We start from the raw sequence: 237455 nt of genomic DNA, 5'->3' as shown, positions 1-237455 counted from the left end.
TCCACCAGGGTGTTTCCTACTCCTAGTAGTACTAGTACAAGCTGTAGTGCCAATTCAGTCACATTACTACCAAGCACCTGTAACAGCATCTACTCCTCTGACAGCACCACACTGCATCTCCAGCATGGTATTTCACTGCATCAATTCTTCCCAGATAGTTTTTTGATGGCTTGTTTTGGACATCTCTAACATAGGGAGGAAAGGATCAAGACACAGTGCTCAGCCAACTCAGTTCCCACAGCAACCATAACTTGTCCATATGAATATGTAACATTCCTGGCTTTATGAAAAGGCACGAGCGCTGTGCACAGATCCCTGGCAGCAGGAGACTCCCTTCCCTTTGGGGACCAGGGATCTTGTTAGGTCTCAAAAGAATAATTCCCACCAAGCTTCATCTTCTGGAAAGCATGGACACAGTACTGACACACAGCAAAACCTGAATCCCAACAGCTTGGATGAAACGCACAACTGAAGAAATAAGGAAAATAGGGAACAAATTTATCTGTGACAGGAAGCACTCACTCTGCAGTAACCAGCCAAGCTTTCCCTGTCTGCATTTTTCAGGAAATAAACTGTTTCATTTAATCAAACCAAATCAGATTCAAGTAAAAGATCTATGATTCCCTCTGATGACTTCAATCCACATTAAAAACAAACTCCCTGCAATCCAGTTACAGCTCTAACTGTGGAAGCACAGAGCAGAATCCACTCAGATAACCAGCAGTTTTAAATTAGACCTTTTCCCATTGGAAGCCAACAACCAGCCCAAGCTGCTTCCCCTTTAATACTCCCAGCCAGGCTGAAAGACAGATACAGGTCATCCACGCAAAACATCAACTAAAAAAACAGAGAACTTACACACATTCCTGGACTAGTTATTTTTAAAAGCCAAGAGTCTGGAGATTTGTTACAAAGCAATCAATTGTTGTAGGCAGAAAAAACTAATCAGATACTAGAGCAGGAAGAATTAAATTTCCAACAAAAATTCAGTTTAAGAGTCATAACCTCAAGTTATGAATAACTAAATGCCGACCAAACACTAAATAACTTCACTTTGCCATCTGAAACAGCCCAGCCCAAATGCTTTACTGCAGATTTTTCCAAGCACCAACCACCAGCACAAGCCCTTCCAACCTGGATTTTTCCCTGGAGTTGCCACTGGAAGCCAACCATCCTGGCAGAGGGAGCGGCGCTGTGCTGGGCTCGTGCCCGAGCGTCTGGGAGAGACTGAGCTCCTGCCTCCCAAGCCTGTTGGGTTTGATTTCAACAGCATTATGAGAACAAAGTCCTTAACAAAACACTCCCTCACTGGCCTTGGAGCAAGTGTCTCTCCTGGGTGACTCCCTCCTGGCCTGTCCAGGAGCTCGCTGTAGCCAGGACACACCACCGCACAGGCCAGACAGCTTTCCACACCACTGCCCACATGGAAAGCTGCATTTTCCAGACTTTAACTGTGAGCCCTGGATTTAATACATTCCAAAGGCTCTTGAAGATGAGGATCTCCAGAGCTCAGCTCTCACCTGCAGGCAAGGGCAGCTCCCACAGGCCCAGCTCCTGTCCCCACCCCAGCCCACCCTCCCCACTCACACCACTTGAGGCAGGTGAGTTTGCACACAGGAAGCTGGGTTGGGGAGCTCATCTGGTTAAAACCAAGCCACAGGGAGTTAGTTTTAAGCCTGGTTTTCTCCCCGGTCTGGTATGCAGCATGGCTGCACCAACCAGGCACTTCAAACAAGAAAATATTTCGGAAATTACAGCCTAAGACTGCGTGGGAAGGATCCACAGGGCCTGGCAGCAGAGGCTGTGATCCACAGGCAGGTTGTAGGTTAAGGGAGCAGGAGGAGCAGCAAGCATGGTTCAGTTCCCAGGCCATAGCAGCAGCAGCATCTCTGTGCCATCAGTCTGGAATGGTGGTGCTTCAATCCAGAACAAAGGTCCTCAGGTATTTGAGCCTTCCAGATCTAGGAAAGCCAGCTAACAATCCAGCTAACAGGGTTTTTCTTCCTCTGGGTTTTCTCAGAATGGTTAAGCAAACATGAACCAAGTCAGATCCCATTCCTACCACCTCCACAGCCAGGACAGCTCTCCCTTTGCTCCTACATACTGGTTTCCACCAGGGCCTGAATACAGATGGAAACCCTCCTCAGATGGGCCCCAAGCATTGAGGACAGCAGAATAATAAGCCCAGCTCAGCTGCAAGTTCTCTCCTCTGACAAAACCAGATTCACCCCATGCACCAGAGCTCTGACCAAGGCTGAACTTCCAAACCAAATCTGGAGAAGCCAGAGGCAGAGGGAGAAGCCTTCAGAAAACAAACAGGAAGGCAACACCCAGCAGCAGCATTGCTTTGCCTTTCACACTTCTCTGCACCTCCAACTGTAAAGGCTGGGAATTACATCCCTGAAAACTAAGCCTCTAAAGTGCCTTCTGCACACAAGACAAATATCCAAGTGAAAGCTGTCAGATGAGTCAGTCGTATTCCCAAAGTGCAGTGGAAATCATTAGGGGCTTAGAAAAGCACTTGTTCACCATAAACCTACTAGTTACAAGTGGCTTTTCTGAAACACAACTAAGCATCTCCCCTGTAATCTGAAAAGTTCCTGAAGTGGAGACACTTGCTGCTGCATGACCTGTTTCACAGCCAGATGAAGGAGTCTGCTTTATTCCATAACCACAAACACTTGAGCAGCTGGCAAACAGCTACTTCAGAAACCAAGGAAGACACACTGCAACAGTCTTGCTGCTCTGCCTCCCTCTTCCAAGAGTAACAGAGACTGTCACAGAATTACAGCACCAAAAACCTGAGTGACAGAGCTCAGAACAAATCATATAACTGCTGGATCTTCAGCAACACCACCAGTCTGCGACCATGGCAGAATACAACAGCTCTAGGCCAAGTCCCTGCTCTGCAGAACACTGACCTGCTTCTATTTGCATATGTGATACAAAACCCAATTACTAGAGGCGCTTTCCAGTAGAGAGAAGCATCATGATTGTGCAGGCAAAAACCTGGCCATGTGACACTTCAAATCCAAAGGCCAACAAGACCAAGGGAAGTAAGTGTGCTCTTTTTCTGGGGCACAGCTGTGGAATCTCCCTATTCTGGATGTGTACATGGCATCCAGTACTCCTCTGGAGCAGGCAGAATGGTCCTGCCAGCTTCAGGTGAGCTCTTGTTCAGAGTCTTACTCTGCCTCAGTACCTCCAGGTAAGCAGAGCTACCTGCTGGGTCTCTGCATCCTAGAGCATTTTATTCCCTGATTCAAGACCATGTACATCAGGTCAGCTGCATCCAGCGCTGTCTGGAATGTTTCCTTGGGGCTGCAGAGGAAGAGCAGAGGAATTCACATTACAGTATCAGAGACACTTTTTGGACGGCTAAACAAGCGATAGGTCATTAATTGACTGCAGTTAAGAGCAAACAGGAAGCCGATTTAGTCATCAGCTAGTCTGGGTTTGCATTTGTCCTTCAGTTTTCCTTAAATAAAGCAGCCACAGAGTCATTAAAGCCTGATGGGCCACAACTAACAGCCTTTAAACACCGAACTTGGCACCTGAAGCCTCTCCTATCCGAAGGAAGTCATTTAAGCATCTCCCATTTCTTCACACAATGGACTGTCAAGTTAGAGCAAAATAATGGCTGCTTTGTTGCTGGTAAATGAGCAGAGCTTAATGAATGAGAGAGATCAGTGTTGCTGGGACAATCGGGGTACCTGCATGTCTTCAAAGCTCCTTTTAAACAAAGCACTGCCTTCAGCTGAAACCAGCTACAGGTATACAAAAGCTACTGTGGGAGCTTTACTCCCAGCTCTACTAAAGCTAGAAGTTGTGCCTACAGTTTCAAAAGCTGGTGTATGTAACAGCACCCTCCACCCAGCAAGGCCCAGCTTTAAAGCCTAGAAAACAAACCAGCAGCCAAGTTAAGAAACTGGCCTTGCCCACGTTCTTATTCAGAGAGGTGATAAACATACGCAACAGCTTTAAAATCACATTCCTTGCGCAGCAGCTGCTCAAGGACAGGCAGCTGCTCCAGCAGCACCGTCAGGAGATGCTGACTCCTGCCTCTGTCAAGGCCACACTGCCTCTCCCATCTCCAGCACCACACAAAAAGCCACTAGAGGTTAAGGCCTGCACTAAGGAGGTGCTGCCTTTCTCCAGAGAGGACTGAAGCAGCCAGACAGGCAGCAGTAGGGAAGCACCACAACCCTGCCCCAGAAGCCACCAGACAGGTTCTACAATGACAGCTCTCCCCACAGTTTGGGAGAGCACCCTGAGCCTGGTGCTTGGAGAGCTCCTGAAATAGCTACCCACAAACCTCAGGGGGGTGGTCAGCCCAGGCATCCCAACACAGCTGGCTCCTACGAGGCTACCAAGTCCACCAAGGAGAATCATGAGCTGCAAACTGATCTTTACAGCCAGCCAACTTTAGGTGTGACAAGCTGAACCTGCAGCAGCAGTCCCAGCTCTGCCCAGAAGGGGATAACACTGACTGTGTGGATCCAGGAGTGCTGAATCAGCCTGTCCTCTCACATTGCTCAGGCTGCTGCTGGACTGATCCCAGCACGGCCTCACTGTCAGCCCAGTAAAGTGTCTCCACACGTGCTTCCCCAATAGCATTAGTGAAAGGTCATGAACTTGTGCCATCTCTTCTCCACCACGTGTAATCCTCTTAGTGCTCAAAGGGGCTTCTTCAACACAAGTCCAAGCTGGGATAAATTTAGTTTGACCTGAAGATGACAACTGAAAAGCTTGAGGGACCATGAATAGATGAAAGCCCAAGCATTTACTGCTGGAATAAAGTCTCTTCCCCAAGCTCTGCCATTAAAAGAATTTAAGTTGTAAAAAGACAGTCCTTTCACCTGTTATAGCTACTACATTCACGGTGGATCTCCAGATTCATAAGCCTGCCCAAGCAAGGAATTTCATGATAATCTAATCTAACTAACAGTTGCTCCTGCACAAGTAAAAGCCCCACAGACTCAGGAATTCTTCAGAAGGGACTTGACTTGGAGCAAAGACAAAACACCCCATGAGATGAAGGGTCTCTGCTCCATTGATCCCCTACCCAGAAGTTGACTCAAGGGCAAGGCAAACAGCTCCAACAGCCTGTTCCAGGCTTAACCACCTGTACTATGTTCTGCATTTTAGCAATCAGCTGCTCAGCCTTACAGCCATCAGGTGTGAATTTCTGCACAACCCAAGCCAGGGTCCAGGTGCCAAAGTAACTCCCCCATTGATAGATCACGGATGCCCCAGGATTCACATCTTTGCTGACACTGGCAGCTTTTTCATGGAGAAGACTCTCATTAGCAGCCTATTAAACATTAGGAGCAGCTCCTGCACTTTCCAGCTCCAAAGACAGGACAAAGTTTGCAGAGCTGCTGCATTCAGGCCCTCCTTACCTGCCAGAGGACCCAGCTCCAACATTAAGGAAACAAGGCTGGGACTGCAAGGAGACCATTAACTCTGAGCTGCTGATGCTTTGGCAGATGCTGACTCATCCACGAATTTACAGCTGATAACTGCTGGCCCAGGTTGCTCTTATCAGTACACCTTCACACTTCTATTGGCCCAAGGCAGCCCTCCTCCAGCCCAGCTCAGCAGGGCCCAGTATCCTTTAAGAAGTGAGAAATTCTTTCCTCACAACCTCATCAGCGTTTGTGTCACTTTACAAGGGATTTGACACAAGCTAAAGCCCTCCTGGTTTAGATAACTACTGCAGAGCAAGGCCCCCACCCTGGTCCCCAGCACTCACTGGTCAGACTGGTCTTCAGATACCAGAGGAGGTAAAAAAGCTGCTTAGGGTGTCCCCAACGCACAACTTTGGTTTCCCTGCAGCAAAATTACATTGGCTAGAGGAAGCCCCTCTTTTCTACACCCAAGTGCCAGTGTACTTGCCCTATGAGAGGTCTTCCACAGGACTTATCACCTGAAAAAAGCAGTTTAACACCACTGGGAAACTCAAGAGTTTCCAGACAAGGCATCACCAGCAAGACCCTCTGCTCCAGACATCCCTAGGAAAAACCAGAGTAAATGACAGAACACACAGACTTGCAAGCAGCAGGTCAGTAAAAACTCCTACTTCAGTGCCAGGCAAACACCCCCATCCCTCAGAGAAGAGTTGTCAAAGTCAAATACAGCGCTGTAAGTTAAAATTGCTGTGCCAGCTCTTAAGCCCAGACACAAAACCAGAACGAACACACACCTTCACATGATCAATCCACTCTAGCAGGCAGAGACATCTCCTTTATAAATCAGGTTAACTTTGGCAAGCTGAAACTTAATCAGGAAATACCATGAACATGTTCTAAGAGTCTATAAAATATTCCCATTCCAAATGGAGTAGGAAGGGCTATAGCAAAGATTTCAACAAGGAAGCTAGAAACAACTCTTTCACTCACCCACTGCAAGGAGATAAAAAAAAATAGTACATTTATTTCTCCTTTATACTTCCAGTGCATCCAGATCAGATACAGCATCGGCTACTACTGTGCCAGGGGACCAAAAAAAAAAAACCAAAAACCCAAGCCAAACCAGCTCAGCACAGCAGCAAATATCTAAAAGTGCACCACTAACCTGAATGTGTTAATATTCACTACACCATTGCTCAGGAGTAGCCAGCATAGCCTCCAATGCCTCTTTACCAGACAGGTTTCAAGCAATGCTGGCCATGGATCCAGGCCTCGAAGCAGGCAATTCACTTCCTCTGGTACTTCTGCAGCACCAGCATGGGATCACATGGCCAGATCAGCCTCAGGTCCATACTGCTAAGTCCTCAAATACCCAGGAGATTAAGCTGCACTGGAAGTCATCTGGTAGCAGTCATTTTGTTAGCCCAGAACAAAGTTGCACTGTACAGGCATCAAACAGACCCACACGGTGCACAGCCACTCATTTAGAGCTTTTTTCCACACCCATTTGATTAAACTCAGATTACCCACGAGGCCAAGGCAACCCTGTCTCCACGTGACTGCAGAGAAACCTGCAAGGTCATCAGCTGGGGAGGTTCGGCCCTTTATTTCCCACTTTGTTTTGGGACCTATCCTGAGGGGTCAGTTTGTTTCCAATAACAGCTGAAGTGTTTATTGACCCAAAATTCAGAGGCTGGAAAGGCAAGGGCAATCCCTTTCAAGTGCCCAAATCCTGGCACAAGCACTGCTGCTCAGAGGTGTGCTGGCAAAAGGAATATCAGGCACAGGTACATTTACTGGCAGACCTGGGCTGCTGCAAAGGGACAAAAGCATGTCCTTCACTTGGATAAAAATACAACCAGACCAAACACTCTCTGCTTTGGCACAGAGCTTCTGTCTTGAGGCAGCAGAACATGCCCACTCCCCTGAGCCTGGAGGAAACAGAAGCTTGCAGCACTTATTTCATCACACCAAGCTTGCTTTGCAGGGAAGTCTGCACCCACCTGTGCTCTTACATGCATGTTAACTGACCTGTGGCAAACATGGTTTTTCAAAATTCTTTTGCAATTTCAATGTATGCAGCAACTCAGCCTTGCTAACCTTGAGAGCAGATGAATCCTGCCTCCAGGAGAGGCAGACCAAAGGAGTCTGCTGGAGGTATTCCCACCAGCAGTTGGCAGGTCAGGCAGGGAGCACTCACATCCTGTCCACAATGACCCACAGCACCACAGAGAGGCAAGCAAGCCTTCCCAGGCACTTCCACACTGCCAGAGAATACAGAGATGACCCATTTCAGGCACACAAACTAAACCCCCCCCCAGTACCAAGCACGCCAACACCCACAACACCGAGGATCACCACCACCACCATCGGTTCACCAGGTCCCACCAAGTGCCTCCCCACCCCAGCAGCCCCCCTCCATCACCTGGCAGGGTGTCACATTTGCCTTTTGCGACAGGCGTGGTGCAGACTCCACTGAAATCCAGAGAGTTGTCCAACATGGCATTTATTCGGCGGAATATGTCTGCATTGCTGCAAGTGGAAAGTGCAGGGGCATTCGGGCTATCCCAGCAGTCCTTTATGCTCCTCACAGGATCTTCTTTCTGGTAAAAAAGAACCAGTACGTGTGTCAATAGGCAAGTACTCAGCTTTCAACACATTGTGGAAAGCCTGGACTGCCTCCAATATTCACATTAGCTTAGGTCTTAGCAACACTCAAACCCAATTCGTGGCATTAAAGGAGCAGTTAAGCAAACGGGTCAGCAATTTGTCAGCACAGCACACTGGAGCAGACTGCCCATTGCACACAGGGACCAGGAATGGACTCCAGGCTGACAGCCACAGCAAACCAGCTGGGTGGTGAACACAGCTCCCTGCTGGTTTTCTCCAGCCCATCACAACACCAGCAGAGATCTGATTAATGAGGGTATACACCTTCTACCCTAAAATCAGTCTCCTGACACCAAGGGACAGTGGCATGCTCATGGTCCAGGCAGACACCACAAGGAAGCACAGCAGTTCCTCTTATGCACGGCAGAGGAGCACAAGGCTCACCTCACTACCCATCATCTTGGAGTTCTGAACAGTATCTTGGAATGACCCGAGACAGCAGCAATCACTTCAGGTTTGCAGAAAAAACCCAAACAACAATGCTTCCCAGCTAATCAAACAGCCCCAAATCCTGAGGAAAGGCCGAAGATAAAATCCTCATCTTCCCTTGAGGTAGCAGTTCCTGACCACAAAGGTAGTCACCCCAAACCATCTCTGCTTCAGCACAATTCAGGATGGACACGGATCCACCACCATCAAGGCTTTGAGACCAGCCTAAAAAAGGATCACCTCTTGTAAAGCTTCTGCCTTAGAAACATCAAACCCCTCCTGCACCCTGGTGCCACTCCAGAGAACCAGGAAGAGCATCTGCTTTCCCAGCTCTGCTCACAAGCCACTAACACGCAGGCTCCTTCGGGAGCAGCTGCACCAAATTCAAGCCTCTGACAATTTAGAAGCTGCTAAGCTTCATCGTTACCAGTGTTCTGAGGCCGAGGAGAGGTCTACCCACCACTCAAAAGCCACTGCAGAACTCTGCTCCCGAACATGCTGAGCCATCGGTATCGCCGGCAGCTAAGACCTGCTTTAAAGAGAGGGGCAGGGAGGCACAACCCCGCCAGTCCTGCACTCCAAAACAGAATACTAGCCATTAAATCAAATCCAAAAAACTGAAGAGCATCAAGTCTGGCAAACGAGCCCCTGCTCCTCCAACACACACCGGAGCCCTAAATTGGGCCGTTTGTACTTGTCAAGAAGACAATACCGGCTTGGATGTGCTTCTGCAAGTCTCAGGCCTCACTTACCTCCCGTTCTGCTTCACTCGCAAACAAGCCTGAAGCACCGAGCTGGTTTTACTTTCAAATGACCCCTTGCGGATCGTTCAAGGAGGCTGGTCTAAACTGAACTTCACGTGGAGACGGGAATATTAGCCCAGCCCACGCCTAGCACTTACATTCCACCCCCCACCTCGTCATTAGACGAGCACGATGTGATCCTTTTCTCCAACTACCCACCACGTCGGTAAAAAGCACAGGAAACCCAGTCGTGGAAGCAGCAGGAATTAGCTCCTGAACGGACAGCTCGCACCGTGCCTTCAGGCGGGACCTGAACAATTCCTGGAGAACTCCAGCCCCTTTAGGACTATTAGCATTTCTTCAGCGCTGAGGACTGGGATCTTTGGCTATTGAAATGCTCAGAGCTGGGCAGGAAATCACGCTATGAAAAGTCAGTGTCCATAAAGAAGACAGAGGAATCCTGCAACTTTATTCAAATAAAGGGAGAGACTGTCCACGGGGGCATACGCCCGTGGGGTTTTCTCTCTCTTGAAGTCTTGGCGGCCACAGCCTCCTTTTAGCCTAAACTCCCGGCCGCATGTTGACCTCTTCCTTTCCCCATCAGTTGAGGTACTCGGAAGGTGCAGCCTTCCCGAACCGCCTACCACATATTCCCCCCCTTTAAACACGTCATTTTCCCCCCAAAGATCAGAAACTCAGGCTGAGTTTGTATGTTTCAGGAGTCAAACTGTCTGGTTTCTCTAACAAACCTGCGGCTTGAATTTGGTAGAGACATTAAGAACCATTTCAAAGACATTAACACCCATCCCCTCACCCATGGAATTGTTTGTAAATACACAAACACAGAGCACACATCAGAACCCACCGCCAAACAACGGAACATTTACAAGAGTGAAACAGGTTAAGGCTAAAAGCGAGCTGAAGGGTGAGAGAAGAGGCAGAGCGCGCTTTAAGTCATCTTTATAAAGAGCAGCTGGAGTACAGAAGCTCAAATTACGAAAGTATTGCCAGTCATCTTTAATAAAAAGGACTGCCGCATCAGGCTGCCTTGGCACGAGGATGAAACTCCGCATTCTACTCCCGTTCCTGTAAAAGAATCACTTCCAGCGGGAGGCAAAGCTTTTCCCTAGGAGTCTGCAGTAGGGAGACAAAATAACCCCGAGCAGCCAGCTGAACGCCCCACCCGTTCCTTCTCATTTAGCCTCCACGACTGGCAGCACCAGTCCTGCTCCAAACAGGCACAGGAACCAGCGAGAACACAGACAAGCCTTTCCACAAAAATCTCTTCTGCTAGAGAGCTTTTAACCCTAGACTGTCAAGGATATCCTTGGGATACTGCAGTTATCCTGGACACAGGGAAGGGGGGGACCTTGCAGCACTACAACCCCTTGTAGGAAGGGGCTCGTAGCACAACCTCCCCTCCCTCAGCCCGAAAATAAGATACTCCTTTGAGGAGGGCTCTGCGGGTCTCCAGAGCACTCAGAGCCCAAACCACCCCCAAGAGCCTGGAGAGGATGGTGGAAGAGTTTGCAAACTGGAGAATCCAGCCAAGTACTTCTGTCTCGGAGTCAACACCACAGCCCAGGGAAACATCTCGCCTGAGGCTGCATCCCCAGAGCCGGTGCTGCTTTATCGTCCCTAGCCAAGACGAGCAACTCCAGAGCCCAGGTAGGATTCACTGTCCCTGCCGCACCTGGAAGGATTTGGCAAATTCAACACACCGCCTCTCCCGGCTTCCCTAGAAGCCTCCACACTGCAGCTACAAACTACAGATCTCCTCTGCTTCCAGAGGCACCAGTCCAGCAGCACTGGTGGGTTCTCCTGGCACCATATGAGACACTCAGGGGTGTAACCAGTGACCCAACAGCCATTCTCAGCCATTCCATCCTGCTATACCTCACAATCCCAATCCAGAGGCACAAACACAGTTTTATCAGGGGATAAACAAGTCAATGGAGAAGCTGATCCAGCTGATGGGTGCTTTAAAGCCACCAGGAGTCAAACGCCACTTCTTAACACCTGGTAAGACACCCGGTCTCTTACAGAGCTGGAAGTTTCTACAGAAGCCCCTGGATAAGAACCAAAGGAGAAGGACAATTCAGTTTTCTGCAGCAGGCCCATAGTGCCACAGAGCAAACGATTCTGACATTGTAGGTTAAGTCACTGGAGGTCAGAAACACAGAGCATCATACACAGACACACAGCAAGAGGAAGCTCAGGCAGGAAGGCAGTCCTCCACATCCTTACTCAACTAAGAACTTCCAAGCAGGAAAATTTATCCCCAGAACACTGAGGCTTCAAGGAGGGTACTGAAAGGCTCCAGAACCCTCTTGCAACCCAAACACACGGAATTGAAAAAAGGAGTGCCAAGAATCAGGGAGGAGCTCCCTCCCCTCAGAGTAACAGAGCACCAGCAAGCCTTACCACCATCGCAGAGAGCTCTTGTTTTCCCGCTGTGCATCAGGAAGCTGGCAGGTCCCTGGAGCTCCCATCCCACCAGCCCCAAGCAGAGCCCACGGCCTGCAGAGTTTACCTGCAGGTGGGCCCACTCCAGGCACAACCAGCAGCACTCAGCCGGTGTTACAACACACCTGTGCAGCAAAAACACCCCAAAGTTGTCCAAGGCAAGGGGAAATGAGGAACCTCCAAGGCACACACACCTGAAGGAAACCTAGAGATAATGAAATCCCAGGGCTAGGCAGAACCTGCAGCATCACAACAGCACTAGCACAGGATTAGGATAGCCTAATCCTTAGGGAAGTCATTAAACACAGATTGGCTGCCAGTATGGCCAAGATGTGCACTAGCTCCCGGGGATGCTGAGGAGCAGGCAAGGCTCATCCACCTCAGCTACAATCCACCCTTTGCTTTTTACATCATCCATAGAAATCTCAGCCAGGCAGCACCATGCTGACGCCCAGAGGGGTTCTTGGAGCTGTAGCTACAGCCGAGAGGGCCTTCAATCCCAAGGCAAAATTTAAGATGCTCTTAAAATGGTGCCCACGTCAACATAACCAAGCTGAGATAGCTCCATACTTCAATGAAAGGGAGCTCAGAAAATCCTTTTTTGTTGGTATGTTTTGCTTCCCAAATTGAAGTCAGCTATACCCGTGCAAAACACGACATTGGTGTAACTGTTTCCACCAGGCAACACACTCCCACCCCCAGCTCATCCCAAAAAATGTTAGGCAAGGCTGCACCAGCTCTCCCACCATCAGCAAGGCTAATGTCAAGCAGCTGTCCTCGGGTTTAGTGAGTAGAGACATCTTGAACACACCTGGCTTGAATTAAGACTGGTCTTAATTCCCAGGGGAGCAGTGACTTCAGTTTTGCCAAAATCCCCTTTTTTAAAAGGCATTTCACCATCAAGGCAGCTATTTTTTTTGTATTTTTGAAGCCATCACTCACAAGCAGCTTTGTACATGAGCAATACCCACAGCTGCCTGTTGCAGCCGACTGTCAAAGCTGAATAAGGTTTTAATTGGTTTAGGGAGACTGTTCCAGTTGAGACAAGCTGCAGCAAACTAACGGGATCCCAGAGCTCTTCCCTAAGCCCAGCTCCCACCCTGTACCCGAAGTCCCTCACCAGCACTCCAGGTGCCAGCACACCTTGTTAGCCTGTAACACAGGCACCAGTAATGAGCGTTAATTGGCTTCACCTGGGAAATAGAAAAGGGTAAAAAAAAAAAAAGGAACTTGTTTTTCAGCAGACTTGTCTCACTCAGAAGAATCAACTTTGTCCATACTCAGTTAGGAGCTGAGTCTCCTGTGTCACCCCTCACCCCAGCCAGACACTACATGGAGCTGGCAGCACACAGTTTACAAATGAAACAGCACCTGTGGTCACCTTATACACTAAAAAAAAAAAAAAAAAAAAAAAAAGCAGTTTAGAAGTGGGCAAAAATACCCCTTGCATGAGCACAAATGCCCACTTCTAGCCAAAATATGCCCCACCTTGCACACCTGAGCTCAGCTTCATCCCCCTACAACCCAGGGAAGAGTGGAATAACAGGTTGCTAGGCTAGGATGCGGTTTGCTCCGGCGTTTCCCTGAAGGCAGGGTCAGTTGTTATGTTCCCTGAGCCTGAGCTCCATCAGACCCCCCCGTCCCCCGCGGGTACCTCAGCAGCCGGACCCCCTCGAGGCCAGTCCAAAGGGAAAGGGGATCCCATAGCTCCCACAGGAAGCGGGGGAATTCCATCCGCAGCCGTCCTGAGGGCTCGGTGTCCCGGTCCCCTCTTCACGCAGGTGGAACGGGCGGGAACGCCACCCCCGGCGGCTCCACCGCGTGGAACCACGTGGCGGGGCGGCCTCGAGAGGCGGCACGTGCTCGCACTTACCGGCGGGAAGGCCATGGGCAGCACTACGGGCGGGCGGTCCCGGAACGCAGCACAGACGAGCCAAGAGGATAGCGAGGACACCGAGAACGGCGCAGCCCCTCGCCCGGCCCGCGGCTTTTATGGGCCGGGCCGGGCCGGGCCGGCCCGGAGGCGGGGGCGGGGGGTGAGGGCGTGGAGGGAGGGGCGGCGAGGGGGTGCCGCTGAGGGGGCGGGGCTGCGGCGCATGCGCGCAGCACGCGCCGGCCGCGTGGCGTCTGCCCGCCGCCATCGGGCCGTTCCCGCCACAGGCCCGCGCAGCCGCCTCGCCCCGGGCGCCGTGAGGGGACCGGGCACCCGCGGGTTAACGTGGCGTCACGCGAGGCATTCAGTCAGCCCCTACGAGGGATGGGGCGGCGGCGGCGGCACTGTGCTGTCCGGCTTCAGCCACCCTCCCGGGGACGCCTCAGCGCCGGCAACTGCCGCGTGCAGGATGTGACACTCGCTGTACCCCCGCCGTGAGGGGGATGCGATCCCCCTAGGTGTTAAACTGAGGGCCCCAAGGGCAGGCTTAGCGTCATGATTTCTTCACACATGGGCTGTGGTACTCACTCGGCCCCCTCAGAGGGGATGGAAGCCCTGAGCGGTTAAATCAGCCCTTCCGAGAGCACTGGGGTGGCTTTGGCATTGTGGTGCCCAGCTGTAGCCCCTCGGGGCCACCTCAGTGCCAGAAGCTCTCCACTCGTGGGCTGTGGTGCTCACTGAACACCCCATGAGGGAATGGCCCTCCTGTGGGGTTAAGTCAGCTCCTCTGAAGGGAGTGGGATGGTGGTGGCACTGCCCAGCCGAAGCCCCCTGGGGACATCTCATCAGCGCTGGCAACACTCCATGTTCCTCTGAGGGGACCCCGAGGTCAGTGACAGGAGTTAAGGACTTAAATCAGCCCTTCTGAAGGGTCTGGGATGGTAGCGGTTCTGGCTTCTGCTTCAGCACCTCTGGGGCCGCTCACCACACAAGAGGCCGGGTGCTCACTGAGTGCCCTTGTGAGGGTGTGCAGAAAATCCCAGTCTGAAAAGCCAGTGTCCATAAAGGAGCATAAAGGAGACAGAGGAGTCCTGCAACTTTATTCGAATAAAGGTCGAGATTGTCCACTGGGGCATATGCCCATGGGGTTTTCTCTCTCTCTTTCTCTCTCTCTCTCTCTTGAAGTTTTGGAGGGCACAGCCTCCTTTTAGCCTAAACTGGCTGCATGTTGCCCTCTTCCTTTCCCCATCAGTTGAGGTACTCAGAAGGTGCAGCCTTCCCGAACCGCCTACCACATATTCCCCATTTAAACATGTCATTTTTCCCCCAATGATCAGAAACTCAGGCAAAGGGTACAGACCCTTTGTCTGTTTCAGGAGTCAAACTGCCTGGTTTCTCTAACAAACCTGTGGCTTGAAGTTGGTAGAGACATTTAGAACCATTTCAAAGGCTTTCACACCAATCCCCTCACCTATGGAATTGTTTGTAAATACATGAGCACACATCTTTCCTGTCAAGGGGAATGGGGTTCCCCAAGAGCAGCCTCAGTGCTGGCAACTCCGACACATGGGCTGTGATGCTCATTGAGTCCCTTGTGAGGGGATGGGACCTCCAAGGGCTTAAATCAGTCCCTCTAAAGGGAATGCAATGGTGGAACTGCTTGGCTGGAGTCCTTGTGTGGACCCTTAGTGCCAGCAGCATTCCATTCTCAGGATGTGGCACTCGCTGTGCTCCTTCTGATGGATGAGACCCCCAAAGGGCTCTCAATGAGCCCCCGCATGAGGGCAATATGTTGGTGGCAGTGCCCATCTGAAGCTCCCCAGGGACACCTCAGCACCAGCGTCTCTCCACACACAGGTTGTAGCACTTCCTGAGCCCCCTCTGAGGGGGTGGGACCCCCCATGACAAAAAAAGGGGTTCCCCAAGGGTAGCCTCAGTGCTGGCAGCTCCTACAGATGAGCTGTGGCATTCACTGTGACCCCTGTGAAGGGATGGGACCCCCAAGGGGTTAAATGAGCCCCTCTAAGGGGAATGGGATGATGGCACTGTGGTGCCTGGATGGAGCTCTCCAGGAGATGCCTCGGTGCCAGTAGCTCTCCACTCACTGGCTGTGGTGCTCACTGAGCATGCCATGAGGGAATGGGACCCCAGAGGGGTTAAATGAGTCCCTGTGAGGGGAATGGCGTGGTGGTGGCACTGCGGTGTCCATCTGGAGCCTTCACAGGGGCAGCTCAGCACTGCCAGCTCCCACACATGGGCTGTGGTGCTCGCTAAGCCCACTCTGAGGGGAATGGGATCCCCAAGGGCTAAAATCATGCCCCTCAGGACTTAAATCAGCTCCTCTGAGGTACTGGAATGATGGCAGTGCTGTAGCTCTCAGCTTCAGAACCCCTGGCACCACCACGGTGCCAGTAACTTGCCACACACAGGCTGGGTGTTCACTGAGCCCACTCTGAGTGGAATGGGACCCAAAGGGATTAAAATGGGTTCCCCAAGGAAAATGCGGTGGTGGCAGTGCTGTGGTGCCTGGCTTTAGCCCTTCCAGACCCCCTTTGGCTCCAGGAGCTCTGCACACACAGGTTCAGCACTCTTTGGGCTCCCCATGGGAGAATGAGACTCCCAAGGGCTTAAATCAGTCCCCTTAAGGAGAATGGAGGGGTGGCACTGTGATGCCTGGCTGAGCCTCCCTCCCAGGGATTCCTCAGTGCTGGCAGCTCTCACACACAGGCTGTGGTGCTCACCAAGCCCCCCATGAGGGAATGGGACCCCCAGGGGGTTAAAGTGAGGTCCCCAAGGGCAGCCTCAGTGTGCTGGCATCTCTCCACACACAGGCTGTGGCACATGCTGAGCCCGTGAGGGGATAGGAGCCCAAGAGTTAAATCAGCCTCCCTAAGGGAAAGAGGGTGGTGGCATCATTGTGGCTCCCTGTGAGGCAGCTGCAGCTCCAGGCCCTCTCCTTATGGGAATGGGCTTTTTCCCTGTGGAACAAGCACTTGACACGCAGTGATTGCTGCTGCTGCTCCAGTCAGGGATACCTCACCCATCAGAAAACACAAAGGGGTTTTTTTCATCTCTTACCCGGAAAAAGCAGAAAGCCCCTCACCCTTTTTGTGGCAGCGGAGGCGGTTCGGGATTCAGACCTTCCCGCACGTCCTTTGCTCATCCTCTGCCTCTGGTGCCGGGCCTGGCTCTGCGCTGAGCTGCTGCTTTGGATGGAGAGAGCCAGTGCTCACTGAAATCCCACCCAGCCCGTGCTGGGAGGAGAAATCCTAATAAAGAGTCAGATTTCCTTCTTTTTTTGTAATCCCAGTTTGGAGATGAAACGCCTCCCCGAGCTGGCCCCAGGAATCCCTTCAGTGACACTGCAGAACAGACCCAGCCCTGACGTAGCAGGTATTTCTGCGGTTGAAGCATGAGCAATTCTGCCTTGAATAAATAGCTGGAACCCTCCCAAGACTCCTCAGATCCCTGGTCCAACTGAGCACCTCCTGCCCTGGGGGGATCACTCCGACACCATGTGCCAGGTTTTCTCCAGGACCCAGCAGCTACCAGCCCCTGGGACACTCTGCATGTTTTTGGTCACCTAAGGGGATGGCTGGTCCCCTGATGTCCTCTCTGGCTGCCCTGGGGAGGCTGGCAGAGCCTGGCACGGCGGGAATCTGGGGTGTATGTGCCCACAGAACAGAGGAGGGAAAGGGAGCAGGTTGGAGAAGAGCTTTATTGGGAGATCCAGGAGATAATAAATAAGGGTTACATTGGGAGATGACAGTGAGGGACTGGGGCCACACTGTGCTCCATAGGGGCTGGAACCGCTTCTGCCCTTCCGAGCAGGACAGCTCCCTGCATCCCATCTGCCCCATCCTGCTCCTTCCGCCCAGCAGCAAAGCTGGCCCGAGGGTCACTGCCTGCCGCCCCTTTTGGGATCAGGGCAGGGAATAACCTGTCAGAAACGGGGGCAAGGGAGTGTTTTGGGGAGCAGCATGGGGCAGAAGGGGTGGGAGGGCAGGGTCATGGGCGTGGCAGCGCCCGGCTGTCACTGTGTCAGGGCCTGGATGATGTCCTTCACCAGCATGGTGCCGATGACCATCTTCTCGCTGTTGATGGTCAGCTGGGCCATGGAGCCCTCCCGCCGCTCCAGGGTGATGAGCACCAGGCTCCCACTTGTCACCGTCTTGGCTGCAAACCTGTTGGGTGGTGAACACAGGGCTTCAAGGCAAGCTGTCCCATGTCACCCTCTGGTCTCTTGGGATGCTCTGGTTGGGACAGGCAGGTCCCTGCCACCTATGGCTGCTGTCCCATTTGGGTTCATGCAGGCCCCTCTTCCTAAAGGAAGCCGTGAGTGTCCCCACTGTGATTTGGGTGGGAATGGAGGGGTGACAGTGCCTGCCTGATCCAGGTGTGGGGGTCCAGCTACCTGTACTCGTTGCTGGCACCGCAGGGCACGCGGCCCACGTTGGCAGCCGAGGTCACTTGCTGCACGATGGTGTGGTCACTTCGGCATTTCTCAGGCAGCGTCAGCTTCTCTGTGATCTCGCTCATGCCCATCAGCTTCCCTAAAGCAGGCAACAGAGGCACCTGCCCGTCTCTGGTCACACACCCTGCTGGGCCCTGCTTTGACATGCCCAAAGCAACCCCCTCCAGCTCCCTGTGCTCCCCATGACATCCTGAGCTGGCTGCTCTGCTTGCTCTTGGTTCAGGATTCAGTAGATTTGGGAAAATCCTTCATAACCCTTTCTGGGCTCATTCCCATGTCCCTGCCTTGTGGCAGCAGCCATGTCCTGGGGATGGGCTCCTCTGGACAGTGATAGCAATGGGGCCAGGTGCTACAGGGCACCAAGAACCCCCTACTCAACACTGCCCCCATCCTTGGGGTCAGGGTGGGGATGTGCTGATCCAGAAGCACGAGGACACAGGGTCTCACTCACCAGACACAGTTCTGGGAGTACCAGGGTGACATGGGCCCTTCACAATTTGTGGAGACCCAACAAGGCCACCCTAGCACCAGGGTGGTCACCCCAGCCCACAGGCTGGGGGTGCAGGGGAGGGTGAGGAGAGCAGAGCTAGTCTAGGGGCCAGCTGAGCAGCCACTTACCCTCACCCGGCCGTGCCAGGTGCTCTAGGGCCACAGCGAGGGCGGCAGAGGGGACAAAATTGGGGGTGAGTGTCAATGGTGGGTGTCTGTGCTGCATTCTGTCCCCCTCCGTGGCCCCACTCACCCTGCTCCTTCTTGAACTCATTCTCACTCATGAAGACAGGGGCCATGAGCTCCCCCACGGGTGGCTGGATGGAGACGTAGAACTGGCGCGTGTGGGTGCTGGGGAGACAGGCGGGTGAGAGGGGCATGTGCCCAGAATATGTCCCCTCTCCATGTCCTGCTACCTATCCCTGCCCTGGGCAGGGGTGACCATGGAAACTGTGGCCAAAAGGGCTCAGGAATGGGGGGAACCTGGAGCTGCTTCTGCCTCCTTGTCCCCTTGCAGAGAGGCCTGTGCATTTCCTGCTGTACCCCAACCACCCCATGCCCATCTGACCGTCTCCTCTTCCCTGGAAGGATTCTGGTGCCTGTCCTCCATCCCCTCATGCCCTGCTTCTGCTGTCTCCTGTCCCCTGCTATGTGGAGGGATGTTGATACCTATCCCACTTTCCCCATCTCTGGAGCACCTGACACCCTGAATCCCTGGGGACACCCATCCTGCCCTGCCTGGTGCCAGATGCTCACCACAGCTGGAAGTTTGCCGCCTGGGTGGAGTCACAGAAGTCGATGCCCATCACCACGGTGGCCGTGTCCCCTGGCGCCAGGTGCTCTGCAACCACAGGGCTGCCACTACATCCCACATTCTCACCTGACCCCTGTCCCCACTCTCCCACAGCGTCACAGCCACGCCGTGCCAGCCATACCGATCTCAGGGAACTCCTGTATCCGCATGCCGGATAGTGGCTTGGGTTCATTGACCCGCAGGTTCTTCACCTCGGTGTCTGTGTTGTTGGAGATCTGGATCTGGACGGCCACCATGTGGGGGTCGCTCGGGAAGGGCCGGCGGCTGAAGCAGTACTCAACCGCCAGCCCCTCGCCTGCCATGCGGTGCAGCAGCTCGTAGGTCTTCACCGCACTGAACGCTGGGCTCAGCAGCTGCACCAGGGGACAGCAGGGGCTGCTGAGGGCTCCCTGCAACCCCTGCAGGTGGCAGAGGGCCCAGGAGCCCCCACAGGTGTTAGGAGGCCTGGGATCTCCCCAGGGAGGGCATGGGGGACACTTACGGTGGGTGTCAGGGAGGTGTCGGTGAGAGTGAGGCCCTCCAGGTCGGTCACCAGGCTGGTGGAGATGATGCTGCTGGAGGGGATGGGCTGGGGAGGAGGTGGAGTGACTGCAAGGTAGGGAGGGGGAGAGGAAAGGGTTAACAGAGCCCCATGGCTGTGAGCACAGCCCCACGGGGACACCCACACAGGGACAGTTCTAGTGGCTCAGCTCCATGAGGACAATGGCATGGGGACAGGCCCAATGGCAACAGCTCCATGGGGACAACCACATGGGGACAGCCATATGAGGACAGAATGGTGGCACAGTGCCATGGGGACAACTCCATGGGGACAGCCTCATGGAGATAGCCCCATGGGGACAGCCATGCGGGGTCAGCCCTGCTGGCATAGTCCCGTGGGGAGAGCCACACAAGGACAGCCCAGTGGCACAGCTCCATTGGTGTAGACACAACCCTGTAGGCTGTCCCTGTGCACAGCCACATGGGGACAATCCAATAGGCACAGCTGCCTGTCCCACAGCCATCATCTGGGGACAAGGACCCCTCACCACACCTGTTCTTGTCCCAGCTTTGCAGCTCCCAAAGGACCCATGGAGTCCTGATGGCACTTGGGTGAGTGCTCATGCCTCAGTTTCCCCAACACCACCACAGCAGTCATTCACATATTCCAGGCAGCCACTCACAGTCATCCAGGTCAAGCAGAGAGATCTCCTTGGAGCTGGCCTTGCTGCTGGGGGGCTGCAGCAGGGAAAGATGAGAAGTTCAATAGGGGGTCCAGGTATCCCTGTGCAGCCCTCCATCCCAGCCCATCCCACCCCTCACCGCCTTCCTCTGCTTGGCCTCTGCCTCGGAGCCTGAGTCGGAGCCAGAGGAGCTGCTCTCAGAGGTGCTGGCCTCTGATGACGTTTCAGCATGGCCCTTCCTCCCCTGCGGGGCCTTCTTCTTGGACTTCTTTGCCCCTTCCTCCTCCTCCTCTTCCTCGCTGGGGCTGCAGGGAGAGCCCAGCTCAGGGGGTTGGGGTGTGGGTTTCGGTGGGAGCATCCCCCTGCCTTCCCAGGGCATACCTGCCTGCGGTCCCCAATACTGCCTTAAGGGAACCTCCCTTGTCCTTCCTCTTTGGCGTCTTCTCCTCCTCCTCCTCCTTGTCCTCTGACTGCTCCCCACTGTCTTCCTCCTCCTCTTCCTCATCCTCCTCCTCGGTGCCAGAGCTGGAGCTGCCAGAGCTGCTGCTGCTGCTGTTCTCTTCGCTGCCGGACTCGGGCTCTGTGGGGGCAAGCTCAGCCCTGCTGCTGTGTCCCCCCACATTCCCCCATCTCCCACTTCATCCTACTACATCCTCCATCCTCCCACTGCATCCCCACACCTGCTGCTGCCTCTCCACTGCATCCTCCCACTGCATTCCTGCATAGTCCCACTGCCCATCACTGCATCCCTCCACATCTCCTGCCATGTCCCTCCCATGATGGGGTGTCCCCACTGTCATGTCCCCTGTCCAATGCCTCACCACTGTGGGACCTGCCTGATGGCCACAGTGACCACTGCCCAATATCTTAATGCCCTCAGGTCCTCACCACTGTCTGCCGACTCCGTGGGCCCTGACTCGCCCTCTGAGTCAGAGTAGAAGGGCTTCTCCACTTTCTCCTTCCTCTTCTCCCGGCTGGTGCACTTGGTCCACTCAGGAACCTGCTGGCACAGGGTCGATGGAGCAGGGCCATCCCCATGACTGGGGGATCCAACCAGCCACCCTTGTCCCCCCATCCCCAAGCAGATGTGTGAGCACTAGAGAGGGAAGGGGGGCAGGTGAGCAGTACCTAGGCACCTCCTGGGGCTCCTCCAAGATCTTGAGTCAGTGTCCCCACCTTGGCCCCTCCTACCCCATGCACCCAAGGTGCTCCACGCACCTCCACATTCCTCACAGAGGGGTCAGGGGCCTCGTCCGGCCAGTCGGGCAGTTCCTGGTAGCCCACAGCCTTAGCGTTGAGCAGATGGGACAGGGAGCCCAGTTGGAAATGGTCCCGATCTACAACGAGGTGAAAGGAGGCAGCAGCTCAAGGGAGAGCCATGCAGCACTGTGGGGACAGCTTGTGCCCCATGTCCCAATGCCCTGTGACCAGGGATGGGTACCTTTGAAGGAAGACTCCAAGATGGGAGCCGGTTTTTGGGCCAGGAAGAGCTTCTTGGCATATTTATTGAGGGCCCCGCTCTTCTCAGTGGGCACGATGAGCTGGCGGATGAAGCGAGCCCGGTCGCGGATGTCATAATTCTGGTCGTACTTGGCCAAGTTGAGGACGTACTGGGTCAGCAGCTTGCTCTGCGGGAGAGAACATGCTCAGGGCTGGCCTCTCTCTCCCTTACAGGGAAACTGAGGCCCACCCTAGGACAACATCCCCGGTACCTGCTTGGAGTTGGTCAGGTAGAGCTTAGCTGCCAGATTGATGACCTGCAGCTTGACAATGTCCTCCTCGTTGGTGAAGGACTTGGCCATCTTGCGCAGCACATCGGGTGCGATCTTGGGCACGTGCTCGCAGTACTCGCCGATGAGCCACAAGATGCTGGCCCGTGCCATTGGCACCTGTGAAACGCCCTCAGACATGTGGCACTGCTGCCATCCCCTGCTCCTGTGGGTCAGCAACACCCCAACCAACCTGGATGTTGTCAGTGAGCTTGGCCATGTGCTTGATGATCTCGCTGTGCTGGGCCGGCTGCATCTGCAGCAGCTTTTTGATGACCACCACAGATTCGGCCACCACCAGCTCTGCAGGCAGAGACCCAGCCTCAGTTGGGTCCTGCCCTGAGAGCGATGGAGCTCCCATTTCACCCCTGCCGTGTGTACTCACCATCCCGGTTGGAGAGCAGCTGGACCAGGCCATTGAGGCAGGTGTCCCGCACCTTCCCGATGTTGGTGGCACAGCGCCCGATGGCTTGGATGGTGGCCGCCACAAAGTCCTTGTCCATGCTGCGGATGTAGGTCTGCACAGGCATGGAGGGCACACATGACATGTCATCCATGTGTCAGTGCTGCACATCCCCCCTGACAGTGGTCACACATTTGGGCCCTTTGGAACCGCTGTTGGGGTGGGTATGGCCTCAGCCCACTCCTCCTGGAGGGGCTCCCCTCTGCCCACTCCATGGTGGTGGTTTGGCACCAAAAGCCATGCCAGGGTGGCAGCCTCAGTATGGCCATGGCATACCTGGAACTCTCGCAGGATGGTGGAGATGTTGGTCTCGTTGGCCAGGTTGGTGAGGACCTCCAGCTGCAGGAAAGAGGAGGAGATGAGCGGCATAGGGGCGTGGTGACAGGGCAGAGGGGTCTTGATGTCCTCCTGTCCCCAGGGCATGAGGACAGCTGACCCAAGGAAAGGGCTCCATGAAGCCCCAAACCCACTCCTGACAGGTGTTTCCAGCTCACCTTGAGGATCTTGATCTGTGTGGGGTCTGTGGAGCGGATGTAGAAACTTTTCAGATAGGGCTCAAACATCCCCTGCATGCACAGCCAGAGACATTAGTGTCATCTCTGTCCCCCTACCTTGCCAAGGCCACCTCCAGGCTCTGGTGACCTTTCTGGCTAATCCTCATCTCGCTCCAGAGTCAACAGGGCCAACTCCCCCCACACCAAGTCTGAGACTCACCCGCCGCTTGATGGACATGGTGGCCACATTCTGTAGCACAACATACTGCACCTCACTGTGGGGACAAAGAGGGGACATGGTCACTGGGGCAAGGGCCAAACACCCTCAGCAAGTCCCTGTGAATATGGGCCAGGACCCACAAACAGCCTGGTGCCACCAAGATGCTGTCACCCCATGTCTGGACTGGACCAGCCCAAAAAGGCCTCCAACCTGATGTCCCTCAAGGGATGGGCTTTTTGGGGGTCTCTCAAAAAGGGTCTTGGAGCTCCCCACGGGTTCCAACCAATGGGGTGGAGGGGTAGGACACCACCACAACTGAGGTGCCACAGACCTGTGACTCCGCAGGAGCCGTACCAGCGCCTTGGCAATGACTCCAACCTCTGCCTTGGGTGCCAGGTGGAAGTAGAGCTGTGCCACGGCCATCACCACCTATGGACACACACCCAAGTGTCACATGGTGGGAATGGGGGACACCCTGAGGGATGGCCGTGTCCCCCAGTCCCACTCTCAGCACTTGGAGGTAGCCTGACTCTCAGGACATCCATTTTTGGGGGTCCCTCAAGCACTCCAGTGAGTCCTAGACTGTGGGGACATCATAAGCCCAGACAGATGGACACCATATGTGGGGAAGGAACAGGGTGGGAGTGAGGGTCTCACTGCGGCGTTGCGGCTCTGCAGCAGGGGCTTGGTGTTGCGCAGGAGGAGGCGGTGGTCGGGGTCCATGACGTAGGGCTTGCGCTTGGCCAACGAGGCTGCCTCTGCCTTGGCATCCTTGGCGTCCTCCTCCTCAGAGCCATAGAAAGCCTTCTCAGTGTTCTCCTCCAGCAAGGACTCCTGCTGGCAGGTGGGACCCTTTTCATTCCCAAGAACACTCCCCCTTCACCCCACCCTAAGGCTCCCATTCTGTCCTCCTGAACTCACGTTCTGGTTGGGGCTGAGGAACTGGGTGCGAGCGTAGCGGGTCAGCATGTTGATGATGACCACCTGCCCCCACTCCTCCACATCGATGAGCAGGTTGCAGAGCTTGCGGTAGTTCTTGTGGATGAGGTCTATGCGCTCTGGACAAACCTCCTCGAATGCCATCACCACGCTGCCAGCCACCAGCTGCAGAGGGAAAGCCCGGGGTGACTTACTGGAGTAGTAGCATCATAAACAAGATATTGCTTTGGTGGGATGGTGGCACCTCCATAAGGGTGCTGCTTTGGTAGGCAGCCCTTCCTTGTAGGGATGCCAGCTCAGTGGAGTTGGTGAATTCCCCGTGAGGTTGTTGGCCCAGTAGGGACACAGCACTCCCACAAGGATGCATCCCTCTCATCCCCACAAGGACACTAATTTGGTGGGAACATCTGCATTCCTGTGAGGATGCTGGATCAGTGGAGACAATGTAATCCTTATGAGGATTCTGTCTTGCTAGGGACAGTGACATCCCCACAAAGATGTTGGCTTGGGAGATGGCTGCATCCCTTCATGGATGCTGATCGGTGGGGAACAATGGCATCCCATGAGGACGCCACCCCTGTGGGGATGGCTGCATCCCCAAGATGACACCAATTTGGTGGGAACACCTCCATCCCCATGAGGGCACAAGGCCAGTGATGTTCCCAGATTTAGAGGTGGGGGAGACACAGAATCCTGCTCACTGTGGTTTTGTCAGCCAGCAGCTTCTCGATCACTTCAATGAGCTGGTCCTTCTGGTCTGAGTCGAGGCTGTGAGGGAGAAGCAGGGCAGATGATGCTGGACCAAACTCCTCCCCATCCCTGCCTGTACCAAGCAGCCAAGACGCTTATTGATGTTGCATACAGTAAAGATATTATAAAAGAAAGGCCTTATAAAATATGATTTAGGCCCTATTACTCTAGCTAAGCTACCAGTCAGCTTGTAACTTCCCATGTGAAAAATCAAAACAATGAAAGCACTTAGCACAACAAGCTATTCTAGTAAGAAAACCGTTTGCACCTGTAATAAACAAGAAATCTGTCCCATTGGAACCAGTGAACAAAATATGTAAACTAACCAAAAATAGAGAGATTTGACAGGTGTACACCCTAGCCATTTACTGACTAATAAACTGAGTGTCAGTGTACTGTCAGCCAATTAGGTATAACAAAATGCCTTCTGATATTTCCTATAAACATCAGCTTTGTGACTAAAGAATTGGCTCCTCTGCATGAAGAAACTGAGGCCTGGCTGCTTTATTACAACAATTGGTGTACCTTACATTCAGCAGCTGATCCCCCTCCTCATTACCTGTACAGCTTGGGGATGGCATGGGCGGCTGTCTTGCGCACGTACGGGGACATGTCCGAGGCGGCCTCCTTGATGGCCAGCATCATGATGGGCACGATGATGGGCACGCGGATGCTGGACAGGACCCGCAGGGCGCTGGCACGGATCAGCTGGTTGGGGTCCTGTGGGGAGGTGCAGGGAGCTGCAGTGCAGCTGTGGGAGGCTCAGTGCTCCTCCAGACCTCCCCTGGGTCCTCAGACCAGCCTACCTTGAGGCCTCGCTGGAAGGTGGAGATGGAGAGCAGGGCCAGATCCTGTTGCTCCTCTGCGTAGCGCACCAGGTACACGTAGACCAGCTTCTTCACCTGCAGGGTGAAGGTGCCATCTCAGAGCTCCCCGAAATCCAGCCAATCCCCAAAAACAGGGAAAGTGCCAGACCCTGGGAGGCCACCAGGGCCACCCAAGATCTTCCTCACCTCAATGTTCTTGCAGGCAACGTTTTTCACCACAGCTGGGAAGAGATCAGAGGCGTTTTTACCACGGGCAATCATCTAGCAGGAAAATAAGTGGTGTGACACTGGGCAGCTGGCACAGCAGGGGCTGGTCCAGCATGAGACAGCTCGGCACCAGCAGTGGTCCTCACCAGTGACAACAACACCCACCGCCACAATCCTCTTCATGGCCTCCAGCTTGAGTGAATCCTTGTTGCTGTCGAGCATCTCCTTGAGGTCATCATGCCTGAGCCACACCAAGGGGAAAAAAAATCCCATTTTCACATTTTTACCTTTTTTTAGTTTTTTTTCTGCTCACAGACTTCCATCAGGTTGGCAATCCAACCCTTCACCATGAAATATTTATGAGGACAGGAGTTGGGTTACAGCAAGGTGAAAGAGGAACCGGAGGGACGACATGGTGCTAGCACCCAGTGCCATCCTCATCCCAAGCACTGGGACAAGAACCCCATCCCATCCTGGCTGTGGCTGTCACCCTAAACCACAGGTGCCCATCACCAGCTCCATTCTGTCTTGGCTGGCTATCCCTTGTCCCCTCATGGACATAGTGGCATGGATGTGCCAGCACACCCTGATGCAAAACCCTCCCCTGGTCCTCTCCCTGGACTGGGAAAATGCTACCAGCCTTTTCTAAGTTGTCACCACTGTCCTCTTTTCTAAGGGACACTGGTCCCCCCCTAAACTGGGTGCACCTGCAAGGCTGCATCTGAGGGTGACACCCATGGGATGATGCTCGTCCAGAGCCACCATCACCAGGGGTCCTGGGGGCGCTCCTTGGGGGAGTCTTACCGCGGCGGTGGCCCGGTGCCAGTGTCCACTGCGGGCTTGGTGCCGGCGAGTGGCCGCAGCTCATCGGCTCGCAGGGCGCTGTAGCAGGTGGGTTGTCCAGCCTCGGTGGCCAGCACCGGGCTTGTCACCTCCTCGGCCACACCAGCACCCTCTGGTGTTTTCGGCCAGCCAGCCGGCCCCACCGGCAGCTGCCGCAACAGCTTCTGCACCGGCGGCAAGGACATCATAGCTTTGACAGGCGGTAGTGGCCCTGGGGATGGTGACAGGGCTGTGGCCCCGCTCCTCTGCCCAGCACAGTGGGCTGAAACCTGATGCTGTGGTTGGGGTTGGGTTGCAGCCTAGATCAGGACGCAGCTCCCAGTGGATGAGGCCAGCTTGGGATGTCACGTCCAAAGTGACATCTGACCTGCAGTAGGGACCTGGGGACACTGCAGGGAGCTCCTTCCCCAGTGCTGAGTGGCTCAGTCCTGGGCAGGGAATGCACATCATGGTGGGACACTCTGCCTGGGTGGTAGGGTGGCATGATGGGGCACCTGTGGCTGTCCAAACTGGGTGGTGGGGTCACACATCGTGCAAATTTCTTGCCTCATGTGCCATGGATGGCTCACAGGAGTGGTGACAGACCTGGTGTGGCTCTGGCAAAGAGCAGCATGCAGATTATAGTGACACTACGGGTGTGGGGGACACTGTGGGTGTGAGGGAGACTGCCAGGAGGTCAGAGGTAAGGGGACACTGCCGTGAGGGCAGTGGCACTGCCAGAGCAGGAGGCACTGGCAGCAGATCACTGAGGTGGCCTGGACAGATGGGGAGACACAGCCAGGGTGTCTGGGCCCAGGGATGCTTCCAGAGTGGGGGACACTGACAGTGGGGGTAAGGGGACACTGGCAGATATGGGAGCAGGGGAGTATTTCCAAGCTGGGAGACATTGCCAAGGATGGGGGAGACTTGGACAAACTGAGGGACACTGCCAGGGGCTCATGGGAGGGACAAACACTCTGAGATGGGGACACTGCCAATGGGTCATGGATAAAGGGCACTGCCAGACTGGAGTACCCTGCCAGTGGATCAGGGCTGGGGGAAATTGTCGTACTGGGGGACACAGCCAGGGGTAGGGAGTGTTACACTGAAAGGGACACTACTAAGGGGTCAGGAAAGGTGGGGGACACTATGAGATGGGGATACTGCTGGAAGGTCATGGATGCAGGGCACATCCAGAGTGGGGGACAGTGCCAGGAGCTCAGGACTGGGTGGACACTGTCATACAGGGGGACATTGCCAGAGTATCAGAGAGAAGGGGACACTGCCAGGGGTTCAGGGAAGGGGGGACCCAGTGAGATGGGGACACTGCCAGCAGGTCACAGGGACACATCCAGAATGGGGGACACTGCAGCATTAGGGAGGAGTACAGGGAGAGAGGGGACACTCCCAAACTGGGGACATTGCCAAGAGGTCAGGGTGGGGTACACATTCAAAGTGGGGGACACTGCCAGGGGGGATACTGTCATATGGGGGATAGCACCAGAGGGGCAGGGAGGGGGAGACCCTGCTGGACTGGGGGACACAGCCAGGGGTAGAGAGTGTGATGCTGTCAGACAGCGATTCAGTAATTTCCTGCTGGGGCAGCAGGGAGGGGGGGACAGTGCCAGAGTGGGGGACACTGACACAGTAGGGAGGGCCAAGAGACATTCCTGCAGCTCCAGGAGCACAACCCCATTCCTCTTCACCCCTGCCCCCCCCGCAGGAGCCTGTCCCACGGCAGGGTGACATTCCTAAACATCGCCCCCCATGCCGGGAACCTCGATGCGGTGGGGGGGTGTGAGCTCAGGAGAGCCACAGGAGCCAGCAGATCCCGTGGTGGGAACACCGTGCCCGGGATGCCCCAGCCCGAGGGTGGGAGGTTCAAGGGGGATCCCCGCACACAAGGGGGATGCCAGCCACACAATCTCCAAAATCCCGCGGCGCTCCCACCCTCTCCGGCCTTTGCAACCTGCAATGACGGTGGCGGCGACGTGACCGCATTCCCTGCCCCATCCCTGTCCCCATCCTCGTCCTTATCCCTATCCACATCCCCATCCCCATCCTCATCCACATGCCCGTCCCTGTCCCCGTCCCCACGGCGGGGGCCGCTCCGGCCCCGGCTCGGGTACCACATCCCCGCCGAGGACGGCGGCGAAGGCCTGCAGCGGCGGCCGCGCGGGCAGGCTCGTCCTTGTCCCCCGTGCCCGCATTGTCCCCACCTCTTGTAGTCGGAGGAGAAGATGCCGCCGCTGGCGGGGTCGTGGCCGTACTCGGGCTCGCCCAGGCTGGAGGAGCCGCCCTTCTCCTCGCCGTAGGCCGGGCTGGCGGCCATGGCGGCGGGAGGGATGCGGGATGCGGGATGCGGGGGGGACGCGGGAACTGATGTCAGCGCGGGCGGGGACGGGCCCGGCCCCGGCCCCCGCCCGGGGGCAGCGCCCGCTGCACCGACCCCCGCCGACATCGGGAACGGCGGCGCAAGGGGAGCCCGGCTGCCCCAGAGGGGTCCCTGCAGCCCCGCACCTGCACAGGTCTGGGAGCGGGACACGGGAGACTTTAGGAGAGCAGTGCTGGGGACACGGCTGTGATGGAGTGACAGTCACTGAGCTCACAGCCGCACACATACCCGTCCTGAATCACCAAAATCTATAATTACTGTAATAGGCATGATTTATGATTATAATTGGAGGTATTTAAAATAGATCACATTATAGTAAAGAATGATATATAGTCGGATGTTATAATATGTATTATTATGTCCTACCGTATTACATTTTAATATTATTTTATACATTATTATTTTATATGTAATACTGTGTGCAGTATACACAATATACATTTACTTATATATTACATATAATTTATGTATTCAATTACATGCTGCATACTGTATACCATATATTGCATGTTTTTTATTACATTACATTACATTACATTACATTATAATGTATTACAGATTTCATTAATTATGCAATACTATGTATTTGCCATATTCAATCATACTATGTTATAGATAATCCATAAGCCATTCTACATTCTGCAGTTAATATATGACATAATATAATATATGCAATAGGCTATATATGCTATATGTTATATTATATTGCAGATTATATGAATTCTATTATATAGTATATAGTATTTAATGTAGTACATATTACATATTGTATTATGTATTATCTATTGTATGATAAAATTCAATATTTTATGATCTATATTCCCCATGGTAGTATATGTGATGTATGATATTGTATTATGATATATATTAGGTATGGTATTAATTTATATTATTCTTATGGATATTGTTATAGATATTGTAGTTTATATTTAATATTATTATCAATAACATGATAGAAATTATATACTAGATATATGATCATATATTAACTATACTACAGATGTTAAATAGAAATTTTATTGTAGATATGACTATTGTAGATATGACTATTACGATGTTTCATATATATATATATTTTATACATTACTATAAATTATATCAGTCATAAGATATCATTATTTATGTTATTATAGTTGGGATTTTGTTTGCATTTCTTTGATTTTTCCCAGGTACTTTATACTATTGGCAGATATTCCCACTATTCTTCTCCTGGCAACTGACCAGCCCTGGAGCTGTGTGGATGGGGCAGCACTCACCCCAGCCCACAGGAATGGGGGATCACTCACCCCAGCCCACAGGAATGGGGGATCACTCACCCCATCCCACAGGAATGGGGCAGCACTCACCCCATCCCACAGGAATGGGGCAGCGAGGGAAAATGGCCATGGTTCAAGTAGCAGAATTGAATAAAGCATCTAATTAATGGACACCAATTAATCTTCAGCACAGAGACCCTCTCACTCCAGCCCTCCCTAGGACCCCACAGCCCTCCCAGGGCCCCCAGCCCTGCTTGGATCTCAGCCCTTCCTGCAGACCCTGCTGCTCTCGTGGAGACCCCAACCCTCAGGAGACACAGAGAAGATCCCCCTTCTTTTCCCCCATAAACACTGATAAAATCCCACTGGACATTCCCTTCTCCCTGCTGGACTGCCCCAGCTCTTTCAGCTTCCCTTCCTAGGGAAATGCTCCAGAGCCTTGGTGGCCCTTTGTGGTGTCTCTCCAGTGTGTCCCTGTCTCTCATGCTGGAGAGCCCAGCGCAGGGCCCGGCACTCTGGGGGTACCGGGATCACCATGGGTTGGTGACTCGCTCCCCCCCACTGCAGATACACTCTACCTCATCAACTGGACCAGTGATGAAGAGGTTGACCAGGACTGGACACAGAGCTGACCCCTGGGGCACACCACCAGCCTCCAGCCAGACCTGATCCAGCCTTTTGGCCCATTTTCAACCCAGCAGCCCACGGAATATTCATTTTTATGCTCAAAATTAAATGCCAGCAGTGAAAGAGGCAGATGTTTGTCTCAGGTGGCCATGGGGAGCAAAGAGCAGCCTCTCCCTTCAAGGTGTGTCAAGGTGGGACATCCCTTGACAGCAGCTTCTGGGAAAAGTGGGAAAACAACAAATCAAACAGGGTTGGCCCAGGGTTTCCATGCAACTGTTTATTGCCACACAGGGGGATTGGCAAATCACTGGTGCAGTTCCAGTGCCCGGGGGAGGATGCTCCAGCCCCGCATGTTCCCCAGGAGCACCATCACCTCCATCACTGCAGCGCTGGGGACACCTGGGCAGACAGAAGAGGTTTGGTGACACTTGGCCGGAGCAGATACCAAAGTATCCCAGGCTGGTGACGCCTGATCTGGAGGTATCACCCACCATGGCACCAGCAAGGTGGCCCAGCCCCAGGAGGGCGAGGGCGAAGTGGATGCAGTTGCAGGTGAGGGTGTGGTACTCCACGGGCTGCTCCATGGCCGCCCGGACCCGGCGCTGCAGGGCGGCCACGTCCAGCGCCCCCTTCCTGCGCAGCACCCGGGCCCGGCCCCGCGTCCGCAGCAGGTGGCTCTTGCCGTGCTTGGCCACGATGCCCGATGGTGACATCCCTGAGCTGCCTGCAGAGCAAAGCAGACTCTATACCCCGTGTGCCTTCCGTGGAGATGTCCCCGTGCCATGACGGCTCCCGGGGCTCACCTTCCAGGTGGATGATCTCCCCGTCACCGCAGTAGATGCCAGCGTGGGCGCCCCACCAGCCAGGGCCCCCCGAGGCCAGCGGGAAGAGGAAGAGGTCCCCAGGCTGGGGCTCAGCCACCCCGTTGGGGACAATGTTGAAGTGTTGTCTCAGCAGCCCCTCGCAGAGGAAGAACCCTGCCGTGGTCACTGCCCCAGTGACTGCCTGGGGACCCAGCTGTGTTTCAGGGCCACCGGTGCCCTGGGGACACCAGCAGCATCACTGATCTGCTGGCTTATCCCACATCATTGGTGGCTTAAGCACAGCTTGGGTCTCAGGTCTCCATGGATGGAAACCCTTTGGGAAGGGACTGCCTCCTCTAGGTGCTGAAGCACCCATAGGTGCCAAGGAAAAGGCAGGGTGAGCAGGATTTGGCCCAGCTGTGCCAGGGGTGAGATGGGCAGTGCAGGGCACAGGGGCAATGCCAGCACTTACCTGCCTGGAGCTGCTCACCTGGAGGGACAAACACCTTGCATCAGCCCCAGTGGTACCCGTGTCATGGCTCAGCCCTGGCCTGGGCTGCTGCCACCCCCTGCCCGAGCACCCGGCTGGGATTCTCATGCCAGCACCCCCAAACCTGCCGTACCCAGGAGCCCAGCCAGTGCCAGGGCTGGAGGAACAGCCAGTCCGGGGCTTGCAGGGTCTGAAGGAGGGAGCTCACCTGTGGGGAGAGGAGGCAGGGCAAGACGGGGACCTGTCCCTTCTGACCCCCGTCCCCTGCCACCACCCATCTCTGCCAGCACGCAGTCCAGCCCAGCCCAGCCTCCCAGGCCACGCAGCCCTCCCCGCCCTGCCCAGACCCAGCGCCAGGCAGGTCCCAGCTGTGGGGTCCAGGGGCCCTGGGTACCATGGCAGAGGGGTGGGATCACCTGGATGCAGGTGATCCTGCTGGCTCCCCCTTTACCTGGGCGAGGAGATTCATCTGCAAGGAGAAAACACAATGTCCTGAGAGCTGGGGACAGGTACCCCATACCTGGGGAACTTCTCTGTCCCCACAGTTGTCACCCTGCTGAAGCTGCAGCCTCAGGGCTCGTTCTGTGCCCTGCTGCCTCACCTTGGGGCCGCCTCCAGGTCCCCTCAGTGCCGCTGTGCTTCCCGAGCTGCCGCTGCTCCAAAGGCGCCTGCGGGGCAGGAGCTCAGCCCGCCCCCCGAGCTCCGCGGTGGCGCTTGGCAGCGGCACATGGCTCCGCCGGTGCCTGGGAATGTGCCCGGACCGGCTGCACCGTGGCACTGTGCCCATCCTGTAGGGCCAGTCCCAGGGGGACAAACCCAACCTGGTGTGACATTTCATCCACAAACCTCTTGGGTGACCCCAAAGGAGTCAGGAAAGAGCCCTGTGGCCACAATGCCTTGGTAACCACTGACCACCAGGCTTAGGACAATCACCTCTTGGTGCCAAAACCCTCTGGCCCTGCCAGGCCATCAGCCTGTCCCCAGCCCCATGTCCCAGTGATGGCCACCAGCCTGTCCCCAGCCCTGTCGCCCCAGAATGGTGCATGCCTGGGGTCAGCTCCAGAGTCACATTAAACTTTAATCCTGGTGCCAGGGGTCAGTGAAGGCTTTAGCAGGGCTCAGGTGGGTGACTGTCACCCTCTGTCATCGGGCAACCTCCAAAGAATCATTTATCAAGGAGCCTCCAATAAACAAGAGCTAATTACACATGAAACCCGAGCCTGGCCTGGACCCAGCTCAGTGCAGGCGGCCACATTAACCCTTCCCAGCCACCTCCAGTCCCACAGCCACCCTCCTGGAACTTCATGTCACCTTTTGTTGGTCTTGTCACCTTCTAAACTCCGCCATCCTCTCCTGGTCTCTGTTGTCTTGCCCACATGTACCCATCACACCCTTCTCATTCCCATCCTCCCCTCCCAGTCCCCATCATCCCATCTCAGTCCTTACTATCCCCTCATGATCTCCATTCACCCTGTTGCATCCCACTGCCCTCTCAGATCTCCATCACACCTTCCTGGTCCCCATCATCCTCACATGGTCCCTATTGCCATGTCCTGGTCTCCATCATCCCTTCCTGGTCACTGCTATCACCTCCTGCTCTTCACATTCGTCATTGTCTCGGGGTCACCATCTAAACATCCATGTTCCCATTGTCACCTCATGATCCTCATTATTGCCTCCCAGTCCTCATCACCTCCTTCTTGTTTCCATCACCCCCTCCTGATCCTTGTCACCTCTTGGTCCCCATCATCTCCCCTTCCTCCCTCCCCCACTGGCTCCTCTTGGTCTCCATCATCCCCTCCTGGTCCCCGCTGTCACCCCTTGATCCCCAATATCTCCTCCTGGTTCCCATCATGTTCTCTTTGTCCCAATTGTCTCCTCCTTGTCCCCACGGTCCTGTCCTATTCCCCACCACTCCATGCCATCACCAACAGGAGCAGGACTTCCAGGACAGTGGTGCTTCCCTGGGTCACTCAATGTCCCCAGCCAAGCTGTCCTGGCCAGGGTGCATCCACCAGCCAGTGGGATTAGGGTGGCTGGAGCCCTGGGGCTGCTCCTGACCGCAGGTCTCAAGCCCATCGCCAGCATCTTTAGGTAATTAGTAAATTAGTAATTAAACGCTCTCTGCCTGCTGGGGGGAAGGGGGGCAGATCCTAAGGTTTTAGGCTGGGTAATCCCGTGGCATCTGCCCCAGCATCTGTGACCGAGCCGAGTCACGACCCTGCCTCGGGCTTTAACGTTTGCTCCTTCACCCCCACCCACACCCACAGTCCCTCGGCCGTGCTGTCAGGCCTGCTCGTGTCGCACCCAAAACAGGCTGGGCTGGGCTCCCAGGAGTGCCTGGTTGGGTGCTCATGGAGCCGTCGTCCCCGGGAAGAGGACAGGGTGCTGCTCCACTGGGATTCCACCAAAGGGACAGCACCCAGCGGGTGCGATGGAGAAACGGGGTGGGAAACCATATTTTTGTAATTATTGGCTTTCCTGGGGGTGCTGATGATTGGCTGGCAGCAGATGGTTGGCCCAGCTAATCCCCCTCCCAAATCCCTGCTCCAGAGCTGGCTTTTACCCAACGGCAAGGAGGGGACCGGCAAATTAGCCTAACTCAGCTGTACCGCCATGCTGGCCGCTCCCCGCTGTCCCTGGTGCTGGCCGCCTGTGTCCCCACCCGTGGGCTGGCACGCCGGGATGCCGGGGTTCCTGGCACCCCTGGGAGTGTTCCACCCTTGGGTGAGAGGTGTGGAGGCACCCAGGGGCCGGGCAGGGAGGTGACAGCTTGCTCCTTCTGCATTAGCCCAGCGTCATAATTCTGCCGCGGGAGGAGGAGGTGGCCCCTGCCGCAGATGGTGGCGGTCAGAGATCTGGGTCAGGACGGGGCTGTGGGTGGGACAGGGCACCGTGGGGAAATGGGGGGGTCCCAGGGTGGGAGGGGGCTGGAAGGTCATGGAGCCGTGGGACAGGCAGGGATGGAGCCGTGGTGCAGACAGGAAGGATGGTGGAGCCATGTAGTCAGGAAGAGCGATGGAATGTGGCTACACATGGGAACATGGAGCCATGGTGCAGGCGAGGCTGGTGGAGTGAGTCACAGTGCAGACTGCTAAGATGGAGAAACGCTTCAGGCGAAAGGGATGGAAGTAGGTTGTAGGCAGGAGGATGGAGCCGTGCCGCAGACAGGGGGATGCAGGAGCGCTGCAGGCAGCGGGGACGTCGCAGGGGTGATCCTCAGCCCCTGGATCCACTGGAGTCACTGCTGCCAGCCCTCATCAGGGACCTGCCGCCAGAGCTTGTCCCCTGGGAGACCTTCAGGGCACCAACACCCCTGAGCCCCTCTGGAAGGGGCACAGCAGGCCGGGAACCCCTGTCCTCAGCCTGGCCCATCGCTGGGGACAAGCCGGGCCCGTGACGGTGGCCACCCGCCACCCCCCTGAGCGGGGCGGGGGGGGTTTAGCGGCTAAAGCCCACAAATCCCAAATTGTGCTGCCCTGTCACCGCGAGGGTTTAGCCGTGGTTGCGTAACCCCGGGGCCACCTGGCCCCCACCCTCTGCGGTGTCAGCAGCCCCAACATCCGTGGAGGGCCCCGTCCCCGGGAGGGGATGCTGAGACACAACGGGGCCCCTACCGAGCATCCCCCCTCCCCTCGCCATCAGGGCCGGTAATTAATTACTTGGGGGCAGGGAAATTACCCCCCTTAATTACCACTTTTCGTTATTCCCCTCTAACCGCCTTAGTGAAGGGCTTATGCGCTTACAGGACCTGGTGGGTCCCAAGGGGAGGACGACACACACGGGGGGTCCCCTGCCCCAGCCCCATCTCCCTCCTCTGCCGCAATCTCGGCCTCGCAGTGCTGGGGGGGTTTGTAATGACAGGGTGACACCTCCACGGTGCCCGCGGCGGCGCGGGGGGGGGTGGCTTGGGTGTCGCGGGGTTTAGGGTTACAGGGCTGGGGCTCAGCACCTTTTTAATTCTTCATCGCGTGGCTGATTGATCCCCCCCGCCCCGCGCAGACACTAAAGATTAAGAGGGTGACAAAGAGGCGGCTGCTTACACAGCGCCCGCTGCTAAGCCGCCTTGAAGAGAGCAAGGCAAGAGCCCCTTTGGCCGCAGAGCTGCCGGAGCACCCAGCGCCTGGCCAGAGCCTCCGCGGGGATCCAGGGACGGGACAGACAGGGATAGGTCGGGAGCGCCCGGTGCGGGATGGCTGCGTCCCCGGCGGGGTCGGTGGTGAGCGCCGGGCTGGATGAGAGTCCCACGGGTAAGAAGTGGCTCCGCTGGAGCGGGGGCGACTCGGAGGGACACGGGTTTTTCTCTGGGATAGCTGGGCCCCCACTGTGGTCACTCCCCAAGATGCCTGGGGGTCCTCTTCAAGTATCCTCTGGGACACTTGGAATCCCCGTAGTGGTCAATCACCAAGATACTCGGGGTCCTCCATGGCAGCTTTGAGATCGTCATGGCCTTCTTCTGGATGCCTTTGGTCCCCATCCTTCTCTGAGACATCTGGGGGTCTCTATTATGGTTAATCTCCAAGACACCCAGTGTCCCCATCATAGTTGTTTGGGATGTTTGGGTTCTCCATTGCCAACCTTTTCCAGAATGGCTGGGCTTCTCCTCATGGCCCTTATCCTGGGTGCCCAGGGTCCCCATCATAGTCTGTGGGATGCCTGGGGTCTTCAGCTGCCATCCTTCTCCAAGATGCTGAGTCCCCATCATGGTCCTTCCCTAGGCCAGGATGCCTGCAGTGCCCAACCCTCTCCGTGGTCCTCATTTGTGTTTGCTCTCCAGGATCCCTGAGGCCCCCAGCTATGCCCCTTCTCCAGGACTCCCGGGGTCCCCTGTAAAAATCCTGTCCTGGATACTCTTGGTCCCTGGCCCTTCACGAGGATCCCCACAGTTCCCTGCTGTGACTCTTGTCAGGGGTGTCCCATGTCCCCAGAGCTGTCCCTTCTCCAGGACTCCTCCCATCCCTGATGCTTAGTCCCCTTCCTGGGATGCCTGATGTCCCCATCCCTAAGAACACCGTTTCATGCCTTTTTTAATTTTAACGTGAGAGCCCACCCTGCATCACTCTGTGTGCTGGGCTGTGGGAAGATGGTGACCCCTGCATGGAGCCCCTGAGGTGTCCCCATTCATGTCCCTGGGCTGAACCAGCAGAGACAGGAGCCACCTCATCTGCAGGATGCTGGGAGGCAGCAGGGACTGGTGGGTGGGATGAGGGACATTGGGATGCCCAGAGTGAACCCAGATGTGACGAATCCATTCCCACAGGGCTGAGCCCAGCCCCTGGGAAGGAGCTGAGCCCGGTGCTGCTGTGCAAGGTGTGTGGGGACACCAGCAGTGGGAAGCACTACGGCATCTATGCCTGCAATGGCTGCAGCGGCTTCTTCAAGCGCAGTGTCCGCAGGAAGCTCATCTACAGGTGGGAACAGGGGGTCCCCAGGGGGCAGGGAATGGGGGGACAGAGGGGCAGGGACCCTGCAGATGGGCATCCACGGGGCAAGAACCGGGGTCTCATGGACAGACACCATGGAGGAAAGGACACCCCACAGGGCAGGGACCCCAGGAATGGCCACCCAGGGTGTCAGGGATCCAGGGGATGCACACAGTGGGGCAGGAATGGGGAGAATGGGCACCTAGCAGGGTAGGGACACCCAGCAGAACAGGGACCCCATGGGATGGGGCACCCTGCAGGGAAGGGATGGACACCCTGTGGGACAGGGACCCTGCAGACGGACACCCAGCAGGACAGGGAGCTTGGGGCAGGCCCCCAGTGGGGTAGGGTACCCTGGGATGGGCACTCAGCAGGCCAGGGACCCCAGGGCATGGGCAATGGGTGGGGCAGAGACCCAGGGGGACTTAAAACCACTCAGGGGACAGGCACGCAGGGGGAGAGGCACCTGTGGAGAGGGTGTCCAGAGCCCCCTGATGGGGCCAAAACTCCCATCAAGGCAGAGCATTCACTGGGACAGGGCACCCACTGGGAACAGGACACCTCTTGGGGACAGGGTGCCCACAGCGGTGGGGCACTTGTTGGGTGGAGGGAACCCATGGGGGGAGACAGGGTACGTATGGAGGAGGACCCTCCTTGGGGACAGGGGCCACCTCAGGGGCTGCAGCCATGTGCCACCTCTCCCCATAGGTGCCAGGCAGGGACAGGGCTGTGCCCAGTGGACAAGGCACACCGCAACCAGTGCCAGGCCTGCCGGCTCAAGAAGTGCCTGCAGGCTGGCATGAACAAGGACGGTAAGGTGGGAGGGGACACACAGTGACAAACAGCAGGGGGTGACAGCGGGGTGGCCGGTGCTGATGCCACCTTGTCTGCACAGCTGTGCAGAACGAGCGCCAGCCCCGCAGCACAGCCCAGGTCCAGCTGGACAGCATCCAGCTGGATGCTGAGCTGCCCCCTGAGCACGTGGCCACCACATGTGAGGTCCCCCCATCACCCTGTCCGGCTCCTCGTGGTCCTGGTGCCACTGTCACCCCGGGTCCCCGAGCACCTACACCACCCACCAACCATCGCTTCATGGCCAGCCTGATGACGGCCGAGACCTGCGCCAAGCTGGAGCCCGAGGACGGTGGGTGGCTGCCAGTGGAGAGGGGGATGGGTGGGTGGTGGATGTCCCCATGGTGTGGTGACAACCAGTGTCCTCTTTGAACCCTGCAGCTGATGAGACAGTGGATGTGACGGGCAGTGAGCCAGAGCGGGCAACCGGCGAGTACCAGGTGGCGCCGTACCCGGCAGCCAGCCCCGAAAACATCTATGAGACCTCAGCACGTCTCCTCTTCATGGCGGTGAAATGGGCCAAGAACCTGCCCGTCTTCTCCAACCTGCCCTTCCGTGACCAGGTGGGGTTGGCAATCTCCATGAGGAATTGGGGATCTGCCTGTGGGACAAATGGAACCCCAAAAAAAGTAGCAGCCAGTTGGAGCATATCCACAACATGCTTAGGGCTCCCCTGCAGATGCTCATCAGCCTGACCAGCTGGGGTGGCTACAGCTCCTGGAGACTTTGGGGGTGACAGGAGTTTTGGGGTTCCCCCCGCTCTCCCCAGGTGATCCTGCTGGAGGAAGCGTGGAGTGAGCTGTTCCTGCTCTGTGCCATCCAGTGGTCCATGCCCCTGGAGAGCTGCCCGCTCCTGGCTGTCCCTGAGCCAGGCCCTGGGAAGCTGCTGCCGGCCACCCTGGACGTGCGGGCGCTGCAGGAGACCCTCGGCCGCTTCAAGGCGTTGGCTGTTGACCCCACGGAATTTGCCTGCATGAAGGCCGTGGTGCTCTTCAAACCAGGTGAGGCCACCCCCAGCAGCCACCCCTGGCCATCCCCATGCCCCTCCCCAGCCTGTCACCCCCTTGTCCCTGCAGAGACCCGTGGCCTGAAGGACCCTGAGCAGGTGGAGAACCTGCAGGACCAGTCACAGGTGATGCTGGGCCAGCACAACCGTTCCCACTACCCCGGGCAACCTGTCAGGTACCGCTGTCCCTACGTCCTCACGGGTGACACCAGGGTGGGACACCCACCCATGGCCACTGCTCCATCCCCCAGGTTTGGGAAGCTGCTGCTGCTCCTCCCAGCGCTGCGCTTCATCTCCTCGGAGCGCGTGGAGCTGCTCTTCTTCCGCCGCACCATCGGCAACACCCCCATGGAGAAGCTGCTGTGTGACATGTTCAAGAACTGAACCCCCTTCCCACTGTCACCTGGCTTGTTTGTCACCCTGCGCTGGCACCCTGTCACCCCCAGCCTGGGGCTCCTCAGCCTGGGCTCCTCAGGTGCCCATGGTCCCATCTCTGGGGCAATGTCCAGGACCATGGAATGCTGCTGGCAGCTGGGAGGTGGGAGCAGCTTCCCTGGGGGATGTCCCCAAGTGCGTGCCCAGGGCACTGGCAGCACCTCACTGGGTCGGTCTCCATGGTGTCCCAAATGCTGGAGGAACCCAGGCAGAGGCACCTTGGCACCATGAGGAGCTAAGGCCACCCAGGGGGCAGCCTCGGGGACATTAACCCGGGGATGATGCCAACCTGGTGTGACATCAGCCAGGGTGCAACAGCCAAGGGTGGTGCCAGCCCGGGGGTGACACCAGACTGGGACAGCCTCAGGTTGATCCCAGGCAGGGCTGAGCGAGGACAGGGGTGACCCCAGCCCAGGGTGACAGACCCTTGTCCCTGTGTTCCGGGGTCTCCCACTTGTGTCCCCCATTTTATACTTGGAATAAAGAGAGTTTTGCAGCCAGAGTCCCTGTGCCAATGACTTGGGTCCCCTTGGATGGGGGACCAGCTGAATGTTGATAACCCCAATAGGAATAAATAAAAATCAATAATCTGCATATAAGTACCTTGAAAGTAAATTATCTGAACAGAAATAAACTAAATATAAGTAAAATTACTATAAATAATCTGAATTAAATAATCAATATAAGGAAGACAAATAGAAAAATAGGAATAAAAATAAAATAAAAATAAATAACCTGAAATTATCTGAATATAAAAAAGATAAATATAAATAATATGTTTGGAAATATTAGATTAGAAAGAAGCAGAACAAAATAATTTAAATAGAAATGTAACCAAACGAAATAAACTGAAATACTCTGAATAGAAATTAACTGAAAAGAAATCCTATCTTAATTTAAGTGGATGAATATGAATAATCTGACTGGACAAAATGGGAATTAAATAGTAAAAAACTCAAATAAAATGAAATTAAATAATCTTAATAAAAATAAAATACATGTAAATTATTGGAATATAAATATCTGCTTTGAAGTCTCCTTAAATAATCTGAAATAATATCAATAGAAATAAATTTAAAATAAACCATCTGAATATGAACAGTCTACCTAAAACTAATCTATAGAAATAGAAATAGAAATAAGCTGAATAATCTAATAGACATCTAATAGAAATAATTGCAAATTATTTGAATACAGAAAAATTGGAAAATTGTCTAAATAAAAAAAATTATCTGATTAAAATAATTTGTATATAAAGAATCTGTATAAACATAAATAAAACCAATGTGAATAACAAGTAAAACAGAAATTCTGTGCACATAAATAATGAGAAGGTGAACAACCAGCATTAAACCATCCAAAGGGAAGTGATCTGGAGCCCCGGCTCCCCATCCCAGCTCCTCCATCCACATGACTGGGACTGGGAAAATCCACAACTTCACAACCCCATGGAACAAATGGAACAAGCCCCAGAGCCCCGGGAGGTGGGCAGGGGCTGGAGGAACGATGTCCCACCGGGAATTCTCGGCCTTTGCAGAATGACACTTTTATTTGTCCGTTGTTGTCAGTTTGTACAAGACTCGGAGCGCGGGCGACGCGGGAGAATAAATCCTCTTACATACACACTCTGTTTAGTTTACAAGCAGCCACTTTATAAATTACTTAGAAAACTTTCCGTGAAAAATAACAATAATTCCCCTCGCAGCCCTCCAGTAGTCAGTACATTCAGCCCTCTGGAAAACCCTCTGGGACCCCAAATCCTGCCAGGGAAGGGCTGGGAAGGAGCGGGGGGAGATGCCGGGGGAAGGGGAGCCTGGAACACGCCATCGTCCCTCCAGTGCTGCTCACTCCTGCCACAGCTGGATTTTATATATATATATATGTATATCTTTCTTTTACATGTGTTTTTCTTTATACATATAACCACAAATATATTATATATATATAAAGAAACATATTTTCTATATATTCTATATATATTCCATACATTTGTCTATGTCAAGAAGTCTGTTTTCTTTATATATTTTCCCTACATTCCATACATTTTTATATATATGTAGAAATAGAGAGAAAATATATTTCTTTATATATACTCTATATTTCCTTTATACATTTCTTTACAGAGAAATACACTCTTTATATAAAGAAATATATAAATATATGTGAAGAAACATATATAAACATACATATTAAACATATATTAAATATATGTTTAAATCATATAACATTAAATATGTTTCTACATAGAGAAGAAATACATTAAAATATATATAAAGTAATAAGTATTCTTTCTATATAGTACATATCTCCTTTATATATATACTTCCTTATATATAGAAATATGTAAAATACATACATAAGGAAATATATAACTAATTTCCTTTATATACTTCTTTATATATAAATATATAAGCATATATAAAGAAATATGTATTCTTTACATATAGAATATCTTATATATTTATATATAAATATGTACTATATATAAGAAATAGAAAATACATAAATGTATTTAGTCAATATTCTTTTATGCATTTTTTAAGTATACAGAGAATATTTATCCTTTTGTGTGCATCTTTTCTTTATATATAGAATATATATATTATTATATATGTTCTTTATATATATAAATATCACTTAAATATATTTTCCTTATATAGTGATTACATATATATAAGGAAAATAAATAGATCCCAAAAGAAATTAGATACATATACATATATATATACACATATATACACATACATAAATACACACGTTTGTGTTTGTGTGTGTATGTATATGTATATATGTGCATTTATGTGTATATATATGTATATATATATATTTGCCCCAGTCAGATCTGACATCCCTGCTCTCATCCCACAGGGATGAGAAACCTGAGGACGAGGCTGGACCCTTCACTCACGCCCAGGATCTCCTCCCCTGGGGCCATTTTGAGGGCAGTTCTGGGGTTTTTAGTTCAAGAGGCTCAGAAGGCTGGTTTGGCACCACGCACCCGGATGCTCCCAGCAATCCCAGAGAATCTGGGATGGCTCCCCAGGAGTTTCCACTCTTGTGGTCACCATCTGCCTTGCCAGTGCATCCGTGTCCGCCCCCAGAGCCCTGTTTTCCCCTCTGGGCCAGGGAAAATCCCATTTCCCCCATGGATGGGGGAGACTGACTTGGGCTGGCTCCACTCCCAGGATGCAGCGCCGAGGCCGAGGCTGTTCCCACTCTCCCTGCAGCATCTGTCACTTCCCCCGTTGGAAAAAAAATTAAAGATAACATAAAAAAAGGTCAAATTTCAAATATCAAATAAAAAATTACCCCAATAAATAAACCATCCCTGGAAAGGGCAGGGGGAGAGGGGACTGAGGAGCAGCTCAGCCAAATCCAGTCATGCCAGGAAAAGACAAAATACTCAGGGAAACTCAAGGTTTTGCTATTTTCCCCATTCTTGGTGGCATTTCAGGAAAGGATGAGCCCCAGACCACCTAGGAGGACAGATCCAGCCTTTGTAAATCTAATTATTGCCCTAGGGCTCCTGATTTTGCCTTTCCAGAGGTTTTCTGGTACCCGGAGCTTCTCCTGGTGCCACTGAGGATGATGATGAGACTGGGGAGGGATTACAAGCTGAGTCAGTAACTAGCATGATTAATTAGTCCTATGATGGGTTATGATGGTATAATTACACCTCCAGGGATTTCCTGCTGAGAATAAAACTCCATGTTTTATTGAGTGATGGCCAGTGACACCAGTAGTGACACCAAGGATGGCTCAGCCAATTGCTCCCCTCCTCTCCCGCCCAAAAATAATAATAACAATAATAATAATAATAATAATAGTAAAAAAAAAAAAAAAAAAGTTCTGTCTGGGGAAAAATATTAAAAAAAAAAAATTAAAAAAATATACATTTACACAAAACTCCAGGAACCAGCATATAAACAAATATCGCTTCAAGTAGTCCTCGATTATTATTAATTATTATTATTTTTTAATACTGATGATCTCAAAAAGACTTAAAAAAAAAAAAAAAAAGGAAAGACAGTTAGGTCTCGTTAAAAAATAAACAACCAAAGGGAAAAGGTGATTTTTGGCAGGTTTTAACACTTTTCCATGCACTTGGCGTTGGCGTGGATGAGGTGGTTAAAGCGCGGAGGGCTTGGCTGCAGTGGAGCCAGCTCGGGATGCTCCCGTGGGATTTTTAGGCTTGGTTTGCTCCTACCAACAGCGACGGCGATTCGGCACAGGGATTTGGCGGCGGATGCTCCGAGACGTGGGACGCTCCGAGGGGAAGGGCCAGGAGCCACTGCCTCCCATCCCCGGCCACCCCCCGGCCACCCGAAGGTCTCAACTCCCCCAAATCATTAAGGCCACCATTAAAACCGTCCCCTCCCGGCCTTTTTAATTAAGAATTCATCTCCTGGCGTTAACGAGGAAGCCATCAGAGCACTGCCAATGGGGAGGATGCCCCGGCATGGATGTGGCTCTGGGGTGGAGCACCTCAGACCATGAACTCGTTGCTCCCCAGGAGGACAAGGGGTTGGGCGGCGGCGCAATCGGCCTCAGGGTTCCTCTTGCGTCCCCCTCCAGGCCCCCCATCCGGGGGCTCTTTGGTTTTTGGGGGGGAAGATTTCACACTCTTCAGTTTCTGTTTGCCTTTCTCTGGGTTGAAGGTCCCGCGCGTGGTGAACTGCGGCCGGTCCTCGGGGTGATGGAGAGGCCCCGTCAGGCCCTCGGGGCTCGCCCGGGTGTCGGGGGCCTCGCCGTGGTGCCCCCCTGCTCGGTAGAAAGGAGATTTGGAGTACATCTGGAAGCGCTTCCGGGGCAGGTGGGGCAAGCAGGAGGTGGATGATTGGGAGGAGGAGGAGGAGGAGGAGATGGGGGTGTCGGTTGGCTCCGCCGGGTCCAGCCGCATCCTGGGGTGCCGTCGCAGCCGGCTCGGCCCCTCGGCCTTGGCAGGGCGCAGGGAGGTAAGTGCTACGCATCTCTCTGCAGGGGCAGAAGGACCACAGATGGTCAGCACCCACACACCACCCAGTATCCAACCACCCACCCCCTGGGGACACATGCCATTGAAGCCAGGACACCATTCCCAGCATCTCGGTGGGGGCAGCATCACCACAGCTGCTGTGGCAGTGCTGGAAGAACGCTCACCTGCCCACCAATGCTGGCTGCTCCCACCCATCCCCCAGGGCCACGTGCTTGAACACTTAAACTCTGTCACTGCATACATTTAAACTGTTAACTTTAAATAAACTTGTAAATCCCGAATAACCCTTCCCAAAGCAATAGAAAAAGATGGTGGAAGGTGTCCCTGCCCATGGCAGGGAGATGGACTTCATGACGTTTGAAGGTCCCTTCCACCCCAAACCACCCCATGATAAGCCCAAGAACACCTGGATTTACCCGAGCGATCGGAGATGGCTCCTTCGGAGTCAAAGTTCAAATTTTCGGAGCTGTCAGCTGTGCCAATGGAGGCTTCGGACTCGAGGGTCTCGTCGTCGGAGGCGCGGGGCTCCAGTGTCAGCATCTCAAATGTCAGCTCCTCCCTGCAAAGCCAACCCAGCCCCACTGAAGCAACAGGACCAAAAAGGTGGAGAGGAGAAAGGGATGCACATGCACTGAGGGATCATGGAGGGATGGAGGCCTCCAGGTATCAACCATGTGACATCCAGAGGCCGAGGACCCGGCTTGAACCCTCAGCCAGACTCACTTTTCCTTCTGCAGGCTCTCGATCTGCTCAGTCAGCACCTTCTCCTCCTGCTGCATGGCCACCTGCTGCTGCTCTGTCACCTCCATCTCCATGGCCTCCTCGCTGCTCAGGGTCTCCTCAGGGACGTCTGTCACTGAGGGCAGGCGGCCGGTGACAGGGGACGCGGGGCTGGGGAAGGCGCCGCGCCGCACGCGTCCTTTGCCCTGAAGAGAGACAAAGGTGTCACCAGCACAGCTGAGGTGATGTGGCAAACACTCAGGTGCCAACCATACTGCTCTCCCAAGGAGTGAAGAAGAAGGCCCCAGGCACTGGTCCTCAGTGTGCCGCCGCTGGATGCACCCCGGGCCCTCCAAAACCTCAGGCTGGGAGAAGGACCAGAGGGACTCAACACATTGGAGGGGCTGGGGATGGAGGTGGTGAGGAAGGCAGTGGTGAGGATGATGCTGATGGACCAAGTGCAGCTTGGTCCAGGGTCCAAGCAAGCCCAGCTAGCAGAAGGCTGGGTTCCCATAAAGCCCATGGACTGTGTGATGGGAAGCTTGATGGTGGCTTTGGGTGGGAGCATCACCAAGGCTTTGATTTCAGGGCACCTGGTAAAACCTGTTTTATCCTTGGATCAAGTCTCACATCCTTCCCTCATCCATCAAAAAGGTCTCACTCAAAGGGGTCTCAAAAGGGTCTCACTGACCCCTTCAGGATACAGGAACTCCCACCTAATTATGTTGTCCATGCCATGCCATGTCTCATCTACAGGAGATCCAGAACCAGGACCACCTCCAGAGGTCCATTGTAAGACAATCAATATGGATCTCTGTGCAAAGAGTTGAACTCACTCTGATCTAATGCATTTTTTTAATACTGAAACTGAAAACGAAAAAGGATGCAAATGGCGGTGGTAGAGGTGGGGAGATGTATACGCAACTGTTTTAATCTTCTGGGGACCAGGTCTACAGATCTGCTCCAAGGAGCAGAGGAAAATGGAGGATTCTTGGAGATGAGGACGGGGCAGATATTAAACAGCTTTTATCTTAACTGTTATCATCACCAGACTTCTCATCTTCTACATTCCAGATCCTGACATGACCAGGACTAGGAGATGTCCATCACTTGCTGCCCTCCCCTGACAACCATCACACAGGAAGATCCTGCATCTCCTTGGGGTTGAAGAGTTTGTTGCAGCTCAGTTTTGCTCCCCCTATTTAACCCCTACAAATGTAGCATCCCTGGGTCTTCCTGACAACCCATGTGCTCAGAGCAGATTTTCAGGCTATTTTTTCCTTTAAAAGCCAGATTTTCTCAATTTTAGCCCTTTCATCTTTTAACGCCACATCTCAGAGATCTTTCTTTGTCAGCAAAGCCTCTCCTGTGCCCCGGTGTTCTTCTGATGACACTTTTCACGTGGGCTCCTGAGCTGAAGCACAGCTCCCTGAATCCTATTAGCCAAAAGCCCCAAGATCCCAAAGATCCCACTGCCTCGTGGAGTTAAGCCCCTGAGAAATGCTGTGCTCAGGGGAGCAGAGCTCAAATTTTGCTCTTCTCCACCTCCTGACACTCATGGGTGTAGGAGAATGGGGGGAACCTGAGGGAACTTTCATCATGGACTGAGCCTGTTAGGAAAGGAAACAGCCCTAAGAGCATTCCCAAAATCCTGCAGGTGCTTTTCTTGCCTGTCACAATCTCACAGAACTCAAACTCAAGCTGGGATGGAGTTGGGGAATACAGGACTTGCTGGACTCCTCCTCATTCAAAGCTGGGTGTCCTGACCTTGTGTTCAGGGTGCTGGTGCTCCTCCTCCACGAAGGTGGAGGAGACCTTTGGATGCCTCTTGGTCTCCAAGGCATCCAAGCTGAGGGTTTTATTCACATCTTCAGAAACAGCAGCGCTGTGAAAGCAACTTGATGCTGAAACGCATCCTGAGCGAGGAGAAATCGAGGTGGGAAGGGAAGGGATGAGTCAAGCAAAGTAAAAAAGAGGGAAGCACAGGATGGAAAAAGGAAATAAAATAGAAAATTAAAGTAAGGAGGAAGGGAAAAGGGGTGGGAAGCGCATTTCTGAGGAGCTGCGTGCAGGGATAGCTGAGTGCCAGCCCCAAACTCCTGTGCCCGGGGGTCCTGCTGGAGGAACGGCGGCTCCGAGGAGCGGCGGGACCGCACAGGTCACGGACAATGGCCGGTGGGACAGAGCTGGAATGAGCGACGGTGACACACAACGAGGGACGCGGCGCTGCCGCTGATACATACCGGGATTGAACTGCGGGTTATGCTCATAAATCTAACTGCAATTAGTACGGGCTTCTGGATTAGAGAGGAGATGAAAAGGAAAGCAGAAGGTTAGAGTGCACATGCCGCCGCCCCTCCAAAAACCCGCTTTGCTCAGTTTGAGGTTTTCTCGGTTAACTGAGATGAGTGGGGCAGCTCTGCAGCAGCAGCTACTCCATCTTGGGCAGCCCCTGCTTGGATTTCATCCCCAAAAAGCAGAAGCAACGTGTCCCTGAGCATCACAGGGGGCAGGTCCAAGCAGAGGGGGCCGCTTGGCTCCTCAGCCCAAGCCTGTGCTGACGGTGCTGCAGCAGGTCCGTCCCTCTCCCGCAGCCCAACAAGCCAAGCACAGGTGCATCCACAGCCTGCCGGCCCCCCACAAGCATGGAAGCTCAATGAGATGGGTTTGAGGCTCCCAAAAAGGCAGTGCGGGAGCAGGGAGAGCCTTTGGGGAACTCATTTTGGAGTTCAGATAATGTCACTGAGCACGAAAAACAATGGTCCAGGTCACCCATGGGGTGATGTTGAGCTGATCACTGAAAGGCTTGACTCAACTCAGGACAAGCTCAAATGAAGGTGGAAATGCTGACCAGGAGCATCTGAGCAGGAGCGACAATGTTTGCAGGGACTGTTCCCACCTCCTCGTGCTTTGGCATGACTCTCTGCAAAGGTGAGGAGCCACCACGGGGCTGAGGGTCCCTGTCCTGGTGGAGATGGTGTGGGAGTTTGCGAGAGGTTTGGGAGGCTGGGATAAGCAGGAGAAGATAAGGTAGGGTGGCTTTGGGGGCAAGGAGAGGACAGGAGAGGACACAGAGGGCTCTGGCATCTCACCATAGATCTGCGGATCAAGGAGAGGCGGCTCTTGGCTTTGTTCTCTGCAAACTCCAGGCTGTTGATGTCTTTGAGCCGAGCCTTGTACTTGTTCATCTGCTCAATGACAATTAACTCCACGCAGCTAAGGCAGAAAAAAACCAAAAGAAGACAAAATGGGAGGAGGAAGCCGTTTGATCTGAGCTGCTCTGTCTTGTCTTGGCTTGTCCTTTGACAGGATTTCCTGATAGCTTCTCCCTTAGCTGCAGCACATCCTCTCATTTTATTACAAGGAGAGGATTATTTGGAAGATCTGCCCTGATGGAAGAGCATGGAGGAGAAAGCTCCAGCTGGAAGCCAGAGGGTGGTGAGAATTCTCCTAAAAAGAGTGATCACAGGCTAGGGATGGATTGAGGAACAGCCTACAGATATTAAAGATGGCCAAGGATCCCACCAGAGAAATCACCCCCCCTTGGAAGAGCGAGTGGTGGAACACAAACCTGGAGAAGACAGGCTGATTCCAACTCACTTGCATGCAGTAACTCTGCAGCAGCTTGTGCAACTGAGCCAACTGTTTAATGTTGTCAGGAGGGTGTTTGGGCAAGAACACAGTCCTTTCCTTGTAATAAAATGAGAGGATGTACCGGAGCTGAAGTGTGACGGAGAAGCTACAACGAAATCCTGTTATAGGACAAGTGTTCCTGCCAGCTGGGTAATTAAACATGCTCTGGTCTTCAACAATTTTAATATTTACTGGAGGTAAAACCACCCCTTTCAGAAGCCTAGCCCTTCACTGGAGGGTTTTCATTATTATAATTGACTCCAGTACCTATTTTAACACTTATTTAGTATGAGCCAAACCAAATCTGGGCAAGTACTTCACTTTTTCTCTGTAAAACCTTTTCAGCTATGGCAAACACCATAAATAAATCTAAGTATATTAATATTACTATTGCTGCAGACCAAACAACTCACCTCCTTCAGTAAAAAAGCCAAAAGCAAGTAACAATCAAGATCTGCTTGCCAAAAATGAGCTACATTAACTATAAAACCATGTCAGCACAAGCTCTGCCTTTTCCTACCAAGCAGGAACAGAAGCTTCACTCTTGGGGATCCTCCATCACTTAAAAATCCTCATTTAACAACTTCTGGGGGATTGAGAGGATTTGAAATATCTTCATGCAGATGCATTTATTTGCATTTAGATGCATAAATTACTATGTGTTTATCCCTTCATGCCAAAGCTCTCAATTTTTGAGCCATTTGACCATCCTAGGGGTTACCAAGTAGTGAATGGTGATGTGGTGGTGCAGCTAGCTGCCCCAGCCCCAGGCTCTTACGTGGTGGTTTTGCTGATGTCCTGGACACTCTGTAGAGGGTCTGTTGTGTCAGGGCAGCGGAGGATGCAGGGGGCAAACACAATGGCCAGGGCATTGGCTGACATACGGTTGGTCTCTTCTTGGAGGGCAATCCTGAAAAAACAGGGATTCAGAGAGGAGTCAGAGGTGGAGGCACCTCCACTGCACGTCTTGCACATGGTCATGGCTGAAGAGAGGAGATGATATTTCTATCGTGTAATCTTGCTATGAGGGAGAAAGACAAACCTCAAGACATCTCAGATTTTCCCAAGGCAACAACCAGCCCTTTCCACCCAAAAACATGTCCCTGCAGTGGTGAGAGGCACCTCAGGGCTGTAGGAACCACAGTGACCAGAGCACAGCAGAGGTCACTCATCAACACAACATCCCTTGGAGAAACTCCATGGCCACCTCCTGGGAGACAGGGCGGGTGCAAAAGCCTCAGATGCTCTGGTGGGAAGGATGCCTGACCTCCTGCCTTTGCCTGAAGGTGCCCAGGCCCAGCATACCTGACCAGGTGGAAGATGAGGCGCTCCAGGGTGCTGAGGTGGGTGCGGGAGAGCTGGTCGATGACCGAGTACACCCCACGCACTGTCTCCTTCCTCTCCTGGAGGCCTGTGGAGAAACCACCAGCATTTAGGGGCAGCTTCTACTTCTTCCTCCTATTTAAAATGGTACTTCTTAACACTTAATTTTACTACTTAAGAGATAGAACTTTGGGGCTGAAATTAGCTGAACCACGATGTAAAAGCCACCAAACTGAGACCAAATTGCCTCAGGTTTTGCATAAAAAACTCTTTATAACCAAAAAAATCATACTTTGAAACCAGGTAAACACCATTTGGCAAAACCAGCTGGTTCAGCCCCGAAGAGTGAATGAAAAGTTTGGCACTCAAAGTGGCCACCATTTCCCTCTACCAAAGGAATGTGCTAGTGAGGGAAGCTCCTCACCCATCACCCGCAGGAACTCCTCGTAGAGCTCAAAGGTCATGAGGGGGTTGGGCAGATCTCGGAGCCACTGCTTGAACACGCTGGCAATGACGTGGATGTTGTAGTCATCTAAATTCACGTTATCGATATCTGGGTTTGGCACCAGATGAAGCAAGAAGGAAAAGAACAAGAGGCAATGATCAATATGAAGCCCAAGGCTGGACAAAGTGACCTTTAAAGGTCCCTTCCAACCCAAACTGTTCTATCACAAAGTATTCTAAAATAAAATATGTTTACGTGCCTTTAATGGCAACAAAGCCAGCACCTGATTTCAGCTCCATGTGGTAAAATTAGAGAGAAATACATTTTCCAAGGCAAATAACTTCAGGTGGGACCAGAATTATCTTTTCTCACTGATTGCAAGGGTGTAAGTAAGGCAGCACTTTCTCTCAATTAGAATGACTTTTTTCCATGGATTGGTCCCCAAAATCCCATGAGTCAGTGACCTGACTTGTGGCTGCTAAGATGAAATCATTCCTTGCCCAGCCCAGAGTCAGGGATACTGGAACATTCCACCTTCCAGGATCTTTCCCCCCTCCTCTGACCTGTATCGAGGCCTTGCCGCAGCTCCTTGATCTTGTTGGTGGATCCTGATTTCCTGTAGATGCCCTCGGTGTAGAGCCCGTGCATCTCGATGTAGTTGATGAGCTTCTCCACCAGCAGCGGCACCGCCCGCTCCTCGCTGGTCAGCCGGGACAGCTCCACACCAAACTGCCGTGGGGACAGCTCCGGGTCGTGCTGCAGGAAAAGGGAAAACGGGATTCAAATCCTTCTGAAATACAATGCTGGTGCAGATTTGGATCTGATTATTCAGAGTCCTTCAGCAGATACAGGAGTGGCATTATTTTCAGGGTCCCCCGACGAAGGATGGAAATGATGTATCTGACCCCATGTTCTTAGAAGGCTAATTCATTGTTTTATGTTACTATATTCTATTAAAGAATGCTATACTAAACTATACTAAAGAATAGAGAAAGGATACAGACAGAAGGCTAAAAGATAATTGAGGAAAACTTGTGATAATCTCTAGAGCCTTGACACAGCTGGACGGCAATTGGTCATTAAGTTAAAACAATTCAATATGTTAGATAAATCTCCAACCACATTCCAAAGCAGCAAAACACAGGAGAAGCAAATGAGATAATACTGTTTTCCTTATTCTCTGAGGCTTCTCAGCTTGCCAGGAGAAGAATCCTGGGCAAAGAGGATTTTTCAGAAAATACGATGGTGACACATCAGGAGATGTGTGAGTCTAATGGAGGACAAGACAGGACAGGACATGGGTGTTACAATGCTAACACAGTCTCTGGACATGCACCTGAAGGCAGAAAAGTTTGGATTTTCTTTGTTTAACCAACCCCACTGTAGTTATATTCCCAGCTTGGCAGAGCCAAAGCAGCTGGGCTTGGTCATCCTCCACCTCCTGCCCCTCTGGCACCACCTCCAGGGATGATTTCACCTCCCAAAGATGCACAAAGCAGAAAAGGCAAATATGAATCTTGGGTATTTAAATCAACTTGAAGAATTGACAGTTACAAAATACCAGTGAACAAACAAGATGCCAACAAAAGAACATGAAAAGACCCATCTACAACTGTCAGGAAGGGCCCTTTTGCCAGCTGCAAATGCTCACTGCACAGCTGATATATGGCAAATTCAAATGTGAAGAAAGTCCTCCTGCACAGGAGATTCTGGATGGGAAAAGTCAAAAGATGCAATAAAGTATTGACACAAATTCTCAGCCCTAGCCAAAGAAATCACAATCACTCCTGCATTTTTCTTTCTCCCACTGAATGTCATCCATTCATTGATCCTGCAAACCTTAGGAGCAGATGGTGGAAGGTCCCCATGTTGTTTCTTTCTCCTGACTGATGGTTTGTAGCCCCCTGTCACTGAGAACAACCCTAAAAACACAAATTCACCAAGCACAGAGGAACTGGAGCCTTCCTAGAGAACTAACTGCCCAGTGCAAAGCTACCCATGAAGACACAGTGAACTTGCTTCCTGGGATGCAGCACAAAAACTTCCTTGTGCAGAGAAATCACAACAAAGAAGGCAGCTCCATGAATGTCTGAAAAAATTAATCAGAGATCTCAATGAACTTCCCAGATTTTAGAGCACAAACTCTGAAGGGGTGTTCCCAGCTCTTGCAGAAATAGTGCCAGAAAGGGTAAGATTGCAGCAAAAGTTCTATATATATTCAAAATACAAATATATTCACATACACACACATCTTCAATGTATATATTCAGATTATTCCTTGGGAAAAATAGCCTCATGCAACTTTCTGGGGGCTGTGTATTGTGGAGGTTGTTCTCCCCTGAGAAGCCTCCCAGAGAGCTGACAGAACTTTCTACTCATTATTATTGTGACTCTCTTTCCTTCATTTGGGCACAAAATAAGCTATTTAAAATATTCCCACCAAATCTTGATGGTTCATTGTTGGCTGGGATGCATGCTGCACTCATTCCCTGTTCCCCATACCCTTAAATCCAGTAAACAATATTTAATTCCCCTCTAAAGAGGACAGTGAACATCCTCCACCTGTCCTTCCTCACTTAGCTGTGGAAAGCAAGGACCATTGAGAAAAACTCTGTATTTCCAAGAATAACTCCACATTTCCAAATCCTTAAAAGCTACAAAGCTAAGGAAATTCCTATTATTCTGTGTGGTTACAAAGCAGGGAACAACACTGCAACATCTGCTGCATGACTGGGCAGATCTACAGTGACTCATCACTGCATATTCCCAAAATATCTACAAAACTCTGGTTGGAGAGACCTCTGGGGATCTCTGGTCTAAGCTCCTGCTGGAAGGAGGGTTATTTCCAGAATTTTATCAAGATTTGCACCTCCAATAATTTTTATACAAACTTGGGATCGTTGTCTCAAGATATTTAATGAAAGCAAAACAGCGAGAGACATTTACCTTTTTGGAGCACTTGGTCGTGGTTTTAAGACAGCACTTCTTGTGACAAGCATATTTACATACTGCAACAGAGAAAAGGAGTGTTTAATTATCCCAAAAGTCACACTGCTGGAAAAACAGGAATTCATATGAATTGAGCAGCACTTCTCAGAACTACCAAGTCAAAAGCATGTTGTATTTGCAGTTTCTAGGGGCCAAGTCTGTATTCGATCCACTCAAACGAAAATAATGAAGCCTTTAAAAATAAAGGTGCCATATTTACATCCATGAGACATTAAACCCTCTCTGCATCCTCCTGACAGATCAACTCAGACTATAACCCATGAGAGCTGTCAGACACAGATACCCTCAGAGACTGGAAATGGCACCTCCTTTGTATTCTTCCTGCATTGGGCCTGAAATGCTCTGGGGCTGAGGCTGCCAACCTGATCACAGAAATGGAGGAGGGATGATGGAAAAGGCTGATCCACCTCTTGGGTTTTTCCAAAAAGAGATGGATCAGGCTTTTCCATCATCCCTCCCCCATTTTCCTCATCTCCCCAAAAATTCACATGCCTGGAGGTCAAACAGTGAAGCCAATGAGTTTGCCAAGGTCAGGATCCCCACAGACATCCCAGGGACACATTTCCATACCTGACTTCACTGTCCTTCCTACCACGACAGCTAAATGTGTCTGACCTTATGGGATGGGCACTTAACCTGATGGGATAAGATGTGTAACACAAAGTTCATTAACTGTGTCAGGAAGGACTGCTGGGATGGACTTACTAGTTGACTTCAGAAACCTTAAGACCTGTCCCTAAAGCTCTTCAGGTGATACAAAAATCAAAATTATTTGAGCATGGGGTTGCAGGAAACACCAGTAAACACATTTCAAAATCCCCAAACTCATCACTGTGATAGAAGCACAAGAAAAGGATCAAAGAAAGGGTGCTTACATTTACAAACAGAAGCCCTGTCCATGATCCAGATCAAGGAGGAACAATATTCACAGTATGTGGGGATGCTGTATTGGGTTGCCTTGAAAATGTGACCATTGTGCTCTTCCACCTGGAGGATAAAGGTTGGGTGGTGAGAAAAGGGTGCTCAGCCTGCTGCAAAATGGAGAGATGAGCACACACAGCTCTTCAACTTAAGCTCTTGCTTTTATTTGGTATTTTTGTTTCTTTTTCAGCCCAGCAACCCCATAGACAACTGAAACCAACATCCGTCTTGTAGGGGAACCAAACCATCATGGAAGCAGGTTGGAAACTCTTTGACTGAGCTTGGCAGGTCAACTTCTTAACGTTAAGAAGGTTTTCTATGCATCTGTGGCCCCTTTTTTGGCTCTGCACCTGCACCCTTCCTAGTACCATCACATCCCTTAGGGAAACAGGAGATGTACTGTCCTCCATGTCTGATCCCGGAGGTGTAGAACACATACTGTAAACTTATGCAGAAAGCTGGAGCAAGATTTTGTTTTCCTCTCAGCCCTTTTCTAACAGCCCTTGACATTACATTTATGTCTTGGCTGATGAGGTATTCGGTGCTTTCAGAGCCAACCCCAGCGATCCTTGGTCAAGCAAAGCAAATCCACCCTGAACATCTTTCTAACATATCCTTTCAGGGCTGATGTTCAGATCTCAGCCCAGGACATGTCACAGGCTGGACTCTTGACATTCTGGCCCCAAGGATATTGATTTTTTAATGTGCAGGCTTAACTCACCACATCTGCTTCCTTTTTCCTTCTCTTTTTTCGTTCCGTTTTTGGCATCTGGTGAGGGAAAGAGATTTAACTCAGTTTTTGGGCCATTTTGCCAGGTAAGGAGTACAGAGGGCTCATATCTGACATGGTCCAGTGCCTTCCAGCCCCATCCTCCAGTGCACCTGCAGCTCCAGAAAAATCTCTCTAGAAAATTCTCCTATGGATCACTCTAGTTTTAGAATTTTCCTGGACAGATCTTCCTATCTTCATCTTGGAGCTGGGAGTAGCTGCTGATCCGGCTCTGACCCCACCAGCACTGACCCAAGGAAAACATGATGCCCTGAAGAAAAGAGGCTGGAGAGGACTTGGAGCAGAAGAGCCAGGAGATGGGATATTTGTACAATAGACATCATCTCACAAGCCCAGCCTCAGATCCCGTGGTTGGCCTTGCAGACAATATGGAGCAGGAAGTGAGATCAGGTCAGTGACACAGTGCAGGCTCCTTCTGCTCTAAGGATGGTACCCAGACCTGAGCCACTGCTCATGTCCCCTTCTCCTGCAACCCAACCCATGGTGATGTGTATGGTCACTTGGGAAGTGGTCAGGAGGGTGGATCTCTTTCAGCATCCCTCAAAATTTGAACAAACCCCCCAAAACTAAAGAAGCACCAGGAGCTGCTTTTCCAACCATCCACCATTGGTTGCAGCTTTGCCCTGGAGATTACATCTAGTCCTTGGCAGCCCAGTGTGATCTGGGATTGGCTGAGCCCAGTGACACACAACCAGTGAGTCACATCTTGCCTTGTCCAGCTCAGCTTAAAGCAGAGAAGACAACAGAAAGTCCCAGGTGTCTACAGAAGCACAACTCCATGGAAATAAAGTTCCCAAACCTTCAAGGGAGTTTAACAAAAGTGCTGAGTACCTTCCCCACGGTGTAGTCCAGGGGTTTGTACTCTTGCATATATTCATCCAGGAAGACTTTGAAGGTATTGACCCAGACTTTAACTGGAGACTCACTCCAGTCCCTCTGCTCAAGCCTCATGGTCTTCTCCAGAATCTGCTCAAATAAGGCATACAGGTCCTTGTAGCGAATGCTCTTCCCATCGTCCATCTTTTAAGGGAACAGAAGCAAAAAGAAAAGTGATTTTCATACAGCCCAGACTTTTCTAGAGACTTTTTCTTCTCCAGACAATTTCAGCCTCACCAGCTTCCAGCTGCTTGAGGAAACTTCAAATATGATACAGAGAAGGAAAAAAGGATCAGACATCTCCACCACCAGCAAAAGTAACATAAAGGTTTGCAGGCACTTTGGGTGACAACTTGGAGTTTATTGACTTTCTGTCATTTCCCCTTTGGCTGAGAGCAAAGCTGTAATGAAGATCAGGAGTCTATACCCAATGTATCCTGAGAGATGGCTCATGAGGAAGTGTTAGTCCAAATTTAGATCATGGGACTGAATACAAAGGAAGTACATCCATCCTTTGGGATGAGCAAACCAGAAATGGAGGGCTTGGCAACACCTGTACCACCAGGAGGACCCAGAATATCCCCTTTCTCCTGGAGGTGGAAGTCCCACCCATCATCTGGTCACTTACTGCCAATGCTGAGGAGTAAAAACTGAAGATGTTTTGTCGGAATTCCTTCAGCGCTTTCTTGAACACGACATCCACCAGCGTGTCCTTCTTGCTATCCTCGTTGTCCAGTTCATTCATCTGGGAAAACAAGGGGGTTTTTACACCCATGACTCTTTTGCTGCAAGCACAGCTGGTGTGAGATGAAGCAGCACTAAGAAGCAGCTGCTCCACCACGACCACCAGGTGGTTTCTCCTGCATGAAAACCAGAAACTTCTCTAGACCTGCCCTGGCACCCCTTAGATGAATTATTACCATTACTACAGCTACCCCACAGGATCATTTTTACTTTATTGCCTCTGTCTGCTGCTGTATCTCTGCGCTGATTTATGGAGCAGAGAGGGCAGGACTTACCTTTTTCAGGAGAAACTCATCCATGCTCTTCAGGTCACTGGCACTTGTTATGATCTGCACAGAGTCATTCTGCCACTGCACAGGCTCCAGAGCCACGTTGCTGATCTTGACGCTGCGCTTGCGCTTCACTTTGGGAGAGGGCTCCTTATTCTCCTTGAATTCCCGCCGGTAGATGCCCGACAGCTCCGGACTCCGCGGGGGCGTCAGGTGATGAGGACCCAACTCTGCTGGTGGATCAATGAAAAGAGGGGAAGAGATTGAGGAGCAGATGAAAAATAATTGTGGCACTAAAACAGGGAGATGAGCATTGGAAGAAATCTGTGGAGGAGAAAAGCACGGTGTAGAACTCACAGGAAGATTAAATGTCATTTCTGCTTTGGTTACTTCCTCCCTCAAGAGAAGAAACATCTGTCCATTCCAGATGATGACTGGAAAGATTAGGGACATGGAATTCCTTGAGATCCATTATGGATCCCACCCTCTAACCTACTTGCTACCACCCATGAATTAAGAGACATGAACCAGCATGGACATATCCCAATTTCCCAACCCAGTTTTTCCCTCCTTACAACTCGTCCCGTGTCCCCCCACCACGTACCTTCACCAAGCTGCAGTCCAGGAATGGTCTCTCTGCCAGGGGCTTCCTGCTCTGCGTACAGCTCCAGCAGCTCAGACTGGGTAGCGAGCTTCTCTCGGGGGGTCTTCTTCTCCCCCTGCTTTCCCTTCACCCAAAACCTCATCTTGGCTCGTTGAGGCCTGGAAATAAGTCATGGAAAGAGGAACTGCCTTAACTAGGACAGGGCTTTCTATCCAAAACTATCTCAATCTTCTGGACACTCCTGAGAAGATAAATCCATACAATTTCTACCAGGGAAATGTGGCTACTCGTCCTCAGCAAAGGAGAGAAACTTTAGCAGCGTGCATGGGATTGGGTGGTTTGGGACAGGACGTGTGGCCCATGTCACCAACACTTAATTATGGTGTGAGCCACACACACACTGATTGGGCCTGCCCATGGTCATGTAGAAAAGGTGGGATGGGTAACTCATCCCACTGCAGGTGGAGCTCCAAAGGAGCCTGGGTGGCTCAACAAGGCGTTGGAGAGCAAGCGAGACATGGGAAGGACTTGTCTGCCATCTCCAGCCATGATTCCTACCTCCCATCTGGAGTCAGACTCTTCTGTGTGGCTGCCAGCTTCCCAATCTCCCCCTGGGACATGGTTTTGTGCAGTTTGGCCTGGCCTTCCCCAGAGGTGAATCGCTGCACGGTCTGTAACGATTCCAAGTATGAAGCATTTAAAAATAAGACAGCTCTTGGGATATCAGATGATTTTTTTTTCCCTAGCAAAAATCAGCTATTTTATCTCCTATGTCTTTATTTCTATTTGCCTACAGGTGAAAACCTACAGTCCTTGTGAGCCCCTAGAGAAATATTTTAATGACTCCTAAAAAAGAGAGGCATTTCCCTTGCTCCAGCTCTCCAACGAGGCCCAATCTTCTTTCTCCTTGAGCAGTGATGAAAATCAAGTTTGCACCAAGCCACAGGTCCTTATTGCTCAGCCTGCACAGCTCTTGCACCCTCTTCATCCAGACATTCCAGCTCTCCACCCAGAGTGTCCACATAATGATGTGATTCCCCAAGGGAGCCTTCCACCACCTGGATCTGCCCCAGCAGAAGTTCCTCCTCCAACTCTTGCTGAGCACTTTACACAAAAAAAACCCAAAGTCTTTGTGCCAAGGACACACCAAAAGAACTCTTTAACAAAGAAATTTTGCAGCTTAAATAGACAATATCTCCACCTTTGCCATCATTTAAAATGCCCTCAGATATTTTTTAAGGGTGGGATGAATTCGCAGTAACTCAACCTAACAGGATCCTATGAAGTAGCCCAGAAATAGACTTGCCATATTTAAAAAATATCTACATTTTTGTTCTATTTTCCAATTGCAGCTGTGATTTGGGAACTGGACTCCTGGAGGAGAAACTTTCAGCACAAGAAAAGTGGAGAATCAGGTTGTATAAAGGATTTGGGAGATGATGGTCAAATATCTCCTGTAGCTTTCCTATCACCTCAATGTCTCAACTGAATGCTCTATGTTTTAAAGCAATTATTTTACTTCTGTTAAAATTATTTAAATAAAATTCTATAAAAAGTAGGCAGCGGGGGGGGGTCACATTTGCCACACTGACCCTTTTTCCATGTTTTATTCCCTCCCCCCAGACTAACTTCTCTTCCAGCCAGGAGATGGCAGCATGCAAGGCAAAATTACCACTGGGAAAGCCGAGATTTTGTTCCTGTCATTCTTACATTTAGGTGATGATCACACAGAAATTGTGGATGGATACTGGGATAAAAGCAATTCAAAACCCATAAAAGTGATCTCCATCCAGCCCAAAGCTACTACTTGTTTTAAAAATGATCTGTTAAATATTTGCCCCCACAGTATGGTTTTGTTCTTGAGTAAATTCAACCTTTTGAGTTGAGTTTTCAGCTTTAGTAAATAAGGACTAAAAGGCATTTTTGGCACAAGATCCTTCTGTCTGAGGTTATCTGGCAAGAAACTCTGAATGGAAAGGATGGGAAACCTTCTCAGATGTCAAGATGAGCATCTGCACGAGAAAATCCCCTACTAGGGAACACCACAAAGCATCATGAGGGCAAATAGCAATAACTGGGGGTCTGAAGTTGTCTCCTGGCTGAGGAAGGGACCAAGTATTTTTTCCTCTGACAGAGTAACCTGTGTTTCACCCACCCATAAGGTAACTATGGCCAAGGGACTTATCCCAGCAGGCAGCAGTGCTGTGTGCTGCATGGAAAAACTTCCTGAAGTTCCCTCTGAATGGCTTAGGACAAGAGATCTTCTTTCATTGCTGGCTCTTCAGCAGGACTTGGGATCAGCTGGTGGCAGGTGCCTGGAGTCATGTTTATCAGTTCATGGCTTTAGTGTGGAGGGTGGAGCAAAACAACTGGTTCATTATCCAGGTCCCTCTCTCTAAGGGTGTTTCCAGAGAGTATTTCTGGTGTGATTCCTCTAGCCAAGGCTTTCCATTTATGCAGCTGCTACAGGAAAGCTGGAGAGCTTAGGTGCCAAACAGAAGTGGTGTTAACATGTGCTGGCAGAACAGCCAGGAGCTGTTCCTCCCACTTGTGTCTCACTGCAAGGTAGGTTAATCCTTGGCTATTCACCAGCCAAAAATCTTCAGTCTTGGTCTTGTCAGGAAGCCCTTGATCCTTAGAAAACCTCAGAGTCAACTGTACTTGCAGCAGCCACCTCAGGTACTGCTGCCCCATGGGTTTCAGCTCCAGCTGCAGATGCTCTGGGATGCCCTGAAGGTGGGTCAAGAGCACTGGAATTCCAGTGGGCCTCTACTCACCAGCTGGGGTACACAATCAGTGACTTGATGGCCAAGAAAAAAAGGGCAAGAGCAGCTGGTGACCCATCATATGCTCAGCTCCATGGGGCTGCACGTGATCTCTCGTTCATCCAGCCAGCAGCCTCAGCTGCTGAGCAGGACATGGGAAGAGGCTCTTCTGGAAGTCATAGCTGGAGGCAGGAGCTGTCTGAAGGAGCTATTCACTGGCACAGGGGCCAGCCTGCACATGGTGACTGCCAGGCTCGCCTTCATGTGACTATCACAAGGCACAACCAATGTGTCTGCACAGACATCAACCCCTGAACCTTTGTGTTTTTACCCAAAACACCCCAAGAGGCACCACCCAGCTTTATCACAGGCTGCTCTGCCATCTGCAACACCCAACTGAGCTCTGCTAATAAATAAAAATAAACAGTCCCTAAATTTTGCAACTTGTGATGATCCTGACCCAAAAAAGCCCCAAGCCAAAGGGCTGGTCCCAAACCTGCAATATAAAATACAGATGGAAACACTGGACACATTGTCAGGACACACAGATGGAGGGAAGCAGGGAGCACACGTCAGGGGTAGTGTTGGCCTAGAAAGCAGAACTTACCACACCAGGGGTGAAAGTCCTGACCACCAGTTAGAACCAGTGCTAGGGAGCAGAGGAGAGGAGGAACACAGCAGAGACAGGAGAGAGAGGGCACCTACTGCTACTGGCATGCAGTGAGAGCTGTTAAACCAGGTGAGCAGAGTCCCAAGGAGCCCTTCCAAGGAGTACAGTGACCCAGGATGCTCCCAAAGATGGAGCTTGCCAAGCACCAGCACAGCACTTTGCACACCCCAGAGGGAATGACTCCTACAGCTACAATTCCCTCTGTACATGGGCAGCCTCCAGGAGCACAGCAAAGCACTCCAGGTATGGCATGGGGGGCCATGGTTTTGTGTGAACAAGGCAGTGCTGGGTTTGTGGTTGGAATCAACAACCTATATGTTCCTAGGATTCTATGTAAAAAAGTACATTTCACTGCATAAAATTCTCCCTTTCCCAATCCACAAGCAGGGATGTGCATAAAGGTGCAGCCAGGTTATCTCAGCCCATAGAGATGTGTCTTTCAATCAGGTTTTCAGTATTCCTGCCTCAAGCCCCCCAGCAAATTTATCAAGAGCAGGCTTCAAAAAATTATGGAATTTGTAAATCTCTGCCCTCTTCCAGTGAGGAAATTATCCTGGGAAAAATTATCCTTTATAATAAGAGCTGCTAAAAGAAAAGTCATGAAAAGCCCTCCTTGTCCACCTGCTTTTCTTGGAAAAGCAGCTTTTAGGATGGCACAGGATGTTTGCCGGACACACATCAATGCTGTGGCACAAAATAAATCTCTGGCTTTGGGTTTCATGCTTTTCTTTGGTTCTGTACTCAGCTCCACATCCTGTACTGCAGCTGGAGGAGAGGAACATGGCAGCCCTACCCAGCATTCCACCCAAACTCTCACAGCAGGACAGGATTCCTGGTGTTCATCCACACTCCTATGGGGGTTCATCTCCACTACCTCAGGAAAAAAATTATGAGCGGGTTGGAATCTGTTGGCCTCTTCAACTTCTGAAATCTCTTGGTTTGTGATTTTCCAAAAGCAGCTTATGTGGGTGGGAGATTAAGCCTGAGATGGAAAAGCTCCACTGCGCTGGCTCATGTCAGACCTGCTAAGGGATACTTGTCACTGTGCTTGGAAAAAACACTTTGGTTGGTTGTCTTTGTTTCAAACCCACGATTTCACTCTCACTCTGTTTTCATTGCCCAATTTCCATGGTTTTGCTTTTTCTGAGCTGCTGTCTGCCAGCAACACTCTGATAATTGAGGACCAAGTAAACATTGGATATTGTGGCTGAGCATAAAAAATCAAAAGTAAAAGAAGCCACAGGATTGACATAATTTTGTTATCTGTTGCTTTTTGAACAATATTTACTTTCTTTTTTTACAGATGTACATAGGCCATTTTTAGATCAAAAGGTTCCAAGGGGAGGGTGAGGTTAAAGCCCCCAGAACAGGTGCAATACAAATTGTAATGCTCCAGAAAAACTATGGGAAGTGTGGTGGATATCTAATCAACCCAGGAGCAAGAAATAGAGTTTGAATGGAATGCTGAGCACCCTGGTCTAGTGGAAGGTGTCCCTGCCCATGGCAGGGGGTTGGAATTGAGATTTAGTCTCTTCCAATCCAAACCATTCTGCGATTCTGTGATTCTCTGATTTTCTGCTGTGTTTGCCAAATTTACCCATCTACAGCATCCTTGGGAGTGGGAAAAGAAGCAGTGGAGGGATCAGTGCAGCTAAGGTTAGCGAAGAAAGGCTCCCCCACCACATTGGACACAATTACCATTTCGGAGTCACTGTAACAGGCCTGCCCCAGGCGGGCTGAGGGCACCGCCTCGGCGTGAGGAGGGTGCTCAGAGGAGAGAAGGAACTCAAAACTGCCATCGTAATCCTCTTCCTCCGTATCCCCCTCCCCATCAGCAAAAGTACCTCTAGTCAAGAAATCGGAGCGCGTCCGCGCCATGCGGGCTTTCTTTTTATGGCTCGGTCTGGGCACCTGCTTGACCAAAGGATAAAACAAAACAAAACAAAACGAAAAGAAGGGTTTTAAAGTAAAAAGGAGACTCTACCCATGTAGCCTTAAGTCATCTCTGAGCGCCACTGCACCCCATGGAGGGGATGCAGTATTCTGTCTAGTGAAAACAGCAAAGGACCAGGAAGAACAAAAACTAAGACAGGACGGTGGAAATGGACAATCATAGGTGTCACTGAAATAGAGACGTTAAACCAAACCAAGACAAGACGGCGTTGGACAGTGTTTGCCATCAGGATCACGGGATCCTTTTATCCAGAGGTGCTATAAATTATTCCTACAGGGCTTTTCATTTTAAGAGAAGGTGTGGAGGTTACTGTGCTGTCATATCCCCCTTCCCATGTCTAGCAGCCCTTGTGCTTCAGAGTTCACTTTGAAGCTTTTGAGGGAAAACTGGCCAGCTAAGTTATTTTTCCCCCTGTTCAATGGAAAGAGAAAATAAACAAGTCACAACTCACCTCGCCTCTGCCAGACCCCAGCATCTTAAATGGCTTCCGTGATATTTCACCCTTGGAAAGGCACTGATGATTTGCCTCTCTGCTGAAACACAAGAGAAAAGAGATCTTTCATCCTCTCCCAAAAGCCTTCCCACCACGCTAGCCCAGATCCTGGGAGTCCGAGCAGTCAAGACTAAATTGCAAAGTCTGAGGTCATGGGGTTTCAGAATTGGTTGGAATTCTTCAGGACTGGACTTAATACCAAAAGACAAGAAGAGAAAACATTCTGGCTGTCAACTTTATACAGCAAGGTGGTTATGGATTGTATCTTTGTACTTTGGGATTCTCAAATGTGACTATTCTGTAGCAGAGCAAAAATTAAAATACAGTAATTCTTAATGTCTTTTTCTTCCTGTCGCTCGTTCATGTTGCACATGAACCAGGAAAAGAAATTTTCAACAGGAATCTTTTCCTGTCACAACGGTACAGAAACCACAAGACTACTACACTTGGAGGTACCTTGAGTTATCAACAGTCATTCACTGGGAGCTTTTGTCTTGGACAGGGTGCAGCAGGATTTAGGAGGGTCATTTATAACCTTTTTGAGCTACATGGCCAAAACCACCCCAAAATTAGGCAAGGCACCTTAAGCAACACAACAGAGTGGGAGCAAACGTTGTCCCAGGATCTTGCTGCCATCTCCAGGCCCTGGAGCAGCCCAAGGTTAAGCAAAGCAATGGAGCTGAACAACTGCTAAGTTCATTACAGGTGTAATTAATTACATATGTGAATGATACAGTCTCCAAAGAGCATTCACTCCCACACTCTCTCTGGAGAGTCGGTGTTTTTTCATTTGCAATGGTCAGTGTCCACATGGCTTTGCTGGATTAATTATATGGTAAACAAGGAAAATCCTGGAATTTTCTATTCCAACTACCCAAAAATCCCAAGAACCTATTCATCATGTTTCACCTTGAGAAATAAACTCCTATCCCCATTCACGTAGGGCAAACAATAACAGTATTGAGCCTATTTATTGACTCTCTTCACCTTCTCATGTCCATGATTATCTCCCCTGGATTATATAATATTGTAAGAGCCTGAGAAATCATATTCCAGGTCTTTTTCCTTTCCCTCTGACCTCCTCGTTGCTAGAAGAACAAGAACCCTTTGTTTAACTATGAGGTTTGTGCAGACTCTAGAAACAACGTTCTGGACCCTTTGTACAAAAAGGTCCCTAGCAGAAAAAGAGCCCATGGAGAAAGCCTATGGAGACAGCCTGCAGAGAAAGCCTATGGAGAAAGCATAGGAGAAAGCCCACCATCTTTTTACTCACTGGAGGCCAAAGGGATTGTCCTTTGGTGTGAAGAACATGGAGCTTGCCCTGGTCTCCTCAGTGGCCTGGTTGGACATCCGAGGCTGCCGGAGGCGCTCTGTCCTTGAGAAGTGGCTGCCTGGCTGGTCCTTGGGGTCCAGAGCTGGTTTGGAATGGCAGCGGGGCTCCAGGCCTTCTCTTCGCTCCACGAACATGCTGACAGGCCGGTCTTTGGGGGCACTGTGGGCTGGAGAGCTCCCCCTGGTCCCCACAGTGAGACCCTTGATGTCCACTGCTGGGGTGGGAGCCACGCCTGGGGTGGGGCTGTGCTCCCCTCTGCTCTGGGGGTGCAGGATGAGGACTGACTGAGGCCGGCTGTCTGGTTTTTTGGCTGGTTTGAGGGAAGGGTCCTTCACTCTGCTCTGCTCTGTCCTCTGCAAAGCCTCTACCCTCCCTTGCTGCTCAAAGGCTTTGCGTTGTCTCTCCAGAATTTCCTTCTGCTGACGAATCTGCTCCATCATCTCCTTCTCATTTTGCAGCTGAAGCTGCTTTTGCCGTTCTTCCTTCTCCACATTGAGCTTTTCCAGTCTTTTAATGACAGAACCTGGAGAAAGGGCCCGTGCTGCTGTCACTGTCCCACGTTCCTCTCTCTTGGTAGAGGGTTTATCCTTTTCCTCCTCTTCTTCCAAGGCTTTACCCTGGTCTGGCTCAGAGTCCTTCCTGACCTCAGAGAACAAAACTGTCCTTTCCTCTCTTTCCACTGCTTTATTCCTCAGGTTATTCTCCACCATCTTCACCTTCACATTGTCTTGTGGTGGAACGTAGAAAGTGGGGAGGTTGCTGGAAAGGAGGGTTTCTCTTGGGTGAGCCTTTATAACATTCTGGGGGTCGCCAATCCTACGCTCCTTCCTGGTAAGGTTGTCAGGCAGCACCGTGTCTGCTGGGGTCTGTCTGCAGCCAGGCAAATCCTTGTTCCCATCCCCTGCACAGAAAGGCTTCTCCTGCAGCTGAGCCTGGGGACTGCTGGGCAGGGAGTCCATGGAAAATGACTGTGTATCACACTCATCTAAGACTAAGGAAACTAATTTACTACTTGAGGTATCTTCACTGCTTAACAGCTCAAAGCTCCCTTGAGAGCTCTCGCTCTCGGGGGTTCCCTGAGGGGAATGCAGTGCCTCGGGCACCAGCTCGGTGGACCAGCGCTGCTCCTCCGAAGGTGACAGCCCGCCCGTGGAGCGGACCTTGAGCAGCTCCAGGCTGAATTTCGCCTGTTCCAGCTCCCGCATCCTCCGGCTTTCCCTCTTTGCACGAACCACTTTTTTCTGGTTGAGATCCTCCAGAGACTTGGGCCTCTCTCTGACGATGATCTCCTCCTCGGTGTCCATCCCACTCTGGCTGCTGGCTCTCTCATGCCTTTTGTACAGAGAAGTATCCAGTGGGTCCATGTGATTCACCCGGTTATTCTCCATCAGTGATTTATGTTGTTCTACAGCTCTCACTCGCTCTTCAAATGAGCTGTCCTCCCACTTAGATGGGTCAGAGCCCTTAATTTCCAAACCATCTGCTTCCAGTCCATCCTCTTCTCTACCTGCCAGGCCATTCTCCAGCTGCATCTCTTTTAACTGGTGCTCTTTCAAAGCTCTAAACCTGGAAGAAAGCAGAAAACCAAGATACTCAGCCCTGCATCCACTCAGAACCTTTCAAGGCACTGCATTAGTGGTGTCTTATCACCACCACCACCATCACCTCACCACCACCAGCATCTCAAGAACCCTCCTGCACATCTGGTGCAAGACAAGGCAAGGCACATTCGGTTTTAAACCTCCTCCTCCTCCTCTGCCATCTCTGCTACCAAAGGGCTGCCCCAACGCACCTGAAAGCTCCCCTCGTGCCGACAGCAGCGGGTCCAGCCTCCATCCCTGGTCCAGCTCCTTCATAAGCTGTCAGAGCCAGAAAAGCTTAACCCAATACACCCCCTTGGCTTCTCCATCTTCACCATCCTGCCCGGACTACGTCTGGAAAACTTAGCAGGGACTTGTGCCCGGCACCAAGAGCTCTCTGCAGCTCCCAAATGTTCCAAGCGACGTTAAGGTGCTCCACACCTCGCAGGCAGCACCTCTGGAGAGAGAATTGTGACCTGTCCCCTGGCCAGCGAGCTGAGGCATGGCTGGAAAGCCTGTGCCCTCCACAGCGGCTGGCTCTGGTATCCCTTGTCCTTGTGAGCCAGCACAGCAACCAGATTGGTGAGGCAATCTGAGTTAAAAATAGGCTACTTAAACTGGTGCTGCTGCCAAGAGGAAAAAAAAAAAAACCCTTGTGAGTATTTACGGCCTTGGCTTTGCACTGCCTACGTGCTCCAACCTGAAATAGGTTCTGCTTATTCCAAGAGCAGGACATGCAGCTAAATTGTTAGAAAGCGTGGGCAAACAAAGGACCAGGGCAGGTCAGGAGAGGGTCACGGATCCACGAAGGGACACTGCCCTGTGTAAATCACTGTAGTGCCCCGACTCACACCATCCACCCTGTGAGCATCACCATGAAACACATTCCTCGTCACCCCAGGCCAAGGGCGTTACCTTTGCCGTGCCAAGTACCCGCGGCACGCCGCCTGCAGGCACACGGCCCTGCTCCTGCGGGCTGCGTACGCCTGCCTGCTGCGGTGTCCCCGCCAGGCCGCCTGGATGCTGGTGGCTGCGGCGTGCCGGCGCCTGGCGTGCTCCCGCCAGCAGCTCTGGATGAGATGGGCTGCAAACTGCATCTGCAGGAACCTCCGCCGCTCCACGAAGCCTCGCCAGTGGGTCTGAAGGATGACAGCGGCTTTGGTGAGAACCAGAGGGTCTGGGGATGGTTTGCCTTTTTTTTGGCTCTGGTAGCTCCGCCAAAATCTCTGCAAACACAGCAGGGGATTCCTGGTAATGGGCGTTGTGTGAAGAGGGGACAGCACCTGCCTTCCTGTAACCTCTCCAGCTTCCCCCCAGTCCTGATTGCAAGCTCCTTCCTTGGACAGGAGAGCTGATTTTACCCACGGGCTCTGTCTGTAGGATTTGGGGAAGGTGATTTGCACTGGAATCCAGCAGCAGCACCCACCTGTATGCTGATGGCCGCGTGCCGCAGGCTCAGGAACTGCCTCCTGCAGAGCAGGCTGCGGAACCAGCGCTGCAGCAGCGTGATCCTCCGCAGCACCTCCTGGTGCAGCAGGTCCTGCAGAAGCTGCCGCTCCCGTTCCTTCATGAAAACCTGGCCAAAACAACCCAAGAAACACTAGCATGGAAAGCTTCCCAGACCATGAGTCAAATCCTCCTGGTTTCTGCATCCAGGAAAGTTGAGGAGCTGATTTTTGTGAAGGCATCTCTAACAGGTTTCAGCAGCCTGTGACTCTAAGCCCTGAATTACAGAGCCTTCCCACTAGGGGAGGCAAAATGAAGACCATCACATCAAGCTAAGTCTACACACACACAGAGATTTTGGAGGATACGAGTTTTTTGAGGCTGCCTCATTACAATCAATAACAAAACAATATTATTCCTTCCTCTTTTATGTTAATAATACTGACAGTTTCATTTAAATAACTGATTTTTGGTAATCAAAAGAAAAATAGTTTCATTAATTAAAACCATATACAGATATTTACCAGACAGAAATACAGGCAAATATTATATCTGTGTTTTAAAGGCTGAGCTGAGGATGAACATTTACCATTGTTCTTCCAACTTGGTAATTGTCTGGATTGAGTTTTATCTTCCGGAAGAAATCATGGATATTGTGCTTAGATGGACTGATCCCTTGTGGCAAAAGGACATGGAAATGGTTCACAAAATCCTGAGAAGGAAAAGAAAAAAGCAACACCAAGATTTGGTTAGTTGGGTCCTGCAGCTTCTTTCTCCCATAAATAACAGATTTGCTCCACTGGTCACATGAAACGGGACCTCTGGAGTGAGCAGAAGGACAGATAACATTTTATGCACCGAGGAACACCAAGATTCATCCAACATTTGTGGTTTGATGGGAAAGACATCAAAGCAGGGACCCAGCAAAGTTCAAACATTTTTCAGCGTGGGAGGAGAGGTTCTGCAGGAGCCACAGGGTCAACCCCAGCAAAAAAAAAGCTCCAAATCCCCAGCAAGGGCCACTATGGAAGGCAGATACCAACATCTGCAAAACATCCCTGAGATGCTCCAGCCGTTACTGCTGGGAGGATTCAAAGAGTGAAGGAGGTACAAGAGGATAGATTCTCCCAAGCAAGGTTGGGAAACCTGCTCACAGCAAAAAAATGCTGAGCATTTTTCTTTTCCTAAACAGCTGCTGTGCAGAACACGACATCTGCCCCAAAGCAGCCACAAGCAGGAAACCAATCAGCACCAGCAAAGCATGAAAGGACCGACATGTACACAAAACCTGGCAAACATATGGAAAAGAAGAAAACAGGAAAAGCTGGCTAACTCCAGCAGTTCAGGGGATGCATATCATCCTCCTGATGGGACACAGCCGACATGACAGGGCAAACACTGCTCCCAGTAATTCCAGATGCAGAAGAGAACGTGCAAATCAGACAGTTTTTTCCAAAAGGGAGCCCATGTTGCAAAAAAATACTGGTTTTGTTCAAAAATCACTGTTCAGGGGTGAGGTCTAGACTGGCTCATAGGCAGAGAACAGCCTGTTACATCCACTGCCTTCCAAGAGCTAGAAATAAATTACCCTGATAAAAAATGCACCAGCAACACTCAGACAGCTCTGCTAATGATGCTGAAGGAGATGGAGGACAAAGCCCTTTGTACTCAACCTGGAAGGAGTACTTGCAGCTGTATCCTGACTGGCGGATGCGCACGGTCTCCAGCATCCCCGTGTAGCGCAGCTGCCGGAGCACCAGGCTGTCGTTGAACCTCAGGGGCAGCTGCAAGGGGAAAACCAGACCAAGGATGAGCAAATATTTCCTTTCACTGAAGCTTTTAAGTGCATGGATGGGTGAAGGGTTCAGCAGACGCAGCACATGTGCATGACACACGCATTCTACAGGAGGGAGGGAATGTGGGTCCCCAGGAACCGAACTAATCCCACTGGGAATGAATCCTGTTTGCTTCTGAGACTTTCAAACAGATAACTAGAGAAATAAAGACATTAAAAAAAATTTTGCATTTCAATTGAAAAAGACCCCCCAAGGGCACAGTTAATGGGTGATATTTCGAGCAAGTAAATAATCTCCAATGCAAAAAGCTTCAGATTTAAATGCCTGGGTAAAACTCTGAAGGATTAATCTACAAAGCATCCCTACATTTTGAACTGAGGGTCCTTGGTCCATAACACAATTATGTAAATTCAAATTCAAGAAATTTGAGTCAGTGTGATCAATGTAGGTTATTCTAAAAATATCTGCTTTTACCTATGGAAACTTTATTTTAAGGATGCTTCAGGGCTCAGACCCAGCACAAGTGAATTCATGGTTCTATAAATCTCTCTTATGGCTAGTCAGAAGCTTCAAAGGAGTCAAATTCATTTATTAAAGCAAATATATTTTTCATATAAATTAAAATACTATATTTATGCGGTATTTATATATTTATATTTTCATATAAATTAAAATACTATATTTGCACACATGTGTTTCTACAAATATAAGAAGAAGCAGTGCAGTTTATCAAGAGTGACACTCAGGTGATAAATCCATGCTTCCCCTTGCCCAAATTTTCTAAATTCAGCTCCATTGAGGCTTTGTTTCCTATCTAACGCCCTGTAAAAGTGGACAAAAGATTCCCAAGCTGATTTCTAGCAGGATCTTGCTTTCTCAGGATGGCATTTACCTTCTCGGCGTTGGATCGGATGCACTTGACAAAATAGGGCTCTGCTTGGCCAAGGGTCTCCATCAGTTTGTTGAGGGATGCCTGTAACAGAGGAGACACAGGGAAGGGAGAGGAGACCACAGTGGGCAATGAAAATCCAAATGCTTAAATTATAAACCAAAACAAATTGGAATTAATTATGAGTAAATGAGGTATGTGGGAAATTGTTCTCCCGAATGAGGGTTTTAGCACAAGCAACTTGGCTGATTTTGTCTTTGCCCCCAATAAAGAAACCAGAGATAAATATCATGCTGGGCTGGACTTTCAGATCTCTGGCTTCCCTGGAGCCCAAATTCCCATCCCACTCCACACCACAAGACTCTTCCAGCTACGAATGGGAGCTCCGAGACAAGAATTTACACCTGGCACAAAACAACCGCTGATGTATTTTAAACACAAATCAAATTTTCCTTCATCAAAAGTGACTCAAGGCAGGATTTACTCCCGATTTTTAATTGTCAAAACTTTACTGTTGGCCTAAAAATGAATTGTTTTTAATGAAAGTTTTACCAAGGGAAAATTGGGAATTCACAAATATTAATGAATCCTGCAACCCTGAACACTTCACGGTTTGTTTCTTGAGAAGAGTTTCAATGCTGGCATGCTCCTGACTGAAGGATCACTGAGGATAGAGGGGTTTCCTGGTTCCATTTTCCTATTTCCCCTTATTTATTCATCATCATTAAAACTCTCTTCCATAAAAGTGAATTTACATTGGCATCACTCTACAGCCAGCTGCTCCAGCGGGATATCAGGCTGAGTTATCCCTTCACCTTGCAAACCTTTGGCTTTTTGGGATGAATCACAAGGTCTTGGAATAAAACCAGGCTGAAAACCAGAGTGTGCTGAGTCCATTGGTGCTGGCCAGGCTCCTCAGCCACATTTTTCTGCTGTGTCCTATAAATAATTTGGGTATCTCTAATTGCTGAGCACATTACAAACATGGCATTGGTAAAGTGCTAGAGAGTTGATTACTCCTGATTTTAATAGAGTTTAAAACTCGGTCATGTAAAGGATATTCTGCCACATTTACTATAAGCAGAGTTATAAATTTTGGAATACTGGAGTTAATAAACTGGTCTGGTATTACAAAGAAGCATTTTGCCCACAGATCAGCTCACAGGAAGCCTTTTTTTCCCTCTGATCATTTCAAAGGCATCTTTATAGGAAGCCTTTCATGTTTAGAAAAACATGAAAATCCTGGATGTTCATTCACATCCAGGATTTTGGAAGGAGCAAGGGATGGATCCCACGCACATGTGATGCAGCTGTGTTATGTACATTAACTTCATGCAGATAGCCCTGCTCCTGTCCCAGGCAGCAGCAGGAACGCCACGACGTGGCAGACCTCTGCTGGCATGCTCCTGGTTTTCTTAAAATCTGAAACTACTCATTTTTACACAAAAAAAGCTTATTGGGAGCTTTCAATCAGCAGCAATGCTGCAGCAACCCACTGTGCCCACACAGGCTAGTGGGAGGAAGAGGGAGTACTCAAGGGACACAACCCCTTTGTTGAAAGCCCAGCAAGCAGCGTGCTCCCAGTACTGGAAATGGTGGGAATGGGACGTGCAGGACCCATAGGAGAGGGCATTTCCATTCCCTCAGGGCCATTCTGAGTGAGGCAGATGGTCCAGGCACCCTCTGCCATCTGGTGGTCGGGAATCCACAAAGGACATGTGAGGTCGCTGGATTAACCCTGTACCCATCTCCTTTGTCCCTCTGCCAGCAAACCTTTCCAGCCACCCATTCCTTCAGCACCTGCACTCAGCCTTTCAGGAACCCTTCCACCCCTGTCTCCAGGGCCCCACCTGCATGTGGGTTGAAGGGGAGATGTACAGTTTTAGGTATGGGTGGTTTAGTTTTTCCATCCTGAAAGCCATCCCTGCTCCTGGAGCACACTCTGAGGCAGCTATTTCCCCTACAGATTACCCTAAGTCTAGGGATAGTGGAAATCCACAGGAGATGGAGCAGCTGCAAGCCTGGTGTTGAGGTATTAGCCACAAAGCAGCGTTTCTCTGAAAAAAAACCACGTTAGGAAACATTTGTGTTTCCTGCCTGTGACCCAATTCCATGCACTGCAATTTTATTAGTTTGTTCTTGATTAAAAAAGCAATGCTGCTGCTTTGTCCCTCAAAATTGTTCTCTTTAACAAGTGCTCACTGAGATTAGGGATCTTTGATTTGAATGTGCTGTGAAATTACATCCAAAAAAAAAATCAATTTTTGCCCCCCAGGGCTTTTCAGAGTTTTGTTGGGAGCATAAATAGGCTTTGGGAAGGCCTTTCACTCCAAGATATCCCTGTTTCAACCCCTCCACAGGTATGAATTAAACTCTGCACGAGTGAATTTTGACCAGAATACCATTAGATTAGACAAGGCTAAATATATAAATTTACAGATAAGCATTCTGCAAATTATATACACATATATGTGTGCATATATTTTTAATTATTTAATCTCACCCACACCTACACAGGGAGATTTTCTAAATATAAACTACATCTCCAAAAAAAACCCCAAAGCAGTCAAAATTACAAGTCAAAACCAACCCAGACATGCTTAGGACCCAGATTTTAAGTGAAAAGCTGCTTTCTATTATTACCACCTGCTTGTGCACATGTCTGGTAGCAGTTTCCAAGCCGTGATGCACATATAGAACAAACACATTCAGGTTGGAAAACACCTTTAAGATCATTGAGTCCAACTGTGAGCCCACTGCCAAGTCCTTGGAGGATTATTTTCCCTGCACCAACCCTAGGGATTGCTGACTAACAACACAAGTTCAATCCCTCCTCTGAACTCCCCTGCTCACCAGGAGATAATGCAGCAGGATTCTGACTTTTCTGCCCTTATTAAAATTCCCATTCTGTCTCAGAACAGGTTATGCTGGATGAGAGTATAAAGACTGCAAAAAACATAATTTGGGGATTTGATGGTTTCTGGATTTGGGGAAGAAAGCACCACAATATGATGTACCAGAGGACAGGGATGCACCAGCATCTTCCCCCTGCAGCTCATCCTCATGTCCCACCTTGCTCCACCACGTCATCCCCCATCACACCCATCCCCACTCTTATTTCTCTCTGTTTGCACCCTTTAAATACCTGCCATGTCTCCCTCAAGCCCCTCAGTGGGATTCATGGTCTGAATGCTGCAGGGGATGGGGCAGGAGTGTGCCTGGAGCAGGGGGCTTCCCTCTCTCCATCAAAGGAAAGGGCTCACCTGGAACTGGGCGCTGATGCTGGGTGGTTTTTTCTTCTTATGGAGGTGGAGGAGAGATTTGGTGATGCGGTCGTGCAATGTCAGGTTGGTGAGGTGCTTGAGGGACTTCACATCCAGCAAGTGCTGTGGAAAAAGAGGGAATCCATAGAAAATCCAGCTGTTGCCATCACACCCTCTCCTATATCCCTCCTTTACCCTCACAGGACTTCCTTAGGTGATGTAATCTCAACAGGGAACACTGAGGGATGGCTTCCCCATGGCTGTGGCTGCCCCATCCCTGGCAGTGTCCCAGGCCAGGCTGGATGGGGCTTGGACCACCCTGGGATAGTGGAAGGTGACCCTGGCCCATTGCAGGGGGTAGAACTGGATGACCTTTAAATTCCTTTCCAACACAAACCATCCTATGAGTCTATGATTCTCCTCACTGTTAATGAGCAGTTCATTGATGAACTGCATCAGTGCCTCTCCAGGTGCAAGACAGACACAGAGGAGTAAAAACAATGTTTGCTCCTCTTCTGGGGCTCCTGACCATGGATGCAGCACCAGTGAGGACCACAAAAAGCCTTATTCTTCTAGGCACAACAGATGTCCTGGCATCTCTTAAAATATAATAAATGTAGCCAAAATGGAGGGAAAGTAACAACAACGTTGCTGTCTATCAGGTACCAGCTCTCCTGCATCACTTACTTGCTCGTTTTAGTTTAGAGATTTAGTTATTAAATTTCACCAGCATGTACATACTCCTTTTCAGAAGGAAGAAAAATGAGACAGAGCAGCTCCAAGGAGGATGTAAGTGCTCATATCTCTTTCTCCCAGCAGAAATCAGGGCTGAAATCCTCTGGGTTTATATGAATTTATGAGCCCTGAACAGAGCTGAGCTGACCAAAGTCTTGGTGTAGACACAATTGTCTTCTTCATATCCAGCAGCATCACATGACTGTGCTACAGCCTTAACCCACAAACCACAAGGGGGAAAATGCTGCTTCTCACTCACCTTTGGGAGACTGGGTTTGGCTTTGAAGTTCTTATTTCTCCTGGGGAGATAATAAATGGCTCAGGTTAATCCACAGTGCAATTGTGGAATGGAGGAGTTGATGAAACCAGCCCCTCCACATCCCCCTGAGCAGCTGCTGCCAGTAGCCAGCCTGAAATGGGGCTGCCCCTGTACATGGCAGACTGAGAGGAATGTATCCAATTAATGGGAATGGTTACATTGGAAATGATGGCATGCTGGGAATTTGGGAAGAGCGAAGAAGCCAGGTCACAAAATGATTAACCAGCCTCCTGCTTTCCAAACTCCATGTTCACTCCAGCCACCCTGGGATGCTCCTTGAACCTTTGAGGAGGCTGCAGTGTGAATCACCTGCCCAGATAATTATGCTGGAAACTTTGATAAGATGTTAAAAGTGTGACTGCATTACATGGCTGCAGTTCTTTGTTCCTTCTCTTTCTTCCCTTTGTCTGTCATTCTGAATGAACGAGACAAATTAAATCACACATGTCAAATGTACCAGGGTTGCTTTGGCCCAACTGGGAGACAGCTCCAAGTCTGCTTGGCACCCTGAGAGTTTTACATCCTGGCTATTTACATTCCCCTAACTACCCTTGCTGCTCATTGTGCCAGGAGTAAAGCCCAGATCCCCTCCTGGGTACTGACATGAGGATGCCATGGGCCCTCTCCAGCAGTTTGCTGTTGGTGGTGTTGACAAATATCCCATCTTTGTCCAGGAAGGTGCCGGGGCTGGCGAGCCTGTTGTGCCTCATCCCCATCCGGCCATTCCAGCCAACTCCATAGGCATCCCTGCAACACCAGACACCGTTAGGAAGAGAGAAAAAACATGGTTCTAGGATAAAAACAGATCATTAAATAACTCCTTGGTAGAAAATGAGCTGCTGCTTTTTTCTTTCCATTGTTCATTCTCTCCCATGAGATCAGTCCCTGGTGCCAGACAGCACACGGAGCTGTTGACTACTAAAGCACCTCCCAAAAATCAGATATTCACAAAAGGAACAAATTAACAGCAGGACAAAACCAGCTTCCAGCTCTCCCTTGAGTCTGCAGATACCTCTAGATACCTTTGGTGGCCTGAAGGATACGAGGCCATGACATCTGGTGCTGACACTGTCTCCCAAAATTAACGTAATCATTCCATTGGGAAAAGAAAAAGCAAACCTAATTTGCAATAAACCCATTATTTGCCACAAAGATGGATGTCACCCCCAGCTGGATGATGGGTTGACCTAGAATCATTCTCTGGGACCTAATTACAAATCAGTCACTCAATTTGGTCTCCTCTGCCATGGAGCATAACTGCTGTGGTCTCCAGAAATGCTCCTCTGGCTTCAGAAGGACTAAAGGAAACAAGGAGAGGAACCAAAATCCTCTCTTGGAGGGATGGAAGCGGATACTTGACCAAACTACACATAGGACAAGCAATTTCCAGAGATGAGGAGGCTTCCAGTGGTATCTGGAGGACATGAGGCCTCTTATGGGCAGCCCCCCACCAAAACACTTTTGGTTTGGTGGGTTTTTGGTGGTTTGCTGGGGTTTTTAAATTCTAATTATTTAATCAGCCTTGCAGAAATCATCATATGAAATAAAAGCAGTCTAAGGAAGGATGTGGGGGCTGCCACACACCCCCCCATCCCCAAGATATCTCAGACAGGAGGAAAAGGACCAGGAGGAGACTCCAGGCTGCACCAGGTCATGAGGATGCTGAAGGACACGGTGGTTTAAACGTGGCCTCGGGCGCCGGCCACTTCTGAGCTCTGACAACAAGGCAATCCTTTGCCTTAAAGTCCTGATCTGGATGAAAGGCAAATCTCAAGTGCCACATGGAAATTAAAAATTAAAGGATGTAAAGCTGTATGTTCAGCCAGCTCAAAGCCTGGAGCCAGATCCTCAGAGCAACGTCACCTCGCTGCCTCATCTAAGCACTTCCCAAATTCCTTCCTGATCCTATGAAATCAGCATTTTGACATGGACCACTATTATAAGGAGGGATCAATCACAGCAAAGCAAAACCCCTGGCTAAATGCTCCAGGACCTGCTTTCTTAAGCATTCCATTCACAGATGGTTAGTGAGAAGCTGGAATATCCAAGTGAACCCTCGTGTTCACCTTTCTTCTCTTTGCATCTCGGGTACCATCCACCTCCTGTTTGCAGGTGGGAAAAAGAAAATCACCAGCTGATGGGAACCACTAAAACTTTTGGGATGTACAACAGCATTAATCCTGGCCAACCTCTCTGGAAAATCCCAGAAATTCCCACGTGGTTTTAAACAAATCCAAGAGATAAAATGACAGGTCTGTTTGTTAGGGACACTATAGGATGGATACGTTCACATGGCAACAGGTGCAGGCTTTTGGTATTTTGGGGTCAATGCCCTCACCTAGCCCAGCCTGCTGCTTCAGGACCAACACCTGCTCAGACAACCCTGCACATAAAAGTGTCCCTAGTGAGCACAAACCAGCAGGATCCCAACCAGCCCAAGTGGTTTTGGTTAAACATGACCTGGCCTTCATTTCTCAGCAGCTGGGGAAGGCACTTGGAACGCTCTGCTGAAGCCTTCCCATCCAGCATGTGCAAACCACCCATCCACTTTTTTTCTGAGATCAGACGAGAGCACTTGGCTCCCTAAACCCTCCACAGTGACTTCCTGAGTGATGTCATGCCTCAAACTTGCTTTTAGAAACAGGCCCCAGGCTATCCTGTAGGTTGGATGCACAACCAGGCTTATCAGCGACCACATGATCATGAGATGGCTTTGAAAGCAATTCCTGTTTAATTTGGAGCTGTAAATGGCCTGCCAGTTGATCTGCTGGGAAGCTGCTAATGCCAATCTCTCTTCCAGCTGTGTTACCTGCACCCCTGTGCTCACCTCCTCTTGCCCAACAAGTGCAAGATTGGTATTTACCTGAAACACCACCATTCATCAAGGGTGACATGACTCTCCAGATCAAAAGCTACAATGAAAGGGATCAAAAGCTACAATGAAAGGGATCAAAATCACCAGCCTACTCTGAAAGTACAGGCTGGACCTTGGAGATCTTGTGAGACACCTAGTTTGTACTTCCAGAAGGAAGGGGCAAAGGTGACATTTGGGGACCCATTGCTGATGATGCCCAAGGGAAGATCACAGACCACACTATTGAGGCATCACAGGAGGGGAAACACAGGAGTTAGAATGACTCCAAAAGCACTTTTTTTCTGTAAATAAAGGCTCAGATTGAGGCTGCTGGTAGGACACAGCTGCTGAGGATGAGGAAGTAGAACAAGTTCCTCAATTCTGGCTGTTTAGGCTGATTTGTCTGCTGTGCTGGCATGGGCTAAGACACATAACCAGAGCTGACCACATATTGAACTCCACAGTAAATAAACACATCCTCCTCCTTGCCTGGCTCAGGAGGAGCTTCCCTGCCTTTACAATGTCCCTTTGCTGAGATAATTAAAATATTTTGGGCTATGAAAATGTTGGCAGCCCCAGCTCCCACACTACAGTGCCTCCAAAGCTGGAGTTGGACAGTCAAGAAAAGCCCTGCCCCAATTTAGAGATGCTCCAAAGGTGCCAAAGGTTGGATAGAGAAACTGCAGGAATCCTCTTATCTCCAAGGGAAGATCTCCAAAGGGACAAAGTTTCATGTTACGTTATCTTGAGGGAAACTTGCACAATCAGAGGTGCTGGAAGTGTTACCAAGGACTGGCTGTCATCACAACCCAACCCATCAGGGCCCCAGCAGCTGCAGCATTATGAGAAAGGAAAGGAGGGTGGCAAAGACTGAGGTGAGGACTGCCAGGGATGCATCACCTTCCCAGGATAGGCTGGCATTGCTTGTACCACCTGGATTTCTGCTCAAATTCAAGAAGTGGCACAAATTTATGAATTCAATCCCACCATTTTAAGTAAATTCCATGCTCTCTAACCACTGAAATGGACTTGTAAGGATATGAGAACATTCAGTTCTCCTTCAGTAGGGTGCCACTGCCTCTCTCACAGGGGAGGAATTCAGAGGAAGAAGGACATTCTATTCTTGATGGCACTCAGAGAGCATGTGGTGAACAAAACCAGGCAGAAGAGGCCACTTTTCTTCCCCTAGAAAAAAAAAGAACTATGTGTATCTAATTTTGGTTGTGGCCATTTGGCATTAAAGCCATTAAAAATGAGCCTTCATTATATCCTTGAAGGATATTTAACTTTGTGTGGAAGGGACTGATTTAATGGGCCCATTTCAGGACACAGATTTAGACTCCTCTTGACTTGTTCTGGGCTTCTCATTAATCTCAGAGCAGCCATAAAGACACACCTGGATATCTGCAGCTCCAAGCAGTGGTTGTAGGAGCTGAGGGTGCTCCTATCACTTCCTTCCCCAGCACACACCTGCTCAGAGGGAAGCAGAGAGGCACTGTATGCCTTTAGAGGGGTCTTGGGAAAATCAGACCTCCTGGGATGTGAGGAGGGATAGCACAAGAGTAGCTGGGAAAAGGATCAGTGCCCAGACATGCCTTGGAAATGAAGACTTTGGCTTCACAAGCAAGTTAATTCTGGAATGGGGATGGACAAGGCTTTGCAGAAGAGGCCCAGGTCTGTATCTCGAATGTACACCTGAGTTTCATTCAGTAGCTGCTTAAATGGTCAGAAACTTCAAGGAGGGATTTAAAAATAAAAATGTACATAAAATCTGTAAAAATCAATCAATTTTGAAGCAAAAGTGCTTTTTTCTCCTAGAAGACAAGCAGGCATTTGGCAAAGTACCATCTCAAACTCCATAACTTCCAGGTTTTCCACATTCCAGGGTGCCACCACATGCTGTATGCAGCTCTGCACCCAAACCTGTCCTCCTTGAATGACTATTTCCTTGATTTTGGCATATTCATTCATTTTTTTAAGCTTCATATCCCCTCAAACACCCACCACCAACAACTGCTGCCTTTGACACAGGGAGTTGCTTTTCCTGCCTGCTGTTTAGTCAGGAAAGGTGTTTAGATCCCATCACACGGCAGAGAAAGAAGGAAGAGAAGTTAAGATTGAAAGATGAGATGGAAGAAATGTCAATACAGTCATTTTCAGGTACAGACAGCGCTGTCCCATCCCAGACCCCTGGGCATGCCAAGGTAAAAGCAGGAGCCTTACCGTGGGCTCCTCTCGTTGATGGTGTTGACTCCCTGCAGGTCCGAGAGCGGTGTCCGCGGGCTCTTCCGAGCGATACCTGAAGCAGCACACGAGGAAGATGTTTCCAGCTGGCTCATACCCAAGAGACAATTAGCAGAGCCATCCCCACAGACAATTAGCAGAGCCATAGCTGAGGCCTGACTCTGGCGCGGAGCAGCGCCGACGTGTCCTGGCACATGCCGGGCACAGCCGGGTGCCAGGGATGCCATCGCTCCCCGGTGCCACCTCCCTGCCAGAGTCATCACCCTCTGAGTAACACTGCTTGCTCCAGCCTCTCATTCCTCTCCCACACACACAGGGGGTGTTTTAGGGACATGCTGTCCCAGCTAGCAAAGAGGGTGAGGGAAGGAGATCATGGGGGTGGGGAGCAGCCACTCAAGTTCTCCATATCCAAGAGATTCCCAAGATTTTCACTGTGCATGGGATAACCCAGTTGCATGGGCAAAACACCTGGACATCATTAGAATGCTTGGAAAAATGGTAATTTATTCCTCAGACACTTCTCTCCCTCCCTCCAAATATATGGACATGTGCAGCAAGTAGGAAATGCTATAGAAAGTAGGAAATGCTATAAAGCATTTCCTACTTCCTGCACATGTCCATGTATTTGGAGGGAGGGAGGGAGAGAAGAAGTGTCTAAGGAATAAATGAATGCCTTGGAAATGAAGACTTTGGCTTCACAAGCAAGATAATTCTGGAATGGGGATGGAGAAGGCTTTGCAGAAGAGGCCCAGATGTGTATCTCAAGTGTAGACCTGAGTTTCATTCAGTAGCTGCTTAAATGGTAAGAAAGGTCAAGGAAGGATTTGAAAATGTACATAAAATCTGTAAAAATCAATCATTTTGAAGCAAATGTGCTTTTTTAATATGAAATATATTTAATTTATTCCTTTCCACTTCTTATACTATTATAGACACTTCTACACTATTTTATAAAGGCTTGATTGCCTATTGAGCCTATATCCTTTGATACCTAGAATAATTTATTTGTAATAAAATTATCTAATAAAGCAATATATTAAATAAAATATCTATTTCCTATTGAGCCAAGGAAGCTGCCATACATGGTTACAGTAGCAGCTGTTATCTGCCCTGAAGTGGAAATGTTTTGTAACCAAGCACTTAGGAAGACAGGAGACAATTATTGTAGACAACCAAACACCTCAAGTCACCAAACCACAAAAATATAAAGATCTGATAATGTGGAGTTTGACATGAAAACAGCTGAGCAATTTTATGACTGTCTCAAAATCACTGCTGTGAGACAGGAAAAATCACAGCTCTCACCTCAGCACAGGAAAAAATGTGCTTTATTCTACCCTGAGACATCTAAGTGGGAAAAAAAGGGGAAAAAAAAGCTTTCTAAAAAGAAAAAAAATCTAAACTATGGTTTGTAGCAGGACAGAAGGAAGCAGTGCCATATCCCCTCCTCCCAATATTTATAATTCCACTATTTCATGCAGCCCAAGTGCTGTGCTAAAAGGTGTCCTGGCGATGTTTTATTCTGAAAGATGAACACAAAGCAAATATGCTGAGACTTGAGCCTGTCCTGCTGTTCTGAGCCTGGAATTCCTGAGGAGAAGATCAATTCCTACAAAAGACAACCCTTTAACAGGACATTTACCACCCTCCTTGCCCTGTTGAGGTGTTGTAATAGCTCATCCTGGAGCTGAACAGGAGAATCTGTTCATCTTGAATTGGGCAGGAGATCCCTGAAAAGACTGATGGTCCTCCTGGTTCAGTTTTTGCACCTAAAGGTACCCAAATATTCTGGAAATATCAACAAAAGAAAATTTGAGGGTGTGCCGTCCCAGGTCATCTTTGAACCCTGCCTGTGCTCCAAGGCAGGACCAACCAAATCACTCCTGCTGAGAAGGTTTGGCATCTCCAGCACTGGAGGTTTTTAGAAAGCAAGGCAGGTAATGCATCTGAGCACTTAACAATACCCAAGCTCAAAACTCTTTTCAATCCCTCCTTTTGCCATTTAAGCCATTTTTTGGGTTACATTTCTTGTCCTAGGAGTGTTCTTGTACCTCTTTCAAGATTGGCATTTCTGTGTCCAAAGTCCTGATTTAAAGCACAGAAACCCAACTGCAAATAGGGAAAAATGGGAATAACCAGGAACCTGCTTAAAATGTTGCATCAGTACTTTGTGTAGCTAGTTTTAGACTAAGAAAGCACCTAATGTCTAGCTGGATCTATTTTCAATATAGATTAAATTAATATATTTTAATATGCCTGGATACTCCCCCATTAAGGCCCAGAAGGCTTTTCTTGCCTAAAGGAATCCATGAAAAATGGGATTTCACTGGTATTTCTAAGATTTTTTTAATGCCTACCCTTCTTTTTGGAGCAAAATCTGCCTTCCTACCCTTCTGTCAGAAAACTTCAGGCAGAAAACTTCAGGCAGAAAATTATTCTGATTTTTGAAGCATATTCTCTTTCCTTCAGCAGGAGTGTTTTGGAAAAATGGACTGACTTACCTAACAGGTCTTTGCCCTTGTTGAGAAGAGTTTTGGATAAATCCTGTCTGCTACCTATGGATGAATGCCAACCAGCAGACCTCCAGTGTTGATTCAGAGATGCCTAAACCCAGTGCCTTGCTCTGGAGGAACTGGTGGCAGACCAGTTGGCTCCAGGAGCTGAATGCCAAGGGACCCACAGGGAATCTCAATAAACTCTTCAAACCAATTTGGTTTTGCTCTCTTTGTTCAGAGCTAACTGCATAGTTCAAAACAAGGGGATGACCTTGGTGCCTGTCTCAAGGATGATGTGGATGTATAACCTCATATGACCTGTGGGAAAGGCCAAGTCCCTGGGGCCAAGCTCACTTGTGGGGCCCAAAACCTGAAGGGTTCTGAACCAGAACATTCCACAGGCTCCTTGCCAAGGCTGGGAGCCTGGGGAAGCAGGAGCACACCCCATGGGAAGATGGGAAGGATCTCTGAATGCAGAACAAGAATTACTCGTTTGCCTGGTCAGATGTCAATTCCCAAACTGGCAATGTTCTTCTTAGACCCACTTATTGGATTTATCCTAAGAGATCCCAAAGTGTGTGGACTCATCTATATTAGTGAAGATTTGAGGTGTTGAGCTCAACAGTGAGCTCAACTTCCTGCTTCCCACTGAATTAAAGCTCTAAGTATCTTTTCAGTTGTATGAATTTCCTTTTTCTCACCTAAGGAAATGCAAACTAAAGCCCCCAAAATCTCCCATACTTCTGAGCCAACTTAAAGTTAAATAGATTCATTAGTTGCAAGTAAAATTACTCTGCTGATAACTATCTTCCTTTTCAATAGTTTCTTAGTAGTATCAGTAAGGTCACTTGGCACAACACCCTTTAATAAAATCAAAAATCAAGTAAAATTTAGTATCATTCCGTTGTATTTTCTTATAGCAGTGGTGGGAACTCGTAGGGGAAAATAATGTAGCTAAATTAAGAATGAAAGCCTAAATTAAGACCTAAACCACCACTGCTTCCCCAACCCCACATGCTGTAGGAAGCAGAGATATCTGACAGAAGGTTTCTAACAGGAAAACCATATTTATGAAGATTTAACATGCACCTACTTTACTCACCATGCTCAGCTCTACAGAAAAAAAGGTGGTTTCCACTTACACCTAAATTTCATGAAGTTTAAGCAAGTTGGGCTGAGGCTTTGCCCATGCAGAGCAGCTCTATTTCTGTCAGCTTTAACAGGCAACATGAATGAAGAGAATATTGGTAGGAAAATTATATATCTAAACATGAGAGCACCAAATATCTATTTAAATATAAAAATAAAATAGAGTAGTGCAGGCAAGAGTGTCCATGTTGTCATGCAGGATGAGTTTATTACATGACAGAGGAGTGAAGATGAAGAAATGGAGACCAAGTGCATCATTCCATAAAATAACATTGACAATGCCTCTGTTTTAAGTAAAAGCCCTGAGAGACAATATTTTCACAAGCTAGAGGTATTTCTGCAGTCAATGAAATCCAAATTAAGTTGAATTCCAGCTGTACCAGCTTTGCATAAGGAATAATGTCAGTGAGTAAATGGGGAAATTGCCAACAAAACAATTTTTGCAAGATCTCAAGAGATATAGGTTTGCTTTTAATTTGACTCTTCCAACTCTGCCTAATCATTTCCCAACAGGTTCAAAACTGCCCTGAGGCACCTGGTTGGGTCATGGAGGGCTCCTCAGGCACTGGTTTTTTATCCTTTCTACATGGAATGCACCTGGTTTCCACTTCTGGACGTGTGAGTGTGGTATCAGAGGGGAGGGTGAGTGGTGGAGCCTTACTGTACTTCTCCTCCTTGCACCTCTGCAGGATCTCTAAGCTCCTCTGATGAACTGGGTGGTGGAGAAAGCTAAAACTATCCACACTTTTCAAAACCGCACATGGCACTGCATCATCATGCCCTTGGGAAGCAAAATAAAAACAAACAAAAAAAAATGGAGAGAAGAGAAAGATTTTATAAGCAGAAGTCAGGAGAGGGGAAGGAACAAGCCCAAAGGAGCTCGAGGGTCACAGGTTTTTGTGCTTGACACAATTTAACTGTGGTTTCCTCCTCACAGCACCGTGGCATGCAAGCAATGGGCTGGACCACGTCCCAGTCCCAATTATAATCCTCATTAGACAGAGCATAAACACTTAATAATCACTCCAAGATTATTTGGGCAAAAAGAGGATTATTAGATAAATCTTTACTTTTATTAACTTATTTTTAAAATCCCTTCTTGTGGCTCTGCCCAGTGTTAGCCACAAATCCCTGTCCAGATGCTCCGTGACACAACCACCTGGAATTCTCATCGTGCATCCCAGTGCTACATTTTGCTCAGATTTTGGCAATCAAAAGGAAAAAACATGAATTATTTGTGCTAAGCACCATTTCCACAGGGCAGAGAACACAGAGTGTGGAGTTTGGTAGGATAGGTTTGAGTTGGAAGAAACCATCAATGTGTGGCCAAGAGGACTCCTGATGGCCCAGATGTGAGCACAGGGCGGAGCAGAGGTGACACCAGTGACAATGTGCCAACACACAGCGTCTCTCTGCCATCATTGGCCAAGTCCAGGAGGTGCCACACTGCCAGTGAGGCGTGGGGAGGTCACCAGGGAGTCACTTTGTGCCAGCATCTATGGGAGCATTTCATATCAACACATCAAACCACGGGAAAGGACTGATCTGAGTTTTCCACAGGAACACTGGCAAGGGGTGTTTTCCTCACCTTAACACCAGTGAGACCTCAAACACCAAGCTTTGGGTTGCTGTCACCTTTATTTGGCAAGTGCAGCCTTTTTTATTGAATATTTTGAGGACAGTGGTTATTTTGGTGATCAGCTTCAGGAATAAATCTGCAGAAGCCAGTGGGGTTTTTTTTAAGCAGGAATTACCCAAGGAGCAACCCTTTTTGGCTAAATCCAGCTGTAGAACCCATCAAGGACAGGCACAGCCTCAAGACCACAAAATCTTCATCAGAGGAAGGATTTAGGTCCAGCAAAACCAAGTCTCCACAGCCTAGTTTGTATAAATATCACCATTTTTTCCATTAAGTTTTTGCTACAAATTAGAGGGTTTTGCATAATAAATGTGCATTGATGACAGCAAAAAAATTCAATCAGCCAATTTTCTTTCCTAAAAAGCTTGACAGTGTTCCTTTAATCCAAGTTCACAAACAAATCCAGTTCTAACACGCAGTTCCATTGGACCATTTCAGTCCTCATTGATAAACTTAGTAATAAAAAGAATTAAAAATCAAATTATTGAAGAGTTCCACCCTTCAGCTTAAGTGCAGCTCGACTGATCCTGGCATCTTTCATTTGAGGAGCATTGGCAGCACCCTAAGAAGCATCACTCAGGTAGAAACACAAAGGTACCAAAGAAAATTCACAGTGACACCAATTTGCTGCTCTTCACCTTCAAGTTAAAGAGGACAATCACACAATCACCAAAAGCTGCACTAGGAGGGTATCAAGAGCACAATAAAAGAAGAGTCCCCAAAGCCAGCAAGAAAAAAATGCTAATTATCCTTCTAGAATCATCTGCTTGGCAGGGAGGAGACAACCAAAAGGATGATGTGGAAAGGTAGCAGACCAAAATTTTGCAGAGCTGCTTAGACATAAGCCAGGGATTTTTCTGGAAAAACCCTGTTGGGTATTGCAAGCATAAAAGCAAGAGAGATCCAGTTGGGGTTCAGACAAAGAATGCAAAGAACCTTTAATTAAAAGAAGCTAGTTTTGGATATTTTCCTGCTCCTTCATTTCACCTACCTGATGGATGGGGAAAGGACCTCAGAAACCAAGAATGGGCAGCACATCTTGAAAAAATATCTGTACAAATATTAAGTATGTGCATGTGGATGACTATGTGAGAGGCTTTTCTTACTCTACCATCATTTTGTCAGCAGCTCCACATCTGTGGGCAGGCAGATGCTCAAATCAGGCCAATTAAAGCCATCAAGGTTTGATAAAAAACAAAATAAACATCAAACATGCGCTGCCTTTGGTTCTCTCTATCAAGATGGGAGAATTTTAAAAGTGATAGTTTGATAACTCACAAATGTTTTCTGACATAGAGGGAAAGCATCAATTTGGGGCTTTCCTGCATTATTTTGGAGAAGGGAAAGGAATTCCAGCACCTGGCAGGGGATGCATCAGCCTGTCACATTGTCCTGACACTGGCTAAGCCTTCTGCCCACCTCCACCTCTTCCACAGCCACCTGCTTTGGTGACAGGATTTTGGAGGAGGACAGTGGAACAGGGGATGGATGTAAGGCCACACCAACAAAAACACAATTAAACCCTGCTACCGATCTCACCTTGCTAAGTGCGACCTGGGCAAAGTCAGAATCCCAGAACAGTTTTGAGTTGGAAGGGACCTTAAAAATCATCCAGTCCACCCTCTGCCAAGGGCAGGGACACCTTACACTACAGGTTGCTCCAAGGCCTGGGTGGTCATGCTTGGACATGGTGGGCAGCTCTCCAAAGAGGGCAAGGACAGTAATCCCAGCTCTGCCATTGCTTGTAGGTCAAGTTTTTCCCACAGATAAGGTGGGAAATTCCTCAGTGTGGAATTTAGATTTAGGTAATCACCTCCCAGTAGTGTTGCCTGTATAATGGAGACTTTCTCATGACTTTTCCCCAATTTCATGGACATAAAAATTTAGGGTATAAATGATCTGAGGATTGTTGGTAAGTTTAAGACAAGCCTAATCCAGCTTTCTGAGAGGTTTGTTTTCTCTCTTACTCAAAACCCAGAGGGTACAAAGCAGAATGCCATCTGAATACAGGCTAAGGGACATGGACAGATAATGGAGCAGCACCATGAAAAGGTTTAGAAATTCAGCCATCACCATGCATTAGTTAATTTTGGTATGGAAAGAGAAGGCAATAAAAGAATTGAGTCTCAGAATTGTCTCAAGACCTCCTGGTCTCATCCAGTTACATATATATATATCTATAATCATATCAACATATTGATACAGATATATATATATATATAAAGAGAGATATAAGCAAGTTACTGCTACAAACTCTGGACTGAAAAGCAGGAGTGAGGAGGGGAGCACAGCAGTGTGCAGGACCACTTGCCAGAGACACAGAAAGCAAAGCAGGGCTTGAAATCAGCTCTTACTTCCTGAGATTGAATGATTCTGGATCACCTCATTTGAGTTCAGCCTGGGGTTTGTGCAAGATGAAAATGCAAAGATGGATTTTGAAGGCCACCTCTTTGGAGTGGCCTTTCTCCCGAAGCCAAACATCTTTGCCATCTCTCTCTTTGGTTACTCTGTCCAAAAATGCTGCCCTGATGTGCCAGACAGACCCAGGCTCATGAGAATCAGTTCTTCTCTTATGCCACACCCGGGAGGTGTCAGAGGAAGAACCTCAAGACCTGAAAGCTGATTTTTTTGCCTCCTTGTCCTCTTGGGATTTGCTCCCAAGAAAATGATTCTTTCTCCTTGAATAGTTGCGTCTCTATGCTCCTTGTCCCAGGCTCCCTCACTCTCCAGGATGCAAACCTCACTGATTACAAAGTAATTCATGGTGCAGCTCTGCCTTTAATTTCAACCCAGCTGACATCTTCCCTGCAGAGACTCTAATTCCATCATGGATTTCAAGCCCTCTTGTGCCCAGAAATGAACAGTAATAGCTTGTACCCGTCTGTCCAAAATTGCTTTATGCCGAGAAATGGTCTAAAAGCACAGCCAGGTCTTGCCTGCCACAGCATGATGATGCACCATCACTTTCCTTTAATTTAATGCCCCTGTGATCCGTGGTTCTGGATGACTGCAAAGCCATGAATTTTGCTAGACAAGAGACATGCTCTCCTGCAGCTGAAAGGGTGAACAGCTTGGAAAATCATAGGAAGATTTATTGCCTTTTTTTGTTTCTAGATGTACCTAACGGTTCAAGAATTATTACAAAAATAATCTGCTTTTTTTGCTGGATAATTTGTCTGTCTCTGTTTGACTTGGGTTTTTCTATCCATGCATCCTACAAAAAGGAAAAATTAAAGCAGCAGTAAAATGAAAATATTTCCTTATGATATGTCAAAATCCAAATGTACCTTTAAATGTAACTTCAACAAAAAAATCTACCTGTTATTTAAATAAGTTTTAGAAGAGATTCAAAGCTCCTAATAAGTCAGGCTACTTAAAACAGGGTAATAACCAGGCTCCAGGCCCAGGTGATGGGCACACGTACCGGTTTTCTTCTCCACATATCGTTTCCCAGCCTCCCTGAAGGCGACCATGGCCCTGAAAAAGGCCCTGAGGACGGCCCAGCGGAAAACAGCCACGGGGTCGATCCCGATCATGCCGCAGATAAAGGCGTTCCTGCTGCTCCGCAGCAGAGCCACGATGTCCGGCCGCATGTGATCCGTGTTCTTCTCCCGGAAATCCTAGGGAAGGAGGAGGAGGAAAGAGGAAAATAAACAATTCCCACGTGATACTTCAGGTAGGATCTTCCAGGCTAGCACAATTATTGAATCCTGTTTCTTTTTGCTCTCCTGCTCTCCCATATTAGATACCTGTTTATGGTCATCGTCTCTGATGCTCATCGTGTGCATTTATTGCATCAGAAACATGATGAGAGATTTGCAGCTGCAAATCCCGAGGCTATTTCTCACACCGGAATTCCTTCTGCTAACAATTGGCATGAACAGAAATGGGGTCAGCTTCGGAATAATTGGCGTGGGATTCTAGAAAGTACACCTAAGCACACATAACCTGTACTAAAAGTGGCTAATGATGAGGAAAACACTGGGTTTTCTACACAAACCAAGTCCAGAAAGGCCACCAGACACCTAATTTCAACGTGTTGTTGGTGTGTAGCACTGAACTCGCTGTGCTTCCCTAAATTCTTCCCAAAATGCCCACATGAAGGAGAACAGGAAGACCCTGTCCCTACTACCCTTCCATTTCCCCAAACACTTCTCTCCTGACTCCCCTCTTCCTGGGCGAAGTCCTCTCCTAAACATCCCTGTGGAGCCTCTGGGGCTTTCCTTCCCAATCCCAGATTTAGATGAAAGCAACTGCTGGGGAACAGCTGGGTGACAGACCTTGACTCCGTACTTCACTTTGCCCGCGTAGTGTTTGATGATGAAAGCTGGCTCCATCACTGCTGGGAATTCAATGTAGGAGTTCCCTTCGTGCTGACGCTTGAATTTGTCCAGCAGCGTCTGGTTTGTGGCTTGAGGAAAACTGAGTGGAGAGAATTGAAAGGAAGAAGCTGCAAACCTAAGAGGAAAACTTTTCCACTTCTTTCATGTTCACAAAAGGGAAAACAGAGACATTCTGAGCTTCCACTTCTATGTCTGCTTCAGTAGAGAAAGCCAACCCTCCGTCCTCAAACTTCATGGAAAGCTGCAGCACCGGGATGTATTTCACAACTTTACCCAATTTAAGTTGTTTTATCCCAGTGCAATATCACTGGGAGAGCATCACTACTGGTCTCTTGTCAACGAGACCAGAAGTGGGGGAGAAACCTGCAAGGCAAATGGTGGGAGAAGACCTCGTGCCCCTGGCCCCGTGGATCTGAGGTGACCTCAGCAAGCACCACCTGGCCTTTCCCTGCCTTTCACATGGAGGAAACTGGCACGAGCATCCAATGGGAGAATTGTTCTCCTCCAAAGTTTCCACACCAAGGCAGCCCCAGAAGCCACACATTCCTCCAAGAACTTCTCCCGAGACAGATGGATGCAATCAAGGATGCAAATCTGAGCTAAGTCCTTGATGCTCATGAAACCCTGTGGACAAGTGCCCTCACTTCACTCTGGTTCAATTTTTATCAGTAAATTGATAAATCCCCTTTATATCTCAATAACAGCACCTACACATCCTGCTTGAACTCACGCACTTGGGTTCAGCACCCCAGGAGGCAGGGAAAGAAATGAAGAGAGAAGCAAAGGAAACCTTTTCCCTTCCCTTTAATGGAAGAAATTCTTGAGAGGAATTTTAATTATTATTTTTAGGGCTTTTTGCTCAGCTGGCTGATTCTCCACTCTGTGTGTTGCCACCTCAAAAACAACATTAGAAACACCAATCAGCCCAGCGAGCTATTAGCACCTTTCTGGGAAGTTGTTTTTTTTTTTCAGAAAAATGAAGGATAAACACATTTTAACTGAAACACAAATCTCATTTCCAAAGCTAGCATTTTCCTACTCACTTGCTTTCCTCATCCAGCAGATGGAGCAGCCCCGTTGGCTTCTTGCTGATCAGGTTGATGCAGCTGGAGTTGTCTATGTAGTCAATGTTGTGCCAGCTAATTCCTTCTGCTCTATATTCCTCCTAAAAAAAAATAAAAATAACCCATAGATGACATAATGATGATTTGGTGCAAGCAAAAATAAAAGACAAAATCCAAAGGGTTTTGTGGAAACGGATACACCGTTTACCAAAACAGACATCTCTCCTGTAAATATTTCATCAATGCTTTCTGTGATTTCAAAAAAAAAGGACAAAGAACCTCTGGAACAACCTGAAACAAAGTGAACCACAGAGCATTTCCCAGTTTCAGATGCACCAGACTTTTGTTTGGACATGGGGTGGCTGCGTGGGAGTCCAAGCCTGCCAAGGCCATCCAGCGTGTGCGGACTCCCCCTTTCCTTTTCCTGGATTGCTTCTAAATCACAGCACAGTTTGGGCTGCAAGAGACCTCAAAGCTCTTCTTTTTCCACCCCCTGCCATGGGCAGCAACAACTTCCACTAGCTCAGCTTGCTCCAAGGCTCATCCAACCTGGCCTTCAACACTTCCAGGGATGGGGCAGCCACAGCTTCTCTGGACAACCTGTGCCAGGGCCTCACCACTCTCACAGGTGTTGCCCTGATTTTTTAAGATTTTCTAAGCCTTCTGATGTTTACATTCCTGTAATGAACTTTCTCACACACTTTCTGTAAATAACTTCTTGTTTTGCATTCTTTTGTGGAGGAGGAGAAATTTGATGGACTGTTGGTTTGTCCAGTGTCAATGGAGAGGTGGCACTGTCACCCTCCAATCCACTGCCACTTTTGGAAATCTATAAATGTTGGAGTCAGAAAAACTTCCCTTTTCACCTTGAGAACAGCAGCTGTTTGTGTTGTGCTATTTTGTGTCCTATAGTGACACACAGGGATTTCTTCTCAATATCCCATCCAGCCCTGCCCTCTGGCAGTGGGAAGCCATTCCCTGTGTCCTGTCCCTCCATCCCTTGTCCCCAGTCCCTCTCCAGCTCTCCTGGAGCCCCTTCAGGCCCTGCCAGGGGCTCTGAGGTTTCCCTGGAGCCTTCTCTTGTCCAGGTGAGCAGCCCCAGCTCTCCCAGCCTGGCTCCAGAGCAGAGGGGCTCCACCCTCAGAGCATCTCCCTGGCCTCCTCTGGGCTCTCTCCAGCATCTCCACATCTCTCTGATGTTGGATCCCATGGCTGGAGGCAGCTCTGCAGGTAGGGTCTCACCTGCGTGGGGCAGAGGGGCAGATTCTCCTGCTTCCCATGCTTTGGGATCTGGGGGGTTTTGGGGTTCCCAGTGCACGTGCCTGGGGTGTGTGGAACATCCCACCCATCAAAGTGTCACACAGTTTGCATCAATTAATATTTAGTATTCACTTGATGGAAGAAAATTGTGCTACCACATATTAATTACACAGAAAAAGCAGTAAACCTCCCTTTCCTGCTTCCCTGGGCTCTGCTCTTCCATATCTCCCACTGTTAATGGCCAGTGCTATATGAGCTAACAGAGACCTCCAGCTATACAAAGCCACAGCTCCAGGGCCAGCAGAACCACCATTCTCTACAGTAAATCTGAGGATCTGCCCTGAAATTCAAGCTGAGCTCAAAAAAGCTATTTATTTTCCACCAAAATAGTTCTAACCCTTGCTCTCCTATAAAGGTTATCTCCTCTGAGACACTTGCAACTGGATTACTTCAAGAAGTCTTATGCAGAAATAATTTTAGGGCATCAAAATGAAAGTAGAGTTTAAAAATCATAATTTTAATAATATCTTTGAGGACTTGTGACTCTCTGTCTAAACAGAGATATTGGACAATGTACCTTACTCCAAAGTCCTACTGATCCAGCTGCCTTTTTACTTCTCTATCATAGGACATTTTGATGGTAGAATTGATGAAAAAAAGGAAACAGGTTTCAAAATCCTAATAGGATGTATCTTTGTAATCATAACCAGATTCATTATTATTGGTGCCTCTAACTTTATTTTTAATATGAGCAAACAACTTAAAAAAAAGTATGTACATCCTCATCCAAAATTAACATGAACTCCACAGATATTCTTAGAAATAAAGTCTGAAGAGCTTTGAGACATTTCACAAGGAAATTTTTGCTAAAACAACCCCTAGAAGGTCTTGAATTCAGTATTGGAGACATTGTATAATCTTACAACAACAAAACAGACAAATACAGATGTGTGCTGCCTTAGAAGGAGTTTTTAATATCCCTAAAGCCTTTGGGATTCAAAATATACAACATCCCATTGGGGAAAAAAATCCTGAAAATAAAGAATGACTCTACATCATGAATTTTGTTTTCTCCTTTTACTTTTTAATCTTTTACCTTCAATTCTTGCCGAGCAAGCAGAACACAGCAGAACCTCACAACAACATTCTCAAAGCCCTGCTGAATCACAGGCAATAAAAAAAAAAAAAAAAAAAATCACAGATTTGATTAAACCTCGTGGCATTTTGCAAGGCAGGAAAAAGCTTCTCTCCAGCAATAGCAGGCTGTGTATTTCAGAGCAGGCATGAGCTGCTCCTGAGGGATTTCCCTGAGAGTCACTGGGAGTCAGCACCATCCATCAACTGCCTGCTTCCAGCAGCCCTTAATGGAGTGCAGGGTCCATTAGGCCCAGCTTTGCCAGCTCAAGACTGGTCAGGAGCAGGCAGAGAGCAATAAAACCTTGGTGTGATGAGCCAAGAGCAGCATAATTTCAGTGGTGACAGGAGGGTGTTACCAGATTTATATATTTATTATCCTGACTCTTTGTTGAAGTACTTGTTGGGGGCTTTACATTTTTTGCCCCACAAAAACCCATAAATCATGTAGAGTTTTATGTCTCCACACATCTAAGCTGAGAAACCATTGCTCTGCTCTAGAAGGTCTCTAGATATCCATAATTCCACATGGGACATTCAGCAGCTGCACAGCAAATGTGCTGAGAAACTCCTCTGGCCACACTAAAAATTTATACTGCTGCTGAGATTGGTGCAAAAGCACTAATCAGCAATGCCAGATATGGAGGTTTTTTAAAAATAGTCTAGTAAATAACCAAAAAATACCAGAGTTCAAGGTCTCAACTTCTCTGGGCTCATTTTCAGCTGTTCCACAGACCTGATGGTCAGTCATCAGGTCCCTCCTGGCCTAGTTTCCTTCAGCTGCAGGATTTTGGCTAACTCTCCCTCCTCTGCTCCTTTTTTTTTCTCTGGGCTGGGTCAGAAACCCTCACTCCCAGGCTCTGGGGTTCCTCCTCCCATCCCCAACACAACCTGCTCCTGCTCTGGCCAAATGAGAAGAGGGATTCAAGTCCTCAACAAACAACCTTTTCCACAATAATTCAGAGATTTACTCTCATTTCAAGACAGGCAGCAGGAACTATTCCAGAGCAACTGTTCCAAAGCCTAAATGGAAATAAGTTCTCCTTATTCCTTCTTTCCTACAATTTTTCCAGTTCCTTCAGGATCTGAGCTCAAGAGGTACAACTATGGCCTGCTGTAATTTCTGGGATATTTGCTGCTCTGCAGAACACCCTGCAGATTGTTCATGGAAAGACAGAAGCTATAGGATAAAATCACTGCTGTCTATTAAACTTAAATTGCAGTTGTTAATATTCCATGTGATTCCTTTATTTGTCTTGTAATGACCATCTTCCTGCAGAATTCAGGAGATATCCTGAATATATCCAAAATATTCCTTCACCTCTGAGCATGACAACAGAGCCTCTGCCATCCTTTGATGGATGCAGGGTCCTGGAGCACTGGAATATTAGGGAATTCCATTCAAATAACATGATGCTTTCATTTAACAAGACAAAACCAACACGAAACACTTTCATTCAAAGAGAAACACCTCAAGTTGGAGGTTAATTAAAAGTCAGCTTAAATTTATACCTTGATTTACAACTAAGTTAAGTTTAGGGGCATATTCAAATGTCCTATGCCTGGAAGATCATCTTTACATTAGGAACCAAATTGTTGACATTACCACTGCAAAAGTTTCTAGTGCATTGAAGTCCACAGAGCCTCTTTTTTGGCATCCTTACTTGCAATAAAAATGTGAGATTTACTCCTCCCATCCCTGGATACCTGAAACCTGGTCTGCTGGAAAGTGGAGCAATGCAAGTTCACTGGAGAGAAGAGCACTGAGCTCCCAGACTTGGCAAAAGAAATGGAGCGAAGAACTGAAAAAAGCATTAAGGTTTCTTTTAGAGTCCAGCAGTTCCATATTTTCATTTAATTATTGGGTGAGAGGCTACAGATTGTTCTCCAGGTGACCTCTATGGACTCCTTGAGGAGATTCTTGCTTCCCAAGTGGGAATTCAGAAACAGCTTTGCTGCCCTAAGCATGGAGAGAGACATTGGCACTATGTCAGCATGGGGTCACTGAAGGGATCTGAGTAAAACACAGCTTATGATGTTCAAATATATTAAAAAAAGATATAAAATGGGCATGCAGACTTTAAAATGCACATGGAATATAAGAGTAAATCTGTACTCCACACAGTGTTACCTGAGGCAAAGCAGCATGTAAAATCTGGGGTACCAAACAACCAGAATGGGGCAGAATATACAACATTTTAAAGTGGGAAAATTACTGGAACTCTAGGAAAGGGGGCACTGTTAAAGCTCTGTCAAAGGGAAGTTCTGCCTGCCTACACTGACCTAGAGCATGACCATGGCACAGAATTATGAATTTAAAATTAAAACACACATGCTGAGCATCAAGAAAACCTTCCCAACCAGGCTGCAAGGCCTGATGGCAACCCTCCTGCCAGGAACAGAAATATCCTGTAATTTTATAGTTGGAGTTGTTGAGAACCAAGTCCTGTTATCTCTACAGGAGCATGGGACCAGGTCTGTTATCAGGACTTTATTTTGGTGCTAAACCAAACCAAACTTTAATCCAGGGTGAAATTAAAGATTTCTTTATCGTGAGTGGGATAAAACACCCACAAGCCCAACAAAATCTTGGGAGATGCTGGAAAATGTCTTTACACCTCTGCATATGATCATCAATTATTCTGTATCCAGCCACAGTCATCAGTAAATAAACTCAAATGCTAAAAAGCACAGGGGAGAAAAAGTTGCACGTTATTTTTAAACTCACACTTATGTAGACATGATATCTGTGATAAATATGATATCTAAATAAAATATCTAAACACTCTTTGGAGTAATATGGTCCCTAGGTGTTGCTGTTCCCCAAAATCATGTGGCAAAATTCAGAGATGGGGAGGGAGGGACAAGGGGGCTTGAAAAACTTCAGAGAAGAGGAAATGCAGATTAAATTAAACAGGAGATATAATAAAAATAAATTAAAACCATAATAAATTCCCTATCTGTCTAAAAGCACAAAACTCAGGGTTCAGGAAATTCAAATCAAAAGGTAGTGAAAAGTCCCTCCTAAAAATAAAGGTTTTCCTATGATATGTGAAAATCATTGCCCTATCATGGGATATCAAAGACACAAATTTTCCCATGATTTAAAGAGGTCTGGAGGGCTTTGGGCATCCATCCACACATCCTGCAAGCCAAAATCCCTCAAAATCCCTCAGTGTTTCAGTGCCCTGGAGGCAGATGTCTTATCCCACAGGGATATTGCCATTAGTCACAGTGAGAAACAGCCCCAAAAATAAGATTCACAACCCCCAAGAGCAGCAGAAACCTCCACTAAACTCATTCACCTCCTCCCACCAGTTTACCTACTCCAGCCTTTCCCTACTGAGGCACAAGAAAACCTTGTTTACACACTGAAAATTCCCAGATTAAAGTGAGAAATCAACTGAAAAATCTCTTTTCCCAGCGTAATTCCACGTGGGAACATTTCCCATCGAGCTCCTGTCATAAAAACTCGTGTAATCCAGAGCCATACGATCAAGAGGCAGCTACTTTTGGATGTCTAAATGTATATATTTGGCATCAAAATTCCCGACTAAACAGAAGGGTGTGAAATTCCTCTCTTCTTGCCTTGAACACCATCTGCTTCAGCTTCTTTGCAAAGTGAGAAACGAGGAATTGACGCCCCTTCCACATCTCTCTCCATTCCTAGCTCAACTGCCCGGTTTAAAATAATCCCAAAATATTTTTGTATCGTTTGTTAAAAAGGGTTGCTGTTATATGAAAAATTAAAGGAGCTAAACTTCAAAAAGGCTCTTTTCTGGCTATGTACAGACACATTTCCATCCTAAAATCCATCCTGGGGAGCTTGGGAAAATTTGTCCACAGCTGGAGATGGCAACAAGGTGTGGGAGAATCCCTCCCCTAAGGATTCCTCCATCCAGGCAAATGGGCACCGTGAGCCAGGCCCAGCAGAATCATCCCAGCACAAACTGATGATTAAAATGATTTTGATATGATAAATCCATAGGATGTGGAAAGGTCCTAAATGATTGAGACCAATGTCTGGTCTTCAGTCTGCTTGTGCTGCAGACAGAGTGCATGCCTCGAGTTCCCGACATCCCTCCAGGAAAAGATGCTGGGGCTGATGGTTTCATTTAGGAATGAGGATTTTTATGTTTGTTCTCAATTTCAGTAGAAAAGGAATTTATAGACACAGACATAAATATAAATATATAACACATATGTTTTTTAACCATGTGCTCACAGACACAACAACTATAAATACTTAACCACATTCTCTATGGGTACATGATCTATAAACAGGTTTTTAAGGCCTGTTGTTGTCCATGACAACATGAGGCAGTGCAGGGAAGCTGAGGAGCCTTCCCTTGAAGCCAAGGTTCTCTCTCCTTCCAGGTGACTATTTCAGCAGCTCCTCATCAAATGCCATGTGAATTTGGTTTTATTCTGATGCTTCACCCACTGATAATCTTCCCCCTGCTGTACGTAGGCATATTTGAATTTATTGGAATTTGGACTCTCCATCATGAAAGTGTTTTGAACCAGCAGATTCAGCCCAGAAAATCATGTGCCAGCTGCAAACCATCCATCTCTGAGCTCAGATCAGCTCCCTGAACTTCACTGGCAATAGAGTTTCAATCATAAATTATATTTTGCTCTCAAAATGGGCAGAGTTGGGTTTGCATGGTTCAGCTGGCAGCACACACATTGCCATGATCCCGTGGGCTCCCTCTGGAGAAGCACCTTCTTCCCAAGCTGCCCTTGCACAGCCAGGAGAAGCATGAGCTTAACATTGCTGTGTGATCTGCTGGGGAACCAAGTCCTTTCATTTCTTGTGATCAAAATTGAAGAGGAAAAGGAATATCTGTATCTGTCAGCCCCTTGAAAGATGGATCAGACTTAGGAGATGTGAAGGAATCTCCACAGTGGCTGTGGTGAGGACCAGACTGATCTTTGAGGCTGAACATCTCCTCCCCCGCCTCCCCCTTCCAGTCCCACTCCACACTTGAATCAATGAACACACTCCCAATTCCAGTCCTGCCACAGTAAGACCATTTTTAGCTTTGCTGAAGTATTTTAGAGGATTTTAAAGATTTCCTGCTCCTCATCTTGCTTAAGAGGAGAGGTCACATTGCACAACTCTGTCCTTTAAAAATCCACCAGCAGACACACAGAATGGTTGGGCTGGAAGAGGCTTTAAAGATCCTCTGTTTCCAAGATCTTGGGGACACCTTCCACTAGCCCAGGCTGCTCCAAGCCCTGTCTGACCTGGCCTTGAACACTTCCAGGGATGGCACAGCCACAGCTGCTCTGGGCAACCTCTGCTAGGGCCTCACCATCCTCACAGGGAAGAGTTTCTTCCCAATATTCCATCTGACCCTGCCCTCTGGGAGTGGGAAGCCATTCTCCCTTGTCCTGGCACTCCAAATCCTTCTTGCACCATTAATAAATAAAAATTTTTATCCCAGGCACACTCTGTGCATTTATTTAGCCAATACATCTGAGTAGGAACCACAATCAGCAGAAAACATCATCTACCTGGAAAAAGGAAGGAACCAGCTCAGAGGAGAGGAAAAAAGCTCAAGGTGACTTGGGAGAGGGATGAGGGCACTGGGAGCAAGCACCTGTGAATTGGAGAGTCACAGCAAGGAGCATGGGATGAGGGATGGGCTTGCCAGATGCAACACTTCTCTGCACCAGGGATAAATTAAAGGTTAAGAAATTCCATATGAGGAGAGTTGGAACTGGATGATCTTTCAGGTCCCTTCCAACTCAATCTACTTTATGGTATCAGAGGATATATAAATAATATAAGAGATTAGGATATATCCTATTACATGTCACACATTATATATTTACGTATTTACTGCTCATAATTTGGAAAAACCCAGACACAAGTGGGTGGCAAAGCCCCCCAGTCCCAGCCATGCAACATCCATGGACTCAAGGATGCTGGAAGGGCAGCAGACAAAGCTCTGGGGGACTGACAATGGATCCCAGAATCACTGAGCTTGGAAAAGACCCCCCAGACCATTGATTTCAACTTGTGCCTGATCCCCACCTCATCACCAGCCCAGAGCACTGGGTGACATGTCCAGGAATGCCTTGTACACCTCCAGGGATGGGGGTTCCACCACCTGCTGGGCACTTCCAGTGCCTGACCACCCTTTCCAGGAAGAAATTCCTCCTGATGTCCAACCCCAACCCACCCTGGCACAGCTTGATGTGAGCTGTCCTTCACTTCACTAATGTGCTTTGAAATCTTCCTGCCCTGCAGATACCATTGAAGCAGCTCTCAGCATCCTGACTTTTATTAGTATAATTTATGTGCTCTAAGCATCGTCCTCTTCCCCCAAACATGAGTTGCGTTCGATGGCGTTCTGCCAAATAATAAATCAATAATTTGTGCAGCTTGTTCTTTCTCCACGGGTCATGTGGCCCACAGCTGGCCAACATTTCTCAGAGGGCAGCCACTCTCCCATCTCCAAGGAAAACAGAAATTTGAACTGAGCCTCCCAGGACTCAATGGTTGACTTCTGATGGTTGGCTTTTGCCTCCAGAGGCAATAAAGAGGTGTTAACGCCTAACCAGTGATGAGATACAGAAAAATCCCTAGCTGGAAGGAAAGGAAGAGCGTTCCAAGCAGTAGGAGAGAGACCTTTTTTCATCATTTATTTTATATTTAAATATTTTAGATTGATATTTTTATAAATTAATTCACTCCCACATTAAATTCTAAATATAATATTTAGGTAAGATATCTAAACTCATTTTAGAGTGTCATGTTCCTGGGGGCTGTTGCTGCTCAGAATCATGAGGTGAAATTCAGAGGTGGTTGGAGGCAGTGACCAGACCTCCAAGACCATCAAATCACACCTCCAACCAAACACCATCATGATTTAGTCCAGACTATTGGATTTCTCCACATATTGCATAGGACCAGTAAACCCTACACACCTCCCTAAATATTTAGACAATTTTGGATGGCTGAGGAAACATTCCATAGGATGCGTTATCCTGATGAAATTCAGTTTTTCAGTCTGAGCAGGCTGAGATTTGCTGGCTGGAACACCAAGCTCACCAGGGACTCCACCAGAAAATAGACTTCACTGAACACCTGAGCTCCTGCCAGTTGATTGTACTCCAAATTCTGTAATTTTTTCAGCCTCTACCTTGGTTATTTATGGTTTTTTTGAAACTGAGGTTTGGTGGGTAAACAAAACCTGGAAAAACAGGTAGAAAAGATCTTTAATAGCAAAGCCTGTGGGATGAAAAGCTCCAGGATGAGTCCTCAACCTTTGCAAAGCATCAAGTGAAACAGAGAAAGGTGAGTGAGGTGGAGAGAACCAGATGAGCCTTGGCAGGGACGGGGGATGATCAGCCAGGACAAAGATAACAAAGTTTGGAGAATGGGATACATAAAGGAATACAAACTTGTACTCCTGGCCCTTAAACTGCCAATGACCTGGAAATTTGGAGGAAACTCAGATCATCACAATGCTACTGGTGACCTCCAAACTAAATCTTCATCTGCAGCAATTATTTAGCACAATGCCCTAAAAAACCCCAAATTAAAGAGCTGCTGTATTTTTGGGAGATACCAGGCTGAAGATCAAGGATACCTCGGTGGTTGTTTGCAAACCACTGGAAATAGTGCCATCTTCAGACAGAAGGTTTAAAAAAAGATTCACCAGACACATTGTATTAGATTTCACTGTGGAAAAAAAAGGAAATAAAATTTAAAATAATCCCATGGTTCTCCCAGAGGACAGTGGTGGGTATTTTGGTTTCCATAACATCAACAGCATGCCATAGTAACAATTCCATCATGGCTAAATGCAGCTCTGGCAGACAAAATCTATTAGGATTTCAAGAAAAATCCTGAGTGACTATTTAGTTTTGCCACTTATTTTTTTGGCAGAGGTGGCTGGGTATCTCAGCAATCTCTCTTTGGCCTCCTGCAAGCTTTGGAGAGCTGAGGATTCAGAGAAGGATCTATCCATTTCAAGTCCCTATCACCAAGACATGAAAGAAACCCTTATAAAGATACAAATACCTCAGATAAATTCATATTTTGAAGTAACAGAACTATTTTTCTCCCTAGAAACAGAATATTAACTCCCTGGTCTTCATTTGTAGACTTGTGACTATCATTAAAAACCTTTGGGCCAGCAAGGAGTGAAGAACATTCTGAAGACCCAAGATCTGAATATGAGTCCTTGAATTTTCTTTCCATCAAATCCACTCCTCCACATGCAGCTGGAATTCCAAGGAAACTAAATGGTTAAACCATCTAATTCATGCACCCAAGGCTCAGTGCTCGTGCAGCTGCACAGATTGCTTGTATTTATAGACTCAATCTATGCCAAGATGTCGGAATTTTCTAGCAGCAGAGCAGCAGTGCTCCAGCCAGGATCCAGGAGGATGACGTGCTCAGGCATTAAGAGTTGGAATGGGCCCTTTGCAGCTTGATGGCTCCACAACTGCTCCTCATATCCATACAGCAAACACTGACTCCACTCACTTCACATGCCTGACAGATTTCCAGGAGAAAGCTAATTAGCTCTGAAGCTGCTCCAAGAAGAATTAGGGTTTGCTGCACTCAGGACCTCTGTGTATCCCCCAGGTTTGGGGGGGAGCACTGACCTACTAAGAAATCCCAGCCCAATAAAAGGAATTCCCTCATGGATGATGGCATCTTGGAGGAGGCTGCTGAAACACCACCTCATGGAGAAATCATCTGTCTCCAGCTTTCAGGAAGGATCCTCCCTCCTTGAGTCTCTTCTAGGAAGTGTATGGAAATGCTTATAAAAAATCCAGCTGGTTTGGCTTTGTGATATCAATCAAAATTTCCATTTTTATGGTGGACAATGGGAAAATAAACCTGTCCCTAGAAATAGACAGGTTTTTCCATTATTGGAGCATCTATTGAATAAGGTGCACCTACATACAAAAGCCACTTAAAAATCTGAAATTAAATGGCTTTGAGCAGCTCTGCTCTACCTTATTAATCAAAACCAAAGAGATTAAACAGAAGCCATCAAACTCACAAAGAAGACCTCCCTAAGTGACATATCACTTGTTTTTTGAACATCCTCATATTCAAGGCAACTTCTGAATTTTCCAATCTCTGAGAACACTGGAGAAATCCAAAATGAAACTATCAGGGTTTTTGGGAAGGGTTGGGTTAATTCTGTAATGATGATAAGGAGGGATCCCCTTGGCCTCCCCCAAGAAGGATTTCACCTGGAGAGAGGACATGCAGACTGTCATGCAAAAAAACAAAAGGCATTTTGAAGGTCTCTAACACATTTCCTGTGTTGTACAGCCCAATAACAGCTGTCCACCCATGAAACAACACATGGATGTTGAAAGAAACTTTCAGTTTTCTTGTCCTGCTTGTAGTTGGATAACAAATGGAGAAGCCTCCTCCCATCCCTCTAAACCATCATGTGTGTGTCACCTGCTGGATTGCAGCCTGTGGTTTTGTTATCTCTCTTAAGTGCATTCATTTGAGGCTGGAAAGCAACACCCTGTCTTAACAAATATAAAGCAAAGCCTAAAGTTCAGCCTTTCCTAATCTGCAAAGGCTGTTGAAGGTCATAATGCTCTCTGACCTCTGAGAACACATGAGAGGGACATTTCCCCTCCCTCCCCGCAAATCAACACTGGAAGGCAAAAAAAAACCCACTGGAAGATTGGGGTGGCTTTTTCACTAGATACCAAAAAATAACTTCTATGTGATATCAAATGGCATGGCAGCATGTCCAGGCAAAGGCAAGGAAGGAATTGCTCATTCCTTGATAAGCCCTCTGAGCACATATCAAGGAGACAACAGAGCAGTGGTTAAGGTCTTCATGATGTTTTTGGAAGTCAAAATGTTTATTTTAAACCAGCAAATGCCTGGCTGGATTTTATTTTACAGGTGGAAGTTTGTCATACAGTCAATTAGAAATTAAATTGGAATAATTCAGTGTACACTCCTTAACAAAACAGAATTAAAGGGACAATTTCAGAACTTTATCAGAGCCACAAAGTCATGTCAATATTCACTGGAATCAGAGTAAATATTTCTGGACTTACCTGTTCCAGTTTAAAGATGTGTTGGTTAAAGTAGTGCTGCAAGCGCTCGTTGGCAAAGTTGATGCAGAATTGTTCAAAGCTGTTGTTTTCATAGTCTTCAAACCCAAAAATATCGAGCACTCCAATGGATAAAGTCTGCAAGAAAAATAAGAGTGAGGATTAGAATAAAATCACATTAAGTGGATTATTTGTACACAGTACATAATCAAAAGCTCACAGACAGAATTAAATATGCTTAATAGCAGGAATTTTACTAGAATTGTTGATATTGTGCCATTTGGAAGACCCCTCCAAATCAGAGAGTCTACATGTAACTTTAGATATCTGGACAAAAGGGCTTGTTCTAAGAGAAGAACCCTTCGAGAGGTGATTTTTTTTCTCATTTACAAACAAATGGCCATGTTTGAAGAAACCTGAAGCCTGTTCCAAGTTATTCTATTGGATTTAAGAGTATTGATCTTCAGAAGGAAAAAATGGGGATAGGCTTGGGAAACAAAAGCTTTCACTGTTAAGACAACCCATGCAAACACACCTCCAAGGTGAATGCATTGTCCAAGCAAACCCACTCCAGCTGCAAACCTCAAAAAGAAACTCCAATGCATCAGGGCTTCCCATGGAAATAATCTTTAGTTCTCCTGGTGAAAACTTCAATAGTATCACAAATAAATCATTCCACCTTGTTTGTCAGATGGATCAGACAATGGACTGATGTTTGGGAGTGTTGAGTCGCTCCTGCCTCACTGAAAGGGGGGAATTCACACAAAAATAATAATGCTGCTGTAAAAGGGAGCCCAAAGCCCTGACTAACACTTGACCCTAAATGCTGGCCCAGCCCTGCCCTTGTGACACCTGGCTGTGTCCACATGGCTCTTCTGTGCTCTGGCACGTTTTTCCACTGGCTCCCACCAGACTGGGATGAGGGAAATGGAGAGACACCTCTGTGCTCCTTTAGTTCATGGGCAAGAGAGGAGTAAAGAGGGACCCACCCCATTTTTTTTGGAACCCATTGGCGCTATGAGCTCTACATTCTTTCTAATGAACTTTGAGAAGTTCACAATAGGGAAGTTTTTATTTTATTAAATCCATAACCCATAATATAAATTGCAGGATTTGGTGAGTTACAGTTCTAATTAGTCTTTTTTTCCCCATCACTTTGATGATTTTGTGAACCTCAGCCATATCTCACCCCAGGCTTTTCCCCAAATTGAAGAGCCAATGCCTGTTTGGTCTCTAATCTACAATTAGCTCTTGAGATGCTCATTAAGATGTGGGTGCACCAAGGTTTCCTATGTTGGCAAAGCGAGATCAATGAATTCCCAGCTTGCTTTGCATCCTCCTGGCCCCCTCCTCTCCCCACACCAGCCAGGCAAGGAGAGGCAGTGGACAGGTGAGGGCAACCCATAACCTCCTGGCTCAGACTGTGCTTCCTACCCTTGATGGGAGCAGAAATGTGGAACTTTCTCCTTTGTGCAGGTACTGGTTTTCATAAAACTTGAGCTTTCTGCCTGTCAGATGGATTTGGGAAACCCAGAAGAAGAGGGACATAGGGATGGGTCAGCAAATAAACCTCATCCACAGAGGGAGCTGGGGTGAAAAACAAGCTCAGGATACAGTTTCTGCTGCAGCTTCCATGCCTGTACGTGACTGCTGTGTTAAACACCTAATTCATAATTAGTGTTCTAAATAAAACTCGTTCTGTGCCCACCCAGAAAGGCTGCTGTCATCAGAAAAGAAGTGAAGAGCCTGAAGGACACATCTGGGGAGAGCTCCATCAGCAGCTTGTTAGAGCACCATGCTCTGGGATCCAACCAAAGCCACCTCACACCAATACTCCTTTCACCCATTACAATTAATTAAATAATTAATAAGAGAGGTAAAAACACTAACACTGCTCAAATGAGCCAAGCCTTAAGTAGGGAGGAGAAATATTCCCTCCCTTCCACCTCAAAGGACTTGAGAGCTGCCAGGTTCCCTGGTTTTAGTTCTTCTGGTGTTACCTGCACTTTAGATTTTCTAAGATCAGCTTAATTCCACTGCTAGGAATATAAACCAGCCTGTCCACAGGCCTCTCCACACTCCCTTTTGTCCATTTTCAACACATCACATAATGTGGGAGGAAAACATTCCCTCAGTGCCTGACTCCTGACCAGGGAACCACCTACGGCTGGAGCAGGCACGGCCGCCGTGGGCAGAGCGGCCGCTCGGCTGTGAGTTGGAGCTTTGTCTGACCTGGACTCTGGCCACTGGGACCAGTGAAAACACAACAAAAAAAAGCATTTAAGCACAAAGATAAGTCTTTAAACCATTTTCCGAAAGCTCATTGACTACTTCATCTTTTGTCCAGGCTTCTCTCCCTATTCCAGGGCCAGACAGTCTCTACCTCCCTGATGCCATGACAGGGATGAAGGCCCTTGGCCACTTTCCCAGAAGTTTGCATCACTTGACAAAACACCCATGAGAAACAGCTCTTTGACCAGAAGATGGAAATTGGGAACCACTGGACCAAGGACAGCCTGGCAGAGGGATTCACTCTCACCCTCTGCTTCCTGAGGACCAGCATCTTCTCCTGCTTGTCCCAATGGATGTGGCAACCCTTCTGCTCAGCAGGCAGAAATCTGCCTCATCATTTTTAACATACATCTCAGGAGGAATTCTTCTTAAATTCTCTGTATGATTAATGGATCATATCTCATCTATATTATCCATGGAAACAGGACAAAGGATTTTTCTCGTCTCCCTTGCAAATCCCAACCCCAACCATACCACTGCTGTTCAAGCTCATCTCTACAATAGACAAGAGTTCCAAAAAATCCCCTACATAAAAGTCTCTATCCCACCACATACAAACAGGACTTGGAAGATAAAATGCTCACACTTCCAGACTATTCATGGATTTACTGACACCAGATTTCAAAAGCATCGTGTTGATGCCCTGTGGAAATAGTTAAGCCCCTGCCATGAGTGAAGACTTTAATCTGAACAAGGTCTTTAAGCTCTCACAAACTTAATTTAATATGAAACAACTGAGGAAAAAAACCCTCTCTCTTTTTTCCTATCCTGGTTCATTTACTGCATTGAAACTGCTACCAAATATATTTCAATGTGGGTGTGGAAATACACTTATAAAGCAAAACAGAAGAGTCATATGTAGCAAAAAATGACAGTTATAAAAGAATCTTATGGAAATATTATATTTTAAAGCTGTGTTTTTATAATTTTTTTGCTGACACCTAAAATTAAACACACACAGAACTAACATTTTAAAAATATTATTATAAAAATAATCTGCATTTCACAAAACCACTGCAGGTATCAAACCACACATCCAGGCATGGTTGTTATACAGAGTAAAGCAGCATTTTTCTCACATCCCCGTGTTTGTAACTACCAAACTCCTCCAGAATACAGATTATAAACTGTGTGGTTTTTTGCAGTGTTTCATGCCAGAGAAATCTGGGCAGAGCTCTGCAGTGAAACACTCATTTGTCCTCTGCTCCCAAAAGAACAGGACCAATGGATGCCACTTGGGAAAACTTTAAAACCTGAGAAATTCGAAATTTATGGCTATTTTTCTGCTCTCTGTCCCTGATAAAGCAGCACAAGTGTACTAGTACAAAGTCAATTCTTGCAGCAAGGTAAAAAACCACCATTTCCATTAACATATACAGGAATTAATTTTGCTAATCTGCCTGTAAAAAGTGTGTAATCTGGGTGGGTTTAGGATGAATTCTGCAGCCCAATATTTAAAAAAAATTAATCAAGGGAGTTCAACATTTACAAATCTTTTAAGTCTTCAGCTTCAAATCTGTGCTTTGAATAGGTGCCATGAGGAAATCACACAAAGATAACTTAGAGCTTGAGCTGCCAAGTCTAGCTTGTGTGTTAATGCTGTTTCTTTATCAAAACTAACATATACAATTAAAAAGTGTGACTGCATTAATTAGCATATCAAAATTCCTGTGATTAAAAGCGCATGTCTGTGAGGATTTTTAAAATTTGGGTGAACCCTGGGTCAAGGAGCACTTTCTGCTTGAGATGATGAAAAATGACCTCATGCTTTTCTTAAAATGTCTCAGCCATGACATTTAAACACAGAGCATGAGTTTTCAGGGCTTTTGGCAAATGATGACCTTGAAACTCCGTGCTCTCCAGTTCCCAAAGTGCCAATAAATAGGGATCATTGGAGCTGATTTATGTTGCCCCAAATACACACTGGTGATGTAATTCCACCATGGAGGTACATTTTGGCAATCACAAATAGGCTTGCTTCAAATTCAGGGGAAAAATCTTGTTTATTCCTATTTTTAAATTTTTTACCTCTTGTCATTTTAGTAATTTCTATTCATTTATAATATTCTAAAGACAAGACTGCAAAAACTCCCTGCTCAGAACCCCAAAATCCATCACCACTTAATCCAACAGGACCACTCCAACCTACATCACCCCAATATACAAGATGAGTTATTATACAAAGTGAAACACAGTGATTTGCTTCAAACTTGGAAGTTGGGACCTGAAATTAATGAACTGATGTACAATAAACACATTGCATGTTCAGCAATTCTTCCTCTGCTTCATGTCAAAAAGCCAAGAATTAACTGCTTGGTTGAATTTAAATGGATTTTCTTCATGGCCATGAGTTCTTCATGTGTTCAACCACGAATTTTTCTTCATGGCCATTAATTTTAACTTTCTTCACAGGCATGAGTTCATCATCATCCCCATGTATACAGCATGTCATCCATGGCAGCAGGGTGATTTGGGAAGAAATTAAGACACTTCACAAGAACCAAATGGGGAAAGATTAAAAACACCCTCAGAAATGCCTTTTGATCCACCATGATCTCCGCTCTACCTTCGTTTTAAGAGGTGAGATGGACTTCTAGTAATTCCTAACCTGATTTATGGAAGGGGAATTTGATAAGAGGCTCTGGGAGGTTTAGAAATCTCGTTCTCAAGAGAAGGAAGAGTCTCTGACCTCATTAATAAAGGTCAAATTTCAGACACTTTGTAGGCAATCATGAGACCATAAGAGGAACTGAAAGGAATTGAGAGAAGATGAAGGAAAAGGGAGTCAGAGCAAATCTGACCCATGGCAGCTCTGCCATTACCACAAACCAGGAGGTATCAAATAACATATTCACAACTCGGGTCAGAAATAATATGCTAGAAATCCTGTCACCAAGCAAGATAAGCCAAATCCCACTGTGTTTTCCCAAAATATTTCACTGCACATTTAACTAAATTTGGATATCAAAGGTCTGATTTACATCTTCTAAATATTTGCTGGACAATATGGAAGAACAACGGCCGAGTGTTTATTTTTCTTTGCCCAGCTTCATCTTTTGATCTTCTCTTTACTGCTGATATCAAATAAACACATATTGGGATCTGAAAATGATCTTGGTTCCCATTGTCCCACTAAAATCAAATCTACACTGATGAAGAGAGAAACTTCTGTATTAATTTTTCTCCTCAGCTTCTCCCACACACACTCTAAATTGAGATGGCTTTGAGTCTTGTTTTACCTCTGCATAATGTGATTATTATAAAAGAAAGCTCTGTGCCCCAAATCCATCATCTGACACTTTCTGAACCTTCCAAACCTGCAGGATTCTTTCAAAATGTATCTTAAAAGTCAGAGGAGTATCAGTGTCAAGCATGGGCTGGGATTAATCTGGGACTTTTGCCGCAGGGTGAGTCACATATTATTCACCCATTGCACCCTCAGGAGTTTCTGAGGTGCAAGGCTGTATTTTGCTCTCATAAATCAGAGATTTGATATGTTTAAGAGACTTTTTTGGCTGGCAGCAAGGAGATACCATCCATGTGCCAAGGTCTTGCCTTGCAGCAAGGATGTACTCCCAGGGTTTGGAGATGCCACTGCTCCCAATCCACCTTCCAGTCACCCAGCTGCTGCTGCCCAACCTTGAAACAACAAATGGGAAGCTAAGGAGAACCTGCATCCTCATCAGGGGTCTCTCCAAGAATGAGCTGAAAAGGAATTCAGGAGGATTGGGAAGTGGTAGGAAAAACCAGATCAGTTGTTGGCTCCGTTTCTCCACGGTGGTGATTCTTGCTTGGTGCCTCAATGGCAGCTGCAGAGCCCAGGAAGCCCTTGGACACTTGTTGGCAGCAATGTGAATCCTTGAGGGCAAAGGAGCAGCTATTCCCAGCCCTGCCCAGTCCAGGGAAACATTTCTCCTTCCTCTGTGCTGAAACAACCCAAGTTGGGGGCTAAAAATAGGGCTGAGGAGGTGACGTGGTAGAACCACTCAAGGGAAAATTTGCTGTCAATGTTTAACGAAGCTGCTCTGAAATGCACAGAAATCTCTTCTGAAATGCACAGAAATCTCTTCTCCACCCCTAAAATGTGGAGGGCTTGTGCATTTTCATGATTTCTGGGGGATTTGTGGGAATCAATCCAATTAATAGAGGAATCTGAAGATAAAATGAACTCCACTTGTGCCTAGAGCAGCAGATATTTCCTGGTATTTTGTGTGCTGCCTTTCTGTTTCAGAAACTTTGGCTCAAGTACAGCCCAGGATTGCCTCCCTGGATCTGGGTATGAGCACATTCTGCAGCTCCAGGTCCTGGGCATTTGCCAGCATGGGTGGATCTGCTCTGGCACAGGGGCAACACCACTTCCAGCTCCTGGTGCCTGCTGCCTAACCTGGATATTACCATTACTATTTGGGGTGAAAAAAAAGGGTTAGAAACTGTCAATTGTGAATTCATGAGAGATGACACCCAGAGGTGGGCAAGAGGAAACATGATTACACTCCATGGGAGTCTTGGCTGAAGGAAGCAGAGGGTTAATTTGCAGCAGCAGTGTTGGAGAAAAGCAGGAATTTGGGCTGTTCTGGCTCTTACCTGCTGAGATTTCAGGTTGGGAACAAAAGTTTAATTGCCCATAAACAGCTACTGTGGTGCCTCACTTTCACAGCCATGCTGACTAAGCATCCAAGAGTGCCCTAGACTGATTTGGATTTAAATATTACTGAACAGATAATAATTTTAAAGAATTGTTGGGTCATAAATAAAAAATAATTAGCATTTGAGATGCATTTCCTTGTCAAAACAAATCCACTTTTCTGCTTCACCAAATATGTAAACAGTGTGGTTTGTTTTTTCCTGACAGCCCAGACAAAACTTTTGATTACTTGGAAAAAAATCAGGAAAGAACAAAACATTTCTGGTAAAATATTAAACAGAGGGAGAGGCAGCATGTGCAGTCAAAAGGCTGGTTGGATGTTATCACTGTAACAACCCTTCTTTGTCAGAAAAACATATAAGCAGATTTCATAGGCATGTTTTTATTTCCAGTCCACAATTACGCTCCACAACCCTTTTTTGGAATTAAATAAAGGAGTGAGTACACTGAGAGTCTTTGCAACTTCAATCCTATGGCACAATCCAAATGTCAGTGCTCAGCAAAAATCCTCCTTTTGGCAGCTGTGTCTTTAGTCTGTATGCACAACCCCCCAAAAAGCCCCACATGCTGCTGGACCATGTCCCAGATTCCCAAGCTAAGGGTAGCTGGAGAGCTGGAAGTGCCTGTGTGTATGGACATGGATTTTGGGGTCAGTATTCCCCAGCCATGAGAATTGTGGATAAGTACACGAGAGGATTATGGAGGATGTACTGGGTCACAGCATGCAGGCCCTGCTACTGCAGGAAACTTCATGTCACTCCTTCCATTAATTCTTTGGGAAGATGGTACAGCATCCCATCAGCTTCAGTCTTCCCATCATGACTCTTTTCTTTAAATACCTCAGTACCTACAGACACCCACCTCTTTCATCATTTCATCACGGAGCAACTTCATCAAAATGCGGTAGCAAGAATTCCCTTTTTTCCCCTCTGAATTATACATGGCCCTTTAGTTTTACACATCAGGAGGAAAATATTTGCCATTGCTCCTGGAGTGGGTGGGAAACTGGCTTTTGTGGCTACAACAAAATCTCTTCCCTGGTTGCTTTGAGCTGACAGTATTTAAGGTGTTTCATCCTTCTCAGCTCAGCAAGTGCCACTTAGGATAACGATGTACTCACTTATAATCCGAGGAAAAATTAACTTCATGTTAAGCAACATGCCTGGGTAATGTTTTTTCACTTAGTTATCTATTTCAAAAACCCAAGAGAGGAGCCATGAGAGCTGGTGAGGTGTTACCTTGGTGTTTTCCTCCATGTCCTTGGAGTTGAGGAGCGCGTGGTTGATCCTGAACACGATCCAGTCAAACAGGGCACTGTACAATGACTTGGCCATGGAATTCCGCACGGTCACGGCCTGAAACAGAGAAGAAAAAAGGTGATTGGAAATGATTCCTGCTCTGCACTAAAATGGCTTTTGCTTCTCAAGCTCCCACTGTCAATGTTTATATTTCTCCCTTGCCAAAGCTTTTTTCTGCTATTTTAATTTATGCTACGTATGTCAATGGCCCTAACAGCACAGGGAATTGGGTGTCATCCCAGGGCTGGGGATGTGCCCCTGACTTTGTCACACCACAAATCCCATCACTGGTGGCAAAAGGAAAGAAAATAAATACACACATTAAATATAAATATAATAAATTCACCAAGACCCTTGAAAGGTTTCCTGGGGGAGAAGGAAAGAGAAGGGTGGATATTGCACAAGAGTGACAGCAATGGATGTGAAAGCACAGGCCAGGACAGGCAGTGCCTGGCACCAGCAGAAGGGCTACAAAAGGGGAGGCTAAAAACCCCTCTGGTAAATCTGAGGGTTCCTGAAAACTTGAAGTTTTCCAGGTACCACCAGCAGGAGCTACAAATCATGGCAGGCAGGTTCAGCACTCCTCCAGCAGCTCTCCCAGAGAGAGGAGTAACAGCGCCGAGGAAGGGTCATCCCCACCAGGGCCAGGATCAAAGAGATTCTGCTTGATGGGATGAAAGCTGAGATCAAAGGAAGATCCCTGGGCTTTTGGACAGGCACCTACATAGAGACCCAGAAAGCAGGAATTTCTATTTAAAGGTTATCTTTGTTCTTGCTGCTTGAGATTCTTCCTTGGTTTCAATTATCACCCCGAGTAGAGCTTTGGTACATATTAATAATCCAAAAACTTATGGCACCAGCCATGACTGCTACATTTTGGTTCATTTCAGCCACTGCAGAAGAATAAAAAAGGAACCAGAAGATTCCCATGTAATTATTTCAATTAAACCCTGAACTGTAACAAATCAGTGGCTTGTCACACATTGCCTTGAAATCCTTCTCACCAACGCTCCCTTCGAGGAACATCATCTGAGTGGCCTCATGTCACTGACCCCAAGTGAAGGAATAAAGCTCATGTAACATCATTTATCTTCTATCAGCTTACTCCCACCTCTTTTTCCCTTGATATTTGGAGATAGCAGCATTTAGCATGACCACAAGCCGTTCTGCCAATGTTTTGCTATTAAGCACATGGTCTCACTTCCTCTCCCTGTCCAGCTGGAATAGGAGAAAGGATTAACACAGTCCACGCCAGGGGAGGTTTAGGTTGGATGTTAGGAAAAATTTATTCATGGAAAGGGCTGTCAGGCATTGGAACAGCTGCTCATGGCAGGGGTGGAGTCCTCATTCCTAGAGGGATTTAACAGAGGTGTGGATGTGGAACTTGGGGACGTGGGTTAATGGTGGCCTCAGCACTGCTGGGGGATGGTTGGGCTGGATGAGCTCAGAGGGCTTTTCCCTGGTTCTGTGGCTGAGGATGCCCACAGCCTCTGTACACTGCTAACCATGAAGTGGTGGCAATAAAAAGTGACATCACAAGGTAACTACAAAATATGGCCATAATTAGCAAGGAATTCCTCACCCAAAAAACAACCAAAAACAAGGGTGTGATGCAAACAGGTGAGCAATGGGACCAAGAGGATTTTTGTGCAGCTCAGACCAAAACAGTACTTCTAAAGAGTGAGCTCTTGAAAAGCTTGAGTTCTCCAACAAGAGCTGGAAAGCAGCCTGCATTTCAAACACAAAGAGCTCCAGTTCTCACTAACTGCTTTTTCTTTACTGATGAAAAAGGTTTGGGGTGGGTCTTTTGGCTGTTTTTGTTAAAAGCAGCATGGATTGTTTGGATGGGGGAGGTTGCTATCTAATATTTTTTTAAATTTACTCAAATGAGAGAGAATATCTCACTGATTAATAGAAAATGTAAGGCTCCATCTACATTTTTTCCATTAAGCTGGAAGACAATCAGTGCCACAGAAAAATCAGTCTCTGGGGAAAGACCTAAGGCCAAGATCCAGGAATGCCTCTCACTGCCCTAATGCTTTGTCCTGGCATAAACCAGCCCAATTAATTGCTCCAATGTGCAATTAAAAACAAACTCCATCTCTATTTAAAGCCAAAAAGAACACAGTTATTTCTCCTACAGCATCCTACATGGGTTTATATCACAATACTTTTCATTACCTTTTATTAGAGGCTACAGGGATGTGCAGGACTTCACCCCTGAATGTCCCTGCTTTTTTTTTTCCAAAATAAACCAGGATATCATTAAGCCAGCACCACTGCAGTGCTGAGGAATGCTGGGAGCGTGACTGCCACGAGTCTCCTGAATGGTCAGACTGGGAAGTTTCCCTGACACCAGCACTGCCCAGTTTCCTCCAGAATGCTCAGGGTGGGGGATGAACCACTGCTCTTATTCCCAAAGTGGTGTCAGCTACATGGAAAGCTGGGAAGCCATGAAAAGGTGAATTCCTTGCTATGCTTGGGTCCCACAATCAGTGGCCCAGATCCCAAAATGTCACCGTCATATTTTCTGAAAAATCCCTTTGCCCAGGATTTTTCTCCTGGGAAGCTGAGAAACCTCAGAGAAAAATGAAAACAAAAATAATCTGATTAGCTTCTCCTGTGTTTTGCTGCTTTGGAATGTGTTTGGGCATTGTTTACCAACAGGTGCTTGTTTGATTGGTTTCATGTGAATTGTTTTTGACTTAATGACCAATCACAGCCAGCTGTGTCCAGACTCTGGAAGGAGTCACAGGTTTTTATTATTACCTTTTAACCTTCTGTCTGTATCCTTTCTCTATTCTTTAGTACAGTTTAGTTTAGTATTCTTTAATATATTCTAGTATCATAAAGTAATAAATTAGCCCTCTAAGAACATGGAGTCAGAGTCATCATTCCTTCCTGCCACGGGGCACAAATACAAATACACCAAAGTGTTCCCACAAATACAACACCAAAGTGTTCAACAGCCACTTTTAGAAGCAATGCTTTAATCCTAGGAGCTGGTAGAAAACTCCTGGCAAAGCAACATACTAAGAATACAGGGTGGATGGAGCACATTGCCTTTATCCATTTAAAAAATACCTGCACTGAAATGAACCTATTTTAAATGGCTCAGAGTTTAGAGGGCCTTTCTTTATTTGAATTTTTTTATTTCATTTCAATAAAATATTTACTTTTTACAATAGATCTCCACTGATGTCACATTTTAAATATAGCCCCTCACTATCCTAAACAGATTCCAAAACTACCCCATCTGGAGACCATCAGGGAATATTAATTCCTTTCAAATTCAGGAGCTGCAGCAGAGCATTTAAAATAATTTTTTTTATGCTTTATTTAATGAGAAATCATTTATTTCTGTACTATCCAGGATATTAAATTAATTGTTGTCTCTGAACTGTATCCCATACATCACATACAGTTTGTCTTCAGGTCAACACCTACAACTTCTGGTCTCTCCCACAAGTCTCCTTACGTGACATTTAGGCAGATCTGGAACATGGTGATACTCATCAAACCATTTTTATTTCCCTCACAAAGCAAAATAAAAATAGCTCTTGCAATGCCAAAACAAATCTCTGGGGATCAAAGGGAGCAGGACACGTTGCACCCACACAAAAATATTGCTGATTCCAAAGTGAGACAGATCAAACGCGCTTTGACTCGGCAGGTCAGGAAATAAGCTACAGACAAGGTTTTAATCAATACTTTCCTGCTTATCAAGCTAGAAAGGATCTATGTATTATTTATTATATGCCAGAAACTCCACTTGTTGGGTTGGACAACTTTTGTTAAGATCCTGATATAACATTTTTGAGTTCTTTGTAAGATTTCATTGTCGAATTAATTGTACTGAAAGTTGTCATGATCAGCATCAGATTCAGGCCACCTTAAAAACAGATAAACTTCTGGAAACATCTGTTAAGAGGAACAAGAGAAAGACAGATTTAAGAATTAAAATCTGCTTTTGAAGTGCTTTGGAACAAGGACTTACAGTTCCAGCACCAGCAGCCTGTGTTTTAGAGGCTGGAAAAGATGTAATCTCAGGAACCCAAATTTGCTCAAATTAAAAGTCTCTGTAAAACACATTTGTACACACACAGGAGATTCTTAAGAACTGAGATTACAAAGTCACTAAATATATTTAAGCAAATCTGTCTGTTGCCATCCCACAGCACCCCCTGCTCCAGGCAGGATCCCTCACTCCTGCCCTTCTGCACTTAGCTGAGGAGTGAAAATTCAAGCTGGAATTACTCAAAATATTTGTTGGCATCCAGAAAATCCAGGGAAAGCAGGCAGGTTCAAATCCCCACCAAACTTATACATTGAAAACTACATGAAAGACATTGTGGGGCTTGAGCCAGAGATGGAAACAGAGCTGGGAAAGGGTCTGGAGCACCAGGAGCAGCTGAGGGAGCTGGGGAGGCTCAAGAGGGACCTTCTGACTGTGCACAACTCCCTGACAGGAGGGGACAGCCACGGGGTGAGTTGGGCTCTGATCCCAGGGAACAAGGGACAGGACAAGAAGGAATGGCTCAGTGGTCAGGCACTGGCACAGGGTGCTCAGGGAAATGGTGAAGACTCCATCCCTGCAGGGATTTAGGAGCTGTGTGGATTATAGCACTGGGGGCAAGGGTAGTGGTGGCCTTGACAGAGCAGGGTATTCCAAGATGCTTAGCTGACCTTTTACAGACATTTTCACATGATTTTGCTCTAAGTTCCCCCCCTGCTCCTTATTAGATTCAGTGTTTTACTGCTGACTAACCTAACACACAGGCAAGAGCAATAGCTCAATTTGAACAACAAAACCTCAAATATTTTACATTTTTCAGACTGAGGGGAATAAACAAAGCCCAGAGAACAGAGGGTGGGTGAAAACAAGCGCTGAAGGACTTTGAAAGGCAAAGAGCAAAAATTGCAGCAATATCCCTGGATGTGCCAGGGAGCAGAAAGCAAAGAGATCCCACTCAGTTGGACTTGATGATCCTTGTGGGTCTCTTTCAGCTCAGGATATTCTCTGAGGACAAAGCCATCAAGATGCTGCTGGAAGCTCTGTGGTTTTAGCCACACCCTTCCATAGCCAAGAGGAACATTCCTCTGGAGTGTGGACCCCAGATCCAGAGTGGGACTGAAATACAAGAGACAGACCCTCTTCTCAATGACTCCATCAAACCAGCCCAACCATGGAGAGTATCTGGAACAGAAACTGACCTCTGGTGTTCAGCTTTAAGCATTTTTGACCCAAATAAATCCATGGATGAAGGGCTTTTGTAATTAATAAATACTTCCTCTAACGTGTTTCAAAAGAGCCAGACTAAAATGAAGAACTGCTTCTGTTCAGGGCATTGCTTGACACAAAATCAGAAAATTAAAAGACCAAAGCAAAGTAAAGTTCATCATGGTGCAATTCTGAGTAAGAATCATTCCAAAGTGGTATTTATGAGACAGCTACAGGTCTCTAAAGACTTCAAGCATCTCAACTCATTGAGAGGTTTGTCCATCTTCCCTCATAGCTAATGTGGAGGACAGCACAGACTGACCCAGGACAGAGGTGAATGGATGGATACTTGGGTTTGGGCAGCTCTTATGATGATCAAAACACAACATCATATTTGCACAGCCATGTAGATGTCTGAGCTGGCCTAGGAGGGTTTCTGAGCCTCACTCCCAGAGTGCAGCCAGCAACACATGCTGCTCTCAAGAAAAGCAAGATTAAAAAACCCAAACAAGATGTCCTTTTTACACACACACATTGGACAACACTATCTGTTTTGGGCCACTGCTATGAAAAATGCACCTTAGGAAGGGCATAGCTTAGACCCCAGTCTCTGAGCACAGCCTCAGTTAATGAGAAGTGGATTTAAATACAACTGGAAAGTGAGTGTGAGCACCAAAACGACTTAAAGCCCTAATGAGGATTAAACACCGTGGAGTTTATTAACTGTGACAACACTTATCCCATCTCTCAGCATTATGCAAATCTAGAGAGCACCCATAAAGATGTGCTGACAGACTCAGCTGGTCAACACAACATTACTGCACCTTCAACAATTCTGATCAACATAACATTGTTAAATCCCAGACATGGGGGCAAGGTCAGTGCACCCACTCCAGATTTTCTACAAGCTATGAGATCTTAAAAAGCTGGTATTTAAATGCCATTTTCCAAGCACAGCTCTGGAAAATTCCTTGGATCTAGAAGAAAAGATTTATTAGAAGGGAGCCTGACTTGTTAGCCTCAAAGGCAACTTGGTGCTTTGCTGTACAGTTCACAAGATTTGCTCCATAGTTGGTCGTGGTCCTTTTTACCTCCAGTTTTCCAGCATTTTCCCAGGAGGCTGTGTATGTGCATCATTATGGACAATATTGACATTATTTGTTCACACTGGATAAACACCTTACCAGCATTCCCTACCAATGCAGAACTCCCACCCATCCCAAAAATATGGCTTTACAAGCAACACTCCTTGTAATTTTCCCAAGAATTCCAAATAGCTCCAAAATTTAATTTGTTAAAATAGGAATGATGTTGATATAGCCATAGGAGCTACCTATGGATTCATTCTCTCCTTGTGACCCCCCCCAACTCTTCCAGAACATGTGCAGCTGTTTCCTGCCCTCCAGGAGGAAAACAAGCAACACATTCCCCTTTCAGACTCTTATCAACAATTAAAGTAATTCCAAGGTGACCAAAAATGTTTCTTTCCAGGTGTGAAGTTTGCAGGATTTGGTGTAAAACATAAAGAACAGGTGTTCAATTACTTAAGTAAAATTGGGCACCACAAAATACATTTTCTTCTGCTGGAGAGAAGAAACAGAGATTCCTCTCCTCTTCAGGAAATCAGATCTGAACACAGGAAGAGAGGAAATACCCCCTTTTCCCTTAGGGCCTTTGATGGGCTTCCTATAATTTCTATACAAGGATGAAAGGTGCTTCCAATGAAATATTTGGGGGAAAAAAAAGTAGCAGTAGAATTCTTCCTCTTCAGGAAATCCCTCAAAAAATCAAATGTGGATATGTGGTTTTAGTGGCTCTGTGGGAGCTTCATTTGTTTGCTTTTATGTTAATAGGTGGAATAAGTTTTCAGCACATTCTCTGATTAATCAATTGGTGTTTCTGCTCACAGGATTTGGCATTAAATCCCAGAAACCTGTTGATATCCTACCACAGAAATTATTTAGTGAGCTATTATCATAAATAGGATTAGATTTTCATTATAATTTGATGTCTGGTTTAAAATCCTTATCAGCCATTCCCATTTTCTCCCCATTCATTCTCTAAGGTGAAATCTGGCTTCATAATTACATTGGTACTTACTGTAACACAAATGTCTCACTCCAATATGGCTCAGAGGAAAAAACTACATTTTACAATCGACTGAATTTTACCCATGGTATTTACCTAGGCTTTTCAGATGAAAATCTCCCTCCTTCCATCACTTCTATGGGTTTAAATGACATATTTAATTTCCAGGTAGGGAAAAACATCAGGAAAAGAGTGTATGTGCTTTCTTATTTGCTTCAAAGTACCTATTAACAAAATCATGCTGCATGCAAGTAAATGATTAAAGAAATCAGTTTCTATTCTAAAAAAAAAAAATAATTAAAATTTGTGCTTGCTTTTTAAAAAATTGCACATTTTAACAATGCTTGGCCACTGTGAGGAGGGATAGGATTTATCCAAGATTAGAACAAGAAAAAGCAGGAGGAATTCAAGGCTCTCCTAATGCACTTGATTTGGATCACCTAAAGAGATCTAATGACCAGGAGCAGAAGCCAACCCCCCATTCTCAATGAGCCTTGGATGTGCAGCCAATTGAAAACAGCCCACATGGGCATCTCAGAGATGATGATCTACAGCAATCACTAATTAAGAGATTAAAAAAAGCAAACTAAAAATACACTTTTATTTGAAGAGTGCTCAAGAGTGCCAGATCCTACTTACTGATAGTGCTCATGTCAGAGGAGTAGAGACCACGTGTACTAAAATACAATAAAAATCCAGATTTATCTCTGACACTGTTACTGCTCCACAAGGGCTGAAAAAGCCCACATGGAAAGTGGCTGCAGCTTGGGTTTGTGGTTATAGGGACAGAACTGCTGAGGGTGGATTGCTGGGTTTGACACTCCTGAGATGGAGCAGCAACAAAGGGAGGGAGAGACGTGGCTGTGAGAGCTAAACTAGGGAAAGAGCAGAAAGCAAGGAGGGTGGTGAGGAAGGAGAGCAGCAGCACACACAAATGCTGGAGCATCAATGGCTCATCACCAAAACTGGGGGAACATTTCTGGGTTTGAAGGAAGCAGACAGAAATCTCTCAGTTGCTGGAACCAGACAAGGACTAAATCCCTCTTCTGGTCCAAATGCAGGTTCATGCTGTGCCCCTGAGTGCCCTCTGTTCCCTTTGGTGGTTGGTCAGTGCCCCTGGGCACTCCATGCTCATTGCTGGCAGTGCTGCTCACCATCCAAGCTGGCCTTGGACACTGCCAGGGGCAGCCACAGCTGCTCTGGGCAATCTGTGCCAGGGCCTCTCCAGCTTCACAGACAAGAATTTCTTCCCATATCCCATCCATCCCTGCCCCCTGGCAGTGAGAAGCCATTCCCTGTGTCCTGTCCCTCCATCCCTTGTCCCCAGTCCCTCTGCAGCTCTCCTGGAGCCCCTTCAGGCCCTGGCAGGGGCTCTGAGCTTTCCCTGGAGCCTTCTCTTGTCCAGGTGAGCACCCCCATCTCTCCCAGCCTGGCTGCAGAGCAGAGGGGCTCCACCCTCAGAGCATCTCCACAGCTGGACTCTCTCCAGCAACTCCACGTTGCTGGGGGCTCCAAAGCCGGAGGCAGCTCTGCAGGTGGGGTTTTACAAGGGCAGAGTAGAGGGGAAGAATCCCCTCCCATGCCATGTGTCCTACTCCATCCATGGCCAGCAGGATGAACACATTGTGTGTCTCCAGGATGAGAACATTGTGATATTAAAATAATTTTAATTACCTTTTAGAAATAATTATTTTTTTAAAAATTAATTATTAGTGGTTTATAATTTCCTAGAATTGCAAGTAAGCAAGTAGCTTTGAAGGACTTCCTTGTCAACCTGATGATATGTTGACATTGGAAAACTGTCTCTCTGGATAAACTTGTTGAATTGACTTGTCCCATCAGGATTTTTAGGAAGGGTGTTAGGATGGTTTGGGAAATCCCCTTAAAATGCCTCTGACTAATGCAGACTGGCAGGTTGGAGAAGGACCTTTGTCCAAGGAGGGTCATTGTGAATGTACCAGTTGGCCAAGGTGGAAAGTACTGAGAAACTGGTACAAGAGGAGGGAGAACACAAGAAGAATTAGAAAAAAGGTGTAACATAAAATTTGAAACTAACACCTAAACCCCCTCCTGAATGTGAGAACTTTTACACCTGATTTAGTGACAAAATCCTGAAGTGCCTTTGTGTTTGAGCATTATGTTGGGGCACCAAGCAGCATTGTATGGGAATGACATTACAGGCTATTTTTTTCTCATTGGAAAATCCACCCCTAAGTTCTGGAAAACATCATTGACACTTGCATCCCTTGGATAAAATCCATTGGCAGGACAACCTGCTGCCTCCCAGCTCCAGGGTGATAGTGGAAGGTTTCTGCCAGGATGTGGCAGCCAGCCGGGAGGGCGGGAGCCAGAGATAGCACAAGGTTTCAGTGCTTTGTTGTTGTTTTTCAAAGTACTTCCTTTGCAGGTACATTTATAGAATTAAAGCATAAAAATTAACCTTTACAGAATGCTCAAACTACTTTAAAACCAGCTTTTCCTTTTTTGTTGCAATCAAAAATTAAAAAAAGCATTTTTCACTCCTTTTCTTTCAATGATGCCTTAAAAGATATTTTTCCTCCTCCTTAATTATACATAAAAAACACTAAAAAACCTTTCTTGCAGGCTGAAACCAGAGTGGTGCATTGATGATCTGAGTTCTTTTAGGGAAATGACCCAGGAGAATGACAGGATTTTAATAAGATGTTCAGATAAAATATGAGTGTGGAAAATGACATCATACTTCTCCCGCCCAAGCATGATATAACACTCCTGGATGCCAAGTCAGGGATTAAGCTTAAGTCTGATATCCTGAAAGAGTACTTTCCTCTGGGTGTTAAGCCTCTGTTTAAAAAAAACCCTAATCCTGCTTGTCTCAGCCCCTGCCCTGTGAGCCAAGGGGGAACCCCAAAGGCTTGGTTCATCCCAGCCACAGAACATGGATGGGGATGGAAACCAAATCTGCTGGATCACAGCAGGGAAGGAGCAGAACAGCAGGAAACCACAATTGTCCACACACACAGGGGTGACTCAGGACTCACTCAAGGGGCTGAATGTAGTGGTAGATCAGTTCTGGGTTATGAAAAGCTCCATGTGAGCCATCCATGTGCTCTGGGAGACCCGAATTCTCCTCCTTATGCCCCGGGGCTGATTCCCCAGTGTGGGCAGCAGATTCTGTCACTCTGCCCCACGCAGGTGAGACCCCACCTGCAGAGCTGCTTCCAGCTCTGGGGCCAGCATCAGGAGGATGTGGAACTGCTGGAGAGAATCCAGAAGAGGCCATGGAGATGCTCTGAGGGTGGAGCCCCTCTGCTTTGGAGCCAGGCTGGGAGAGCTGGGGCTGCTCACCTGGACAAGAGAAAGCTCCAGGGAGACCTCAGAGCTCCTGCCAGGGCCTGCAGGGGCTCCAGGAGAGCTGGAGAGGACTTGGGATAAGGGCCTGGAGGGTCAGGACAAGGAAGAATGGCTTCCCCCTGCCAGAGGGCAGGGACAGATGGGATAGTGGGAAGGAATTCTTCCCTGTGATGGTGGAGAGGCCCTGGCACAGATTGCCCAGAGAAGCTCCAAGCCCCATTCCTAGAAGTGTTGAAGGCCAGGCTGGACAGGACTTGGAGTAACCTGGGCTAGTGGAAGGGGGTGAAATGAGATGATCCTTAAAGTCCTTTAAACCCACACCACCCTGTGATTCTGGGATCCTCACACTATCTCACACACATTCCCACTGAAATGGTTTGTGTGCTCCTGTGAATTCCTGTGACTTCTGAGTAGCACAGAAAGTATCAGAGTGCTCCTGCTACTGCCTTACTCATCCTTCCTCCATTAGATGGATGCAAACACAGAAAATTATGCAGAAAACCTCAAATAAGAACAATAAGAAAATGGTTTTTGGGTGTGTTGAAGATCTAGTTTTGTGTCCCCACGGGTGGCAGACAGGTTTGGGAAAGGACAGGTGGGAGACCAACCACTCCCAACCCCATTCCAGGCCAGAGCCTGCTTGTTTATTTTTAGAGTTGATTTCAAGTCTTGTCTCTGATATTGTCACTTTGCAGCTGATGACTGGAACACGTTGTGGCTATGCTTTTCAGAAACAGCCCCCAAAGCAGAGCCAGGAGCAAAGGAAACCAACACAAATCTTGTTAGAGATTTTTTCTGAGTCCCAAGTGCAGAGCCAGGCAGTTATGAACATCATCTTCCTAAAAAGATTTCACTCAGAGCCTTTGGATTAGGGCACTGTGGTTAGAAAGTGTCATCTGTAACAAATCAAAACTGGAAAAAAAGGAAAAAAAACCACACTCTCTCTTCATGAAATTAAACCCTTCCAGAAAACAAGGCTGCAGCTCTTGCTTCTCCTGTGGAGAAGATGATGAAAGGAGACATGTGGAACATCCCTTAGGGACAGATGTTCACACAGAGCTATCCTGAGCCCACCACAGAGCTACAGGAGGACAGAGCCACCAGGCAGCCAAGTTTGAAGGGTCCACTGATGACAAAATGTGTTTTCCTCCACCTTGGTGCATCCAGAGTCTCTTCTGCTAACAGCACGAACTGAGCTCCCATTCCACCCATGTTTTCACAGCAAAACCAGTACAAAAACCAATTAATGAATTACTTTGTGTCACAGGAAGAAGTTGTGTGACCTGATGTGAGGAGGACACATTTAGGGAAATTTGCTCAGCACTTACAGACACAAAGTACTGGGATCCTCACCAAGGAGTCCAATCAATCACCAAAACCAGCCCTCAAGCCATTAAAAGCCAAATCCTGCCTTTAGATTGGTCCTTCCCAAGCAGAGGGCAAGTGCAGACAAACTCGTTCTGCCAGTGCACCATCATCATCATTCCAGGTTATTTTTACCTTTTTTTTTGGCAAGGTTCCCTGAAGAGAAGTTATTTCTCATCCCACCTCAGCTGTTACCCCTGTAGAGGCAAAGTTTGTGTAAGAGACCCTATCCAGCCACAGAACTTCTACACTTCCTCCTCTTAGAACCTCTGACCAACAGCCCTGGACTGAGGAAAAAATCAACCTGAATTTATTCAGATTGAGATTACACATGAAAAATCCTACATTCCAAGCAAATGTACCAAAACTACACCCCTCATGGAAAGAGCTGGCCAACTAACCCAGGAATGGTTTGTCTGCATCCTTTGAAAACTTTTCACATGATTTTAGTAGAAAATTAAGGAACTAAAAGAACTCTGTGACAATAAAGCATCTTTTGAGTAATCAGATGTAATTAAAAGAATCCTTTAAAGAGCTGAGAATGGATTTGCTTTGAAAGGGCAGCTGGAGTGGGCTACAGGCAGAGCAATCCATGGAAAGTCAGCATTTCTCTTCCTGAAGTCCCGATCTTGGACTTTGTTCAGGAATCTTGGAATGCCAATGTCTTCCTTGTTTTCCCAGACATCAGTGCCAAATAAATAGCAGGAACCCAGTTAACACACAGCAATTTCCATGGTGGCATGGAGCAGAAGAGTGACTGCTGCAGCTTTTGCACATGAGGATGTGCATTTCCAAGGGAAAAGTGAGGAACCTCATCCCACAAATAGGTTTCTCTTGAAGTTCCACCCTCCCAAATTGCCCTCATGTCCTGAAGCAGAGACAGTTGCTTGGCTCTTAAAAGCTTTGTGGGGTTTCAGTTTTATTCCATTAATATTTTTCTGTGAATTCTGAATCCACTCATCAACACAGCAGCTCTTCAAAGGGCTCCTGCTGAGCTCCTCACGTTAATAACCCGTGGTGACAATGAGTCTCCTCAGCTAATGGGTTTGGGGATAAGTAGGTGCTTCCAGCAGTTCTGCTGCTTTCTGTTCCATTAAGCATCCCTGTCCTCACACCTCAGGACTGAGAATTTTCATTTCTTCATGCTATTAATTATTTTGTCTCCTTCCCACTTTCTCTCCTTGAATATTTTCAGGCTCGTGATTAATTGCAACTATGATCTTTTCCTTTGTTGTTTTTTGGGGTTTTTTTAACATCTTAGGTAATGTTCTGCCATTTGGCCCTGGAACTCAATTTCTTCTCCATTTTAATGTGCTGAAAAAGGCATCAGCCAGTCCCACTACAAGGATATGGAGAATGACACATCACTCAGTTCTTTGCTGTAATTAAATACTTTTTCGACTCATTACAGTTCACTCTACAAGGCTTCTCTACCTTGTGTCTCTGCCAATTTACTGTTATTGGGCTGAAAATTAAGTGTTTGTGCTGAAAATGAGATGTTCTGCCTGATTTAAAGTCCCTAACACAGCAGAGTTTATCATCCTGTGATGGCCATTCCAAGTCTCTTGTATTCCTCAGCAAAAATTCATCCCAGGAGAAGAAGGGCCAGGTAAAATGACACTTGGTGACATGAAAAAAAAAAATCTTATGGTTTTGTGGCATCAGAAGAGAAAGATGTGTCTGGCTCACCACTCCTGGGCAAAGGTTCTCTCCTCTCTCCTCCCAAAGGACACAAATCCAACTCTCCTTCCACTCCAAGAAGTCTGTCTGGCTCTGCTGAGGCAGCACAGACCCAGAGACAATGAACATGAGAGGATGAAAGGACAATAAGAGCAAAGCTGGGGAGCCCTCAGCAAATGTTTCCAGAAGACCTGGACTTTCCTCTCCTGCTTTGCTGTCACCCAAAACACAAGGCTCAATGCTTGTCCCCCCCTGCCTAATCCTGCACATCTCAGATTGTCAGGAGCCTGAATATTTTGTTGTGTAAATCTCACCAAAATTGCATTACTGCTTTTCTAAGTAATCATGAGCTGATTTCACATACACTTACAGATGCACCTATTTATGCAGAACACAAAGCATTTCACAGATTTAATTGTAATTTGGGTGCTCTGGACACGATCACAGTTCCATGGTGACCTTCCATGGCCACGTAACAGCAGCATGGAGCACCGAGCTGCTTAAGAGCACCTGGCCATTTGAACAAGGACATGATCAGACAGGTTTGGCTTGGAAGGGACCTTCAAGGTCATCCACTTCCACTCCCTGCCATGGGCAGGGACACCTTCCACCAGCCCAGCTTGCTCCAAGCCCTGTCCAACCTCACCTTGGACACTGCCAGGGATGGGACAGCCATAGTTGCTCTGGGCAAACTGTGCCAGGGCCTCTCCAGCTTCACAGCCAAGAATTTCTTCTCAATACCCCAATTTAATCCTTCCCTCTGGCAGTGGGAAGCTGTTCCCCCTTGTCCTGTCCCTCCATCCCTTGTCCCCAGTCCCTCTCCAGCTCTCCTGGGGCCCCTTCAGGCCCTGCCAGGGGCTCTGAGGTCTCTGGATCCTTCTCTTGTCCAGGTGAGCACCCCCAGCTCTCCCAGCCTGGCTCCAGAGCAGAGGGGCTCCACCCTCAGAGCATCTCCCTGGCCCACTCTGGACTCTCTCCAGCAGCTCCACATCCTCCCTGTGCTGGAACCCAGGGCTGAGGCAGCTCTGCAGGTGAGGTCTCAGGAGAGCAGGGCAGAGGGGCAGAATCCCCCTCTCCCTGCTGCCCAGCTTATGGGGGAGTTTGGGGCTGCTGGCCCAACATCTGCTCCCCAAGAGCTGCTTGCACTGCCTTGCTGGAGGTACAACTCAGTCCCTTTCAGTTCCTCTGAGCTTTCAAACACCCACTTACAATTCTGAACACACTTTCAGTTAAATACAGGGCATGCTTATAGTGACATCCATCACAACAAACAACCAGCTCCAACAGCTCTCCAGAATTAAAGGAAGGCAAGAATCAGGTCACTTGTTGACCAAGAAGTTGTCTCACATCTTTTATTTCCCTTCTGTTGCACAATTTCACATCAGATTTCTCCCAAAAGTGTGAATTAATGCTTTCTAACCCTTAGGGTAAAAATGTCCTTGATCACAAATGGCTTAAAATGATAAAGATCTGTGAAAATAATGTCTATTAGCAAAGTCACTTGCTTAAGAAATACCAACTGCATTGGTTAAATGAAGTTAATGAATTGAAAACATCATGGAAATGATTTTTTTTTTCTGGAGGAATGTGAAACAGAGCTTGCTAACAGATGTATTTACTTTGATAATGAGTTTTGCCTCATTGGATGAAAAACAGAGAAAAAAATGCAGACACTGGTGAAAAACAGACAAGCAGGTGCTGGACACCAGCCTGATAAACAGAACAGATGGGATGGAAACTAGGCAGGGATGCCTGTGGAGCTCAGCCACAGGATTGTCTCCAGCATGATGGAAAGGGATGGAACCACCAACCAAGATGGATTTGAGAGAGTTAAATGAGTGGATGAGTCAAGGCATACTCTGATGGCCTTGGAGAGCTGTAGTGAGAAGAGATGGAAAAAACCTGAATTCCTTGGATTATTTAGATAGAAGCAGGAAGACAGATGTGGCCCAGGAGAAGAGTTCCTTGCATGGATTAAGGTGATACTCAGATTACAAACAGGATCAAGAGAAAGATTTTTAACAATCCCCAAGTTCTCCACAAAGACGTGACTGAAGTGCTCTGTTCCCACATCTCCTACCAAACATCAGTCAATATTTAGAGCATTTTTTTTCTTTTGAATACCTGAACTGTGGCTTGTGAAACTTTCCTACCTCAGTATAACTGCAAAAATGCACATAATAATAAATGAAAAAAAAAAAAACAGAGTCTGAAGTTGAGGGGCACTTTGAGAGGGACAACAGCAACCCACAGCATGTTACTTTGCTGCCATTAAAAATCCCATTTTTTCCCCTTTTTCAGCTACATGCCTGCTGTATTTTGCCTTATCAAGGAGAAGATGGCTGGGGCTGCAGAGATGCCCAATGCTCAAGATAGATCTGAATCAAAATAGCCCAATCACCACTACTACCACTGAAGGCTCTATTGCTCCCATGGCCTTTTCCAAGGGTCCTCCCCATTGCTAAATGATAAGTGGAATTTTCCAGCTCACTGTTACCACACGCTGCCCTGTGATTTCTCTGCAAACCCATGAAGTGCTGCTGGCTCCATTAATGCACCATCTCACTTCTGATAAAGCCTTTGGCAGCTGTTTTTGACAACAGCCCAAGACCTCAGCACACAAGTGCAGCCTTTCATGTCTGTGCACCCTTTTCCCTAAGTTTATCTATGGCCTAAAGCTTCTAAACCTTTGTGCTCACCCAAACTGTGCAGCTGTTTCAAACACTGCATTAAAACACCATCCACTGCTATAAATGGAAAAATGGATGGTTCCAGGAGACAACTCCATGCAAGATGAGCCACTGTGGCTCAGGAGATAAGAGGCAGCTGCCAGAGATGAATGCAAGCATTATTTCTGAATGTGGTGCCATTGGTGCAGCCAGAGAGGATGGCAGCTCCCCTGCAGGGTCCCAAATCAAGCGTGTTTGCCATCGGTGCCACGGCCACGAGAGGCAAAACAAAGCAGTCTTGATTTTTCCCAAACTACCAGATCTCCCCTTGACTGCCCTCTCCTTAATTTCAGAAAGAGCTGTAGCTCCAGCGACATGGGGATGTACTTGAATGTTCATACCACGGTCAGACACAACCTCTGAACAGCAAACCATGAGTTACTGAATTATGAGAAAAGCACATTATGCTTTGTAGAGTCTTCCTGAAAAACCACATGCTCATCCCACAAACCCTGTAACACCCCAAGGATGGGCAGTGGGACACCTAGAATCCCACCCTGGTGTTTGGCTCACAACTGTTTATTGGCTCCTACCTATGGCCCTGCTCGAGCAGGTGCTGTTGCCACACACACCTTGAATGCTCCTGGGTAAAATAAAGTAAAATGAAATCTTCTTTCTGCTGGGAAGAACTTGCTCAGCTGAAGATGACAGGACCAGCAACTGCTGGCACACAGGAGACCCTGATTTTAATTGCTGGAATCCCACCCCTCACTGGACTTCAGTGCTACATTTAAGCTGATACCTGATCTAGATCAAGGATTCACAGACTGTTTGAGTTGGGAGGGATCTCAAGCCCATCTCATTCCACCCCCTGCCATGGGCAGAGACACCTCCCAGTAGGTGAGGTTGCTCCAAGCACTGTCCAGTGTGGCCTTGGACACTTCCAGGAATGGGACAGACACAGCTTCTCTGGGCACCTGCCAGAGCCTCACCACCCTCACAGGGAGGAACTCCTTCCCAATATCCCATCTAACCCTGCCCTTTCTCAGTTTGAAGCCATTCTGCCTTGTCCTGTTACTCCAGGCCCTTGTAAAAACTCTCTCTGGAGCCTTCCCTTTTAGGTACTAGAATCCAGTCCTTGGATCCTCCAAGATCATCCAGCAGGATAATTATATGTGGGCAACAATCAATAAGTCTTGAATTTATTAAAAGAAACACAGAATTTACAAAGTCAATATTTCTGACTAACTTTAAAATGGCACATTATTCTTGAGGGAAAAGCCCAACTCAACTCCTGAGGTAAAATCATCATAAGAGAGGAAGCACAATATGAATAAACAGAGGTTTATTTACTAGTGGTGGCCAGTTGCAGCTTCTACTTCAACACTGCAGGCTTCCAACTGCTGGGAGAAGAGAAGGTTTCAGGGAGACCTCAAGAGCTCCTTCCAGTGCCTAAAGGGGCTCCAGGAGAGCTGGACAGGGACTGGGGACGAGGGATGGAGGGACAGGACACAGGGAATGGCTTCCCACTGCCAGAGGGCAGGGTCGGATGGGATACTGGGAAGGAATTCCTGGCTGTGAGGGTGGAGAGGCCCTGGCACAGGGTGCCCAGAGCAGCTGTGGCTGCCCCTGGATCCCTGGAAGTGTTCAAGGCCAGGCTGGACAGGGCTTGGAGCGAGCTGGGCTAGTGGAGGGTGTTGCTGCCCATGGCAGGGGGTGGAATGAGATGAGCTTTAAGGTTCCTCCTGACTCAAACCCATCTGTGATTCCATGATGTCCATCCACATGTTGTCCTCACTTTGCAGGACCTTCTACCCAAAACATGCCAGAATAAAAGATGTAGTTTTACCCAAATTACTGCAGAGATGAACAGAACCAGGAGCAGTCAGTCTGGTATCAATTCATAACTGAAAGAGAATGTTTCAAGCAAGCTGCCAAGCATCCAAACCACTGTTTCTAAAAAAAAAAAAGCCCCAAACCACAGGACTGTGTTTCCAATCAGCACACAAGAAGGCAGGAGTGTGCAGCCAGCCAGGAATGTGACATCACTGCAAATCCAACTAAGTCAGCTTCTCCATGTGCTCTGGGGCTGCAGCTCAGGGAAGGGGAAGAGAAAAGGCTTGGCTTGGAAAATAAAACTCCTGTCTCAGCTCTGAAACCTCCAAAATACCAAAGGGAAGGATCCCTTCAGGCCAACTCTGCCCATTCAAGACTGTTAAGGGGGTGACAGTTGTCACAGCAGGATCCTGAGGGCACAAATCTCTCAGAAGCCACGCTGGGGTCATGGAATGATCACACTCACTTTCCATGAAAAGCATTTCTGCACAGAGTTGTCATCTCCACATACTCCAACACTGAAGAAAGGGATGGGCAAATGTCAGCCCCTGTGCCGAGCACAGAAAGTGAAACATTCCAGACTGGAGCAGATGCACATGGGAACCTCATCAAGCTCAAAACCCATCCCAAACCTAAATATCCAACTTTTTACGTGGAATCCCAGGCAGTTTGGGCTGGAAGGGACCTTAAAGCTGGACTCAATCCATCCCATACCATGGGCAAGCCCCATCCAACCTGGTCTTGGACATTTGCAGGGAGGTAGCATCTACCACCTCTCTTGCAGCCTAAAGACTGATAGATCCCACCTGCTCTTCTTGTTGGGGTAAAGAAGCAAGGACATGCCAAAATGACACTATGCAATCCTTTTAGTGAGAGCCTGTGGAGCAGAGTCTATTCCAGACAAACTCCACTGAAAATTTCAGTGTACCAAGCTATGAAAAAACCCACAGGCATCTGAAGAATCAAATAGCTGCTGTATCCATCAGGAAAGGCAGCTGCCCATGAGCTACAGAGGTCATGGTGGGAGACCCAAGTCTGCAAATCCTCAAACCCTCAATGGCTCCATCCATTGGAGCTGACTATAATGCTTCTTTGTAAATCCACAGGAATAACCAGCTCGTTGATTCCCAAGAGCCCAGTGAGTCATGAGTGGGGATTATCAGACATCAGCAGTCTTTGTGAAGTCCCAAATGTCAAATGAATCCCATTCTTCCTTCCTGATTCAGACAGATCTGAATTCAAGTCACTCCTCCTACTCCCCGACCCAGAGGAAGACCTGGAGAAGGCCTCTTACCATGGGGAGGTTCAAGTTGGAGCATCTCAAATTCTGCTGTGAGCAGTGAACCTGCTCTCAGAGGTCACTGCTGGATAAAATTTGGTGGCCAGGATGCTGATGATGTAAGGAGCTAAACAAAAAGCCAGGGAGGTGCTCATCTTAACACAATTCACAGGTTCTTCCAAAATGATTTTGTCATGGAGATCACATCAACCATTCCCAAAGCAGCCTGGCTCCTTCATCTTCCCCCACAGCCACTACACCCTGATCTTTCCTTTCTTCTACTGATATTGGTGATAAACCTTTCTAAGGGGACACCTGGGATTTGGGAGCAGCCATATCACCAAAAACACTTGGGAAAGCACTTGAGAAAATTATGCTGAGCCACTCTAGTTCTAAAGAGGTGTCTTTCAACTCAACAGAAGGCAAGACTGCTCCCAGCTGTATCACTACACTGCAGATGTTGGGCAGAAGGTCAAGGGAGGGGATTGTGCCCCCCCCTGCCCTGCTCAGGTGAGACCCCACCTGCAGAGCTGCCTCAGCCCTGAAGCCCAGCACAGGAGCTGCTGGAGAGAGCCCAGAGCAGGCACCAGAGTGATCAGAGGAATGGAGCAGCTCTGGTGTGAAGAAAGGCTGAGAGAACTGAGGTTGTTTCAGCCTGGAGAAGGCTCCAGTGCCTAAAGGGGCTCCAGGAGAGCTGGAGAGGGACTTGGGACAAGGGTCTGGAGGGACAAGACAAGGGGGAATGGCTTCAAACTGACAGAGAGCAGGATTAGATGGGATATTGTGAAGAAATTCTTGGCTGTGATGGTGAGGCCCTGGCACAGATTACCCAGAGCAGCTGTGGCTGCCCCTGCATCCCTGGAAGTGTTCCAGGCCAGGCTGGATGGGGCTTGGGGCAATCTGGTCCAGAGCTGGGTGTCCCTGCCCATGGCAGGAGCTCGGAACAAGACCATCTTTAGGGTACCTTCCCACCCAGCCCACTCCATGATATTCTAAGGACCCTCCAGCAGAAGGGTAGTTATAGCTCAGTTCTAAACTTTTCTAGCAATTTTTTTAATGTCTCTGCCCAAGATGAAGGAAAAAAGTGGAAACACCACATTGATTAAATGTCCATCACAAAGACCCAGAGAGCTCTTGTGTGCCCTTTGTTAGGGCACATTTCACCTCTGCACAAAGGCAACACTTCATTTCTAAAGATTAAAGCTCAGTAACAGTTACTGAGCTTAAACACACCCTCAAAGTGGGAGAAAATATGGAGCTTTCTCCCCCCTGGAAAAAGGAGTCAAAATATCTCCAGCTGACCCCCAGTGACAACATGATGTCTTTAGTTATTTGTGACACAACAGGCTGCTCAAGATGCTATTCAAGGTGCTCTGAATTCTCACACAACCCTACAACAAGAGGGAATGGAGGGACCAAGCGTGGTGTGATGCTCAGTGTTCCTAATCTGGGGGATACAAGAAGATTAGAAGCAGAAACAGCCAAAACAAGTAGTTCAGCAGAACAGAACTGATGTGTTTTGAATATAAGAGGAAAAAAATTGTTTCTCTTTACCAGCCATAAATAGAATTCAGAATTCCTGAAAATCCCATATAACTACACTGGAGTTTGAGAGAAGCTGATGGATCTGTGGCTGCTCCAAAGCATCACACAAGGGCCCAGGTTTTGAGGGGTCTGAGGAAAAGCTCCTGGGAATCTCCTATGGAGATCTGCAGCTCCTGCCATACAAGAACCACACTAACACAGGCACTCAAGAAGGCAGTAAAAATTTCCTGGGGTCTTGGGTCAGCATTCTGCTGTGGAATCAGCTCTCCAGCTTAAGGAATGATGTCTGGAGATGAACACCTGCACCCACACACACACTCAGCAATGCACAGCTCTGCTTTGGACAACTCTCACACAACCACAAGTCATTAAAGCACTTACAAACCATCAGAATAAAGTACAAGGCTGCCTTCCAGGAATGGAATAGAAGAAAAGTCAATCATTTCCTAGATTAGGACACCCATCAGCTTCTCCTAAGTTATTTTGACATAAATAAATAAAAACTGAAAGAAACTCTGAGTGTACATCTCAATGTATTGAAAACCATTCCAAGAGTTGCCTTTTAATAACAAACATCATGTACTGACCTCTGCCAATTTGTATGGTAAGATCAGCTTCTCTCCCACTGTCACTGTCTTTCTGGTCACCAGGGCTTCAAACAGCATCTCTTCTTTCACCTAAAACAAAAGTACAGATGATAATGATTATTTTAGTGATCTTTTTTAAAATTTAAAATCCAGTTTAAAAAATGCTAACATTTAAACTTAAAAAAAAATTCAGCGTAAACACATTCAAATCTCAAAATTTAATTACAAAAACCCCAACAAAACAACACTTTTGCCAGCCCTTGCAGAGTTAAGTTCAAGGGGTAAAAACATGCCATTGGGAGGAGCCAACTCAGCACATAAATCCAGCATCAGAAACCTAACACCAGGGTATTCAAAGGAACCTGATTTTCTGCATTCAGGCATCCCAGTTGTAGCAATTTCCCATTGGTTTCCTTATTCCCGGTACAGCTCCTCCCTCCCACACTTTCTCTTGGCAAAATAAGTCAACTTTCCAGTGTTGTCAAGATGAAATCATACAAATTGCTCTAGAATAAGCCAAGAAGTGTCATCAGTTTCAGAGATATCCAAGTGAAGGAGGGGTTTTTTTGTGCTTTTAAGGGTGGGGAGGAGTCAGAAGGAGGAAGAAACCCTTGGAAAAGCACCTGATATTTACTCTGCTATTGGCACTGGATGTTTACTCACTAAAGCCCCAGTTCCTGGCAAGGTGACAGTCTCTAATCAGCCCTCACAGGTCTGCAGAACAAAACTCAGTTGTGCAAACACAAACACTTCAGCCAAGAGGAAAACAGTGCTGACAAATTAAGAGGTACCTGCAGCTGTTGGGGCAAAGCCACTTTCCCAATCAGCTTCCAGACCCTCTTACTTTGAGGAATTCAGGTGTCCTCTCTCCCAGAATTCATCAGTTAGACCTAAAGACTTTGAGTTACTGACTGATCTTCACGAAATTTCCAAGTCAAAAAAGACATCATGAGGCTGGGTGGGAATCTTGGAGCCCAGAATTAATGGATGTGGATTGATACAGAGAAGCTGCACTGAAGTCTCTACAAACTGCTTATCCTACCTGAAGGACTCCATGCAGGCATCAGATCTCCTCTGGACATCTCTGATTGTTCAAAATCCACATTCCTGAAGCCATTTTTTATCACAGGGAAACCATTAATGATTTGACAAGGAAAATGGAAAACACAGAGGTCTATCAATAAAACTCAATGATCTGAGAGGTCTTTTCCAACCAAAACAATGCTATGTATGTACCTTGACTTAAGGGTTTAATCCAGGAATCAGTGTGAAGAGGAAATGCAAACAAGACAGTGGAAGGTCAGGAATCTCTCAAACCATAGCAATAATGATGCCCTTCTGTACAAAAGTCTCCTTCTGCCAAAACTACTGTTATGGGAGTCTCCCTGATAAAACCCAGGGAGTTTTTATACAACTGATTCTTCCTGCAACAAGAACTTGTCACTGTGGAAATCAGAATACATGAGGTCACCTATATATGATGTCACCTGCCAGCAAGGTCACTGTCACTGGAAATGACACTTCAAGGTTCATTTCTTTAGTGCTCAGCACTACTCAGGAGCCCCCAGTTCCTACAATCCAATTTTACCCTTCAAAATCAAGCAGGGAAAAAAAAAATCTGGTTCATCCAGAGATCCACAGCAAGATTCCACATTTGGTTTCTATTCTTCTACATTCACCAAAATATGTGATTTTGTAATTTTCGGCTCTGTGGACACTTTTCCAGCAGCTCTTGACTGTGGGACCATCAGCTGCTCTCCCTCAACTGCACAACTTGGAACAAAAGTGAGTTTCACACCATCCATTATCCTCCTTCAGGGATGCTCCAAACCCACAGCCAGCACGCTGGCTTTTTTTAATTATCCAAGGCAACAAGGCAGAGGGGTGTCAGATGGTTCCTAATCAAAACAGTCCAAAGAAATATTCCTCAACAACATAAACACTTCCAAGTCCCAGATTTGTCAGCAAACACAGGGATTTTAAGCAATTTAAACAACTACCCACACCATCCTCATCTCATGGTCACTCTGGTTCTTTCTCTCCCCACTCTCTGGATTAAGGGAACCTGTGGATGTGCATCCTTCTTCTCCTGACCCGTGGAGATCCCATTAAATCATCTTGTACAAAAACACTCTTGGCAAGGATGGGAATCCCTGCATCTCCCCAGGCCCCTGCCTGCAATTACCACCCAGTGGAGCTTCATCTTGATTCCTTCATCACCTCTGATGAGCACCACGGGTGCAACCAAACCATCCTGATCTGCATTCAAGGTCACAGCGTGAAAGTAGCTGACTCCTGATGCCAGGGAGGAGCCACTGGGGCTTTCTAAATAAAAACTCAGCACGTGCTGATGACTAAGGACATGGAGGTACTTACAGCTTCCCCACATCCTACACTTCCTCCTCCACTAAGTGTGAAACACTAAAATAGGAACACCCATTGGTGCAGAGTAGCAGAGAGGAGAACAGCACTTATTCCTTTACTTTGTGCCTTAGGAGTTTCACTCTTGGGTCACATTTCATGGATTTTTGCTTCCTGGTGCTAAAGGGCACGGCCTGCTCTCCCTCTTAAACACAGCCTGCAGGAGTTTAGATCTTAATTACAGGGACAAAATGCAGATTTAAGACTTTGTTGCCACAAGTGGACCCAGAGAGGGCTGGAAGCCTCAAGCTCCATGAGCCAGTGAGGAGTGACCAGCAGTGCCAGCTGGGAACACCAGTGGAGCCAGCAAGGGCTGGGCTGGAGCCAAGGCAGGCAGAGACTGCTCCTCCAGTCATTCTGGGGTATTATGTTAGAGCAGCTGAAGAAAAATGAACCACTTCCAGCTGGAGAACAAGAAAACATCAGGTTTTGTCTCTCCTTCCATATCTGAGGAAGGGATTACAGTGCTGAGTGCTTGCTCTACAGACGTCTCATGTGGAAAAACTGAAAATAAATTCAGATTTCTATCAGCTCTTCTTGGAAAAGAGCTGAACCTTTTCCTCAGACTTTCTTTCAAATAACCAGAGAGTTAGAAAGGATGAGAGGGAGTGGTTGGAGCTGTGTTAGGGAGGTTTAGGCTCTTCCCCCAGAAGGTGCTGGGGCACTGAAGAGGCTTTCCAGGGAAGGGTCAGGGTCCCAGGGCTGCCACAGCTCAGGGAGAGTTTGGACAATGTTCTCAGGGACAGGGTGGGATCGTTGGGGTGTCCTGTGCAGGGCCTGTGTCTGTGAAGTTCCACTCAATGGTATTTGTGCATCCCTTCCAACTCAGCACATATTCTGTGATTCTCTGAAGTTTTCTGACTCTAATTCTAGCTCAAAATTTTGCATCTAACGATGATACCCCTACTCGTTGCAGGGATGTTGGACCAGATGAACTTTGGAGGTTCCAACCCAAATCTGTGATTCTACAAAACATCATCTGAAAAACAAATCCAGAGAAAAAGCTGGAAGCCAGCACTGTCTGCTCCATAATCCTCACCCCCTCCCCAATTAATTTCCAAGACATTTATCACAGGAGGAGCCCCAGCGCCTGTGGGATCCCTCTGGGAAGCTGAAGGCCATTTTTTAGTGGAAGAAGAACTTGAGCACATAAATCTCCTGGAGAGGCCAACTTTAGCTCCAAACACAAATGTGCACTGGGAAATCTGGAAAAACTAATTTAGGGCATTTGATAACTTGTATTTACCTTTATTTGCATTGAGGTTAGGTATTTCTTTGATTACCTAAACCTGAAAACTGAATACAAAACTGCTCCACTGAGCAAAGAAAGATTTATCTCCTTCCTCAATGCTCCATCCATGGAAGTAATTTCCCATCTTATTAAACACACAAAATTAAAACATTCCTACTGTTCTAATGGAAAACAAAAAGTCTCTTTTAAGGTCAACTAGATAATCTCTAATATATTATTTTTATTAATAAGCCCACAAATGAGCTTTTCCAAGCTTTTCCCCCAGAAACACAAAGGTTCTACCCAGTTTTACACAACTCTCTATGATTTCTGCCCAGGCCCTGCCAGGGATATTTGCAGTGCTTGCACAGGACTCCACGTCTGCTTGATCCATCAGGCAGCCTTGACATCACTCCCCAGCACAGCATTTCAGCAGAGTTTAAACAAAGGCTCTGAAAAATCTGCCAAAAGCATCACATAATCCACACACTATGTCTATTCCTGAAAAAAAAAAAAGGAATCAGGGATTTTACTGTAAATGAAACAATGATCTGCAGAGTCTGGCCAAAATCCTATATTGCAGTTTCAACAAATTCTGCTCTGGATGGTTTAATAAAGCAAAAACATATTGGATATCTAAGAAAAAGCAAATCCATTGCAGATCATCATCTCCTCCCAGATTCCTTCAAAAAATCTCAGTATTAGATTCATTTTATAGGGACACAAATCTCATTACACAGAGGGAGGATAGCTGTGCAGTGGTGCTGCATTAACTGCTGCAGCAGGGAAATTCCCCCAGTTATCATTAGAGGTCCCAACACAAACCAACCAGCTCATGAGAATCTGGGCCAGATTCCCCTTTGCACTGGGAGAAGACCCTAATTTTGCCTAAGGTTTTAATTTCAGCCAGGCTGGTTGTTCCCCTCCTGCCCTTGGAGGCTCCATCCCCATGGAGCACCTCTGCATCCCCTCTTGGCTGCTCTCAGAGATGACCAACACAGCTCCAGTTGGATTTTTTCCTTCTCTTTTCTGTGTCAAATCTTTGATTGAACAAATCCAAGGAGTCACTTGAGTATAAAGATCAACCCAGAAGTTCCCCCAAGATGAGGAAGTATCAGATCACAGTTTCTTCCCTCCCTTTGCTGTGCTCTGGATGGTTCCACCAAACAGCCAGTGACCACAGAAAAGGAAGTTCCACTCCCTGTCAACTCCTATTACTTTTATTCTGAGATGATTTTTTCACTTATTAGTGTCTAATGCCAAGATCTGGAGAGGGGATTAACAACTTTTTCAAGCCAATTCATAATTTCAGCAACAATGGGAAAAGCAAAGCTGTTCCGTGACCACAAAGAAAAAAAGAATGTAATAAAAATAATTACCCAAAAGAGACAAAATACAAAGTGTCAAATGTTTTAACCAGTATTTTAAATCTCTGGCTGAGTAGAACTCATTGCACTTAATGTGGAGAGCTGTAATGAATAAGGAGTGGTGGCTGCTCTTTGTAATGATGCTTCATCTGTTTGAACCCTTTGGTTCTTCCTTTGGGTCAAACCTGAATAAGCAGCAACATCTGTTGAGGTCTGCAAAGAGAAATGTGGCATTTCATAAAGACAAATCAAGTCTGAAAATGAGATTATTGGCTTTATTTCAGCTGGTTTCAGAGGGTCTATTGAAAGGTTTACACTTGGAAGCAGCAAATGATTCCAGTTCCATGGATCAATTATCACCTGAAAGCAACTTAAGGGACAAACAACACCACTTACCCAAACTCAGTGATGCATTTCATCAGATCCTACCTCGATGCAGCAAGCATTGTCCCAATCTAATTAACAAGCATTTTATGTTCTAGATGAGATGGTAATTTAATTTGCAAAAAGAATTACCACAATGAACAGAAATCTATCAATTTGCTCAGATATTAGTGGTTAGGTTTTGGGTGGGGTTTTTTTTTTTGTTTTTTGGGGTTTTTTTTGTTTTTTTAAGGGTGAAAAATAAATATATTTATTGATTTTTACATCTTGTTGACACTACCTGGGGGTGCTGTTCCAGCCCATGGCATTAAGGCACCTTTGGATTGACATGGCTCAGCCAATGCTTCATTTCACATAATCATGTGTAAAAAACACCCCTCGACCTCCCCACATGCAGATGTTGCAAAAGGGTTTGTTTGCAAAGGCAAAGACCCAAAGCCTGGAACTTTTTCAGCTCTCTAAGTCACTCTCTTACTCAAAGCTTTTTTAAAAAACAATTACTTTACTGACTTGGCCACATTTAACAGGGTAAAATCAACAACATTCTCCTCCCCACTTATATTTTCCTTCTGTTTATTTCTGCAATCTCCAAGGCCAAGATGCAAAGAGCATCCAGCTGCTCAAACCATATTTTACAGAAGCTTTCCCCTCCCTAAATTCAAAGTATTAATGAAGTGCTATGAAAATCTCTGAGAGCCAATTCCCAAGTTCTGTAGGTAGGGAGATAACACAACAGTTATTTAATGGAATGAATGGGAAGAGCACCATGTGTAACACAAAAGGACAAGCTGCCTTCTGGTTCCACCATAAAATCAGCACAAATTCACCTTCCAGACCATCCAGGGAGTACAAAAGGGTAAAGATAATTGCTGCTATAATCAACTAGATGAAAAACAGTTCAGTTGCAGGAGGTTCAGAGAATTTCAAGTGAAGTGAGACAGCAAGGGCAGGTTCTGGCCATCTTAATCCATGTCAGAAGGTTTTTGAGCTCAGTTCCTGAAGGCTGAAGGCCAGCAGGACAAGTTGGCTCATTCAAGACTTTTCTAATGAAAAGAAGTACCACAGCTTCATAACCTGCTTGGGCTGACAGAGCACATCTCCTAAGAATTCATTTAATGCTTTTGCACTGATTTACAGAGCTGGACATGGCCTGGGCCAGCCAGGTGACCTACAAACCCTTCCCAAGGGACAGCAGCACAGCAGTGGCTCACAGAGGCCAAGGTATCAGGTCCTAAACAGCAGATAATCAATAGATGCACCAAAGAACTCCATAACAGGCCCATAAATAGGGACTAGAGGGGTGAGATGGGCCTACAGATTCCCTTGTGGAATCTGGCAGGTAATAACAGACAAAAAACACAGTCAGGGAGCCAGCACAGAACAAAAACATGGGACTGTGGTTGTACAACTGCTTGAGTTCCTCAGACAGACTCTGGAACAGATTTGAGGAGCACCAGCTGAAGGCTGGCAATTGAAGACACTGCCATGTTGGACAGCAGGATTGCTTTGCATCTACACCCTGCAAACATTCACAGTTAATCACAGAAACAGGATTTTAAATCAATGAAACCTGAAGCTGAAGAGTAGGGACAAAAACCCTCCATGAAAAACCTCTTTAAAAACGTTCTTGTGCCTTTTAATGAACAGCCCACAAGAATGGAAACACACAAGAACTTACTCTTTGGTAGAACTGGAAATAAATTGCGCATGTTTTGTGTCCTAAATCAGAGATGGTTTGTTTGGTGTAAAAGTTTCAGGAGGGAAAGCAGAGCCTTACCTCCAGCAGCTCTGACACAACAGGAAGTATTTCAGGGTTGCAGATATCAATGGAGTCATCCCTGTAGGTTTTCTTTTTGTATCGGATGTTCCCCAGGTGCAGGATCGCCGACAGCAGAGAGAAAATCCTAAATAGAGACAATTCATTTTCACTTGGCTTTTCATAAAGTGAATGAAGAAGTAAATCTTACTCCCAAGGGCCATGTCCCTCTTTGGCTCATTCTTCTAATTTTCAATCTTTGCCTCATGTCAAAAAGATTTTCATTTAGTCAAGTACCAAACTTGCATCTGTACAGTTTCCTTGAAAATTCTTTAACACATCAAACCCACAGTTACAAAATTACAGCCCATGTTGTAAGAAAAATATAAATCCTCCAGTAATCTTGATATCTAGATTGAATATTTATTATACAATTGCCTAAATTAAGGGGTAGAGTGGGCATGGCCATGCAGGTGATCCCTCTTAGTCCCCTGGGACACATTTTTTTGTCACCTTTTTGGATCTAGTCCCAGCCAGGAACAAAAGACTGTACAAAACAGCATAAATGCTTTTATAATGTCTAAGCAACTGAGACAAAGAAAAGATGTTTTATTTCAAGTAAATTTATTCAACCAATTTTTCTGTTTTGGAGGGAATTTGGTAATTTTTAAGTTATCTCCCCTCCAAAAAAAAAAAAAATAAGATCAGACACTCAAAGAATATCCTGAATTGGAAGGGATTCACAAGGTTCATCAAGCCCAACTCCTAAGCCATGGCTGACTTCAGCAACAAATCTCGTTTGTTCCTATTTCCACACTCACTTGGGAGCTAAAAATGAATAAACCCAAATGTGATTCCTAGCTATGCCACCAACTTGTCTGGACAACACACCTTCACCTCTCCAAGTGCTCCCTTACCTCCAAAACAGGGATATTGACTCCTTGTTGTGAATTTCAGGATGTAATTTTATAAAAATTTCTGTTCTCTGTTTCTACAAAGGTGAAACCCCATGTTTTGCTACAAAGAAATTACTTTTAGAAGTATAGTAGTATTTAAAACATAACTCCCTATGTCTCAGCTGAAGATGGTTCCTTATTTGTGCTGCAGTTGTGTAATGCCAAGCAAAATAAATCTGCTCGTGTAGCGAAGAATCCACTTTATTTTTGACGTGCAAAATTCACCAGGAGCAACTTGTGTGCCAAGAAAAATCATTGCACAGTAAATCAGAAGTGAGAATTTACTGCATCACCCGACTCTGCTCAGTCCTGACACTTCCTGATTGCTTTGCTCAGGCAATTAAACCCCTCAACAGGCTTTAGACAAACCTCATCCTGAAGTTGATAAAGCAGCCTTTGACACAGAACATATTCACTCAAGTCTGGATCCTTGGGTTTATCCATGTGTGTGAGGAAGATAGAGAAAAAGCAGTTTTAATTTCATAATTGATTTGTTACAAGTGAGGGATAAAGAACGAGCTTCCAAAATTTCTCAGTTGTGTGAAAATATCTTTGAGGTAATTTTTAACATCAAGTTCTTCCCAACCTACTCAAGCCTTTCAAGCGAAAAATCAACACAGGAGGGATTATTTTGTAGGTTTGGTTGGAGATGACCCTTAAGAACCCTCTAATTCCATGGTGTCAGTGATGCTGCAGCCCAGCTAAAGTCCAGTTTTCAAACCAGCATGTCCAGTGCATTACTGAAAAAGGCCAGCTGGAAATGAGTCTACAGATCTAGAATTGCACACAAAGGGTTAAGTTTGATGAGGGATAATGAGGACTTCTGATTAAACCAAGCTCTGGATTCATGACATGCAGAGTGAGGTGTGATTATTCATGAACACTTGAGAAATACTTCAAGATGTCAACTCCTGCCAACGCTCCATTTGCACGAAGAGAATTGTTAAGCAGAGCAGTGATCATGGAATCACAGAATGCTTTGGCTTGGAAGGGAGTTAAACTCATCAGGCTCCATCCAACCTTCCACTAGACCAGGTTGCTCCAAGCTGGCCTGGGACACCTCCAGGGATGGGGCAGCCACAGCATCTCTGGACAATGTCCTGCCAGTGGAGGTGGAATTAATAATCTCCAAGCGATTACAATGGAAAATGAACTCACTGTCTGCGTGTCTTGGGCAGAAACCCCACCATCTCCATGGCCAGCTGCAGCCGCTCAAAGTCGTGCTTCAGGTCCTCCCCTTCCACGGAGAAACAATCCTGTGGATCAAACACACAGAGGAAGCACTGACACCATCAACGCCACACCAGGTCCAGATGGCCAAGTCAGCAATCCCTAAATATCACTGAGTCATCTCCAGGTCTTTTATCAGCAACATTTCCAACCTGGCACTGGAAATACAACATTTCTGGCTAATATTTTCTGGAGATACATCCTTGTCTCCCAGGTTTAACCTCTAAGGAAAGAGGTGAGCCACCCCATTCCAACAGTATGGTGAGAGTTGGTCAGCATGACCCTACACAAAAAGGATGGGAAATAATAAGATGAAATCTGTTCCATGTTTACAGGCAGTTTATTCCACATTTAGTCCTATACCTAAGGAGGGAAATTCAGTTTTTAAACAGAATTCAGATAACTTCATGTAAATGATCAGTGCATTAAATCCTGTGTGGGAAAGGCAAATCTTTAAATATATTTCTCAGAAACTTTATTTGAACCACCAAGAAGTTATTTCAAAACTGGGAGACTCTGAAATCCAGGATATTTTATACTTCTTGGTGGCTCACGTGCCTGAACAGTTTAGTTTTTCCTTGATATCAGTCACTGACATGTTTGGAAAAATCCAGTGACATTCCAGATCCAACCAAAGCTGTCCTGCATCAATATTTAGGAAACAGAAATGCTCTTTAAATTAATATATAGACCATTCATGCCAAATATCTTCTGCTTTGGCTCACTGTAGGCCTCCCATGGATTAATTATTCTTCTCTCTGCCTTCCTAGCCTTGAATATTCCACCCATTGCTGCCTATAAAAACCACCCTATAAATCAAAATTAGTTTCTTGTGTATCACATAATATTGTGCTATTTTAAACCTCAGACTATTTTATTAACACTTAAATCAAGACTTTCTACAAGTAATTAGAGACTTTCAACAAGTTAATCCAAATGTAAGCAAATCCAAATAAAAATTCTATAAAATTCTATTAAAAGTTTATTAAAATAATACAAATAAAAATTGTAGCTGCAGTTGGAATTAATTAAGCAGCTGAATAAACATCATTTATTTTGATCATTTCCTGAACATCATATTTATCACACAAGCAAACGTGCAAAAAATTTTGCACAAAAAATTAGGAAAGTCTGCATTAAATAGGGTTATGTAAATCATTGAAAAGCCACTTGTACTCACTGATAATACAGAAGATTGATCATAAATACAGAATATACAGAATGAAGCTATTTTATAGTATCAGCTTTGTGTTTTACAGCATTTAAAGCCTCACAACCATATCAACAAAGTTCTTCATCCCACTCCAGAGCATCATTACAGGCATAGTTATAATTAGAGTGGAAAACCCTTATTTATGATATATATTTATTTATTATTATTATTTATATATTTATTTGTATTATTTATATATTTAAATGTTGATATTATTATTTATTATATTGTTTACATATTTTAAATGTTTATTGCAACATAGGAGACATCTACACAACTGCACTAAAAGCCAGAGAAGTGCAATTGGACAAGAAAATCGAAATTTTTGATCAATTGTCCTCAGGGACAAGTTAATGCTCCATGGGCAAAGTGAATTTGGAGCTGTTGAACAGTGAAACCATTTAAAACCACACAGAGCATCAATGAAGGCGGAGAGTGAAATTCCAGGAGAAAATACCAGCCTGTTTTAGGAAACAGCCATTAGAAAAGGGCATTTTCACCTTCCATTAGGTGTGGTGGTGTTCACAGGGGTCCCAGGACAAGGGAAGAGAAGAGAATCTTGACTCCAGGTTTCAGAAGGCTGATTTATTATTTTATGATATATATTATATTAAAAGAAAATGATATATTAGAACTAGACTAAAAGAGTAGAAGAAAGGATTTCATCAGAAGGCTTGAAAGGAAAAAGAATGGAATGAAAATAAAATCTTGGGACTGACCAGAGAGTCTGAGACAGCTGGGCTGTGATTGGCCATTAATTAAAAACAATCACGAGACCAACCAAAGATGCACCTGCTGCATTCCATAGCAGCAGATAATTATTGTTCACATTTCATTTCTGAGGCCTCTCAGCTTCTCAGGAGAAAAATCCTAATGAAAGTATTTTTCATAAAATACGTCTGTGACAATGAGGAGCTGATCAGAAACAACCCTGGTCCAGAGCCACACAACAATGACACCACCAAGAGCAGGGACACCAGAGGCACCAGCACTGATTATTCACACCACAAAACCTCAGGGCAAGACTTTGTCCCTCCTAAGCTCCAAGCCTGCCTTCCTCAGCCACTGCACCTCCACTGAGAACTCAGCACAACCTCCCACCCTCCTCCTGGCAGGACCTGCACTTGGCAGGACAACAACACACCCGCAAATCCTGCAAATGAGGCAGGTTGAAAACTTTTTTTAAAGACACCAAGTGGTGCTTTCAGTGGCACTCCACATTCCAGGAGACATTTTCATTTTCTGGCATCATTCCTCCAAAATGAAGTCACGAATCAACAGCAAAATACCCCGGACGACTCCGAAGTAGCACAATCTACGCCGAAGGCAATTTAATTAACAATTTACATAACAATTGCCCGACTCATTAATCCGCATGGAAAGACTTTTAGCAAATTCCCTGCTTAAAAGCGAATGCTCTCTGCAGTGTTTCAGCATGGAACCGCTTCCTAATGGATGATAAATGAAGGATAATTATAAAATAGAGGAGTGTCCTTGATATTAGAGCAGACAAGCATCACAAAGTCCATCCCCACAGACCTAACTCGCTGTTAATACCCTGCCAGAGCAATTAGTTTCCCAGCAAAAGTGAGTCCCCTGCTTCCTACAGTCACATGGAAGAGATCCATGGATTTCCATGGAAAATTTAAAGAGGATAAAACTGAGTTTCTTTATAAACTTGGTGTCTGCAGTAGGTTGAGTCCTGGGTATGGGGAGAAGACCAGGGTAGGCTTAAGAGTGAGTAATCAACTGAAGCAACCAGGACTGTCACAGAAAATAAAATTACCCTAAATAAATCAGCAAATAAACAGCCAAATGGCAATGACACGTGGAATAAGGACACGGACATGGCAGTTCCCAGGCTGGCAGGGTGTTCTTGGTCACGTCATGAGAAGGTACCAAATTTTGGAGTTGTTTTAATTTTAATTCCTTCAGCAAATTGTCCTAACCCATTCCTAAAGCAATTAAGGGCTTTCCAACTTATAAAGGGTATTAAGGTCTAGAACAGCATCTGCTCATCACTCCCTGCTCCTGCAGGGCCCCTAAGGAAGCTGATGGATTAAGGATGCCAATCCAATATTCAATATTTTTAACCTTGTGAGAGAAATTCCCTCCTCCCCTCCTAAGGATTTGCAGGGAAATGTTGCTGTTAAGACACTTGTTTAGCCCAAGTGAATCCCAGCTCCTTCCCAGATCACCTCTTACTCTCCCAGATGCATCAGCAAGACTTGGCAATCATCAAGCACACAGGAAAACTAGCAGGAAGGACAAGCAGCTGATGCCAAACATGCTTCCACATGCAGGACACATTGACAGGGAGCACCATGGGACACACAGACACCCAGAGCATGAATGGTGGTGCAGGAGGAGCCAGGGAAGCGGGAGAAGCTTCACCATTCCCTTTTTTGGGGCGATCCATTTGGAAAGGATGATCATGTCAGCAGAAGTATTTTAGGAGAAGGAATTGTTTTTGCACTCTGAACAATATCAGGATTTGATTTTCTCACAGATGGCTGGGGGGATGTTTTTGGGTTTGTCTGTTTTTTCCTAGAAGCTGGAGAGCAGATACACCACTACAACCAGCATGAACTGATGCATCTCTTGGGGCTTCAAGAAACTGATTTGCTGTTTTATTGGAATGGAATTTCAATTTTCACATTGCTGTCACATCACAATTTCCATATATCATCACATATTCCATCAGGAAGGAATGAAAACCCCCCCTCAGTTTTCTAAAACCGAGAGGACTGTAGAGACACGACCATTTCCAACTGCTGAAGAAGTTTTCCAAATGGAAGGAACCATAAAAGGTCAAGGGAAAAAAAAATCTGTACTGTCACAGGCAACACCACTGCAGGGCAAAGGGTGGTTAATGGGTTAAACTTCGTTGGATTTGGCTTTCTTTGTGTCCCTAAAACACTGAGGTGAGAGCAGCCCTGCACCAGCAACATGGAAGAGGTGATTCTCGTACTGACCGGCTCCGAGTCATAGCAATAATCATCCCAGCTCTGTCTGAGGGGTTTCTTTGTCATCTGAAAGCAAGGCAGAGCGGGTTAAGTGCTGTTCCCACCCCAAATCACCCCCACCATCTGCTTCCTAAGCAGGAAAATAATTGTTATTCTGCAGAGTCATTGCCTGGTTTTGTTTGTTTTAAGAGAAGATTCATGATGCTTTTGCATTCCTGGTGCTGGTTCCAGCTCACAGTGCACCTCATAATGGATATACTAAAATATCTTCTCTTACAGAGCTGAGGAAACCCTTCTTTTACTTGGAGCTGCAGAGCCACCAATGCCAAAATCTCACTGAAGAACAGATTTGGTTTGTTCCTACTCTCAACCTCTGCTCCAGACAAACACAAGTGCAGCAAAAGTGAGATTCTTCCAAGCAACACTCCAAAGCTTTTTAGGAATTTGTGTCTTTTTCCAATCAGATGGAGTTGAGAGAAGTGAAAGCATTACCAGTCCCAGGAGGAAGAGGGATGGCACTGGAGCTCCTGAAGAGCTGAAAATAAGGATCTAAACCTGCAAATGGCTGTTTTCAAAATGGACAAAAGTTAACAACCAGCACAGAAAATATTCAGCGAGCTGCAGGGTGTGCAGGGGTGGGTACGCCTGCCATTGGGGGAGAGATGGAAATACCTATCCTCATACTCAGGGGATACTTTGAATAAATTTGCATTTAAAAATAAATTGAAATCTTTATTTTCAATCTGCTCCCTGCATTTACAGAGCAGATTTTGGTTAAGTACCTTAGTAGATTATTTCTCATCTGCAAAGCAAACTCCCCTTTTGCTTTGCATAACACAACAAGAGCAGAGGAACCTGGGAGGAGGAAAGTAAAGCCTGACTCAGGACTGAGTCACTCCTTCACTTCAGGGGCCTGGTTCAATATTTTATGGCTTCTCTATATGAATATTTAATTTTCAGTAAAACACTTCAGTTCATGTCTGAGCTGGTTCTTTTTCCTTTTAAAAAGGCAGTGTCTTCTCCAGGACACACTTAAGAAGAGACTGCAAATGTTCAAGGGTCATTCTATCATTTTTCTCTTAAATGTTTCCCAAGTTTTTTTTCCATTTCTCCACTATCTCTCTTTTCCATTTTCTCCTCATTTTCCCTTTCCTTTCTCCTGCAGGGCAGGGAAAAGCTGCTACTGCACTGTCAGATGGTCATCATGTGAAACCATGCCCAGACCACATCTAAAAATGCTGGTTTTCCACAGCTGTCAGCGTTAACTCTAATCCTAATTACTAAAAACTATTTAAAAACCTCCCAAAAACTCAGAGTGTCACTGCTGTCCAAACACTGTGTCCAGGGAAGTCCAGAGTCTGCTTCTCTGATCCACTGGACTGATCTTAGCAGCCTTCTCCAGCATACTTGCCCCACAGCACCTTAATTTACATTAAATAAACATTTCACCCTAAATTATAATATTCCTACTGGAACAGGAATATTTCACCCTAAATTATAATAATGTGTTCCTTACATTACATGCTGTTAGATTTCTAATTTTCCTTTCAATATAAATGCTCTTAAACTGCTATGTAAAAGAAAAGGACTGTAATTAAAAGCAATGTTTTCAACTAACAGCAAGTCAGTGGATGGACCAACAAAACCTGGGAATCCAACAAAACATTCCATCTTGGCATCTTCCCACTGCAAAACCGTGGCACAGATGGTGCTGGAGATCACAGCATGTTCTCCAACCAATGCCTGAGGCACAGAGACTCCAGCAAAGAGCCCTCAGAGTGTTCCTCACTTGGGAATATTTCCCAATCCTGCCAGGGGTGTGTGGGAGTCATTAATATACAATGGATTTTGGTGTTGATTGCCTGCTTTAAAAACATTCTTAAAAAGTCCCTGGTAATTGAGAGCTATTCCTGAATGAAGTTATAGTTCTATAAAGACTAAAGGCTATTTGGGTTGGGCTGTGGTTCCAAGTTTCTTTCCAGTTTAGGGGTTAAATCACTCTTTATTGCTCCTCATGTTTCAGCACCAAGAAAATTGAAATTAGTTAAAATCAACATGTAACTTAACTCCTCTTCCACATATTCCTCCTCTTTTTGGTCCATTTGAAGTCTCTGCTTGCAAGAGTCACTGGATAACTGCCTAAATACCTCAAGTAAATCAGTTTATTATAAAATTATCATCATGTAAACTGAGTTTATTTGACTGTTGGTAACACCTCATCCATCATTAATTCCCAGGTTTTCAATGGCTGCTGTGGTTTTAGTTATATTAGACTTGTTCTATTGTTAAAGTCAGAGGGTTGTGCTAAAAGCCAGCCAGAAGCTACAGAATTAGGACTTCCTCATGCAAGATGTTATACCCAGTATGCCACATCTTCCCCTCTTCTCCTGCTCAGGAGACAGATATTAATGAGTAAATGGCATTCACACAGAGAGCAGGAAATTCTGACTGTTTCTCCCTCCAGCAATCAAAAACTCAATCCATTTAACTTATCCCAGGTACAGAAAACACTGATTATTTTTTCTCTGAAACACTACCAGGTGTTCAGATTGCTAATGCAGAATTATTCCAATGACAGAAGACTTCCTGTAAACCATTAAAACCAACTTTTACTACTCCACACCTTTAAAAACCCCCACTTTTACTACTCCACACCTCTTCTTTATTACCATTAAATATCAGCAGAAGAAAAGGCAAGGCCAAGGATTGTATTCCTGTATAGAACTCCCACCTGGTTAAGGTAATGATATTCCTCTGGCTGCTTCAGGTGAAATGCTGATCTCTCCTCCTCACTTGCTCCTGCCAGGAGGTAATAAAATACATGGTAGTTCCTGGTGACAAATGAAAAACAAAAGCTGTTAGACTTGAAAATGAGCAGCAGCACTGAGCAGAGGCACAGTGAAACCTCCCATCCTGATTTTCCAGCTCCCAAGCTCAGGACTGACACTGTTTAGAGCTGGGCTGTACCTGCTGTGCAGGGATGGAACAGATTCAATTATGTCACGGAGAATGAGATCCCTCTTCTCCATCCAAGGACAGCCAATGCCCTAGAACCTGCTTGAAGGATTTCTAGAAGAGCTGGGATGCTCAGGTTTTCCTTCAGAACCATGTGCAATGCCCATATATTTGACAGAATCCCATAATCATTTAGGTGGGAAAAGCCCTCCCAGAGCACTGAGTCCAACCTGTGCCCAAACCCTACCTTGTTCTCAGCCCAGAGCACTGAGCACCATGTCTAGGAATTCCTTGGACATCTCCAGGGATGGGGACTCCAAACACCCCTGGGCAGCCCCTTCCAAGGTCTGACAACCCTTTCCATGGAGAAATTCCTCCTGGTGTCCAACCTGAGCCTCCCGTGGCACAGCTTGAGGCTGTTTCCCCTTGTCCTGGACCTTGTTCCCAGACTGTCCCCAGCTCCTTTATTAGAGCCTGACCTCTTTTATTAGAATCACAACATATTTCCTTGCAATGCAGAAATTATGACTTTTCATACCTTATTACCATTAAAAAGGCAGTGACTTTGCAGTTGCAGTTCCATGAAACATGACTGAAAAAATCTTCAAGTATTCAAAAACTCAAATATTCAAAATACCTGAATATCACTAATGCTAAACCCACCCCAAGGGACACTCATCTGTTCTGCTTCTAGAGGACTCTAACACAGATTAACAGCATTTCTTTCTAAAATTAAAGCTGTGCTTTTATGTTGGATGTTTTCCAAGAGGATCCAAGTTTAATCATCTTGCAACACCCAAGAGGACGTTTGTCAAGGCTGTAGACGCTCTTTAACTCCAAGAAGAGCCCTGGAGCATTCCAGAAAATTCACACATCTGTCTCCAAAGGGAAACACAGCCAGAAGTGCCAAGAGTTGAAAGGCAACTAAAGGCAGCAAAATTATTTAAAAGTGGAATAATAATTACTGAGAGAGGAGAGGAGTATGCAACAAAGAATATGCATCAAATTAGGAAAGAACACACTTCACATAAGTTCATTCTCTATATAATTTTAGCTCTTTCTAGAGGCCTCTCTGAAGGCTTCAGTGAACTGCAAAGAAGAATGAAAATACCATGTTTTTCTCCTAAAATGACATATTAATCAGTTCACAAGTTGTACAAGAATGAAGCGGTACATAATAATCTATCCGCCATAAAGAAAACGAAAATGAAATGAAATGTAATAATATTGTAGTGGGAGGTCCCCTGCTCATGGCAGGGGTTGGAACAAGATAATCTTTAAAGATCCCTTTCCAAATACAACCTATTCTATGATTGCATAGCAAGTCAGAGACTTTAGACAAAATAATGGAGTTTATTCCCTCCATTAGCACATTTCTCCCTAAACAGCAAAATATTCAAATATAAAATGCATCATTAATCTCTGCAGCACAGGGTTAAGAGCATGAAAATCCTGATCTCCTGTGCCAGCTCCCCCAGAGATTTAAGTTATCTGTGCCATGTACAGGAGTTAAACCCAAGCCTTGGGCAAAACAGAGGCACCCACCGCTCGTTGTGCTCCTGATAGACCAGCCGGGACTTCTCCAGGAGGTATTTTTCCACATAAGCTCTGCAAGAGAAAAATCAAAACAGCATTCACTGACCTGATACTCAGCTTCAACGAACACAGCTTTACCAGGGGCTTCAGCCTTGGTAGCCACACAAAGAAGTTTCAGCCTTGTTTCACTTAGTTATATAAATTTCTTCCTCAGCAGAACAAGCCCAATATTATGTTTGGCTTTTGAGGTTTTTTTGGTTTGATACCAAGCCAAAACTAACTTGGATCTGAAAAACATGATCTCAGATGCCTCAGCCTATGGGCAAGAGAAATGTTGTCTGCAAGGAAGGAGCTCGGATCCTTATTTCATCCAAAGCCAGCAAAATCCCATTGCCTGCAGCCCAGGAGCCGTGCACATGGAAATACATCTGTGAGCAGAAGTGTGCAAGAAGCCATTTAGCTGCAGAATCAGTCTCCAGATCCTCATTCCCTCTGACAGAAGAGCCACTTCTCACCAAAAATTTGGGTTATTAACTTCTGGCTCCAGTCAAAAAAAATAAACAATTGCGAAAGCTCCTCATTGCAGTTTACATTTTCTCCTAAGAGCCTCCACAACAAACACGCTCAATCTACATATTAAATACTTTTTTCAGGTTTGTCAAGTTAAACAAAGCTTCCACAGGTTTTTTTTTTCTTCCAAACAAACCTAACCAGTAATGACAGGGATTTAGAAGCTGGAGTTCTAGGTGGCAGTTTGGATGGTGGAGCTGTGCTTTTCTGGTGACAGATGCCCAGTGACGTGGCTCCCACAGCCAGAGCTATGGAGGAATTGGGAAATCCAACAAACCTCAGGCATGGTGGGACAAGGAGATACTTTCCTCCACCACAGATGGGAAAGCCAGATCTAATTATTACCTCCAGCACAACTTTCTCCCTTCCTTCCTTCCTTCCATAAAAACTAAAATATAAATCACTTGGACATGCTGCAGAGGTTTTGTGAAAATTCTTATAGCAACTCTTGGGAGGGGCTACTGGAAGTGGCAAATCCAACTCCCTGCTGGATGGTCCTGCTGGACAGGAGGAGCAAAGGAAGACAGCCAGCAAAGCTGTATTCCTCTTTACTCCCTGGGAGGAAGCTGGGAACAGTCTGTGGATATTCCTCACCCACAGGCTGATGGGGTTTTTATGTTCCCTTTCTAACCTGAACCCAACTTTCCTTTCCCAAGCCATGAATTCACGGCAGGGTCAGCGAACACATGGATGAGAGATCCCAGATTTCACTGATGAGATCCCATGGAATAATGGCTCAGACACTCCTGTACAACAACCTGCAACATGTCCATGCCCTTGGCATTCCTCCCACCCCTATCATTTCTGCTCTTATTATAAACCACCCCAAAAATCATTCTTAGGCAATAATTTAGATTGGAAAGGTCTTCTGGAGGTCATCTTGTCCCAACCACCATGTAAATCAGTGGAATTTTATTTATTTATTTATTTACTTTAAAATTTTAGTTTTACTTTATAAATTTTATTTTGGAAAGTTTCTACATTTAAATTTATTTTTTTAATAGATGCCATTACAATGCTATTTTGGTAAAATGCTCCCTTGCTTAGTGCAAAGGTCACAATGAATCCCTGTCCCAAGAACAACCTCTGTCCCTTCTTGTAACAGGATAGTGATTAGGAAAACCAGCTTAAGTCTTAAAAAGTTGATGTCTCCAAATTTCTTTTTATTTACCATTGTCAGCTATGTCAGTTTGACCTTTAAGAGCAGAGAAAAGGAGCTGTAAGGGAATGACCTTGTGTAAAACACTGATTTAAGCACAGAGAGCCTGTATTTCACAGGGCTTTGATTTAAACCCCTCCTAGCTGGCTCTAAAGCCTCTCCTGTCTGGCTCTTCTGCCCTTTCATGGCTCCTGTCAGGTGTCAAGGCTTTTGATCATCTCATGGGGACTGAGCAGGTTGCAATCACCTTCCTCCAGGCCTGGCTTATCATGGACTAGGACGTCCAAAATTCAGGAAACCTCCTGGGAATGCTCTGAACTGCAGCACAGCTCCTGTTCCATCAGTCTGAGAGACCATCCAAAACTTCACCTTACAAAGTGGGCTTGGGTCCTGCTCAACCTCCTGCCTGTTCCATCTCTTCAAGTTTTGGGTGATTATACTCAGAGGGGTTGTAAGCAAATATTCAACTGCTATTTTCAACCTCTGAAGAGAGGAAAACTCTGATTAAGGGCTGCAATTTATAGTTCCATTACCAAAGCTGCTGATAGGCAGAACACAAGGTGATAATTGATTGGGGTGTGCTAAAAAAGTACAGTTTTTACAGAAGTTTTTACAAAAATCTTCTTTCACAGGAAAAAAATATTGGCTTGTATGCCATATATACTTTTTGGTTTTTAAATGCATATATTTTTCTTTAAACATCCTTTCTTTTCACTGAGGGAGCACTGCAAGCTCATAGCAGAGTACAGACACAATGCACAATACACTGTGCAACCAAAGCCCAAGAAAGATAATTTTGAAAAAGCAAAGAAAACTCCTCCTATTTTATGAACTAGAACACAGGAATATAATGTTATTTGCCTATCTCTGCCAAATAAAAATAGAGGCCACAACAACAGTGCTGCTGCATCATGCCAAGATAATACATAGTTAAGGCATTTGTTGGATTCTTGTTATTCAGGAGGTATTAAAAAAATGAGGTTTATCCTTTTAAGAGAACTGTGTAGCAGAATTAAATAAAGGGAAAAAAGAGCATCAGGTTTGACGTGGGAGGCAAAACCAGTGGGAAAGGACGTGGAGTACCCAAGCACACTGAAAAATTAACAGCAGCTCTTTGTGTGATACTGTTCTGCTGGAAAAAAAGAAAGCAAAAAAATTTAAAAGCAATTCTCTAAAATAACAACAAAGTCCCAGCAAGAGGTCTCTTAGCCAGCTGCAGAAATTATACAGCCCCTGAAATGCTGCTTCTACTTCTCATTTTTCCAACTGACTCAGTTCACCTGGACAAAAAGAGGAGTTAAGAAAGCCCTGCTCATTTACAGCTCCTTGGTGGTGATCTGATGCCATGGAAATTATCTGAAGCCAGAGAGAAAGTTGGGTTTAGCCCAGCCCACTAGCCCACTCTGGTCTAATGGGCTGGGACACCTGCCACTATCCCAGGGTGCTCCAAGCCCCATCCAGCCTGGCCTTCAACACTGCCAGGGATGGGGCATCCACAGCTCCTCTGGGCAACCTGTGCCAGGGCCTCCCCACCCTCACAGCCAAGAATTCCTTCCCAATATCCCATATCTGGGGATATCTCACTTTCCCTCTGGCAGTGGGAAACCATTCCCCCACGTCCTGTCCCTCCAAAGTCCCTCTCCAGCTCTCCTGGAGCCCCTTCAGGCCCTGCCAGGGGCTCTGAGGTTTCCCTGGAGCCTTCTCTGGTCCAGGTGAGCAGCCCCAGCTCTCCCAGCCTGGCTCCAGAGCAGAGGGGCTCCACCCTCAGAGCATCTCCATGGCCTCCTCTGGGCTCTCTCCAGCAGCTCCACATCCTCCCTGTGCTGGGACCCAGGGCTGAGGCAGCTCTGCAGGTGGGCTCTCACCTGAGGGGGCAGAGGGGCAGAATCCCCCTTTTCCTGCTGCCCATGCTGAGGGATCAGCCCAGGCCATGGGGATTTCTGGGTCCCCAGTGCACATGTCCATGAACTTCTCATCAATCATCACCCCAAAATTCTTCTCCTCAGGTCTGCTCTCAAATTTCCAAAGCTGAAATAAACTGAGGAGAACCACAGTGGAGACAGACAAGGATCTCCTTGCAATGACCTGGGAGGAAGAAGAGGCCTTCCCTGGTCAAAGGCTGAATAAAGGAGAGACTTGCAGGGAGGGAATCAGGCAGAGAGCAAGAAGAGTGTGGCTCAGTGGCCTCCAGAACTCCAGCCAGATTAAATCCTCCCCTTGGCACCTGAGAGATTAAATCCTCCTCTTTCACTCCACATCTACACTCAGCCCCCACCATTCCCTTTTCTGCCTTAACTCCTATCTGAGGAGGAGATGCTGCTTTTCAGGTTCATTAAAAATTTGACATCAGGATTATGGAGAGCTCAGCTGGCTTGTAGGCAGCTCAGGTATATCCACACCTCAGCACCCACTTTGGATGCACCAACATTTCCATACCAGCAGATTTTAATAAGCTAAAACCTATGAATTTTTATTTCCTATCTCCATTTTGGGAAAGCTATTACCAAAGCAAGTAACACCCTGTTTAGGTTTGTTTGGGTACACCCAGCACCCCCACCCCGTTCCCACTTACCCTCGCACGGTGCCTGTCTCCTGGTAGTTCACTTGGATGAATTTGCCAAAACGACTGGAGTTGTTGTTATGGGCAGTTTTTGCATTTCCAAATGCCTGTGAAAAGAGGGAGATGCCATGGTTATGCTGGAAAAGCCTGATTTCCATGGGCGTCACTCATAACCAAACTTGGGGGATTTTCCTATCATTTCACTAAAAAAAAAAAGGGGGATGGAGAAGGTTTTTTGGGTGTTTCACAAAATAATCTAGCAAGCTGCTGGGGACCATGGTCCTTTGCAAGCTGGTGTTCATGAAGAGAAGCTAAACACTGGTTAAAAATAAAATGTGAGCTGCACAGAAGACATTTAGTGTTTGAAGTTATTACAGTCTGCATTAAAGCTGTGCTTTATTCATTTAAATAAATATACAAGTACACTGCTCCAACAGGACTCTACATTTTAATGAGCTAGAGGAAGCTGCTTTTTAATTATATGTGGAATTAGGGGGGAAAATGCTTTGAAGGCTACTCAGACTAGATAATGTCATACACAACATTGGCATAACCCAGAGTATTTTCAGCATTTCAGACACCCTCGTTTCCATTTGCTGCTGTTGCTTTTCCAAAATCAAAATGCTTTCAAGTCTTTATTATGCAAAGCTTTTATTCCAACCTGCCTTACCAAAGCACTGACTAGGGAAAGTAATTTTTGCCATTTAAAAGAAATCTCTGAACTGAAACTGCTGTTTTCAGTTGTGCCTAAATCATTTTCATAATCATCCGGACCACGGTGACAGAATCTGCCAAGCCACCAGGTCCAATTAATGCTTCATTTATTAAACCAGTCTTCATAATCACACACCTTTTCTTCTAAGTCAAATTTATTTAAGGTAATTATAATTTCAGAGATAATTTCCAAGTGTTGCTCATGTATGGGCATTTTGTTCTGAGGCTTAACATCAGAGCTCGACTCCCAATAGATTTATTCCCTGCTCAGCTATTTATTAGAAAAGATTAAAAGGGCTTTCCATCTATAATCTGAAGCTTTTCAAATGACCTTTGTGGATTTAACTTCCCAACTAAAAGCAGAATATAAAGGCCAAATGAAATGAGACCTTGGAGAAAGGCTATTGGACACGTCCCGTCTGTGCATGATCCGGTTCCCTTCCCAGGCTGATTTATCTCCCAAATTGCTCAGATTTAACGATTGAAGAAGCCACAGAGGTTTGCCATGGAATAACAATGTGATTTTTCCCCCTATCTGAATACAGGGATTTATTTAAACTCCAACTCTTGCATATGAATCTGCTTTAGCTGACTAAAGCAGGTTCTGGGAGAGCCGAAACCTGCCAAGCAAACAGGTTATTCTGGAGGGATGATTCCAGAGCTGCAGCTCAGGAACCCTGCAGAGGAGTCACATCTTTTCAGGCTGTTCACACTTTTTTCTTGCTTATATGCCCCAAAAATCCTCCCTGCCCCCAGCATCCCCTCTCAACCCACCCTCCAGAGGACATCAAAGGCGCCCACACCTCCCCTGAAGCCCCAAATCTGTCCTGGAGATGAAAATCCAATCATCCTCTCCCCAAACCAGGAATTTTGGTATTAAAAACCAGGATGGTGCTTAAGATTTCCCAAGGATTTACCTCCAGGTATTTCAGTGAGAAGAGACACAGCCAGAAACTTTTAAGCAGAATATTCAAGACATGCAAGTGCATCACCTTATATTTAGGTATTAAATTGTATTAATTAGGTTATAAGCATTTCTCTGCTATGGGATCACTCCTGTTCTAGGAAACCATCTTAAGGCAATGAGATAAAATTTCTATACACCTAATTAACATTGCTTGTTAGAGAAGCAGCAAGATGAACCTGAACAGACCAAACAGGAGGCAGCAGAGTTTTATATCATCTCATACAATAAATTTTCATAAAATTTTAAAAAGAATTTAAACAAAGAACAATATGAAGAAGATTTCTAGTTTGATTCCCTGTATTTCTACCCTAAGTAATCACTCACAGAGACAAACAAGGTCTATTTGTTAGGATTTCTTTGGGGAGAGCCTTGCTAAGGAATCAATCTTTCTTATTCTGTAGCAAGGAAATTTAAGAGAAAACACTTCAAATATAGGAGTGGGGAACAGCGAGATTCCTCCTTTTTTATGAGCTTTTTTAGGGATGAATGTGCCAGACCACATGATATGTTATAACCCAAATGCCTCCAGAAATCACAGCCCATAATGTTCCTCTTTCATGCATTTTTCTTTCGTGCTGATATAAATGAGAAAGGTCTTTGGATCCCTTCTTGTGCAAACTTGGGGTGACTCCAGGCCTGGCACATTGGGAACGGGCCAACAAGTAGCTGGAGAAACGTCTGGTGTTTGATTTGAGACAACTTAATACATTTTTGTTTGCTTTACTCACAGGGTTTCTTTAGCAGGACTGTTGGGCTATAAAAAAGTGCTATTAATTCAATTTATACGTGTCTAATCCATACAGACCAGACCAGAACACCCTGTCCCTTGCAAACGGGGCAGAATATAATAGTTCAACCTCAGCAAATGAATTATAACTTCTCTAAAACAAATTATCTTCTGTTCATTTGATTGCCCTTTACTGACTCATTGATTTGAGGCTGCTGAGCAGCTCAACTGACAAAACTCCATAACAGCATTCCAAGGATTCTTGGGGAGCCCAAAGCTTTTACTGGCCAGGGCTCAACATTTGGAAGGAAACAAAATTCAATACGTTCCTCTGTAGGAGCTGGGAGTCCCTCTGGACCAGGAGGGTGATCCAGCAGTTTGGAGAAGGCAGGAGAGAGCAGCTCCATTCCTGCTCCTCCTCCAGCCCTCCTGCACAAAGAGATGCCTATCAGGATGAGGGGAAAAAAAGGGATTAACAGTTTCCTGGCTAAATGCTCCATGTTCCTCCTGATCCCAGAGGTTTGCAGCCTCCTCCTTCTCGACTGAATATTGATGCAATCTGGATTAATTCCAGATTACAGTCAGAATAAGGATTATTTTAATGTCTTTCCTGAAAAAAAAGTTATTTTCCAAACCTCAGCAACTGGAAAAACACCGAGGTGACTTGTTCTTATCTGGCAATAAAACACTGTTCTCTAGATCATCCAAACTGAATGTCATTCCTCCACAGAATAACAGCAATATTCTCCTACAGAATAACAGCTGCATTCCCTTATGGAATAACAGCTTCTGTGGTAAAAGAACAAGTGGAAATACAGACCCCTGCCAGCTTATTTTAGGTCCCCAGCCCTAAGAGGAGCCTTTAGCCCTCACCCTTAGAGGGAAAAATAAAAACATCATCTTCTCTTTGCTGTACAGGATAAAAAATATATTAATACACAAGAGTTTTTAAATGGTTCCCCATTAACCTGAAATGAAAACTGAATTTTTTAGAAAGTCATACCATGAATATACCAGGAGAACAGCAAGTTGACTGCCTAAATCTCAACTATGCCATTGTGGAATACTTATATTAATAGTTATATTCCATGGAGGAGCATGGAAGGGACTGGGAGCAAAATTCCATCAAGCTCATTAATGCCAAGGAGAAGAAACAGGTTAATATCAGACAAGACAGCGCTGGAGGATTCAAATTCCCTGGTTTACTGTGAAATTTGGAGTTCATTAATCAAATGTATTCATAAAGTCTGAATGACTTCTAACTGTGTGAGCACGTTGGGAGCAGCTTTGTTAAAATCTATTTCCCACCAAATAACAGAAATACAGAAGGGGCTGGAGCCCAAGGAGGGGCTGAGGGAGCTGGAGGGGCTCAGCCTGGAGAAAAGGAGGCTCAGGAGGGACCTTCTGGCCCTGCACAACTCCCTGACAGGAGGGGACAGCCAGGTGAGGTTGGGCTCTGCTCCAGGGAACAGGGAGAGGAAACATCCTCAAGTAGTGCCAGGGGAAGTTTAGGTTGGATATTAGGAAAAAATTTCCACATAAAGAGTTGTCAAGTCGTGGAGTCCCCATCCCTGGAAGTGCTCAAAAAAAGACTGTATGGGTTACTTGAGGACATGGTTTGATGATGCACATGGTGGTGGTGCTGGGTGATTGTTGTATTGAAAATCTTAAAGGCCTTTTCCCACCTTAACCTCCCCCCATGATTCCATGATGCCCATCAGATGTGCATTCCCATGCTTCACCTACAGCTTCTGTTGGAGAAACACAACATGTGCATCCAAAAGAGTGGTGGATTCAAAAATCCCCTTAATTTATTTCCAGATCTGAGGGCAGTTTATCCCAATATTCTATACACTACGCTTGGAAAAAAAATTCCACTAACACTTTCACTCCAAATTAAAAAAACACACAGGGAAGAAAAATAGCATACTGGAATTTTTGAAATTAAATGTCTTTTTTATGTGTCCAGGGCACTCACAAATTTCCTCCTCCTCCTGAAACATATACAGCAGGATGATAAAGATCACTCTCCCTAGTTTTCATTCCACCTGAAACCAAGCTCCCAGCACTCTTCTTGCCCTGTTATATTGCTTTTTAACAGAAATATATTGAATTATGTCCGGAACATAAACTGCACGTACACTACTTAAGTTAGAGCCGTGCTAAATCCTTTCTCATTATTGCTCCTGTCCTGGGAAGAGCTTTTAAACCTGCAGCTCCCACCTTCTGATAAAATCTTCCAGCCCAAACAACCCCACTTTGATGGACCCCTCTGATTTTCAATTCCCATGAGGAACCACCTTTATGCAGAGAGATCACAGCCCCTAAGGAAGCACCAAAGCCAAAAGGTACGAGGTACAACTTGAATAGCTGCAAAGAAAAATAGCAATTATGGGAACCCCTCAAGCTGTGGTTCAACAGTAATACTGAAAATGTAATTTATAGCAGCTAAACACGACTCAAAGCACCAACACCTCAGGGTTTTGCTCTCTCGGTTGTGGCTCCGTGTCCCACACTGACAGATGAACCCAGCGGTGCTTCTGTGGTCAAAAGCACAAACCACAGATTATTTATAGTGTTTGTGCTGCAATGCCCAAGCCTGCCCCACAGCCCTGACCTGCCACACACTGACCTTTAAAGACCTGCAAACTTTCCTACCTCGCTGCTCTCTGCTCCAAGGGGCCGTTGCAGCACCTCGAAGAGCAAACACGGGTTTTCCATTTCACACCACGCAGAACCACAGAGAGGTTTGGCTCGGAAAGGACCTGGAACATCATCCAGAGCCACCCCCTGTCATGGGCAGAGACACTTTCCACTAGACCAGGGTGCTCCAAGCTCCATCCAGCCTGGCCTGGAATGCTTCCAGGGATGGGAGAGCCACAGCTCAGGGCAACCTGTGCCAGGGCCTCACCACCCTCACAGGAAAGAACTTCTTCCCAACATCCAATCTAAAGCTCTCCTTTTTTAGTTTAAAACTGTTCCTCCCTTGTCTTGTTCCTCCATCCCTTTCCTACATTCCTTTCCAGCTCTCCTGGAGCTCCTTTAAGTACTGGCAGGGGCTCTGAGGTCTCCCTGAGCCTTCTCTTGTCCAGGTGAGCACCACCAGCTCTCCCAGCCTGGCTCCAGAGCAGAGGGACTCCACCCTCAGAACATCTCTGTGGCCTCCTCTGAACCCTTGAACCAAAACATGACAAAGCAACTTAAGTTCAAGGTGTATAATTGATGATATAAGTCTCTAACATTTTAGAGAAAGCATGTCCTGGCTGTGGTTATGAACAGAATCTAGTCCTACACCAGTCTTAGGCAGCAAACACAGCAGAACATCTCCTTGGTGGTGTTTGATTCCTGTGGTAGCTGGATTTTTTGCTCATGAGCTTCTCAAACCCATGGAGTTTCCTGTTTCTTCCCATAAAACTCAATTTTTAAGCAGGTGCAGTAACCAAAAGGTGCACACCTGTCCTGTCCCTGCTCTTTGCTACCCACACAAGAACCTTTCAAATGCATGACCTACAAATACTTCAGATGGGGAAAGTCCAGAGCATGAAGACACCAGGGAAGTGCTGATGAGACCTTTCCTCTCCCTCCTGCCCCTATGGAGGACATGGACAACAGGTCCATATGGCTTGCAAAGACTGCCCAAAGGGCCAAGACCTTATTTAAGGGGCCTCCCCACACCAACCAAACATACCATTTGCTGCAATTATGAAGTTTAAAATGCTCTTCATCCCTTCACTGACACTTCACTGTCAATGACAGTGCTGCCACCACTACATGGAATTAAACTTGGCAGGATTCTTCCAACAAAAAGCACACCAAATCCTTCATTCCATAATTACAATTACTGAACAGCAGCCAAGTGAGTTCTACCCATTAACAGACAAGCCCTCTTGGGATTAAACTAATATGTAAAATACAACCCTCATGGTACAAACTATAAAACATATTTTTAATTTTTTTTTTCTCATTACTGTTTATGTCAACTACAAATGTTTTGTCATGGTAAGACACTTGCACTGACCCTACCTGGGGTGAAGACTGAAATGATTTCACTTTCCCCCTCTGGGGAATCATGTCAACATGCTGGAATGGAGAATCATAGAATTGTGGAATAGCCTGAGTTGGAAGGGATGCACAGGGACCAGCTCCTGTCCCTGCAGAGGACACCACAATAAATCCCTGTCTCTAGGAGCACTGTCCCAACTGCTGGGGTTCTGAAGCCTTGGGGCCATGGCCATTCCCTGGGGAGCCTGCTGAGTGCCTGGGCCTGCTCTGGGGGAAGAACCTCTCCCTGATATCCAACCTAACTCTTCCCCACACAGCTCCAGCCATTCCCTCAGGTCCTGTCCCTGGAAACCACAGAGGAGCTCAGTGCCTGGAGAAATTAAACAACAAACTTTTTGCAACAACTTGTCTTAAAATACAGGCTCAGTTATGACCATGTGTCTTTGTACACATCGAGTTCACACCCCCCTGTACAAATATGGAAGAGAAGGACTTTTAATGGGAGAGCAGCAACTTACAGAAGGTTTAGGAGTTAATTTAGTTGAAGTGCCAATGTAATGGAAATATCCAGAGCACCATTATGAGGTAAAATACCTGAGATAAACCCTATAAGCATACACCCTTGTTTGGGAGATACAATGCAGAGGCTGTACCAGCTATGTAAGAAATAGGATTTAGTGTCTGCATTCCCAGCAAACACTTCAGTGTTGGCAGAATATCCCTCCTTTTCCCATATTTAAGTACAGCATCAGACCACTGCAGCTTCTTCCTTTCAAGTGATGCACTGGAAAAAAGAGGAATTGCCATGAAACCACAATGCAAGAAAACAAAACCCCAAAACCCAAGCAAAGCCTCTGACCTAAGTCCTCTTCCCAAACAGGGACACTTTTCCTACACAAGTGCAGTAATGGGAAAAAAAAACCCCAGCTGAGCTGGCAGCCACCAGCAAACACCCATACAAGAGATCCTGGAGGCACAGGCTGCCAAATCCCTACGGTCTGGCCGACATTCCTGCTCCTCTGCTCAGACATTCATGTTTTTGTGAGCAGGGTGGACAACCCTGGGAAGAACAGCCAAAGGCTCATGTTTTCCAGCAAACTCGCATACATTGGCCAGCAAACATTTGGGTGGGAAAAAAATCTTCATCCTAGGTTGAGCTTCGGATTTATAGGAGCATCCCAAAATGAAGTTGGGAAACTTGGTGTTATTATAGTGTCTCTCCAACTCCCAACATTCATGTTCTGCAGCCAAAGAATAAACTTTACTCTGTCAAATGCAGGCAGCAAGTGTCTAACAGGTGCCAGGAATGAGCAAAATCTCCTTTTTTTTCATAGGATAAAGATATAAAACAATCACAATAAAACAGTAATAGCAATAAAGCGACCAGTTGGAAACAAGTCATAGCTAAAGGAGGAGGTTTTACATTCTCCCAGTCAGCAATACAAGTACTGTAAACAAGCGCTGCAGTGGGAACAAAGCAGCACTGATGGAATGACAACAGATTACCCAGGGTGACCCATTAATGTGTATATTTCAAGTGATGACTGAGGAGGTTATAACCTATACAACAGGTTATATTATGCATTGCAGCATCAAGCCATACCACAATTTCCTTCTCACCTTTCATAATCCCCTCATGCAGAGCTGGATGAAGTGCAGCGATGCAGTACAAACTGCAGCTGCAGCAAATAAAACTTGTCTGCCATTGCTACAAACAGCCTCTCACACTGTGCCAGGAGCACTGCTGGCTTCCTTTACCTTAAATAAAATAATACTGCAAATAACGGAGTGAGAGCAGCCCCAGGGGGACCTTTGGGACGTTGGTGGAGGAGAAGACAGACCTGCCCTGGCAGCCCCAAACCCCCCCTGGCCTGGGCTGAACTCTCAGTGTGGGCAGCAAGGGAGGGGAGGATTCTGCCCCTCTGCTCCACTCAGGTGAGAGCTCACCTGCAGAGCTGCCTCCAGCCCTGAGTACCCAGCACAGGGAGGATGTGGAGCTGCTGGAGAGAGCCCAGAGGAGGCCATGGAGATGCTCTGAGGGTGGAGCCCCTCTGCTCTGGAGCCAGGCTGGGAGAGCTGGGCCTGCTCACCTGGACAAGAGAAGGCTCAGGGAAAGCTCAGAGCCCCTGACAGGGCCTGAAGGGGCTCCAGGAGAGCTGGAGAGGGACTGGGGACAAGGCATGGAGGAACAGGACACAGGGAATGGCTTCCCACTGCCAGAGGGCATTGGGAAGGAATTTCTGTCTGTGAGGGTGGTGATGCCCTGGCACAGGTTGCCCAGGGCAGCTGTGGCTGCCCCTGGATTCTTGGAAGTGTCCAAGGCCAGGCTGGATGGGGCTTGGAGCAACCTGCTCTAGTGGAAGATATCCCTGTCCCATGGCAGGGGTTGGAACAAGATGGGCTTTAAGGTCCTTCCAACCCAAACCATGCTCAAATTCCATGATAATAAACAGGTAACAACATTCTCAGCACCACATTTGCCTTTCCTTCTCAAAACTGAGGCCTTTGAGTCTCCAGAGCTCCTGATCACTTGTGTCTCATCTGCCCTGAAGCCCCTGATAAAGAAAATATAACTTTTCTATTTTCAAACAGTCAACCATTTTCAACAGTCATGCATTTCAGTGCTCTGCAGAAGATGGGGGTAAATTCCTGTCTCCAAAACATCTCCTGGTTTTAGAGCATGGAGCATTACATCCAGCTGTAGGAAGCCACCTCTCACCTGTGGCTTCACATGCTCCCCAAAGTAACATGGTTAGGGTCTTTTTGGCCTGTTGTCTTGGAAAAAATAATGTTTCAAATGACACAACACACAAACCAAGTGCTACTTTTTAAGACTTAATTTCATCATGCAGAACCATCCACCCAGTAAATACATCCTGAGAACACTTTGGGCCAATGTTTTGCCGCGCCCTTGTCGCCGTTGTCACCTGCTGACAGCTCTCATAGCACCCAGACTTGCTGAAGCTGTGACTCACTGATTTTAGGAGCTGGGGACGACAAGTTGCCATCACCCAAGCTCCCACTGCCACACCACTCACTTCAGGTGGAGCAGCTGTGGACCCTCAGCCTAAAGGCAGGTCTGGAATCAATCCATCAGAGTCCTGGGGGGTCGTCTTGAAGAACACACAATGCCAACCCCAGGTGGAGCCACAGCCCCTGCCCAGCACAGAAACCAAACCCTGCCCATTGGCAAGACATCCCTTGCAGAGGCATCCTCACCAGCTTCCACCCCCTCCTTCCCAGGCATCAGCCTCAAATTTAGGGAGAGGGATATGGTCTGCTGGATAAGCTTTGGACACTCTCCAGCCCCTGGAGGAAGCCTCTCCAAGTCCCTTCAAAACTCTAGGTTTTTACCCTTTTTTTGAATATAATGATTTGACATGGGGCCATAAATGTTTGGAAATGAAGTTTCAACTTCCTATTGCATACTTGGGTAGCCCAAAAATGCTCAAAAAAAAAGGAGGAGCATTCACTGCACACTCTGGGCTTGATATAAGTTTTCCTGCAGTTTGTCACCAAAATTAATGCCACAAAGTAAAAGGCAGGAGAAAGTGTCTCTATCGTAACACTCCCCATCTGGAACCTCTTAGCAGAGGCACAGAGCCCTGATGTATATTTGACACACAGTTTTTCCTGCTTTTCCCAAGAGAAATATGTGTAATGAAGAAAAACAAAAACACGTTAGGCAGCAACCAAAACATACCAGTGTAACCCGAGCCTCTGCCTGGCTCCCGCCCCTGCTGTCCTTCCTCTCAGACCTCAGCCACTTTCTGCTTCTTACAGACAAAAAATCATCCACGCCCTCCCCTCCAACAAACAAAAACCAACCAAATCAGAGCTCTGTCATTAAATCAACACAATAAAACCCACATTTGTTTTCTGCCACGTAAAAAAATCTCTTGAGTAAAGAGAAGGTTAAACGTGAATCCACGCATCTCCAGCCCTTCCTTGCTTTTCTGTGGGATTATATAAATAATCTACAACTCCTCTTGACACAATTCCAAAATTTCAAGCGCCACTGAGCAGCAGCATAAAATTTCTGTGCCTCGTACGCAGTTTGGATGAGTCGCTTCCACCACGGCAGTGCTGCTTGTCTTTTCCAGCTTTTGTAATATTTCAGTAACCACAGGCAGCTTCAGATGTCTGACTGATCCATAAAAACACCTTTTCCCTTATTTCCACAGTTCAAATGGTGAAGTAAGACCTTAAAAAGATTTATTAGTAAGCGTTGGGATGGACCACAACACCTGCAGACTGAGGCATAGCAGTGAAAAAATTATTCTCTCGTTGAATCAATGGGAAATATTGAAAAATAATTGTCTTTTCAGGGACCAGAATATTTTATAAGCACTAGGAAAAACAAGAGCTGGCACTGGTTTTTTTGCAGGGAGCAAAAGAGAAGTCTCAAAAATCAGCGTGCTCCTATCAGATATTTGTGTTAGGAGAAGGTGTCCGTTTCCAGCCGTTTGGTAAAGCAAAACAGGACAATTCAACAGGTACCGTCTGTCACCTTCCCAGAGGAATCAATTGGGGGTTTCCTTGAGGCCACCATGGAGAGTTTTCCTATGAACTGAGCCAGGTTCCTGGGCTGGGGGTAAATCTGACACCAGTGCATCCATTCCCTGCAGAGGAGGAACAGCTGCGAGGCGAGCGCGGAGCAGCCGATGCCCCGTGGCACGAGATTGGCATGGTGCTGCGATTCTGCTTGTCATGGGAGAGGTCTGCAGGCAGGGAAGGAGCTTTCACTTCCAAGCTTATCCTGCCAAAACCACCTATTTAGCTTTGCACAATGTTCCTTAACACTGCCAAGGCCGGTATTTCTGAGAACAGAGCTTTGGGGTTTAAAATACAAGAAAATCCAACCAAAAAAGGAAAGCCCTGAATTAATGAAATTAGGAGAGACGTGGTGAGATTTTATACTCCAGCTTTCCACATCACAGAAAACGTTTCAAAAGCAACATGGATATTTTTCTGCTGTCCACCTCTTCCTAGCCCAGCTCTACAAAATGCCAAATGGTTGGAATGGATGTGAGGAGTGTGTTTTCCTTTGCCTTGTTGGCAAGGGCAGGGGTAAAACTGAGCCCAGGCCTGGTGTGCCAGGGCAGATGTGCTGCCAGCATGCCAAGGATGCAGAAGCCTTGCTGCTCCTTCTCTCTGCACCAAGAAGAGCACCAGCTCTTCACCATCCACCAAGCAGGAGAGATCATGAAGGGGGGACTCAAAGCACCTTCCTCCAGTTCCATGTTTTCATGTATGTATTAAGAAATGTAGCTTGAGGTTGTATATTCCATGGAGCGGCAGGATTTTTAACAACACTTCAAGTATGAATTTTTACACAGTCTCAGTGCAAGACTTTCAGGAGCAAAGAGCTGGCCCAAACCACCCACTCTGCATTGATTTGACCCAAAATGGAGCAAACCAGAGAAAGGAATGCAGTCCAAATTTTTGGAGCAGCATCCAAGTGCCACTGAAGCTCCATCTGGGATCTCCCCCCACCACCTGCTGATATCTTTCCAGATGTGAGGGGGGCAGGGAAGGAAGCAGGAAGAGGATGCCATGTCACTGAGAATGTCTTAGAACAAATTAAGTGTCCAAAGGCATTTAATAGCACTTAAATTTGCCATCTCCTTAGCCTATGTCCATAATATTTTGGGGAACACCAGCTTTTCAAACCTTCCTGCCCTCCAGAAGAACACAGAATAAAATGTATGTGCAATAATGCATAAATAGTACAAATATTCCAAAGAAAGGTGTATTGGATGAAGTGCTGGTGACCTGCTGTGTTGGGAGCTCTGCACAAGTGTTTCCCACTACGGCTGCCAGCAGGAGAAACAAGCAGATACACTTGGAAAATCCACAGGGGCATTGCTTGCCGGAGCAAACGGCAAACCAGACTTCGTTATCCAATTAATTTCATGTGAATATGCAAGGCTCTGTTAGAGCACACTCTCATTAACTTCCCTCTCCTCTGATTTCCTGAAGCGCTGGTTTCCAGTACACAGGTATTGTACATCTCATTTCTTTTAACACCTTTTCTCTTTCCTTGCCACCACACAGCCTGACAAACCCTCCCCGATTGTTCCTTACTCTGATGATACTCAGTTCCCCTCCATCATGGTGTAACTAAAAACATTTACAACTTCCCTTGTAGAAATTTGCAGCCTCTACAATAGTAAAATTCAGAGCATCATTTCTTTGTTCAGCCTTTGAAGAATCACTACAATGTGTTTAAACCTTTTAGTAAACCTTCTGCAATAAACTAAAATCACAACCTGATGTTGGTATCAAAGTAGCTGTGATAGGACACAGAAAGAGGTGGGAAATTTTGTAGACAGATGTAAGAGTATCTTTAACCAGCCTGACTGGAATAGCTGGAAAACCCAACCAGGATTTGAGTACATGTCTTCTGCCAGGCTGAGACAAACTGCAAAGCTCAAGTACAAATTGAGAGTCTTTTTTCTCGATGCAGCAAAGAGATTCATTGGTAGAACTTAATGGGAGAAAAGGATCCTTAACCAGAGAAGCCCAGGGATGTGAAAAGGCAGAGGAAAAACAAGCACTCCCTGTGCTGAGCGGCAATACATAATTTATAACCCAAATAAAACCACATTTCCATCTATTATTTGGAGGTGAGTGGTGACCTAACACGCAGCAGCACAGCACAATGAAGAGTGAGCCGTTACTAATTACACTTGGTTTGTAAAAATGAACGGAGAACCAGCGGTTATTTGCAAGGAAAGGAGCTGTTGGCACTCTGGCATTTGCTCCAGGGGTGAGGCTGGAATGCTGGAGCATCCCTCCCTGCAGGGCCAAGGGCAGAACAGAGCCCAGAGGCACAGCCCCATCTCCCACCCAGTATCACCCTTGCATGACAGAGCATCTGCAGAGGGTGAATGTCTCGGATCACAATGACTGATCCAAGATATAATTTTGTGTTCTCAATAAAAAACCTAAGAATACATGCAAACCCATTGTTTTGATGTCCTAAATGTCCCTTCATACAGCAGAACAAGGGAGGTGATGGTTTACAGGATTTTAGTCAAGCTCAGACCTGCCAATGGAAAACAGGCTGGAGGGAGACTTAGATTCAGATCTCACATTTTCCAGCACCTATTATCCACCTCCAAAACCTTTATCCCATACATATAAAGTCACTGCTGAGAGGGGACAACCTCATCATACACCACCCAGTTGTCAAGATGATGAAAACAACAAGGACATGATCACTCAGGTGATGAAAATATCTCCACAAATATCTCCTAGAGGGAAAAAATCTTGGAAAGATTTTGTGGGTGTAGAGCTGAAAGATCCCTCCCTTAAATAACAACACACATGTCATCCTGAAAGTGGGAATAAAGGAAGGAGCTCAACCACTCTTGTTGCATTTGGGATGATGTAAATTTATTTTTTTTTCAACCTTCTTTATTATTATTTCTTTCCTTTTTGCATTAAAAAATGCATGTAGCAGGAATCATTGGATTGCATCTGTTTATCCTGGCTGGGGAAGACAGGGATGCTGCTCCCGCTGGCTCACTCAAAGCAGCTTTATAAACCCCAACAAAAACACCATCAGTGCTAACTAAGGAGGGATTTGTTTGCATCTTTCAAGAGAATATTAAATGTATTTCTTTATTGACCTTAATCAACAAGTAAAATACTACATTAAAAAATTAAACTCATGTGAAAACAGCATTTCTTCTCTAAATAGATCTGCCTGCAGTTCAGGAGGGTGGAAAAGGAAACTAAAACACTGACAGAAACGAAAACCACAGAAAGAAACCTTTCTTTCTCTTGCTGAGCCTCATCCTCTTGTTTATAACTCCCAAGGAGAACAGCAGCACGATTGTCCTACCTCGTGCTGGCCGGATTTCAGCAGGAAGGCTTTGCTCACCCGGCCTCCGGCATCCGATAGCGAGGCCCTTCCCTGACCATCTCTCTGTTTGACTGCTCCTTCTTCCCCATCTTCCCCCTTGGATGGCGTCCAGGATAGGGGGGCTACTGATAATTCACCAGCTTCCCAGGCTGGAGTCCCAATAATAATTAAAACCCAGGAGGGGATTGAAACAAGGCATGAAAAAATAATCCCACAGTATCAGGGGCTGGACCAAAAAAAAAAAAAAGGCAGGGGGGAAGGAGAGAATTGGTGCTAAGGAGCTCTACAATCTAAGTCTGATGATCAGTGATGCTGAGAATCAACATCACCTTCAGAGATTTCCACCTGTATTCTGCTGTACCCTGGGACATTTGGCACAAATACATGGGGGACACTATTCCCAACTGTATCAAGACCCTGATCCAGCCTACAAACATATGGTTTGGGGGTTGCTACTGCATTTGCAATCCTTCCACTGCCACTTTAGAAAAAAATGCATCAAAGATAACTAATGTGAGAGGCAGAAAGAGGGAGGGAAATATCCACACTGAATTATCCACACATTTAAGTCCTGACTCACTGAACTGTTCACCTTCTGCATCCCCTTAACCCTGTCTCTGGCACCAGCCCCCCACAAGACACACAAAATGAAACTGAATTGATTCCATGGCAAGGAGTGGGATGGGAGAAAAAAATAAAAGACAATTATTTTTCCTGAAAACACTCTGAGCAATTACAGGTGCCCTGCTCCAACTGCATCCAGAGAAATTTGGCTTGTAAGAAATTGAAGTGTGGGTCTGGCAATTGGGGTGAAGCTGAATTAACAGTGGTTTGAATCCAGTCAAATAAATGAAAGTCCTTCCAATCCTGCCCATTCCATAGTTCTATTAAGTGCAGTGACTTTTCTCAAAGCAAGAAACTTATTAGTGAGCTCAAACCTATTTTCTATTTTGAATTTCCAGTTGAAAGCTTGAAATTTAATTAAACTCCTTGGAAAAATTAGTGGTTAAGATCTTATGACATGATAACCATGAAGCAATTTAAAAAGTACAACCATTAAATCAAAATATAGACTTATGGCTCCTTCAGTAGTTGCTCTCACAGATCCTCATGCCTTAAGCCAGGAGGTGAGACATCCTGCTTATTCAAAAAGCTTCTCCCAGCTCTATTTCTCTTGCCAAACAGCCACAATTAACATGGGAAACCAGAAATATTTCGCTTACTCATAATTCTATCTTAATGAAGCTTTCCCAGCATCAAAAGCCCACTGAGGGGAGACAATCTAACAACCCACAAGAGTGTTGCAGCATAGATGGAACAAAAAGCCTGCCTATTCCTCAAGTACCCCCTGCCCAACAGGGTCAATCTGCACGGAGCAGGACAAACACTCCATTTGCTGAGAGCTCATGGATGTCTTTAAAAGCCCAGTGATCAATAAAGTGCAGTTAAAAAACTTCGTCTGGGGGAGCTCTAATGTGATGGGGATTAAGCAGATGCTGACCCACGCTGCTCTAAACTTGAAAATGGACAGCAGTGACAACCGGATTCTGATTTAGAGAGACAAACAGAAAAAAAATAATGCATTTTTATTTCACATTTCTATAACTCATGCATATATTATATCTACTTTGTATTTTTATATCCCATACCTTGGATTTTATTAATGTATCTTGTACACCTATTGTATATTTATTTTCTTTCAATAGATCTAATATTTGACAATTTAGGGAATGCATTTTTGTTTTAGGCTAACACAATGCAGGAATTGCCATGTCCTTAACCCCAGAGCAACCAAGGCCAGTACCATTGAACCAAGGCCACTCCCATCAGTAAAAATCCCCTCTGTGCCCCAGTTCCCTCCTGACTCCTCACCTGGGGGCTGCACCAGAAATCAGAGTAATCTGAACTCGTGTTATTTATCATTTCAAGCTCTTCCAAGGAAAAACGTGGCACTTGGCCCTCGCTAATCGCGCTGTCCATTGGATGATGCCTTAACTCAAGCATCCAAGTGAGTGTCCACTCTGTCGATAAACCCTGCTGATAAATCTAATTAACGCCAGCTGAAAACCAGGCTAACATCAATAGCTGTCTTTTCTTTTTTCTTTTTTTTAAAGCATTATGTTTTCTTCCAGTTTCACTGAAATTATTTGGCTTTCCTGCAGCAGATGAAAACCAGATGTTGCAAAGCGGGAAGGGCTGCGCGAGCCAGCACGAAAACCCAGGCTGCAACAGGCAGGTCGCACCCATTCATTACCCACATATTTCCCTTCTGCCAGGAGGTTATTTCTATTGCATCTCTGTGATTACAAATATTATAATTGTGATGTAACTCTAGAAAGCCCCGGGTCGTCCCTCGCAGCCCAGGGCCGCACGCGAGCCGAAAGGCGCCGGCAGAGTTTCTTTGTGCTGTGTAAGCACTTTGGAAAGCCTTAATGCCAATATTATGCTTTGTAATCCCTCCTGGAGCAGCCCAAGCCCAGGATTAATCCAGGTTTAACAGCTCTTGGATGCCCACTTGTTACACTGAGAACATTCAAGAAGACAAGGAGTTTGTATGCATGGACAGAAGGCAATTCAGGAAGTTTCGCTGTGCAAAATTGAAGGTGCATCCCCATTCCCCTGATTTGCAGCACAAGGTGGAGAAGCAGGAGTTGGGTTATTTATCATTTTTAGCAGCTACATGATGCAAAAATGGGGAGCATTGGTGGAACAGAGGTGCCTTTGGACTGGCTATATGCACCAGCAATGGGAATGGCAGGTGACCCTGTGCTGAATTTTTAGACATATTTCCCTAGCCAGAAAGAACTTTGAAGTTCTTTCTCTTTCCACAATATTGTTTTTTAACAATTTAATTTTAATCTAACATGTCCAGCAATAGAATATTCTGATTTAAAGCAAACATCCGATGGCAATCTGGACAGGACGTGGGAGCAGGTCTTTATGTGCTTCAATTTGCAAGAGAGAAAGCAGAAAAAAAGGGGAAATAAACCTTCTGCTGGATTTGCAGCACAAAAATCACTGCCCAACAACACTGACAGGACTGGTGGGAATTACACATCATCAGCATCCCAGTGCTAAGCAGCTGCTATTCCAAGGAATCCACTGAAATTCCTTTAAAACTGGCTGAATTCACATGAATTTCACATCACAGTGATGTAGCCATGTACTGGAGCAGCACCTCCACTCGTACCAAACGTGCAACAAACATACCTCACATTTCACTCACAGATGCAATAATTAACATATTGGACAAATTTCCATTGCTAAATACTCTCCAAAATATTTTAACTATCCATCACAGCTGTGCTTTTCCATAGCATAAAGCGTTTACTTCTGTCACAGCTTGAGAATTAAGTTAAAATAAGCTTTTTACATTCATATTAAGCCATAACCCTGAGAATACAACAGGGTTTTACCTGAGTAATTGTTTGGGGATTCTATATGACACCTGAGATGCTATATTATTATTGCTGTTGGTATTATTAGTAGTAGCAGTAGCAATTATGAACACCTATGACACCAGGAACACAGATGGTTTTGTATATATGTATATAGATATATTGCTATTACATAGATTATTACAGGACATAATATATATATAAATTTGGACTACTTTGAGTCACCTGCAATGCAGATTTTTCTTTGTGCATATATATAATTACGCTATTATTACATTACATTACATATATTAATATAACAAATATTATTACAGATGTCATTTTGGACTTCTTTGACACCTGCAATGCAGATTGGGGTGTGAGTTTATACACGTAATTACACCATTATTATTACATTTATTATTATGGCAGCTATTATAATATATATATTATTTTGGATATGGTGACACCTGCAATGCAGATTTATGTGTGTATTCTTATAATATATATGTCAGTATTATAGGAGATACTAAGATATTATTATTACTATAGGAGATATTAACATATATTATTATTACTATAGGAAATATTAACATATATTATTATACATGTTGTTGTTCTTATTTATTTATTTGCTTTTGATATGACACCTGCAGTGCAGACTTCTACCTGCTCATGTATGAAGTGTCCCAAAACTTCCAAAATCCCATGGCAGGTTTTCCTCTAGCGCTTATTCAGAGAAACTAAAACAAATTGCTCATTACAATTTTCCCTGGGTAGCACACCCTGGTGCTGGCCATCACCCACAATGAGCAGTGAGGTTTTGCAGGCTGAGTGTGTGCATTCATCCACTCCTGATTCCCAGCTCTGGAAAGCACGGAGCAGGGGAAATCGAGCAATCCGGGACGCGACGGATGAAACAAAGAGACGGCGACGGAACGCCAGAAAACAACTCCCAGGTGGGGCTTGGCAGCGGGCTGGGATTAGATCACTACGAATCCTGGCTTAAGGAAAGCTCCAGCGTGAATTTCCTGACTAAGGTAAAAAAAAAACCTGGCTCAAATTTATGACCTGCTGGCAAGGTTACCTCTATCCCAGAGGCCTCCAAATACCAGGAACACTCTGGCCCAGAAATGCAGAGTTCAGCCTAATAATTCAAACACATTCCTCCGAGCATCGCCAGCTCCGTGGCCGTAGCCTTGGAGATAAAGACAAACTCTGATGTCTCCAACTCCACATTTTTCAGAGCCTTAAACTAAACCAGAAAAGTGTATTTCCAAAGTTTGCAAAGTTCTCTTTCAATGAAGAAGTGGATATGAGTCTTGTAGAGAAGGTTGTTTTAAGGAGTCAATGTCAAATCTTCCCCATCTCCATCAGATGGAAACCACTTTCCCTATATTTGCTGAACAACAAAAAAAGTGCATTTTCTGCTCCTCAGGACTATTTTCCAAACCTCCTGAATTAAAGGATAATTCAGTTTGTACATATACGAAGAAAACCCTCAACTGAACCCCACAATTTCCCACAGGAGAGACTCAGGACTACTCTTTACACCTACCAGCTTGTATGTAGAATATTTGGAATCCTGAAAAATTTCTTCATAAAAGGATTTTGTGTTATGAAATCTGCTTTGTCTCTTTTTCTTTTGTTTCTTCATTTATTTCTTTTCTATTTCTTCTCCAAGCACATCAGATGCTTTACTGAAGTTTGGATCTGCTCTGCTTTAGAAAGCACTCAAGCAACAAATATTTAGGAGACAGCTCCCAACCAACCCACCAAACCAAAACTTTGCTCCCCAAACCTGCTGTTTCTCAAAAAAACCTTTTTGATTTCCTCAATGATAAAGCAAATTAAGTATAAACATTTTATCCTTATGTTGGATGTGAGCATTTTTACCCAGCTGCTTTCATTCTCCTTTGTTATCCTTCACTGAGATCCTTGGCTAAGATTTTTCTCCCAATTAAAAACCTTAAGCCAATTTGCCCGTTTTAGGACAATCAGTAAATCTTTGGTGTCTACCACAAAGTCAGTGCACAGGAATCATGTTCTTTTGTTCTTATTTCCTCCTTTCAAATGAAAATAGTGTGGATCTGGACAATACTGACAAAAAAAAGTTATATTTTTTAAAATTACATTATGGGCAGAAATTGCTCAACTTTTCCTTTTTTCCTTTTTTAAATATATATACATGTATATGTTCTATAACTATAAGTAATGTTTTTCATAACAGCCAATTTGTCTTGTGCTGTACTAAATTTTCAATTATTTTGACTCTTAATCAGTATTGTAACATCTTTTCCCCTATTCAGGCTTTCCTTATGGCCCTTGATACTGAAGCTGACCCTAAAAATACCTATTCAGAGTTATTAGATGAAGACTGTGCCAATGTAGGAGATCCCTGAGCTACAGCTGCCTGCAAGTGGTGGGACTAGCAGGCAAGTCTCATCCTGCCCTGCCTGATGTCCTCTCAGGACTGGGATGAGGAGGAGGTGAAGCCTTCATCTGTGGCAGCACAGGGATCTTTGTTGGACAGGAAAGACCTCACTCTCCATGGCTCTTCACTCCTAAACAGGAGGTGCCTCCCTTCAGCTCAAGGCTTCACGGGAGCAGGGAGCGATGGTGGGACACCAACTACCCAGGGAGAGAGAGCTTTGTTAACTTGCTGATGCAAAGTACACATAATTTGGTTTTCATACTTTATAGGTTCAAAATAAATCATCTACAAAAGGTCTTCACTGTTTGAAACTCTTCAGATTCTGCTTGCCCTTTCATCTTCCCTATCACAGCCTCTGCCCAGAGAAGTCCAAATCCCCAATCACAGCGACAAAGCCAAAGGCTCAACTGTCTGGCACGACGTTGATTCCTCATCCATCTTAATTAAGGGAATAGAAGGGAGCTGCAATCTGCTGCTGCCGTTAAGGCAGATCCCTTCCGCAAACACGGCAAACAATGATTTTATTTGCCTACCCTGAATTGCTGCCATGAGCTCCTGTGAGGCTTGTGCAACGTGGGACTGGGAGAGGATTGTTCCACCGCCCTCCACCGAGCTTTAACTTAACCTCTACGTAGTATTTAACCTTAAACAGCAAACAAATAGGAGCAGCTCCCTGCCTCTGCCTCCCTGAAGTGCCTCACTGCTTTTGACTGAATCCTCTTGGGTTTGGCAAAGCCATTGGGGCAAATCAGGAGGCACTTGGTTAAACTCCTTTATATCCTTAAGATGTTGAAAGAACAAAAATGCAATCCACCTGCTGTAGAAGAGGTGGACAACAACACTCATCCCAGAAATTCCTGGGTTGAGGCATCTTCAGTGACACGACCCTAAACGATGACCATCAGCACACTGACTTGGAAAGTAACAATTACAAGCATGAACACCAGCTCAACTGGAGGTCTCCAGGTCCTGATATGTCAGTATTCTTGGTGCAGCTGTCACATCTCTGTATAGATGGACCAAAATATCAGGTTTGCTTCTTTTTACGACACCTCAGTGTATGAATCAACCCAAGTATGAAGTTGTCTCAGTCCCTCAGTTGCTGGAATTATGAAGTCAATTCCCATAGGAATCATATGGGGAAAGAAGATGCACACATTGTATCGTTGCACAGCTGTAGCTATCACAGAATCATGGAATCATTGAGATTGGAAAAGACCTTTGAGATCATCAAATCCAACCTGGGACCAATCACCACCTCATCAACCAGACCAGAGCACTGAGTGCATGCCTTCAACGCCTTCAGGGATGGGGACACCTCCTTCCTGGGCAGCCCATTCCAATGCCTAATCACACCTTCTGTGAAAAAACTCTTCCTGATATCCAATCTGAACCTCCCTTGAGGCAGCTTAAGACAATGAATGTCCTGCTGTCCTGTCCCTCCTTCCCTGGGATCACAGCCCAGGCTGCACCCTCCTGTCAGGGAGTTGTGGAGAGTGGAGCAGGTCCAGCAGAGGCTGCAGGGATGAGGAAGGGCCTGGAGCATCTCCCTGCCGAGGAGAGGCTGAGGGGGCTGAGGCTGTTCAGCCTGGAGAGGAGCCCTCAGCCCTGGGTGTCCCTGGGTGTCCCTGGGTGCAGGGAGGGGCAGAGCAGGGCCCAGGCTCTGCTCCAGGCCCAGCAATGGCCCCAGAGCCACGGGCAGGGCCTGAGCCCAGGAAGTTCCATCTGAACATGAGGTGCAACTTTTTCACTGTGCAGCGACTGAGCACTGGACAGATTGTCCAGAGAGGCTGAGGAGTCTCCCTCACTGGAGATATTCCAGAGCTGTCTGGACACAATCCTGTGCCCTGTGCTCTGGAACAGCCCTGCCTGAGCAGGGAGGTGGGACCAGGTGACCACCGTGGTCCCTTCCATAACTAACCACATTTTCTCTGTCCCCCACCCTATAAAATTAGCGGCAATAACAATTTATTGTTACAAGTAGCAATTCTTGCCCTATAAATAAGAAGGGGAGCCTCTCTCCCTTGAAGACATGGAGGACAGAGCCAGAAAATCCTATCTGCTCCCCTGGGATACAATTTCTGAGCTCAGTAGGACACTGAGCTCACAATTGTCATTGAGCTGTCAGGAGAGGGATCTGCTCCTGGGGCAGCAAACCCAAACGCTCTCCCAGAGGTGTTTAAGTGACAACACTCTCATTCTGGGCCCAGAAAAGCCACAGGGATGGCAGAAACCGTTAAAAAGCCGAAATTTGTCAAATTACCACCAAAGCTGGGTGTAGCCCCTGTCCTACAAAGGCTCCTTGTTCCCAGGCTCTTCTGTTCCCCACCAAGGGCTGCAGCACAGCACCCACCTGGCATCCACCCAGCACCCAGCCCAGCGTGTGGATTCTGATACAGGCTACCCAACCACCAGAAATGTCAAAAGGGTCTCAGTAAATGCTCCTGAAAACACACCAAAAAAAAAAATCTGTATTTTGACAGGGAGAAGGGGGAGGGGGAAGAAACAAAATCCCTACTAAGGCATTAACTCCTCACTCCATGACTAGAAAAACATGGTGCTGTATTAACCATGCACATTAAGGATAAAAAGTCCTTGTCTTGGTTATTAAGTTTTCATGGAAGCCTTACTGAACAGCAGCAACATGATCTTTGATTGAAAACATTATTTATCAAAGTGTTACATTATAATCACAGCATTTGTTAAATAGAGAGAAAAAGGAAAAAATAAGGTGTCAGAAAATGTGCCCTTCCTTCATGTTTTGTTAAATGTGCACCTTGATATTCAAGTTTTACCAGAAAAGCTGAATACAAACCCAAATAACAAAAACACTGCTGGAGTAAGTCAGAGAAAGATACTTAAAAAATTGTATTAGAAAATAAATTGTTTTCTAATACCATATAATACTGAGCATCATCTCAGTTTACATGAACATGTGGTCCCTGCCAGGGTCAGATCCAGGGTTATTTTGTATAGATACATAAATATTTATAGAATCTGGATAGCCAGAGATCCTGATACTTAGTGATCCATAAAGTCTGGCTATCTAGAGGTCCATAAAGTCAGGATGTCTTGCAAGGTGAGCACTCCACCCAACAAGGGCAGGGTTTATTTGGCATTTCCCTCCTGGAAACAAAATACCTCCTAATTCTTAAGGGTGGAGAAAAAGCAGCTTCATATAAACCTGCTTTAATAACAAATCCATCTCCCCACTGTCATCTCAGAGAAGAAACATCATTTTTTGTCATTCAATTGCAATAATCTGGACTTTGGAGTAATGAAATATTTGCTGAAGATAGCATGTAATGAAAAATAATAACAATATTAGACCCAGGCACTGATACAGCCCATCTGGATATGGCAGGAAGACTCTACAGTGAAAATATTGAATAATTCAGTGTCAGAAATGGGATGAACAAGATGCTATTTGATACAGAGCCTGAAACTGTAAAACCTCCCCAGCTGAAGAATCCCAGCATTTTGCAAGCGCTGGTGAAAAGCAGTTGGTGCCTGAGCCTTGCTGTGGGAGTCCTTTGTGTCAGGCCTGCACAAATTCTTCCCACATTAGGCATCAGCTGGATAATCTCCGTGTGCTGCTCTCTCTCTAACCTTTCCAGGCACTGGGGAGGCAAGAATGCAGAGGGGAAAAAATCCTGGCTGCTGTGTTCACACCTACCCCAAACTCAGATGGCAGAGCAGTGATAATTGCACATATCATAGGTTAAAAATCATTAAAAGTGAATAATGAGCAGAAGAAAAAATATTCCCTCTCCCCTTCATATAAATCCATTTTTTTTATCTAGAACTTTTAGAGTCACACAATACAAGAAAATTACTTAAAAATCAGTGTACTGGAAACTGAACATTGTGAACTGAATCAGAGAATCTATTTTCTTTTGTTAAGTCCATTTTAATGGAATTTGGTTACCTCCCATTAATACTGTTCCAAATAGAGGGTAAAAATGTAAATATACTTAAATTTTATTTCCCATTAGTACTGTTTCAAGCAGGAATAGAGAAAAAAAGGGAATATAGTCCAAGTTTACATCCCATTAGCATTGTTCCAGGTAAAAATATGAATATTCCATTTGCAAATGTCATTTCTCATAGGCAAATAATGGTACCCTAATTCCTACATGAATTGAGCATCCCCTTATCCTCATTCCACAGTACAGGAGTTGAGTGTGGGATCTGCCAGTGGAGCTGGGTCCTGCCTAGGATAGCTGCAGGTCTGGCACCCACAGGAGAAGCAGCAGAGGCTGCATGCAGGGGGAGCTTTGGCCCTTCCGTGTTGTCCAGTGCTTCCTGAACCTGCTGGAAGTCCAGGACACGCCTGATCATTCCAGTTAATTGATTTTTCTAACTCAACTCAATGGCTCTTTGTTTGGTTCTGGAAGCATTCAGCAGCATCCACTGCAATTCCAGCAGCGTGGAGTCGTTCTGCTCACACCTCACAGGGCTGCACCTCCAGCTGCCAGGGCTGAATTCAGCTGGGAGGACCCTGAATATTAGCACAAAGTGCTGGAAAATAACATTCAACATCTTCTGGATGCTGCCTGCATTTCCCTCTAACAACCCTACAATCAGGATTAAGTAAATAAGAAAAAATAAAGGCTTTCATCTTCCAAGGCCTTCAGGTGGCAACTCTGACTTCCCCACAAAAGCAAAACACACACATTGCACAACATTGCTCCAGAAACCAAAAAGCAACTCCAGCTGCTGTTCCTAAGGTTCCTGTGCAAACCACCACCAATGGCAATGCAAATAGAAGGGCCATGTCTACAGAAAGCTCTCTGCAATTCTTTCCAAAGAAATTCAAGCAATCAATTCCTTTTTTTCTGGCAGAGATGCTGCAGATGCATATCAGCTGTGAAGGGCAGCAGCAGCTTCCCTTGGCCACTGCCTGTGCTCCGAGGCCTCTCCCAGGAGCATAGCTCTTGGCTTTTATTTTTTTTTTTAAGCAACTGAGAGATCCCCACTGGGATGTCTGAAAAGGCAAATAAACAGCTGCTCAGACAACACATCTGCTGTGTGTAGCTGCCATGGCTGTACTCCTGTGACAAATGAGATGCTGAGAAAGGGACCGATGGTAAAACAAGCTGGTGCAGACTCCTTTAGACCAAGGTTCATCCAATACCTGTCTGAGGACCTCTGGGCATACCTGAGCCAGGGAGGATTTTCCTACTTTTGCAGTTTTATGCAGAATTTAAAAAAAGAAATTAGAAGATGTAATAAATTAGCTTGCATTCAGAGCTCCCCACAAAGCTGAAGCATGGTCTAGGAGGATGGAGGAGGATGCTCACAGGCTGTACCCTGTACCAGTACAAGGTGATGATCCCATCCACATCCCACCTCTAAGGGTTACAGTCCATAAAAACAAGCTGGGGTTCCAACATAAAGTTCCTCTGGATGTTTCTAGCTAATATAATTAAAGAGAAAACAGGGGTTTAAAACACTGTTCCAAGTTCACATCAACAAGTTCCCTAGATGTGGGATAAAAGATCTCTGCAGGGATAAAGCACAGCCCTCCAGGCAGAGCACAAATTGAATCATGGCATGATTTGGATTGGAAGGGAACTTCAAAGGTCATCTAATCCAACCCCCTGCCCTGGGCAGGAACACCTTCCACTAGACCTGGTTGTTCAACCTCTCCAACCTAACCTTGAATGCTTCCAGGGATGGAGCAGCCACATCTTTTCCAGTGTGAAGAAATTTTTCCAACCTAAACCTCCCCTGGCACATCCTGAGGCCATTTCCTCTTGTCCTCTCCCTTGTTCCTTGAGAACAGAGCCTGTCCTCCATCTGGCTGCCCCCTCCTGTCAGGGAGCTGTGCAGAGCCAGAAGGTCCCTCCTGAGCCTCCTTTTCTCCAGGCTGAGCTCCCCCAGCTCCCTCAGCTGCTCCTGGTGCTCCAGCTCCTCAATGTCTTGTTGAGCTGTGGCACTCTGGGCTCCTGATGGAGGATGGAGATGAGCAGAAGTCATCTTCACCTCAAGTATTGCATGGAGTCAATCAGAATGGAACTGCAGCATGTGGAACTCTCCCTCAATTAACTACACAAAGTTATGGATTTTGAGAAGCTTGGTCTTGAAACTAAAGAGCCAGAGTACAAAATTTTCGTAAGCTCAGCTCTGCTGAAGAAGCAAGTTCTTATAGGGCAAAATGTGTTTTATAAGAAAATGGGGAGAAACAGGAAAAATATAATCACATGGTTTTTAAAAAATTGGAATCTTGTTATTAGAAAAATTAGTATGGTATTTAAGGAATAGAATTTATGAAAAAATATATAAATATGCAAGTATTTTAAAATATCATTTATGACCAAAACAAGCATATTGCAACCAAGGAGCACCACTACAACAAAATGTTCCTATTAAATCCCAGCAGAAGAAAAAGAAAATCCATAGGATTTACATCAAATACACTTTAAAAGGACACGCCCGGTCTCAGTACACACCTCAAACTACGTGCAACTAGTAAATGATGTCACCCTGTTTAGAGGGCAGTAACAGCTTGTCTTGACAGCCATCCCCAAAAGTCCAATTTGGACAAGACTCAGGAATCTCATGCAACAAAAAAAAAAACAAAAACAAAACACCCCAAACAATAGCCTGAAGCTGTTCATGAAAGGTAAATTAGGAAAACAGAGAAGCTGCAGAAAAAAAAAAAATCTTAATTTTGCTCCACTTCCGCTCCTGCTGTGTGAGCATGACAGCAAAGGCATTCCCAGGAACAGGAGGTTCCATGCACTTGTCCTGCCTGCCAGAGACACTTTTCAGGCAGAGAAAGAGATCAATGGGTCCAAGTGAGCTGTTGGTTGCTCCATTTTCTGAATCAGAAGTCACAGTACAAAGAGCTCTGTTGCTGCCTCTGAAGGACAAACCTGAGCTGAACACAATCTGATCTTAAATATGCAAAGGGGATGCAGAAGGTGTCTGGAGGAGAGAAGAAGAACAAAAGAAAAGAAGGAAAAAAAATCCCCAAAAGTTTGGCATCTAAACTTCCAGAGTTTATTCAATTTATTTCAACCACAACTTAAAAGGTCAAATCTGCAAACGCTTTGCAGAGTAATGCAACCCAAAGCTCTGCTCTGAAGATCCCTTTCTTGGGAAATTCTAGAAAGAAGGAAAAGCAGAAATATAGCCACTTTATCTTTCAGGCTGCCTGATTTGTGACTATTTGGGACCAGTGCTGGCAAAGCAGGACAAATTCTGATTACCCCCACTTTTTCCAAGAGGCCTGGAAGCAGGCACAGCACAACAGCAGCCGTCCAGCTGCTGGAGTGAAGGAATGCAAACTTCTGTTCCAACAGCAAAAAAAAAAAATACAACAGATATGATTCAGGATTTTTTTCCCTCAAAAACAGCTGCGGATCTTGCGAAAGGAAAACAAAAGGCTGGAGTGCATCCCTGCCCTCCACCTCATCCCAACACACACAACTTGCCAGACACTGGGGCTTTGAGCAACCTCATCTAGAGGAAAGGGAACCAAGGAGAGGAACTACAAAGCTGCTTTTGAAAGGAAAAGAATATTAAAAATTAGGAAGGAATTCTTCCCTGTGATGGTGGAGAGGCGCCGGCACAGGTTGCACAGAGAAGCTCCAAGGCCCATTCCTAGAAGTGTTCCAGGCCAGGTTGGACAGGGCTTGGAGCAGCCTGGAATACAGGAAGGTGTTGCTGCTCATGGCAGGGGGTGGAATGGGATGATCCCTTCCAACCCAAACCATTCTATGAATGGTCCCCAGAAGAAGTGAGTGGCCACCACCAGAGCAGGATTCCCAGCAAACCATTTGTGATGCCTCTCTCCATCCAAGAGCCAAGCAAACTGACAACCTGTTCCTGAGAAAAGTAGAATCTAAGAAAAAAGAACAATTCTCCAAACTTCCCTCTACCTTTCTTTTCACAGAGCTCTCTCTTCCCCACCTCCAGAAATCTAACCTAGGCAGACAAGCTCCCTCTGACACTGTTAAAGAGAACTATAAAATGACCTTGGTCCAACATGACACATTGAGCAATCTATCAAAAACTGAAGAGCATGGAAGTGTTTCAAACAAATAACAGGACTACAGGTGGAATAACAGGACTGGAGGTGGAATGCAATAGTCTTCATACCAGTTTTCTGAAATTAATGTGGTCACCAGTGTGGGTCACCACAGTAACCACCATTAATTACAGGAGCCTGGTCTGATGTTTTCTCATCAACTCCAGAGAGTGAGAGTGAGAGGATGCATGCACCAAACCACCTCCATGTATCATGGCTTCCAAGGACAGTGGCATGGCTGAAGCTGACACATCACCTGTGTGCAGATGGGCTTTAAGCAACAAAATTCTAACCAGCAAAGCTGGCAATTCCAAGGAAAACCATCTCAACCACTCTGGGGCAAACTCATGACTAATTAATTAATGAATGCTGGTATCCCACTTCAGAGTTTCATACCTGAAAAGCTGATGGCCAAGTTTTTCTAACCTCTAATACAAAGGAAGAGTCCTCATAAAGTAACCAATATGTGGCCAAATCAAGCACTCATGGTTAGAAAACAATTTTGACCAAGAAAGTTACCTTTGATTTCTTCCCTAGCTCAAAGAAGCTGACTGCACAGAAACTCCATAAATACAACATTATCAATACATTGTGTGCAATGAAATCCCTTTACAATACACTAGAAAATTGCTACTGATAATTCTCATTTCCATTTTCCCACTGAGAAACCACCAAGATAAACCTGCACTGAGAAACACTTGAGTGAAAACAAAGCATTAACAAATTTGGCAGCAAGCCATCTGCTGTATTTTTGTTTTTTCCTCTTTTTTTTTTTTTGGAAGCAGGTAATATTCTATAGGTGGAAACACAAGCTTCTCTCATTGCTAATGCTGTTGTCACTTCGTTATCAGTATTTAGCAGATAGCCACAGAGTTAAGTGTCACAATAAAATCCCAACTACTCAGGTTTGGTTTTTTTTCACTGTTAAAACATTTCCACACTACTATCGTTTCCATGTTACCTCAAGCACTGGGCCAGCTCCAAGAATTATCTGTTCTACTCCACTGGCAAATCCCTTCTGGCTGAGGGCGGTGAGGTGATGAATCAGAAAGTTGGTGCTCTGTGTCTTTCCCGAGCCGCTCTCTCCTGAAATCACGATGCACTGGTTCTTCTTCCTCTGGAGCATAGCATGGTAAGCCACATCTGCCACAGCGTAAATGTGGGGCTCCAGCTTCCCCAGCTGATGGTTATCGTACATCTTCACATACTTGGGGTTATAAATAGGTAGGAACTTGAAGGGATTAATAACAATGAGGATGCTGCCAACGTAGGTGTAGATTTTTTCCTGCTTGAAGCGGTTTCTGAGATTTTCCAGGAGCGTTTTCTCGTTCAGGTCCGGCAGACCGCACAAATCATCGTAGTCCTTCTGCTGGGGCTGGGGGAGGAAGCCCCGCTCCACCATCCTGCGCCGCTCCTCCGTCACCCGCAGCCAGGACTGGAGGCTGCCGTAGTGGATGGAGCCATCCAGGTTCTTCTCCCGCAGCAGGAAGCGATAATCCTCGCCGCTGATGCGGTTCTCCAGCGCCATGCGCGGCCACAGCATCATGCGCTGCACCGGGCAGTCCGTGGGGTTGAGGATCCATTCCTCCCCTCCAAACTCCTTCACTTCGGCCAACACGTAGCATTTTGTTTTCTCGAGCTGGAGTTTGTTGATGAGCGAATCGATGACCTCGGCGGCCGTGGACGTTTTCCTGGCGGTGATGGGGCAGTAGATCGTCCCCTCTGCGATGCTCCCGGGGTAGATGTGCAGCGTGTACTCGCTATCCTCAAAGCGTCGTCTGCCTCCAACATCATTTACACTCATATTGGATCCTTTCCCATCAGTCCCTGGGCTGCATAGTCAGGACTGTGCTGTATCTTGTCAGGTCATCATGTTAGCAAGGCTAAAGAAAAAAACAAAATAAAACCAGGTGAGGTGTTATCCTACAAATACCCCAAAGCTGTAGCAGATAAAAGTATTTGACACCCAAACACTACACACACAACACAGCCTCCCCCTACTCCCCCTCCCAATAGCACCTCAAGCTTTTGCTAATTTTGCCCCCAATCCGAGGTATCAGAAACACCCTCTGATTTTCAGTGAAAATCTTGTGAGCAACACACCAGACAATCTCCTGAACCAGTCTAATGGGTGCATGCTACTCAGTACCCACAAACCTTAGCTGCTAAAACAAAATGACCATCACCTTCCCCTGCACATCTGGCCCTTGCTACAGATGCATTTTTCCATGGTCCTGTGCCAGTAAAGAGGAGATAAACTCCTTTCCTTCCTGTCCAGGAGATTTTGAACCCATGATGATTTAATCAGCAGCACTTTTTCCCCTACTAAGTCACTCTTTTTCAGAGATGTGCATATCTCACACTGGATACGAGTTATTGCAACCAAATCCTTTGTTGCCTACATTGCACTTTTTATTTCTCTTGTACTGTTTAAAACCAAACAAACCCATATCTCTGGCAATGAAACACCAAATGTGCAGCTGATTTCTCAAACTTCATCACTACAAGAAGATAACACACCACCAGCAGCCCCAGATAAAAGCAAATTCAGAGTTCAAGGGCCCCAATTCTCCACCAGTTCTAGCAAACTCCAAACTGCTCTGGAAGATGTTGAGAGTTATTCCAAGAGAAAGACAAAAGGGAACTAGGGAGAAAAGCAGCACCCTCAGAACCAGGATCTGGGCAATCAGGTGGCAGTGACACTTCATTCAGATTAAAGTTTACATTAGGACACACAGCCTAATGTTATTTGTAATGTTGAAATTTTTGTTGAGCACTGCCCCACTGGAGCAGGGCCTCACAACTACGACAGTTCCCTCCCGGCATCAACAAAATGCTCAAGAAGGGTCAAAAAAAAATGAAGGCAAAACCCGCAACAGGTTTAGGGAACTTCAGATATTTGATGCTGGCAAGAGTATTCAGGGAAAGCATTTCACTGGTCACCCTGTTCCTGCAGTCTCCCCCAGGTTTCCAGATCCAGGACCTTCAGTTCAAGTACAGCCACCCTCATCTCCTACATCGCCTCCAAGGCTGGGATTTGGAGAATTGTTTCATTTCTGAGGCCCTCAAATGAGCAGCACTGTTTTATGCTGTATTGTTTCTCGCTCCAATATTTCATTAAGTATATTATCTCCAGCCACGCGCGCTTCAAAGCGCAGAACTGAACGTGTCCCAGTGAAATACATCTGGCAGAGGCTCACGGTGCATTGCTTGGTAGCAGGACATACATTATACACCGGGAAGTGTTCCAGCTGCTTTCCTATGGCTTTACTACAGGCACAGATGCAGCAAGGATGATGTCAGGGAAGGGTTGGGTTGGGCTTGCTTTGTGTAGCTCTGCAACTCCAGCATCAGCTTTTCATCAAGAAGGGGTGAACCAAACCATCCCCCCCCTCCACTATACTTAAGCTCAGTAATTCCTCACCCAGATTTTACTTCAAAGCTGAGGCCAAGAGGACTGGCTATTTTTATTGATGTTATCAGAGCGTATCCAAGACTGCTGACTCACATGAGAAGTGCAAACAGGACTTTAAGTTGCTTACCTTGAGCAAACTGACCTTCCCTCCTCCCTCCTGCACACTCAATAAAGCACCAGGCCACTCAACCCCACCCACCCAAACATCTCTAGAGACGTTTATGCTGCATGGAATTGGTAACAACAAACACCTGTGCCTTCTGCAGCCAAACAATTTGAATCCAGCAGGGCTGCAAGCCAAGCATGAACCCCATGGAGATGCTAAAAGCCTCAGCAGCTCTGGGGACACAGAAGAGCCAAGTCCCCTCCACAAAACCACTCAAAGACCAGAAGCTTCCGAGATCAGAAAGCAAAGGGGCGTTAATTCGAGCCTTGTAAATCCCAGGGGTGCCACGGGGTTTACTGGTAACAACCTCAAACATGGCTCAGTGTTGATGGAGGTCAAAGCCATGTTAATGAAGTTAATTGGTTGTGGTCCCCCGTGCCCTGCTGCACGTGAGCCTGGCCCTGGCTCAGAGTCCAAAACACCTTGCACAGGCAGGCAGCTTTTCCCAGCATTTTGGAGAAAATAATGCAATGAAATATCCATCCTAAGGTAATTAGCATATATCAGGGAGAAAGGTTCTCCTAACAACAATCATTCCAGCAGGCTGTTGCATTAGCTATTATATGACTTGAAACATTAATATTTTTGCATTTAGAAATAAAAAATTAAATGGGATCGTGAAAAAAATGCACAAAGTTTGTATTGTGCCAGCCATTAATACTTGCTCTGTGCACTATTTTAATTAAAGGCCTTTTGAGTTACTTCACGCTTACATTTACAAGTGAACATATAAAAATGATGCTACACTTCAGTCATTTATACATTTTTGCCTATTGCAAACTCCTGGGATCACTGGCCAAAAATTCATGGACTCTGCACGCCTATGAAAGGAAACATTTATGGCATTTTAAGTCAACAAAGAATCATGGAATGGTGTGAGCTGGAAGAGGTTTTAGAGCTCATCTCATTCCACCTCTGCCAAGGGCTGCGAAACCTTCCACTGTCCCAGGGTGCTCCAAGCCCCATCCAAACTGGCCTTGGACACTTCCAGGGATCCAGGGGCAGCCACAGCTGCTCTGGGCACCCTGGGCCAGGGCCTGCCCACCCTCACCAACAGAAATTCCTTCCCATATTCCATCTGTCCCTGTCCTCTGGCAGTGGGAAGCCATTCCCTGTGTCCTGTCCCTCCATCCCTTGTCCCCCAGTCCCTCTCCAGCTCTCCTGGAGACCCTTCAGGCCCTGGCAGGGGCTTTGATCCTTCTCCTGTGTCCAGGTGAGCACCCCCAGCTCTCCCAGCCTGGCTCCAGAGCAGAGGGGCTCCAGCCCTCTGACCATATACTTTCAGCCTAATATTTTCTATTTTCCTTTTCCATTTTCTATGCTAGTATGAAGATTCTTCTCAAATTAATCCAGAATGCTGACTTTGCTCAATTTTACTACACTAACATAATTTTATTCCAACATAAAAAACACAATCTCCAAATTGTTACAAATTAATTCTATTACTTGGGTTCATTGGTATTAATGGGGTTCTCCTACATAATAAAATCAATTACAATTTCGAAGGGTAAGGCTCAGAGGGTCCTGATAAAACTGACAATAATCATCTGATTATGAGCAGGTTGACAAAAAAATATTTAAACTTTGCCAATTAGGCTTTGTACAGACATTAAACATGTAAATACTGGTTGATTTGTACATTCTATGTGATCTTTTGCTATATGATCACAGTTTAATACACATTCAGAAAGATCAGCCTCAATACATTCATTTTCAGGGACAGCATTAGCAGCACGTGGCAAAAATCCAAAACAAACTGTCCACTGGAAGCATCCGAACCCGGCATAAATAATCTGTGACAGCTAAAGCCTGAAATCATGTGCAGAGTTTGCCAAATACCGAATGATTTGGAAAAAACAGGGATCAGTGTCAGCATTGAGGCTGCTAAAGGGGCAATTCTGGAAGCAAAGTTCACTGAGTTTATTATAACATCCCCTAACCTGGCAAGGGACTACAGAAACAGGGAAACTTTCTCCCCATTCCCAATCCTCAGGGTTCAGGTTGTTTCTTATCCATCCACCAGCACCTCCCAACACACCGTGCAGGGCAGTAATTCCTGGTTGCCAATCTAAACACACTTCCCTGCTTAATCTGAATCTGTGGGCACAAGATGTTTCTTCTGTAGCAGCCAACAGCCTTGTGCTGCTGCTGCCCAAAATAACACCTTGGTGACACCAAAACTGACACCAGACCCACACATCTGGGCCAGCTACCCACAGGAGGAATACCCAGGTGGAAGCTCAACATCTTGGTTATCATTGCACCTTTTCACATGTCAGTTCCTTCCAGATCTACATAACACTTAACCCTCTTCTTTTATCAACTTCCTTTTCTATGCTCACTGTGTTTTTCTCTTCCCATTGTTTGCTGATGGGAGAGAAATGCAATTATTGTCACTTAATCACCTCTGTGGGTCCCTCTCAAAGAACCTCATGTGCAGGAGTGGTGGTACCCAAAACACAGATTGATGCAAACTATTTTCATCCAAAAGAATGAAAGTTTTATCACAGAGAGTTCTATCCCTATCACTGAGATTTGGAAGCATTACAGAGATCTTGGAATAGTTTGTTTTGGAAGAGACCTTTAAAGATCATCAAAGTCCAACCCTCCTGCAATGAGCAGGGATGTCTTAAACTTGATTTGTAATCACAATTCAAATTTACTTCTTAAAGGTTGATAAGCTTGGATGGGGAAAAATATACCCATTAGCACTCCAGGATTGTCCACATCCAGAAGGAAGGTCTTTTGGCTGAATTTCAGAGCAGTTTATTTGGACTGAAGTACCTAAGCAAGATGCTGAAGCAGTGAGAAAACTTAAATTAGAACAGAAAATGAAAGCAGAAGTGGAGACACATTCTCAAAGGCTCTGCAGCAACACAGGACCATGCTGGACCTGGCACTGAGCCAAAACAAAACCCTGCAGGCATCAACAGTGAAGACACAGAGGAAATGGCAGCAACATCCCAATGACACATCTGTTTCAGAGGTTTCTTTCCTCTCCCCTTAAAATTCTCCATTTGGTCACAATTCCTTTGAAAGAAAGAAATTCTTCCCCTTTGCTAAACCTGCTTTGTACTGCTCAGAGTTCAAGGCAAATGTGAGTGAATATAAAAATCTGGTGTTCTTTCACTTTCTGCAAACCGAAGTGATTTGGAGTTAAACCTCCTCAATGTCCCAGTCCAGGTGAGATTTGTAAACTGGGGTTTGGCTGTTATTATCAAGAGCCATAACGAAAGGAAGTGTCAACCCTTGGACAGCATCTATCAAAAGGGAATTTTCCTGGAAGTAAAGATGCCTGTACAGCCAAAGATGCCTACTCAGCCTCGGAGGGGGATTCCCAGAATGCAGAAGAAGCAGTGGCACAGCTCAGCCTATGTAAATCAATCCTAAAGTTGCCCACACTGAAACTAAAATAGGTTGCAAGTATTCTCTAAGTTGTTTTTGAGATCCACAGCTTCTTCCATAACCTGAAAAATCTGAGATAAGTCATATCACACTGGTTTTCCCTGTGTCTTTCAGTTTTATTCAGCACTTTAAGTAAGTGTCACCTCCTTGTCTGTTCCCTTCTTTAGTGGAGGATAACACTTGAATTTCAGTTTGGCACCTGGGAGCTCCTTGCTGGGCACCAGAGGTGTTCCCTCCTCACTTTCAGAGATGGGCTTGGTTCCCCCATACTTTAACCAGACACTGATATTAAGAAGTCCATGAATACATAAAGCACCTCAGTGGGTGATAATCCCTTCCAGAGCCTGCAATCACCTCGTCTTGAGGTTTTGGTATTTCCCTATGGTACAACCACTCTGTGGTTCCTCTTCTAGAAACTGGAGGTGGGTGAGGATGTTACTATCCATTACATTCTTGCTGATGAATCTCCTCTGGAAATCTCTCAGCTACTACCAGACCTTTCAGTTGATACAAAATGGGAAGAAAAAAACCCAAAAACCTAACAAACAAACAAATCACAAAAACAAACAAAACCCTCAAAACCCCAAAACATAACAAATTAAAAACTTTAAAAAATTACAAGAAAAGCTGTTGTGAAATTAGTTACTCCTAATATGTTACAAAATTTCTAGTGAAGGAGGAACTGAATTAGGATGTGAATAAGAGCATGATCACTTGTTCTTTCCCTGGAGGTCAAAGCACTTTCTGTGCAGGGAATGAGTCAGCATCCAAGGAATTAACCTGGGCTGTGCAGTGAATAAAGCTCCTGCCTGGAGATGCTACCAAAGGCACAGATCCATCATCTATGGTGCCAAAGAAATGAAAATTAAATAAAGAAACTACAAAAAGGCTTGGTGAGGATTTGACTGGGACAGCTGCATGGTAGAAGTGACTTCCATCTTCACTTCCGCCACAGCATCTCTGCTTGATGCTGGGAAACCCAAATAAGTGGTGCAAGAAAATCCTGCCCTGGATTGTTCCTCTTTCTTGAGCTTCAAATTTGAGTCACTGAATCTTGAATTCTGTACCCCCAAAATGCCCCTACAGAGAGAACAGCTGGATCCTCCAGCTGCTCCCTTGACTTTTTTTGCCAGAGACCAACAAAATAGTAATATAAAAAATAAAATTTAAAGAAACAAAAGGAATTGCTGAATCCTCTCTCAGGCTGCAGTGGGAGCACCTGTTTAACTTACTTTGCTGCTCCCATATTCCCTATATGGCTCAAGAGAACTGGCAGTGAATTTCAAGGATTAACAAAAAGGCAGAGACTAAGGAAGAGCCTGGTGTACTGTGAGTGTTTTGAGAGCTGCAGGGAAACAAATCCTTGCTACATTTTGTTTTGCTGCTTCTAATGACTAATGAAGTAGTCTGTGGTGGGACAACCCTGTTCCAAACACCAAGAAAAATCTGTCCTTTATAAACTGACAGAATTACATTTACAGCCCCTTCAGGTTTTCCTGGGTTAACTCCAGGCTCCAGCATCATCTTCAGTCAGAGCATCCCCCACCAACACAGCAATTCTGCTCACATGAACAGCCAAAAGATCAGATTTTCAACTTGACTGCTTGGATTTGCTTTTCACAGGTGGACACAGAGCAGTTCAGCCTCTGGAAATCCAACTGGAAACAAAGTGATAGAGTTGATATCCCAAAAACACAGATCACTGTCAAATCCCACACTGCTGCAGGCACAGAGCAGAGCCAGTGAGCACAGAGACGGCTGCAGAAACTGTAAATGGACTCAGGATCCCCCTTTTAGCTCTATAATCATGTGCCCAGTGATTTATATTTTAGTTTGCAGCTAAAATTTCACATACAGAGCCTGAAAACCAGCAGCCCTTACAATAAAAACGTTTTTGAAGCTGATAACAATGATGGATATGAAGTGTAAGCAACATTGCCAAGAACTGAACAAATTCACACTGAGGAGCATCTCCCAGCCCCAAAACAGTTGCAGAAAACACCTTTTGAGAGCTCAGGAATTACACCAGCATTAAGGACAAGGTGCTTCCAGCCTAGAGGAGCTCAAGAGTTTCAGAGAACAAAATCTGGGTAGGTAAATCAAGGGATCCTTCTCCTCCTAATGCACTGCTGAAGGTGGTGGGAGCAGGCTGAGGACTGCCACTCTGAAAAGGAAGTTTGCTGAAGGATGTGGAGGCACTCCAGGACCACTTCCAGCTCCAACAAGCACCACACTTGAGATAACAGCTGAGAAAAAGGCAGAAGGATTTTCAGAAGCACCAAGAATTGCACAAATACATTGTGCTGGCACCTAAAGGCACCGAATTGCTGTATTAGATAGAATGGAAATAAAGGGCAGGTCATTAAAAATTATTTTTATATGTTATCACCAAGAAATTATTTCTCACCTTTATGATAAAATGGCATTTTGAACATTGCCATATAGATATATATTGATCTATATCAACTGCATGTATCAATAGACTGATAAATATCAGTATATAGATCCATGCCAAAGGATTTTGTTGGGTTAAAAGAATCATGTCCTCCCACGGATCCTCAGCATGGATCCTTCCTCAACATTCTCCATCCTTGGGAAACTCAACCCACTTCCAGCACAAGCCAAGACAAATACGGACACCTCTCAGCCTTGCTTATTGTGGAGTCCACAGACACAGGAAAATAAACATTAAATCACTATGGAAGTGACAATACCTAGGCTGTATTTCCCTAAAAATATAAAATTGGGGACAATTTACATAATTGAATGGCACTATGTTATTTTTGAATACTTGGTCAAATAATTATAATTTCAGATGTTTTTCCTGTAGTCTTAGGAGCTTTAAAGTTATTATGAAGAAGATAAATTTGACTTTGCTCCTAAGCTGAATTAAATGCAATAGCACCAGGAGAAGATGTAATATTGTGGTTACTGATGCTCTCCCTTTCCTCATTTTATGGAGGATTATGGACCATGACCGATAGCAAGGCAGGGATGGTTCTAAAGCCTCCTCACAGAAAACTCTTTTTGGCAAACAGTCCATTTCAAATTAAATTTTCCAGTGTTCCCTACACAATTTTATTGCATTTCACAAGAATTATTACCGGCGACCCACCAACAAAAACCCAGAAGAGCTTTGTCTTCTGACAAGAAGATTCCAACCTTCCTCCTGATAGGACATTTACTGTTCAATATCAAAATGAACCATACAAATTAACTCTGGCTGGGCAGCAGACAAATCCATTTTTCCCATTTTAGGTAGAACATACCTGTTACTGAATGAGAGTTTAAAAGGACAATTATCCAATTTTTCAGCTCAGTCTCCTACTTCTTAAGTGAAACTACAGCCCAGTTTTTTTCAAGCATCTCAAAAGGAATAAAGTTATATTTGAGAGTCCATAATCTTACAGTTCCATGTGCCCCTGCAGCTGCTGGTTTCTTCTGCTACAAGTCTGAATTTTCCCAACAAAATAACCAAAGCTTCCACTCCGGGCCATCCTCATTCTTTTAAATCCTCCTTAAACAAAAGGCAATCCTCAACTAACTTCACCCTTCAGCTGCCTCTCGTCCTTGCACCTCCTTCCCGTTTTCCATGGGTGATGAAATCATTTCCCCACAGAGAATCATCTTCTCTGCATTCAATGAAGGTCAGCCCTCAGCAGCAGGAGCTGCAGTGTTGTCAGGAAATCAAGAGACTGCTCCTGCCTGGATTTAGTTTCATATTAAGTAAGAGGTGATGCCATTTGTTATCTGTCTCCTCTCCACGTTCAATGTCTCAAACACCTTAGTGATATTTAATAATCTAAAGACCTTACCAGAATAAAATTAAAAATGCATCAATAATTGAAATATTTTAGGGATTTGATCTCTGTAGCCAGACTGACTGTACAGCTACTTCCACTCCTTTAAACCAAGCAGCTCAAAATCCTCCAAAATTAGTTTATTTTCAATGTAGAACTACTGAAAATCCTGTAGCACCAACATGAAAGCATCCTGGTCCATGCAGGAGCAAGATTCTATTAACCAGAGACTGATTTAAGGCTCGTAGTAAGCTATAGATTCTCTGCACAGCACATGCAGCACAAGGAATAGATCTTAGAGCACTAAGAATTGTGCTGTCAAAGATCAAAGGGAAAAGAATATTAAAACTGTACTGCCAGATCTGGCTTAGTTACCTTACAAAGGAAGAAAAAAACCAAAAAACCCCCAAAACCAAAACAAACACCAAACAGGATGAGTCATACTTTAAACAAGACTTTCAGCAACTAGTTCACAGAAAAAAATAGTCTTTTTCCTCTAAAGGCCATGTTTATAAAAAATATTCAGCCCACAGATGATGATAATTTACAAGCAAGAGCAGGAATAGGATGCTGGATTTAAATGAACCACAAACCAATATATTCTATCTGAAAATTAAACTGTCAGGCAAATGCCACAACACAAGTGTGGCTTTTAAACTTGAGAAAGAATGTTCTGAAAGCATCAGGACTTGAAACCAAAAACAAAAGCTGCCTCACAATGCAAGAAGTACCAAAAAATCTCTTGAATTAGAGCTGACAGCTCCACTAAAAATAGTTCTTGGCAGCTACCTGAAACACAGGCTTTGTAGTTCTTTGAAAACATTGATATCAGACACAGAACCAAAAAAAAATAAACCAAAAAAAGCAGGAGTTAATCAAGTATTTAATGGAAGTACTTCCCTTGTACCCAGTCCCTCTCCTGGAGCCCCTTCAGGCCCTGGCAGGGGCTCTGAGGTTTCCCTGAGCCTTCTCTTGTCCAGGTGGGCACCCCCAGCTCTCCCAGCCTGGCTCCAGAGCAGAGGGGCTCCAGGGCCTCCTCTGGACTGGCTCCAGCAGTTCCACATCCTCCTTCTGCTGCTGGAGGCAGCTCTGCAGGTGGGGCCTCAGCTGAGCAGAACCTGAAGCCCTGGACAAGCAAAATTCAGCTCCTCCTTAAGGTCCTCACATTATTGCTTTTCCTGATGGATCAGATACACTGTGTGCAGGCTGTAGAAATTCAGAGCTGTTTGATGACCAGCATCAGGGAACCAATACATCCATTAGGAATGCCATAATTCACTTTTTAAAAATGAAATAAACAGTAAATTATCAAGGATCTACATCAGATGCTCTGACCAGGCATTTTGCTGTAATAAACATATGGTTTATGGTGCCTCTGGGTTAATTAAAGCTGTTTCTGGGGGTTCCCACACATTTTGCTATAGGATTAGGAGGAAAGCATCCCTGATTTCCAAACTTCATAAATAGGTACACTCCTACAGCCACCCACCACAAAGAAGGACAGACAGAACCTACAAACAAAGATTAAGATGACAGACTTTGCATTTCATTTGAATCTTCCCTGTTTAGGGCAAAAGCTGGAGCAACATCACAGCTGGGATCAGGACTTCAGACTGCACTTGGGTAGGAGCTTCCACCTCTCCCAGCCACAAGCTACAGCTCCACACAAACTCGGGGAGCAGACAAATGTGGTTGTAGAGAAAATAAAATTCAAAAGCACATTCTGGAAAATAAAATTATTCTATAAATTATTGCATATATCCAACAAGGTAGCAATTAAGTCAATTGAGATAACAGTCTGTATCTCATTATATTCTCTGGAAAAAAAAAACCAAACAAAAAATCCATCTCATCTGGAAGCTGAAGATCTGGTTTCTTGAGAGACCAAGCAGCAAAAATTGAAATATTCACCGGACTGGCAGTGGAATGATTTCAATGCTTCAGTGAGCACAAGTTAAACCTGAGCATATTCAAACTAGCACAATGAATTTGCTTTTTATCAGTACTTTCATGTATCCTCCTTGTCTTTAGGACTATTTTCCCATCCAGAGCATGATGTGGGGGTGAGCTTTCCAATTTTTTTCCTCTGGCAAGCATGATTTTTCATTAGTATAGAGCACTGCTATGAAAAAGAAATTCTGTTCTGGTCCATCCTGAAAAAGGGAAGATTAAAACAAAGGGAAAACAAACGGCCCCAGAGCACAGAGAGAGGTCAGGCATCCTCAGATGGCTGAAGAAATTAGATGACAGATTGCAGCAGCCCAGTATTAAACATCTCCAAGATAATTCCCCATCCCAGGCAGAATCATCACAAGGAGAAAGAGAAGCTCCTCTAAGCCAGGGCTGCCAGACTGCTTCTCCGACATCTGTTCCTGCATTTTCTGCCGGCCGCTCCCAAAGCGGCTCCGGTGACGGATTTTCCCTAATTGCAGGCGGCGGATAATCACCCTTTATCCTGAAACAGGGTACCCAGTGCAATGTGAAAACATCTCCTTTCCAACTCCTATGCTCATTTCCTACAAAACCTGTTCTAAATCAAAAGCCTCCTGTGGGATTCCTTGGCTTTGAACGTAGCTGAGGTGATTCCATAATTATTGAAGGAACATAAGCTTTGCTTGCTGGGTTATTCCCAGAGAAAGTCATTGGGCCCTCTCACCTTTTACTTTTCACCACGTGCCAACCTGTCCATCCCAATTTTTTTCTTCCATGTTCAAGTGAAAGCAGAGGCACCTCCTTCCCACAGAACAGAGAGCTCCCTATCTTAGTGCAGAAAGCCATTGATTACACCTGACACATGAGGTGACATACAAACATCCCCCCAAAAAACTGCAGCACACTTGGGTTTTAAGCCTCTTCCTTAATAAAAAATATTAAGTGCATTTTCAATTCTTTCTGTGCCCTCAGTACAGAAAAATACAATTCTGCAGTGAGCAAAGTCACAGTGAAGAATTAGTTATAAACATCATAGTTACGTTTCTTGAAGCTCTTTAAGAATTATTATGAGCAGCCAAATAGCTTCCACAAGCTATTGTGGAATTATTAATTCCTAAACCTCATGTTATTCATTCCCAAACCTGGCATCCCCACCCCTGGGAGGGGACAGGACACAGCCAAGGTCAGCCGTGCATTATCTGGAGAAACTGAAATGTGATGCTGATCCTGGTGGAACAGGCTCAGGTGACACAACTGGCTTCATTTCCACCTTTTATTTATATGAAGGACAACTGAGATGGGAATGACAGGCCCTCCAGATATCCAGATCTCAGAGGTTTTCCATAAGCACGTCTTCACTTAGAAAATATATGGATTTCTCCAATATGTTTAGGAGAATCCAACAATGATCACAAAAGGGAATCCATATTTTCTGCCACACTAAAATACAATGTTATATCACAAACCTCTCCTTGAAGTTCACAAGCACTTTCCAAAATCCTGCCTAAAAATACTACACCATTTACTTTTCTCAAGCTATTAAACCTTTAATTCATATTCACCACACTGCAAATATCCCAGGTGAAACACTCCCAGTCCTGTGCATGTGTCTTATCTTTTTCATACTCAAAGGATTTATTTCAAAACATTCATCTCCCCAACTACCAACACACCTCAAAGTTCCCCAGGAATCATTTTATGCAAAGCAGAAGTTTGGGGAGGGGGCCAGTAAATCCTTTTAACCGTTCGCTTTCAGATTACAACAAATTATTCCGCTGGCACAAAGCCAGCACAACTCTCCACAGCAGAAAAAGAGGTCGGGCAAATCCAATAACGAGTATTTAAAAAGACAAGTCAACAAAATTAGTTCAATTTTCTCGCTGGAGGCAAAGCAAGGTCATTATGGAATAGGGAGGGGTGGGGGGTGAAAAGGAGATTCAGCAATAAAATAATAAAAAAAAACCCCAGAATATTCAACCTATTGGGTTTTGGAATTACTTCCACTCCATTTCACTGGCAGAATTAGAAACATTAGGACAGCAGGCTGCCACAACAGGCAGGTGCCTGGGGCCATGACACCCAACAATCCATCCCCTGGATGCAGCCAGCAGCCATCAGTGTCTGGAGCAGATGCCACCTCTCAGCTCTCATCAGCCACGGGAAGACACAGCGTGGGTCCGACATGTCCAGAGCTCCCGGGATTAGCTGCTGGCATGAGCACGCTGGGAAGAATGTGCAGGTGTGTCACCCCTGTAAATTTCAAAATGCACTAAGGAAAAGTTCAAAGTGCCCTAAAGAGGAATTTATGCCACAGGGATCTCAGCAGAAAGGTCTGGAAGACTTGTCTTGGTTTGTCAGATGAATGCCAGGTTGTTCAGACAGGACCAAAACAGACCTGACTTCTTTACTACCCCTGATTATTTTAACAGTGTCTGTATTAGCTTGGGTTTTTTTGAGACATAAAATGATATGAAACATTCTTTCTGTTAACAATAGGCCCATCCTCATGTACCACACTATAAAATTCTGTCCCCAATATACTAAGTCCACCCATATGGTGAGCACAGGAGTCACAGACCACAATTCAGAGCAGAAACCTGAGAATCAGCTGACTTTTGAGGACAGGAAACTTGTGTTCTACCCTATGCTATCTTTGATCCACAGTCAAAAGTCCCTTTCTGCAGAAAAACAGCCTAGGATTGTTATCCTTGTCTCTACCCTGGCTGCAGGCAGAAAGCAAACCAAAGTTTCCCAGATATTGAAGTACATAAATGTGTTTGTGCTGTCAGTGTTTGGGGTCTGACAGACACAGAGGAACCCATTCGCTCTACTCCTGCTTGTCCTTGCTGACTTTACACCTGAGCCTCAGGGATTTTCCACTTTCCTTGAGCCTTTCCAATGAAATCTATGGTAAAACTCATCAGCAATTTGCCTTAAACATCCTTAACCCCTGACCTTTAAAGGATGATCAGGTTTGAAGGGTAATTTTTTTAATGGATAAGGATTTTTAGTTGTTGCCCTTTTTAAAACATGTTTCTCTGAAACAGAGGTTTGGGGATTTCTAGAATTTTATTTATTTTAAAGAAGAGTGAAAGACAAGACCAAGTTCCCTGTCCTCATGTTCCATAACCTGCTGGTTTGGGATTCCCCCCACCAAAAGTCACCCCAGGCTCTCCTGCTGCCATGAAGAAAATACATTCTGCATCTCCATCTTCCAAACTGCTACCACTGAAGGGATTCACTGATTTATCATCTAACCATTGACATCCCTCCTTGCAAGTCTCCCTTTTCACCTTTATCCCTGTAAAATCAACTGTGTAGAGGTTTCAGCCTCAATAGCCTAAAATGCAGCAATTTGATGGAATAAAGCTGCTCTCAGTGATTAAAGAATCCCAGAATTGCTTGGGTTGGAAAGGACCTTTCAGATTATCTCATTCCAACCCCATCATGGGAAGGGACACCATTCATTACACACCATCCCTTTTTAATTGTTCAGTCTCTTTTATAATGCCAATTATCAGCAGACATTTTCAAAACATTTATTCTCTATTACAGCCATGAATTTGTAATTTATATTAAAGGACATAATTTATACAAAAGCAGTAAAAATAAGTTCTATGTGGTAAACAAATGTTTTGCTGCACTGTTTTTTCAAGTTAAAAAATATACTGGCATTCTGATTTGCATTCAATCTGGCTTCATTCATCATTTAAAAAAATAAAATTTTAGTTAAAAAAATCCCCAAACCCTATGGAAGTGCGTACAAGGAAGAGATTTCCTAGCCTAAATTACCAAATAATCCAGCTGAGTGTATTTTTTCCTCCAAACTTCAGTCACATCTGTAGTCCAAGGACAACCTGTTCACCTCTAACACAAATCAATTGAAACAAACTTTGCTCAAAGACAGTGGTAAAACAGATTTGTTTAAAGAATGAGGGTTTCAGCTTTTCCAGTACCATCCAGATGCTGCTAAATTTGTCTACTTCAGTGCGTTGCTTCAGTAATTTAGGTAAACCAGTGAAGCCTTGGCAGGCATTTGCAATTGCAGCTGAGTTTGTTCTTCACTATTTGTTAGATAGGAAAAATTCCAGAAGAGATTGGGCTTTCTCTGAGCACAGAGTTCACTTTTATAATTTACATTTACACTTAGCTAGGGGGATTTGAGCAGGAAAGATCCTCAGTCCCTTAAATTCACCACAATATTTACATTCCTACCTTCCCCAATAATTAATGTTATGGAAATGATGGTTGATCACCCACTAGCAGGATGGGGTGTTAAGTCAGTCTAATAAACACTCTGGAGTGAGTACATGATCTCCTTGTCCTCGTGCTTGTCCTTCCTGACTCCTCTAAAAGACAACAGGAGATGGAACTTTCAGAAAGTCATCAAGACTTCAACGAGACACATGTGCCTCCCCCTGTACCTGAAAAGCAGAGCAAATCTTGGCATGACAAAGAAAAGTAAATGATATCCACATAATTATCCCTCCAGAACGCCTTGAAGAACATATGGTATGGAAATGAAAGTGCCTGAAATGGATTAACTCGGCTGTGTGATGAGATCCACAGAAGGGAGTGTGAAAAAAAACATTTCAAAATGTATTCAGTGTAGGATCCCACAACTAGGCACATTCATCATCAGGATAAGGTAATGACACCAGGAAATGAGCTAAGTAAATCCAAGATTGAAGTTTCATTTTCTGAAGTGCATCTGTTTGGCTCATATTCCCCCAAACCTCATCGTTCTGCCATGCCGGGTCTCATCTCAGAAGCAAAAGATGCAAGAACATAAATCAAAACAGCTCCTCCAACGAGCAGCTGTGGCAAACATGCTTTTAATTTGATTTTATAAAAAAATTAACTGCATCCCAGCAGGTCCTTGCCACAGCACTCCATGACATCTCCTTTCAGGATGTCCTTTACTGCCAGGTTTGGGGGGTTTTTGGGTGATGTCGCTGGGGGAAGTTAAACCAGCTGGTTTTTCAGAAGAAAATGAGAAGCACTGGATCGGGCCAAAAAAAGTAAAAGGGACAGCACGTTCCTGCAGAGGAGGTCACATCCTCCAGCACTCATTCCCTGTGATCATCTGGTCACTGCTTTCTGTGTTTGGGAATGAGGAAACCCAAAACTGAGGCAGGCTTATCATGGAGACAACCAGTCAACTGAAAACATTTATAGGGATGGCAAGTATTTTTTACACTTCATGTGCCACCAGCACAAGCAGCTGGCCAAAACTCTGCTTGAACATGTCCATGGTGGGATGCTGACTTGGGATCAGGCTGGTAGAAAAGGGGCTAACTTGTCCAAATTAGTCAAGTGGATGTCCATCACACCAACCACCAGAAATCCTGTCAGGCTCAGACACCTACAAAGCATTTGACATCAAGATTTAGAGAAATTTCCAAAGGAGGGCATTCATGTTCTCCACACCTAAGGACTGTGCTCACCAGTTCAGGTTTAAGGTGAAAAACACAGGCAGATGATTACTGGACCAAGGCCAACCAGATGTTAGGAAGTTTTAGTCCCATGAATTCTGCTGGCAAACATTCACAGGAGCATGAATGAGAGGAAAAACCAAGCAAGACCCAGACACACAGAAGCTTTCAAAATTAACATATGGATACTTTATGATGTGTTCAAATTGAATTTTGAATTGTTTCCACTGAAATTACACAAGTTGATGACTATGTTGTATGTCCCACTTAACTGCAAACGCTGATCTGGACTGATTTTGTCCAACTACAGCCTCCTATATCCCCCTCCCCTCTCTCTCAACATCCCACTAAATCTCTGAGGTTTCCCTTCCCTCCACACCACAACCAGAGCAAACGGAAGCACCGTTATAAACCAACACAAAGAATGATTCAATCAGATGAGCATTGAAGACACCAAACTGTCCATTAGGGCATTGAAAATACGAATTAAGAAAAATATAAAGCAGAGAAGGTCAGTAATGAGTTTATATAGAAACAGGATGAAGTACAAATACATACTTCATCTCCAGTAATATGATGAAGAACCTAAATTTTTTTTTTCAGATTCATCTTGAACATAGCCATGTCATGGGCTGGCTTTGCAAGAGGTTAACAGAGGGGAGCTCTCCAAGGGGTATCCTGGTGTTTTTTGCAAAGAATTCCCCTATAACACAATGATTCAATAGGAATTTTGTAACAGGACAGGAAGAAACCTCCTCCATCTATTAACTCTACTGCCATCTCTCTTCTAGTGCTCCCTGCCATCAGCTGCAAGACCACCTCTGGAAGCAATTTTCCCTCAGAAAGCAAAAAAACCCACACCACAATTACCAACACTCTGGAAAGTCACAAAGACACTTCAGAACTTAAGATAAATTTTATTCTCCCTCTTTCCAACACCAGCCACCTTCTGACACCAACCCCTTATGTCACTGAAGCTTTGAGGCAGCTCAACTTACTCATTCCATTCCAAGGCAGAAAGTGCTGGACCTCCAGGAGCCCTCTAGGATTGCAGGACGGACGAGAGGTTTTATTTGCAAGGGCAACAATCTGCTCCTGACCCTTGCCATCCTCCTCCTCCTCCACTCCAGGTCGTGTAGGCGCCGAGGGAACAGGCTGCACTTATTTCAGCAGGGCACTGGAAGCCCTGGCCTGACGTGGGATCTGCCCACAGACAGCGGATTCTTGACGCATTTTCTGCATGCACGCCATAGGCAGCGCCAGAAATACCGGCCACTCAGGGAAACAGGAAAATATTTCATTCCTGGGCTAGGGAAGAAGCCACCGAGCTAAATGAGGCTTTGTTCAGGGGCAGGAGTGCCTGGTCTCTGCAACAGGGGCAATTCAGGAATGCTGATAAGTGTGTTTTCCATGCATAAATAACCTACGTTCAAGCCCTACCGCTTTATCTCAGGGATGGATAAAGCCCTCGGTGGCAAGGCCCCAGTATTTGTCTACTCATTTATCAAGCAGGAGCCTTATTACAAAGGCTAATTCTAGTAGAGATTAGATTTCTCCTATGATGGAACGGACAATAACATCAGATATTCTTCAAACACCAGTAAATAAGATTAATGAAGTGCCGCTGCCATGGGCTTTCACCTCGACAATGCCTCAAAAAAACCTCATCCTGGTAGTGCCAAACAAATCTTTCTGAGGGTTTCATCATATTTCAGTGCATAGACATCACCTCGCTTCAGCTGGCCAGCAGCAACTACAAATAGCCTGCAGGAAGCCACCGATTTCCTGAAAAGAGGGTTAACTGAGAATCATAGGAAATAGAGAAAATTAAAGCTGGGTTTAACATCTTGAGTAGGCTGAGGAGGGAAAAAAATACAGCAGCAGCAGTACTGAGCACGTTCAGACACTTGGATCCATGCAAAATTAAATAAGACTCTTAAAAATCACAGACCTAACACAGAATTACCTCCTTCAGCACATCGTACCCAGGGCAGTGGCTTTCTCCAGGCAGTTTTCACATATAAGCACCTACAGGCAACCATCTAAAATCTTAATTAGAAATAAACCCAACTCAGCATTGAGATTCACTGAGTGCATCACAAGTTGCAGTACTTTGCATTTAAGTGCTCTCAGCTAAAGGGCTAACTGAAAAACTGAGCAGCAAAACAGAACTCTGCAATCAGTGAAGCTTCACATGCTCAACAGTTGTGCTGACTCATCAGACACAGGCAAAAAATCAACTCAGGGCTCTGCAGGAAACAATCTGAAATAAAAATGTCAATTTGATGATTTTACCAAAAAAAGTGGGGAGCTTGGTTTTAAAATGTCCTAAACTGTGACAAAATGTTGCACAACAAAAGGGAGGGAAAGCACAGAGTGACACGCAGACAGCAGGTGAAAAAAATTAGAAAAACTGCTGAAAAGGAAGTATTGTAGCAGCCCTCCAAAACCCCAGGGATTGCAGGAGATAGACACAGGACAAGGAGGTGATATAAAAACCATAACCCCATCCATGTGCTGCAGACCCTGTCACACACATGGAATAATCACAAGGACACGAACGTGTGCGTGAAACGGAAGCAAAAGAGGAATCAGAACAATCTGGTATTTAGAATGTCACTGTATGAATTAAAAATTGAAGGGGGGTAAATCCCTCCTTAAAAAAAAAAAAAATATTTAAAGCTCCCTTTGCAGGCACTTATGCCAGCCAGCAGAGCAGCTTCCCTCTGATCTGAGAAAGACAATTTTGACCTGCCAGGACATGGCAGCAAAAGTTTTTGTTTTATATGATTTTGTTTGCTTTTCTCTTGCAAGGGACCCCAATAGATCCTCACTGTATTAACTTTGCATTTTTAATCTGTACTCTGAGGCTCTTCCTCACATAGAACTCTCGATCACTATCAAGAGGTTGACTCCTCTGCCAGCTCAGGATGCTAGTCTCCAGTTCCAACCTATTCAGGAATGAAAAAAAAAAGGAAAATCACCACTTCTCATGATATTCCAAAAGTCTCCTGCCAGACATTAGGAAAAAATATCCTCTAAAAATGTATACATCCCTTTCATATTCTCTGCAGCTTTTCTCTCCTCTACATGACACTTACAAATGAGGAACCACAGTGTTCCAAGATTTACATCTCCTTGGTAGACCCTCCAGATCCATCTCAAACAGTAAAAGTGTTCACAACTTCACAACCTGGGACTGCAATTTGGGCACACACACAATACAATAAAAAGGTAGAAAAAGCCTAAAAATACTATTTAACACTGTAAATAATTTATAAAATAATATTAGAAACCCTACAAAACACTTGGAAATGTTCAAGCCCTTCAATTGGGAAAAAAAAACATAAAAATAAGAGTAGAACACATGAGGGTGTTCTCACATCAAGCCACCAGTAACATCCTGCAGGCTCTCCTAGGTCCTGGTGGCACAATCCTAAACTTGGTGGAGCTGCTCAGTCTTTGCTCCAAATGAAAAAAAGAGTTAGTCTTTCAAAGGTTTAGAGCCAATTGGTTGAACCAAAAACAAGGGAGAAGCATATGTATAGTCAGTTTTACCACGAGAATGAAGGAGAGGAGGGCAGGAAACTGTGCTGCACCATAGCCCTGAGCAAATAGTACCTCTACCTATGCCCTCAAGAAAAATAAAAATAAAAATTTCCTTCCTTGCTGAAGAATTTCCTAACTGCCACACTAAACCCCTGCATATCAGCTCTACCCCAGAAACCAGAAGTGAACAGACTGTTCTGCTGCTTGTGTCACTGACCTCAAAGGGCCTTTCCCAGCCCATCCCCGGCTGGGCAGGACCCTCTGGACATGCACGTGCCTTGCTCAAAGCAGCAAGAAGAAACCCTTCTTACCCTCAGCATGAATTCATCACATTTATCACCAATTCCCTTGAGATTTGGGAGCTCACCCCCTTCTGTTCATCGAGAGATCCCAGGACCAGAAAAACAGCCCTTGCTCCAGGAAGATCCTGGTTCAGCTCCAGTCTGGAAGTGCGGGCTGCTCCTTTGATGCCCTGCCAGTAGTGGCCTCCAGTGAGGAAGCCCAGGATGAGTCACACCACTGGCAGAAGGAACTTGCCAATCTGGATTGAAGCATTCAGATGAAGCTGTGGAGTTTTTCTCCCTGTTCTGCCATCTCCTTTTGTGCACAGCTATGCCAGTAATTGCACGGCAGCCCAGCAAAGGGGAAGCAGATATACCCGGCAGACATGGGGAGGGTTTGCCAACCACGGCTCTGCCCTAAAAACTGAGGGAAGAGGGTGTTAAGGGACTGAGGGGATCATTTGGGAAGAGCACCATAAAAGCTTTTCTGTTTTTTCACTGACTTGCACGAATTCCAATTTGGTTTTTCACTGACTTGGCGCTGGGGTTTATTGCTTTCCACACCTGCAAAGCTCTGAGCACAGAGCTTGTACCGTGTCTGCACCATATCTTCAAATACTGTATCCTCTAATCTGAGTCAGCTTATACATAAATCCAGGGAAAAAACTTTTAAACCCATAAGACAGCTGCAAGAAAAAGTTGAGCCCTAGTGGACTCTCCAACAAGGGATAAAACACGTACAAAACTGATCCATGTGACACGTACAAAGATGCAGGCAGTCTTTTTATGAAAACATAACATTATGACCATTAAAGACTTAAAATTAATTCCTTTTTCCCACAAAATCCATTTTAGTCAACAATGGGGCAAGCTATTTCTTTGCTTCATTCAGTCACAACCTACTGCAAGCCAAAAGCATGTTAAAGAATAAAAGCAGTAGCAACATCTCCTCTGTCTTTTCAGCTCAATTTGGCAATTCTGGCAATAAAGCTCTTAATTCAACATGTTCTTTACTTAAAATTGAAACTGCAGGACATCTGCTGTAGCTGCTGAGCTCGCTGTGCACCAGAGCATTTCAAGTCTTACTCTGTGCCTCTTTAACGTTGGGGTTTGGTTTTTTTTATCTCTCCAGCCCAACCTCTAATTTAAAGGAAACTGTGCTGGATGCTCTAATTGACCCCGTTCTCTTCCTTCCCCAGTTTGTCTCTATAATTAGCCCTTCCCAGCAAAGGGAATCAGCAACAAGACCTTTCTGAGCCCCACCCTGCAGACCACAGTGACTGCCTCGTATTGTTTTTGCCTGAAAATCAACAGCTTCAGGACAACAAAAGGTTTAAGAATTGAAAAAAAAAAAAAAAAAAAAAAAAAAGCAAGAGCGAATGTGTATTCATAATTTTTCAGCACATTATCGTGAGCAAAGCAGGTAACCCAAAATTTCACCTGCAACACTAATCCCTCAGCAGTACTTTGTAACATGAGCAAAATACTTGTTTTCCTCAAAATAACACACAGTTGCACAGCTGCCCACCCCAAATTCACATCCCCGAGACTTCCCCCGTGGATCTCAGCACATGCACCAAACACAGAAGATTCCAATCTCTGCTAAGGCACCAGAAGGCCCCACACCTTTTTTCTTGAGGAATTAAAAGGCATGTTGAGAATGAGGAAAGGAAATGCATTAAAAAAATACTCTTATCAGCAAGCAAATGCCACCATAGAGATTTTACTTCCCTACTTGCCTCTACAATAGGTGATTCCTACCAGGTGACTGGAGCTGGGTGTACTTTTAGGTATTAAGGGGGAAAAAAAGAAAGCAAACCAAAAAACTTACCACACCAGCAGAAAAAAAAACCCCAAAAAACCAACAAAAAAACCTAAAGGAAAAACAACCCCCCAAATCCCAGTTCAGATCCAGATTTCAGAGCTGGTGAGCACCAGGAAGCACAGGATGAAGCAGAAGATCCCAGTGACACCGGTGGAAACACACAGGATGATCTCAGGTCTAATATGGCCTAATCCAGGTCCTCAGTGCCACCACAGCACCTTCTGTCTCAGTCTTCCCTAAAGGATGATACCCCGGCTAACACAATCCAAAACTAAACCACAGGAATTTTCTGGTGAGTTTGGAGCTTTGTTTTCCTCCATGTTGCTTCCCCCATCCCCAAAGTTCCAAGGTAGCAATGGCCTGCTCCTGAAGAAGATGCCCAACAGGACAAGCATCTCAAGGTCTCTGGGTGTGCACCTGGTCCCCAACTCACTATTTTCTGCTCAATTCTCCCAATTGACTTTGCAGCTTTACAATCATTTTGCACCCACATTAGATTAGAAACCAAACAGGTTGAATTTTTTTATGATTTTGGTGATTAATTTCCCAGACTGACATTCTCTTCAAATCCATCAATGTCATTAGCTAAGAATTATCCCAGCAGTCCAGAGTTCCAGCCTCTCAAAGCACACCAACATGCATACCTGTGTAACAATCTGGAATTTCAACATTTAGACATTTAGAAAATTAAACTGCAGCTGGCAGGAGTCTGGCTAATAACGGCAGCACCTGAACCTGTAATGATCCTTCACCTAAGGAAAATTGTTCAAGTTTTTTGAATACCTGCCCCCTCGCAGCCCCTGAAGAGCATACCTGAAAAGAAAGTATGTAGATTAATGCTCCCAAAACAGAAAAGAAAGTTGACCCAGTCTTACAAGAAGAGAAAAAAAAACCCCAACACCTTTCTCAGTGCAGAGGATAGTCTGTGCTCAGGGGAAAAAACCTTCAAAATACACAGAAAAACTGCACCCACACCAATGCACATCCATGTCTCCAGGTTTTAATTTCCCATTATTTTTCTGAGATATTCTCTCAAGGATTCCACTTTTATTAAAAATACACTCAACACAAGACAGAAAATCACAATGTCCCCACCACACAGTCTAAACCATGAATATCAGGCTGAGCTACTTTCAGACTGAGTTTTCAAATTAATTTTTTCTGCAATTGAAAAAGTTTTCATGCAGGGCCACTTCCTTAGACTGCAACAACTGCATTAAGCATCTCATTTAGTTTTTGCTCCTCAGGTTTCACATCTTCCCCTACAAAACAAAAATGAAAGCAGCCTTCAAGCAGCTGAGCTGAAGAGAAAAAAAACAGGAGGAAACCCCTAATGTTGCTAAATCCAAGCCAGCAAACCCTGGGTGAGATTCACACCTTCCCTCTGTGGGAACAGGAAAATAGTCAAGCAGGGATTTTTTTTTTCCCTTGTTTCTGCAAAGACTTTTAGGTAGGAGAATGAATTCTCAATCCCTCAGAAATGGACCTTTCTGCTCATTTTTTCTCCTTACCCCATTTGCTGGAAGTGGTCTTTCTTGTTTTAATATCTTTTTTTCCTCATATTTATTGTATTGTTCTCCCCAGATGAACGGTAATGGCTCTTGAGGGGTATTGCAATCACAAAAATGAAGAAACACAGCATAGGACAGCTGAACTCAGAAACAAAACACTGGAAGGCAGCAGCTCCCACCTGGAATTACAAAGAGAATGGAGCCAGGAACAATGCCCAAGTCCATGTCTTTTCCACAAAACTCGTGGGACAAGGAAAAGGCAACAGCTGCCAAGTCATCTTCCTTGGCAAGTTATTTCTTAAAGATATAAGAAGAAGAAATACTGCTGCTAATGTTTATCAATGCTAATAAACTCCTTAATCAAATCCCTGTGGACTGCAGTGAGACCAGAAATGCATTTGGATCAGGGAACTACATTTTGGAAGGAGTGCTCTGACAAGTCATGGTGCACTTGACAACCCCTGGAGTCAAGCGAGGTTAAGCAGCAAAAGGATTTGTGGATTCAGACAGACTCCTCCGTCACTTTTGTTAAAGTTCATTCTCTTCATAGCTGAGGGGAACTCTTAAGATTCCTCATTATCTGCTGCAGGCACCTCAAACCTGACCTCTGCTCTGCATTGTCCTGCTATCTCCTTGCCTACCTGCCAGGCACGGTGAAGTGCCTCTGGATAAGATTATCCCCAGCTCCCCTGCCAGGGAAGGCCGGCGCCTGCCTGTGCGGGGTGTTTGTGCCAGGGCTGCCCGGGAAGGAGGGAGCCCAGAGTGCCCTCCTTGCTCAGCCACACGTTTCACCACACTCCACAAATGTGGGGCCCCAATCCCAATGGAGGCGCCTGGGCCCCGCCGCATCCCTTGGCAGCGGGGCTGGATCTTTATTTTCGGATGAAAAGAAGCAAAAGAAACAGTGGCTCTGCTTTTAAACATCTCTCCAAATGCTTTTGTTGAGCTGGAGTGGTTCAGCCATCCTTGCCACCACCAGCAGCAACAAATTCCATATAATGACGCCTCATTTATGAAGCAATTGGTGAATTACGGAGCGGAGACTGGCTCTTCTGCGCTCAAAGAAACCTCCAGAAGGGTTATTTACCCACATAACCTCCCTCTTCTAAAACACTCATTTATTTCAAAAAATCATTACAAATTGCTCAGCATTGTTTTAATCAAGCACAACATTTCTAACGATCCACTGTGGTCTTTTTTTTTTTTTTTTTTTTTTTTTTTTTTTTGCCTAATGGGACCACATTCCTTAACAATTAAATCATTTACTAATTCCTCCCCAGGGAGGCTGTCCTGTGCACCCAACAAGCACAAACCAACCTAACAGTTTATAGACAAGTGCCATAAAAGTTTAAATGGCAACATTTAGGAGAATTTTTATTTTGGTCTATGTATTTACGTGAAGTATGAAAAGACAGTAGCATTACGGAAGTCTACTAAAGTAAATATTTTCAGTTAACTTGTTTTAAGTTCATCCCTCAAAACCAACCGTGTAGATGCTGAATACAATAAAAGAATTCTTGGCGGTCTCTCAAAAGCGTTCGTAGTCTGAGCTGGTTTTATAGCTCAGGTTTTCCAAAGATGGATCTATCTGGATTAAACCCTCCTCTTCCATCAATGCTCAGCCATGATACAGCATATCCAGGATTCTCTACCTTTTTAAAGGTCATGCTTTGCAAGAAATAAAAGATAGTTCGAAGAATTTTGATTTGAAAACAGCACAGAGGTTTTCAGATTATCTGTGCGTGATGGATAAAAGCCAAGACCTGGAACAGGCATCCAAAGAGTAACCCTAGAATTCAAGGTTATCTGGGTGATTCAAGGAGAAGAGACCAGCAAATAAGGCCCAAAAATTATATTGAAACCCACATATTTTGGCTATTTTTTTAAAGCTACATTTTTCCTTTGCTACTTCATGCAGCATCCAAGCAGGACAGCCCTCTGCTCTGCTCCCCACTGCTCCTAAGAGGGATTTGCAGTAACTCCTGCGAGTCACTGGGATGGCAACCAAGATGATTTTTCCAAGAGAAGCTGAGCAGACAGAACCACCAAAGCTATCAGGGCTGAAAGGGTCCAGTCTAGCCCTCCCCTCAAAGGGGACCCTCTCTACACAGAGCCAGCCTATCCCCAGGGGCTGTAACACCAACAGGGATTTCATAAACATCCTCCATGACCTGGCAGAGATCTTTAAAAGCACACCACAACCCAACAGAGAGATGACAGGGGACCACAGCAGGGCAATGCCTGCATCTTGTTTTAAGTCAGGCATGTAGCTGCAAAAAAAAGCAAGATATCTCTGCAGGTGAGTGAAATGAGAGCTTGGATGAGACACAGCTGGCTGAGCTCCTCACGTATGCTCTCACATCAACAGACAAAGGATCCAACTAAGGAATATCAATATTCCTTGGGAGGATATAGAGACTGATCTCAAATGGTCCAAGCAAACCTCAAGATTGTATCTGGGTGCTTAATGCAGAGACAGCACAGGGATCTGTACCCAAACCTGGACACAGTGTGTATCTGCCCAGGATAACTGGCTGCCTCATCACTCCTATCTTCTTTGTCATTTCAATGCCTATCAATGTGATGGCATTGAAATGACCCAGCCTCACTGCCATCCTGCCCCAAGCATCCTCAGTGCACCACGGTCTTTCCACTCCTCAGCCCCATCTCCCTTGGCAAAAAATTTGCCTGGCTGAAGGCCACGCTCTGTCCCTTCAAAGGAGGCTCTTAGCAAACTCTAAAAAAGAGCTGACAAAAAACATCAAAAGAGCCCAAAACTATGACCCATGGCTTTGTCTGACCATGGTTTGGCATGGTATGAACAGCCAAAGGCATATGAGAACCCTACACAAAGAGAAAGCTCATCCCTCTCCAAAAGGATGCCTGTCCCTGCCTAGTGAAAAACTGCAATGCAAGACTTGAACAGCAGAAAGTAATCAGAAGGATAACAATAATCCTTAAAGGACAGGTATTTATTTTATTTTTGCCTAGAAAATCTCTGAGGAGCTTCCACCAAAACACTGTGGAGCCACTTGGCCAGCTTCATGCTGATTACCAGCAAATGGACGTGGACTATCCCTGCTCTTCTCCCAAAATTAACTTCAGCCAGGCCAGATCCTCTTCCAGCTGGAGCCTGTGACTATACCAGCTTAATGAACCCATGGAAAGGCAGTGGGAAGCAGCAGTTTCATAGGCTGCAAGAGGAACATGACGCTCTGCAAGCAGTGGGTCACGGATGATCTCATTCTACTGGGACACTTCCCACCTAATACAGCTCAAACCACCTCATTTCCCTTCTCCTCCTGCAGCCCACAAACCACAGGTGGAACACAACTGACAAGAGATGCTTAAAGCCATGAAAAACTCGATCTGACTTTGCAGATGATCCTGCTGGGAGCAGGATTTTGGACCAAGTGACCTCTGGAGTTCCCTTCTGACCCAGGTGAGCCTATGTTTGTCCATCAGAGGTAGCATTAAGATCATGGGGGTTTTGTTAGGGATAAAAAGCCATTGCAGCAAAGACGTGGAACTCTCACCTCACCTGTAAGATTTTTCCACAGGTACCTGTGAAAAAGGGATCCATAGATTCCTCCCCTCAGACAGAAAAACGCTACCACAAGATCTAACAAAACCACAACTCCTGATAATATTTTAAAAACAGACACAAAAATTAATTCAATTCTAAAAATCTATGTTCAGTAGCCTTCCCTCCGAAATTTCATAGTTTCTGAGGTCAAGTGGTTAGAGTTCCACTTTTAAAAGTTTAATTCCAAGACAAAGAGGTTAAGACATCAACACAATCACAGGAGTGAAACATACATGTCACCATGGGGTTCAACCTGTCAAATGCAGCACAAGATTTAATATTAAAGAGTCACCAAAAAAAAAAAAAAAAAAGACTATTCCATTTCCCTTTTTTCCTGTTTTTATCCATTATCTGGCAAGAGTTTCACATGTTTGGTTTCTATAGTCTCAACTCTGAACACCTGTGCCTTCACACATATACCCAAAACCTATGGAAAAATTTGACCTGTGTAAAAGAAAAATAAAATTCCACAAAAACAACCTCAATTCCAATGATCCATAGATGTCCCATCAGCATCATTTTGTCCTTAAAACTTCAAAAGAAACCCAAGCTTTGTAATAATGCCACCCATCTAACCTGAAAAGATATCAGAGTATTTTTGCAGCATGAAGCCCAAGGAATTACCAAGCTTCTCCCAAGAGCAGGGAATCACCCAGACACATCCCAAATCTGCAATGCTACTGCTTTTGTCCAAAGGAATGCTAGAGAAAGTCTCCAATTTGCAAACTTGAACCGTGATCCTTTAAATATTTATGCTCATGTTTACTTTGTCGAGAGGGGAGAAATCCCGTTCACTCCAGAGGAAGTGGAGCAAACGTCGGCACGCAGGACAAAGCCTGAGAAATTCAGATACTCTTTTAAATCTCAAAACAAAAAAACCCACCACGTTCCAAAGCTGAAACCTGCAGCCTGCCCATCTCAGGGAGCCAAAGTCCAGGTCCAGGCTGGGAGCTTCACCAATGACACAATAAATGAGCCTTCAGCCCCGGTGTTTCGCGTGCAAGTGGGAACGCAAATTCCCTTTTATTTACAAACTGAGGGGACGCAGGAATTTCTGAAATCAAGTTTGACCGGCTAAGATGCTTGCAGTGGTTCAACGACCTTGTTTGCTCTCTCATAAATGTATTTTTAAAGGAATTGAGTTCAAAAGTTGCACGGTTTAGAGCAAGAACTAGAATGGGACAGAAAATGGCCACGCTACTCACCAAAATTAACCACCCCAAAGGACTTCAGAAACTCTCTGGTCACACTCGAATGACAGAATCCCAGACTGGCTTGGGCTGGAAGGGACCTTAAAAGCTGGTCTTGTTCCACCCTCTGCCATGGGCAGGGACACCTGCCACTATCCCAGGTAGTTCCAAGCACTGTGCAACCTGGCCTGGAACACTTCCAGTGATGGGGCAGCCACAGCTGCTCTGGGCAACCTGTGCCAGGGCCTCACCACCCTCTCAGCTAACCTTCTTCTCAGTACCCCATCTAACCCAACTCTCTGGCAGTGGGAAGCCATTCCCCCTGGTCCTGAAACTACAGCTCCTGATGAAGAGTCCCTCTCCAGCTTCCTTGTACACCCCTTTCAAACACTGGAAGTTTGCTCCTGGTTTCCCCAGACTTGAGGTATTTAAACTGCAGGCCTACAGGACACTCGTGGTCTCAAGGCTGTGATGGTGAGCCCTGGCCTTCCTTGCCAGTTTGGTGGTGCCAAGCTGCAAAACCAATGGAGGGACCAGCACTGTGCCTGTGCTCCCAGTACTCCCCCTGTTGACTTCCAGGCATGGGAAGGAACAATCTGTTCTTCCATCCAGAGAAGAACACTGCTCTCCCAAAAATGAAGCAGGGGATGAAGATTTCAAGTCCAGCCATACTTTGACATGAGCTAAATTAAGGCTGCACTCGAATTTCACATTTCCCAAGTGCCCAAACTCAGGTGCATGACATTCTCAGGGGTTTTCCTGCAAACCTGATCAATGCCCACAAAACACACCATAAACATCCCAGGTATAAATAATTTAGGCATAAAGCATTCAGATTTGCCTAGCAAAGGATTCCAAAGGTTTGACTGTCTGAGTGGTTTAGTACTGGTGTTTGTGAAAGATGCTGTAACAGCAGTAGTCGTATCGGGCATTTGATACCTTGAATCTGAAAATGCAGCTTCCCCACCCAAAATAAGGAGGAAAAAAAAGCTTAAAATGTGGAGTTTACAAATCATGACAGGAGCAGTGGATGCAGAGAACAAATAACTTCACAAAACAGATCTACATTTTAAATACATGATGAATTCCAATAGAGCTTTTTCCAAGTGCTGCTGATGGACACCAGGCCTTTCAACACAGAGGAAAAAATCTCTAAAGCCACCCTGATATATGCATTGATCGCAATAAATACGTAAGTAAATAAAAAATTAACTACAAATATGAAGTTGCATCATCGCTGACAGCCCAGGAAACAAAAGCTTATCAGTTGTGTGCTGGGGCTGCTGAATTACCTTCCCTGCCATCAGCAGCCTGACTGACAGCTTCAAAAATGGTCTTGGGGATCAAAAATTACAGCCAGAAGGGAAGGCAAAGGCTGGGAGAGCCTTAATGAGGGGAAAAGGCATGGAAAACCCTCTTATTTTAATTAAATCAAACATAAAAATGAGAAAAGCCATTGAAATGGGTGAGTTTACTCAAGGACATAGGTGAAATTGTATGACTGCATGGCAAGGGGCTTCAGGCTGTGACCTAGCCAGAGTTTATGGATAAGGTCAGATTTGTAAGGTCGTGCTTAAGGATTCACAGCCCATCACCGCAGCATCCATGCACCTCTCCATGGGAACACAACACTCCCCTGTCATTTCCTAGCAGTCCCATGGGAAAAGAGTCAGGAAAGCACTTGAGCCGGCCAGAAACCCAATTCTCCACCTAGCAATCTATTCACAGAGCGATTTATTACAGCGCTTGGTTATCGACTGAGCGAGGCACCGCGCCGGTTTTCCTCCCGTAGCAGCAAATCTCCTTCCTCTCCCGCTACGTGATTATTTTTTTGATCCGCCGATGGGCAGGGACCGCGCTGCAGCGCGGGATGGGAAAGCCATGATTTCTGCTGAGCTCACGCTCCCCACTTTATCACCCTCGGCTTGGTTTGGGGATAGGAAAACGTAAATGGAGGAGGAGGAAGCCGATCGAGAAGCAGAAGGGCGGCCAAAAGCCCGGCTCCGAACTCGCGGCAGGTCCTAGCGCAGGTCACGTCGGAGGGGTTTATTTTTTTGGGATAAAGCAAAGGCCGTTTTAGCTACGTTTAGGAAAATTCCAGAAAGAAATATCGACTCTTTTAACCTGCGGAGGAGCAGTGCTCCCACGGGGGTCCGGCGTGCCAGGGTGGGAACTGCCGTGAAGTCCGACGCTGTGCTAAGCACAGCCCGGTATAGCTCATTCCGACGGGTGGGAATGGCTGGCGGGCACTCGGGAACGGCTCTGCGTGGCGGACCGGGCTGCCGGAGCCGCGGGCCGTCCGCGGGCCACCGCGACCTGCTCCCGTCGCGATGTCCACAGCCGTGGCCTCAGGGCTATGCCACACTCAGGGCGACAGCCCACGGCCCCACTGCTGACACAGGGGACGCCTCTGAGGTAAATCTCCTCCCTCCCAGGCTGGTTTTTCCATGTTCTGTGTGTCCAACGCACCCGCGATGGGGGTGAGCGGCACCGGGCGGCGAAACCCCGTGCACGGGGCGGAGGGGAGGGGGGGGAACGCGGGGCTGCCCTGCACGGCGCACCCACCGGGGGCGGCTCAGGAGGGGAGGATCCCACACCACCGGGAGGACTCCGCGACACCGGGCAGACCCCACGACGCGGGGGAGACTCGCCCTCCTCCGCCGAACAAAGGCTCCCGCCGGCCCCGCGATGCTCCGGCGGGGTTCGCCTCACGACCCCCGCCCCGCCGCTCCCACCTCACGCGCGTACCGGAGGCCCCCGCCCCGCCCCGCTCCGCTCCTCGCTGCCGCCGCTTACCTGGGTGTCGGGGCGCGGCGCATCCCTCGCCCGCAGCCGCAGCCTCCGCCGCTGCTGAGGGGGTCCCGAGGGTCGTTGGCTGAAGGAGGTCGGTTCTGAACCGATGTCCCGGGGGTCTGCGCTGAGGACGGTCGGTTCTGAGGAGTGTCCCAAGGGTGAGTGCTGAGGAGGGTCCCGGGGGTCGGTGCTGAGGGAGGTCCGAGGGTCCCGAGGATGGGTGTTGAGATGGGTCCCGGGAAGGAGGGGGGGACGGGGGGTACGGACGGACGGACGGACGGGCGCTCCCTCCTCCGCCGCCGCCACCCGGGCGCTGCCCGACTGCCCGCGCGCGCGCGCCGCTCTCACGCGCCCGCCCGGCGGAGGCAGGCAGGGGGGAGGCGCGCGCACTGCCGCGCCCCGCTGTGGGCACGCCCACTGACACGCCCCTTGAATACGCCCCCTGAATACGCCCCCTGTCGTTACGACGCGGCCGCTTTACGGCGGTGCGAGGTAACCGAGCGGCGGCGGCGGCGACGGGCGATGAGGCGGCGGGTGAGACCCGGGGGGCACGGGAGGGGACGCGGGAGGAAAACGGGGGGACACGGCGGGACACGGCGCCAGTAAGGTCCCAGAAAGGAGCGGACGCTGGGCGCCCTGCCCGGGGGTCGCGCCGGCCGCCGCCGTCGGAGGTCGGTGCTGGCCGGCCTCGGGCCCAGAAGCCTCAAGCCCGCATTTTAAGGGGATAAAAGGGTAAAATGAGCAAGGGAGTGGAGGTGTGTTATAGTGCTGCGGGTGGTCCCTGCTCCCACCCCAGCCAGGCCCTAACTCTGCGCCTGGGCCGGCTGCACCCTCTCCTGGCCCGTAATTCCCGGTTATTCCCAGAAAAGCAGCGATGGGCTGAGCGGGACCTTCCCGGGGCTGCTGGCGCGCTCTGATCCCGGGCCCGGAGTGCCTGGACACGTTCGGGGTCAGGCTCGGGGTCAACACGTGGCTCCTCCTCCTCCGTGGGGCGTGGGACACCCCAAATCGCTTCCCCTGACCGAATTCCTGTGACCTCCAGGTCTTTCAGGCGAGTTACATTCCCTGCCCGTGCTTCCCGCTGCTCCCTGGATCAGCCCCTCTCTGTGGGAGGTGAGAGGTGAGTGCATCGGGTCGGGTTCAGGATCGGAGCTGGGATCCCATTGGTGCCTCTGGGACATTCCCGGTGCCCTCGCTCATCCTCAGGCGTTCTGCTCGCCAAGGAGGTTTTTTCTTGTTAAACTCCAGGTTTTGGTCAACCCCATCCTGGAGAGAAAAAAGCATTGTATGTTGTTCCTGTGGCTCTTGGTTTCATGCTGTGACACCAGGAGAGGTTCTGAGTTTGGTTGCAGAGTCTCTGGTTTGGGGAATTAGTCCAGAACAGAGAAGTTTGTGTATAGTGAGCACAGAGCTTGGAGTATTTTCCTCTGATTTCAGCACTCATGGCCTGTTGAACCTTCAGAAGTGGGATGTTCTTGTATCATACAAGAATGATAACCTACAGCTGCAGAGAGATCAATCTTTAACAAAAAAGGAGACAGCTACGCTTCTGTTCTGGTTGAATTGTTTAATTTTCCGTGAATTTTTCCTCTGGCTCTGTCAGGAAACACGAAAGTCCAGAGATTCAGGTGTCGCCCAGCCTGGCTCCTGCTGGTAAATAGAAATGAATGTTCCTTGTCTGATCTTGCTCCATTAACAACTATCCAGACATGGTATCTAAACCCCACATTTCCAGGAAAAGTGAATGGAAAGTTAAACCATAAGGTGTTTTACTCTTGATCTTTAAAAGACAAAACCTTCTCTGTCCTTCCTCCTGCTCCCTGATGAAGTCTGGATTTTTTGTGTGACTATTTTCCTATTTACCTCCATGTTCTTTAAATTAGGAACAGGACTCTAGTGACATGTCACCCTAAACTATTCACTCTGGAGGTTCTTAGCACCTTTAATTTATTAAAATAGACTTTAGGAATCTGATTCATCCTTAGTTCACGCTCCTGTTGCTCTGTCACTGCCTTTTTATGCTCAGTTACTGAGGAGTCTCATTCCTTGGCTCTCAAGTGCCTTCAACAATTACCTGCAGAGTGTTGTTGTCTTTAATGGTGTGAAAATGACAGGTTTGGGGTGGTTTTTGGTCAAGTGCTGGAAAACACAGGCTTTGCATTGCGTCCGGACACGAAGGAGCCCCATCCATTTATGGATTGAACTCGCACTGATGCCAGCAGCTAATTTGTTAAATTATTATAACTTCAGTGAGGAAAGCTTGACATCTTGCCCTATTGATGCAGCACAGCACCATTTTCAAATCTGTCAATGAAATGATGGTGTTTGTATGGAAGTGCTCCTTTCTCTCTCCCCGGTTTCCTCGTCTCAGCATTGCAAACGGGGCAGCTGAAATCCCTTGGAGGAGCTGAGGATTCCAGGGAGTTTGCACAAATTCCAACTACTAATATGCAAATAAAATGAACCAGCAAGACACTTGTTGGCAACCTCCAGCAAATGTTCCAGGCCTGTGCCAGTATTTATTCTTATTTTTATGGAAACTGAACAGAACGTGCCTGAGCCTTCAGGAAGAGAGTCCTGGCTGTGGCTGAGCAGAGCTGCTTCCAATCCACATCGGGATTTCAGCGCTCCTCACAGGCTCGGATCTACGTCCTGGCTCCTCTGCAGATCCATCTTTAGCTCTTATGGGAGGTTCTCCCTAACAAAGCCACCTCTCCAGTGGCTTTTCACAGTCCCACCACTTTGTTTTGGTCCTCTGCTTACCTGACCTGGCTCTGAGGCAGCCTCCCAAGGGTTTTCCTTGGAGCTGCATGTGATGAGTCATCCCACAGAACTCACAGGCAGTTTCACAAATACCAGATGGCAATAAAATTAAAAGTAGTAGCTAGTGGCAATTAAGCACTTGCACTCTCCTTCCTGACTGGAGGAACCTGCCAAATGTCATGGCAGGAAAAAAAAAAAATAAAAGACAACTGTGTTTCTGCAGAGTGGAAAATTAACAGAGCACGGGACACACGCTTCCCAAGCCCTTAATCCCATTTGGATGGAGTGGAAAACTATTGGCTGGACTTCTACATGTCCAGGAGAAGATGAAGCAGAAAGAACACAATGTAAAGGAAAATCTGGGGCATTTCATGGGCACATACAAGAAGTATTTCAGCAGTGCCCATGCTAAACCCCCACACAGGATATTTGGAGGATGTCCAGATCTTTAAACCAGGCTATATTCGGGCAGGCTGAGGAGTTACTGGGATTCCTTTGGGATTTCTTGTTTTTATACTACAAGGGTTTGCACCACAAGCTGGGAAATAGTTGGAGCTCATTAAGGTCGGAAGCGTGTCCAAATACCATTGTGTTTGGCTCAGCACAAACAAGGGCTGTTCCCTTCCTCTGGTGACTCCTGCTGCTCGGCATCTCCAGGATCCACCAGGCACACACAAACGCTCACGGGCTGTCTCATGGCCCAAGCACTCACCTCGACCCTTCCTTCCGACCTGTTACACATGGACCATGGCTCATCCGTTCTGCTCCTTGCCTGTCACGTGCCAGGGGATCTTGCCAACATTTTTGACAGATAAATCCCTTCATTTATGCATCCCAGGCCAGGAAGGGTTATTCCTCGTGATTCATGTCACAATAAGAAGTGTGAATCTACTTCTTCCTAACTTCCTTCCTTCCATTTACTTCATTCTTCTTTATCATGATGAAAAATTTGTGGCTTTATAGTGAATTGTATTAAAGTTATCTTACCATTCTGAGGTTTCACACGAGGCTTTCAGAAATCTGAAGATGTTTTTGTGCTGCCTTTGGGACAGAGGAGGGAAGGATGAGGCCAAAACCAGCTCCATGTCATCAGTGTCCCAAGTTGTGGCATTTCCAGCCCTGTCCTGGCCAGGAAAGGATCTAGAGGCTGAGGATGCATCACAGCACTGAGGAGCCTGGAAGGGCTGCAGGGTGTGAGAGCTAAAGGAAAACCAGGGTAGATACAGGAGCTCTAAATCAAATTTCCCCGTGGAAAATCTCCTGAATCCTACTCTGGCTATGTAGAGAGTTGTCATAAAGTTTCCCACGGTCAGGAACTGGTTTGTTTGTGATCTCGTCCTGCTTTGTTACTCCTTACTCACAGCTGTGCCTCCTGTGCTGGCGGCCCAGCAGGTTCTCCTGGAACAGGTCGTGCCTCTGGCACAGAGCTGGGGCACTCTGTGCTTGGAGAAAGGGACCATGTGTCTGTCAGACAGCCCAAAAAGGTTTGATGCAAAGAACTCCAGTGCTTGTCACTGCTCAGTAAAACACTGAGACACGCAAACACCACCTGACTTTTGGATCACTCCTGGTTTCTGTGCAGGAACTGCTCTGAAACTCCTTTGTTGTGAGGTTCAGATCCTCAGGATGGAAGGCTGATCTCATTGGAGCCACAGTAGGTAGCTGTTTAACCCAACACTGGGTGTTCTCCATCTGCTCGTGGTCCTGCAAATATCCATCTGGGAATACTACTGCTGAGAAGGAACTGGAGGTGTTTGCTGGGCTGTATCCTGGCTGTGATGCAATTCCCACCCCGTGTTCCCTTTGTCTGTTGCAGCTCTGGCGGTGCCCCGGAGCGGCGCAGGATGGATCCCGTGGTTCTCAGCTACGTGGACAGCCTGCTGAGGCAGTCGGACGTGGCGCTGCTGGAGCCTCCCAACTGGCTCAACGACCGCATCATCGGCTTCGCCTTCGAGTACTTCGCCAACCAGCAGTTCCAGGAGTTCAGCCACCGCGTTTGTTTCATCAGCCCCGAGGTGGCCCAGTTCATCAAGTGTGCCCTTAGTCAGGAAGAAATAGCCATATTCCTCCAGCCCCTGGACCTTCTCTGCAAGGAGCTGCTGTTCCTGCCTATCAATGACAACTCCAGCCAGGCCGCTGGGGGCACCCACTGGAGCTTACTGGTTTATTTCAGGGACAAGAAGTGCTTTGCCCATTACGATTCCCACAGTAAATGCAACTCTGTCCACGCCAAGCAAGTGGCAGGGAAACTGGAGGCCTTTCTGGGAAAGAGAGGGGGCAAAGCCACCTTTGTGGAGGAAAAGGCGCCGGCACAGCAGAACAGCTACGACTGTGGGATGTACGTGATCTGCAACGCCGAGGCTCTGTGCCATGGCTACTTCCAGGGCCGGATGGAGCCTCTGCTGCAGCTCCTCACCCCCTCCTACATCACGCAGAAGAGGTCAGAGTGGAAAGCTCTCATCACGAAACTGGCACAGAAGTGATGGGGATGTACCTCCAGCCCCCCAAAAACTGCCTTCCCAGTCCAAGAGGCAGCACCCCCAGTGCCTGAGGGAGATGCCCATGCACAGGATTGTCCCAAAGAAAAAGAATGTAACCCCTCTAGCATGGCTACACCCCCCAAACACGCCATTCCCTCCAGGAAAAGCCTTATTCTCCTCTTGAAAGCACCGGCCTTTCAACTTCTAATGTCAAGAGTCACTTTGCTTTCAAAGAAACCCTCTCCATGGTAAATTTTTACAGTAACTGCTCTGGCAAAACAGGTTGCTAGAGACTTCTCCACCTGTGCCCAGCAGGCAACACACCCTCATTAGGTGGCTTTAGTTGGCTCCAGGCATTGTCCTTCCACCAAGCCAGGTTTAGCAAATGCTCTTTAAACCCAAGCCCCCGAGTGCTTTATCGTGGACAGTTCTAATTTGTGCCTCCTGCTAATGGTATTGGAGAAATGTAGGATTTAGAAGCCAGGATTTTGTACCCCTGAAAATCTGACATTGAGATGTCACTGCAAAAAGATGAGACTGCAAGGAAATGCTACAATTAACTTAAGAACAGGGCAAAATCAAAGTCATTTTTCATCAGCCAGGTGCTCCTCAGCCACACAGCAATGGCTTTTTTTGGTCCCCCGCCCCTGCTTGCTCTTATTGCAAATTAAAACCCGACTCTGAACTGCTGCAAGATTAATAGGAAGCTGAGAAAGTCAATTCTAGGAAAAGAAACTTAATTGAGATGAAAAGCAACACTCACTCTTTGAAGTTTGGTGTTTTTCATTAGGATTTTAGGTCGTCTCTGTGCGGGGAGGGTTTGTCAGTGCTCCCCAACCCTTGTTAGCGGTCGCTGCTCATAACACAAAACCAGTTCTGTTACTTGAGAGAAAAAAAAAACACACTAGGGAGAACAGAAGGACAGAGTTTGAGGTATAAAAGCCAAAGATAACTGCGGGCTCCTTGAAGTCCTTAATGCACTTCAGAAAACTGAAACACTTCTCTTCCTGTGCTGGATGATGACTGGGATCACGGAGTGAATCCTCTCCTTAAAGACAGGCTTAGCAGTGTGGAAAATAAAAATTAAAGTGAGATGTCATTGCAGGATAAGGAATAATCTCTCACCTGGTGAGAAGCAAAGAGCAGGTTGCTCAGGTGGTGTCTAGCCGACAACCACACCCCTACCTGAGAAGGGAAATCCGGGTTAAAGACAACCCTGGAGGAAGGATTGTTTTTAACCTGGAGCTCTTCACCACTGATGTGTGCAACAGCACAGAGGGGATAGAGGGCTTCACTTCCCCTTGCTCCACATGAATGTCAAGAAATCAGCCCAGGCTGCTCCAAGACACCCTCATGGCAGCACTGGGGCCTGACAAGGGTTGGGGCTGTTCCCCTCCCTCCTAACACTGCCTGGACAGGAGAGCAGCCTCCAGCACCAGCCCTCCCTGGAAAACCCACTCAGCTGGAGCCAGAACAGGATCCAGCTGCTGGCTGAAGGGGATTCCCTTTGGACTCTGAGGGGCTTTGCCAAAGCAACATCACTGCCACTCCCAAATCCCAAATAAAACTCAGACCAAACTGTGTTTCCTGGCATAATCCAGTCCTTGGTGTCCCTGCTCATGCTGTGGTGCAGAGTGTAACAGCATGGTGGCTCTGACTCATCCGTCTGACAGAGCTGCCTTGGCTGATTTAATCTCCCAATCCTATTTTTAGATTGGCTTGGGCTGGGGAGGGAGGAAGACAGAAGATGGGACGGTGGGTGTGACATGGGCAACAGCAGGGGGATGTGACGGCAGGGGCTGTGCTTTACCAGCACCACCCTGTGCTCCTCATTGCTGTTTCCAGGCCAGCAAGGTGAGTGTCCAGGGATGTTCCCTGCACCTGAGGCTTTTACATGGCATTTCTTTACACAAAGAAAAGCAAATAGGCTCAAGCAGGACTTAATTGGGAGAGCCAACATGCACCAAACCAGGCAAGCAGACACCAGATGGGAAACAAAACCAGAGCCTTGCAACCACATCCTGGCAGCAGAGACCTCCCAAAGCACACAGTGGGTTCATCCCAGTGCTCCTCCAAACCTCCTACATGTCACTGCACCCATGGCTCATCCCACCACTGGCTTTAACCAGGGAGTCTTGAGAGGAGACCACATTCCTGGCTTGGGCTCAGCACGGGACCCCAAGCACCTGCTGTTGGAGGACCCAACAAACACCAGGCTGGGCACCTCAGACCAAACTGCCCCCAATCCTCAACCTCTAAACCTCTTTTTAGGGCGAAGAGCCCCTCTTTGAGGCTGGACTCACTAAACACCATCTTGTTTGTTGGAATAACAATCCTAAACCCATTTCCTCCATGTAAATGAGCTGGGTGAGTCCCTGGCAGGGACAGGACCAGGACGGCGCCTTTCATCCTCCAGGTCACCCATGGAATCAAAGGCTCCGACTGCCCCATAATGCCGGGGCTTTGAATAAACCAGACCATCCCCCCCAGGCACCCCCGAGAGCCAAATCCCGCCCAAAACAGGTGACACCACCCCTGTCCCCACTTAACCAGTGCCACCGTGGTTTTCAAGTGGGGCCATTTTCATGCATTTTGCTGCATGGTTCAGGCCGGGGAAAGGAGTGGAGTTGGGTTGTGGATATGCAGTGAGGAAGAGAAAGAGGAAGGCTCACCCTGCCCACCCCAGCTGGGCGGGGCTGCAACTCAGCTCCCTCCCCCGGCACCGCTGTCCCCAGGGTGGCCCTGCCACCAGCGCGTCACATCCCGCGGTCTCTGCTGCCATCTAGTGCAGTAACCTCCTAGGCCCCTGCGTCGGGAGCATCCCTGTCCCCATGTCACTCACATCCTGAAGGGACACTGGGACAGCAGAGATTTTGGCGTGCCCGGTTTTGGGGCTCACAGCCTAGCACCGCTGTGCAGGACACTGGTAAGAGAGTGATGTGCTAGAAAATCCAGGGTTTATTGTAATTCCGTTTAAAAGCCATTCCAAGCCCGGAGAGAGCAGTGAGCTCTTCCCCGGGGCACCGAGATTTGGCCCCATCAGCACTTGTAGTTCCCAAAAAAACAGGAAAGAAAGGAATCACACCTGTACCACCTGCCACCCCAGGGGGGCTGTGGGACAAATCCTGTGAGACAGATCCTGCAGCACTCAGCTCCATGTGGTTGCAAGGTTAACACGAGCCACGGCACGGATGCTGCACTCTGGGACATTCCCCAGTGCCAGCCGTGGGCTCCTTTCCAGCGTCCTCATGGGGCGAGCAGGACTGACAAAGTTCACCTGGGCCAGGTGTGAACCCCAGCGAGGACACCTGGTCTGGGGGACCTTAAAGTGCTTTGCAAGGGATGCACACATACACACACCCCTCTCTGAGCCCTGTGCTTCAGGAGAGAGGGGCTGAGGGGCCCTGGCACGTACCCCCACCCTTGTGTGTGGGATAAATGACACCCCACAGGGCTAGTGGGCCCTTTCTCCTCATCCCCACAGAGCCCTGTCTTCAGGGCTATTCCTCCAGCAACATTCCCAGGGATACTGAGACAGGGACAAACAGGTGGGTTCTCCCAGAGCAGCAGTGGCAACTCATCCACATTTCTGGGGGTTCCTGGTGAGCCCAAGGTCATCTTTTAACAAGAAAAAACCAAGCCTGAAATAAAAACCAGCATCCATCTTAGCAGCAAGTCCTAAGGGAAGGTCCAAGTGCTCGGCAGCCCCGAGCCATTGTCCGGTGCTACAGCACAGCAGTGTCCCAGGGAGAAAACAGGTTTCCAGTGGGATGGGGAGTTGGCACTGGTGGCCAGAACCCGGCTGGAAAGTCCCACCAGGAGCAAGTGCCCGAAGGAAGAAAGAAAATACTTGGTCCCATTTTACCAGCTGAGGGAAAGCCGGACCAAATGTAACAGCCACGGTTGGGAGGACACAGCACCGGGATCCGTGGGCAGGGTGCCACCGCCTCAGTGTCCATCCTCAGCCAGCACCTGGGGAATGGTCACCTGCAAGCAGGGAGTAGTGGGGTGAGATGGGATGAGTAACTGCAGAGGCTCCATATCCCATCCCAGTGCCTTCTGATGTCCTCAGCCCAAGGAGATTCCCCTCCTCTCCATCCCATGCTGATGCCCATGGCCTTAGTCCCCAGGAACAGCCCAGCTTCAAAGAAATGTCCTGGTGCTTCCTACAACTGGAGAACCAGCCCCAAACCTATAAGGAAACCTCTTCCCAAGCTCCAGAGTCTCAGGGACAGCAGAGCTTCCCAATCACTCACACCAGCAGTGGATGGGATCACCTCTGGTCTGGAAATGGCACCACGGGTTCTGTCAGTGGCCAGCCCAACAGCAGGCCCAGGATAAGGGACAAAGCATTCCTTAGACACATCACAGAGTGGAGCCATTCCTCTTTGCACCCACATTCCCTCAAGTCCTCCACTCATGTCCCTCCACTGTAGGTCCCAAAATGTCCTCGAGGGTCCCTCACCTCCTGTGCCCGCGGGAGAGGTAATCCCGGTTCAGGGAGCAGAGCTGCTGCTCCAGACGGAAGATGCGGAATGCCAGGTACGAGGAGGACACGACCAGGAGACAGATGCTGGGAGCACAGGAAGAAGCCAAACACCCAGTTGAGACTGAGACTGACATTCCCAGTGTCCCCCAGCTTCCCTGTGCCCTTGGCACACTTACAGCACAATGAAGATCTTCAGGAGCTGGTAGTCAGAGGGTCTCAGCTCTGCCACACAGCTCTGCTCCACCTCCAGCTCCTCCTCGGTATTTATTGCACTTTCTGAAAGCAAACCCAGAGTCAGTGTCACAGCCACACTTGGCTGATGCTCCTGCTCCTCCAGCAACCAGCAAACATCAAATATTCCCCCCTCATGGGCTCAGACCCTGCAGCCAGGAGACCCCAGCCCACCCCCAGGACTCCATCACTGACTCCCAGCTTAATCTGTAAGGCAGAATTCCCCTGCAGGAGAGCAGCAGATGGATGAACACACTTCTATGGAGGTTATCACCCACGTGGAGCAGGGCACAAACCCATGCCCCTCACCTGAAACCAGTGGCTCCTCAGAGGTGAAGGAGCTCTCCTTGGCGCTCAGGCTGCTGACAGAGGTCCGGTGGATGCACTGGTAGTTGGCATCTGGCAGTGACAGTGACAGTGAGGTAGGTGACACCTTCCTCCACTTGCCCTCAGGGACAATCACCTCCTGTGGGAACAGTCCTGGTGAGCCATGAATGAAACCAGCAGTGCCACGGATATGGTGGGGCCAGATTCAAACTCAAACCTTACAGTATCTCCATGGAGCACATTCAAAACATCATCCTGAGGGAGAGCTGGTCTTCCATGATGGCTCCATGGGAATGCAGGTTCCTACTACTAAAGAAGGACCTGCCCATGCACCCCACACCTGCCCCAAATACCAGCTGCTGCCTCCTCCACCCCTTGAAGCTCAGGGCAGTCACCTGGAATTCTCCAACATGCCCCAAATAGGGCAAAAAAGTGCCCAAAAAGACAACAAATCGAACGGGGTGGCAGCTGGCACAGAGAAGGGCTCCCCCAACAGAGAGTTCCCAGGGTTGGAGCTGACAAAGTGCTGAATCCTGCCAAAGAACCAGGAGATGCTGCCAGATCAGCCTGGGTCACTCCCAATTCAGCCCTTGAAATGAGATTTTAACCCCTGGGATGTCACCAGACCATGGGTGACATCCCACCTGTCACCCTCTGGTGCACCCCAACCGTCACCTCCTGCACCCAGCCCGAGGCTCAGGACCAGCAGCCATAGAAGACACTCTTCTCCAAAGGTGCAGGATATGGACCCCATGCTCCCTGGATCACGCCATGTTCAGCAGCTGTTTCCCTCTCCCATCATCCTGCTCATCCTGCAGATTTTTGGGTAACTCAACCACAGTCCCAGCCTGTTATCCACATTCCCAGCTCCTCTCCCTCTCCCTCTCCCTCTCCCAGAGGTGCCCTGACCCTCACCAGTGACACAGAGTCCGGCTCCTCCGACAGCTCCTTCAGACTCAAGCTCTTCTTACTGGAAACCTAGATGGGGAGGAAAGGATGGGGCATTACAGTGCAAGCTCTCCCTGCTTCAGCCTCAGCCACAAAATGGAATTTAGGCTTTTCTGCTGAGACTATGAAGAGCAGCTGCTAGAATTTATAATCTGTTCTGGGGCATGGGAAAAGGGCACTGCATCAGTGCTTCCCATCACAAAAACCTGGTGGGGCCATGACTGAGCCAAGGGCTTCTTCTATGGACAGGATAAAACATCAGGGGGCAAAAAAAAGAAGGTTACATCTGGGCAGAGCCCAGCACATTTCAAAGATTAAGTCCCCCAGTTTGGCAACAGGGCTGAATCATCCAAATCGTTGCCCTGGCACAGCTGGCACACACCCTCCTGGGCAGGGCAGGGCTCCTGTACAGCTTCCCACGTGCTTCAAAGTCAAGGAGAAGAGGTCTCCACAGTCATCCTTTCCAGCTCAAGTCCTGATGGATGTCTTCCCCCACTTAAGTTAAATTCTTTTATAACTTTGTACCATTCTTCCTCCCCTTAAAACTCTAGATCTGGGCAAAAGACATCAATGTGCAGAGTGGCAGAACTAGTATTACCACCAGATTATAAATAATTCATACCCACGCCCTGAGAGAGAGCAGAAACTCAGAGCTCTGCCTCATCCGTGACCCAGAAAAGCCCACGGGGTCAGGACGTGCCCAAGGCATGGCTCCTGCCCCTCTCCCCATCCCTTGCTGAGGAGTGAGGATGCTGGGAATTGGAGAGGGCTTTGGGAGCAATCCAGAGCCTTGGAGGCAGTGATGAAGAGCTGTGCTCAGCCCAGAGGGCAGATGCAGAGCCTCAGGGCCATGGACACATGGTGGGACACAGAGTGGGGCTACCTGCAGGTGGGTGCAGACTCTTCTCAGGACATCATAGACACTGTCACGAGAGATGAGGGATACAAAGATGTACTGCAAGAGAAAGAGGTGAGCTGTTGGGAGAGATTCCCCCCATCCTGAGTCCAGTTCTCCCCAGGCAGGGACAGGCAGAGACATCATGCCCTTGAATCTCCCCGTTTTCAGGAGCCACGTCTCCCCCACAGGCATTTCCCTGTGGAGCCTCCCTGCTGTTATTTTTGCAGCCTGCTTAAACCTGGACCAGATTTTTTTGGGGCCAGTCTTGCTCAGTTGCTGTTCCTACAGCTTTCCTACATGCTCAACTGCAGCAAATGGGGCCAGGACCGACAGAAAACATCCCCAGGGATGGAAGGGACACAGGGCCACACTCACCGTGCTTGACACACAGCCCCTGGGTGACGTGCAGGGCAGCCACACATGGCTTTGAATGCCCAAATCCTGCCCTGTGCCCCTCCCTGCTAAAACCCACCTCCCAAATTCCACAGGAATAACTGCCTCCCAACATTCTGCAGGAACAAACTCCTCCCTGGCAGGGACAGGCAACACACAGTGCTGGCAGCAGCACCTGGGCAGGCGAGGACTTGGACACACTACATCAGCTCACTGCAGCCAACGGGATTTAAAAGCTGGAAACACAGCCCTGTATCCAAGTTTTCCACCAGCTCTGGCTGAATGCCAGCCCAAACTCTTTCCCTGCTTGTGTTTAAGGAGTTTAAAGGTTTTACGTGAGCCTGGCAGGGATTTGTCAGGCTCGGCCGAGTTTCACTTGGGCTTTGCTTCGTCCAGGAACAAAGTGAAATTCAGGAACAAAAGCAAAGCTGTGGTGTTTGCCCTGGCTGGCAACCAGCACAGAGAACAACTCTCACTTCCTAACCAGGGATGGGAATTGCTTCGTTCACTCCTCTCAAACCACATCCAGTTTGGACCTGGGCAGCTGCTCTGTGATGGTGTTACCTTTCTGCTGGCAGTGGTGGTGATGGCCAGGCCGTTAGGCAGCAGCCGAGCCGTCTTGTGCTTCTTTATCAGCTGTACAGACACCACTGGGATCACCACCTGCAGGGCAGGAACACCAGGATGGACACAGCACAAGCATCATCCAGCCAGCCTCCCTAAGTCCCACCAGGAGAGTCCCCCATGCAAGCCCGGGGATGGTGAAAAATAAAGCAGGATGTTATTTTTGGCAGGGTAACTTTGCTGAAACCTCGAGCTTCCTTCAGGTATTTGTTTAAAGCATCACATATAAATAATTCAGTCCTTCAGCCCAGTTTTAAAGGAAGTCGTCTCTGCCCAAGATCCCCGTCAGCCACAAGACTAATGGGGAAACATCAGATTGTAAATCAAGAAGAAAAGCCAAGAGAGATTCAAATCTCGCCCCCCCTAAAACCTTTGATCTTCCTTCAAGCGCCATTGCGGCTGGAAGGAGGTTTTGCATCAGGGATTTTTAAACCAAACCAGTATCTGGTACCCCCAGGCTGATGCCACAGGTCATCAGAGCGGGAGGCACGGCCGTGCTCCCCTTCCTATTGGAGGTTTTTGTTGGGGATTTTGGTGGTGTTTGAGTGCAGGAGGGGATAAGCTGTGGTTACAAGCCCTGAGGGACCAGGGTGGGCTGGTGCCCACATTACCTTAATGTCCTTCCCGAAAAGGTTTGCGTAGAAGCAGAGCCAGTTGGGGGAGATGTAAAGCCTTCCCTGGATGAGGATGTCTCTCTGGAGCGCGCAGGAGCAAACTGCAAGGCAGAGAGAGAACCGTGGCAATCCCTGTGCCAGATCCTGCCGCCTCCATGCCCATCCCTCACCCTGCCACCCACCTTTCAGCACGCTCTCCTCCGTCGGGATGTCCTTGAAAAGCTTGTGGTACTGGGAGTTGTACTTGCTAGCAGCCTGAAAGCAAAGCAGAGCAAAGTTATCCGGTGACCTTGCCGATAAGGAGACCCAAAAATCCCTCTCCTGCAAGAAAACCTCCCTCTGCCCGCACCCGGGACCGGCGCAGGGGGGTCCCACCGGGCTGGGAACAGGAGCCCCGCCGGATTAGAGGAAGGTTGGATGATCCAGCACCCGGCGAAGGCTGTGCCATCCTCCCAGATTAACATTTCCCTTAATAGCTACAGGGGCTGCCGAGCCCTGGTGAGGAGCTGCTTTTCTGACAGGCTCATCTGCAGGCAGTTTATTTTGCCCAGCGGTTTCTCTCCTCCTCCTCTTCCCTTATCCGGGACACGCTGACAACACTTGCTTTGCGCCCATCGCGCCGCGCCATCCAGCTATTTATATTCCCGGCGCCACTTCAAAGCCCGCCGGCAGCCGCGGCGGGAGACTCGGCAGGTCGGCCCTGAAACGCTCCTGTGGCCAAGGTAAAGCTCCAAAGCACTTCAATGCCTTCCATAAGTCTGCTCAACTGGTCCTGTAAGGCAGCTTTGTGCCCCCTGCCCTCGGGATGCTCCCATGGGATACGGCTGTCCCGCGGCAGTGACAGCAGCCGCTGTCACCAAGGGAGGAGCTGCTTTGCCAGGATGCAGAGAAGGCTGGCACAGCAAGGCTGGTGTGTGGCAGCCACGCAGGCAGAGCTCTCCTGCCCACAGGTACAAGGTCACCTTTGCTCTGCGTACCTTGTCACCGGATGAGCTGGGCCCTAAGAGGATCAAGGAGCAGCAGCACCTGCAGTTGGCTCAGACACCTCCCAGAGGGATGCCGGGATGGTGGGGGTGCCAGTGGGAGCATTCCAGGAGAACACAGAGGGCATTACCCCCTGGTCCTAGCACAAATCCACTGCTGGCCCTGTCACCCTCCCAGATGCCTCTGAGGAAATTGAAAAATGTTTTTCTCCTCCATTTTCTTCACGGAAAAAGGCAAAATGCCACTTCTTTGTCACTCCTTCCTCTTCCAGAGCATCTCTTATCTGTAGATGGACCAAGACCATCTAGTTTGGGCATGATTTGAACAAGCAAAAAGTTTCAAATGGACAGAAATTTAACTGCTCTCAGTCAACATTTCCACTTTCTCCTTTGCTCTGGATGGAAAATCCTGGAAGCGTTTGCAAAGCAGAGCATGGGCCACACAAAATCATCACCAGGTCTCCTGAAATATAATGCAGGAAGCTCTGCTCCACATCAGAAGCTGCCTCGGGCTCCTACAGCTCACACCTGAGACCCCAGGCAGGCTCCTCCTGGGGCAACAGGCTACAACACACCAGCCTGGTCATTCTCAAAGCCAAAGGCTTACCACTTCTCGGTGGCATTTCTTGATGTCCTCATCCTTGAGGGCTTCATTCAGGCGGAGGCTAGAAGGAAAAACAATAATCACCAGATAAGCAAAGAGCCACAGGTCTCTCACCCGCTCCCTAAAACATGTGTGCCGTGATAGGAGACGTAGAAAAATGCACAGGACTGAAGAGAGACCCCCAGGAAGCCACATTTTGGGTATCTCTATGATTTATTGTGGCATTGGGCATTGCTGAGGGTCAGTACCGGCTGTTGAGGGCTGATCTCTAATGAGAGCCAGTGAAGGAACCAGGACCAAAGTACTTTACACACACCCCAGCTCTGGGGGAAGGAGCCCAGAGTTACCTGGCAGCAGCTTAGGACAGGTTGGGAGCTGAAAATGTGCAGCTTTGGTGGCAGGGGCAAGGATTCCCAAGGGAAAAGCAGAGGCAGGAATTTGGGAATGTGCCTGAGCAGGAGAGTGGACTCAGCTTTGGTCATGCACAGGGACATCCATCCATGTCCATCGCACGGACAGATGGAAGGACAAACCATGGAGAGAGCAATATCCTACCAACAGCCTCAGCAGTGGGAATACCGTCCCTTTCCCCAAACCCCCTTCACTTCCCTGCTTTTATACCCACAATATTTCAGGGAGAAAACAAAGTTGGGTGCCCCCTGTGCCCTGCCCCAGCTGGCAGGCAGTATTCAGGGCTCGAAGGCAGCAGGAATGCCACCACAGGATGGAAACTCAACTGCGGGCAGACCCTGGGATGCTGCTCCTCACCTGCTGTCGAGGGAATCCAAACTCTTCTGCTTGTGGGACACCTCCAGCTTCTCACGGCCGTGCCTGGGCTCGGGGCTCTTCAGGGGAGCTGCCTTCTCATGCATCGGCGTGGCACTGCAAGGAGACACCCGTCAGCCCCCTAGGGAAAGGGGAAAAGGGGTCTGGAGCTGTAAATCTGTTCCCTTCAATCCTAGCCTGCATAGAGACGTCAGAATCTGCCGCTCAAGGACAGCAAGAATATTTCTCCTATTTCTCAAGTCACGTGGAGATAAAAAAAAAAAAGGTCATTTTTCTGCCAGGGACTCCCCAGCGCTCAGAACAGAGCAGCCAAATTGCTGCGGCTCCCTGCGATAACACCGTCCAAAGCAGAGACTCTTCTCCTTAAGGGCTGGAGGTTGGGATGGGAAAAACCACAGGTCTACAAAACTCCTTGGGGGACGGATTTCAGCCAGGGTCTGCTCCTCTTGGTCAGCAAACACCATCTTCCCAGGGCAGAGCCATCACCAGGCACCTTAGAGCCAGTTATTTACCATTGGGAACATTATCAGAGGTGCTTATCAGCCACAGCAGGTAAAGTAAACACGGGCCCAGTGCCACGGGCAGGTTATCTCCTGGCAGGCCACAAAGGTGACACTTCCACCCTCGGCAAACTACCACTGGATATTGCTGCGGCGCTGGCAGCCAAGCAGAGCACGATCCCAGGGGACCAGTGGCAAGGCAGAGCCAGCAAACAGCCACAGACCCATGGAGAGGAAATTATTCCAGGGAAAGCACTCAGCTCACTAGGCAGGGGGTGATGGCAGAGCAGGTGGGGTGGTGGCAGGACAGGAGGAGCACCAGCAGGCGGGACAGGCGCAGAGCTGGAGCGGATCCCGGTGCCCGCGGGGATGATGCCGTGGCAGTGCGGCAGAGCCCAGGCCGAGGAGCCAACCAAACTTCCTATACTCTGAGAGCAGCTCCTTCACCACCTGTACTTCCCTAGACACATCCTGCTCCTGCTCCGAGGGGCTCATCTGAGAAAAAAACATGGAAATAATCCCCCTAACTCGGGAAGAGCCAGGTTAGGGGTGCTGGATCCCAGCCCAAATGGGCTGAGAGCTGAAGCTGTCTGAGCTCCCACATCCCCACAGCCTCAGAGCCCTGACCAAAACACTATCCAGGTGCAATGGAGCCCGTCTGACTCCCAGCTGGAGGCACAGGGAATGCTCCCACAACAAGTAACACATACATGGGGGCACAAAACCAAACAGAAGTCACTGGTGCCATGTGGTTGGAAACAGGCTAGGAAACAGCTCCTGGATCCCCACAGCCACTGTTGGCAAAGACCTGCCTGCACAGCCCTGGAGTCCGAGCACTGCAGGGATGGAATGGACACACTGAGGTTGTGGGCTTTTAGGAGCTCAGGTCAAAGGATGTGTCAGGAAGGAAAAGGAGACCTTACTGACAAGAAGCACCAAATAACAAAAAGCACCAAAATAACATCCCCTGGCATAGCACCAAAAGGTGTTTTCCCTACTTGACTCCTCAGGCATCCTCTGCCAGGGGATGCCATCCTGCCCTGAGGCTGAAACTCCTATCATGGAGGCAGCAAAGCCTTCATCTGGCTGAAAAGGGGCTCTGACCCGATCTGGAGCCTCCTTGTCCAGAGCTCAGCACTCTCTGGCTTCCCTCACGTCATCCCTTAAATCCGCAAGCGCCTGCACTGTTTAATCCGGGTGAGCGGATTTATCCCCAACCAGCGCTGACACCAAGGGGCACCACACAGGGATCGGGGATAGCAAAGCCATCAGAACCCCTCCGAGGTCACCAAACACACAGAAATCCCCTAAAATTAGAAAAAACACAGGCTGGAAAGCACTTGGAAGTGCTGCATCCTTTTTTTTTCTCTCCTTCTCATGGCCACCATCAGGGACAACTCCTGGACAGAGTGCTGGCAGTGGGATACTCTGGGGGAGTCTGGGGGCTGTGAGGAGCATCCTCAGCCCCAGCAGGGACACGGCAGGAGCTGCTATGTCTCCTCTGTCTAGATCTTGCTCCATCCTGGCTCCTAGATGCATCAGGGATAATATGCATCCAGAGTTTGGGAGCACAGGGTAAGGCTAGACTCCAGGCACAGGGAGGTTTCCCTTCCAAGAGGTGCTTCCAGTGCCAGCACAGTGAGGAAAACACTTTCTAGCAGCTCATACTGTCACCCTCCTCAAAGAATTTGTTCAGCACCAAGCTGCTCCTGAGGTAAACTCACCATCCCAAGTGTCCCAAAATACAAGTGGAACAAAACCAGTCAGAGTTCAGCGCTCCTGAGAGGAGGCAGAGAGGGTTGGCGTAGAAGTTCCCAGTAAAGGGAAAACAATCCAGCGAACTGATGCCCCTTTGCCCATTCCTGATACCCTCTCCCTGCCCACACCTGCTCCCATAACCCCCAGGTTTTGCCAAGTGGAACCCGGTGCTTCTCCCTCCCACGGGATCGGCGTCTCCCTTCCCTTACGCGGCGCTGGGATCCAGCCTGGAAAAGGTCCGGCGCGAGCCCCTCCGTCGGCGAGCGATTTTCGCTGGATCCCTTCCCCGCTGCTGGAGAAACGCGCGGCGGAGGCCGGAGCGAGCCGGGCAGGGATCCCGCCTCCCCGCAAACCCCAGGAGGCTCAGAGGCGGAGGGAGGCACCGGCGGGCGGGCGGCCGCGGCCCGAGCGAGCCCGGGCGGGATTCGGCGAGCTGCCCTTGGTCCCGGCGTCCAAGGTCATTTCAGTCCCGCGTGTCGGAGCTGGAGCGGAGCCACCCCGGGATGCTGGAGAGGAACGGCCGGAGCCGAGCGGCGCTGGCAGGAGAGAATGAGGCGCGACGTCAAGGCCGGAGGGAGCCCCGCGTGTCTCTCCCGCGATGTCCCCGGTGTTCCCCGCCCCGGGAACCGAGGGGTCACGGCGGGGACAGAGCCGAGACCCGGGTCCCGGGATGTCCGCAGGTCAGATGGTCTCATCTCACCGGGAGCCGCTCCGAGCGCCCCCCGGCACGGAGGGGGCACGGACGGAGCCGACTCTCGGCCTGCGGGGCTGTGCGGGGCACGGTGGGACTGCGGGTCTCGGCCATCGCCGGGGCCGCGCCCGGGGCAGCCCCAGCGCAGATCCCATCCCCGCCGGCGCTCAGAGCCCCTCAGGCGAAGCCGGCGGATCGCCGGCGGGCAGCGGCGGGACTGCTCCCCGGCACGGCCCGGCCCGGCCCGTCTCTTCAGGGAATGGGTGAGGGGATATCGGTGTTTCCGCGCTCCCTTCAACGCGGCGCCGCCGAACGGGATAGGCCGAGGGCCAACACCGGCTCCGCGGCGGCGGCGGCGGCAGGGACGTGGCCCCGGCACTCTCCGGCCCCGAGGCCCTTCCCGGTCCCACCCCCCCTCAGTGCCGGGTCCCCCCCCAGTCCCGGAGCCCCCCGAGCCCCCCTGCTACCTGCGCGCGGCCCCGCGCGCCGCCGTCATGCCCCGCGCGCCCCGGCCTCCTCGCGCCGCCACGGCGCCCGCCCATTGGCCGCCCGTCGTCTTCCACCCCGCCCATTGGCCGCACACTGTCGAGCCCCGCCCTCTTCCTTCCGCCCATTGGCTCCCTCCGCCCATTCCCGCCTCCGCCACACTGAATGCATTATCCCGCCCCCACAGGCTCCGCCTACCGGCGTGAGGGCCGGAGCCTGGCGGGGTCCGGCCCTTAAAGGGACCGCGGTACAGCCTCTTAAAGGGGCCGCGCGCCGGGCGCGCTCCGGCCTTCCTCTGCCCCGGGTGGGTCTCACGCCACGCCGGAGCCACCCTGAGCTCCCGAGGGAAACCAGCCTGGGCAGCAACCAGACTCCAGGTCCCCTGCTGGCTGTCTCCCCCAGGCACGGAAACCCCAGCTCCCTGTTTCCCCCAAATATGCCGGTAGAGCCCCCAGCCCTGCTGACTCCTCCTTGGGCCCACTCCCCACCCCAAAAGATGCCTCCAGCCCTGTCGTTGCCTCTCTTGAACGCCCGTAGAGCCCCTCCACCCCTGCAAGCAGCCCCAACTCTAGCAAACTCCTCCACCGCCTTCCCCCCCACAACTGCAGCAGA

General features: G+C 47.0%; 5 protein-coding genes across 15 annotated transcripts; 2 read left to right on the top strand and 3 right to left on the bottom strand.

The window, feature by feature from the left end:
* Positions 1–17461: 17461 nt before the first annotated feature.
* On the bottom strand, positions 17462–29355 carry AP3B2 (adaptor related protein complex 3 subunit beta 2; the record flags this gene model as incomplete). The annotated part of the gene is made up of 27 exons (XM_084213618.1): positions 17462–17776; positions 18007–18145; positions 18809–18906; positions 19312–19396; positions 19491–19722; positions 19851–19957; positions 20533–20587; positions 20672–20837; positions 20914–21112; positions 21421–21532; positions 21751–21869; positions 21974–22160; positions 22245–22421; positions 22495–22604; positions 22687–22819; positions 23041–23103; positions 23259–23330; positions 23479–23533; positions 23810–23907; positions 24136–24312; positions 24400–24582; positions 25119–25185; positions 25727–25887; positions 25974–26069; positions 26181–26255; positions 26367–26442; positions 29243–29355. The coding sequence occupies 27 exons, from the start codon at positions 29353–29355 to the stop codon at positions 17626–17628; spliced, it is 3306 nt and encodes a 1101-aa protein (XP_084069744.1). The 3' UTR covers positions 17462–17625.
* Positions 29356–36786: 7431 nt separating this feature from the next.
* On the top strand, positions 36787–40259 carry NR2E3 (nuclear receptor subfamily 2 group E member 3; the record flags this gene model as incomplete). Its single annotated transcript, XM_084213758.1, has 8 exons — positions 36787–36844; positions 37855–38005; positions 38726–38829; positions 38913–39161; positions 39251–39432; positions 39639–39870; positions 39946–40051; positions 40127–40259. 8 exons carry the CDS (start codon positions 36787–36789, stop codon positions 40257–40259), a joined length of 1215 nt encoding a protein of 404 aa, XP_084069884.1.
* Positions 40260–42886: 2627 nt separating this feature from the next.
* On the bottom strand, positions 42887–217406 carry MYO9A (myosin IXA). Of its 6 annotated transcripts, none has more exons than XM_084213577.1 (43): positions 217272–217406; positions 185342–186263; positions 156261–156355; positions 151969–152031; positions 150200–150299; positions 147478–147534; positions 143218–143315; positions 141125–141251; positions 133945–134034; positions 112282–112398; positions 104110–104244; positions 91630–91751; positions 90524–90665; positions 89668–89863; positions 85266–85385; positions 80940–81015; positions 76466–76609; positions 75803–75842; positions 74809–74931; positions 71549–71629; positions 70534–70644; positions 69450–69572; positions 68841–68990; positions 68330–68640; positions 65775–67400; positions 64460–64541; positions 63753–63965; positions 59178–59290; positions 58620–58777; positions 58022–58248; positions 57631–57747; positions 56958–57146; positions 56058–56105; positions 55291–55402; positions 54353–54414; positions 51970–52162; positions 51386–51514; positions 50944–51049; positions 50417–50548; positions 49098–49221; positions 46009–46211; positions 45702–45844; positions 42887–45284 (listed from the first exon to the last, which is right to left on the bottom strand). In XM_084213577.1, exons 2-43 carry the CDS (start codon positions 186182–186184, stop codon positions 44797–44799), a joined length of 7929 nt encoding a protein of 2642 aa, XP_084069703.1. In that variant the 5' UTR covers positions 186185–186263; positions 217272–217406; the 3' UTR covers positions 42887–44796. The 6 variants fall into 6 exon arrangements, with proteins under 6 accessions (XP_084069703.1, XP_084069704.1, XP_084069705.1 ...); XM_084213578.1 differs by having other exon boundaries at positions 58022–58245; XM_084213579.1 differs by having other exon boundaries at positions 64460–64538.
* Positions 217370–224075, top strand: SENP8 (SUMO peptidase family member, NEDD8 specific). 3 transcript variants are annotated; one of them, XM_084213584.1, is made up of 3 exons: positions 217370–217426; positions 218311–218388; positions 221848–224075. In XM_084213584.1, the coding sequence occupies exon 3, from the start codon at positions 221876–221878 to the stop codon at positions 222512–222514; it is 639 nt and encodes a 212-aa protein (XP_084069710.1). In that variant the 5' UTR covers positions 217370–217426; positions 218311–218388; positions 221848–221875; the 3' UTR covers positions 222515–224075. The 3 variants fall into 3 exon arrangements, with proteins under 3 accessions (XP_084069710.1, XP_084069711.1, XP_084069709.1); XM_084213583.1 differs by lacking the exon at positions 217370–217426 and adding an exon at positions 217734–217802; XM_084213585.1 differs by lacking the exons at positions 217370–217426; positions 218311–218388 and adding an exon at positions 217733–217802.
* Positions 224076–225471: 1396 nt separating this feature from the next.
* On the bottom strand, positions 225472–236912 carry GRAMD2A (GRAM domain containing 2A; the record flags this gene model as incomplete). Of its 4 annotated transcripts, none has more annotated exons than XR_014616450.1 (13): positions 236825–236890; positions 233391–233504; positions 232626–232683; positions 231218–231290; positions 231033–231136; positions 230362–230460; positions 229390–229461; positions 228474–228536; positions 227541–227697; positions 227177–227276; positions 226977–227084; positions 226377–226498; positions 225472–226152 (listed from the first exon to the last, which is right to left on the bottom strand). XR_014616450.1 is itself a non-coding variant. In XM_084213378.1 (13 exons), the coding sequence occupies exons 3-13, from the start codon at positions 233492–233494 to the stop codon at positions 226495–226497; spliced, it is 942 nt and encodes a 313-aa protein (XP_084069504.1). In that variant the 5' UTR covers positions 233495–233504; positions 235876–236202; positions 236825–236912. The 4 variants fall into 4 exon arrangements, 3 of the variants coding, with proteins under 3 accessions (XP_084069504.1, XP_084069502.1, XP_084069503.1); XM_084213378.1 differs by adding an exon at positions 235876–236202 and having other exon boundaries at positions 225472–226498; positions 236825–236912; XM_084213376.1 differs by having other exon boundaries at positions 225472–226498.
* Positions 236913–237455: the final 543 nt, after the last annotated feature.

The sequence above is a fragment of the Fringilla coelebs genome, assembly GCF_963513975.1.
Source record: "Fringilla coelebs genome assembly, chromosome: 12".
Lineage (NCBI taxonomy): Eukaryota > Metazoa > Chordata > Aves > Passeriformes > Fringillidae > Fringilla > Fringilla coelebs.
This window is presented reverse-complemented; position numbering and strand designations above follow the sequence as displayed.

Bases quoted from the DNA above. Each gene is read 5' to 3' on its own strand.
- MYO9A (XM_084213577.1), bottom strand. From the start codon at position 186,184: ATGAGTGTAAATGATGTTGGAGGCAGACGACGCTTTGAGGATAGCGAG. The intron at 156,356-185,341 runs GTAACATGGAAA...CTCTTTTCACAG, and splicing joins GAGCTGGCCCAGTGCTTGAG to GCATTTGGAAATGCAAAAAC. The intron at 104,245-112,281 runs GTAACACCTCAC...TTTTTCTTGCAG, and splicing joins ACATGGAGGAAAACACCAAG to ACTTTATCCATTGGAGTGCT.
- SENP8 (XM_084213584.1), top strand. From the start codon at position 221,876: ATGGATCCCGTGGTTCTCAGCTACGTGGACAGCCTGCTGAGGCAGTCG.